The sequence below is a fragment of the Myxocyprinus asiaticus genome, chromosome 25 (genome assembly GCF_019703515.2).
Source record: "Myxocyprinus asiaticus isolate MX2 ecotype Aquarium Trade chromosome 25, UBuf_Myxa_2, whole genome shotgun sequence".
Classification (NCBI taxonomy): Eukaryota; Metazoa; Chordata; class Actinopteri; order Cypriniformes; family Catostomidae; genus Myxocyprinus; species Myxocyprinus asiaticus.
The window spans coordinates 27,024,541-27,284,241 of record NC_059368.1 but is presented as its reverse complement, the minus strand read 5'-3'; the positions used below and the strand labels follow the sequence as shown (position 1 = coordinate 27,284,241).

Genomic DNA, 259,701 nt, shown 5'->3' with positions numbered 1-259,701 from the left:
ATTCCATTACGTGCTCACGACCATGAAAAAACAAAACACTAAAAGGTCTGTCTATTATACAATATTTTGCGTTATCATTTAAAATTGTATTAATATTATTATATTATTTTTTATAAATTTTTTTATGTAATTTTTTTTTTACAGTTAATTGAATCAAGGGCATTTTTTTGCTTTTCAAATTATTTTTCAAATGGCCTCGCAGGCTGGGTAAAATGTTCGTTCCCCACCCCTGGTTTAAATGTATGGTAAAAGTTGTGAAATTGTGTCTCCTTTCCTTTTTAGAGAGCAAAATGTTGCAAAATGTTGCAAAATGTAATCTCTGCTTGCAAATAGTTTAGTCAGTTCACCTTCTGTGTTTACTTACCCTAAATACAACTAGCAATATGTACATGTTTATTTATTTATTTATTGCTTGTTTGCTTCTCTAGAAGTTAATATGATTTAAAAAGGTACCTGTAAGGATACTCAAGAATAGACAAGTGATTACAACTGTTGAATATGAAAGAAAATATTTTCCTTTTGTAACCTTTTGATGAATGAGGAATCAGTTAATATATTTTTTCATAAAGCCAGCTGATCGGGTACTAATAAGCCTACGTGAACTATTAACTTTGATTTTCATAAAGAGAAAAGGCATATGGAAAATTGTTTTGTATGTACAGTACATGTGTGTGCTACCAACAGTTTTTTTCCACTACATGTTAACCTGCCACACTGAATAGTGTACATAAGTGCTTATCTCACTGTGTTGTGTATAAAACAGGATGTTGATTTCATTAAAAAGTAAAAATATGACTGGATGATTGTTATTAATGATATTACGAAAATGCCACAAACCTCATCGTGAAAGGTGAATGCATAGTTGTTAGCTCATCTAATTGTACATTTCAGTTAATGTTAATTTCTCGGGGACACAATTTTGGTGTCTTCTGTTTCTCCTTGTCATCAATTTGAATAAAGATGATCAATGACTTCAGCTTGTGGTTCTCTCTCTCTCTCTCTGGTTTTTATTATTTTTTATTTATTTATTTATTTATTTTTAGAATTTACTGGAATTTACACACAATAATGTGATAGATTTGTCAATTACTATACAACAACTCAAAGTGATTTTTTGTTTCCACACTTGGAAGGGTTCATGAAGAGGAAAGTCATTTAATGTTAAATTCAGCCATCAAATAAAGCATTTTAAGAGTCATTAACATTTTCATAACATTAGGTATTTAATCAATCTGATAGGAAAATATAATCAAAATGGAGAAAAAAAGAATCATTGCTAATCATCTTTTAACTTCATTGCTTTGAACTATGAAAAATATTCTTTGGTCTAATGGCCCACATGAAGGGGACTGGAAAAGATGTGGGATGCATTACAGTGCTGCAAGTTTTACAAAGATGTGCACAGATTCACTACTCAAATCCACATTTCCTGAGATGCAACTGTATAAGATAGAAGCTAGCTCAAAACAATGCATCACTCAGGACTTTAATGTGCAAATTAGGATGAAACCAGTTGGCATTCTTCCAAAAACACTTTACTGAGCACACAATGTGGTATGGAAAGGATTACAAAACTTTTAATGTTCATCTTAAGCAATTTGTGAATAATCAAAAACATTAAGTATTTCTCAATCCTGGTGCATAGTCTGGAAAATGATGACTTTTGTTTTTGTCTTCTAACATTATATTATAATCAGAGTCAATGATGTGATTTAAACAGGAGACTATGGACTGACTCACTGTGTCTTAAGCAAGTTACTGAATAAGTGATAATTACCGACCAGACAAGCAGTAAATTTCTCCTCTGAATGAATCAGCACTGATACAAGCACAGTAGGCCAGATATTATTATTATATATAATACACCAAACTATTACAAAAGCACTGTTGGTGGAATAAAATTGTAGCTAAAGAATTTAGTCAGTTGTTCTACAATAGACTATATTGCATATTTCATAATATAGCAATTCTAAACTCTAACATGAAGGTTTAAAATGCATATACTTTATAAAAAAGAAAATTAAGTTGCATATTACTAGCAGAAATTGGATTCAATATTTTGTAGATTTTCTAAAGGTCTTTCTATTGCTAATCTTGGTGGTGGTTTAACTGAACTTCTCACTGACCAAATTATATAGAGTTGCCCTAAAACGGATTTGGATGCTTAAGCTAAACTTAATGCATGAATTATTTTGCATTTGCAATCATCAAACCAGTTTGCATTCATTGTAAAGAAAGAGAACATAAGCACACTTTAAGCAGAACATTTAACAAAAAGAAGCTTATGTTTTAAATGATAAAACAACAGATATATGGTTTAAAATTAAGACATAAAAATATTTGGACACATGATAATGGCTTCATTAAATATTACAAGTTCAAGTATTTTCGTTTTTAGTGTGCAATCCTTTCATTCGCAGAACTTCTTATAGAATAGAATCAAGTTTCTGTAAAAGCTGTGGTGAGTTTCCTCCAGGTTTAAGCCACCAAAGCTTTCAGTTCATCCACACTAGAACATTGACGATGTATATGAGAATAATCACATTGTTGAACAAATATTTTATTATACATTATTAAATATCAACCAATGTTGTATATGTCTAGAGCTCCATTTTTGTTTGGTGATGGTGAAATAATAACATTATCATAGTGTATACAAAAAATCAAAACATATATTGCATAGACTCTAATTAATAAGCACCACTCTCAATTTTTATGTGAAAAAATAAAATACAAATTATAAAAAATACAATTAAACAATTAAAACAAATTCAGTCAGATACTGCACTAATGCTATGGTTGGAGTTGTTTAAAGGGATAGTTCACCCAAAAATGAAAATTCTCATCATTTACTCACCCTCATGATATCCCAGATATGTATGAATTTCTTTCTTCTGCAGAACACAAACAAAGATTTTTAGAAGAATATCTCAGCTCTGTAGGTCCATACAATGCAAGTGAATGGTGATCAGACATTTGTAGCCCCAAAAATCATAAAGAAAACATAAAAGTAATCCATATGACTCCAGTGGTTAAATCAATATCTTCAGAATGGATATGATAGGTGTGTGTGAGTCTTTTGGATTAGATGGATTACTTTTATGTTTCCTTTAGGTGATGTTTGGAGCTACAAATGTCTGATCAGCATTCACTTGCATTGTATGAACATACAGAGCTGAAAATTCTTCTAAAATTCTTAATTTGTGTTCTGCTGAAGAAAGAAAGTCATACACTTCTGGGATGGTATGAGGGTGAGTAAATGATAAGACAATTTAAATTTTTGCGTGAACTTTCCCTTTAAAGGTTCCCAAATCCTTTCATAGAATACATTGATTTTTATTACAGCTACTCAAATTTTCTTGGCAAACTCATGCTTTATCTTAAAATAGGCAGTCAAACAATCATAACAAAACATTACAAATAATTTTTTTTTTTTTAAAAACACTGAACACCATAATTAAAACAAATAGAACACCACTAATTGAAAAAAAAATGCTATCATACAGTATATTCTCTTATTGATTTTAGCTTATTCCAATTTCAGGAGTAAATAAAATGGTCAAATAGCTCTGTAATTTTGAGAGAAATACTGCATGGATGAACCTCTTTTCACAAATGCATAAAGAAAAACGCTGACAGAGCCACTGGAACTCAAAGAGCTTCTTGAACTTTCAAGGATTTCAGAGAATTATGAAGAGTGTTGCGTTTTAATATAACTTTGAGCTACAGTATAAAATTATTTCACACTTAATAACAACATGGAAACTGAGTAGGAAAAAGAAGTCATGTTTAATTTCTGAAAGCCAATGAATAATATTCAATTGCTCGGCACTAACAAAACAAAAATACAGTAGTATGGCAGACAAAACCAACAGAAATACATTTAATTAAACAAGATCTTATTACATAAGCAAAATTACCCCTATATAGTGTATTAATGTGTTTGCCTGTGACCTTTTCTCTTTCTTATCACACCATATGCATAGTTAGGGGATTCTTCATGTTTCATAGTCCACAGTGAAATTTCATTTAATGTAAAATTATTCCTGCTTGCCATGATAAACAGATATCATTGATCATCACTGGCATTGTACTGCTGCATTCCCAGCCACTACATCCTGTTCAAATCACTCTTTCCCATGTTTGACCAAGCCAAGCCGAGGTGTGAAACGTCAAATGATCTGACCTGATCATGTCACAACTTCCAAAACACACTCATATAAAGTTGCATATATTTATAAGAATGAAATTAAGTACAAAAAAGGTTCACTAGTTTCTTGTAATGACAACGACTGCAAATTAAACACTATATTGTGAATACATAATCTAGCCTGTTTGAAAAAAAAAAAGAAAAAACTTTTTGACAAGGCCATTTTTAGATTGCTTTTCCCAAAAAAAAAAAAAAAAAAATGTATATAAAAAAAAAGTCCTTAAAAGAAAGAGAAATTCAGAAGTGTTTGAAGCTTCAGTAAACACATTTCAAAGTTCCATAGTTCACAGAGAATAACTCCTGTAATGATTGTTTAAGCAAATGTGATGAGGAGGAGTGCGTCCTAATCAGCCGGGAGGGGGATAAGGACAAGCCAGAGATGCCAGTTGGGGAGAGGGGGCGGGGGGAGAGAGAGAGAGAGAGAGAGAGAGAGAGAGAGAGACACACACACACGTGTCTTTTTGTGTGCGTCTATGTTTCGTTGTACTGTTTAAATTTGAGTTTGAACTTAAAGTTCTGCTGATTGTTCAGTGGTGCCAAAATCCAGGATAAGAGGAAGACGCACTGTCAGAAAGCCCTCACCTCTGGGAGAGGGTTTCGACGCCGAGGAGGTATGATACGGTGGTACTGGAGCAGTTCACCCGAAGGTGGAGGAGCTGCTGACGTCTGCCGGGAGGCGGAGGAGCTCGCTACTGTCCACCAGGAGGCGAGGTCCAGTGCCATCGCCCGGCATCATGGAGGACCACTGGCCGAGGACCGAATGGCGGCGTGGTTGGGGAACGGAGTGTTTCTCTCTCTCTCCTCTCTCTGTCTCTCCCAGGATCCAAAGAGGTGGGGAAGACCTGCTGGCAGAAGGACAGCCAGAAGGGCAACACCTCCCCTCCAAAGGAAGGGGAGGGGAGTACGTCAAGCCGGAGGATTCCCTGGCCTGAATCGGGTGGTGGAGGAGTGTGATGAGGAGGAGGGTGTGGCCAGGCCGTGAGGACGCACGCCCGGCACTGAATCGTCCTAATCAGCCTGGATGGGTATAAGGACGAGCTGGAGATGCCAGCTGGGTGGGAGAGAGAGAGAGACGCACGTGTCTGTGTGTGTGCATATATGTTTCGTTGTACTGTTTGAGTCTGAAATTAAAGTTCTGTTGATTGTTCACTCCGGATCCTGCTTCCTCCTTGGTAGGGTATGCAGAGTCCACCACAGTCCCCTGACCCACAATATGTACAGTATATTAATTCAATTACAGTGCTTGAAAATACAAACATTGCATGTAAATATCAATTAATCCTGAACAATTCTACACACTTAATATTTGTAAACTTTCACCAAGAGTATATAACTGGATATTAAGTTCCCTTGCAAATCTACAGTGTTAAGCAAAATGCAGAGCTTGTGGGTTGAATCTATACAATGCAAGTATTGTAGAACAATACAGATCCTCTTTTTTATCACACTGAGTCCTCATCTGAAAGCTTTGCTCAATACAAAGTACTCGACTGGGATGACCCTTGCGATCTGACTTTCAGATGAGGGTCTTGTTGCTGGGGGAGTTCAGTATCATATAGTCTGGAGTTCTGAGATACACAGGAGAGTGCATCATACAGAGCATTGCTTATAAGTACTAGGTATTTTTGAATGCTGGGTTGAAGGTCAGACAGCTATTCTATCTGGAATATGCATTTGGTCCCCCTTTATCATTTATTGTGTATTTGCATAACATGACCATAGCATCTACAAGATAGCACCAATGCATTCAAAAGTTTTCACACTCTTTACATTATATATGTAGCAAATCTACTTACACAGATGCTTGAGTACAATGTAACAACATGCAATTTCATACATGTTGTATGCTGTCAAAAACCCTTACCCTGAACTTAGTGTTTTCACATGAGTATGCTGGCATTCAAGACTTCAGTTCACCCAAAAATGAAAATTCTGTCATCACTTACACACCCTCATGTTGTTTCAAACCTGTATGGCTTTCAATCTTCTGTTGAAAATAAGTAGAAAGAAGTAATTTCAAAGAGTTCAAGCTGTTAATTTCCATACAATCGAAGTGAATGGTGACCACAGCAAGGTTTTCAGTGAATATGTATTTATTTTGGTCTGTTCCTTGCAAAAAGCTATCATATGACTTCATTGTACTTGTAATATAGCATAAGAGTTGTGTGGGCTACTTTTATGGTGCTTTTTTGTCCTTTTTGGGCCTTAACAGTCACAATCCCCATTTACTTTCATTGCGTGGAAGTGTAGCCAGGACACTCTGCTAAATAACTCTTTTTGTGTTCCACTGAAGACAGAAAATCATACAGGTTTGGAACAACAAGTGGGTGAGTAAATTATGTTAGAATTTTCATTTTTGGGTGAACTATTCCATTAAATAATCATATAGTTGAATCATGCACATTTATGCAGCTGACTTTGTAATGTTGTTAGGTATTATAAATGGTTCTAAGTGTAGATACTGTGGCAGTGGTCTTTTCTGAAGTTCAGAAGTGAGTCGATCACTGAGGCGTAAGTTGCACTTTGTGTAAAGTGCCGGGATGTATTGTGTTCTGAGGACAATTTATGATAGGCTGGCGAGATTGATGTTTGTTCAGTCTGAGTCCTCACTGCTGAAAGACAGAAGATCTTCTTCTGTTGGACTCACAGCTGGATCCTCTGACACGGTTCTGGTGCGGGATGTCGCCAGTCTGATGGAGGGAGCAGATCGGGGAGGAAAGAAGAGGAAGAAAGGGTGAGAGAGAGAAATCCAAGTTGAATTATTCAAATGTAAAAAACCTGATCACAATGCCTCTGATTTCACTCTGCTGTAAAAAGTCCACCAGAGGAAAACAGAGCAGAGAATGGAAAGTCATAAAAACATATAGATCATATATTGCTATGTATACCCAAGGAGTCAATGTTTAGATGGTAAGCATGGGCAATTTGCACCTGCTGGTAGATGGTGTAACTACACCATCTGGAGGCAAAAGCATCTTTCAGCCATTCAAAAGCAGGGACTAAAAAGTGTTCTGCTGCCTCCTTTCCGATTGGTAACCGGTTTGCATGAAATTAAGAACAGTTAATAACATTCTTTTTTTTAAATGACAGGACTTGCTAAGGGTGGTTGATATACCAGTTGCAGTGTTATCAGATTTCTCAAGGAAAAAAAAGGTCCTGGTCTGGAAAAAAAGCTTAAAATAAGGGATTTGCCTCAACCAAACTGAGTGAAAATAAGCAATTAATTTTTTTCCCCATGTGGAGGAATTATCAGCATAGAAATCATAAATAGCAAAGTATACAATTGCATATATAAAACAACATAATAATAAATAAATTTATTCTTAATATTAAATATATCCCCAAAAATATTTCAAATATTTCAAAACTACAGCTGGCCATCTAAAAACAATTCTGATTTCTAAGCCTGATTCTTTCTCTCCTGCATGCATGCACATTAAACGTCATATAATGCAAACAGACTTATTTTATTTTAAATATATAATAATTATTCCTTACATTTATATAGCGCTTTTCTAGGCACTCAGAATACTTTACACAGTATAGGGGGAATCTCCTCAACCACCACCAGTGTGCAGCATCAACCTGGGTGATGCAACAGCAGTCATAGTGCACCAGTACACTCGCCACACACCAGCTACTGATGGAGAGGAGAGGAAAGCAGAGTGATGTAGCCAATTCAGGGCACTTCTTTACAAGAAGAGCCCTGGTATTTTTAATTACCACAGAGAGTCAGGACCTCAGTTTAACATCTCATCCAAAGGACAGTGCCTTTTTACAGTACAGTGTTCTCATCACTATACTGGGGAATAAGGACCCACACAGACCACAGGGTGAGCACCCTCTGCTGGCCTGCCTAATACCTCTTTCATCAGCAACCTTAGTTTTCCCCAAGAGGTCTCCCATCCAGGTACTGGCCAGGCTCAACCCTGCTTAGCTTTAGTGGGCAACTAGGCAAGAGTTGCAGTGTGATATGTCTGCTAATTTATTTGCTTAAATTAAAGATCTGGTTCTATGTCAGAACCTGGCAGTGTCAAATCTGTATTAAGGCATCATATCTAACAATAATTTAGTGAAGACCTGTAAACAACAATGTATTTTTACATCAATATTTGTACTATTGTTATTATAATAATAATTGAATCTGGATTTACCGTGCATGTATATGTATTAATTATATGTAGCTGTCTAAAAGGTCTTCAGCATGCCACGGAAGGCTACTTCCAAAACATGCATTAAAGCAAAGAACTTGTTTGATGCAGCAGTTTCCTTCAGAATCAAAGCACATGTTTATGTTCGACTAACAAGTGTGAAGCCCCATTTTTTGGGCAACAGGAAGTGATGTAATTCTGAAAATTTACTGTGATAAACCATTTAGACTTTAGTTTCATGAAAAAAATTATCGGAACAAAATTAACCGGTTATTAACTTGTAACCAACATTTAAAAAATAACATTTTCACTCCAGAACAATTTATAGGAACCGTTTTCGGTAACATTCTGCAAAAAATTTGTTTTTGGTTTTCATTCCTTGGAACGTATTCAGTCCCTGTTCAACAGTGCGAGGCCCCTTAGGCGACAGGGAGGGAATTAATTTTCTGAAATAGTTTTGTGTTCCCTCACCAGTGGCGCCTGCAGCCGTACGGCCATACGCACTGTGCATACCATGAGTGCTCCGACTGACCTGAGAATCATTTAATCTCAGAATATTTCATCAATCATGAAGTGTGTCCAGTATTTCTGTTGGTGAATTTCAGTGCATTACCCAAATGGGCTTGCAAAATGGTCTGAATTGACTCGTGATTCAGTACAATTCGTTCGGAGCACTGGAACGGTTTCTCACACAATAAAATAGTATTGAGATATGCACAAACACAGAACAAACAGCGCTGGATAAAGTGGAAATTTACCTACAATCAACTGAAACAAAAGGCTGTCTTTTTGAGAGGTAACTCTGAGAAACGTCATAGTTACTGGTGTAACCTCCATTCCCTGATGGAGGGAACGAGACGTTGGTGTCGATGTAGTGACACTAGGGGTCACTCTTGGGAGCCCAAGACACCTCTGGTCTTTGATAAAAGGCCAATGAAAATTGGCGAGTGGTATTTGCATGCCACTCCCCCGGACATACGGGTATAAAAGGAGCTGGTATGCAACCACTCATTCAGGTTTTACGCTGAGGAGCCGATATAAGGTCCGGCCATTTCAGCGGGTAGTTCAGCATTGTGGCAGGAGGGACCAACGTCTCGTTCCCTCCATCAGGGAACGGAGGTTACACCAGTAAACATGACGTTCCCTATCTGTCACTCACTCGACGTTGGTGTCGATGTAGTGACACTAGGGGTCCCTATACAAAACGCCACAAGGCTGAACTGTGTTACGTGAACTGGCGGTGTGTGGTGGGCAGACTTGCTGTGTGCCTCATAGCCAGCACACCAGGTTGACACGTAACCTCCCCCAACACAGTTATGAGTGTCGAACGGCCCTTTTTGGGGACAAGTCGACTACCCAGAGATAGAGACAGGCTTAACCCAGTCGTGGCCTCTTTCCCCTTCTCTTTTTCCACTCCCTAAAAAAGGGCCGCCAGGTCTAGTCGGGGGGTGTCCCTCCCAAGGGGAGGACACTGCAGAGACCACACCTCGCCCCAAGAGAGGGGGGATATTTCAGTGGAAGAATACATCACATGGTCTTTCCAACCATGTGGAGAGCCTTCAAGGTAGATCCTGCCTAATGGGGGAGGAGTTACTACAACATGGAGACAGGGGCAGAGGGGCTCTGCCCAAGGAAGACGCAGTTTGCCAGCAGGGAAACAAATTAGCGGAAGATATAGATTGCATGGGGTTAGCCTTACAGGGAACAGCCACATGCGGAGCACCTACCCCAGAACCGGGCTCTTAGTTAGCGCGTGTACTGGGCCGGCAGCGAGTCTCTCCGAAAACTTGACTGCCACAGGGCTCGGAGGAGGTCAACCAGGGAACAACTTTTGTGAACACTACTGGGAATTAACAGCGCACTTCTTCAGCTCAAAAGGAGGTGGAAGGCGCTATGTAAAAGCGATACACCCGGCCGGCTATCCCAGGCTTATCCGCTTGTGTTGCGTGCCACTACCTGGGACGAAACCAGTTCCACCCGGAGGTTGTAGAACCTTGCAAAGGTGTTGGGTGTTGCCCAGCCTGCTGCTCTGCAAATGTCTGTTAGAGAGGCACCTCTGACCAGGGCCCAAGAAGCCGCTACACCACGGGTAGAATGGGCTCGTAGCCCTACCGGGGGCGGCATGTTTTGGGCGAGATATGCCATTGTTATGGCGTCAATGAGCCAGTGGGCGATCCTCTGCTTGGAGACAGCGCTTCCTTTCCGCTGTGCACCAAAGCAGACAAAGAGCTGCTCAGAGACTCTAAAGTTCTGCGTGCGATCCAAATAGATGCGTAAAGCACGCACCGGACACAGCAATGACAGGGCTGGGTCTGCCTCCTCCTGGGGCAGCGCTTGCAGGTTCACCACCTGGTCCCTAAAAGGAGTGGTGGGAACTTTGGGCACATAGCCTGGTCGGGGTCTCAGGATCACGTGAGAATAGCCCGGACCGAACTCCAGGCACGTTTTGCTGACAAAGAACGCTTGCAGGTCACCTACCCTCTTAATGGAAGTGAGCGCAGTCAGGAGGGCAGTCTTCAAGGAGAGTGCCTTAAGCTCGGCTGACTGCAAAGCTCAAAGGGGGCTCTCTGTAGACCCTGAAAAACTACAGAGGTCCAATGAGGGAACGAGGCACGGCCTGGAGGGATTCAGCCTCCTGGCACCTCTTAGGAACCTGATGATCAGATCATGCTTCCCTAAGGACTTACCGTCGACTGTGTCGTGGTGTGCTGCTATGCCAGCAACGTACACCTTCAAGGTGGAAGGGGACAGCCTCCCTTCCAACCTCTCTTGCAGGAAGGAAAGCACTGATCTGACTGCACATCTCTGGGGGTCTTCCCGATGGGAAGAACACCACTTAGCGAACAGACGCCACTTAAAAGGCATACAGGCGCCTCGTAGAGGGAGCCCTAGCCTGAGTGAACGTGTCTACCATCGCAGGTGGGAGACAGCTTAGGTCTTCCGCGTCCCATCCAGGGGCCAGACATGGAGATTCCAGAGGTCTGGGCGTGGGTGCCGGATGGTGCCCCTTCCCTGAGAAAGAAGGTCCTTCCTCAGGGGAATTTGCCCAGGGGGAGCTGTCGCGAGGAGCGTGAGGTCTGAGCACCACGTCTGGGCGGGCCAGTAGGGTGCTTACCAGGACGACCTTCTCCTCGTCCTCCCTGACCTTGCACAGGGTCTGTGCAAGCAGGCTCACTGGGGGAAAAAAACGCATATTTGCGAATGCCAGGGGACCAGCTGTGTGCCAGCGCGTCTATGCCGAGGAAGGCCTCGGTCAGGGTGTACCAGAGTGGGCAGTGGGGAGGATTCTTGGGAGGCGAACAGGTGCACCTCTGCCTGTCGAATCGACTCCAAATCAGCTGGACCACCTGAAGGTGGAGTCTCCACTCTCCCTTGAGGGTAACCTGTTGTGACGGCACGTCCGCCGAAGTGTTGAGGTTGCCCGGGATGTGAGTGGCTTGCAGCGACTTGAGGTGCTGCTGACTCCGTTGGAGGAGACGGCGGGCGAGTTGTGACATACAGCGGGAGTGCAAACCGCCTTGGCGGTTAACATATGCTACCGCTGCCATGCTGTCTGTCCAAACTAGCACGTGCTTGCCCTGGATCAACGGCCGGAACCTCCGCAGGGCGTGCAGAATTGCCAGTAACTCGAGGCAGTTGATGTGCCAACGCAGCCGCAGACCCGTCCAGAGGCCGGTGGCTGCGTGCCCATTGCCAACAGCGCCCCAGCCTGTTTTGGAGGAGTCTGTCGTGACCACGATGCGCCTGGAGACCAGAGCTCGTAGAAACGAGAGGTCGGTCCAAGGGCTGAAAAGACGGTGACAGACCGACGTAATGGCCACGCGGTGTGTCCCGTGGCGCCATGCCCATCTCGGGACTCGAGTCTGGAGCCAGTGCTGAAGCGGCCTCATATGCATCAACCCGAGCGGGGTGGCCACCCCCGAGGATGCCATATGCCCCAGGAGCCTCTGAAAAAGTTTCAGTGGAACCACTGTTTTCTGTTTGAATGCCTTCAAACAGGCCAGCACCGACTGGGCGCGCTCGTTCGCAAGGTGCGCCATCAAGGAGACTGAGTCCAACTCCAAACCGAGAAAAGAGATGCTCTGAACCGGGAGGAGCTTGCTCTTTTCCCAGTTGACCCGAAGCCCTAGTCGGCTGAGGTGTGAGAGCACCAGGTCCCTGTGTGCGCATAACACGTCTCGAGAGTGAGCTAAGGTTAGCCAGTCATCGAGATAGTTGAGAATGCGAATGCCCACCTCCCTTAACGGGGCAAGGGCAGCCTCTGCGATCTTCGTAAAGATGCGAGGAGACAGGGACAGGCCGAAAGGGAGGACTTGTACTGATACGCCTGACCCTCGAATGCGAACCGCAGGGAGGGTCTGTGTCAAGGAAGGATCGATACGTGAAAGTACGCATCCTTCGGGTCTACCGCCGCAAACCAATCTTGATGCCGGACGCTCACTAGAATGCGTCTTTGCGTCAGCATCTTGAACGGGAGTCTGTGTAAAGCCCGGTTCAGTACTCGCAGGTCCAAGATTGGCCGCAACTCACCGCCTTTTTTCGGTACAATGAAGTAGGGGCTGTAAAACCCTTTCTTCATCTGGGCTGGAGGGACAGGTTCTATAGCATCCTTCCGTAGGAGGGTAGCGATCTCCGCGCAAGGTAGCGGTGTTTTCGTCTTTCACCAAGGTGAAGTGGACACCGCTGAACCTGGGCAGATGCCCGGTGAAGTGAATCGCACAGCCGAGTCGGACAGTCTGGACCAGCCCTCGTGACGGACTGGAAGGCGCAAGCCATGCGTCCAAGTTCCGCGCAAGGGGGACCAAAGGGACAATGTCATCGGATGTACCGGCAGGTGGGGCCTCGCAGCAGGGCAGAGCTCGAGGTGCCACACCATGTCGTGGCCGTGCTGAGTCCGAGGACATCGAAGCACTTACCTGGCTCCTTGTGACCACCCCCGGAACAGCCTGGGACGGGGGAGGAAGAGGCCTGTCCTTGTGACCCGTGGAGACTGTCACATCGGGGGCGGATTTGTACCACAGCTGGGCGCTCAGGGCGGGAGACCGCCGCTGGAGTGCCAACCTGCCAAATGGAGTGGTGGATGGTGGTCGTGATGCCAACCGTACACACCGGATACGTGACCCAGGGAACAAGGAAACCACTCTTGCTGAGCTCTTGGGCATGCAGTGCAATTAAATGCAAAAGGTAACAAAAAGATGAAGATCTGCTTACCAGCTCCAGAGCAACGGGTTTCGTTGTCCCTGGGTCGCCCGTCTCAAGGGCACTTTGAAGCCTTTCACGGGTTCTGGGCGGCCACGAGACAGGTGGCGTCTGCTTCTTGCGGTGGGCTCCACGCCGGGGCCAGGCCGAAGGGGCGGGCTGCGGCAGAGCCGGTGCAGTCACCACAGGGGGACGCCCTTGGCAATGAGTAGATGGGGTGCGGGATCTTGAGCCGTGCCGGGGTAGGATATGCCGGCTAGCATCCATCTAGTGCTCTACCATCGAGAACTGCTGGGCAAAGTCCTCAACGGTGTCGCCGAATAGGCCCACCTGGGAAATGGGGGCAGCAAGGAACCGTGTCTTGTCGGCCTCACCCATCTCGACCAGGTTGAGCCAAAGGTGGCGCTCCTGGACCACTAGTGTGGCCATCGTCCGCCCAAGAGACCACGCCGTGACCTCCGTCACTCAGAGAGCGAGGTCGGTCGCCGAGCGCAGTTCCTGCATCAATCCCGGGGCGGAACTACCCTCGTGCAATTCCTTTAGCGCCTTGGCGGACTTGCAGGAGAGCCATGGCGTGCAGGGCAGAGGTGGCTTGTCCAGCGGCACCGTAGGCCTTGGCCATCAGAGATGACGTAAACCTACAGGCCTTGGACTGGGGCTTTGGGCACCCGTGCCAGGTGGCGGCGCTCTGCGGGCATAGGTGCACTGCAAGCGCCTTTATCCACCGGGGGATTGCCGAATAACCCTTGGCCGCCCCACCATCGAGGGTAGTGAGAGCGGGGAAGCTGAAAAGATTGGGACCGGGCAGTAAAAAGTGCCTCCCGCGACCTTGTCAGCTCTTCATGCACTTCCGGGAAGAAAGGAACAGGGCATGGCATGGCTTTGAGCGGCGCCGCGAGCCCAGGAACCAATCACCGAGCCACGAGGGTTCAGGGAGGAGTGGTGAAATCCACTCTAACCGATGCTCGCAGCTGCCCGGGAAAGCATGTCGTCATCTCTGCGTCAGCCTGTGACTGGGCGATCGACCCCGAAGGGGGTAGCCCAGCTGAGGCTTCCGACTGGACGAGCCTACTCTCCGATGCTGCGCTCGAGAGCTCATCACTTTCGCGGGCTCCGAATAAGAGGTCGAACTCGCCGTGAGACGAGCCGGCGGACTCACCCGGAAGCCCGTTCGGGGCAGACGAGCATGCTAGGGAATGGGAGGTCCGCTGGGGGATACCCGGTGGAGGCGGTCCCATTGGGGTCCCCAAATCGCCCCCAGTGCTAGCCGCGCTGGCCTCAAACCCGTGGGTAAAAGGACCGAGGCGGGAGCCTCTGGGGTGGCTCGCTTTCTTACGAAGGCAAGCCGTGACCGCAACATTGCCATGGACATATTCTCGCAATGAGAACATGACCATCCACGAACGCTGTCTCCGCGTGAGCAGTGCCCAGACACGAAAGATGAGAGATAATGAGCACAACCAGGAATAACACACAATCGGAAAAGCATCTTTAAAAAGACGCGTCTTTAAAAAGACGTTCCGTGTGTGCGCTTTTTTAGAGAAATATATACTCTTTTAGAGGGGAAAAATGCTCTTTCAGAAAATATACTCTCTAGTTTTCTGCCGAAGCACACAGGGGCATTCTCTGCAGTGCACCAGTGCAGAGGAGGGAGAAGCCACTGAAATGCGCCGTCAGATCCAGCAGAAGTGAATGAACAGTACTGTTCAGCTCAGTGAGCATGACCGTTCGGCTCTGAAGAGAAAATCTGAATGAGTGGTTGCATACCAGCTCCTTTTATACCCGTATGTTCGGGGGAGTGGCATGCAAATACCACTTGCCAATTTTCATTGGCCTTTTATCAAAGACCAGAGGTTTCTCGGGCTCCCAAGAGTGACCCCTAGTGTCACTACATCGACACCAATGTCGAGTGAGTGACAGATAGGGAACTTAAGCTAATGCTGTCATGTGAACATGGGGCCAAACATGTTTTTGCGTCAGATCATGCTGCTTTTCAATCGTTTTCCATGTTAACATTCGCTAGATGGATGACTTTTGACAACTGCGCCACGTTTCACTATATTTTTAGCATCACAGGAACACTGCATTTTTAGACGCCATGTCAATTTAAAAAGAACTTCTTCAACTGATAAAAACGCATTTCTAGACACCTGCGTTCTGCTCTATTCGTTGTGGTGTGTTTTGATTTTTAAGGTTTTTATTTTTTAGCACGAGAATGTGTTTGTTCTGAATGGTTACTGGAAGAAATGTTTTTGCTTCCCGACAACCTAGTTGAAGCCCTTGTACAATAACGCCAATCCTATGATTGGCAATGGTGTTTGAGCTCCACCCCTTTAGGCACATAGTTGGCCTAAATAAGCGGGTGCGAAATCCCCATTTCTTCAGAATTTTCTTCCTTCAAGACATCATCCTCGTCTTGAAAGCCCTCTCTGCTTCGCCAACGAGATACACTTTTTCAGTGGACGGGATCTTCTCTGCAAGACGTGGACAGGACGACTCATCGCCTGTGCGACTCAGTGCCTGCAGCGAGAAGACTCACCACTCCCTTGCAGTGTTCCGGCAAAGATTCTCTCTGCTTCGCCATCGACGACGCTTCTCTGTGAACAGGTTCTTCGCTTCAGATGCTCGTCATTAAACAACATGGCGCTTCAGCTAGACACATACCCACTTCCTGCAGCGTTTCAGCCCATTTCTCTAGATCATCTTTGAGATGTTTCTACACTTTGATTGGAGTCCACCTGTGGCAAATTCAATTGATTGGAGCTCAGAGACAGGACGGTGTTCGGGCACAGATCTGGGAAAACTACAAAAACATTTCGGCTGCATTGATGGTTCAGAAGAGTACAGTGGCCTCCATAATTGTTAAATGGAAGAAGTTTGGAACAACCAGGACTCTTCCTACAGCTGGCCACCTGGCCAAACTGAGCAATCGAGGGAGAAGGGCCTTGATAAGAGAGGTGACCAAGAACCCGATGGTCACTCTGGTTGAGCTCCAGAGATCATGTGTGGAGATGGGAGAAACTTGCAGAAGGACAACCATCACTGCAACACTCCACCGATCTGGGCTTTACAGAATGGCCAGACGGAAGCCTCTCCTCAGTGCAAGACACATGAATGCCCACTTGGAATTTGCAAATAATCACCTAAAGGACTCTTAGACTGTGAGAAACCAGATTCTCTGGTCTGATGAAATGAAGATTGAACTGTCTGGCCTCGACAGACAGGAGGAAACCAGGCACCGCTCAACACCTTTGCAATACCATCCCAACGGTGAAGCATGGTCAGGGTTGAAGGAAAGCTGAACACAGCAAAATACAGAGACATCCATAATGAAAACATGGTCCAGAGCACTCAGGACCTCAGACTGGGCCGAAGGTTCACCTTCCAACAGGACAATGATCCTAAGCACACAGCCAAGAGTGGCTTAGACACAACTCTGTGAATGTCCTTGAGTGGCCCAGCCAGAGCCTGGACTTGAACCCAATCGAACATCTCTGGAGAGACCTGAAAATGGCTGTCCACCAATGATCCCCATCCAACCTGACAGAGTTTGAGAGGATCTGCAGAGAAGAATGGCAGGAAATCCCCAAATCCAGATGTGCAAAGCATGTCACATCATACCCAAAAGACTTGAGGCTGTAATCGCTGCCAAAGGTGCTTCAACTAAATAATGAGTTAAGGGTCTGTATACTTATGTCAATGTGATATTTCAGTTTTTAGTTTTTAATACATTTTTGGTGTGACTAGAGGCATGGCCTCTTCATGGGCATGGACATATGTTTTGCATAATGTTGGTCTTCACAAAACACATTCGCAAGGTTTTACAACCTAGACATGGCGTCCATCTCTTCAAGTCCTCTCTATCTAAAGCGCTTATTGTTCCAACACTTTTTTACGGGTGGGCATACAGCCGGTGTGTGCATACAGGTGGGCATACAGCCCGTATGTAGGCTGTTGTTTAAATTACCCCCCTTAAAAGTCACAAGCACTTCCAATAAAAAAATAAAACCTGCTTTCATAACCTCTAGTTATGAAGGGGTTAAATTTATCTTGTGTGTATTTATAGGGTTCAAATAGATTCCCAGGCTAGATTAACTTCCCATCTGGTTTTCACGTGGAGTTATTCATTATTCTACAACTCCAATTCCGAAAAAGTTGGGACAGTATGAAAAATAATAATAAAAACAAAAAGGAGTTATTTGTAAATTATAATCACCCTTTGCTATATTGAAAGCACTAAACTAAATTTATATGATGTCAATTTTTTTTACATTTTTTTTTTATATAAAAATAAATAATTTTATTTTTTAAGCTGTTATCAGCGTCGGGTCCAAAAGCCAGTGTCTGTATGTGCCAGGGGTGTGACAGTGCCCATGGCATGGGTAACTCGCACATCTGTGAGGGCACCATTAATGCAGACAGATATGTAAAAATTTTGGAGCAGCATATACTGCCACCCAGCACCGCCTTTTCCTGGGACGTCCCAACACTTTCAGGAGGACAACTTCAAACCACATACTGGCCGAATAAGCAGAGAGTGCAGGTATTGGCCTGCCTGCAGTCCTGACCATCTCCAATTGAGAATGTGTGATGCATTATGAAGCGCACAATATGGCAACGAAGACCCCGTACAATTGTGCAGCTGAAGACCTGCATAATGGATGAATGGGTGAAAATTCCACTTTTTAAACTTAACTAACTTGTGTATTCAGTGCCTAAATGCTTAATAAGTGTTATTAGATGTTTCACAGTGGTAAACACGAGACTGTCCCAAATGTTTTGGAGTGTGTTGCAAACATCTGATTTGAAATTACTGTACACAAAAAAAACAACAATGAAATTCGCAAGGTAAAACATGTTTAGCTGTAGTGCTTTCAATATAGCAAAGGTGAATATAATTTACAAATCTCTCCTTTTTGTTTTTATTAGCATTTTTCACACTGTCCCAACTTTTTCGGAATTTAGGTTGTGTACACTTGAAGACATGCCTTAAATAAGTCACCGTCCTGTGTGTGTTTATATCTCATGTAGTGCAGCATGATGGGGCTCTGTTCCCCTTCGCGTTTACGCAATGTTGAGTGAACCGTAATCGATGCGGAACATCTCCAGTTACACATGTAACCTCGGATCCCTGAGATGAAGGAAAAGAGACATTGCATATGCTGGCTGCACTACTACTTCAAGGTTTCGAGGTACGAGCAATGTGCTCTTTTCCCTCAGTCAGAAAATTCTGAAGAAATTGTGATTTTGCACCTGCTTATAGGCCAACTGCATGCCTAAAGGGGCGGGGCTCAAACACCATTGCGAATCACAGGATTGGTGTTATTGTACAAGGGCTTCAACTAGGTCGTAGGGAAGGAATCCCCATAGCGTTTACGCAATGTCTTGTTCCCTTCATTTCAGGGAACCGAGTTTACATGTGTAACTGGAGACGTTTTACTACTGTAACCATAGTTGAAATGGTCAATCATGATATCAGTAGTAAAACCATTGTAACAATACAGGAAAACCAAAACTACTGTATAAAAATCATAAACATTATGAAAAAAAACAAAGAAAAAACAAAACAAAACATGGTTACTACAGGGATAGTTCACCCAAAAATTTAAATTCTCTCATTATTTAGTCATGATATCACATGCGTGTATTACTTTCTTTCTTCACCAGAACACATTGAAAGAAAAACTGAAAAATATCTTAGCTCAGTAGATCCTTAAAATGCAAGTGAATGGAGATTTCTCTTTTGAAGTTCCAAAAATCACAGACAATCAGCATAAATGTCATCCATACGACACCGGCTGTTAAATTAATGTCTTCTAAAGCGATATGATTGCTTTTGATGTGAAAAAGATAAATATTTAAGTACTTTTTTAAACTCTAAATCATGCTTCCTGTCAGGTGTGGTGGCATAATCGCATTGGCATTTGAAACACACGAGAACTGATACATGTGCGTCACAGACGGAAGGGCAGTGCTGTTTACAAGTGAGTAGCAGGAATGCTGTACAGTAGCTTGGTTGGTTTTGGTTTAGATCTGTATTTTTATGTTTCTTTACTCACAATGGTGCATTTGTGTGCTTATCCTGTATGTCTCAACCGAGTGGAGAACGTGAGATTACATCGTTATCATGGCAACGCAAATACGTCACAATAGAGACGACTTGGACTCCACCCTCTCATAAACCTAACCCTCACATTGGATTATAGTTAAAAAGTACTTACATATTTATCTTTTTTCGCACAAAAAGTGATCATATCGCTTTAAAAGACGTTAATTTAACTGCTGGAGTTGTACCAATGATGTTTATGCTGACTGTCTGTGGTTTTTAGAACTTCAAAATATAAATCTCCATTCACTTGCATTTTAAGGACCTGCTGAGCTAAGATATTTTTCTGTTTTCCTTCAAATGTGTTCTGGTGAAGAAATAAAGTCATTCATACCTGGGATATCATGAGGGTGAGTAAATAATGAGAGAATTTTAATTTTTGGGTGAACTATACCTTTAAGTAACAGCACAGTTAATTTTTTAGTTTTTAAAACCATGGTTTAACAATGGTCTCACTTTAATAAAAGTGTAGTAATCATTTTTTTTGTGGTAAGAACCGGTACATGTATTCTAAATGAATAATTTTATTTGCAGTATATAAATCACAAATATTTCATTGCATTGTAACTGATGATTTGCTATAACCGATGTTCATTTTCAATTCTCTTAATAGAGTGAAATTGACTTTTTTCCTGTCTGGTGACTGACATGACAGCTCAATATAGTCATTAATGAAGGTCTTAGGACTGTACACGTTCTTATATTGCCAACAGCCAATCAGCATTGTCATGACATCATGATCCTGTAGCTCCAGAAAATATTAGTCATGCCTCAAAAACACGTGCATGCGGAACTATGCATAGATGAGCAAAGATGGCAGAATTCAAATCGCACACTGGCAACAACCAAGCAACTCCATTGAATGTGCCAACCAATTAAGATAAGTGGGAATGCTAATGGGAACAATAACTTTCTCCAGGTTGTATAGACCTCCTTGTGTATACCCCACAGATGTACTTAATATTGCCTGAGATTTGAGAAAATTCAATGTTGTGCCTGTCAATTACACCAAGAGAAATAAGAGATACCGCAGCATGCACATGCATAACGCTTTTAAAGTCTTCAGGGAGAACAATGCTTGTATGTTATTGTGTTGAAGTAAACACACAGAAATTTAGCTTGTGACCATAAAAGAAATGTAATGCTGATACAATTTCAGAGTGTTATGATGAAAGTTTGAGAGTTGACTTACATACGTCTATTTATGGTTGATGATAACACACTCGTATGTACACCATTGCACAGTTCAGTTTCTAAAAAGTGTTTTTGAATTCTCTCACCTCAGTTACCTGCGTCCATCTCCTCCACCTCCATATTGCTGCATGGCAGGTGAGAGAGTTAGAGCATGACACATCCCGAGAGTAAGCTGTGATTAAATCATCACATTCAAGGTCTTTTTCCATCACAGCTACTATCCTGACTTTATCATTCCAACCCTCAGCCTTTGTCAACAAGTGAAGATCTAGATTTTTTATTATGTTTTTATTATCTTTATTATAAACAAAATAGGATTTGAAGATTTGTCTCCTAAACAGGATTTGAAGATTTGCCTCCTAAATGGGAGAGCTGACTATTGGGATTCACCTAATTTGATTTACTTAAAAGTATTTTGGTCCTTTTTGCCAATTACATTACTAATAATTGATGGCCTCCATTGCCAAGGTGAGAGAGCAGATTCAGACCTGCTGCATGCCAATAATGAAGTCATAGTAATGCACTAGCATACTGTACCAACCTGTTACAGCTGCAACATTATGGTTTAAATCATATTTATCACATGTTTGACTGATTGTTATTCCTAGAAAGCACATCCATGTGTTTAAGAATGCTTGTAACTCACCAAGCAAAAAATTTGAAATATCAAGCAATAAAATTACTTGCTCAGAGGCCCAATGCTTTGCTAGATGCCAATTCAAACAGATTGTGAGTTAAACACAGAATTCAAACTGTTTTTGTTTTTAGTATCTAATGTAATTCAGGGTCAAGCATGATTCACTGTGGATTAATGACCCAGAACCCAGACTTAAAAACAGGGTTTCTTTGTATTTTTACTACAGACATCCAGAGGCCATGTACACCAGAAAATGTCCAGTGATTTGCCTAATCTTAATAGATAGTTTGAAAAATGGCCTTTGAGGCAGCCCAAGCCCATTTGAAACTCTTAATAAATAAAACTTAAAAGAGCTCTTCTGCGCATATTACCATTCAAAGGGTCAGGTTGAATTATTAACTAAATGACTATTCAAAGTTACAGCAAATATTCACCATGAATATACAGTATGTGCTGCGAATGAGTCCATTATGAATGTATTCACATTGGGCATAAAATTCTGCCAATGACAGAGCAATTCTTCACTTTGGTTTTGGTTCTGCCTATAACAAACAATCTCTACCTACTATTTGTGCCTGACAGTCTTGTTTGTTAATCAGGGCAACAAGAATAAATTCATTATATAATGTGTGTTTTGGCAATTCTTTGATTTATGGATATAATACCTGCAATCGTTCAGTTATAGGAAATTATCACAGAACAGAACTCTCATCTGATAAATGCGTCTACTAAATGAATAAATGTAAATGCAGAAAGGAAAGTATTAAAATGAATGAAATATTCTTCATATACCATCCATTAAAACTAGCTAGGCATGAATAACTTCTAACATCAAACTGTCATCACATTCTGTTCCATGGCCCTCTTTGAATTGATATTTTTAATTCTGTGTGGAGAGACACTCAAAAGAAGATTATTCTGCATGTCCATTGTTCCAAAGCATGGCAGGGGCTGCTAATGTGTTTCAGTGCTCCTACTGTGTGGCGAATCTCTTTCTTTCACCACTTTGTGTTGAAATAATGTCACACCTAAGGGAGTGAGAACACATTAGCTGATTATATCAGGCTAAATATTTTCCAAATAGTTCCATATCAAACCCAAAAGGCATTTAAGGAAGAAAATCAACCCCATTTCCTCTTGCCTGCTAATAAGCAGAGGAGTAAGCAAAGAAAGCTTACTATCTGCACATGCGTCTCTAGCTTTGAGTGTCTCTTCTTTTACATTACTGACATTTGTTACCCTGCACCGCATTTAAAATGCTTTCTTTTTCACTGCTCATCAGACATTAAGTGTGGTTTTGTCACATTTTCTATTTGTGCAAACTGTATGCAGTTGCTTTGAGAGTACTAATGTGTTTGAGACAAATAGCAGTACTGTGCGAACATTGTGCACTGTGGCTCATTAGATCCTATCCATTATTGTGTTCAATATGCAATATGATCAGTATGCACTATTTCTCTTATGTGAGCAAGATGAGTGGTGATCTCCACCTCTCTCTGAATGCACATTTTCTGTGAGGCCTGACAGAGTGATGTGATCAAAACCCAAACTTACCTTGAAAATGCATCATCGAGGCTATCTTCCACATCCTTAAAATAAAGAAGAGAACACTGAGTAAATGCATTACATTCACAGTGTTAACCTAAACAAACACACACCAGATCACATCAATATCATGACTCAGAGAGTAGGGGAGAGCAGGAGTAATTGTAACAATCAGAAAATGTTTCACCTAAATCTTTTAAATTTGCCTCAAACATCTTTGTCACACAATATAAAGATACAGTACAATTAAACTGGAAGTACACAAAATGTTACATTCATTAAGTCAATTCAAAGTTTTATTGTAGTATGTAATAAATGTCTCAGAAAATAAGAAAAGCTCTATAATGTGAATATTTAAATTGTATATGTGCATAATAATGTTAGTCAATATATTACACAGTATTGTACCAAGATACAGTATTTTAAGGTCATGGAAGACGTGTATAGAGCATTACAAATATACCAGCTCTCCCCTAACTTTATGTAAACAAATAAAAAAAGACTCTAAGAATCTCTCCATCAATACATTGTCATGTTCTCTAGATCGTTTCTACATTTCCGGATACTTAATCTACTGCAGCCTCTTTGACAGTAATTATCTGAGACCTGCAGACTGAAGATTCCAATTGGGTGTCAGAACCAGCCTGAGCAGTGAAAGGAATTCAGTCACTGTGCTTAAAAGTAATTAACAAAGGCACAGTCGAACAAAGTGTACAGACAGAGAGGCTGATGGATCGAATCTTTCATAAAAGAGACCCTGTAGGCAAATTATGGAGAGGCAACTCTTGGAATGGAACTGGAAGAGGCAGCTCTCCACCATGTGGTCATATGTTTCATCAAAAACATGGAAAAAAGGACGCCACTTAGTGGTGACTATATGCTATTGCAACAGGAGAGGCTACCTATGCTGACTGGCATGATTAGATAATTAATCAACGGAAATGGTCATTAATGTATTTGGCAAGCAGCTTGGTATCAAAACAAATTAAACATTATTTTGGAAATGATACTCAGCACAACAGTGGCACTGTTTCAGCGAGTGAATAAACATGAACGAAGGATTATTATTATCATAAAGACAAAAGACAAATGAGGTGCAGCGCCATATATAAGTTTACCATAAAAAGTTAGCCTTGTGTTAAAGCCATATTTTATCACATGCTAGAGAAATTATTCAAAACAACCCCAGCACAGCACTATTGTACGGGTGCACCTGTTCAGTCTCATTCAACAAAGTTTTATCGTTTTCAAAATCTCATTTGGATGTGTGTAGAGGAAATCAGTTACATTACATTACATCAGATATATTATGCTCTACTTTGAGCTCTGTTAATATAGAGTCCAAATCTGAATGACATCATACCCAGGAGTCATGCTTCATTGGCCGTCTCCTAGTGTTACTGCATGGAGATGCTGAAAGGAAGGCAGGCAAGAAGGGCTTCCTAAGTTTGTGCTCCATCAAAGCCTGAGTCTTTTCCTCCTCTGTCACACAGATATGTATAAACAATGCATTAGAAAAGCAATTCACAATATACTGTTTTTCTTATATCAGTGAAACTATACTTGAACTGTACATATTATAGGCCTATTTGTGTTTCGCATGTATTGCCATGTAGGTCTTACAGACAGGGTTTGGGGTTGGTTTGATTGGGTTTGTAGGCTTTCAAAAGGCCTATAAATAAAATTTGCACTAGGTGTAAATAGCACCTGCCACACATCATGGCTATTTGCACTCAAATATAGTGGAAACACAAAAATTAAAGACAAACTGCATCCTCAAGTGTCACTGTAATGGCGTAGCGTGTAAAGACAGTTTGGATGTGCTTTTTCATGCGGAAGGACCCAGGTTTGATTCTCCCTTTTATCCTACTTTTCCCCATCCTGTTTCCTGTCTCCACTCTTAATATTTCCTTTACTACTACAAAATACCATGGTAAACTGTGGTAAAACCATGGCTAATTTTTAAATTTATTAGGTTAGGGTTAGGTTTAGGGGTAGGGGTGGGTGTAAATAAACACACTGCTATTTAATTAGGAGTGCAAATAGTATCTGGCAGTATCTGCACCGGGGTGCAAATATTATCTAACACTATTTGCACTTGGTGCAAAGAAGATGCTTTTTGCTGCTATTTACACTTAATGTAAATAGCATCTATTGCTATTTGCATTTATTTAAATAGCCTCTGCCAAATAAAAAACATTACTTGAATATTCAAACGAATGAAACAATATTATGACCGAAACCAAGCAAAACCTTCCAGAAAAGTGTATAAACTGATAAATTCATGCTGTAATGTTGTACCTGAAACACTGTTTGGTTCTGATTCAGGCTGAGACTCTGGGTCTGTACAGGAATAGCTTGTTTGACCTTTCTTACTTTTGTCTGAAAAGGGAAAGCATTTATGGTGATTATGTTTCCTTTCATTTCTAAAATTATCATATAGTCATTTTCATCAAACAAACAAAAAAGCAAATGCAATGTCTATTTGTTTATCTTTTAATCAAACATCCATAAAACCTCACCTTTCTGTGCGATCTCCCACAGATCCAGAGCTATTTTAAAAGCTTGTGCTACTGTCAAAGTCACTGCCTGAGCCTGCGGATGACAGCAACAGCACACATCAGGGTGTGCAGAGCTAAATAAATAGAATATGCCCAATTTTTAATGCCAAGGAACCCCAAATATGATGTTCCCCTTGTAAGGGACCTCTTCATAAAATATAAGGGCTGTCACAATATACATTTGTATGTACACCCACCCATTTATACTCTCTGAGGAAAAATAGTGATCTTAAAAAGACAATAATGTTTCTGAAAATAAATAATTAGTTTTTATATTTAATTGTACTAAAGCCAAAACAGATTATTAAATTTGAAAAATATGTATTTTTTGTTTTTGTTTTTGTTTGTTTTCTACCTAATATTAGAATATTAGAGAATATAAGTGAATTTTGTATATTTATATTGTATTTATACAGTATAATACATTTTATATAGCTATTTTTTGCAGTAATTATTGTTCCAAAGCAGCTTTACATGAAAAAAGTGCGTATGCATATGTTTTATTTATGTACATTTATATTGCAAGGAAGGAGAAATTTTACTATATATATATATATATATATATATATATATATATATATATATATATATATATATATATATATATATATATATATATATATATATATATACATATACACCGATCAGCCACAACATTAAAACCACCTGCCTAATATTGTCTAGGTCCACCTCGTACCGCCAAAACAGCGCCAGCCCGGAAGTTCTGTGGACAGAAATGCCTTGTTGATGAGAGAGGTCAACAGAGAATGACCAGACTGGTTTGAGCTGACAAAGTCTATGGTAACTCAGATAACCGCTCTGTACAATTGTGGTAAGAAGAATATCATCATCTCAGACTGCTGTTCTGAGATGCGGGTTGGCGCTGTTTTGGCGGTACGAGGGGGACCTACACAATATATATATATATATATATATATATATATATATATATATATATATATATATATATATATTATTGAAGTCAGAAGTTTACATACACTTAGGCTGAAGTCATTAAAACTAATTTTTTAACCACTCCACAGATTTAATATTAGCAAACTATAGTTTTGTGCAAGTTGTTTAGGACATCTACTTTGTGCATTTTTCCAACAATTGTTTACAGACAGATTGTTTCACTTTTAATTGACTATATCACAATTCCAGTGGGTCAAAAGTTTACATACACTAAGTTAAATGTGCCTTTAAGCAGCTTGGAAAAGTTCATAAAACGATGTAAAAAATTTAGACAATTAGCCAATTAGCTTCTGAAAGGAGGTGTACTGAATTGGAGGTGTACCAGTGGATGTATTTTAAGGCCTACCTTCAAACTCGGTGCCTCTTTGCTTGACATCATGGGGAAATCAAAAGAAATCAGCCAAGACCTCAGAAAAAAAATTGTGGACCTCCACAAGTCTGGTTCATCCTTGGGAGCAATTTCCAAGCGCCTGAAGGTACCACGTTCATCTGTACAAACAACAGTATGCAAGTATAAACCCCATGGGACCACGCTGCCATCATACCGCTCAGGAAGGAGATACATTCTGTCTCCTAGAGATGAACGTAGTTTGGTGCAAAAAGTGCAAATCAATCCCAGAACAACAGCAAAGGACCTTGTGAAATGCTGGAGGAAACAGCTAGACAAGTATCTATATCCACAGTAAAAATGAGTCCTATATCGATATAACCTGAAAGGCTGCTCACCAAGGAAGAAGCCACTGATCCAAAACCACCATAAAAAAGCCATACTACAGTTTGCTAGTGCACATGGGGACAAATATCTTACTTTTTGGAGAAATGTCCTCTGGTCTGATGAAACAAAAATTGAACTGTTTGGCCATAATGACCATTGTTATGTTTGGAGGAAAAAAGGTAAGGCTTGCAAGCAGAAGAACACCATCCCAACTGTGAAACATGGGGGTGGCAGCATCATGTTGTGGGGGTGCTTTGCTGCAGGGGAGAATGGTGCAATTCACAAAATAGATGGCATCATGAGGAAGGAAAATGATGTGGATATATTGAAGCAAAATCTCAAGATATCAGCCAAGAAGTTAAAGCTTGGTCGCAAATGGGTCTTCCAAATGGACAATGACCCCAAGCATACCTCCAAAGTTGTGGCAAAATGGCTTAAGGACAACAAAGTCAAGGTATTGGAGTGGCCATCACAAAGCCCTGACCTCAATCCGATAGAAAATTTGTAGGCAGAACTGAAAAAGTGTGTGCGAGCAAGGAGGCCCACAAACTTGACTCAGTTATACCAGTTCTGTCTGGAGGAATGGGCCAAAATTCCAGCAACAAATTGTGAGAAGCATGTGGAAGGCTACCCAAAACGTTTGACCCAAGTTAAACAATTTAAAGGCAATGCTACCAAATACTAACAAAGTGTATGTAAAATTCTGACCCACTGGGAATGTGATGAAAGAAATAAAAGCTGAAATAAATCATTCTCTCTACTATTATTCTGACATTTCACATTCTTAAAATAAAGTAGTGATCCTAACTGACCTAAGACAGGAAATGTTTTCTACAATTAAATGTCAGGAATTGTGTTTAAATTTATTTGGTTAAGGTGTATGTAAACTTCTGACTTCAACTGTATATACTGCAGATTTGCTTTTCATTTTTTTACTGTTATACATTTTATCAAATTTTTTAATATTCTCTTATATTTTCTGCAGACCCCCTATCACCCCCAGTTTGAAAACCCCTACTTAAGTCCACAAGATGTCGCTAGATACCAGGTAAACATTCAGATCAAGCGAAAAGGCTAAGGTTTACCCAGTAACCAGTGTAAAAATTACAATATATGTTATCAGCCAAACATTAACCTTGTAAATTGCCACAGTGATGTAGGACTGCAAAACAATCAAAACTGTAACATGTAACAAACAGTACTAAAAGGGAATTACACTGAGAGTAAATAAAAGAAGTTGGCTAGGGGTTTAGTTACTTTGTGCCATCTGTTAGATTCAAACATGCATGTGAAGACACTCACTATTTTCTTTTTTTGGCATAGGAAGGCATGGCACTCCAGAGTTTCATTGAATTGGCTTTGGGAGACATAGGCAAAGACCTTATCCTGAGTTTTATCTGTTGTGCAGTAAGAAATTCTGCAGAGAAAAGAAATACACGATATTTCATTGTGGACTGTACTTGTTCCTTCAGAAGGGAATTATAGCATTCAAAATACTTATATCTTTACAGCATTTCTGGGAATGAACAATGTAGTGATATGAGTAAATGTTCATCTTTCAATGAAGTCAATGGAACTGTGGCAGTCAACTATACACATTATAGAGAAATTGCAGCCTAAACAATCTGCTTTGATTTCAGTGCCAGAACATCTGTTCTAATATATTGAGTTTTACTAAGTTTTACTTGCGGTATTAATTGCATCCAGCAATTTGGAGAAAGCCATATCAAGTCTTGGACCAACCTTGATGATTCCATCCAAGAACAGATTTGTTCTTTCAAGTGAAAATGTAATTCCTATGCCTACTGTTATTAAATGGAATTCCAAGAATAATGACTTTACAAAAAGGTTTGAAAACTCCCCCCATCCCATCTGGTTGGACAGATAGTCCTGCTCAAAACTCACACCATTGGTTGAGCCAGTGTTGCTATGCTCGGTGGGTTGGGATGCTTAAACAACCATCTGTTTTAATAGAGCCACAGAGCCACAGTGTTTACAATTTGGGGGGAAATCAACCTACCAGTGTATTATTTACAGTCTTCTAAATTTATTAAGCTGGGATATGAGAAGTAATTTTAACATCCAAAAAAATTAAACACTTCAACTTTAAGCCTGGGTTTGTAATCTCTCAGAATGATCCATATTGGCTCAAAGAAAACCTCTTGAAAAACTCATTAGGCAAAAATGTGGTAAGATGTTAAAGGTAAAATTTAGTTTACATTATGGTGACACCTAACGGCGTAGATGCAACATCACGCAAGATCAAAAGTTCTTAGTTAACAATGCCATTGTAGAAATGATGTTTTTACAGTCACATAAATTTATTCCATGTGTGAAAGAGTCGATTTTACAGGAGACAAAAGCAAGTTGAGATAAAGCAAGTAATAATCGGTTGGTCATATAATCTTAACATGACACACCAGAACCATACAGTATGTGAAATAAAGCAGCTTTTTCTCTAAGACTGAGATGACTAGAGTCTTCATCTCATGCATCATGATCACATGACAAATCTGCAAAAATCACAGAGTGCACTTTTAAGGTCTGTGAATTAAACGTAATACAGTTTTCCCAATATCTGCACTTAAGTGGTTAGTTTAGCCACTTTAGTGTGGTCATATCCTGTTGTGGAGGGTGGAGGGCGGGGCCGGGCCATAGAGTTCAATTAGCTTCTGCAAAGGGATGAGACAGACAAGGATGGAGGGCCAGCGAACTCACACACCACAACAACACTGAGGAAAATGTGTAGAGATGACCATTACACACCCAATTCTGACATTAAATCATATTGACGGCCTTTCCAAAAAATGGTAAATTAAACATTAATATGAACCATTAGAAACGTACTCAGGAATTGTGAATGTCTGTTCACTAACTACTTTCATCTTTTAAGAGAAGGAATTTAGACATTTAGAGCACCGCATAAAAAAGTGTTCTGTATGAAATAATGAGATCCATTAGACGAATACTGAGGGAAAAGCTATGGCGCTCTGATCAACTGTTGGTGCACTGCCGCTGATGCACGACCTAAATAGAAATGCCCAAGACTCTCTTTTCCCCATCTCCCTCCCTTTCTCTCTCTGAACATGGGGGGTGTGTTGAATTATCATTTATTCCTGTCTGTGGTGCATTGCAAAACTTCATTATTGAAGAGAGAAAAGCTGAGAGGCAAGGAAACTCTAAATGCTGACTTGAATGAAGATGAAAGGGAGAAGTTCATTCCTGAACCTCAGCTATACTACCATGAAACTCTCATTTTTTGCTGTCTATAAAATCAAATAAGAACTGATAAAGGTATCCTTTCCTTTAGTATTTTACAGGGTAAAAAACTAATGCAATTCAATACAAAGCATCAATTATTAGTTACATACTGTATACTGTGGGGTCTGAGACTACAATTGAAACTTTATTTTCATAAATTGTATTATCAACAGGCCCAGCTCCTGCCAGCTATGCTATAGGGTGGGCTGGGAAATTTCATAGGTGAGCATTTGGGAATGAGGGGGCCGTTGGGGTCGGGGCGGGGGGGGGGTCTGTGGGTCTGTTAATGTCATTTTTGTGGTAAAAAACATTATGCCACAAATGCCGTCGATTGAGCTTAATTTATATTGAATCCGGAATATTATTTTAAGATCATTAATCCCATTATACCTACAGTACATTTCACACTTAATCTCCATATTAAAAAAATTATATTGAAATAAACAAACAGATAAACATTGTCTATAATCATAAGATTGAAGTGGGCCCTGACTACCTTATTCTTGATATGCCTCCATTACTAAGAAAGAAATGACAGCAATACACTTTTAGAGTAGTTACTGTAGAATTAAAGTATAAAGGAAATTACAAAAACAAATCAGACTCCTAATGAATGCAAGGATGGAGTGGAGAGAAATATATAATATCAAGGATGAATACAAGGATGGAGTGGAAGGAAATATATTAGATGGAGTGTTCAATAACATAAAAGATTAAGAACCTAAAATTTGAACAAAGAGGGGAACTGCTTACAGAAGTAATTATATAATATTCAATGATGACGATTCTTTTCTGGTTAATAGGTTAAATGGAAATGTAATTAGCAATTATACTGCCCTACCGAGGCAAAACTTAAAATTCAGTTATGACTGAAATCAGGTCTCTTAGACTATGATCTGCTCCGTCCACCCCTGCCCATGTCTATATCCCACCCTCATAAGAATTTAAGTGAAAAGTTGAATTAAAAAATTTACATTTTCCAGAATTACAGAATATCCTGGTATGCCTCCTATTTGCTTAAATGACAGCATACACTCAAGCTAGCATGAACTCCACAAGTTTGTGCAAAACCTGATGATTCATGTTATCCCAGTGCGATTTGAGGATGTTCCAAAGAGCATCTTGTGTGAGTCAATGGAAGCAAAGTGGAATTGAACCGTTCTTACGAAGGGGTAACATGGTCAGTGTCACAGATCTACTAATATTAAATTAAGGACCAAAAAATCTTGGATAAATAGTTCACACCAAAATAAAAATTATATCATTATTTACATACCCTCATGTTGTTCCAAACTAGGGTAAGAATTTAAGGGGCTTAAGGCTAAAATGCCTCCAAAAGTGACAAAAATGCCCCCAAAATTATTTATTTTTTTATAATACTACATATTATACATGGACTATAACTAGGCAACCTGTGAGTTGTATTAATGAATTGATTCAATTAAAGAATTTGACATAGACACAGTTTATGTCTTATATGGTTAGGAAAAAAATATGGAGGGCCAAATTATTCAAAATTAAATCACTACTGTAAATATTTACATTGAAATATTGAATTAAATGATTAGATACTTAACAAAATTGTTATGAAATTATTATATTTAATCATTAATTCACTTAATAAATCAATGTCCCTTGTATTTCATTTTAACACCCAAGACACAAAGCTCATGTTTAATTTAAAAAAAATCAACTAATGCTAAAATGAAAATGGACACAAACTAATACTAAAATCAAATGCAAGGGAAATTTATTGATTTATTTACTAATTTATAGTTTTAAAAATATATATATATTTTTTTAAAGATTTATTTATTTAAATATTTAATATTTATTTAAATACATATTTCATGATTTAATTCTGAGTAATTTGGCCCTCCAAATAATGTAAAAGTTCATTTCTGAGTCTGACACAGTTCAAAAACCCATGTGATTTTCTATCATCTGTGGAACAAGAAGCAGATGTTAGGCAGAATGTTAGCCTCAGTCACTATTCACTGGTTGAACTATACCTATAAGTACAGAATCTACGCAATAATGTTTAATTGTTTTATTCTTAATTTCATTGTTTTCATTTTTCCTAATCCTAAAACTTTGATTGTTTTTTTCCAGGTTTAAGAAAATTCAAAAATCCAGATTTTCAATGTGCTCTCAGACTTCTAAGACCACACTGTATGTATTGTATATGAGAAAACAAATATTTTAAACAAAGAAATTGATTCCAGGCCAAGCGAAAATCATAGATACAGTAAAGTGGCCATGCACACAGTCTCAACAATCTACAAAATGAGTTTGGCCTTGAAAGCATTCTGCTTTTGTCTGTGTTATTAGGAGACATATGCATGTTAAATTTCAACAAATGCACAACCCACAGCTAAGTCACATTAATTTGTATATTATCAAGAGAAAAAATAAAGAAATCAGGGGCTTTCACACAATTAACTCAAAAATGACCTAGTGGCTTTCACTAGCACACAAGCTTCAAAATTTTCTCTGTGTTAAAGATTTTATGCTGCTGATTTCATTACACAGAACAATGTAAAGCAAAAACATAGTGTATACCTGCATACATTTATGAAAACTGTCTGTGAATACAGAAAAACAAGAACAAGCCCTTTCTTCTTTCAGTCATTGTTTGCATTAATTATGTTGGTGATGTGTGACAGTACCACAGCCTGCTCCATCACTTATGCCCTGCCGCCTCCCCTCTCTTGCCGAACATTTTACATTGAAACATAATGGGGGGAAAAGCCAGAGTGGCATTTAATCTTTTCATGAACCCCCATACAGTTAATGCGGGACCGTAGTGAATCTCATTATACAAATCACAGTGAAAGATTTGTGGCTTAGCAAAATACAGTCTTGCACACAAATATAGATGTTTTCTTTGAAAGAGACAAGCTGGCAGTAGTGAAACTGACATATTTGGATAACAAGTCACAGAAAAATCATTAATGGTAGAGAATGTTGTCTGTAACATAAGCAGCAAAAAAACAACCCAAATTGCCTATCGAACCTTTACTATTTCTGATGTGATAAAACTGACAGCTCACACTGAGCCAAGACAAACAACATCATCTCGTCTTATACACTAAAAATAGTACAGCTGTCTTTTTTCTTAATTATTTGTATACTCGGCTGTGGGGGATGGAACTCAGAAGAGTGAATAAAGATGAGGAAAGTATTCATATCATCAGGGCAAAGATGCATCCCTCTTTTCAAACCCCCACCACTTCATTCAGAATGCTCCAATTTTCCCTTTCTCTCTTTATTGTCAGTGGGCCTGCTGCCCATGATTATGTGCTTCACCCTCTGTCCAAACCCCCTCAGGGTTGAAACAGCATTTGTAATAGCATTCTGACTGTACTCTGATGTATCGTCCCCTGGCACTTGTGTTTATTTTCCAGGCCCCTTTGAAAGTCAAACTGAGGCTTCATGGTCAAAGTCTCTACTGATTGCATTCTTCCATTTAAGACTCGCAACTCCAGGGTGTTGTCTTTTACACCAAAAAATATGCTTTACCTGAATCAGACTAATAACACAGACATAAAATATAAGTAGAAGATGTGCTGTGAAGAGTATTTTGTCCTGTTACTTGAGCTCTCTGCATTCCACAATCTTACTCAGGAATCCATATGTCATTATTCTAAATAGACAGAGGATGCAGGCAGGTCTGTCCCAGGGATGGAAGAGTTCCAGGTGCAATCAAATCAAATCAAATCAAATCACTTTATTGTCACATAGCCATATACACAAGTGCAATGGTGTGTGAAATTCTTGGGTGCAGTTCCGATCAACATAGCAGTCGTGACAGTGATGAGACATATACCAATTTACAATAACATCAAATTAACACAACACAATTTAAACATCTGTTATACACATAATTACACTCAACAATATACAAATAATAACATACACTGTACAGTATACAATACGCACTATATAGATACACATTATTCAATAAAAATAAAAAATAAAAATATATAAAAAAAGTATATATATATATAGAATGTACAGTATTGTACAGTATTGTACTGTATTGACATTCAGGCTGTCGGTTGATAGTCAGTTGTTAAGAGAGAACATAATATAATAATAATAATATAATTTATGACAGTTTATCAAAAGTCTGATTGCTTGGGGGAAGAAGCTATCATGGAGTCGGCTGGTGCGGGTCCTGATGCTGCGATACCGCCTACCTGATGGTAGCAGTGAGACACAGCCCATGGCTCGGGTGGCTGGAGTCTCTGATGATCCTCCGAGCTTTTTTCACACACCGCCTTGTATATATTTCCTGGAGGGAGGGAAGCTCACCTCCGATGATGTGTCTGGCAGTTCGCACCACCCTTTGCAGTGCTTTGCGGTTGTGGGCGGTGCTATTGCCGTACCAGGCGGCGATACAGCCAGTCAGGATGCTCTCCACAGTGCAGGTGTAGAACCGTGTGGGGATGTGGCGGTTCATTCCAAACTTCCTCAGCCGTCTCAGGAAGAAGAGGCGCTGATGAGCCTTCTTCACAACGACTTCAGTGTGGATGGACCATGTGAGTTCCTCAGTGATGTGGACACCCAGGAACTTGAAGCTGCTGACTCTCTCCACTGGTGCTCCATTGATGGTGATGGGGCTGTGTTCTCTGTCTTTTCTTCTGAAGTCCACCACAAGCTCCTTTGTCTTACTGACGTTGAGGGAGAGGTTGTGCTCCTGACACCAGTGTGTCAGAGTGTGCACCTCCTCTCTGTAGGCTGTTTCATCATTGTCAGTGATCAGACCTACCACCGTCGTGTCATCAGCAAACTTAATGATGGCATTGGAGCTATGTGTTGCCACACAGTCATGTGTGTACAAGGAATACAGTAGTGGGCTGAGAACACAGCCCTGCGGGGCTCCAGTGTTGAGGGTCAGTGATGAGGAGATGTTGCTGCCTATTCTAACCACCTGGCGTCTGCTTGACAGGAAGTCCAGGATCCAGCTGCACAGCGAGCTGTTTAAGCCCAGAGCCCGGAGTTTCTCATCTAGGACAGAGTGTCTTGTTGCAGACCTGATGCTGTGCTGACATAGAGAGGAGAGACAGACAGGGCATGTGTGGTGTATGTGGGTACACTGTAAAAAGTGGTAACCTGCAGACTGATCTCATAAAAATTACATGACTGTGGCGTCATGTTTTCCATACACATTTTGTTGCAGTTCTGATGTGAAATGTCCACTGTGTGGTGCTAAAAGTGACTTTTTTTTTCTTCCAAACGGATGAGGTTTTTAAAGGAATAGTTCACCCAAAAAGTGTTCTTCATGCATATCGCCACCTACTGGTCTGGGCTGGTCAAAGGTGGAGATTTAGAGTAAAAAAGGATTTAAATATTGTTCTGTTTCTCACCCACACCTATCATATAACTTCAGAATACATGGATTAAACCACTGGAGTCATATGGATTACTTTTATTTTGCCTTTATGTGCATTTTGGAGCTTCAAAGTTCTGGCCACCATTCACTTGCACTGTATGAACCTACAGAGCTACGATATTCATCTAAAAATCTTTATTTGTGTTCTGCTGAAGAAAGAAAGTCATACACATCTGGAGAAAATGATGAGAGAATTAAAAATTTTGGTTAATGCTCTTGAGTTTTAAATCAACAAAACATACCTCCTTGCCCTAAATCTTCAGCCTAAACCTTACTGATAGTGTCAGAAAAGCAAATGTGAGATAAAAAAACTCACATTTCAACCCCCGTCCTTTGCATCGCAAATGCAACACTCTGTCAGTTGCTCGAACAAGTTTGACCAACTTCTTAGATGGACAAGTGGCGTTCAGCCATGCGAGATGGAACAATAACAGGTCTGTGATGCGTTTAGATGTCTGGGGCTGCACGCGCGGCACAATGTGTGTCTACCCTGCGCCGAGACTCATGATTGGAACTTGGGACTGCAACTATTTCCCAATAATGAGGAATTCCCACTAAGCGAGGGTCATAAGCTTGCGTTGATTAAGTCCCTGCCCTTTGTACACACTGTCTGTCACTACTACCGATTGGATGGTTTAGTGAGGTCCTCGGATCGGCCCTGCCGGGGCTCCTCACTGGCCTTGGCTAAGTGCCGAGAAGACGATCAAACTTGACTATCTAGAAGAGTTCAAAGTCGTAACAAGATAGTAAAAGTGTTTTTGTCAGGGTTGTCTGTGTTTTGTTCCATGCCATGTTTGTTCCTGTCATGTGATCTTGTCATGTGGTCCCCTGGTCATGTGATTTCATGTTTCCCTCCATGTTCATGTGTCTTGTTTTCACTGGTTATCTCTTTATCAGTTCTAGTTTGTCATTGGTTTAGTTTATTAGTCTTGTTATCTTGTTTATAGTTCTGTCTGTTCATTGGTTGTCTTGTTACCCATGTCTGTGTACTTAAGCCCTCATGTTTGCCATTGTCTCTTGTGAGGTATTGTTAATGTAACATTGTCAAGTCAAGTCAAGTCATTTATGTTTGTTATGTTTTGGATTCACATTTTTGGTTATCACTTATGTAAATAAACTGCACTTGGGTTCTTCACATCATCATCGTCTTCATTGTCTGCCTGTCATTGCCAGAGCATCGTTACAGAATACCTGACCGACCAAAATGAACCCAGCAATCCAGCTTCTTCATTTACACCAGAAGAATCGTCCCCTGGAGGATTATGTCACGGAGTTTTGTGGTCTGTGCTACCTTGTCGATTTTAATAAGATTGCCCTCAAGGACTGTTTTTGTTTTGGAGTTAATGAGCCAATCTCTTCCCTGATGCCTGGCTCAGTATATTGACCTTGCCCTACTAATTTGCGGTTCATCGTTCACTGTCGGGGAGGTGGATGCCAAGCCATAGTCCCACGTCATGGCCGCCAAGCCAGAGTCCCACGTCATGGTCGCAAAGCCAGAGTTCCTCGTCATGGTTGCTGAGCTAGCGCCATCTTTTGCCCCGGATCCTGAGTCTGCTCCATGCCATGTCACAGCAACGCCTCAGCCTGTTCCATGCCATGTCACAGCAATGCCTCAGCCTACTCCATGCCATGCCACAGCAATGCCTCAGCCTGCTCCATGCCATGTCACAGCCATGCCTGAGCCTGCTCCATACCATGTCACAGCCACACCTGAGCCTGCTCCATGCCGTGTCACAGCCACGACTCAGTCTACTCCATGCCAAGTCACAGCCATGCCTGAGACTGTTCCATGCCATGTCACAGCCAAGCTTCAGTCTGCTCCATGCAATGTCTCAGGCTCAACTCTGGTCAGCGAGCCAACGCCCAAGCCTGCCACGGTCAACGAGCCAATGCCCACGTCTGCCAGGTCCAACAAACCAGCGTTGCAAGCCTCATCCGTCCCAGAGCCAGCGTTGCAAAACTCATCCTTTCCAGAGCCATCTCTCACTGGTCTATTTGATTTGGAATTGGTTCCCGCCCTTGTGCCCACCCTGAGTTCTCCTGATCAGCCGGTTTCCCCCAAGCCACCAGCTCGATCATTGCCCTCTGAGATATCCCAGACACGTAGCACTTTTGAACCTCCGACTCCACCTAGACCCTCCGAGCCCTGGACTCTGCCATGGCCTGTCGATCCCTCAACATCACCTCGGCTCTACGTTCCCTCGGCTCCACCGCGGCCCTTCAGCCTGTCGGCTTTACCGGGGTCCCTCGTCCCTCTAGCTCCTCCTTGGTCTGTCGGTCACTTGGCTCCACCGATCCTCTGGCTACGCCTCGTCTCTCCGATCCTTCAGCTCCACCGGGGACCTCCATCCCTATGGATCCGCCTTGGTCCTCAGTCCCACCGGCTCCACCTCAGTCTTCTGATCCCCCAGCTCTGCCTTGCTCCTCTCTGCCTCCGGCTCCACCCTGGCCCTTTGAGTCTTCAGCTACTCTCTGGGTATCCAGTTCTCCTGTCATGTGATTTCATGTTTCCCTCCATGTTCATGCGTCTTGTTTTCATTGGTTTATTGTCTTGTTATCTCTTTATCAGTTCTAGTTTGTCATTGGTTTAGTTTATTAGTCTTGTTATCTTGTTTATAGTTCTGTCTGTTCATTGGTTGTCTTGTTACCCATGTCTGTGTATTTAAGCCCTCATGTTTGCCATTGTCTCTTGTGAGGTATTGTTAATGTAACATAGTCAAGTCAAGTCGAGTCTAGTCATGTCAAGTCAAGTCGTTTATGTTTGTTATGTTTTGGATTCACGTTTTTGGTTATCACTTATGTAAATAAACTGCACTTGGGTTCTTCACATCATCATCGTCTTCATCGTCTGCCTGTCATTGCCAAAGCATCCTTACAGTTTTGATGTAAGATGGCATTGTGTGAAGAACAGGACGAAAAGTAAGTGTTTACAAACTGATAATCTGCCGTTATACTCATTTGTGTGCAAGGGAGTAAAAGTCATTGTTGTTTTAGCGCATCTAGTGATCATTTCATCAGGAAATGGCTGTGATACATGCAAGACTTGTAAAAATAATTTCTTAAAAATGTAGGTAATGTAATGCTATGACAGTTGCATTGTTACCTTAAGAAGCTATTTCTGTCTGATCTAAGCCAATGTATTCACTTTGATTCAGTGATGTTAAATAATATTTTAATCAAACCAGTTAATTTAGATGTTGCCAGATGTTTTTTTTTTTTTTTTGTAGTTGACAGATACTATGTCCATGGACTTTTTAGGTTAAAGTTTGTTTGTATGTATGTTGTTGTGTGAATGTATAACTTAAAGTAGGCCTATACAGTTTATTTTAGGTTCTGTAACTGGTCACATGTTCAGCACAGGTGCTTCAAGAGAACGTCCCTATTACCTGACAGATACCACTGAACTATTCAGGTGTTCTGAATTATTACAACTGTCTCTGTGACAGCTCTGGCTGCTTTGTATAGCCAGTCAAAAGACATTGAGGCACTTTCTGCCTATTAGTCTTTTTAAGAGTTTACAGGGCAACTCATATATGGGAAGTAGAAAGCTGGAAATGTGTGGTAGTTGAAGCAGATCACTGAAGTCAAATGCCATATTCAGCTTCATAAGCAGTTGTCAGTTGTGTAAGAATGCTACTTTGCTACTGTTTACAACGTTGACCACACTGAGACGAAACACCACTGCTCTCCTGCTCCATATCTGATTACAATGGTCTTTAAGGTGCTATAGTATCTTTGTAGGGCAGGTTTTTGGAAAAAGGGGGCATATCTAAGTACCTTGAAGTTTTTCACTAATTGTAATTGTTTCTTCACTAGTCTTAGACATATCAAACTGCTTCACACATTTGCCTTAATTTTAAAGAGTCTTGCATAATTTGTGACAAATTAATGTATTATTTTAAATTACAAATATTCCATGTAGTCACTCAATAAATATGTGGTCCTAAAAGCTAATTGCAATTCTAAAAATTAAAAAAAAAAATGCTGTTTAAGACAGTTTAGATGGAGCATGTCACAGCACAGGACATGTCAACGTCCCAAAAGTGTGTCTGAGAGAGAGAGAGAGAGAGAGAGAGAGAGAGAGAGAGAGAGAGAGAGAGAGAGAGAGAGAGAGAGAGAATGATGGATTGAGTCAGAAGAATGGGGAATAGGATTCCCGTGACTGTGTTTCTGGTGTTGCTGATAAGGGTGGATCAGCAAGGGGGCCTCTCTCTGGACTCTGAACTCCCCCTGTGTCCCCATTTTTAATAATACACTTCCCTTTAACAGAGGCGTACAATAGAGTATTTCTGATTCAACCAAAATAATAAGCATCTTAAAGAACCTTAAATCACTGTGATCAAGATGTACCAGCATCTCACATATAGGAAAAAAGATCCAAGCATGTTGCCCCTTGCGTGTACATTTGATTGACATACTTAAATGTTAATGATTCACTGGTTAGTGATCTGACTGTAGAGGTCATGTTGTTGTCAGTGAAAAAACAAAAACAAAAAACACTGAAGCTCTACAGACCTAGACTGACATAAAATCTTTACACGATTTATTGAGAGGGAGTAAGGAATGCCTATTCAAATAATTGACTGAATGGCTTTTAAAATTCCTGAGAACCTGAGAGATGTTTTCATGTGGTTTATTACCTGTAAATGGAAACGTCCTCAATGAGGTCATTGGTCTCTGTGTCTGAGATGATGATTCCTTTAGTGGAGACATTGAGGGTCACTTTTCTAAACTTCTTTGCACTGGCACGAGCCTGTCCATAGGAAAAATCACAAATTACAGCTTAATTGTTTTCTTAATTATTTCTCCAAGACATCAATGAGATTAAATTAAGAGCAAAGGGAGACTTTTGTGGAAGTCTTCGACTTCTCCCGTGAAAAAGAATTCAGTAATCTTACATATGACTTCTCCAAAGTTTGAGAAGAGATCTCAACAATGTATCAATCTGTGCTTAGATTTTTTTCAAGATATCAAAGGCTGCAACCACAAGTCAGAAATTTAAATATGGATATAAACATTTAACATAAAACTATATTCTATTCTATTCTTCCAAGAACAAATTTCTCTATGTCATACTATTTACTGTCTCATTTGTGGCTATTTTCATTTCTCCTAAGGAGTTTTAGGAAAAACATCTGAAACAAAGTTGACAAAAAACTTACATAACTGACATAACTGAAAACATAACTGAGACCTCCATTAAGTCTCAAGAGCTTTGAAAGAGCAATCTCTGAGCAATAAAATGTGTCAGCTTTAGAAAAACAAATTTGTCATACTCAACTTCGAAATGTCATTCATACCTCATTGACCATAAACAATAACCTCAAAGGGTCAGCAAAGTCTGTGTGGACCTTATACTGTAACAAGGCTTTCTATACTGTAGGTACAAGATCTGAAAAGAGACACTTCATATGGTTAAGCTTCATCCTTAATGTTTCTATGAGGAACAGATTGGCACTTTACTGCATTGTGCTGGCAGGACAGAGAAGAGGCCAACATGGGAGAGGATGAGGGTAAATAATGGTTCAAATACAGAAGATGAGTGAGAGGGGACTTGTCAAGGACAAAGAGAATCAGGCAAAGCATATCTGGAGGGTCTGTCTCCCTCCTCAGGAGACAGTCAACACTCATTTGAAACACAAATGATGAAAACTGCAGTGAGACTCATGTCAGGGATTCAGAGGCTGACAGTTAGTTTGGACAGAAAGTTGTCACTTTCATACAATCTGATTTGGTTGTGCTATTACAGGGAAAAAAAAACTGTTTTTCATATTGTGCACTTCAGTTTGATCCCAACATTGCATGTAGAGCCTATATAATATGAGGACTGAGGAGGAAATACGCCAAAGAGTTTCAAGCAGTTGTTCCCGAGAGTTCCAGTACCCTAGGATTGGCCACATTATGCCGACTTACTGACAAGCACCATCTCCTATCAGATATTTTTGCACCTGCTCCAGCGTGTTAACCTTCTCCTGTGGCGCGACCAGAAGCGTATTTGCATCAGCTGCATGGGAGACCTGGGTTAAGATTCTGCATTGAAACCAGGAAGTAATCGCATTTGCATGATCAATGAGTGCATATACGTGCATGTTCTAACACCAATTATGCTTAATAAGCCAACAAAGTGTCTGGTCATGCAAACGCATTAAAAACCATTCCTGTATCAGTGTAAGGTCGTAAACGGTGTAAGAATAAACCGATCAACATGTGTAGATTTTTGCCCACTTCGCTGATTTCTCATTGCATGTAAACACCTTAACCGCCATTGTTACCGGCTCATCCAGTGTGTGCACGTGTTGTACACATATCTCTTCAAGATCTGATGTCAAAAGCAGAACATTTCACGATTATTTCAAATTTCATGTTAACGTGGATTTTTTTGCTATGATTTTTTAAATAAGCTGATTTTTGGAATTAATCAGTGTATTGGTGTGCATGTAAACGGGCTCAGTGATGAGCGTGATTCAGAGGTTGTATTTTTCCTTCAAACATTACATTTTTACTCCACTGTTAGTTAGGTTTAAGTTTGGATGTTTTGAGTTTATAAAATGTGCATTCCTTTTCACTGCATTACAGCCTGTACAGCTAAAAACAACTCGCTTCACAACTCGCTTTTGGTGCCCCTTCATGGACATTACACCCAAAACAGTGGAGCTCACATGTGCCCAATCACCAACAACACATACTGCTTTGGCCACTTGGGGCAGTGTTTTGTATTTTGGTAAAATTTTAGCTTAGGAAATGTCAACCGACTGTTTCCTATTTCACTGTGAGATCAGTCTGTTTACTCATCCACAATAGGGTGAATACAGGTAAAGTGGGACACTTACATTCTTCCATTACTTAAAAAAAATTCATTTGAATTTAGTTCAGTTCTGACATTTCATATTTCAAAGCAACGGCAATGACAAATGATCAAAAAGTGTCCTATTTTACTTTTATTCACCCTAATTGACTCAAATCTCTTGGTGTGGGCCAAGACTTTTGATCAACAAAGTATTTGGTTTCAGAGCGATCTCTGTACAATGTTTTTAGCATTACCTCCAATACCTATCGCCTCAAACGACAACAAAATAAGAAAAACAATAAGATACAATGGCAGCTGCATTAATAGTAATGTGACAACATTGTTTTATATAATTTACTACAAATTGTCAAAGGCACAAAAATAATCTTCGTCAAAAGCTGCTAAAAATGTACCAGTAAAATAACACAATTCATCTGCTTTACCAGGCTTTGTGCCAATTTGATGTTCATTTCTTACTCATCTCAAGACTTCCATGACCCCCCTTTTACACTGTTACTTTGGTGACTGACCGTGGTAACGATCCTCATGATGGCAGCCGCTGCCATGTCTTCTCCTTTAGGTTGACCAACCAGAGTCATGCCCAGGTATTTCACGTTGAACACCATACCTTCCAGGAGTGTCTCTTTGGTGTCCGTCCAGTTCTCTGGGAGCTCTGAAAAACACAAAATAAAACATAATATAACTTTATGCTGCAAGAATTTTAAGAATTTTCTTTTAAGAACCAAATTAAATGTTTAAAGCTTGAAATATCGATTTCAATTCAATTTATTATTCAATTTATATGCTTTTCGCAATACATGTTGTATGCAATACAAGCAGCATTGCAAAGAATATTGCCATTAATACCCCCCCCCCCCCCATTGTCTCATTGAACATTGATGTCAGGTTTTATACCTACCTATTACCATTTGGAGAAGTGGAGCTCGTTCCCATGTAAGGAGAAATTCTAAAAACTGTGCCACACAGCGAGCTTTAAATAGCTTTTCAGTCCCATTTGGGTCCAATACAAAGCCCTGCAGGAGTGCAGAGCTGGTTCGTCAGATACGGAAAGAGTCTGAACCTGACTACAGGACATTCACTGCCCTGTCACTGCTTTTCTGTAGCAAAAATCTATATGGAGCATGCACTTGAAATGCTATAAGTGCTAAAGTTTATAATTCAAGTTCACGAAGTAAAACAATAGCAAATTTAAGAACATTAATGATCATAAAATCAACCGAAATGGCTTTGCTAGGTCAAAGCTTTCATCTAAAAACACTGAAACACTTTTAGCCCTTACTGGTTCCTGATAGTCCATTACCTATTCCAAAGCTGAGGTGCAAGATATTATCTTTTAAACAGCAAGAATATTCTAAAAGAGCAGAATATTTTAAAACAGAAGACACAGTTCCACCGAGTCACACAAGGAACAATTGTGTCAAGTTTTGTGTCAAGTTTCATGCAGTGGACTCCACTGCATCAGCAGCAACAATAGAGCCATGGGCTTTGTTCCATATTGCTGCACATTTTGAAGTTGAACTATTGTGTACCCTGCAGGCAGGACCCTTAGTGATGGCATCCACTAGATCCTTTGAAGCAGTGGTGTGTGAGCTGCACACCATTGGTGTCATTTAATTCTTAAAAATGAATTTATCTCTATAGATCCAGTGGTAAAATGCTGAGGTAGACCGCTCCATCTTCACCTGGCTGACTAGTAGCGAGTATCAGTTCTAAGTGCAATACACACAATGACCATGACCTTTCCAGTCATTTGCAATTATTGGATTCAGATTTTTAAAAATCATTTTGACTGAGACTGCTTGGCTAACGAATCATTTAGACTGATTTGGGAACCTGAAAATAATTGTATCCACCTTAATCCAACCATTCACTCACAAATCAGATGTCATGGCTTGCAAGAAAGTTTTACTCTTCACAAGAGCAGTATCTTGCTGATGAAATATTTTAAAGCCATGCATTAAGAAGAAAAAACTTATAATCACAATACAGAAATTTCCATGTTAGATTAGTTTCCTTTTTTTTTTTTTTTTCCCTATATGATGTTTAAATAAGCAGAAAAACACAAAAGGCTAATATCTTTGTCTCGAAATTTCCAATAGATCACACATAACTAATTGCTACTGTATTCTTTTTCCTAAAAATACTTCTAAGGAGCAGAAAACTCATCTATGACAGTGTCCTGTGTCCTCTGACAGCTCTGTGCTTGGAACCATCTGGCCCTCCCAGCAGCACCAGCTGTTTGGTGCCAGGAAGAAAGTTCTGCCATCATGCCTTTCCCAACTGCAACTAAATTATTATCTCATGAAGACACACAATCTATCTCAGCACTCAATGGGCAGGAAAACCAACACTCAATGCTCACTCAGCAGTGCAGCCATCTCTGATTGTTCTCTAGACTGTTTCAGAAGGCCGACAGGGCTAAAAATAAATAAATAATAATAACAGAAGTAGCCAAAAAGCTCTCAGGAAAACTCCCTGGCATGTAAGCTCATTTCATGTGTATTGCTTTCTGAAATCGTAAAGTGGGAATGCTGACACACACAAAACTTGAGCCAAAGAATCTTTTTATCCCATAATAATGCTGCAAAAACTAGCATCATTCTTTAACTAGAGGGATGCTACTTTTCATACACCAGGCTGCTAAAATGAATAATTGATCAGATTCATGTTGATGCTCCAGGCCTATGCTCAGATAAGATTGAAATAGGACATTTTTACTTTCGTAAAACTTTGCACTTTTACTTTCGTAAAAGGTTATGAAAATAAGGTGAAACAAACAAATAAAGCCAAGAGGGCTAATGGTAACTGGATTTCTTCAGGTAAATATCCAACAGCAGGTTGCAGTATTGGGTGTTTGGTATGAGAGTGGCATTTTTAACATTTTAAACAGCACCTAATTTGATGTCTGGGTTGGTACATGTGTGTCACCGTGATAGAGTGATCCGATTTGTGCAAACATAAAATGCGATTACCAGAGGCGCTGAGACGTGCTGTAACCGCATTTGTGTCTGCGTTAGACAAAAGCTGCATGGCATTTCTCCAGATTTTTCTTGCTGTGGTGTAAAGGTTTATGTGATGCTAAGCTTAAGCAACTGTGTAAGATAAAGATAATATGACTTGTTTTCAGAGAGAATATATCTTGAATTGAGATTATTTGTCTTACCCCATTGGCTAAATATTTTTCTTGTTTTAAGTATAAATCTGATCAAATATAGTGAGGGCTATACTCGGGAAAATTTTTTAGATATGTGTAGATGTTTCAATATCCTTAAAACAACATTTACTTGAGAAGCAAAACTGTGTAAAATTGTAAGACTTGTTTTCAGATAGTCCCTGAATTAAGTTTTTTTTTTTTTCTATCCCCATTTGCAATTTTTTTTTTTTTTTCTTTCTTGTTTTAAACCTAAATCAACAAACATGTAGTGAGGTTTATACTGGACAAGACAATGCAATATTCTCTGTAAACCTTTTTCATTATCTTGCAATTTTGCTTCTGGAGTAAATTCATCTTGTTTTAAGGATGTTTAGATTTTTTACTGGAAAACAAGACAAGACAAAAATACTGATTAAGAAAATTATTTTTGAAGTGTTTAATCTTTTGCAGCTGCGAGGATTATTTTTGTCATTTGTTGAAAAATGTACTTTCTTTTTTTCAGTTAGAATATCTATACATTCTTAAAACAAACCAAATTTACTTCAGAAAAAAATAATTGCCAATAGGGTAAAAAAAAAAAAAAAAAAAAAAAAAAAAAAAAACACATTCAAAAGTAAAACAAGTGTAAGCCTAAACCAGACTAAATTTTGATAGATTTAACTAAAAAAAAAAAAAAAATAAACTTTTTTTTATGTAATTCTGCTTCTAAAGTATTTTTTTCCTTTTCTTAAGGATGTTTAGATATTTTACCAGAAAATAAGACAATAATACAGTATTCAAATTATTTTTTGCTATGTGCGCAAAAAAAATAAAAAAATATAGAGCTTAACTTTACCTCGAGATTCAAAAACAAACAAATACAGCACAGATTAGACAGAGAAACACATTAAATTAATTCTTTTAAGCTACAAAAGGATGTGTTTTCAACTAACAGACACATTTGATAACTGGGCCTGTGGCTGCCTTTATCTGTAGCACTGAAGGAAAGCGAGATAGACGGTCACCAGAATGGCCAGATATGAATACATGCTTAATGGTCTCATTTACACTCAAAAGCCAAGAATACTCAAGTGTGTCAAATCCCAGTAAATATAATAACTGCATTTCCATGATGAGTTGATTAATTAAAACATGAGCTCACACATGGACAGTTGCCCATAGCAACGAGTAAATCAAATGCCCAGATTTCTGGAGTGATGCTGAAGCATTAAATATGCACAAAAACCCATTGACAGCATGTATCGCATGCATATTGTTAAACATGAATGCCACATTTAATGTTTTTTCCTCCAATCTAAGAAAGAAATTGAGATGATTTTCTAATGGAGCCCCCAAAAAGAGAAATATGCTTTTTATTATTCAGCTTCCAACGTGCTGACAGCAGTTGAAAAAGGCCTCCAATCTCTCCTTTGCCAATTAGAGTATCTAAATAATGAGTCTTGGTTAGAATCTAGGACGTTAACTTGACAGAATATAGGACATGAGGAGACTCTGATATGGTGGAAAGGGAGGTCGGAGAGCAGTTGGGGAATAGAACTGATTCTATCGACCCTTAATTGGAATACAAAGATTCAGTCATATTCAGACCCAAGACACCCATGTGTATACAGTATGTTACTGAGGAGGAAAAACAGAATTGACTCAATATATAGCTTTGTGTTCTTGGCACAGAGATGTAGGAGCTGTGTTGAACATTCCATATCTTCATCAAATCTCTGCTCAGGACAACTGCGTACAAAAGAGACCACAGTAGTGTCAGGTCAAGCTGCGCTGCCTAGCAACAAAAGTCAATGGGAGACATAAGACAGTCCTACAATGGGGGTGTTGTACACACATAAATCTATGTGAGTAGTATAATGAAGATCATACAATTATGCAAATAACAATATTGCAAAAAAAGTAATCATATCTTTCTAAAAGATAAAACACTACAGATTTCCTCTCTGCAATAATCTAACAATCTTTTGACCTTACTGTGCAGCCCTGTCACCTTTTTCCTTTCACAAGATTCCCTACGCTTTATGTGTAACAGATAATTCAAATAATGAAGCAAATAATTCAAATAATGAAGCAAAATCAAACAAGTTACATTTTGGTCTGTTTCTTACCCAAAATCAATCGTTTCGCTTCAAAAGACATGGGTTAAACCACTTGAGTCATATGGATAACTTTTATGCTGCCTTTGTCTTTTTTGGAGCTTGAAAGGTTTGGACAAAATAAATGCTTCAGAAAATCTTCTTTTGTGATCCGCAGAAGAAAGAAAGTAATGCAAGTTTGAGACAGCATAAAGGTGAGTAAATGATGATAGATTTATCAGACCCACTTTTTATTAGGTGGCCTTAACTACTATGTACTTAACCATTTGATACAATGTACTTATTATGTACATGCATGTTGTTGCATTGTCATTACAGTTAAAGTACTTGCATTTAATTACATTTGTAGTTACACTGTTAACTTTACCCCTTACCCAACACTTACCCCAAAACCTAACTCTAACCCCTAATTCTAACCCTAACCCAAACATTACCCCAAAACCTAATTCTAACCCTAACCCAACCCTTACCCCAAAACCTAACACTAACCCCTAATTCTAACCCTAACCCAACCCTTATCCCAAAACCTAATTCTAACCCTAACCCAACCCTTACCACAAAACCAAACTCTAACCACTAATTCTAACCCTAACGCAACCCATACCCCAAAACCCAACTCTAACCCCTAATCTTAATCCTAATGCAACCCATATCCCAGAACCAAACTCTTACCCCTAATCTTAATCCTAACGCAACTCATATCCCAAAACATAACTCTAACCCCTAATCTTAATCCTAATGCAACCCATACCCCAAAACATAACTCTAACCCCTAATCCTAACCCTAACCCTAACCCAACCCTTACCCCAAAACCTAACTCTAACCCCTAACCCTAACCCTAACCCAACCCTTACCCCAAAACCTAACTCTAACCCCTAATCCTAACCCTAAACCTAACCTAACACTTACCCCAAAACCTAACTCTAACCCCTAACCCTAACCCCTAATCCTAACTACCCTTACTCCTAAACCTACACGTACCTCAACCTCAGTATCAGCAAATGTGGGAATTTTGCAGAACAACATGTAGCTACACAGTAATACATTGTCTTGTATGTATTTAATGTCAGCACATAGTAGTTAAAGCCACCTAATATAAAGTGTGACTGATTTATCCTTTTTGGGAGAACTATTCCTTTGAAATGTCTAAATTGTCCAAGCAGATGAGGACCAGAATAAACTGTTCATTATGTAAACAAACTATACATTATTATATTATTATTTTAATTTAAAACATAAAAAAATACTTCCAAAATTTCAGCACATAAAAAAAAGAAAATAGTGAGATGTCAAAACATTGCCTTGGTGAATCCAAAATAAACAGACATACAGTATTACAGCATTACCGAAAAACAAAGGGAGTGATCCCTAGGGCATGTCCAAACTAATGTGTTTTTGATTAAAAACTCTGTTTTTAATTTACTAACATCATTGTTTTCCAAAGTATGCGGTACTAGAAAGCGTTTTTGGTAGATAAAAACACTGTTCCAGTGTGGGTGAGAGGTGTAAACGTATAGCATAGTTTTCAACCTAAAATGTATTAGTGTGGACATGGCCTTTGAAGAACAGATATATTCCTCATTTTCATTATCGGTAATTCCCCTATCTAAACTAAAATGAATTACAAAGTTGCATCAGGGCTGTAGAGTCATTTCAGAGACTCAATGTAATCTCATCTCATGATTTAAACAGTGGATTAAAGATAAAGAATTACTTGAAAGTAACTCTCGTTCATCTCTGATTTCAGTTTCTTATACTCCAAAGTATTCTCACATCTGCAGAGGCCTGTAATTACGAGTGTTATCACTCATATGGATGAGTGCGCAAATTGAATTAATTAACAGAGAAAACGAGGTTTATCTTATGACTGAAAGAAGAAAGACAACATCTCCTGCCTCAAGGCGACAAGGGGAATTCTCTTCAAAAACAGAATGAATTAATGGCTTGCTGCATGACTTGCCAACCAATGGGAGCTAATGCACACAGGGCTGCCTTACCAAGATGGCACACATATTTACAGATATTTACATTTGTATCACTGATGGTATATTCTGCGATTTCCATTTTAACTCTCTTTTGGTTAGAATGAAATTGGCAAATACAAACGCTTAAAGGGAGAAGACAGCAAATTTCATGGATTTTCTATAAACAGTAAGAGGCTTCTGCAAAGTCAGAACTCAGTGAGTTATTCTGAATAATCAACAACAGTATAATGAGCTGCATGAATTTTACTTCAGTCTTCTCACATTTACATTCACATTCACAACAAAGATTGTACATTTACAATATAGACATCTTCCCCTCAAATCCTTTTAAATATAAAAAATGCAGGTGAATTATAATATTTGCCTTTTGATCTCAAACTAATCCAAAATCCAAATGCAATGCAGCTTTTTAGCTTTGTTGTAAAAATGTTTATTTTTAAAAATCCCAGAAGCCTTGAGTCTTATCAGTAGCAAAACAGCAACTTAGTGCCTTCTGGTTCTGTTTATATTACAGTCACATTTTATTGGACAACATTAAAATGTGACAGGATTATTTCTGTTCAGACACTTAGTTGTGTGTCCAACTGAATAGAAAATTATTTTAGGAAAAATGGGTCTGTTGATTTTGAAGTCAGGCACACCATTAGCATACATCTAAATGTATCTGAAATGCAAGCAAAAGTATGCTGGATTTGGGACTTTTAATCCACATTGTTTAAATTCTGTAACAAAAGCATGTGCTTAGCATTTCAAAGAAAAGCACATACAATGATAATAAAGGTCTAACTTCTGGTAAAAATAAAACTTTGTAAAGGAATTATTACGCACTCTATTAATTTGAGTTATGAGTGCTTCCTCAGCACATTTTATGGTGTTGTCCTGATAAGAGAGCAGGCAAAACTATTGGCTGTAGGAAACCTATATTCAAAGGTCATGTTTGAAACCATTTTTCAAGGTCTGTTTTTCAAAGGGAAGTTTTTCTAGATAAGTGAGGACAGGCACAATCCCTCTCAGAATGATAGTGTTTGAGTGGGAACACCAAGTTTCAGGAAAAAACTTTGTGTTCCCACTAGTGTTCCCACGAGTATTTTCTAATAGGTTAACGGACAGAAGGAAAAAGAATGCCAAATGAAAATAATAAAATACAACTAACCATATAATCATATTGTACATAGTTAAGATAACAAAAAAAAACAAAAAATGTTTTATAAACTTTTAAAAGCAAGAAGTAAATGCTTCCCATATCTTTTGTTGATGACGTTAATGGTAATGCGTCCAATCAGTCTCTGTAGTATTTTGGTGCCAAGTTGTCTGTCACTTGGAAGAAGCTAGTCAAATTAGTTGGGCAGGTTGCATGACATCCACATGCATTCATCCTTAAGATCGAGAGAGAAAAAATACACTTAAAGCTTAAAGAAAATACAACCCGGACATTAAATGCAGGTTTACTTGTTAGTTTAGTAAATGCCACTTTTGTTCTTTATGCATTTACAAAATTTTCACATTTCAAATTTTGTTATGTTAATAATTGTGCATATTTTTGGGCCTTTAAAGTTCATGGTAATATTAGTAAAATTCCATGTTTGAGTTGAAGGACTTTTTTTTTTTTTTTTTTTTTTTTTGTATGATAAACAATTTTTGGATGTGTGTTGGGTCTCTCTAGTAGATGTCCATTATAAATTCAAGGTCCTCAAGCAAAAACAATAGATGAAAATTAACTTAACTATTACTGTAACTTAAATATTTTCTTTTGGCAAAAGATGTAGTCTGATTTCAGCTGAGGCTGTGTCTGGGAAACGCATGGTGAAATCCATGTACTGACAGACACCAAATGTGATGGGTAAAATCATGGTTAAATGTTTCAGATTGGAGAGGTTTTTTATGAGTACTGTGTGTCACAGTCTGAACCATCACGTAAAGGTGGCAAAAAGGAAAATTCTCTCATCATTTACTCACCCTCATGCCATCCCAGATGTGTGACTTCTTTCTTCTGCAGAACACAAACGCTGATTTTTAGAATAATATCTCAGCTTTTTGGTCCTTACAATGCAAGTGAATAGTGACCAGACCTTTGAAACTCCTATTTATTTATTTAATTTTTTTACTATGAATTTCCACTTTCACTTTCACAATCTGAAAATGACAGAATTGAAACATTGATCTGTTTCTCACCCACATCTATCATATTGCTTCTGAAGATATGGATTTAACCACTGAAGTCTTGTGGATTACTTTTATGCTGCCTTTATGTGATTTTTGGAGCTTCAAATGTCTGGTCACCATTCACTTGCATTGTAAGGACCTACAGAGCTGAGATTTACTTCTGAAAATCTTTGTTTGTGTTCTGCAGAATGAAGAAAGTCAAACACATCTGGGATGGCATGAGGGTAAGTAAAAGATGAGAGAATTTTAATTTTTGGGTGAACTATCCCTTTAAAGCATCATGCCTTCAACTCGTAGTGTTAGACAAAATGTAATTTATACAACAGCTCATATTGCATATCATATATTCAAGGTGGCCAAAATTATATTTAGGCACCAGCAAGGCTCAATAATGGAAAAGAATCCCCCTCCTCAGTGTAAACAGTCCACTACTGTATTTCCTTTATATGATGATGCCTCATTATGAGAAACAGGCTTGTGTCTATCAAAGGGTCTCAGATGGTGTGAGCAGCATAAGTGGTGTCCCATGGGGGTTTGGCTCTAAAATGCAGCCCCTCCAAGCACTACTGATTGGTGGTATTTGGTTGGTTCTGAGCAGGAGACTGCACATCCTGCTCACACTCAGTAATAACTGAGGTTAAAGTTCAAAGCACAGAAAACACTGCCAAAGGATGAAAGAATTGTGATGAAAGAAGCAGCATGCTAAACTGTACACTGCTTCCAGACTGACTGAAGAACTAAACTTTACACTATACGCTGAAAAACAATGTACCCTAAAACTTTCTTCATGTGGTAATATCTAAAAAAATTATACGTTTTATTATGTCAAAAATATGATCTGACATCACTGAATTAACCTGAATACATTAGATTACACCAATAAAACTAAGGGTTAGTTCAGGTAAAAATAAAAAAATAAATAGCTCCTTATGGTCAGGGTTGTGAGGGTTACTTTTGAAATGTATTCCACTACAGATTACAGAATACATGCTGTAAAATGTAATTTGTAACGTATTTCGTTAGATTACTCAAGGTCATTAATGTATTCTAAATACTTTGGATTACTTCTTCAGCACTGGTAGATTTTTTCACTTGTTTTGACTATAAAAACTCTGCCAGTACAGTAAGACAAAATACACATGTTAAAAATACATTCTCTGAAAAACCTAAATATGTTATGCAGTGTTGTTTCTAAAACAAGATCAATCAAACTGATCTTGTTTTAAGGATTTTTAGATATTTTTACAGGAAAACAATTCAAAAAGTATGATCAAGAATATGATTTTTGCCCTAATATCAAAGGTCTTACTAGAAAAAAAGAAATTATGATCCAACATGAATTTACTTGATAAAAAAATATGATCGTTCCTGGTAACATGCATGTAAAATGGCTAGAAATAGCATATTAGCTTAGCGTAAAGCTGACAATTTACACAAGGTATATTTCTATTCTGCTCCAAACTTACTTCAAACTCACTTCTCTGTCTGCTCGTATGAATGTAACACATCACAAGAAAGTGTTCCACTGCTGTTCAAATGCACTTTGGATCACATCATTTACACTACCAGTCAGAAGCTTTGAAACACTCATTCTTTATTATAATTTTTTTTTTCTTCACATTTTAGAATAATAGTAAAGTCATCAAAACTATGGAATAACATAAATGGAACTATGGGAATTATGTTGTCACTAAACAAAATCCAAAATAAAGCAAAACTGTGTTATATTTTGGCATCTTCAAAGTAGCCACCCTTTGCCTAGAATTTGCAGATATGTACTCTTGACATTTTCTCAACCAACTTCTTGAGGTATCACCCTGGGATGCTTTTTAAACAGTATTGAAGGAGTTCCCATCTATATTGGGCACTTATTGGCTGCTTTTCTTTATTATTTGGTTCAATTCATCAATTTCAAAAAAATCGTTTTTGTTTTTTTTATTAAATTTTCGTTTTATAATGAAATAAATTAATATGGTGACACAATTATATTTTTGTCTACAAAACTCATTTCAAACATTTAATCATACACCTTCAGATCAAAAGATTTTTAAGATCATGAGAAACATTTCAGTCAAGTGTTTCAAAACTTTTGACCGGTAGTGTATATGTATAAATGTTTTCCATCTGAAAGAACTAAATATTAAATGAAAAAAATGACAATAAAATGCAAAGTAATCTCTTCAGTAATCATAATACTTTTTGAATGTAACTGTAATCTAATTACCAATGATTTAAATTGTTTCTTATAGTTTGTATTTTAAATACGTATTCCCGTTACATGTATTCCGTTACTCCCCAATCCTGCTTATGGTAATAACAGGTTACCATTTTTTATACTGTCTGAATTTATGACTTACATATCCCACTGATGGTGAGACTGTTGTCAGATGATGTAAAACATACAAGGCCTTTTTTATCACCAAAATACAAGGAATTTACTCTTACTGTGTAAGTTACCACAATAATCTGACACAGTGACCTCATAAAGCTACATTTAGAGGCACCCAGTTGTACTGAAAATTAGCACACTTGCTAATGTAATATTACTTGATTCTATAGCCAAGGTTATCTCAATCACTCTCATCAAAGGCACTAATCAGTTATTGATGGATTGTACTATTCATGCATGTATGACAATCATACAACATTTTTTTAATTGGTTGGGCATGCTGAGTGACTCCAGCCAGGTCTCCTAAGCAACCAAACTGGCCCGGTTGCTAGGGAGGGTAGAGTCACATGGGGTAACCTCCTCGTGGTCGCTATAATGGGTGGTTCTCGCTCTCGGTGGGGCGTGTGGTGAGTTGTGAATGGATGCCACGGAGAATAGCGTGAAGCCTCCACACGCACTACATCGGCGCGGTAATGCGCTCAACAAGCCATGTGATAAGATGCGCGGATTGACGGTCTCGGACGCGGAGGCAACTGAGATTCATCCTCACTACTCCACCACGAGGACTTAGAGTGCATTGGGAATTGGGCATTCCAAATTGGGGAGAAAACGGGAGAAAAAATATATAAATTTACATTGGTTAAAACACACAAACCACAGTTTTTCAACCTGACATCAATGTCTGAGTGGTGAGAGAAGCAGTTTGTGTTTCAGGTGCACAGAGCAGTCTGAATCCCACCAAGCTCAAAAGAACTAAACAAAGATAAAAGACAATAAAGCATGTAGCTAGACTGACAGACAGAAAGAGAGAAGACTCAGTGACAAGGTTCACTCTCATAATACTAAAAGAATAAAATAGAATAAACATGGGAATATCCTCATAGGGAAGATACCTAAACTCAACAGAGGAAAAGAGAGCTGTCAGACGAGTGGGAAGAACAGAGAGAGAAACAGACAGAGAGAATGAGAGATGGGAAGAGAGAGTGAGTGAGAGAGAGAGATACAAACATTTTACCAAAATGTAACTCCTTTTTCACTGTCCAATTTGCCATTACAGTCTCTAGGCACGATCATGATTTCAAGCTCAATTACACTTCCTAGTGCTTGACACATGCACAGAGCACTAAATGGCGCTAGGAAGTGTAATCATGATCATGAAGTAGACTGCTGATGTCAAGATTTATAGTGAAAAAGGTTATATTTGGTTCTGTTCTCACCCAAAATCAATTACATCGCTTCAGAAGACATGGATTAAACCACTGGAGTCTTATGGATTACTTTTATGCTGCCTTCATGTGCTTTTCGGATATTCAAAGTTTTAGTACCCATTCACCTGCATTGTGAGGACCTACAGAGCTGAAATATTCTTCTAAAAATCTTTGTTTGTGTTCTGCAGAAGAAGGAAAGTCATACACATCTGGGATGCTATGAGTATGAGTAAATGATGAGAGAATTTTCATTTTTTTGGGTGAACTATCACTTTAATATGAATATTATGTTGTCACTAGTGCAGAGAACCTTTCAACTTCTGCAGTCGAGGAACATACATTCCATGATTCCATTGAGGAGCAACATTTTTACTAATACTTTAATCAACAAACTAAAATCAGATAATGCTTACAGTATACAGTATATGCCTCCAATAGGATCAGTATAATAGGTGAGAATGGTGTATAATGCTGTTTAGATTTGGTTAACATGAGAAAATCAATATTTGGGAGCTGTAGCATTGAACGCTCTCACAGTCTAACTGAGGCAAAGCAGGATAAGACTAATAAAAAATCAAGCATGAACCATTACTTTATAAATAAATGTAGAGCACGGGTGTATTGGTTGTTTAATGCAATAAAGGGAAATGCATAATTAAATGATGCAAATGTATTAATTTATAATTATACACTGTAAAATGTGCTCACCTTGCATTACTGGTGATGCCCCATGCTTTTCACCTGAGAAATAACGCCATATATCACAAGTTTTAAAGATATACTATCTAACCTATCTTCAGTACTGATCATGTAAAACTTTACATTACAGAGCCAATGTTGCATACATTACATGTTATAGATTACAACAAAAACCAGAAAAGGACATCTGAAACTCTAAGTTTGAAGGTTATATAGGTCAAACATACAGAGACTTCCATTACTGATGGACGGACAGACAGACAGAGATAAAGACAGATAGAGCGATACTGTAGACAGACAGAGACTTCCGTTACTGACGGACAGACAGACAGACAGAAAGATTGATTCTGACGGATGGATGGATGCATGGATGGTTTTTCAGACTGTGTCTTGAGTGTGGCCAGACATGGCCTTTGTGCATCAATGTCTCCCTAAAATCCTTTTCTCCTCTTTTATTCATAACCTGCAGGGAACAAACCACAGGGAGCCTCCGTGTGCACAGACACTAAGGAAAAATAATGACAAAGATGAGGATCGAGAGAGGGAGAGAGAGAAAGAGACCTAGTCTGAGGTCTGAGGGGATTTTGCCTTTGTTTGATAGTCATTTGGGAGCTAGCAAGTAAACAAATCAAAAGAGGAGGGGAAAACAGACAGACTGGATGTCATTTGGTTTAAAAAGAATGGAATGGTAATCACTGAGCTAATTTTTCTTGACTGACAGATGTGAGAGCTGGCAGTTCAAAATGAATACATTTATAATTGATGCAGAAAAAAATAATTCCAAAGAAACTCGTTCAAAATATAATATTCACTTTATAACACATCAAAACAGCACATTTCACACCATTTCAAACTGACAGCCAGATATTCATCAGAGCAGATTAAGACATACAGTGGAAATTTTGAACCCTGATAATATGCAACACTAGAATTCTCAAATAAATTTACGTTAAAGCAGAAATATGTAATTTCTGCACCACAAGCATCACCGAATGGAATTGCAAAAATACCGATTGTTAGGTCTCCCGAACACTTCCCCCATCTTCTATTGGTTGGACAAACAGATCACAGACCCACATTCACTTCATTGGTAAAGTCAATGTTGCTGTGTCAGGCTGGTCGGGATGTTCAAACAAACAGAAGAATGGTGCCAATGAACCACAGTGTTTTCAGTTAAATTACTTCACAAATTAGTCAGTTTTGTCACTTTGAACATATGGTGAAAACAGTCCTATCCAAAATCTTTTTTTAAAATAAATAAAAACCTTCTTGGTCAACATGAATGCCACAGTGTCTTATTTATAGGTTGATCGCAATAACAATGGGAGTCAGCGAGGCTCAGGTCATAGCGGAAGCGATTAGAAGTAATAAATGTGTCTATTTTTCTCTGTCACTGTGTGCCTTCCAGGTCAATACTGAGTCATAATTAAGGGAAAGATCTCATACAATTCAGTCTTCATAAAAACTGTCTTTAATACTTCGCAGTTGGACAAACTCTGAGGTCTTTTCATTCAGCAATGTGCACTCGTGATTTTAAAAAAAAATGTCAGCCCACAGTGGCACCAATAAAATGTTTGGAACCGACACTACATTACTACATTAGATCAGAGAAGAGAACAGCACTCGCTGAACCTGGTCATAACATGTGAAAATGTGACCTTTATCTCTAAGCTGTATGTCAACTATAGCTACATGTCAATAAATACTCAAATGCACTCTTGAAAACCATCACCACCCTCTCATGATTATTCAGGATACCTACACACATTGAGTTCATTTAATTACCTGTGTGTTGAACCAGCACCCTTTTGCCCTAAAGGGATTGTTCTTCCAAAAATTCTGTAACCACTTACTCACCCTCATGTCGTTCCAATATGATTTTTTTTCCGTGGAACACAAAAAGAGATGTTTACCACAATGTTAGGGAGTAACAGCCTCTGTCACCATTTACTTTCATTGTATAGAAAAAAAGAGCAGCATCAACATTCTTCACGATTTCTCCTTTTGTGTTCCACAGAAGTAAGACATACAACTTTGGAATGACAGGAGGGAAAGTGACAACAGTCTTTTCAGTTTTGGGTGAACTAAGTTAACAATGCTTCGTTCATTTCAGTGTTGTTTGGCATGGAAGCACAATGTCTGATCATTATGAGGTGTGGAAACACCATACACAAAAAGCATCACCAACGCAGGCAGTTCATTTATAATGGCAAGTTGATAATTATTCATCCATCCATTTTTTAAAGCCGCTTATCCTAGGGTCACGGGTAGTGCTGGAGCCTATCATGGCTATCTTGAGCCGAAGGCGGGGAACAACCTGGACAGGTGGCCAGTAAGTTAATAATTATTGTTACATAAGTTATTGTGTGTCTATTGTGGCTGCAGGCTAGGTATCACATCTTGGCTAACTGTAAAATCGAATTGCCATTTTCATTCATTTTCTGACACTGCTAGAGGTTTCTTTGAACTTATACAATGAACATGAGTAATTAATATAATAACAGTTCTTTGTGAGAAATCACATGAGTAACATGAAATTAAGTGGTCGCCAGTCAAGTTGTGAACCAACAATTAAAGGACTGTTCCAGGTTCAATACAAGTTTAGCTCAATCAACAGCACACAGTATGTTGCATAATGATGATTACCACAAAAATTAAATTTCAACTTCAATTAATTATAATTGATTTTCTTTTCCTTAAAAAAAAAAAAAAAAAAAAAAAGGCAAAAATCTAGAGTCAGGGTAACATGATTTTAGTGTGATATAATTGCTTACTAACATTTTCTGTGTAAAGTTATTCCCAATTTTACAATTTCATTGCCATGACTACGTAACACCATAAACCCTAATACCCTAACTGTAAGGTAAACCATAAAAACAACAATTAAACAACTTTACAGCTCAAATAACACACAATCTCGAATTAGTGTTTTAGTGTAAGTGCTTTTATAAAATTATAAGCTTCACATTTCTGCCTTTAAAACCTCAATAAATTGGCCCCATTCATTTATCTTGTAAGTGCCTCGCAGTAACCCTGATTTTGCTTGTTTAAAGAAAAGGAGGGTCAAGTCCTAATACATTTTTGTGTTAATCAACATTATGCCACAAATGCTGTCAGTTGAGCTTAACTTGTTTTAAACCCAGAATATTCCTTTAAATCTTGTCTGCTTGAACCTAGGTCATTCACCTTATTTCTGTAATAAAATGCATTGCTAAAGAGACAGACAACCATATCAGATCAAAACATTAAAACTGAATCCTCAGAGAGCAAATCAAAATTCACACAAAAGTCACAATTGTTCAATTTAACAATTCATCAAGCTAATTTCCGTGGTTCTCTGCCAAATATACATTCATAAATGAGACAGATGGAGATCTTTTTTTTTTACAGTAACCAGATTGTTACCTATAGGGCTATTATTTGTGAAAAGGATCCTATATAATAAACATTGCTGGAGGATTTCCAATTGCATTTATCACATTAGAGGAAGAGCAGCATCATTTAATTAACTGTAGAATACACACATTGGTGATTACAATATGCAATATAATGGGATTTTATATTCTAATATACAATATGCAGAGCCGAACAGAAGCAAACCAGACAAATGTACAAATTATACAGCATAAACAAAAAATATTGCTCACTTGCCTGTAGTGAGAGGGCAGTATGCTATAAAAGGTGTTAATAGTTTTTAAAAGGCCATTTCTTTTAAAAGAGAAGGTAACCTAGAGGCAATAGTTCAAACAACATGATACCTAGTTGCCGCTGTACTCGGGAATAATAAGCGCACATAAACATACTCACTTTCATGCTTGGTTCCCCATGTGTGCCGCGGAACTCCAGGACTTTTGATTATTGCTCTGCCGGCTGATTTTAACGCATCCATGCTGAAAGGTGTCTGGAGAGCAGGTGCAGAGCTCTTCTTTGGTGCCTGCTGTGGAAATGGAGAAGAAGCATGCAACCAGTAATGGATCGACTGGACACGAGCAGCCTATAGACAGCTCACACACTTCTGTATCTGTACAGTAACATTAACCATTTACTGTCCTGCCGCTCGTCTGTCAGGGATCCACGAGGTGCTCCGTTTACATTTGTTTAGCGACTTATGACGCCTCTCGTGACAGATGAAATGAGAAGTACAATCATGGAAAAAGTAAGGAGCGGACAATGAACCATACAAATGCCCCCCTGACAATCCAGAATAGTGTTTTTACTTGGAGTTCAGCATAATAACATAGTTGGCCTATAATGACTGTATATTCTGCATGGTAACTATTTGCGCGATTTATTTTAGAACCTTAACATTATGGAGGCAGAAATCTAATCAATGGACTTCAGGTCTGTTTTTAAATGTAAATAGGCCAGTTGGTAATGGAAAAGTAGAATAGGTACGAAATGTAAGTTAAATCGGCCTCGTTCATTTGTGAAAACTCCGAATTTTAATTAGCCAACGTCCTAAAGAACCCAGAACAAATGTAAACAACAACTGTATTGCCTGGGTTTGTATGTAGATAGTCCTGGTCCAGTCGCACAATTTTTTGAGCTCTTCCGCCATCTGTCTATGCCATACTGTTACTACGATAGTTTCTTTAACTCGTGCAGTATTTACATTGGAACACATACACACACACATACACACACACACACACACACACACACACACACACACACACACACACACACACATACACACACACACACACACACACACACACACACACATTTGTGGCCAAAAATATTGGCATCCTTGGTAAATATGAGCAAAGAAGGCTGTGAAAACAAAATCTGCATAGTTTATCCTTTTGATCTTTCATAAAAAAATTAAAAAAAAATCACAAAAATGTAACCTTTAATTGAAGTTAAACAATTGAAACAGGGGAAATATCTCATTATTAAATAAATATTTTTCTTCAAAACGCATTGGCCATAATTATTGGCCATAATTAAGATAACAGCTCTGAGTGTTCTATAATGCCTAATGAGGTTGGAGAACACATGGCAAGTGATCTGAGACCATTCCTCCATACAGAATCTCTCCAGATCCTTCAAATTCGGAGGTCCACACTGGTGGTCTCTCCTCTTCAGTTCACCCCACAGGTTTTCTATGGGGTTTAGGTCAGGGGACTGGGATGACCATGGCAGAACCTTGATTTTGTGGTCAGTGAACCATTTTTGTGTTGATTTTGATGTGTGTTTTGGATTATTGTCCTGCTGGAAGATCCAACCACAGCCCATATTAAGCTTTCTGGCAGAGGCTATCAGGTTTTGATTTTTTTATCTGTTGGTATTTGATAGAGTCCATGATGCCATGTATCTGAACAAGATGTCAAGGACCTCTGGCAGAAAAACAGCCCTACAATATTAAAGATCCAGCACCACATTTAACCATGGGCAATGGGTACTTCTTCATCTCTGTGTGCACCAAACTCATCTCTGGTGTTTACTACCAAAAAGCTCTGTTTTTGTTTTATCTGTCCATAGAACACAGTCCCATTTGAAGTTCCAGTAGTTTCTGGCAAACTGAAGATGCTTGAGTTTGTTGTTAAATGAGAGCAGAGGCTTTTTTCTTGAATTCTTTTGCCACTTACACCATCCTCCTCACCGTGCATGGAGACAATATAGACACATGTCCTCTTTCAGGCCGATTTGTAACATCTCCAGTTGATTGGCATTTCTTAATTATTACCATGATGGTGGAAATGGGTATTTCAATGCTTTAGCTATTTTCTTATAGCCACTTCCCATTTTGTGAAGCTCAACAACCTTTTCAGAACTTTATTCTTTGGTCTTACCCATTGTGATTGATGATTAAGGGAATTTGGCCTGTGTGTTACCTCATATTTATACCCATGTGAAACAGGAAGTCATGGCTAAAAATGTCATGTTCCTTGTCACTCAGGTGTACAAAAAAATGTAAAATATGAATGGGAATATACTTCAGATATATTTCACTCATAAGAATTTCTAGGGGTGCCAATAATTGTGGCAAACATGTTTTGGAGAAAAATATTTATTTAATAATGAGATATTTCCCCTATTTCAATTGTTTAACTTCAATTAAAGGTTATATTTTTGTGAATGTTTTTAATGAAATATCTTAAGGTTTTTTTTTTCACTGCCTTCTTTGCTCATTTTTACCAAGGGTGCCAATATTTTTGGCCACCACTGTATATATATATATATATATACACACACACACCCACACACAGTATATAATATGTATTTTCTTTTTTTATAGGTTTAAGAAAGCAAAATCAAAATCTTTCCAAGTACCCTGTTAAAATCAGCACACAATATAGGACATTTTGTATCATGGGTTTAATATATATTAAAAAAAAAATGATCATAAAAACTGATTTACTGAAACTTTCTTTGTTCCTAATCTGCAATGTAAGATCAGCTTTGGAAACTCCTGGAGGTATTTTCATTGTGAACTTCAGGGTCAGTCTGCCTAGTCAATTTCAATGAGTGGGACAGTGGGAAAGAGGCCTAAACTGGCATTCTGGTTTCTCCTTTTATGCCATGTATCCAAAAAAAAAAAGTCTATATCCACCTTTTTCCTGAATGCAGAAGTGGCCTTAACGGACACCTGTTTTCAGTTTCCAGTCTCCAGTGTTTTTCATGCAAAAGTGCACTATATATTCTTATCAGATAATGTGATGTTTAGCGTATAACTGTGTAAAAAAAAAAAAAAAAAAAAAAAAAAAAAAAAAAAAATTTAAATCATGTGGCACCATAGTGCTGATACTTCAGAGAGAAGTAATCATTTTTTGACAGTGCCTCATCCGTCAAGCAAGTTTAAGGAATAGTTAATTGAAAAATGAAAATTCGTCATCATTTACTCACCGTCATGCCATACCAGATGTGTATGACTTTCTTTCTTCTGCAGAACACAAAGATTTTTAGAAGAATATCTCAGCTCTGTGGATCCAAACAATTCAAGTGAATGGTGACCAGAACTCAGAAAGTCCAAAAAGGATATAAAGGCAGCATAAAAGTAATCCATACGACTCCAGTGGTTAAATCTATGTATTCAGAAGCAATATGAATAGGACCAAAACAGCTGAAATATTCTTTAAAAAATCTTTGTTTGTGTTTTACAGACTATATACACTGAGGTGAGTTACACTGATATCATAAACTACTTCAAGTTATTATGACTGTCAACAAATGCACAAGTTGAGCCTGAACTAATTTTTTCTCCAACTAACATAACATTTTTGTTGTTCTCTGTCTGGAACGCTCTTTTTGGTCATTTTTATCTTGCTTCTCATGGAGACCAGAACCAATAAACACTCCAGCAGCAATTAGAATCACCATGGCGGCGCCCAGTGGTTAGTCAGGAAAACTGTGGATATTATACAAATGCTGATTCTGGAGTACTACCAGTAGCCTACAATCTATTACTTTGCAAGCAAACAAACAATCAATTTACTGTAGATATTGGCTACAGCCCCAGCAGCCAAGGTAATAAGGTGCTCTATGTAGATGATGGGTTTTTAAAACTCTTAATTCATCAAGTACTCAAAAACAGTAGGAAAAACAAATGTTGTTACAGCCGAAATAAGTGAACAGTTTGTGGTTTAAGAGAAAAACAATATCATTTAGAGCAGTGGTTCTCAACAGGTTATGCATCAGGACCCAGATTTTATACTGGACATCAAGTATACAAATTAACTGATTCATTGGATTGACATATTTAACCATACAATAATTACCCATTCAAAACACATTGTCATGTTTATCCTGGCCACAACTGAAATTTTATTTTGCTTCGCATAGTTTTGTGCATCTACCTAATTTGTCTATAGCTTCTAAGTGACAAGTAAGAGTTTGATTGGACAGACTGCCTTTGATGTCAATAACAAAAGATATGGGAAACATTTTATCCTCCTTTTTTAAAAGTTGATTAGCCTACGTACTGTATTTTTTCAATCATAACCACAAACAATAATATGCTTATTTGCATTATTATTATTGGCATTTAGCATCGTTTTCCAACAGACCTGCAACACACCAGTTGAGAACCACTGATTTAGAGCAATTTTACATTTTGGTTATTGTTTTATCAGTTTTCTAAGCAACACTCAAAATCACAGTCTTAACAATGTTTACTTTTCCCTAAGATCACAAACTTTGACCTAAGATTATCATACTCAAGAGTCAGGACATACTGTAATAGCAACAGAATGAGGCTTGGGGCTAAATCTAGACCTAAATCAGGCAGATTCCGCCACTCCTTCGTGAAAATGAGACAACAATACATGTTATGTAAAAACTTAATTCAAATGAATAAATACAGTGAGTAAAGGCCCATTACCAAGTCCCTGTTAGCATTAGCCTGCAGCCACACTAATCTTCAGACAGAGGCACTGCATTTCACCATGTTAGCAGTCACATGCCACATCAGGCAACAGTACCAACCCTTGCAGAACAAACCATGCTTTTAATCCGTAGCTTAATACTTTTTCTTTTTTTCCTTCTTCGATTTCAGTCAGGGGACTTAAACCATATGGTCATTAAATAAAAGAGTATAGCAACGAAGAGCTAGAGAAGAGCTAATCAAATAAATGAAACCGATCAGCATCCAAATAAGCAATGTTTTCAATAGAACATAGTAAAAAACTGCTGAGCACCCCTCAAACTTGCTGACAAACATACGCTTGGTCATTTCAGTTACTATTATCGTCTTTAATCCCGGTATTTTGGCAGCTGCCCTGGACTTTCATCTCCATTTTCTCTTTTCTGTCTTTTCTTCATCTTTCTTTTTGTTTACACTCTATCTCTCTCTGGTTTCCATGATGCTGACTCTCCGCTGGTGGGAGTGTTGGTGGGCGGTGGAAGCAGTTGTTTCCGAGGAGTCGTTCAGACGCTGTCGATTTCGGGAGCTGTGCTCCCTGTCTGTTGAGAGGCACACAGAGGCTCACAGGTCTGGCTGAGTGATTCTGAGGAAATGCTCTTACTAGACACAATACTGCTGAGACTCGGCTTCCGCCCACCATGTGGCTGGGCCTCAATCTCCACCTGGACCTCAATATTGGTCCCATCCTTGCTGTATAAAACAGTACAAGAAAAGTAAGTAGTTTTAGGGAAAAAAACACGAAGGCATAAATACTGTATATAACAATACGGTTCTCTGGCTTTCTTTATTTGTTATTAACAATATGAAATGTGCTCACCTCAGAGCAAATGTTTGTGTGCTACTGAAGGCACACTCCTCTACTACATCCACTTCGTCTGACTGGACATCCTGCTCAGTGCTGTCAATATGTCTATCAGTAGGCGGTTCATTGCAGCCTTCTGCTCCTGAATGGAACACACTGGTGCTTGGAAGCGGCATCACTTCCTCCACATTCACACTTACTTCCTGTACACTTCCATCAGTTAGAGCTGGATTGGGCTGGCCGGTCCAGTGGTCACTGACTACATGAGAAAATAGAAGATCTTCAAGAGAAGTTTAAATGTCATCAGATCAGGCATTTGAGAGCTTAATATAACAATCCTAATATTTTCTGCATTATGAATTACAGTTACAGTCGTTATAACTGAATGCAAACTCAAATGAAAGGGTTACAGCAGGGCTTAATTCTGTTCTAGTTAACAGGGCTTACATCATTGGTTATGTATTGTATCATCATAAATCCCATTTTTTTTTTTTTTTGAAAAGGTAGACTTTTAAAGGTTAACTTACAATTGGCCAGATCTTCCAGCTGTATATTCTGTGTTTCCAGAGGTTCAGTTTGTGGCCTGCACCAGCCATTCCGGCACAATGACATGGGCACTACCCCGTAGACGTAGGTCAACATAAGAGGCACTCCAACCCCTTGAAACATAGAAAAATGTATTTAATTAGAAATTATTAGGGCTGTCAATTTAATGTGTTAATTTAGTGCAATAAAAAAAAAAACACAAACTCATTAATGCAATTAATCATGCACCCAACCCATATGTCAACTCCGTCATAAGGGATTGCCCTACCAACAGAGCAATTCAAGCTTGAAGTACCAACTTTGCAAATCATGTTTTAACCCAAGAGCTGGTGGCACAAAATGAGCAAGGAGTCGTTCACACGGGGCGCATACTTGCATTTAAAACAGCAAGACAGAGCACAACAGAAAGGAACAGAATGCAGGGGTTTCGAGAGGCTTTGTAAAAGTTTGACAAGTTTTTTTACTACTTGAGTGTTTTAAAAGTGTCCATCTGTATGTATACATAGACAATAAAATAGCACAGAAGGAACACAAGAACACTTCCTGTGTGAACGGCCCCTAGGTTTACCTTGGATGGCTTGAGAACTTAATTGCAAAATGGGTTGCCGTGTGTGCAAGGCATAAGTTTAATGATGTAGAAATAAAACAAATATACTGGCTTCTAAAGCCACTTTTTGTAATGTCTATTCAATGATTTATTATTCTGCCACAATAATGCAATGTCTTTGAATGATCTTGATTTAGGGGCTTCTCTCAGCAAATTAATCAGCATATATAATTATTTTGATAATACAATCTTTTAACTGATTGATAGCCCTAATTATTATTAATTACGTAATATCTTGTATAAGAGTACGAGTTAAGTCCCTATATGACTACACAGAGAACTATTCAGATCACAGATTAGACATATTTAGATCCTTGTTTTGAGTCAAATAATTTTGAAGAACAAAAAATGGTGTCAGTAATTAATAATGGCAGCATAAATACACAGAGGCATAATGCAAGCAGTAAAGACAAGGACAACAATCCACACACAATACAGGACACAAAAGGCCATCATTCTCCTGGTTACAGATGAGAACAGAGTGTCATTGTTGGTAGGGGCATTCTAGGGGACAAGGCCCCTCTGTGGCTCTGCTGAGGAGATGTCAGAGCTGGAGAACACACAGGGCTATTCAGAGGGGAGAAAGAGAGGGAACAGAAGTGTTGAGTTTGGGTGGGAGAGTACAGAGTCATGAATGCGCTGTGCTCAGGACTTTACGATATGGCATGGAGATCGCTCTGACATTTGAGTTGCAGCCGGCTGCTGTAAGATTTCCCTCCCTGTTGCAGCTCTCACAGGAGTGCCAAAGAAGAAGATAGATGAGTCATCAGAGATGATTGGGGCAGTTGCTGTGTGTGCGCATAAGCATGCATGTATGAATGAAACAGATGCATGCTGAAAGATCTAAAGATCTGAGTTTCTTAAAAGCAACCTATGTGTTTTCTGAGAAGTGACTGATTGTGTTGTCTATTCCAGGAGTCATGTTTTAGCCCAAGAGCTTAATTTAGCCAATAGCTATCTATATCTATATAAATCTATATCTATCTATCTATCTATCTATCTATACACACAGCACATATATACAGTATATCTACACACACACACACACACACGTTGGTGAGGCTATCCTTATGAGGACTCTCCACAGACATAATGATTTTTATACTGTATGAACTATAGATTCTATCCCCTAACCCTAACCCTACCCCTAAACCTAACCCTCACAAAAAACTTTCTGCATTTTTACATTTTCAAAAAACATTTTTTAGTATGTTTTTTAAGCGATTTGAAATATGGGGACACTACAAATGTCCTCATAAACCACATTTATAGCATAATACCCTTGTAATTACCAGTTTGTAACAAAAAAAATTCCTCGTAAACCACCCAAACCTGCCCACCCACACACACACACACACACACACACACACACAGTATATATATATATATATATATATATATATATACACACACACACTACCGGTCAAAAGTTTTGTTCACATTTAAAATAATAGTGAAGTCATCAAAACTATGGAATAACATAAATGGAACTATGGGAATTATGTTGTGACTAAACAAAATCCAAAATAAATCAAAACTGTGTTATAATTTAGCATCTTCAAATTAGACACCCTTTGCCTAGAATTTGCAGACACCAACTTCTTGAGGTATCACCCTGGGATGCTTTTTAAACAGTATTGAAGGAGTTCCCATCTATGTTGGGCATTCCCATCTATGTTTTTTTTTTAATTAAATTTTAGTTTTATAATAAAATAAATTAATATGTTGGCACAATTATATTTTTGTCTACAAAACTAATTTCAAACATTTAAGCATACGCCTTCAGATCAAAAGATTTTTAATATCATGAGAAACATTTAAGTGTTTCAAATGTTTTGACCGGTTGTGTATATACAGTATATATATATATATATATATATATATATATATATATATATATATATATATATATATATATATATATATATATATATATATATATATATATATATATATATATATATATAATATTAAGGGTGTTTGTTGCTGTTTTTTTACAATTACTTGCTCATACATTGGCTCTTTTGTGAGAGGCAGGCTTAAGTAGCTCCATTTGTTTGGCCTCATGCCAGAGGAATCAATAAGAAGAAATACTTCTCAACTCAGCACTTTCACGCTGCTGTAAGCCAACAATACGACCCCTGAAGTGCTTGCTGACTGCCAGATACTCCGGTTCCTCTACATCAATTGCCATTTTACAATAAATTAGCTTTAGAAACAAAAAATATATATAAAATAAAATGACCTCAATTACGTTACACAATGCAAAGCTAGGCAAGTTACATATAGGGCAAGTTACCACAACATTTTACATGCTCATAATTCCATTAATATACAACCTCGATCAAAATGTATGGTTCTTACCCACAGTAATGGCTGCTATGACTGGAGACACAAAAACAGACATCATGACTCCGCTCGCCACTGTCAAATAATGCTTACTTCCTGAGATATTGTTTTTCTTACAGCGGCCGTGGACCTGGGAGTCAATCAACAGATACAGACTTCAAGACGTGTGCAAAATAATTAGAATGAAGCACTACTTACAAAGGGAAGTAATCAAATTTTTTAATGATTAATGTGATTTACTTAAAAACATCTTGGCAATTGCTCTTGGAATCCTTAAAAGTGGGCCTCTAGCAGCACCAAACAGAACTGCAAAAATAAGGATTGTTTTCCAAACAGGTTTCCAGAAAACATCTTCCACTGGTCGACAAACAGACAGTCCTGCCCCAAACTGATGCTTTTGGTTGAGCCAATGTTGCTATGTCGGACTGGTCAAACAGAGCAATGTTGTGATTGCGCCACAGAGAAAAAGGGTTTTACTTTGGGGGGGGAGCAACCTACAAATGGCTTACTTATAGTTGTCTCACTATTTAACATTGGAAAAATGATACACTTCACTTTTAAGAACATAATGGCTTCCATAAACAAATGGCACAGTGAAAGACTCCCTACAGAAGTTTTTTATATAACATTTACCTGCTGTGTGAAGGAGACAGGTCTGGTTGATTTACATAAATTTACATTTATGCATACAGTAGCACTTTTGTCATGATGAGCATACAGCCAGGGGCATGACCTTGTCTTTTACTCAACCTAGAGCTATCCAGGTTCACCACAGAGAAACATATCAGCTCACAGGATGAGTAGTTTGAGTTAAATAATGCAACACAATTTAGGTCTTTACCTTGCGGCCCATATAAATTGGGATGCCCACAATGATGACGGGTATTGCAATGCCCACTATGAGTGAGATCACCACCGGAGCCCCAAGCAGCATGCCAACCTGCCACAAAACCTTTCGTGTCTGTGACCATGGCTTCTTTCCCCAAAAAGTGCAGCCGGAGGGGCTATAAGAAACATAGGTAAACAGAAAGAGAATATAAGCACTTTAAAGCCATCAGACAGACAAAGCAGACATGTAAACTGGAATCTATTTTGAGTTAAAGGGATAGTTCATCCAAAAATGTAACATCTGTCATAACTTACTTGTCACATTTATGTGTGTTTTTGTCAATGTTTTGATTTTCTTGTCTTTTATTTTGTAGTTTAGTTCATGCTTTTAGTTCCTGTTTCTTGTCATGTCATGTGATTTCCTGTTCCCACCATGTTTCATGTGTTTTGTTCTTATTGGTTCCTTGGTTTATTAGTCTCGACTTTTTATTGGTTCATGTTTCATTTGTCTTGTTATCTTGTTATCAGTTCTGTTCTGTCATTGATTCTTATGTTATTAGTTCAGTTTTGTTATTGGTTGTCTTGTAATCTTGTATATTTAAACCCTCATGTTTTCCTTTGTCATGTGTTGTTTGTGTAATGTTGCTATTGATTTGAGTCCTTTTTTGTATTTGTTTATAGTCATGCCAAGCTATAGTCATAGATGCTGTAGTCATAGTTCTTGTGTGGCAGCGGGGGCATGGTCAAGCATCTCTCCGGAGAGAGAGAAAGCGGTAAGGGCGCTTACACCTGAGCTAAATTATGTCTAACACCTGTCTATAATTTCAGTGAGCACGGGGGGAGCGGCATAAATAGAGCCACACCGCAAGTAGAAGAGAGAGCCTGGGCACCAGAGACCCAAATAAGAAGCAAGGAATTTTCGTAGCACAAATGATGAGAGTTTATTTTTGTGAAGCGGTGTGAGATTATGAATTAACTTAGTGAATAACATAAAAGACTTTGAGACTGCAATTGTACTGGAGAGAGAAAAATAAATCCTTACCTGAACCAGGATAGCTGCTTCACGCCTCCTCTTTACACTGGTGCCGAAACCCGGGATTGAAGTTTGGGTTGAAGATGGATGGAAGTCGTCCCGTAGAGTCCTCCCAGTTGGCGGAGATCCTCCAAGCCCTCGCTGGCCTACATCAGAGCCACCAGCAGACTCTGCTTGAGCTCCGTCAAGATCAAGATCACCAGTTTGTCGAGCTCCTGCATGCTCAAGCCGAGGACCGGCAGGTGATCCGGAGCCTCCTCAGCCAGGAGGCGTCCTCAGCCGCGACCCCGGACACTCCTGCACTGCTACCCCCACCCGCATTACAGAAAATGGGGGTGGCGGACGACCCCGAGGCCTTCCTGGATTTGTTTGAGCGGACCGCCGAGATCTGGGGCTGGCCGCTCGGCCAATGGGCGGCCCGACTGATCCCACTATTGTCCGGGGAAGCCCAGCTCGCGGCTCAACAACTGCCAGCAACGAGCCTCCTGGCCTACGGAGATTTAAAGAGAGCCATCTTGCAACGGGTTGGTCGCACTCCGGAGGAAAGTCGTCAACTCTTCCGGAGCTTGAAGTTGGAGAGCTCCGACCGCCTGTTTGCCTTCGCCCAGCGGCTCCGTGACGCCTGCCGAAGATGGCTGCTAGTGGGGGACCGCGACGTCGATGGGATTATCGACCAGGTGGTACTGGAGCAATTCACACATCGACTGCCAAAAGGGACGGTGGAGTGGGTCCAGTGCCACCGCCCGGCGTCGTTGGAGGAAGCTGTCCGGCTTGCGGAGGACCACATGGCGGCGATTCCGAGGGCGGAAGAGCCCTCCTACATTTTCTCTCCTCCCTCTGTCTCTTCCCCCTCCCCTCTCTCCTCTCGTTCTGCTCTCTCTCCAGGTCCCGTTCCTGCCGCATGCAGACGAGGAGGACTTCAGCCACTGAGACCAGTTCCCCGGGTGTGGGAGGCGACACCTACCCCTATCCCAATGCCCCGCCGCTCTCCCCCTCAGGGGGGGTGCCCGCCGATGCAAGTGCGGGCGTAGTGCCTGGGCCGGCCTGCTGGAGGTGCGGAGACCCGAGCCACTTCCGAGATCAGTGCCCTCTGATGGAGCTGGGGACGGTGGTGCAGGTCTCTGACCTCCCACAGGCTGCCCCCGACCGGGCCGGAGCGTACCGGGTACCGGTAAGTGTCAAGGGGGGTACTCACCAAGCGTTGGTGGACACCGGGTGTAATCAAACCACTATCCACCAACGCCTGGTTCAACCCGAGCCATTGGTCACAACTAAAACGGTGAAGGTGAAATGTGTACACGGGGATATTCACAAGTATCCGGTGGTGACCCTGGCGATTAAATTCTGGGGGAAAAAGCATAGAGTGGAGGCCGCGGTTAGTTCCCGCCTCACCCATCCGCTGATTTTGGGGACTGATTGGCCTGATTTCAAAGTTTAATTAAAGGGAATTTGCGCGGATGGGTCCTGTATGAAATTAGGGAGATGTGTGATGTGCGATGCTCTGGCAGGGGAGGAGGAGCCGGGGCCGTCCTCGACAGCTCCACATCATAATGACAAGAGAGGGGGAGAGGCTGCAGCCCCTCCCCTTCTCAGGGAATTCCCTGAGGGGGATTTCCCTTTGGAGCAGTCGCGAGACGAAACCCTCAAACACGCCTTCGACCAAGTGAGAGTCATCGATGGTCAACGACTCCAGCCGGACATCGCCCTTTCATACCCCTATTTTGCGATTATAAACGAGCGCTTGTATAGAGTGACACAGGACACTCACACTAAAGAGGAAACAACACAACTTTTGATTCCAAGGAGCCGTCGGGAAATGGTATTTCAGGCGGCTCATTATAATCCCATGGCGGGTCATCTAGGAGAAAGGAAAACACTGAACCGTCTAATAGCCCGTTTTTATTGGCCGGGCATTGGCGGCGATGTCCGCAGGTGGTGTGTGGCATGCCGCGAATGCCAACTGGTTAACCCACCGGCCACTTCAAAAGCGCCATTGCGCCCTCTCCCTTTGATCGAGGTCCCCTTTGAGAGAATTGGAATGGACCTCGTTGGGTCAGCACGCGGACATCGCTTTGTATTGGTCCTAGTGGACTATGCAATGCGATATCCGGAAGCAGTGCCTCTTCGCAACATCTCAGCACGCAGTGTTGCGAAGGCACTCTTCAAAATAATCTCCCGGGTGGGGATTCCGAAAGAAATCCTCACCGATCAGGGCACAACATTTATGTAAAGGACACTACGCAAACTATACGAGTTGTTAAATATTAAATCGATTCGTACTAGCGTATACCATCCTCAAACGGATGGCCTGGTGGAACGATTTAATAAAACCCTCAAAAGCATGATTCGTAAGTTCATACACGACGATGCTAGAAATTGGGATAAATGGCTCGACCCCCTGTTATTTGCAGTACGAGAGGTCCCGCAAGCCTCCACTGGCTTCTCCCTATTCAAGCTGCTGTATGGGCGACGCCCACATGGCGTGCTTGATGTATTGCGAGAGGCCTGGGAGGAGGGACCTTCAAACAGCAAAAATGAAATTCAATACGTTCTTGATCTTAGAGCAAAACTCCACACTTTGGGACAGCTAACACAGGAGAATTTGCTCCAAGCTCAAGAACGACAGCGCCGACTGTATGACAGGGGAACTCAGCTAAGGGAATTTGCACCGGGAGATAAAGTGCTTGTATTGCTTCCCACATCAAGCTCTAAATTACTCGCCAAGTGGCAAGGACCCTTTGAGGTCACACGACGAATGGGAGATCTCGATTATGAGGTTAAATGAACCGATAGAGGGGACGCACGTCAAATATACCACCTCAATCTCCTGAAATTGTGGAGGGAGGCGGTTCCCGTAACGTTGGCTATGGTAGTTCCCGAGAAGGCGGAGCTCGGACCGGAGGTGAGTTCAAAGCATAAACAGTTCACCCCGGTCACTTGCGGAGACCACCTCTCACCGAGTCAACTCGCGGAGGTTGCTAGGTTGCAACAGGAGTTTGCGGATGTGTTCTCCCCTCTACCGGGACGTACAAACCTCATTCATCACCACATCGAGACCAAGCCGGGGGTCGTGGTACGTAGCCGCCCCTATCGATTACCCGAACCCAAGAAAAGAATTGTTCTGGAAGAATTGGATGCAATGCTCGATATGGGGGTAATAGAAGAATCCCACAGTGATTGGTCCAGCCCAGTTGTTCTAGTCCCTAAGAGCGATGGGTCTGTGCGATTCTGTGTGGATTATAGAAAAGTCAACGCGGTGTCTAAATTTGATGCATATCCAGTGCCTCGCGTTGATGAGTTGCTCGATCGGTTGGGCACTGCTCGATTTTACTCAACATTGGATTTGACGAAGGGTTATTGGCAGATCCCCTTGACACCAATTTCCCGTGAGAAAACCGCCTTCTCCACACCGTTTGGATTACACCAATTTGTGACACTTCCGTTCGGTTTGTTTGGGGCCCCGGCTACGTTTCAGCGTCTCATGGACCGAATTCTCAGACCACATTCAGCCTACGCCACTGCCTATTTAGATGACATCATCATTTATAGCAATGATTGGCAGCGGCACATGCAACATCTGAGGGCAGTTCTGAGATCGCTGCGCCGAGCGGGACTCACAGCGAACCCAAAGAAGTGTGTGATTGGACGGGTGGAGGTACGGTATCTGGGGTTCCACTTGGGCCACGGGCAGGTGCGTCCCCAAATTGATAAGACAGCGGCGACTGCGACCTGCCCGAGACCCAAGACCAAAAAGGGGGTGAGACAGTTCCTGGGGCTGGCTGGCTATTATAGAAGGTTCGTGCCTAATTATTCAGACGTCACCAGCCCGCTGACTGATCTCACTAAAAAGGGAGCTCCAGATCCATCACCCGTTGGTACCTGGCTCTTCAGCCGTTTAAGTTCAAGGTGGTCCACAGACCGGGGGCGCAGATGGCTGTTGCCGACTTCCTTTCCAGGAATGGGGGGGGAGTGGTAGGCAGGCCGGATGCCGCCCCGGCCTGAGTCGGGTGGTGGGGATATGTGGCAGCGGGGGCGTGGTCAAGCATCTTTCCGGAGAGAGAGAAAGCGGTAAGGGCTCTTACACCTGAGCTAAATTATGTCTAACACCTGTCTCTAATTTCAGTGAGCACGGGGAGAGCGGCATAAATAGAGCCACACCGCAAGTAGAAGAGAGAGCATGGGCACCAGAGACCCGAATAAGAAGCAAGGAATTTTCGTAGCACAAATGATGAGAGTTTATTTTTGTGAAGCGGTGTGAGATTATAAATTAACTTAGTGACTAACATAAAAGACTTTGAGACTGCAATTGTACTGGAGAGAGAAAAATAAATCCTTACCTGAACCAGGAAAGCTGCTTCTCACCTCCTCTTTACATCTTGTTTATAATCTTTTTTTTGGGGAGGGGGGGGGTTTTCTCCCATTTTCTCCCCAATTTGGTATGCCCAATTCCCAATGTGCTCTAAGTCCTCATGGTGGCAAAGTGACTCGCCTCAAATCTCAGTTGCCTCCGCATGTGATACCATCAATCTGCGCATCTTATCATGTGGTTTGTTGAGCATGTTACCGTGGAGACCTAGCGCGTGTGGAGGCTCACGCTTTTCTCACCACGCGCCCCACCGAGAGCGAACCACATTATAGCGACCACGAGGAGGTTAACCCAACGTGACTCTACCCACCCAGCAACCGGGCCAATTGGTTGCTTAGGAAGCCTGACTGGATTCACTCAGCATGCCCTGGATTTGAACTAGCGACTCCAGGTGTGGTAGTCAGCGTCTTTACTTGCTGAGCTACCCAGTCCCACTTTTATAATCTGTTTTGTTTTCTTTTATTGCTTGAAACCTTCACATTTTTAGATTGCATTTTGTAAATAAAACTGCACTTGGGTTCTCACATCATCATCGTCTGCTGCCTGTCTTGCTCTGTAACGTTACAGAGAGTTACAAGAAGTATGACTATAGCTTGGCTTGACTATAAACAAAAACAATAAACAGCAACATTACACAAACAATACCGGACAAAGGCAAACATGAGGGTTATACACGGCCATAATATGTGGTGATTACATTCTGTTGTTGTTATTTCTGATGGCAATGATACTAATGCAAATATTGTTGAATAAAAGAGTTTTAATGGGTAGAATTCAGACAAAAGAATGATGATAAAAGGTATATCTAACTATTGGCAGATGTGTGAATGGCTTTTGGCTGCAGATGACACGTGAGTAAAGCAGCATATAAAAAAATAGAGTGAATGGGCATTTAAGAGTATTTGAGTAGATTACTTGTTTGGACTAATTAAACAAAAAAAATTGCATGACGTGTTCTTAGAAAATGTCTCTACGCGAACGATCATACAGATGTAGGTCAATCTGAATGTTACACTGAACTGAACTGAATGTTACATTTCTATAGCGCTTTTCTGACACTACACTCAAAGCACTTTACATAGTGAACGGGGGACTCTCCTCAGCCACCACCAGTGTGCAGCATCCACCTGGATGATGCGACGGCAGCCACAGTGCGCCAGTACGCTCAACACACACCAGCTGTTGGTGGAGAGGAGAGAGTAGAGAGATACAGCCAATTCATGGATGGGGATTATTAGGAGGCCATGAATGATGAGGGCCAGTGGGAGGAATTTGGCCAGGACACTGTGGTTAAACCCCTACTCTTTATGAGATGTGCACTGGGATTACCACAGAGAGTCAGGACCTCTGTTTAACGTCTCATATGAAAGACGGCACCAGCTCGCTAATAATTCTACACTGATCTTAACTGTAGAAGGAATTAGTTATCGGCCTCAAAATAGGTGGTGCTCCAGGTCACTCTTACCAATGATGAGGACCAATGGCAGCAAAAAGGTGCAAAGCAGCCGGTAAGAAGTTTCACACCTGTTCGTTCTTCGATTTTGTAGGAAGTGTGCAGAGGCCTAAAGGCTGAGTAAATACTGACAGAATTTTCATTTTTGGGTGAACTGTTTCTTTAAGCCAGTAGTGTCACTGCAGTATCAAAGCCCTTGCAGAAGTTACATGACTTTCACTAACTTTCCCCTACAAGGGGAAAAAAAATATAAATATTAGCCAATAACAGCCAGACACTCACTGTGTCCCATTGGATCAATATTTTATGATCACATCCTTGATTAGTCCCATCGACCATCTGGGTGAATTACAATCCTCTATAGCCTATTTTTGTTCTGTTCTGTGTGACAAAGTCAGCAATGAAACTCAAAATATCACAGGTTACTGACATGAAGAAAGCCAGATCTGACTTATTTATTGATGAACGTTGATCGCTAGAGCTCCATTGAGACTAATGGCCACTTAGATTGAAATCATTTGTCACAGTAGGAAAAAAAACTGAAATTATGAAGCTAAAAAAGTCTGGAGAGTGAGGTGAATACTTTGCCCTTGTTTGCAGGCAAGGGCCTGTCCATGAGACTACATTAAGACAAGGGCAGAAAGATGCACAAGACAGAATAAGAAATTAATAAGGGAGGGGTAACAAACACACATAAACACACACCACACGCAAACACAACAGAATGGCCAAAAGGGAGCAATTATCAATTGGTGGTTTGGCATTTTCCTATTATCTTCTTGTAAAGACAGGACCTGTACCTTTTGAGAGCACAACAGTTCCCACCCACTTTTTCAGCCATCTGGGTTTCGGAAGTATTACTCAGTTCTTCTATAGACTTTTCATAAAATCCTCCATAAAAGAGTTCTAAGCCATGAACAAAACCAACCAGCTCTGAGGTGAATCACAACATTACAAACTTTGATTTGAAGCAAAAGACAAGGTATAAGCCTGTGAACTTAACGTCTTTCACGAGGGCACGAACTACAATCCCATGAAGCACTGTGAATGACATAATCGAAGATAAAATGATGGGAAATATGCAAAACTGTTGACTTTAGTTTGTTGATTACAACTATAAAAACAATACAGTTTACGTTTAATGGTAAATATTCTAAAAGATACAAATATATAAGCAGTTTGAGGGTGAAGGGAGACTTGTTTGCTTTATTCACAATACGTCATGGGAGTGGACGGTCGCTCCAAAGCTTGCTTTGCGGGCTTTCTTGGCCACAGTTTTCTGATTGGTTGATTTTTCTCTGCTGCACAACTGGTAGTGTAGTTTTTTCACCCGCGAAATTCTGCTATTAAACACGATTTTTAAACAATGAAACTGAAATAACATGGACTGATGGCTTCAGCTGAAGGGTATACTATCGATGAACAACCTCGGAGCTCACAGTAGGTCTGCCTTTAAATGCTGATAAGTTATTGGTGAAAATAAATTTGTCTATGGAAAAAAATTATGGGATTTTTACTTCCGGAACCCGGCTGTTGCGCTCTATTATAAAATGCAACATAATACATGTTTTAAACTGCAATGTAATAATGATAGTTTGACAATTTCTGATGTAGGTGATGTGGGTGATTCATGTCAAACCAACCAAAACTGATGTTTCTTTATGTTTTTGTGTCAGCTGCAGTTTCACTGAGAGAGGGAAATCTCGAGTGACACAATGACCAGTGCTGTTTGTCACTAATATGCAAGGAAAAACAGCTAAATAATCAAACTGTCATAAAGACAAAACTTTATTTTTAATACAAATAATGCAAAACAAAGTTTCATTCCCAGTAACAAATATTTATGGCTGTTAAATTATCTTAATTCACCAGCCATTAGCAGGTGTGGCAAAAAGTTAATTTTGGTAAAGTTTATTTATGAAAAACTCTCCCCACTTGGCTGGATCCCAGCATAATGGGGTGTTCATTAAATTAAGAAAATCTGCTTCGAGCAAATCCTGGGGGTAGGGTTGCATGGACAGCGAAATATGAACAGACATTTGTACTGATTAATTGATGAAAGTCTGTGCTGGCCGGCATCCAAGTGAGGAAAAATCTATCCGAAATCAGTTTTAGTGCAGTTATTGTCCATTTAACTTGCAAGCAAAGTCACTACTTTAAAGATCACAGAACTCTGTAATGCATCACTTTTTGCATGCCTTGTGTTGATAAAGAGTAAACAAGCAAATCTGATAATCTGAAATGGTTATGAAGTAGGCTAAACAAGCAACTCTGTACAATGTCAGTATTGTAGGGCTGGTATCTTGCATTCTTGTGCTGCAGGATTGCCCCTGTTCAGCTTGTACTGAATATGTCCAAGTGTAGATTAATAACAGCACACAAACTCTGGTGCTGGTGATGAATATGGGCTACAGTATGTGGTTGCTGGCAAATGCCCTGTATTTGGCTGTGAAAGCCACTGTGCTACATACACTGGATAAATGTTCGCTAAATGTTAATCAGAAAGAGTGAACTGTCCCCTACAACTACAGGTAGATTTAACAGCAGAATGGGTTTCTCTTACTGTAACTTGACTGTGCATGTGTGAGTGCGTTTACCTGAGGTAGTGCACGTCCGTTATCTCCTGCATACACAGCCAACAGAACTGACAAGCACACACTGTACAGTTCATTCTGTTGCAGCTGCCATCATTAGTCTTCATGATGTAGGCACCACAGCGCGGACAGGGCTTGATCTCCTCTGCATCTTTAACAGAAAGAGCAGAATAAACTTTAGGGAAGATGTGGCTATTTTCGGAATAGCATACTAGCATACTCGCTTACTATTGCTGCTGAATGTAGTATGTTTACTGTGCAATGTGCAAATTTTCTATATGAATGGAAAGACCCACTGCATTTGCCAAAATGTGCAGCAGACAACCACAACACACTGGCTGTATTCAGAATAGCACACTACCATACTACTCTTCCTTTGTATGCTATTCTGAATATAGCTACTGTGCCCAGTCCTGTATCCCACAAATTAATGCGCTTGAGTTGACCTTCTATTTCCACTGTGATGGATCAGAAGCAATTACAGCTGCTTAACACATTATTTGATCAGAAAGTTAAGACATGTTTGCTCAAAATTGTATTAGAAATGCATAATAACCTTCACGTGCAATGTGATGATGTCATGTGACATCCATGTAAGGTAGTATCCTACTATTTGAAATCTTGGGACTAATGCCTACTATTTCGCTGGCTGTTTTTAATAAACAGTAAGCAGTGTACAGTGAATACTTTACAGTATTCAGTAAGTTGTAAGCTAGTATTCCATTCGAATATAGCTTTAGTTGGGTAACTGAGGTATACCAACAGAAGACATTATCACAATGTTTATGCCATACCACCAGGTTCCTCGTTGAACACGTAGAGTGTGGAAACATCATTGGCCCCTGACGTGTAGCGAGCTCGCTGACGTCTGGCTTGGTCACAGGTCTGGTCTGGGTGCCACAGCTGGCGGCAGTGGTAGCAAAACTCAGTATCACAACCTTCCCGACGACAACTTAGCTTGGGGCACTCTGCACAGCCATAAGCTATCACTGCATAGCTAATAAAAACATAAACAACACAATTAAATGAGGAGATAGCAAAGAATTAATGTGTTATTATATACTCTACATATAAGAACAAAAGTGCTGGTTGTGTATATCAATATTTTAAAGACCCCACGAAATGGCTTGACGAGTGCAATTTTATTTACTGTGCTGACATATTTCCTTTTAAAAGTTTGGGTAGGACTTATAGGCTCTTGTTACATCACAGCCATAAACCATGTTTTGCTACATGCTAATGGACTGGACACAAATCTGTGAAGTGCAAGATTAGTCATTAAAAGGACTTCACCCAAAAAATAAAAATTCTCTCATCATTTACTCACCCTCATGCCATCCCGATGTGTATGACTTTCTTTCTTCAGCAGAACACAAATGAAGATTTTTAGAATAATATTTCAGCTCTGTGGATCCTCACAATGCAAGTGAATGGGTACCAAAATTTGAAAGCTCCAAAATGCATATAAAGGCAACATAAAAGTAATTCTTATGACTCCAGTTGTTAAATCCAAGTCTTCTGAAGTGATATGATAGGTGTGGGTGAGAAAAAGATCATCATTTATGTCATTTTTTACTATATATTCTCCTCCCTGTCCAGTAGGTAGCAATTTGCACAAAAATGGGAATCACCAAAAACAAAAGAAGAAGAATGTGAAAGTAGAGATTGGTAGTAAAAAAAGGACTTAAATATTGATCAGTTTCTCACCCACAATTATATAGCTTCTGAAGACACAGATTTAACCACTTGGAGTCATATGGATTACTTTATTGCTGCCTTTACTGTATGTGCTTTTGGAGATTAAAATTTTGGTACCCGTTTACTTGCATTAAATGGACCTACAGAGCTGTGATATTCTTCTAAAAATCTTTGTTTGTGTTCAGCAGGAGAAAGAAAGTCATACACATCTGGAATGGCATGAGGATTAGTCAATGATGAGAGTATTTAGATTTTTGGGTGAACTATCCCTTTAATATTTTTGGCCATTTTCCCGGTAGATTAAGACTCTATATTTAAATGTGTTTGTCTGCTAAAGGTTAATTTTGTCAACTTTTAGGAGAACACTAAAGATGGCTTCAAAGTTAATAGACATGGACTAAAAGTATGAGGTCTGAGGTCTTTAAACACATAATTTGATATGTGAACATATGTAACTGGTCTAGAAGATACTGTGGCAATTACTATCGACAAAGCATCCAGTTTTGCTCCTCTCATCAGTCACAGTAGTAAAGAGAGAGACTGCTCTGAGGCCCCATGTGGTGTGACTGCAGGTGATACCTAATACCACCTTGTTGACAAGAAATACCAAGCATCCCGCCATTCAGCCACGGCTTCCCATCACTACCCCGATCAAGTTCCTGTGAGGAAACCTAACGCTAGCATCCAGAACTATACATAATGCATCACTGAGGACAGGGTGATTCACGCTGCAGCGTGGGTGACAAACAGATCTGCCTTTTCCCCCATTTTTTATACTCTGTTTAACATATGCAATAATCATCAAATAGATAACAGAAAATATGTCCTACTCACTTTAAATGGTTTCTAGCTGATTGAAGCTGGTTAAAGTGGTAGATCAGCTGGACTACTAGCTGAAGGGGTGGAGGCCATCCTAGTAGACCAACTTAGTCAAGCTGTTTAGAGCTGGTAGACCACCTTACATGTTTTTCAATTAGTCCGTGCTGTTTTTCAATTGTTTTTCTATGTAGACATGCTCTAGACAGACGTCTTTGACCGTTGCACAGCATCTCACTGTTTCTTCCAGCGTCTTGCACAGGAACGTTACATTGTTTAGATGCAGTATTAAGTTAAAATGAACTTCAACTATTACAAACGTGTCTCTAGACACCTACTTTCTGCTCTATTTGTGACACTTTGTGGCGCTATTTTTTTGGCACAATAATGCATTTGGTCTGAAGAGCCCCTTAACCTTTACAACTTGAAAGATAAAATTCTCATTTTGATTCAAAATAGTTTATTTGAACAAGTTTTTCTGTTTCTCTCTAGCAATCAGTTGTGATATATTATGTGTTGCAGCTATGTCAGCAAGCTTTTTGTGTAAAGCACACCCTCCTGTGACTATCAGCAGAGGTAAGACAAATGTTGGTCACAGATAAGGGACCATTTACAGTTACGCAGCCATTATCACAAAATAAACCCTGATTAATATTAATATTAATTAATATAAATATTAATATTGATATTGATTTTGTGATAATGACCCTACATTATCCTGCTTATTACACACTACTTACCAATTCAATAAATAAATGGACACATAAATGGAAATATATTTGCAAAATATTTGGAGATATTAATTTCAGTAACATTTATTTTTATATGTGAGAAGAAAGAGACCGCAGATTGATATGAGAAAAATGAAACTAGAACAGCTACAGTATGTAAGAAAACGGTTGTCTAAAACAACGTTCAGTTACGCAGTTTAGTGGCATTTTACATTATATTTGAGCTCAGAATGATTGACCAATCAGAAACAAGAATTCCAGAGAGCCGTCTAATAACTCTTTATAATGGCACCCAAACGCAGATATGGACAATTTGTTGCGTTTCATCATTTTTTCACATTGATGCTTCATGGCTAACCTGCAGTCTGGTGCCGGGCACCAGCGAGTGTCTGGGTCAGCAGCCAGAAAACGGCGCAGCTGGAACTCTTCAAACCTTTCCAGCAGTGCACCGTCATCCAGAATGGCACGGACGTCAGGCAGTGCCAACACTTCAGGGCACTGCGGGCAGGCAATACCCACACGGCTCTCAGAGATCTCGATGCGTAGGTATTGGCGCAAACAGTCCGTGCATGCACGGTGCTGGCAGGATGACAGGCGGGGGAAGAGGCCGCGTGGTTGACTCAGGAGGCAAAGTGGGCATTCCACCAGGTGCTCCAGCAGCTGCTCCTGACTGGAGGAGGACAAAGACAGTACTCCCATTGATCCCGTGCTGCCACACTCTGCACCTCGTTCACCGTCTCCCACTCCACCTCCTTCACCTTTCCCAGGATCTCCTCCAGCCTCTCCAATGCCACCTCCTTCAATTGGAGCCTGTTCATGAGAGGAGAGACAGTTACTCAAGTTACTCAGAGCACCTAAAAAATTTGTATGACTGTGTCATGCAAGTAACGACACACCTAAATTTTATTAAAAGGGATAGCACCCAAAAATGAAAATTATTTTCATTCATTATTTACTCATCCTCATGTTGTTCCAAACCTGTATGATTTTTTTTTTTTTTTTTAGATATGTTGGGCAGAATGACAGCCTCCATCATCATTCACTTTCATTGTAGGAAAAAAGATGCAACAAATGTGAATGGTGACTGGGGCTAACATTTTGTCTAACATCTCCTTTTGTGTTCCATGGAAGAAAAAAAAAAACATACAAAAGTCTTACAAGTGAATAAATAATGACATAATTTTCATTTTTGTGTAAACTTCTACACAAACTACCCTACCCTGAAGAAAAACAGCTTAAACCAGCGTAAGGTGGTTTGCTGTCTTAGCTAGCCACAAGGCTGGTTTCCACTGATCAGGCTGGTCTGATTTGATGTTTAAGAGTGGTTCTGGGCACTTGTCAACTGGTCAGGCTAGGAGACCAGCTAAACCAGCTAAGACCAGCCAGTCCCACTGTAAACTGATGCTGACAAATAATGCGAATCGCCAAAAACAAAAGAAAAGGTGTGTGAAAGTGAAAATGGAGATTGATAGTAAAAAAGAACTTTAACATTTATCTGTTTCTCACCCACACTTATCATATCGCTAATGAAGACATTAAGATTTAACCACTGAAGTCACATGGATTACTTTTGTGCTGCCTTCATATGCTTTAGGAGCTTCAAAGTTCTGGTCACCATTCACTTGCATTGTGAGGACCTACAGAGCTGAGATATTCTTCTAAAAATTACTGTTTGTGTTCAGAAAGAAAGAAAGTCATACACATCTGGGATGGCGTGAGGGTGAGTAAAAGAGAATTTCCATTTTTGGGTTAACTGTTCCCTTTGAGGGGCTGTGCTGAATCTAACCTTTTATAATTGGTTTTGTTGGTGTAGCCTAATGTAGTCAGGTTGATTCAACATGTTAAATAATATTTTGACTTGAATCAAACTAGTTAATTTAGATGTTCCCATATTTTGAAGTACCACTTTTTTCAGTGCACCTTAGACTGGTTTAAGCTGGTCTTTTCAGCTGGGTTAATGAATGAAAATGTCGCCAATTGTTATAATCAAAATGACATGACTCAGTGCATGTTCGTGTACATGTGTGTGTGACACCAAATGTGAAAATGGCATGACCTAACCATGCTGTTTCTTGGCAACAGGAGGAAAGAGACACTTTCAATCAAAACTAATTGAATAAAACATCAATTTGGGAAGGGAAGTGAAATGACAAAGTGTCAACCTGTTACATTAACTATTTCCACAGTTTGCTGAGGCAACTGAAGAGATCAAATTTAAACTTAAACTTGAAAAGTTTACAAGAGTAGAATGAATCCATGTAGGAATCATCTATCTTACTTGTTCCACATGCTCATGCTCATTGGGTGTGAGAGTGATGGCAACCTCTTCCTTGTTCAAATTCCCAGAGGGCTTTTCAATCTTGGGCTCAGATTTGGGCTTTCGGCTGAAGAAGCTGAGAAAACTGAGGGACTGCGACTGTTGCTTGGGTCTCTTCATTGTATGGAGCTGAACAGTCTAGCCAAAACAGCATAAGTGAGGCAGGCCTGTTTGTTTGAGTGTCTCTGAAAGTGGGTCTGTTCCTTTATGGTCTGACAGTGAATATTGGTAAAGAGACCATTGTGAGGAAGTTAGAAAGTCGTCCACAACAGCGTTTCCTCATGAAGGTCATTGTTTTCTTCTCACTTAAACATAAGGCTTGCTCTACATGTATTTTTCCTTCAGTTATCCAAATGCATCACACAGATTTTCAGCACTGCAAAATACAAGTAAGATTGAAAGTAAGAATGTTGTTTAAAATATTTCTGAGTGTACATACAGTTGCCAGAAAAAAAGTATTTGGACAATTAAAATATGTTTGAATGTCTTTGCATTACATAAGACAATAATAAACCAAGTGGATTTAAAATAAATAAATAAAAAATAGAGCAAACACTTTCAAGAAAAGAATTCCACAAAAGTCAGTTTGTATGATAAGACAATAGATTTCAAAAGTATTTGGACACTTTCTGGTTGTCAAACATTAGTGGAACATATCCATACCAGAGATTATTTAGCAGAGATGGGCCACTTCTATTTAAATTAATGGGAGAAATTGGAACGCCCAGCCAAGAAGCTCAAGTGCCCAATGGTCAATGGATGTAGAAAGGAAGTCCCGCCTTAAAGGTAAAAGAGTCAATCACTTTTTAGATACAGACATCACCTGTCAATCAACTCGCTAACGCGCAGGTGCATTAGAGTTTGTTGACATTACCTTATCATGGCAACAAAGTTTTAAAACTGGCAATAACTTTACACAGAAAAGGCTGGTAAGTGATTTTATCCCACTAGCATCATGTTTACACGAATATTGTTTAAGTCTTGTGTCTATACTTTTGAAACAGTGAGTATTTTAATGTTTACAGGTTGGCCCCATTTACTTCCATTGTAAGTGCCTCACTGGAACCCAGAGTTTTGCTTTTTTTAAAGAAAAGGAGGGACAAGTCGAATTGAATTTTTGTGTTAATTAATATTATGCCATAAATGCTGTCGATTGAGCTTAACTTGTATTGAACCCGAAATATTCCTTTAAAGAGTGGGAGATTGAGACAGAGAAGCCAAACGATACAGTATATTTTACAGACTTCTTTTTCCCTATGGAAGGGTGCAGAGGCTGTGATATGGGGAATGGGGTTTTATTTTCAATTGTTAATGTTATCCTCCTCAAAATGAAGATATGGAGACAGACATGGATGCTACTGGCAGACATCGTATCAGTTAGCATTACAGAGAAAAATCATGTTCAAGCATTTATAATTGAACAGTCACACCTAACTTCAAAATCTGATCTCATTTTTCATCTTGTTCATAGTTTTTATTGAAGAATAAAAAAATATATATTTTCACTGAAGAGACAGCATATTATCATGAGGATCAATCTTTTTCAGGATTTACAAGATTAAATTCTGTGATACTGCCTACAGTATAAAGCAATCTGAAGAAGCAATACCTGATATTACATGGTCATTAAAAAAAAAAAAAAAAAAAAAAAAGACTTTCATGCCCAGTAGATGGCACCCCTTGGGAATTCTTCTTGTGGTAATGGGTCTTAAGAGTTAAACAACTAAATGTCCTACACTGTCCCTTGTTGAAAACAATCTCATAAATGTATTTCATTTCTTCATTGCGCACATTTGTAATAGAGAAATATATATTAAAACCCTGTTCTCATAAAACATTTACAAACATCACGATCCATTAAATATCAATATTTTGATTTTACATCTAAAAGCAACCTCAGCCCTTCTGGCAGCATCACATAATAAACCTGTGAGCCTATGTCTTGCATTTGACTGCTTCATCACTCAACAGAACAGAAACCAATTAAGAGGATAGACCTATATAATCAAGAACATTCAACACAACTGACAAGCAGGGCTCTTATGTTGCACTGGACTGAACATGAACACAAAAATGATTATATCCCTGTCAGGCAAGGGCTCTGCACTTATAATAGAGAAATTACAGAGGAAAGAAAGATTTCTAAACAAGGCACAGAGTACAAAGGAGGAAATATGACATGAGAAAAAACGACAAAAATCAGTAAAAGGGATATATTTATATCCTTTCTCCTACTGAGACAGACAGACAGACAGACAGATAGACAGATACAGTAGACAGACAGACAGACAGACACACAGACAGATAGATAGATAGATAGATAGATACCCGTAGTTTACCCAAAAATGAAAATTCTCTCATCCTTTACTCACCCTCATGCCATCCCAGATGCGTGAATTTCTTCCCTCTGGAGAACAAAAACAAAGATTTTTTAGAACAGTAAAATATCTCAGCTCTGTTGGTCTGTTCAATGGAATTGTGGCCAGAATTTTGAAGCTCCAAAAAGCACATAAAGGCAGCATAAAAGTAATCCACATGACTCCAGTGTTTAAATCCATATCTTCTGAAGCGATATGATAGATGTGGGTGAGAAACGGATCAATATTTAAGTCCTTTTTTCACTTATAATTCTTCTCTCTGACCAGTAGATGGCGACATGTACGAAGAATGTGAATCGCCAAAAACAGAAGTAGAATGTGGAAGTGAAAGTGGACATTTATAGTAAAAAAGGATTTCAGTATTGATCTGTTTCTCACCCACACCTATCATATCACTCCAGAAGAAGTGGATTTAACCACTGGAGTCTTATGGATTAGGCTACTTTTATACTAAATTTGTGTTCTTTTTGGAGCTTCAAAGTTCTGGCCACCATTCACTTGCATTGTATGGACCTACAGAGCTGAGATATTCTTCTAATAATCTTTGTTTGTGTTCAGCAGAAGACAGAAAGTCATACACATCTAGGATGGCATGAGGGTGAGTAAATGATGAGAGAATTTTCATTTTTGGGTTAACTGTTCCCTTTAAAATTTGAGTTAAAGCCAAGCAACATGGCTGAAGTGATTTCACTTATATTAACTAAAACTGCTATGTTATGCTCATTGAATTAATTAAGAAGGAATAAGAAAATTAGTTGACATGAAAACAGAAATATTGCAGTGACAGTGGACCGCAAAGAAAAGACAGCTCAAATGTGGCTTCTTTGGCCATCGAGCAAAATCCTGTGGCTATGTGTTTCCTTTCTCTGTGTGTTCCCAGGACTGTTCCTTAACCACATAAAGCAAAGTTGGGCAACAACTTTGCAAACCACAAATATCAAAGGCTGATGCAATGGCATCGTAGGCAGGTTTACAATTAGACTTCAATATATCAGGCTCTTTTGGAAAGAGAGGGTGTCCCAATGATATCCTGACAAATAACTGGATCAGGGAGCAGGGCAGCATCGTGGCAATGCCGTTTTTGACGTTAGATGAGGACACACCTCCACATTTCTGCCAAGAGGGCAGCAGTGATCGCGAGCATTTACATTTACACCAACTGTTACTTTAGTGATACAGTAACACACTGTACGGACCTTTAAATTACACTGGCACGATTCTGTACATAAACACATCCACTTCAGTTCTAGCTAAGAAGATCTCTCGATTGTGCTGAAATATGCCTGTTTATACTTGCATTAAATGTCACAAAAATGTGTTGTTAATAAGCAGATTTTTAATAATTAATCAGAGGGTCTGACCAAGGCATCACAGCACTGCAGGGAGTGGCATTGTTATTACGTATTGCCGTTCACCCCTGCCAAATTTACTTTTATGGTCAAATGCAGATAATGCTACCCATTCACAGGAAGAGAACAAATATTTTGACCAAATGATAGCACACAATAATTGTATGAAATCCGTCTCTTACCTCTGCTCAGTGCGTTATCTTATTGCAGCTCAGCGCCATCGCCTGGCTCCTCCCACTGAGCATACGAGGGCGCACAGGCTCCTGTGGCTCCTCCCACTGCTGTAAAACGTCGCTTATTTGCTTATCTTTGAGCGTTTTTCTGGACCCTGTGGTGGTCCGAGTTGCACCGCATGACGTTGGCGAGGAGATCCCCTGGAACCGAGAGTTTCCCCCCTCTGCTTGAGGATGTAATGGCCTGCGGGAGAACAGGGGTACTGCAGTGATCCGAATCACTGGATGACGTAGAAATTACTTTATTCATTCACTTAGCAAATGCAAATTTTGTGCAAATACAGAGTAAAACTGTCATTCGGACCCCAGTGATAGGCACTGAATAATGCTGAGTGGGACTTATGGACCAGCAATAGACAGAGATCAACATAATGATATTATATAACAATGTAATAATGCTACATTATATAAGAAATATGTCATTTGAGATAGCAGTTACAATTGCCTGTACAGAGAAAAACTGTTCATCAATTGTCGTAATATATTACATTCTCCTTACGGCACGAACATTGTAAAAAAAAAAAAAGAAAAAAAGAAGAAGAAGAAAAAAAGAAGACTCATTAGAAATCAACATTATCATTATTATTATTATTATTATTATTATTATTATTATTACTACATGGTAATATATGGTTATATATAATATTATTGTATTAATATCATACAATATTAAAAATATTATGTTATTATAATAGGCCTATGTGTTAAGATATGTTGTTATGGTAATATAACAATTGTGATATAACAACAACAACAACAACAACATAATAATAATAATAATAATACAAAATAAATTAATAATAATAATAGTAATAATAATATCGATTGTTATAATATAATACGTTATCCTTCCGGCACAAACAATGAGGAAAGAAAGTAAAAAAAAAAGCAATCAAACAAACAAACAAACACAAAACTTCCAAATAAATCACCCCCAAACAACAACCTTCTTCTTCTTTTTCTTCTTTTTCTTATTATCACAATCATTACATGGTAATAATAATAATAATAATAATAATAATAATAATATAATATCTTATTATTATTATTATTATTATTGCCATTGATGCATGCAGACCTAATCCAATAAATCCTAAATCTAACACTAGACTGTCCTTTATTTTAGTTACCTTATCGGACAATTATTTCATAAAAGAAAAATATAAAATAAATATTTAAAAGACCCGGAAATACGTAACAGAAGGAAACGGATATACGTAATGTAGCGGAAGAGAAATGTATACAATGGCAATTTGGAAATCAATTAAGTTATGAAAAAAAAAAAAAAAAAAGAAAAAAAGAAAAAAAAACATTAATTGCTTGTCTTGTCTTTGTGGTCGATGTCTTCTGGAATGGCGGATTGCGAGCAGTAGTGCACTGTTAAACGTCGCTCTTTTGCCTCGACGAGAATCGGTATTTGACGTGTCAGGCAGAGAGAGGAGGTATATTTATGACAACTGCTGAGCTTGACATTGTAGTATTTAGATGTGTGTGTGTTACATGTCGACAGAGTAAAATAAAATACAATAAAACAGGCTGAGTGGTAAGATTCATGCTGTTCTGTACATATACAAAATACATTTATAAATATAGAAATGTATTCTGTCTGAATTTGAAATGTCTTTTAAATGCAGTCTTATTAATCTTAAAGGATACTGTAAGATTAGCATGTTAGCCCCATAGATGCGCTGTTTGACTGTTATATTGATTGTGCTGACATGCTTGTCAGTTTCCACGTGTGTCTTTTTAACGCTTTAAAAGGCAGCTTTGAAGAATGAGTTGGTCATTTGCAAGGGAATCCAGAGGAGGTTGCTAATTATAAAGGCTGTTTAGAAGATGCCAAGAAGAAAACAGCAGAATCCACAACCTGTAAAGTGTAAGATGTTTTTTTTTTTTTTGTCCTAATATTGTCATCTGTACCATTTAAAATAATGTTAGCTAATTCAGTAAAATGATAGAAATTGGTTTTGGTCAAAAGTGTCATTTGCCATTAGAATTGAGGAAAAAGTAAAGTTTTTTATATATATATATATATATAATGTACAGTACTGTGCAAAAGTTTTAGGCACTTGTGAAAGATGTTGCATTGTGAGGATGTCTTCAAAAATAATTTTTATTTATCAATTAATGTCAAACAAAGTCCAGTAAACATAAAAAAAGCTGAATCAAAATTTGGTGTGACCACATTTGCCTTTTCTCCAAGGTACACCTGGACACAGTTGTTCTTGGTTGTTGGCTTCTTGGAGAACTTGTCACAGTTCTTCTATCTATTTAGGCTGTCTCAGTTGCTTTTGTCTCTTCATGTAATCCCAGACTGACTCATTGATGTTGAGATCCGGGCTCTGTGGGGTCCATACTATCTGTTGTAGGGCTTCTTGTTCTTCTTCTATTCAATTCTATATGCAAAGTTAGAATGTTGAAATCAAAAAAAATTATTTTCTATTGATAAACTAAAAGCAGAATATATATAAATAACTGACAAACATTAAGATAAATGTTTTTGAGAAAAATATAATGCGCCTAAGACTTTTGCACAGTACTGTCAGTACTGTGTGTAATATATATATATATATATATATGTGGGTGTGTGTTATGTGTACACTGAGGGCCAAACGTTTGGAATAATGTACAGATTTTGCTGTTTCAGAAGGAAATTTGTACTTTAATTCACTAAAGTGGCATTCAACTGATCACAAAGTATAGTCAGGACATTACTGATGTAAAAAAACAGCACCATCACTATTTGAAAAAAGCAATTTTTGATCAAACCTAGACAGGCCCCATTTCCAGCAGCCATCACTCCAACATCTTATCCTCGAGTAATCATGATAAATTGATCCTAGAAAATCACTTGCCATTATATCAAACACAGTTGAAAACAGTTTGGTTTGTTAAATGAAGCTTAACATTGTCTTTGTGTTTGTTTTTGAGTTGTCACTGTATACAATAGACCGGCATGTCTTAAGGTCAATATTAGGTCAAAAATGGCAAAAAAGAAACAGCTTTTTCTAGAAACGTGTCAGTCAATCATTGTTTTGAGGAATGAAGGCTATACAATGCTTGAAATTGCCAAAATACTGAAGATTTCATACAAATGTGTACACTACAGTCTTCAAAGACAAAGGACAACTGGCTCTAACAAGGACAGAAAGAGATGTGGAAGGCCAGATGTACAACTAAACAAGAGGATAAGTACATCAGAGTCTCTAGTTTGAGAAATAGACGCCTCACATGTCCTCAGCTGACAGCTTCATTGAATTCTACCCGCTCAACACCAGTTTCATGTACAACAGTAAAGAGAAGACTCGGGGGTGCAGGCCTTATGGGAAGAATTGCAAAGAAAAAGCCACTTTTGAAACAGATAAACAAAAAGAAAAGGTTAGAGTGGGCAAAGAAACACAGACATTGGACAACAGATAATTGGAAAAGAGTGTTATGGATCTTAACCCCATTGAGCTTTTGTGGGATCAGCTAGACTGTAAGGTGCGTGAGAAGTGCCCGACAAGACAGCCACATCTCTGGCAAGTGCTACAGGAAGTGTGGGGTGAAATGTCACCTGAGTATCTGGACAAACTGACAGCTAGAATGCCAAAGATCTGCAAACCTGTCATTGCTGCACGTGGAGGATTTTTTGATAAAAACTCTTTGAAGTAGTTGAAGAAGTTCTGAACCTTTTTTTTTTTTTTTAATTGTAATAGTAATTTTTCCATTATTAATGTCCTGACTACATTGTGATCAGTTGAATGCCACTTTAGTGAATAAAAATACCAATTTCTTTCCATAAGTGTAAAATCTGTACATTATTTCAAACCTTTGGCCACCAGTGTGTGTGTGTGTGTGTGTGTGTGTGTTATATATATATATATATATATATATATATATATATATATATATATATATATATATAATGCAGCCATATTATTACATGAAATTAAAATCCCATTCCTTAGAGACCCAGTGTAGCACAATTGCAATGTTTGTTTAAAGCAATTAAATAATACATATTATTATTTAAAGTAATTAAAAAGTGGCTAAAACTCTGAATTGTATCACAACCACAGTTTTTGTGGGGGGAAATTTTATATTGATGTCACAGCTAGGAGGATAAAAAGAAAATGCATCATCAGTGTCAATGCTTGTGTCTCTGAGGGTTAATTTAGCAGTTTTATCACTCATTACAGTAACAGTAGTGATGGTCCATCTTGAACATCCTGGGAAGAAGTGCTTTACCCAAATGCATATCAGCCAAGTGCTTTGTATAGTAAAGCATTTGTTAATAACAAAAAGCAATGGTGATTTTTTCAGTAATATAATATAATATAATATAATAACCCAATTTTGAATATATCTTGTACCTTCTTTCTATATGCAAATCTGCAGTATTTTATGATTTAATATGAGTTCTACATTTGTTTGATCTTTTCACAAATGGTTGACTTTTTATATGGAATGGTCAAACAAGCTGGGTGGTAATAGATTCCTCTACCTCCAAGATGATTATGTTTTCATGTTGGTGTTATTTTCCTTTCCGCCCAGTAGATGGCAGTAAATCTACAGTAAACCAAAAGCCTGTATCATCAATTAACATGCATGCTAAAAAAACATGCAAGCGTCAAATAGAACTCTTATGAGGCTTACAGCTACTGTTTTTAAACTTTACTCTTTATTTTCAGCTGATTCTGAATATGGCTTAGGCACTGTGCATCCAGCAAGCCTTACCTTTGAGAGTGACTTTCTGCTGGGACAGGAACTGGAGTATCCTGACAATGACAACAACATCATAGGCCTTGAAAAGTTCTCAGGTGAGTTAAATGAGCCTTTAAGCCCAGCAATTAAACGATGTGGATTGTATGTACGGTTTGTTCTTGGTAGTCAAATGTGTATTAAAGGGATAGTTCACCCAAAAATGAAAATTCTCTCATCATTTATTCACCCTCATGCCATTCCAGATGTGTAGGACTTTCTTTCTTCTGCAGAACACAGATGAAGATTTTTAGAAGAATATTTCAGCTCTGTAGGTCCATACAATGCAAGTGAATGGGTGCCAAAATGTTGACGCTCCAAAAAGCACATAAAGACATCATAAAAGTAATCTATATGACTCCAGTGTTTTAATCCGTATTTTCAGAAGTGAAATGATAGGTGTGTGTGAGAAACAGATCAATATTTGTCCTTTTTTGCTTGAAATTCTTCTCCCTGCCCAGTAGGGGCGGTATACATAAAAAAAATAAAAAAAAACTGTGAATCACCACAAACACAAGAAGAAGAATGTAGAAGGGATCTGTTTCTCACCCATCTGTTTCTCCTTTGATGTTTATTCAAAAGTAGCCATTTATTGTGATTAAATAAATTTTTTGCAAGCAATATCCAAATCACAGATATTTGATTATATATATATCCAGCTGTTATAGACCTTCTTAGCTCAATTTAATGGAGACTTGTATTGATTGCAGTATTCCTACTTTTCTGGGTAATCAACATATGAATGACATATACAGTAGTTTATAAATGGCATATAGTCTCTGCATATTAAGCTGGGATAGAAAGTATTTTATCTTTGAAAATTACAAAACCAACCAATACATGAATAACTGTTTGCTTCTCCTGTCTGGTGTTCATCAAAAAACATCCTAATTAACAGGGGAAAGTCAGTATGGTGTATCCATCACAAACCCATTTGTTTTTACATCCTACTTCAGGCAACAGCTAGGTGGGTTATGAATTGCTTTGGTATTTCATCACTTTACAGCAAAATGTATTACATTTTTATGAGGAGTTTATAAAACATTATGCTTCAGTATATAATTTAGATCCATTTGATGTTTGCTACTTCTAGTGGTTGTGCTACAACCAATATCATTATTGTTGAGTGGGTAAGCAGACCTGTGACCTCACACTGCTTAAGGAACATTATGTGATGGCTAAAGGCATATTTTGATGATTTAAAAAATAAGTGTTAGTTTAATGTGTTGGCTTTTGTAAAGCACCATATGTGCTCAATATGGGAAGGAACATTATCTGCAAAGATGCATATTTAATGTTAGGGCATTTATGCAGATCTACAGCATTCTTTCTGTTGGAAAGCAGCGTGATGTTTCATGTACATATGGGGATGTGAGCCCACTGCCCAGGAACATTTCTCTGGTTTTGGCATTCTGACAGCACACACCGTTTGAAAATGGCAAACCAGGGAAAATATACAATGTGCCACAACTATTACTGTATATAAGGGGGTCATCAAGACGGCCATCACCATCAAGGACACATTATAGTAAGGCATTTAGTAATAATCATCATCATCATCATCTCCTCCTCATCATCATCATCATCATCATCATCTCCTCTCAGGGTCTTTATCATAGTTGTCATCATCATCAGCAGCAGCAGCAGCAGGGCCATTATAATCATCATCATTATCATTAGGCTGTTTCTGGGGTTTCTGAACTGGCCAATATAAAGGCCCACTCAGGCTTCAGATTCACACATTTCTAAATGCGCACGAGGAGCTTGCAGAAGGAAAACGACATTTCGCAGAAACATAGCAGCCTTGTTTCTTTGTTCGGTTTCCAACTTTTTTTTTTTGTTCATATCAGAATTTACCTAACGCTCCAAAAAAAATTCACTGGCTTATTTGGTAAGTATAAATACCATATATTTTCAATTATTGTGCTGTGTCTGTGCTCTTCTCAAGATGTTTTGCTCCTTAGAGGCACTTAAAGGGATAGTTCACCCAAAAAATTTAAATACTATTCCCATTTACTGACCCGTATGTTGTTCCATACCCGTATAACTTACATTCTTCCATGGAATACACAAGGAGATGTTAGGCAGTTTGATCGTGCCATTCACCATTCACTTTCTTCTCGCTTTCTTTTTCCATGCAATGTAAGTGAATGGTGTCTGAGACATTCTGCCTAATATCTCCTTGTGTGTTCTGCAGAAGACAGAAAAAAGACAGAAATGTTTGGAACAACATGTGCGTGATTAAGTGATGACAGAATTGTCATTTTTGGGTGAACTATCCTTTTAAATCTTGGTGCGGTATATGTTATCTTTAAGGTTTTCTTGAACCTGTATTATGTGTTTGTATTTGTTTAAACCTTTAATGCATAGTCAGGGACCAGTACCAATACTATACAAGAGATACGATCAGCTTTATTTTATATGTATTGTAATAGTGTACTTTTATCAGCCCATGAATTGCTGTTTCTTTTTTTTTTTTTGTATGTTTGCACGTCAGATGGCAGAAAACATATGCGTGTATGTATGTGTATGTGTGTATATATATATATATATATATATATATATACACACACACACAGGCAGTCAAAAGTTTGGATAGTGTACAGATTTTGCTCTTATGGAAAGAAAATGGTACTTTTATTCACCAAAGTGGCATTCGGCTTATTACAATGTATAGTCAGGACATTAATAACGTGAAAAATTACTATTACAATTTGATTTTCTTAAACTACTTCAAAAAGTTCTAATCAAAAAATCCTCCATGTGCAGCAATGACAGCTTTGCAGATCCTTGGCATTCTAGCTGTCAGTTTGTCCAGATACTCATGTGACATTTCACCCCACGCTTCCTGTAGCACTTGCCATAGATGAGGCTGTATGTCGGGCACTTCTCACGCACCTTACAGTCTAGCTGATCCCACAAAAGCTCAATGGGGTTAAGATCCATAACACACTTCCAAATATCTGTTGTCCAATGTCTGTTTCTTTGCCCACTCTAACCTTTTCTTTTTGTTTATCTGTTTCAAAAGTGGCTTTTTCTTTGCAATTCTTCCCATAAGGCCTGCACCCCTGAGTCTTCTCTTTACTGTTGTACATGAAACTGCTGTTGAGCGGGTAGAATTCAATGAAGCTGTCAGCTGAGGACATGTGAGGCATCTATTTCTCAAACTAGAGACTCTGATGTACTTATCCTCTAGTTTAGTTGTACATCTGGCCTTCCACATCTCTTTCTGTCCTTGTTAGAGCCAGTTGTCCTTTGTCTTTGAAGACTGTAGTGTACACCTTTGTATGAAATCTTTTTTTTTTTTTTGGCAGTTTCAAGCATTGTATAGCCTTCATTCCTTAAAACAATTATTGACTGATGAGTTTCTAGAGAAAGCTGTTTCTTTTTTGCCATTTTTGACCTAATATTGACCTTAAGACATGCCAGTCTATTGCATACTGTGGCAACTCAAAAACAAACACAAAGACAATGTTAAGCTTCATTTAATGAACCAAATAGCTTTCAACTGTGTTTGATATAATGGCAAGTGATTTTCTAGTATTAGTAATTTTGCATGATTACTCAAGGATAAGGTGTTGGAGTGATGGCTGCTGGAAATGGGGCCTGTCTAGATTTGATCAAAATTGACATTTTTTTCAAATAGTGATGGTGCTGTTTTTTACATCAGTAATATCCTAACTATACTCTGTGATCAGTTGAATGCCACTTTAGTGAATTAAAGGACCAATTTCCTTCCGAAACAGCAAATTCTGTACATTATTCAAAATTTTTGGCCGCCAGTGTATATATATATATATATTACACTTTGTTAATATACCGATCAGCCACAACATTAAAACTGCCTGCCAAATATTGTGTAGATCCCCCTCGTGCCACCAAAACAGCGCCAACCCGCATCTCAGAATAGCATTCTGAGATGCTATTCTTCTCACCACAGTTGTACAGAGCAGTTATCAGAGTTACTGTAGACTTTGTCAGTTCGAACCAGTCTGGCCATTCTCTGTTGACCTCTCTCATCAACAAGGCATTTCCGTCTGCAGAACTGACCCTCACTGGATGTTTTTTTTTTTTTTTTTGGCTCCATTCTGAGTAAATTCTAGAAACTGTTGTGTGTGAAAATCCGCAGTCACAGAAATACTCAAACCAGCCCGTCTGGCACCAACAATAATCCATGCGATTATCAAATCAGCCAATTGTGTGGCAGCAGTGCAATGCATAAAATCATGCAGATACAGGTCAGGAGCTTCAGTTAATGTTCACATCAACCAGCAAAATGGGGAAACAAATTTGATCTCGGTGATTTGGACCGTGGCATGATTGTTGGTGCCAGATGGGCTGGTTTGAATATTTCTGTAACTGCTGATCTCCTGGGATTTTCACACACAACAGCCTCTATAATTTACTCCGAATGGTGCAAAAAACATGATGAGAGAGGTCAACTTAGAATGGCCAGGCTGGTTCGAACTGACAAAGTCTACGGTAACTCAGATAACCACTCTGTACAATTGTGTTGAGAAGAATAGCATCTCAGAATGCTATTCTGAGATGTTGGATGGTGCTGTTTTGGCAGCTCGAGGGGAACCTACAAAATATTAGGCAGGTGGTTTTAATGTTATGGCTGATCGGTGTGTAAATATATATATACACATACACAACAGTTAGTTCTAGTCCTCAAATCTGATTGGACGAGAGACGTTCCATGAATATTGATGTGTCAGAACATCAGCACTCGGATGCTTCACTGTTTATATCACTCTGCTCGTGTTTGTGCTGTTCTAAATTAAGTGTAAGATCAGTGCAGATGTGTAACAAGCTGGATGTGTCTCTTTACATTTATTTTTGTGACATCGCAGATTTTAGCCAGAAGGTGGCAGCAAAAGACATTTTTGTGTGTAAATGTGTCAGCTAAGGTGACGTGCATCGCCAGTCAGTCAGTATATTCATTCATCGGCACTCCGTGATCTCTCGGATTACTACTACACTAATAAAGCTGGGAAAAACAGCTTTAAACTAACAACTTCAGCATTAAGGCTCATCACAGCTGAGAGACACAACAAACTGTTAAAATGGCGGATGACATTGCGGTTTTTATCAACAGTTTTCCTGAGCAACCACTGGGCTGCGCCATGATGATTCATTCTAATTGCCTGTTTTCTATTTTTGGTCTCGAGACGCCAAGAAAAAACTGCCAAAACGAGCAATCCAGAAGAGAACAACAACCATTTGAGTGTTACTTAGAGTAAAAATTAATTTCAGGCTCAACTTGGCTGTCATAACTCAGAATAATTAATGATATCAACGTAACTAAACTTGGACCATAACTAAACTCGGACCATCGCTTCATGTCACACTCTCAGGTGAGGCAGTGTCTTGAAAAAAACGGTCATCTCGACTCTGTGAAGTACAGTGTATCCGGAAAGTATTCACAGCACTTCACTTTTTCCACATTTTGTTATGTTACAGCCTTATTCCAAAATGGATTAAATTCATTATTTTCCTCAAAATTCTACAAACAATACCGCATAATGACAACGTGAAAGAAGTTTGTTTGAAATATTTGCAAATTTATTAAAAAAAAAGTGAAGCGCTTTGAATACTTTCCGGATGCACTGTATCAGCATGTTTTTTGACCATTTTTACAAATGTAATACCTTAAACATTACACAACCCGCTAAGAATTTACGCCGATGCGAGTGAAAACACTGGAGACCGTAAATTGAAAACAGTCGAATCATGGAACACTTCCGCGTTCAGGAAAAAGGAGGATAGTGAATTACTCTTGCGCACCGGCTACTGCAAAATAGGGAGGAATACCCTGCTCAGATGGCTATTTTTCCACAAAGAAAATAGGATGTATTTGGCAAAAATGAAATTATCTTCAGAAAGCTGACTAACACACTACAGCATCTCTGCTTGGTAGTGGCAACAGACGCAGGCGATCACACGCGCTCTATCTGTCTGTCTCTCTCTCTCTCTCTCTCTCACACACACACACACATACATCCTTGTTTCTCCAATAACTTGTTAGAAACAGCCCATGCTGTGATACTAGAAATGATGTTTTTGAGAGGCTTGGATGCATCATTTGGTTTGAACCAGCAATGGCAGATTCTGATCCGTCACTTAAGAAAGTAGTTTCATGCACAGATGATTTTTTGTGACCGTACTTAGCTTTTCTTCATTGTTTTTAAATGTACTTGCTGATTGATCTGTTGTATATAAGCAATATCAGACTCGCAATCAAACTATGGCCCTAAATCAGCACTGCTGTGATTACCTACGGCACTCGCATAGGTGAATTACGGAGCTGGCCAATGGGGCCAGTGCTCAGGGGCCCTTGACTACGACTATAAACAAATGTTTATATATGCTTAAATATGCAGCCTGGTCTCATGAAATTTACGTGAGCATGACAACATTTTTGCAATTCAAAATGTACACGCTGTATATCACGTTTTGCTGCAGGGTTTCAGTGAAATGTCCAGCTTGGGGCGCCAAAAGCAAGTAAAATGTTTTTTTTTTTTAAACATACCTCCCAAACACTTTTGCCTGAACTTAACCAATAGTGTTTTAAAATACTGTATATATGAGAAGTTTAAAAAAGACATCCTTACCTTATCAATGCCTAAATCTAACAATTAGTGTTTTAAAATGCAGAATCGAAATGAAAAAGCAAATTTACTGAAGCAAACAGCCCATTTTGTGCTGCTTCTATGACTCTGTAATGTCACGTGTCAGATTAAGTTCATGGCTGGACTTGAACCGCAGTCCTCTGAATCTGTCCAACACCCTATCAGGTGAGCAACTGCATGCTGGAATGTGTATATATGTAGGTGAGTCTGTAATAAAGGCATTAAAATGTGTTGTTTTTCAAAAGATGTTTTTGAGTAAAAGTGTTTTGAGATCATAAAATAGCATGGTCTGAGTAATAGAGGGGAAAATAAGTGTTTATAAAGTCATAATCAGCCATTTAAGTCATGATTCGAGTGAATAAAACACACAGTTGATGTAGCGCCTGTAGTGTTCATTTTTCCTGGAAACTGCAGGAAATTGTATACCACGGGAAACAAGTATAACAAGTTTTGCAAAAATGTATCTAGAGAAGATTTCACTGTGAGACCCGGTTGTAAATATATGGGCCACAGCTTATTCAAGGCCCCTTCAACAAGTCCCTGTAAATGTGAGGGCCCCCAGCCCTCTTATAGGACCCTTTTGCCTTTCTGTTTCCAACTACATTTTTGAGCAACTCTTTAACCTTACCTATCTTACCTTACTTATCATTCAGATGAGTTAGAAAAGATATAGCAGTGCGAGCCAGAACTGCCTGAACTCTTTGCTGAATTTCACCAAACACTTGCATAGATAGGAGCCTTCTGTTTTTGTTAAATTATTCAATATTTAAAATGTTTGATGAAGTTAAAATATTTCATAATTTATAATGGCCCCTGTAAATAAATGCATTTTGTATATATAATTTGTAGTATTTACATTGAGTTTACATTATGTATAACAAACGTTAAAATGGTACTGTTTCTTTAAGAACAGTGGCTGTTCAGCAAATGCGTTTCGGTTCAGCGGTTTCTTTACCACATCCGTGCTGTGTGTTTGAATTAATCTGACTGTAAATAACAGAACAGGTATTAAAAGAGACTTAAATAAATGAAAATAGATTGCGTAGATCTCAACTTTAAAAGAAAATTGGCCCTGGGGCCCTTGCTAGTCATCATCCGGCCCTGGGCACTCGGCCTGCAGCCGAATCATGGCAGCGCTGATATATATATTCTGCAATCTGACACGTGCAAACATACAAAAAAACTGAAATTCACTGGCTGATAAAAGTACACTATTGTATAATATTGTATATTACACTGTATATACTGTATACATACAGCTGCATAATATAATGCAGTATCCTGCTGTGTGCTTTGTACTGGTCCTGTACAGCTGACATCAGTCTGTCGGGCTTCCCCCTGGGAGACGAGGAGAGCTCCCCCTTCAGCCGCCTTAGTATGGAGAGTGACGCTGACGACCTGCGCATGACCGAAAGCGAGCGTGAAGAGAGGGTTTCTGAGTCTGCCTTTCCCTCTTACCTCTCTTGCAGGGGCTGTGGTCAGCTCCTGGATGACCCTCTGGGACCCAGCATTGACTTGGTGGGGCCCTACTGCATTCGCTGCTGCAAAGGCGTTGTGGAAGAGAGGAAACTTTGCTCAGGCTTAGGCTTATATGCCGAGTCTAGAAGGGGAGGAAATGAGAGTGCTGGTGGCAAGGATGGTTCCCTGAAGCTACATTCATGCAAACTTTGTGGTTTCACATCACGCTACACTAACCATGTTAAAAGGCACATGAAGACACACAATGGCGAAAAGCCCTACGAGTGTCCGTTGTGCTCTTACGCGTCGGCACAACTGGTGAACCTGAAAAGACATTTGCGCATACACACAGGTGAAAAGCCCTATAAGTGCAACAACTGCAGTTTTGCATGCTCTTCTTTAGGGAACCTGAAGAGGCACCAACGCATGCATGCAGCTGCTAGCCCTGCTCAAAATGGTCCTCCGCCAATGAGAGGCAACAGTTTAAACTGCACTGCTGTTGGTCAGAGAGAAAAGGAAGTGGCTCTTGTGCCCAGTGAAGGTAAGCTTTTGATTTGTCCCCATAAAATAAAATAAAATATCTCATTTACACCTGGTATAAATATATCTGTTTGGTTGTAAAAAGGGAACAGAACCTATATGCAAAGCTCTCAATTTACCAGTCGATCTATGTTTCAACCCTCACCAATGGTCATGAGATTTGGGTAGTGACCGAAAGAGTAAGATCACAGATGCAAGCAGCCGAAATGAGCTTTCTTCGCAGGGTGGCTCGGCTCACCCTAAGGGATAGGGTGCGAAGCTCCGACATCGAGGGAGAGGCTTGGTGTAGAGCCGCTGCTCCACCAGCATTCCTGTGGATGTGACCCCGGGGCAGACCCAGAACACACTGGAAGAATTATGTCTCTTGACTGACCTGGGAATGCCTTGAGATCTGCCAGGAAGAGCAGGGGGATGTGGTCAGGGAAAAGGACGTATGGGCTGCAGTGCTTAATCTGATACCAATGTGACCCAGACGTGGATAAGCAAAATAAGATGGCTGGATGGAGAGATCATGTGAACCACGCATATCTAAAGTTGGCTTAATATCAGTCCATGACTATAATATCTGATAATTCTCTAAATATCACATTTATATAAATATCTTAAAATCCAAGTATATTTTTTCAGAAACAGTGAGAATTTTTTTTTCAATGTGTAGTCACACACTGATGCAGTAAATTATGTATTTAGTTTCAAAACCACAGACTCTCCCCTCGAAATCTGATCATGTGGTCAAAGGAGACATATTTGAGGCCCATGATAGAACAGGGTGTTAAAGACGTTCTGTCTGGGCTGACCTCTTGTGATCAGCTCACCCAAGTCGCATCTTAATACCAGGTGTAAATGTGGCCAAAGAGAGAGTTTCACAGTGAGTTGTAACTAAATGTCCTTCAATTGCAGATGCTGTGCAGTCTGAGTCACGTCCCCACATGGGAAGGGATGGCAGCTACATGCAGACCTTTGATGGCCTCAGGTCAGCTCAGCAATCATCAGCAGCGGTGTTGCAGTCAGGACAGGCTGCTTCTGAACCATCCGCCCAACCCCCCATGTTCTTCCCCTTCACCTGCCGGCTGTGTGGCATGGCCCTGGATGACGAGGATGGATCCTCAGCCCAAATTTGTGCCAAATGCACACTAGAAATGCTAACTAAAGACACACCAGGCTGCCCCACAGAGCGAGGGGACAAGGTCTACACCTGTGCCACCTGCTCCTTCCTTACCCATTACCCAAATCACCTGGCCCGCCACATGAAGACCCACAGTGGAGAGAAGCCATATAAGTGCCCTCAATGTGACTACGCCTCTGCTCACTTTGACAACCTAAAGCGACACCATCGAGTACACACTGGCGAAAAACCCTACAAATGTCACCTCTGTGACTATGCCTGCGGGAACCTGGCTAATCTCAAGAGGCACCAGCGGGTTCATTCGGGCGCCAAACCGTTTCAGTGCACAATCTGCAGCTACAGTTGCAACCAGAGTATGAACCTGAAGCGCCACATGTTGCGCCACACGGGGGAGAAGCCCCATAAGTGCCAAGAGTGTGGCTACACCACCGGCCACTGGGATAACTACAAACGACACCAGAAGAAGCACAGCCTCGCTACGGATGGCTGGGTTAAAATTCCGATGCCCGGAAATGAAGAAGATGTGGAGGATGAGGAAGAGGTGTAGCCTTAAGGCTAGGGTATACATCGTTTTTTCCGCATACCGCCTGAAGATTCTGGAAATGTAGGATGGCAGGGGAAGACTATCTGATTTTTTTTTTTTTTTTTAGGGTTATGTGTAGGGGTGGGGTTAGGGTTCTAATCAGGTAATGCTTTCCTCATGAATATAAATGACTCTTCCAATGCCATCCTACATTTTGGAAATTCAGAAAGTGTTGCACAGTCGGGTGTTCTAGTCTTTTAATGTACTTTTTTGACCCCAAACCTGCATACATACAGTACATGCATTCGAAGCATGTGCACTACGATTGCTTTGTTATACTCTTTAGGACTGCCAACTCTTAAGTGTATGTTTAGAAAAATTGGGCTGCGCAACGACTGCGCTGATGATGAAATAAATGTACATACTGGACGTGGAAAATTAGTATAGTTTAGCCTTAAGAAGTCTTGTGATGTACAGAGGTTGAGGAGAGTGAGAGATTTGTAATTGAGAGCGATATTGTAAGACAGCCGTCCATAAGAGATGTTACAGTAAGCTTTAGTGATGCCCAGAATTATTTTAGCCATTTCTTGAATATATACAGAAGCTGCTACACAAAGTCATTTACAACTTTAAATAGTTATTTGAATGTTTTAATGCCTTTGATAAAGGCAGTTTGTGTTACCCAAAGCTCTCTAAGAGCATTCTGAGCCTGACCTCTATCCATTTATCAGTGCCAAACAGACACTACTGCACCACTACCATACTAAAGAAGCTCATCTGTAAGCCTGACATTGCATGTACACTTACGTTTACCTTGGTAACTGCTTGGTTAACACTCAGTCCTACTGGGGGAAAAAAATGCCTTCATAGATCACAATTATTTTCTTCATGTTTTAAACATGTTTTTTGTTCTGAATAATTCTGGGTGACTGTGTTGCCTTTTTTTTGTCATGTGTATCTAATTGACTGTAAAATGTAATTTGTTTGCGCTTACTTGAAGGAAAATGGTGCATAGTGGATATTTGTGTCATGCTGAACATATAGCTTTTATTTTTGTATATTATTTTTATTATATTTGATCTTTGAGGAATGTTTGGCATGTATTTGCCACCTGTGGCATCATGCTAGCTATATTGGAGGGCAAAAGTAACCGTAAACCCTATTATGCAGTAAAACTTTCAGGTTGCCAAGACATGATTGAAAATTAAGAAATTTTGTAGGTGTGTGGTGCTTGAGTATTTTCCTGTAATTATACAGTGGTTTTATTAATGCCTTAAATATCTTAAAATAAAACATTTGTGCTAAAAAGATCAGTTATGTCCTATAACTATTCACATAACTGTGTTGCAGACGTTACATGTAGATCAGCAGGATGTGATTAAGATGCAGAGACAGGCAGTGTGTAATCCTCACTTTTATAATGAGAGCTGTAATCCTTTTCACGCTCTGCGGTGAACAGCTCCGGTAAACATGCTAATGAAGACAGAGCCACAGGCAGCACTAGGGCACTAACAAATCTAGCAGTGATCTGCATGCTGTTAAGCATTAAGGTTTTTGATCATGTTTCTTAAGTGAGTCGGAGCCTGTTTTACAAAAAGCTTTGGTATATTAATAAGACATTTGACAACGTAACTAAAGAACAATTCCAGTTTTAGGACTACAGCTGCCTCAGTGTTTCAGATTTGAATCCTAATTCTTTTGGGCTGTGATCTTTTGCATTAGGTTAAAAAAAGGAGCTTTATTGAGTGGAATTTTTCACTAGCAAAATCCCAAGCATAGATATGAGTGTGACAACAAAAAGCCCCATAAATCACAATCACACACTGAAATACACATCATGTTTGTGGCACTGAGACCAGGAGACAAAACACCTCACACAAGGAGTGGCATTGTTTGGCACCTACATTTATTGAAACCCAGACGGCTCTATAACTTCCATTCTTGCATTTAAAATGATTGAGGATTTGTAAAATAAAATCATATTGACAAGCGTTATGAGAGACATATACGTTTTAGGAGTATAAATGGTATACCCTTTTTATTCTAGATATGCTGGTGAACATACTGAACCCAGCAATCACGAATTACAGTCAATAATTCAAAAATAAATCAGACACCCTGTGCAGCACATTAACATTAGAATAACCTTTGCATTGAACACATTCTGCGAATGGGAGGAATCGTGTCTCTGGAATGAAGGCTACTGCAGAATGAATGATATGGTCTTTTCATTCAGCTTGACTATCAATGCAGTCAAAACCCCAGCATTTTCCAAGCACCATCTTATCATAGTCCTCTGAGATGATTGCCACAATGCATTTATAAAAAAAAAAAAAAAATAAAAAAATGGAATGGTGTTCTTCCAAATAAAATGTATAATTTGTGCTAAGATGATCACTGAAAATTAGATGTGGAATTTGTAAACACTTCTTTCTGAACAATTTTTTGTAAACAATGATACATGCTAGTTTCTAATCTCTTATATAGCCTGGAATATATTTGATCAAAAGTACTTTGTTACAATATACTAAAACAGAATACAGAGATTAGCAATTATTTAGAATACTTTTTTTTAAATTATTATTATTGCATGTACATTTATAAAAGTGACAACCATGATCTTGTTTTTTTGTGTGCAAAATGCTTTAGTCAGTCTATGCTTTAAATGATCATTTTGGCATTTATGAGAAACCTTTTGAATATATTTGTTCGAATAACAGATACAAACACAAAAATCAAATGACAGTCCTAAAAACCTCTTGAGAATGGTCCAGGATGTTTTCCCACAGTTAATATCTCAATAAATACCAGAGCCATCTACTTTTCTTAATACTGTGCAAAAAAACATGGGTTCAGCTAGTGCAAGCGGGCCTGCCGAACACAGCAAACAGGCAAGATTCAGGACATAGCTGAGGTCAAAATATGAGAACCTTTCAGCCAACTTGTCCCTGGCGCTACATTATATTTTCATTTTGCGAAGTTGATTCTGAACTGTAAGGCGGTTGACTCAGCGTAAGGCAGAGAAAAAGCAGGCCACAATAAAGAGTGATCTTCAATCTGCTCGTGTTCTAGAATAATCACTGATGCTGCAATGAATACACAATACGTCCACTAATCAACACGATTCCAATTACCTCTCCCAAAATAACAGGAAGTTGCAGAGAGCTACCACGCAATAGGTAGAGAATTGGAAAAACATTGGCACACTGCACAATATAAAGCAAATCACTTCTCTATTAAATATTCTTGATCGATTTTAAAAGGAAAATATGAACACAATTTGCTGGTATGAATCTTTCTCTGGAAGGCAGTTGCAGTCACGAGCAAGAGAAAATGAGGTGGCAGGAATTGAATTTCACACCACCCGATGATGAGATATGAAAGGAAAAGCACAGTTTTGTGTCTCTAGTGAGGAAGTATGATTCAGTGGAGTCTATCATTCATCACAGCCTAAAATTCATGTCTCTCTTGAATGCAGTAACTTGCTCTGAGACAGCTTTGTAACCCTGGATTAATCCTTGGAATTGTCCAAATTATAGTTTACTTCAACTGAGATATTTAGTTTCATACTTCAACATAAGACTAATGAGAGGTTTTGAATCAAAATGATGTACTTTATGGGGCAAGGCAATTTTAACTGAGCTTAATAGAACTATATGTTTTGTTTTAGCTCTGCTATAATTTTTCAAAAATTTGCTGAAAGGGGTTACAACATTTTACATATTAAACTACAGGTCAGAGAAACTGCTAAATTATTCTGCACTCCCCCCTTGAGTCCAGTCTATGAGGGAGGCTCCATCACAGGTCATCGTCCCCGATTCCTTCAAAGGCGTAGTTTCCATGGAAATCATTGCCACTGATGTCGCTAGCTGAGTTGGAAGAACTGAGTCCTCTCAGGGAGACTGAGGACAGCTTGGTCTATGAAGACATTTACAAAAAGGAAAAGATAGAAGCATAAAAAGTGTAAAAATTAGTAAGGCACAGAAATAATAGTTCTTGGCTGCAATTAAAACTTTAAATTACCCTTTGTCTGGAAAAACTAAAATTCTATTAACAGTTCTTTCAGTAGGAATTGCAACAATTACATCTAGGCTCAAATAACTTTATAAATATTGTAGCTTTTCTCTCTCTCTCTCTCTCTCTCTATATATATATATTTATTTATATATTAGGGGTGTAACAGTTCACTCATCTCACAGTTCGGTTCATTTAACGATTCTTTAAACTAATCCTGAATCAAGAAAAGATTGAAAGTTTTTATTATTATTATTATGATTAAAGACATATGCAAAACATTTCAAATTTAACACTGTTATTAAAAGTGCTATATGATCCATTAGAGATGTACTGGGATTAAAAATCAGACCAGAACAGGGCAATGGTGACACCAAATGGAAATATTAATTCTGCTTACTGAAAATACAGAATTATGCTAGATACATATGCTGCTTACACGCTGTCACTGATTACATGCATTTAATTTTTTTTTTAATTAAAGCTGTATTTTTCTAAAATAATACTACCTCTGATTACATCTAAATATTCTTTTCAAAATTACATATTTAGTGCATTTTTATCCAGTTAAATAATGTCCCTACTTAAAACCCTGCTGAAATGTACTGATGAAATCAAATCAGACATGACATTTGACATAGCATAGCATTATTATACATATTCAGCATTATATATAGTTTAATATATAGATTAATATGGCTCTATCATTAAACCTCTGTAAACTTACATTTTCTCTCACGCAGTCAGAGCAGACCACTCTCACGCATCAGATGGACATCAGATCCCTCCCGCCTTAAAAAGGCGCTTCTCTCCTGATCCCTGTATTACATTTGCTTACACGGTTTCACTTTCAGTTCTCACGGATTCAGCTAGGAATAGCATTTTACAGATCTTTGTGTGCATGAAGCGATTTCACTGTGAATGTCCTCGTTCCGTAAGCCTAGGACATCATGCGTATTGGATACAGACGCTTCTAAAATAATTTAAAAAATATAAAAAAACCACGATGCGAATAGTCACATTTATGAACAGCGATGTATTGTGCCACGATACACCATTACACCCCTAATATATATATATATATATATATATTCTTCTCACCAAAATTGAACAGAGCGGTTATCTGAGTTACCATAGACTTCATCAGTTCGAACCAGTCTGGCCATTCTCTGTTGACCTCTCTCATCAACATGGCGTTTCTGTCCGCAGAACTGCCACTCACTAGATGTCTTTTGTTTTTGGCACCATTTGGAGTAAATACTAGAGACTGTTGTGTGTGAAAATCCCAGGAGATCAGCAGTTACAGAAATACTCAAACCAGCCCGTCTGGCACCAACAATCATGGCAGCAGTGCAGTGCATAAAATCATGCAGATATGGATCAGGATGAGAGAGGTCAACAGAGAACGGCCAGACTGACTGGTTCGAACTGACAAAGTCTACGGTAACTCAGATAACCGCTCTGTACAATTGTGGTGAGAAGAACAGCGTTTCAGAATGCTATTCTGAGATGCGGGTTGGCGCTGTTTTGGCAGCATGAGGGGGATCTACACAATATTAGGCAGGCAATATTAGGCTGATCGGTGTAAAATATATATATACACACACACGCACACACACACTGTATACTGTAGATATATTGATATATACAAACAGTATATACAGTATTTGTAAACTCTATAAATGTAGAAACAGTGTTGTTCAATTCAAAACAATAGTAGATGCTGCTTAACTTGCTTTTTGGACACACTATTATGGTGAGCAGAAAACAGAGACCTAACAATCATATCAAAATAAATCTCAGATTGACTTTTAGCTACTATAAGTACATCTATACCCTTCAACAACAAAGTGCTTTAAAAGTATACACAACAAAGAATAAAATGCACATTTTCAGTACATCCATAGTAAAATTAGTATAGAGCAGATTTACAAAAGGGGGAAAAAATCCACTCACAGAAAGTTTGACTACTTGTTCACGGCTGGGATTGGGGGAATCCTGAAAAACATTCAAGACAATAGCATATTAACAATAGTACAGCTTCCATGAAAAACTAAATCATTCTCCATTAACAAAACCTCCAATGCCCACCAGTAAGGGAGGAGACTTCACAGCTTGCTGACTGTCAGATCGATGGAGCGTGCCGTTTAGTCGCTTCTTCTGCATCTGCTGGAAACACATCACAAACTCACGAAACAATCTGCCACATGGGAGCACAAACAATTCCCATGCTAGAGAACACTCTTAAAATAGTCAGCTATGCAAAAACATAAGATTTCTTAATGTGGTCCAAAGAGGGTATACATAACATGATAAAGTTCTTGGTGCATTTAGAGTCAGGCATTAATGAAAGTAAGACTTCAAAGTTCAGTAAGTGAGTCAGATGTTAATTCAATAACCACTCTGTCCAATTCAAGGATTTCTCAGAATGATTTAAACCGATAACTAAATTGTTTGCGAGTCTCTTTGGCTCATAAGTGTCATTTGTTCGTGAATTGGACTACAACGGCCGTGCTACAAGTTTTATGCTTTTTTTATTTGGAAAAAGCTATAAGGCTTATGTAAGAAACAAGTTGATAATTAAAACGTTTTTAACTTTAAATCGGTGCTTCTGTCCAGGGCTCTTATGCTGTTTGAAATGGCCGAACTCTTGGATGACGTGCGTTCGTTCTTCTGTTAAATAAGCGCCGTTTCCGAATTCTCGCATGAACTCGCCAACGCACTTGCATCACACGACAGCTACATGATGCATCAACTGCTGGCAGGAAACACTTTTAGTTAATATGGTTTTAATTATCAATTTATTTTAACACAAACATATCAATTTGCTTCAGAAGACATTCATTGTTCGACTGGAGTTGCATGGATTACTTTTATGCTGCCTAAAAAAGTGCTGGCACCCATGTACTTGCATAATAAGGATCTGATAGAGCTCTATCTTCTAAAAATCTTTATTTGTGTTCTGCTGAAGAGAGACAGTCATACATATCTGGGATGGCATCAGGGTAAGTGAATAATGAGAGAATTTTCATTTTGAGTGTACTATTCCTTTAAGTGTTTTTTGGAGTAAAAATTCATTTGGCTGTCATTACAACTCAAAGTAGTTAATGATATCACTAACTTCTAACCTCAGACTATCGCTTCATGACATCAACGCACGAGGCTTTGTCAATAAAAAACGGTCATTGAAGTATCGGCACTATAGAGCCACATGTTTTTTGACAGTTTTACAAATGGAATACTTTAAACATCACATTAGCTGCTAAGAATATACCACAATGTGGGTGAAAACACTGGAGCCAGGAAAAAGGCGGATATGATACAAACACAGACACGTAACACAACGGAAAGATTTCCAAAGCTGGGACTTGCAAAAAGACAAACAGAGGCACACTCACTTTTTTAATACTTCCACCAGATTTCTTCACCATCAGCTCATCTACCATAGACTGGAGACAGATACTCATCATAATTGCCTGCGAAAACAAAAGTTCCCTTAGTCATGTTTACTCCTTTTTTTTTTTTTTTCCCTAACAAAAAGGCTATTTTTTTCCTAAAGGAACAAACTGCATGACATAGCCAGACATTATGCAACAAGTCATGCAAATTGTCAAATTTTCCCAGTTGCTCATTGCTATCATGACCGATGAGACAAAATCTCAGATTTAAAAGGAAATGTATTTTTAAATCGCCTTATCCCATCGCGTCTAATTAGGGAACAGTGTTAAAAATACAGCTTAAATTAAGTTTTGCAAGGACTGCGAGAACTAAGGAACTAACCTGAGGACTGGTGATGGTGACCCACTGGAGGCGGTCTTTGCTCATCAAGTACTCGAAGGCCAGCTCTAGTTTCACATCACATTTACTGGAACTGCTTGGGTTTGCGGTACCATTCGCCACCGGCACCTGCTGTAGAGTCAGACCAGGTGATTACAACAACTACCATCATGATCATTGTTATTTCTGTCGAGGCAATTACAGAAGCCATTTCTAAAACCTTTCAAACCCCAATTAGTCATCATTAGCTCTGGTCTAAATGCCATTTAACACGATTACACAGCATCACAGGCATGACTCACAAAAGAGTCTCATTAGAATTGTCCCCGATGACACAAAACATACAACTTGTCCCATTGTGCTACACATTCACAGGGAACTCAGAACCCAGTATGCGGAGCGTCAGGTTCTGCTCTCTACAGATGTCCATTCGGAGCTCAGTAGTAACCCAACTTTGCTATTCTAGGACAAAGACCAAGCCAAGTCTACTGCGTGGAGTGGAGCAGACAACTTCCTCTTGCGAAAACAGCACCAGAACACATACGCAGCTGTTTGTATTGGACCAAACTGAAAATATACACAGTGTTTCCACATTCTCTTGAGAAATCGTATGTTAGTTCAGTTAGTAAAAGTCAATCTGCTATTTTAAAAACAAGGGATGGGGCAACAACTTGATTTTGTACTCATTTACTTGATTTAAATCTTCTTCATTTTGTTTCCAATTCTAACACACTTGCAGAAAACTGCGTGATTTCTGTGAAAATGTAGGGTCAAATAGCTGTGAATAATGCCTTTAACCAGAATGACAGTGATGAAAAGTACGTCAAAGATGGCGATTTCCATAACACTGTAAAGTCTTGTCACAACTAATACAACATTATTTTAGAAACACATTCAATTGAGACTATTTAGTCAACACGAAATCGCCCTGTTTGATGTCACAGACCACTATTCAGCCACTATGATTTAGTTCAGTTCAATAGAATGCAGTTGTTCATAACTGAATTGTGTGTGAACAAACAATATGGGTTGGGGAGTAACGAAATACATGTAACGGGATTACATATTTAAAATACAAAATGTTAGTAACTGTGAGTGAGTCCACTACAGTTACAATTTAATTTGACTGTAATCAGAATAAAGTAACATTCAAAAAGTATTTTGATTACTGAAGAGATTACTTTGCATTTTATTGTCATTTGTTTCATTTTACATTTAATCTATTCAGACGGAAAACATGTATCCATGTAAATGATGCGATCCAAGGACGTGTTACATTCATACGAGCAGACAGAGGGCGCTTTCACACTGTTATGAGTGAAAAGGTGCATATGACCTCATTTAGGGACTTTTCCTTCAAAAACAAGAAAGCCAGGAAAATTAATTGAATAAAAAAATAATTGTTTAATGAATATGATATTATACATATGTTTGTGATGCCCTTATATTTCTATGTTTTAGTTTGTATTTATCCTATTTGTGTTGAAAGTCTATGTGAAATTATGAGCTGTATTGTAATGTTATGAATATTCCTAATGTTCAATTAAAAAAAAGCTTGATAGAGAGAATTCACACATGATCAGGGTTTTGGCGCAGCAGAAAGAGTTAACCTTGTGTAAACTGTAAGGTGTACATTTAGCTTTATGCTAAGCTAAAATGCTATTTCAGGCCATTTAACATGCACCTGTTTCCAGGCACAATTATATTTTTCTATCAAGAAAATCCCTCTAGTAAGACCTTAGATATTAGGGCAAAGATGTACTGCAAAAATCATATTCTTGATGAGAATTTCTGTATTGTTTTACTGTAAAAACATTTTAAAATCCTTAAAACAAGATAACTTCACTTTATTTTCTTTTAGAAGCAACACCTGCATAAGATATTTAGGCTTTTTTTTTCAGAGAATGTGTTTAAGTGTATTTTTTTCTTATTGTACTAGAAGATTTTCTTCACTTGATTAAAAAAAAAAGTTAAAACTTGTTTATAGTCGAAACAATAATAAAAAATAAAAAAACTTTGCTGAAGAAGTAATCCAAAGTATTTAGATTCCATTTTACCCCATGTATTCTGTAATTTGTAGTGGAAATACATTTTAAAAGTAAACAGCACTGGTCATATTTAGCACTCTAAACAAAGTCTGATAGCCATTTTCTGCAGCTGTGTGAGCCTAGCCATTAAGAGTCTCTTTTGCTATAGTAAATGGCTTTTTGGTCATCCCCGCATTAACTGAACTTCCCATTTTCAGAGCAAAAATAGAATCAGACCAGACATGCCTGAAGGTATAGTCATAGAAAGACTTTGGAGAGAAGTTCTTTTTGGAGACACAAAAGGGAGCTTTTCTACATCCTTGGCTTTCTGTAAAAAGATACATCTATCATTTTGGAAAAAGCCTTTTTATGGAGATTTGATATAAAAATACCAGGCTAACATAAAGGTTTCACATAGAGCTTTGATTTTTTTAAATATGGTCTGCGTTTATGTGTTTGAATGATTTATAATAGAGTATCTGACCGTTTAATCACAAATCCCAAACTGTGCACACAACAACACTGTGTTGAAAGGACAAACTGTCCTGTTCTTTCTTAATAAACATGACCCACTTTTACCTCACAAGGTCAAGCACCTTTCTTAACCATTTACTGTCATACTTGAGGGATGGATTTACAGGGAACTACTAAATCAAAAGCCTTTGTGGCATTCAGGTCAAATGCCTTTCACATTCTGTGAAAACTAGACACTGACAGTTTTTAAGAACATTGATGTTTTCAAATGTTTTCAATCTTTAAATCATGCTATGCTTGGAGAAGAATGTAAAGTGCTCATTCATTTGTTTTGTTAAAGGTGAAGTTTGTAATTTCTGTGCCACTATCAGCACCAAACAGAACTGCAATCTAACTGGACCAGAAGTAACAGCACCGGCTCAACCAATGGCCTGAGTTTGGGACAGGGCTAGTGGCACAGAAATGACACACTTCACCTTTAAGTTATGCATCGATCCAGTCAAAACTTACAGATGAAGTGACCCGCCAGCATCTCATGCGTGTGACTTTAAAGCTGCCCTCCTTCATCTGCTCGCTGGGTAGTTTGACATGAAAGTTGAGTTCATTGTTGCCAGCACCGACTATAACATGACAGCCCTTTTCTGGGAAATCTGTGACACAAGGATCAAACTTGATGTAGCCATAGTATTTCAGTGTCTGAGCCAATCTAATGAACTGTGGAAAAAAGACAAGAAAAACAGACATGTAAATATTCTTATATAAAAAATGTACAATAAAGATGCTTATCTCGTAGATACGAATTAGTGTTTTCAAAGCTTCACCACTATACTGTCAGGTTTGGGGATGGACTTCAGCTTCAATAGAACCAGTCAACCTCTTTCAGTTCATTGACACGAGGGAGATCAAATAGCATATGTGGAGGAGCTCAGACGTACCTCCTTCTTTGAGCCCTTCTCCTGCAGGGAATTGAGCTGTCTGTGCTGCTCTTTGTTCACCAGGACCCATCCCCGCTCTATGTCAGACACCGTCTGAGTATAAGGGGGAAAAAAAAAACTCGCCCCGTTACTTGACTTAAGAATAAATGCTGTGTTTTTAATTAAAGTAAATAACTGTAATTTTATAAACGATAACCATAGAGTGGGAAAAGCCTTTTTAAAATTACTATGTCAATGGTACACCGAAACACAGATACAAAAACATACAACTATATGGGGGAAGAAATACCAAGACATTTTTTAATAAGATCATGAACAATTTGCTTATTACAGTCATAAATACAGTACAAAGGGGCAGAATATATATATTTTTTAAATGAGTTACCTGAGCATATAACAAGTTTAGTCCCACACAATCATCCATGACATCACTGTCATATGCTGTATCCCAGTAGCTGAGAATAGAGTGAGAGACCATGATAAATCTGAAGGACATACAACAATTTAACTTCTTTGTGATCACATCGGTTTTCTTATGCATAAGCAGTTAGAAAAATCATGTGCACTGATTTTTTTTTACTGCATAATCACAATTTATTAAAAAACAAAACAAAAAAAAAAAACAACATGCTAAAGTCTCTAGGAGACAGTTTATCAATAGTCTAGCTAACACTTTCTTCCATTAAGTTGGAGAAAAGAAAGGTGCTTTCCTCTAATGAAGCATCTGCCTAAGAGCTATGGTGCAATGTAAGCTTGTCAGTTACTGAACAAAGTCTGTCGCAAGTGTATTTGTCTCCATTTGCCATCTGAGGCAATGAGCAATTTGGCAAAGAAGCAGTTTTCAGTTTAATGACCAGACTAACTGTTCATATGTCAAAAACTATTCTAATCATGCCGTGGGCAGAGTGAGGTCTGGTCAATACGTTTTTGCAGAGTTTTTAAATGCAGAGAGCCAAAATCTTGCAATTAACAAAAGATACTGATCAACTCCATTAAATCTAATTTAAAGGATTTTTGAGGTTCTGTGAAAGTTTAAGATAGTGATTCTTTGAATTCTTTACACAAGTACACTCTACAGGCAGTAATCAGATAAAAAAAACAAACTTTAAATTACCTTTGATGCACAATTGAGAACAATGCCAATGTTTAAATCAAACAGTGTTACTGTATATTAGGCAACGTTTGGATAAACTAATACAAATCAACAAACTCTTTGCATAGTGTTAAAGGGATAGTACACCCAAAATAAAAAAAAAAACACACACACAGGCAGCATTAAAGAGGTCCATACGACATGATAGGTGTAAGTGAGAAACATATCAATATTTAAGTCCTTTTTTACTATAAATTCTCCTTTCTGCCCAGTAGGTGGTGATATGCACGAAGAATGCTCACTGCCAAAAACAAAAGATGAAGAATGTGAAAGTGAAAGTGGAGAATAATAGTAAAAATTGACTTATTTATTGATCTGTTTCTCACCCACACCTATCATATCACTTCTGAAGACATTGATTTAACCACTGGACTCGTATGAATTACTTTTATGCTGCCTTTATGTGCTTTTGGAGCTTCAAAATGTTGGTACCCATTCACCTGCATTGTATGGGCCCACAGAGCTGAAATATTGTTCTAAAAATATTTGTTTGTGTTTAGCAGAAGAAAGAAAGTCACATACATCTGGGATGGCATGAGGGTGAGAAAATGATCAGATAATTTTTGTAAAACTATTCCTTTAACTGTTAGATCTGAAGTTAGACTATTACAGTACAAAGAATAAAAAACATTAAAAGCAAAGACACAGCACAACAATTAAAATAAAACTAGATGGGTGAAACAATAGACACTGTAATAGAACACAAATAAACATCTTGTTTCAATAAACATAACATCTAATTATCTAAGGACACAACTAAATCATTACATTTCTGTAAATGTCAATGGGTCTTGCCCATGCAAAAATTGCCAAAACATTGCCAGGATGTTGCTATGGTGTTCTGAGTGGGTTTTTAGTGTATTTTTTATTTTTTTTAATTTTGTAATTTATCTGCTGTTAAAAGATTTATATATGTTTCTGTCCTTTTCATTGCCCTTTTTGCAGCCAATTAGAGCAGGCTGATCTATGTCCCATTCCTATTAGCAGCAAATCAGAGCAGCCAGATCAATATCCCATTCCTGATCTAGTCAACAGGTGGGATTTGGCTGAAGGTTGTTTGTACTCTTCGGTAAAGTAGGTCAAGAGGCCTGTGGTTCTCTTGAGGGGACTGATGGGGAAAAACTACATGCCAGCAGTGCACCTTTTTCTACAGCATACGATAGAGGAGGTGTGAGGCACTATGGAGAAGAGGTGTGAGAAGAAATGATTCGGCAAATTCTCCAAGCCGCTAAACCGTGCTAATGCACTAAAAAAGGGGAAAATTTGGTTCTCACAACACCTTCACACCTTTGTTTTCTGCTCATTTAATCTGGATCCACAGCATAGTTTTTATGCCCAAAACAGTGATTTTAAAATAGTGACTCGTCACCCTTAATTCTCTCAAATTATTCCATTACATAAACTGTGCACTCCAAAGGGCTTCTGATGAATAAACTTCTGTTAATAAACCACTAAACAGACTGGAAAATTAACATTTGCATGCTGCATGGCTTTTAACCGCTTCAGAGATTCCATGAAGAACAGCACTTCACAGACAGTTTGAGAGTTTGTAAAAGGAATTTCAGTCCAAAATGTCCTACAAGGGAAGAACTAAAGTCTTACACTGCAAAAACATTAGAATTACTGTGGGCTACTGCTGCACAGAACCACATGAGAAGGCTGCTGTGGTAGCCGTCATACCCACCTCTGCAACAGGAAGGCAAAATGTGCTTCTCTAGTCAGTTAAACAGAGCATAGATGGAGCCCTTTGGGGTACCTCTTCCTTAAGCAAATATTCATATGCTAAATGGCCCTTTGAGAGCTCTTTGTTAAAACATCTCACCATTAAAGTTATACTTTGGCAAGCCCTCATGAAGTTTGAGACATATTTTCTTTTCTTTTTTAATAGAAGATTTACATTTTATTATGTAGGTTGTTTTTGTTATAGCATTAGTAGTAGAAAGTTGAGAAAATCTAAAATCACAAAATTGAAGAGAAAAGAACCATTTCTAACAGCACTACCTGAAATAAAAGTTATTTCTTATCAATAAGGGGCTGCATTGACAGCTAAACAGAATATCTTGAATATAATGTTATTCACTGGAGACTGCACATTATGTACACTACTGCATGTATTTAGGCATTTGGTACATTCACTTCGATTAACTCCACATTGGAACCGTTAATTAAACTGCACATTTTGTATTGTCATAATGTATGAAGTTCTTGCACATTTTGTAAATCTGTATTATATAATTGTGTAATATGTGTAATCTGTGCGTATTTGTATTTTGTGTATACTGTGTCAATTTGTAAGTTGTTAATTCCGTACAGTGTACATTACATCTTACTGTATTTATATGACTGCAGTGTGTGGGCTTTGAACCATGAAGTTTAGCCCTGTACACACATGCAGTGACTTTACCACTTGATGTTGCTAGTCTCTGTACTATGAAATCGCTCCTGGGTGTTCCTACTGCTGTCGCTCTAACGTTATTGGTGGATAACATGTCCGGCCATATCTTTAAAAATTGTGATCACAGATAACATATATTGCTGGTAAAACCAAGATATAATTCTAATTTGACAAGGAATTTTCTTGTCACTAAAAAATTACATTCTGCTGTGGAGAGTGTTGTTACATAAACTACAGCAGTGCTCTATGCATTTAATCATTAACCAGATTAGCGATATATCAGTGTACAAAATATATGAATCAAACTCACTCAGACCTCCAATAATTTTACATTGGACAAATAATCAGTTATGTTGTCCCTAAAAATGAACATTCTGCAGGGTAGAGTGATAGAGTTTTAATATGAACTGCAGCAGTGCTCATTAGATGATCGGGCTTTTTTCATCATTACACTGATGTACAGTACTCTTTGCAAATGTTTTAGGCAGTTGTGAAAAATGTTAAGATAGTGTGGAAGATTTCTAAAATAATATCATGAATAATTCTTAATTTATTAATGTGCAATAAACAAACAACTAAATCAACATTTGGTGACCACCCTTTACCTTTAAAACCACACCAATTCTCCTAGGTACACTTTTTGAATGTTGTTGGCATATAGGTTGCTCAAAGCAACTTGGAGAACTTGCTACATTTCTGAGTATTTAAGCTGTCTCAATTGACCCAGACTGACTCAATGATGTTGAGATCCAGGCTCTGTTGGGGCCATACCATCTGTTGCAGGACTCCTTGTACTACCTCTATTCTATTTGCAAATGGAATGTTTGGAAATCAAAATTGATATTTCATATTGACAAATTAAAGCAGAAGATCTAAAATAACCATCTTAAAGGAATATTCCGTGTTCAATACAAGTTAAGCTCAATCGACAGCATTTGTGGCATAATGTTGATTACCACAAAATTAATTTGACTCGTCTCTCTTCTTTCGAGGGACAGTGAGGCACTTACGATGGAAGTGAATGTGGCCAATGTTTGGAGGGTATCAAGGGATAATTGTGAAGCTTATAATTTTATAAAAGCACTTACATTAATTACTCTGTTAAAACTCATGTATTATCTGAGCTGTAAAGTTGTTTAAATTGTCATTTCTAAAGTGATTTTAGTGTTTTTGGGTTTGTTGACATCTTCATGGCAACAAAGTTGTAAACAAAGTTGTTTATAACATTACATAGAAAAGGTTAGTAAGAGATTTTATCACACAAAAATCATGTTTACACACATTATGTCTTGTGACTAAACTCAGAAACAGTGAGTATTTTTTTTGCTTACAGTATGGCCCCATTGACTTCCATTGCAAGTGCCTCACTGTAACCCAGATTTTTGTTTTTTGTTTTTTAAGAAATGGAGGGACGAGTCAAAATAAATTTTTGTGATAATCAATATTATGCCACAAGTGCTGTCGACTGTGCTTAACTTGTGCTTAACTTGTACTAAACCGGGATTATTCCTTTAAGATAAATGCTTTATGAAACATCTAATGTGCCTAAGACTTTTTGCACAGTACTGTTTATGGTGTAGCGACAATAAGGCAAATTGCACAATTACTTCTAATATGTTCCATTATATCTCAAGCCATTCAGATGCATCAACTGACTTTAGTACCTTTTGCGGAGGACGATGTGGAAATCAGGACTGTGCAGGCTGGTGACGGACACGTAGGGCAGCTCAAATTCTTGCAGTTTTCTCACGTCTGTGGCACAACGGGAGGTTGGAGAGGTTTTGGCAATGCAATGAGAGACCAGATGAAATGTATGAGTGCTTCAGACTCAAGAACATTTGGACAGTAATAACAATGACAACAAACAAAGTGGAGGTGGGGTGGGGGGGGAGAGAATCCATCTGGCTAAAGCCATAGAGGGCAAAAAAACATTTTTATCACTTTGTACAAGAGAGAGAGGGACGGACGGATGGACAGAGGGAGGGAGTAAGGGAACCAATAAATGCTGCAGCTGTTAGAAAAGACATTTTCTCTAGAGTTGGGAAATAGAGGAGAAATGGTAGCCAGGGATTGAGAAATGATAAGGGCACTTGGCTTTTAATAAACATTAAAAACATGAGTGTGAAGAGTAGAAAGAGACGACAGTTAGATCTATAGCAGAGTGCATGCCTTCATAAATTTTCATTCTACTCTTTGGCTTACCCTTTCAGTGGTCTGACATTAGACAGCATGTTAAAACAAGAATGGTATTATGTAATGGGAGTTTCTTATTAAATACATATACGCTACATCATGTTTCTAGTTGGTTTGTATGGTTGTTGCAAAAAGTTGTCACTGTAAAGATCTCTTCTGATTAGGCTTGGGACACCATAAAAAAAAAAAAAAAAATACTGGTACCGAATGATTTTCATGACTTGCGCTTCAGCAAACAAATTGCAAAAGTGGATTTAAAAAAATAAAAAATACTGCTGATGCGGATGGAACACTGTATTATATAACTCTGTGTATTCTGCACTACTATTCAGCACAAACACTTTTGAATCTACAATGCAAAACATTGTAGGCTGATTCTCGAACAAATTACTTATAAGGTGGTCGCACACCGGACAAGAAGCGCCACGCCACCTCGCGGATAGGACACTGCACAGGTATCACAGGGCACGTCGATGCGGTTGTGGTAGACAGTACACACACAAGTTACCAAGATTTTTCCCTACTTCAACAATGAACACCACCATAGTAAATAAATCTATGTCCTGAATGATTTGGGTTGAATTGAATGGAAATTATGCAAGCTGAGCTCCATGGCGTGGCCATCATGGTAGCTGGGCGCTGCCAACAGATGCCGAGCGGTGGCGGCAGTGTGCGTACATTCATAGAAAACAGTTGTTTCGAATTTTAGAACGCGCCGTCCGGTGTGCGACACCCTTTAAGGCTGAGACTTATGAACGTAGATGCTTCTAGTAAGCTCGGTTTTTATACATTGTTGCGTTCTAAAATGTGTCCGATCGAAATTCATAGCACAACGCAAGTACGCACTGCATTTTCAACATTGCCGCATGAGGCGCTATAGCGGACATTAGTGTGAACTGTCTGCTTTGATGGTGAGTTTTCACTTTCAAGTCAACCACTGTCATGGTGAAGCAACCATTTAAGAAAATGTTGCTGAACAAGTAAGTTAAAAACATCCAGTTTAATGGCAAATATTTTTTATGATAGCTCTATCGCCCCCTTGGGTACTGCTGTTTATTACAGCTAAAGTAACCGGACCAAACGTCTGCGTATGAGTTTCTGGCCTTATGAGACTCTTTGTTCTTTTCTATGATTAATATTGTATTTTTAATTTATTTATTTTTTTTATGTATTTTGTAATGTTTTGCATTTTTATTTAACATATGCTGTAGTTAAAACCAATTTCTGCACTAATTATCGCCTCTAATTATTCTGCCGAAATTTAAAGTTTGTGTGAACACTGTTTGCAAGAATTGCATTCAATTAATTTCTGTTTGTTTTATCTGTTTTGTTGAAATCTGAAATTAGCTCATTATGAGGCAACAGACTGCAAAGGGCAGTAAAATAAATCTAATATATATATATATATATATATATATATATTTCTACCTAAAAAGTACTAAACTAAACCCTAATCTGAATTAGAACCAGAATCATTCAAATCCTTACAATTCCCATCCCAACTATTGAATACAGACAAATTAATCTTGTGCCAGGTAAAATGTTTTGGAGACTACGAGGCCTGCAATAGTTATATTGCCTGCTCTGTGCAAGGATACTGCATCTTTAAAAAATAAACTGACATCCAGAATTAAAATGACATCAAAATAAGCATGATTTTTCTGTTTTTAGTATTCTCAGTGGCAGCCAGCAAAACATGTTTTTGGCACAGATCTCTAGGTATTGCTCCATCATCTGTCTGCCCAAAATTGGGTTCTGTTTGCAGGCCATTATATTTCTCACTTTCTTCCCCGAATCCATATTATTGCCAAGAATGAGCAGGGCGCTGGGATCGGCTTTGGGGAGGATTCTTATGGGGACTGGTTTCCATCATTTCTGACAATTCTGTCTCTGCTTACAGGTGTGGATTTGGCAACTTTATCTGAGTGGGAGGCACACAGCATGCCATTCCACAGAGCAAGCAATGATTCTGTGGTCAACAGGAAAGCCTCCAAAAAATGCTAACTATAGTGTTCTAAAAGTTGTTAAACAATGACAATCCATAACAAAGGAGGCATGGAAAGTTCCATAAACAAAAGCACTTCATTACATCCAGACTTCCAGAGAAGGATAAAGGTTGCCAGACATCTGCATGAAATCAGACAGAGATGCCAACTCTATGAATTCTAAAGTAAAATAGCAATCCCACTCCAATAACTCTCCTAGAGATTCATTCTTTGAAAGATTTACAGTTCCAAAAGACAAAGGCGGCAAAATAGGAAACTAAATAATTGAGGAAAATGGCCTACTCTTTTACAGTTTCATTAGCACTGAACTAATGATGCATTTTGCAAAAGAATTGAAAGAACCGTGGCTTGAAAACTCATCTATTTTGTCCCTGGGGGGTATTCATAGAAAAATGATGTACGAACTCTGTACTGGTCATTCAAGAAACTGCCAGAAGCCAGAACATTATTAAATATGATCTCAGCTGAGCTACAGCAAACAACTCCTCAGAATGATTTTGGACAGAGTGAGTAATATACAGTGCATTCATAAAGTATTCAGACCCCCTCCTTTTTTTTCATATTTTGTTATGTTGCAGCCTTATGCTAAAAAAAATAATAATAATTCTCATCAATCTACACTCCATACCCCATAATGACGAAGCAAATACCAGATTTTTGATAACTTTGCAAATTTATTAAAAAGAAAAAACTGAAATATCACACTGACATAAGTATTCAGACCCTTAACTCAGTACTTAGTTGAAGCACCTTTGGCAGCGTTTACCGCCTCAAGTCTTTGGGTATGATGCGACAAGCTTTGCACATCTGGATTTGGGGATTTTCTACCATTCTTCTCTGCAGATCCTCTCAATCTCTGTCAGGTTAGATGGGGACCGTCAGTGGACAACCATTTTCAGGTCTCTCCAGAGATGTTCGATTGGGTTCAAGTCCGGGCTCTGGCTGGGCCACTCAAGGACATTCACAGAGTTGTGTCTAAGCCACACTTTCGTTGTCTTGGTAAGGTCACACGCTTCCTGACTCCTCCTCCACGTGACGCGTGACCTTACCAACGATCTTACGTCATACTTCTCATGAGCGTGCATCACAGAGATGTACGGAAGCGAACATTTGTAGTTAAAAAGTATTGTTTTGTTTCTCAAAATAATCAATCATTTGGGTTCAGAAGAACTTTATTTGTCGACTGGAGTCATGTGAATTATTTTGATGCACCCTAAATATGCATTTTGGACCGTCAAAAAATGGAGTACATTCACTTGCATTGTTTAGAGGAGGCGGCCTGAAATGAAATCCTAAAAGTCTTAAATTCTGTTTTGATGACGAAAGAAACTCAGATACATCTTGGATGGCCTGAGGGTGAGAAAATTATCAGCAAATCTCATTTTTGGGTGAACTATTCCTTTAAGGTCACTGTCCTGTTCCTGAGCGCTCTGGACCAGGTTTTCATAGAAAACAATATCAAAATGACATTGAATTTAAGGCATAAAAACAATTAAAAAAATTGTGGCGTAACCGTCCAGAGACAGTAAAAAAAATTAAATAAAAGTAATAATTAAAAAAATTCAACAAAAAGTCTCATTAAAATCTGAAATTCTTAAAAATAAAAATGTTGGAATGAGAAGTGCAGAATAACCTTATATTATTATTTCTTAAAAATATAAGCAGTGAAACTAATTAAAAAAATTTTCTTTCAAGTTTATTTTATAATATGATTAATATTATTTCCACCAAATCGAAATCATGGGGTATAACCAACATGTAGGTAGCCATTTTGTACACACACACACACACACACACACACACAAAACGAGGACCTCTTTAGACATTCAAGACATAATAATAATAAAAATACATTATTTTGTCATTCATTAAATATATTTTAATTAAAAAAGGCACATTTTGTTCAGGTCATTTGGTGTAACCCCAAGAAAACTTCTTTGTTTTTGACTCAAATAGTTATGACCTTGAAAAATATGATTGAAAGCTTTCTGGAAACTAATTTACTTTAGATGAAGTTGCGTGCACTCGCATGCATTCAAGGTGCAAGCAAAGTATTTTATTACCTTTTACTTGTTGGTTAAAGCACACAGCATTTTTAAAAGTCATTAAATAAAATGTTTAAAAAATAAAAAATATATATTATATTATATTATATTATATTATATTGTATATATATATATATATATATATATATATATATATATATATATTTGTACTCAAAGATTACATTAAACTAGATTTTTTTAAAGCATTCTGAATTTTGGTCAACCTTGGACAACTTTATTTTTTAATGACCCATTTACTAGGTTTTTTTTCAAAAGAAAATGTAAGTCGTGCTTGCCTGTGCAAAACTCGCAACAAAGATGCTAGGGTGTTGTGGGTGGTTGACAGGGTTTTTAGCATGTTACTAAGCGGTTGATAGGATGTTCTGGGTGGTTGCAAACTCAAAGAAAAAGAGCCCACCTCCAAGTGTCTATTACATTCTGGTCCCTATATCTTGTCCCCTTCAATTCAAGTCTAATTAATTTTTTGCCTTTATCATCCACTAAGCGAAAATCGCAAGTTTGTTTGCGAAAAAATAATACAAACCTTTCCTTTAACATGTCGTACAATGAGTTACATGTTGAGGTTTAATACTTATGGTTAGGGGGTTGTTCAAATCCTTAACCCCAAGTATGAGTCATAGTAGCAGTGACGCTTGCCTCAGCAAACACCACTCATTAAATGAGACCTACAGCAGTGCTGTGTAGCATGTCAACAACAGCTTCACTGAAGCATCGTCTACTTGACCTAAGTTTACTTTTGAGAAGAGTGGGCGACCTTGTCAACAGAACACAGACCTCTCTTTTGAGTTGCCAAAGACTGCATTTAGCTTCAGTCCTCTGAGGAAGTATGTTGACTTTCAGATACCATTTACTAACAGCAAGCCCTTTTCCAGCCGAAGCCAACAGGACACATCTTATGATGACTTAAAAAGGCAAATGAAAGTTAAATGTCATACTCACATGTGCAGCCCCCATCCCCCCTCTCTTGAACCAGAAAGAGACTGAAGTATCCCACCAGCTCTTCAGGGAGGTCAAGCTTTGAGGCCACAGCCTGCAGAGGACATTATGTCATCATCAATCTCTGCACTTATTTACCCAAACTAAAATTACAGTAAACCGTTGAAGTTCCTTGGTATGTTGCCATGCTTTTATTGGACTGTTATTAGTCTGAAATTACAAAGCACCTCATTCCTCGCTTATAAAAAAAGTTCATTCGACCCAACTATAATCTTACCATTTTAGCAACATTTACTCCTGTTCACTGAAGCAGTGTTAAGTGTGTAATATATTATATCACATAGTATTCATATCCTTTTTTTTTATTTTATTTCCTCATTATACACCGATCAGCCACAACATTAAAACCACCTGCCTAATATTGTATAGGTCCCTCTCGTGCCATCAAAACAGCGCCATTTTTTTTGTACCATTTTGAGTAAACTCTAGAGGTTGTTGTGCGAGAAAGTCCCAGGAGATCAACAGTTATAGAAATATTCAAACCAGCCCGTCTGGCACCAACAGTCATGCTATGGTACATATCACTGAGATCACATTTTTTCCCCAATCTGATGGTTGCTGTGAACATTAACTGAAGATCCTGACCCATATCTGCATGATTTTATGCACTGCACTGCTGATTAGATAATCGCATGGATGATTGTTGGTGCCAGACGGGCTGGTTTGGTTTAACTATTTAAATGCCCCCATATGCTCTTTGACCAAGGAAACATAATTAAATAATTCAAGCCCAAGGCATTGTGGGTATTCCCCATAGCCTCAATTTTGTACTCAATAGTGAGTTACTTACACTTAAAATTACAAAGTCTATGGAGTTTTTATACTAAAACTTGACATTTCAAGTAATGTTTAGTTAACACAACTTGATTTTCCAGCAATGACAGCATTAGAGTTTACAGTGTTTGAGAGCACTTGTGTATCTTTATTTCAGGTAGTAGAATGTGATATTTACACAAATATTACAGTTAAAAGTTTCCAAGCAAAATATCACTGTTTAAAATGACATTATGGTATTAACCTGACTGTGATACTGGGCTTTTTCAGAGAAGAGTTTGCAACTTTTATAGACCCATCCTTGACTCTCAAATTCAAGACGTCCCTGCTGTGCCTTCGCCTCTGATTGAAAACCCTTCATTTAAGAGCTTTGACTTTTATTGTCTTGATGTTCTCAAAGCAAGAGTACAACAATCTGGTTACGGAAGTAAAAATTGGCAAATTGATTTTTAACAATAGTTTTTAAACCTTTAAAAACAGACGTAAGAGGTTGTTAATCGATAGCACTATGTAACACAATTTTTGTTCCTGGGTAGTAAGTGTTATTTCCTAATTGCTTATGCCTCAAAAGCATAGAAAATGGCTATTGTTCCCCACAAACTTTGCTTTTGTGACCAGGACAGTGATATTTTGAAATTTACCTATTTCCAATGAAAAAACGGGCGAATGTGTCTTTTCATTCACATAAAGTCAGAAAAAAAATCCAAATGAACATGTATTTATACTAAAGTCATACAAAAATGACTAAAAAAGATTTAGAAGGGAGTAGTTTTTCAAGATTTACGATTATACTGTAAATCACTTTCAAGAATCAGCCCCCAAATGTAGTCTCCCATCATGTTCTCGTTATACTGTCCTTGGTAGCGGAGTTCAAAGTCCAGTATATCCTGATGGAAGTGCTCGCCTTATTCCTCCGAGTACGCTACCATGTTCTCCTTGAATTTATCAAGATGAGCATCAAGGATATGGACTTTGAGGGACATCCTACAGCCCATTGTGCCGTAGTTCTTCACCAGGGTCTCAACCAGCTCCACATAGTTTTCAGCCTTGTGATTGCCCAGGAAGCCCCAAACCACTGCGACAAGCTGTTTCAAGCCGCTTTCTCCTTACTAGTGAGCTTTTGGGGAATTCATTGCACTCCAGGATCTTCTTTATCTGTGGTCTGATGAAGACACCGGCTTTGACCTTTGCCTCAGACAGCTTAGGGAAGAAGTCTTGAAGATACTTGAAGGCTGCCGACTCCTTATCTAGAGCTCTGACAAATTGTTTCATAAGGCCCAATTTGATGTGCATTGGTGGTATCAACACCTTCTGGGGGACCAACAGTGGCTCCCACTTGACGCTGTTCCTCCCCAGAGAGAACTCGGTCCACTGTGGCCAGTCCCGCTTGTGGTAGGGCTGGGCGATTAATTTAATTTAATTTTCAATTACGGTTTTGGCTTCCAACGATTATGAAAACAAGATTATCGAGAAAAAGTATGCAATGAAACACCCTGGCATTATATCTTTAAAGCATCCTTTATTACATTTTAAATAATAAGGAAGCAGGTTATGAAAATAAACTACGAAACTGACATTTCTCTGTGCGGTCAACACTGTGTCTATGAGTTGCGTGAAGTGACCAGGGAAGAGATCGAATCTTCTTCTGGCTGATGCACACTCTGGCACATGGACGCTCGTCACTTGTGCGCATTTGCTGCAGTTAGAAAATAACACGATGGCTCGCGACGTAGTGAATCATAATATATGTGTCACGTTCACTGTGTGTGTATCTTATCATGAAGAAAATTGCTGATGCGCAGCTCTATTAAGAAGAGAAAGTTTGTTTTTTGTGAGTTAAAGATGGATCGAAGTAAATATAAAAGTGAGAGAGTGTAGTCCTAGCCCAATATACAGTGGAACAAAATATGTTTTTGATTAGTCTTTTTTGGCTTGTTTTCCAAAATAATATCTAAAACTCCTTTAAAACAACGTACATTTACTTTAGGAGCTATACTGTAGAAGAACAAATTTTTAGTGGAGAATGTTGAATACAATATTTAATCAGGGCTCGACATTAATGCTTGTCCGGGACTTTTTTTGAAGGGGCGAGTGAAAGAATTTTACTTGCCCGACCAGACAATCAGACTGTTTAAAACGTCAACAACAAAAACAAAAAACGGATATATTTGTGATTGCCTAGGCCTGTCACTTATTAGAAAGTTCATATTTTTATTCCGCTGTTGAAAGCAATCCAGAGCACGTAATTTCATAACATCTAGTGTGTCATTATAATAATCAAACAACCAGAACAAGAAAACGAGAAAACACTCACTGCTCTTGACAGAATAACTTTAGTAGCATTAAAAATATTAATGTATTTTAAATCACATGTTAATGTGGATTCATATGTTGTTTTTTCTGACTTTATGTGAACGAAAAGACAAAAATTCGCCCGTTTTCTCATTGGAAATAGGTACATTTCAAAATATCACTGTACTGGTCACAAAAGCAAAGTTTGTGGGGAATAATAGCAAACTTTGATTCTATACTTTTGAGGCATAAGCAATTAGGAAATAACACTTACTACCCAGAAAACAAAAAAAAAAAAAAATTGTTACACAGTGTAGTTTATGCTTCTGTTGAATCCAACAGTCCACGTTATTTTAACTTCATTTTTAAAAAATTCTGCCAACAAAGCACACCAAACAAGCCCAGTAGCGATCGTCCACTCCTAAGACATACTGTAAATGATGCAATCAAGTCTGTCTCCCCTACACTCTCAAACAACTTTTACATTTGTATGTATCTGTTGTATTTTCTTTCTATACTTACAATCTACAACTTTAAATCAGTTACTTTATATTCTATTGCTTTTATTGTTATTCTGTTGTTTTTAAATCAATTATGTCATTCGCAATGGGATTTTGGTTTATTCCAAATTGGTACACAGTTTTGTACCTTTGTCTGATTTTCCAATACCTTTTTGCTTCAAATCAAAGTTTGTAATGCTGTGATTTACCTCGGAGCTGGTTGGTGTAGTTCATGGCTTAGAACTGTTTTAAAAAGGCTTTATGAAATCCCAATGGAAAAAACGAATGGCAAAAATACTTCTAGAACCAAACGGCTGAAAAATGGACGGGCACTGTTGCACTCTACTGCGTGCTTTGAAAAGAGTCACACAAAACAATATGCTCACCTCAAGAACATCTTCTGTCTGGTCAGAGGTGAGGATGTTGACTTTGACCATCTGGCCATTGGACAAGTAGATTTCAAGCTGCACCTCCTCAGTGGGGATCTGCTGGGTCTCCTGTGTGAAAAACGAAATGAAACAACGCTGTTCAGCATTTTAAAGGGATTTGGAAAATAACTTTTTGGTGAACTCAGATTCATTCTGATGATCATTCAGCACCAGTAACATCGATCATACCATTTAATGCAGGTCAATAATACAGGATGGGAAGACGTCTTGTGGTTTAGAGCATAGGTTTCATTTCCTTTAAATTCTAGCTAAAATGTAATGGGGTTTAATAATTTAGGTTCACTTAATGCTTTGAGCTGTGTAAACTTACAGTTGAAGTCAGAAGTTTACATACACTTAGGCTGAAGTCATTAAAACTCATTTTCAAATCACTCCACATATTTAATATTTGGCAAGTCGTTTAGCACATCTACTTTGTGTATGACACAAGTAATTTTTCCAACAATTGTTTACAGACAGATTGTTTCACTTTTAATTGACTATATCACAATTCCAGTGGGTCAGATGTTTACATACACTAAGTTAACTGTGCCTTTAAGAAGCTTGAAAAATTCCAGAAAATGATGTCAAGCCTTTAGGCAATGAGCCAATTAACTTCTGATATGAGGTTTACTGAACTGGAGGTGTACCTGTGGATGTATTTTAAGGCCTACCTTCAAACTCAGTGCCTCTTTGCTTGACAACATCAGAAAATCAAAGAAATCAGCCAAGACCTCAGAACAAATGTTGTGGACCTCCACAAGTCTGGTTCATTTATTTATTTATTTTTAGCACCATGTCAGCAACAAGGCTATCCACATGGCGAGAACAGATTAAATATAAAAAAACATAAAAATTAAATAAGGAATTTTAGATTTATGTTAGACAGAAACTCAAAAATATTTTTAGGTGATACATTTTTAAAAATATCTGTTAAGCTTGTTTCTGAATAAAACCTTTGTCTAATAGTATTAAAAACTGCACAATCCAATAAAATGTGTTTAATAGTCAGTATAGTCTGACAGGGAAGACATGACGGAGGTTTTTCACCTTTTAATAAAAACCCATGTGTCAGTCTTGAAGGACCTATTTGACATTTAGTATATACAATTTGATAATGTCTATTTTTAAAGAAAAGATTATTGATTATAGTAGGATTTACTTCATAAAGCTTGTTGTTTTTACATTCGTCTCATTCCACCTGCCACCTGTTAAAGATATAGGAGTTTCACAAGTCTGGTTCATCCTTGGGAGCAATTTCCAAACACCTGAAGGTTCCATGTTCATCTGTACAAACAATAGTACGCAAGTATAAACACCATGGGACCATGCAGCCATCATACCGCTCAGGTCTCCTAGAGATGAACGCTGTTTGGTGCAAAAAGTGCAAATCAATCCCAGAACAACAGCAAAGGACCTTGTGAAGATCCTGGAGGAAACAGGTAGACAAGTATCTATATCCACAGTAAAATGGGTTCTATATTGACTTAACCTGAAAGGCTGATCAGCAAGAAGCCCATGCTCCAAAACCGCCATAAAAAAAGCCAGACTACAGTTTGCAAGTGCACATGGGGAAAAAGATCTTACTTTTTGGAGAAATTTCCTCTGGTCTGATGAAATAAAAATTGAACATGGGCCTGGGTAGCTCAGTGGTAAAATATGCTGGTTACCACCCCTGGAGTTCGCTAGATCGAATCCCAGGGCGTGCTGAGTGACTCCAGCCAGGCTTCCTAAGCAACCAAATTGGCCCCGTTGCTAGGGAGGGTAGAGTCACATGGGGTAACCTCCTCGTGGTTGCTATAATGTGGTTCGTTCTTGGTGGGGCGCATGGTGAGTTGAGCGTGGATGCTGCGGTGGATAGCGTGAAGCCTCCACAGGCGCTATGTCACCGTGGCAACGCGCTCAACAAGCCACGTGATAAGATGTGCGGGTTGGCGGTCTCAGACGCGGAGGCAACTGGGATTTGTCCTCTGCCACCCGGATTGAGGCGAATCACTACGCGACCACGAGGACTTAAAAGCACATTGGGAATTGGGCATTCCAAATTAGGGACCAAATTGAACTTTTTGGCCATAATGACCATCGTTATGTTTGGAGGAAAAAGGGTGAGGCTTGCAAGCCGAAGAACACTATCCCAACCGTAAAGCATGGGGGTGGCAGCATCATGTTGTCGGGGTGCTTTGCCGCAGGAGGGACTGATGCACTTCACAAAATAGATGGCATCATGAGGAAGGAAAAGTATGTGGATATATTGAAGCAACATCTCAAGAGTCAAGACATCAGCCATGAAGTTAAAGCTCGGTCGCAAATGGGTCTTCCAAATGGACAATGTCCCCAAGCATACCTCCAAAGTTGTGAAAAGCTTGTGGAAGGCTACCCAAAATGTTTGACTCAAGTTAAACAATTTAAAGGCAATGCTACCAAATACTAACAAAGTATATGTAAACTTCTGACCCACTGGGAATGTGATGAAATAAATAAAAGCTGAAATAAATAATTCTATTTTTCTGACATTTCACATTCTTAAAATAAAGCAGTGATCCTAACTGACCTAAGATGGAATGTTTTCTATGATTAAATGTCAGGAATTGTGAAAAACTGAGTTTAAATATATTTGGCTAAGGTGTATGTAAATTTCTGACTTCAACTGTAGTTACTGTGCATAGAGTCTGGCTGGCACTATGGCTTATCACAAACTAGAGGTGCTTAGGAAGTAGAGGTCTGTGGTAATACAATCCAGGGACAAGAATCTCATCCATGCATTTCTATAGAGATGCATGATAGATCATAGCGCTACCACAACATGATCACAGGTTTGATTACCAGGGAACACATATACTGATAAAATGCATTATCAGCAGCATATCTTAAATAAACTTTAAGGGCCTACGCACTAGAGAAAGCTCAGACAGGGGGTTTGATGGATTAGTTTTGAGGGAGTGCATGGAAATTTAAAGCGAATGGACTGTTTTCACATTTGCAGAAGTAACCTATAGCTAGCTGTGTAAACTTCCATAGGGGTCAATGGGAGACCACGGCAAATATTATTTTTGCATTCCCATTTGCTCAAAAAGCAAAAGAATAGCTCCACTTTTACATTTCAAAGACTGTCCAAAAGAGGAAAAAAAAATAGAAAGCGATGGATTACGGCAGCTAGAAGATAAAAAGATGTCAAATATACCGTCAATACCCAGCAACTGTATATGAAACCCCAAAATCAGCAATGGTGACTGATTCCTTTTTTTTTTTTTTTGCCAGGGTGATATTACACAAAGAATAAAATGTCATAAATTGGATGGATCATCACTTTCGCATCAATAGCATACACTCTAGTGTGTAGGTGACTTCATTTGTATTTTTGTGTCTTCTAAATGCATAAATGTGAAACACTATAGTGCTGAATAAAGCAGACTGTTATTTATAGATGAAAAAATCATCACTGTCCTTTCCTTCACTTTCTGCAAATTCATCTTTTTTGCCCTTTCCTGCATGTTTCATCTGCCACTGAGGCACAGGGTCTAAGAGCAGCAGCTGATCTTTACAAAGATTAGAAAATGAAAAAGTAAGACCAAATCTAATCTACTATTCGATTCCTGCAGACTGCACTATAATGGGGAATCTTCCAATTTTGTGGAATCTGTTAATAACAGATTATTTTCGCAATTCTGTTTGGTGACTCTAGAGTCGCTATAAAACACTTCAGCATTTTAAACTGGCTCTACACTAGCTGAGTTTTCGAATGATTTTCAGGTGTTGGCTTCATTAACAATCACTGGCCAGGCAGAGGGAGACAGAGCTCCCATTAGCACCTCTCAGCAAGAGGTGTTAATCGCTTGATGTCTGGACTCCCAGCTGAGTTAATGTCTTGAAACACTGAAAATACACATCCGGCTTGCTTGAAATTATCACTGGCTGTGGGTGGGAACACACCACCAAGGCAATGACCATTGAATGCAGTTCATGTACAAAGTGTTTTTTTGCCAGAGGATGGAAGTGATTTTTTGTAGAAAAAGCATGCCGTCTGGAAAGCGCTCGTGGAAGGTGCATTTGGAGGAGAAGTTTATTGCACTTTGGAGTCAGCACGTTTGTATGACATCTCATATGTCATCATGACAGACTATTAAAAGAAAAAAAAAAAAAAGTGGCCGAAGATCGCCGCCGAACTTGATGTTCATGGTAAGGAATCGTTTAAATATACAATAACGATGAGTAGCCAGGTTGTAATAAATATTTATACTACTGCTGCAGTGATAAGGCACAGAACAAAGTCAAAGGCAGTCGTTACGTGTGATACCTTCCCTCTGTTTTTAATCAGTAAATGTGACAGCCTCACTGACTAGGAGGGCAAGATTAGTGAATATTGTGACACCCCCCCACCCAAACTGTCTGCTAGTGTAGAGCCAGCTTTAAAGATAGATGAGGAGGAAAACATCATTAATGAAAGATATTAAAGTTTATGGCAGGCAACTGAATTATTTCTGTTTTTAGCTGTCCTAGACAAAGTTAAGACATAAATAGATGTTTTAAATATTACTTATCAAGTTAAAAGGACAAATGGGGAAGGAATATTTTGGGAAAGAAATGTTCGAACATGGAATTGAAAACAATCATTCAGTTGTAAAGGCATGCTGTCAAAAGCATATGAATAATCATGCAATGTCATGATAATTACCAAAGTTAATAATTTCTTCATTATACCTGTATGTTGACTGAATTTTGCAAACAGTATTGGTGCTAACAATACACTTCAATTAGTAGCAGTTTTTAAATTTATAATGAAAAAATTATAAGTAAACAGAATAAAGAAATTTCCACCTGTTGAGCTTTTCTCAAAAAGCTGTTGAAAATCTCACTGGATCCCAGAATGGGGTCTTGACGCACTAAGGAGAGACAAAAAAGGGGATAAAGCTGGTGAAAATTGAAGGTGACAAGAAAATGCTGAACAGTGTTGGGAAGCCACTTTGAAAATCTGAAAACTTGCCAAGCTACAAGCACAAGCAACTCAAATACAATCAAAAAAGTAGATTTAACAAACAAATGTAACTCTACAGTAACTTTTAACAAACAATAAATAAGTAAACTGAAGATGCTATATAAGTAACATTGTTCACTATTTTACTATATTACAAATACAGCAGCATTCTGATTTCTGCAAAACAGAGTGGTATTTATTTGGCACAAACACAATCTGAGGCCGACAGCATCAAACTGAAACACCTGCTGCTACTTGAGAACGCTGAAATTAGGAGAGTGCACTCAATACATTTGTTTGCTTGATCCTTTGCTCACTCGATGCACTCATGCATATCTATTCCCAACAGGAGCTCTATGCACTGAATTGACCCCATACAATGTGACAGAAAAACTGCACAGTTACAAAATAATATTACTTGTTATTATTGCTACTTGTAATTAGCTACTCCCCAGCACTGCTGCTGAATGTGGCATTGTTATATCAAATTATTAGAAGGTTCTTTAAAAGGTTCAAGCCACAAGCTTCATGGATTTCCTTTTCGAATGTTTGTAGAATGATTATCAGGATGTGCTTGTGTGCCTTGAGAGAACATTTTTCAAACAACTTCCTCATTCCGGTTAGAGCCTAAATTAGAGGCTAAATTATGGCCTGAAGATTTCTAAATTACTTGCAAAATATTTCTGAAAGATATTACGTTAACAAGAGTTCTGTCTCGATTGAACTATAAAGAAATTTCTATGTTATTATGCAACATCAAAATCATGTTAAATCAAACTAATCTGGTATACAATGCAGTCTTTCTCTTTAAAAATAACACCATGGCTCCCTGACTCAAAATAACCTTAGTTTAAAAAAATAAAAATGTTGGAGGCAAACTAAATAAACTTTAATATTTATTTTCACTTTCACAGGCAAACAACCGCATGAATGACATGAGACATTAGCACAAACTAATGAAATAGTCGCTCTGAACAGCGTGTGTTTGTGGCTGTTAATTTTCCATAACTGCGTAACTCAATGATGTAACAGAGTTGAGGACAAGCCAAGAACAGCTCCAAGACTGTGAGCAAATAAGCTCAACAAGGCTCAGCTTGTTGAATGGAAGTGCCTGTGCTGGAATGGATAAGAGCAAATGGTTCTTGGTGCTGCCAGCACCACTGTTTTCCCTTTGTGTAGAAAACCTAATCTGTTACAAGAAAAACATCACAAAATCCTCAACACTGTACGATATTGGTGGTCAAAAAAAATTCCACAGCATCTTTTATTGAGTGTGTCTGATCTGTTTTCTCATAGTAATGTCAGTGGAGAATACCAACAAGATCCATTCTCTTTCAGGAACTGCAGGAATGACTCAGAGTCAGGCATACAGAACCTCTTATGAGGGATTAAAGCGATAGTTCACCCAAATGTGAATATGCCGACTTTTACTCATGCGAACCTTACATAAAGCTACTGAATGACATCAGAAGAATATAGCAGTCGTATAGACCAATTGTGTGATGCTTTTATGGTGCTATATTGTCATTTTGGAGTTTGACAGCCCCAGTCCTCATTCACTTTTATTATATGGAATAAAGTGGCAAGGATATTCTTCAAAAATTCACCTTTTGTGTTCCACAGATCAAAAAATGAGGATGAGTAAATTATGACAATTTTCATTTTTGGGTGAACTATCCCTTTAAAGCTGATCTTGATAATGTAGATAAAGTCAGTACACTTTGGCTTGAGATTAGACTGACAGTTAAACAGTTGGCTGACCTACCCAATATCGTAGAAGGAAACAAGGACAGAAAATGCATAAACCTTAATTTGCAATAGCAGGTGAACAACCCAGAATTAGTAATACTGGTAAAAACTGGTAATAGTCACAGACAAAAGCGAATGTGTAGCTAGTATTTCAATACAATTATTAAAAAAATTGAAATGTTTAATTTAATTGGTTATAGCATTCTAAACTTTTTTTAATAAGCAATAAAGGATATTATTAAATGAATAAGTATTTTGATAAATTTCTGCCTCTCATTTGCCACTCCATTTGAAGACTGACCCAGCCAGGGATTGCGTTGCCCGAAAATTCTCCATCATGTACCAATTTTCTTAAACACTGACAGATAATTCCAAATGCTGTCCGTCATTTTCACAGATTAAAAAAAGAAACCATTTTAACTTAGTGCTTTATTTTGACTTCACTCTCTCTCACTCTCCTGCCGTGAGTGTGTGCACTGTTTATTCCGTAGTATTAAAGATGCGCTTCGGTCGATCCGATTACAGATGGTCAAGCGGCATCGCCATTCTGTATGTGCAATATGCATCTCTTTTGACTACTTATGTTGGGATTTAGAGTGGAGTCTAAGATTTCATGATATTATTATCATCATGCAGTAACACACTGACGTAATAATTAAAGTGCTAAAACGTTTAACAAAAACAAAGTGTGAAATAAGAGGCGTATCGTTTCTGCCAATTATACCTGCATTTAATCTAAGTGCAAACATTACATTCAAAGCTAAATTCTCCATTATTTTAGTGGAGTATTCAAGTTCTGTGAACTTGTGCATGTATGTATGCATTTTGTACGGATGGTTATTTCCTCTAAAGCCGCATGTAACAAATTTAAAAAAAAAAAAAAAAAAAACTTGTTTTAGCGCAGCGGTTGATTGACAGGTACAGTAGAACTTTCACCCCTGAACTCCATGGATTCACCACTCACTTAGGGAGTCAAAAATCTATTATATATCCAATGTTATGTAAATACCATTATTATGGATACTACACCCATTAATATAGCCCTAGTACTTATGTAATGAAAACAAGTATGGCTGACAAAAATAGACCATAATGGAAATATTACAACTCAGTCCATCAGAGTGACGGATAACTTTTTTCTAGGGCAACCTCTACCTTAAGCTATCTTAAAGGAATCACCTAAAAATGAAGCTTCTGTCATTATTTACTCACCCTAATGTCACACTAAACCCATATGACTTACGGTATAACCCAGCTTTTAATGAATAATGACTTTGGGCCGTCAAGCTCCAAACAGTTTTGTATTTCACTGAAGGAAGTCATTGAGTGAGTAAAAATGAGTGAACTAGCCTTTTAATATGGAACTTTTCAGGTTAAGTACGAGCTAAGTGTTTCTTACCAGCTTGCATGTACTTCTCTAGTTGTTCTCTCCTCTGCTCGACTTCAGCTGGTGTGAGAGTGAAGAGCTTCTTTGGAGGAAAAGCTGGCACCACATTAGTTCCGTATTCTTTCTTTATCTGGAAAACAAAAGACACAAGAAAAGTTTGTTTATTTTAGATTAATGAAGTCAAATGCTAAAAACAAAATCTTGTTTGGTTATTTTCAGTGGACAAAACTTTACTGATGAACATGTCTGCCCTTGGCCAATGTGCATTGCGCTGCCGTGCATGCTGACTATGGGTCTCTCAGGCACTGGGCTAATAAATCTGTGTACACTTAAGATCATCCACTAAAACTCTGCCCGCTGTTGTTCCATCTGTGCCATTGGGATTTTAATCAATGACACAATGCAAAACAAACAGCAATTAAAAAAAGTTTTAGCAGCATAAGTAATTACGTGTGTTATGCAAGTTCATAAACTTGAAGTTAAAAAATAATATGAACAAATTTTTTTTATTTTATTTTTTTTTTTACAAAAGGTTAGTTTTTCAAATGTGAAAAATGTGGAGACTATAACTGTATGAAAGGGATATCTTCTAAGGGTTAACTGCATCTCCACTCCATGACAACCTCCACAAGCTGCATATGATCTGACTAGGCCCTCAATGCCCTGTTACCTAGCAACAAATGCTGTGAAACAACAACACATGGTCTGGATGGTGAGATCACTGAAGTTTTCTTTTCTTCATGAGGAAACATGACTTAGTGGTTATGCAATTGGCAGGTTGTTGGAAGGTGTTAGGAAACTCAACATGCAGATTCCCATTACAAGAGAATATGCTCACAGCTTTATAACATGGGAAAAACACAGAAGAGTCCTTCCTAGAGAGGATGGAAAGTACCCCTTTATACGTGTTCTTATCCAATTACTTGAATAAGACGCACAACTAAGAAGATTAGCCTAAAGAACATTTACCCTGCAGCACATCCAAAACAAACTCAGAGTACTTCAAGTAAACAATTCATTTAATTTAAAAAACTATTAATTTACACTTAGTTTACATTCACATCACAACATTAAACAACCAATTTTCTCTCCATGCATTACCAAAATTATCCTATTAAGTAAATAAATATACCATAGTGCGCAAACAGGAATAAAAGAGTGTCTCTCCTTGTGTGCGCTCCTTAGAAAACACTATAAAAAATGCAGATGGAATTAAAGGCAGATTATTTCAACAAAGTGAGACATGGAACAAGCTAGCTTTAATGTTTCTGTAAGTATCCGCCTTATAAACAAAACTTTGTCATTTATGTGAACAGACTGTGCTTGTCCTGGATTTTAATAACATAAAAATAAAATACATTTAGGCTGTATGCTTCTCTTTCTACTTACTGCACAATAGACCTATTAAATCATAAAAAAAAAAAAAAAAAGAAATAGTAACAAAGTAAAACATACCAATATTCAAGACACAATAGTTATTTCACTTCATTTTTCATCAAATCCAATCATAATATGAAAATTACAAGTTAGACACGGAATATGATCAGTGCATCACAGTGGATCACTGTGGATATTTTAATCTGAATGTCAAGGAAATAATATTTTATTGGCTCTCCGTCCAAAGGCGCTCAAGTTCACTTTAATTATTTACTACAATTATGTTCCAACTATCTTTCAAACTCATGCAGACAATCATTTTTTCAATTTCAGTCAAGTGTTGTATTGCTGAGAAAGTACTTTTCAACCTTGGATAGACTGTGGACTTCCTCTCAGACTGCATCCACAGCATTACCTGATTTATTTTATAGTCAGTGATTCCGAACTTGTTTAAATATTGCATATTGTAACAAATTGCTTTTAATGTGCCAGTATTCCAAGGCAATACTTGTTTCAACTTAAAATTAATCGCAAAAAAGACAAATATGAAAAATATGCTCCTTGATGAAAATGTGGTTCACCTGTTCATGCAGACCCAAGAGTTGGCTGTATCGTACCCGACAATGCAAGACACCATTGACATGGATATTGTAAGCCTGAAACGAGAACACAATTAATCTTTATAGACAGACATAACAAACAGAAGTATGAACACAACATGGAAACAAAACTGTCCAATGATATGGGTTTTTTTAATTGGCAGATGACCAATATGTCAATATTGCCTATAAAAGATTTAATGATAAAATAAAATGTAGGCTACACTAAATTGCTTTAATTGAACAACTATTAAACATAGTTTGTACTCAAAATTCACCAAATGTATTGGAAAACAGAACAAGTGCTGGTGATAAATTCTGGAAATGACACTAGGTGGAATTCAGCCAAGCGGGCAAAATTATTGGTCACAACAGATTAATCAGCCTGGCCAATATATTGGTTTTTCACCACCTTCGATTCAAAAAAGAAAAAATGTTTGTTTGTCAATCCATTCCATTTCTCCGATGCAGTTTTTGTTTGATCCATATGACATATTCCGTCTATTTTTAAAGAGTGTACTTGTTCAAAAATATTTCTAGTTCATTATGCTTTGTTCTAGTCAGTTGCGGACGCTGGTAGAGGCAATATATTCGAGAGCGGCACAAGACCACACGCCCCCGCATATAGACGTGCGTTCCGCTTCTGTATTGCACCGTGGTCCGATCTCCGATTCATAGAAATCTAATATGGAATCAGCTGCTCACCCTTTTCTTAGATCCACTGATATGCAGTAGCAAATTAGCTTAGATTATTTAAAAACCATATACACGAAGGGGATTTGAATCTGGAATTCCTTGCATCCAAAGCGACATCAACATAGATCAAAAGACCACTTGACTAACAAAGGTTTCACTGTTATTTGTATATTTATGTGTGTACTCCATTTCTGTTGATTCAGCATGTATTTTTATTGTGTGTGATTTTTCTTTTTGGAAACAGAAAAAAAAAAAAAAATTCTAGCAATTATACAGAGGGATTCCCTTAATAAAATGCTTCTTCATGCCACAGTGAAGAATTTTAAACTCTTTATAATTTAATGCAGATTATTTCATTTCAAATGATATAGTCAGAACAACAATTTGAGTAAATGGTAGTTGTGTGGAAGGTTTTGGCTTCCCCTGTTAAGAACAATGTGCATTTACTTTTAAATTGTAACATAGTTAGATATAAGTTTAGCATGTTCTATAAGATGACCCCCAACCTAGGTCAAGAAGAAGGTAAACTTGTCCCAGTTGTCATCAGATTTTTATCAAATGTATAAAATACATTTGATTTATGTCATCTAATGTAAAACACTAAACCAAATATTAAAATGTAATTTTGTATTTTCACAATTAAGCTGAATAAGGACATAATGACAGACAAATCATACAACCATAATCATTACCATAATCATATGATCAAAGTAAAATGTATTCATCTGAAAGAAAAAAACGTATTCTGTGAATTACATACATCACCCAATTTTAGGGTTCCCCCACCTTCGAAATCCCAAATTAACCCCTGACTATAGACCATTTCAAGGACTATTTGTTGGCTCAAGGAAGTGAAGTCTTTGTCCCTTGAACATTTCCTCCTATTTCAAACTCATTCAAAACAACAGCGGGAGGCACTTCACTCAAAGTGGCTTTAACACGATTAACGTTACTAACGTTAACACGATTGTCATAAAATGCCATTATTGAAATGTGGACCATGTGGTTCGGTGGCTGGATGCCTTGCCAAAAGAGCAACTACAAATGGATGCACAAACCTCTGCAGTGAAGCGAGACGGATGGATCCATGCAGTACTAAAAACTGAAGTGCACACACCTTATCTCTGATAGGTGAACAACATTTATGCCAACTAATTGTACGTTTGAGAGGTAGAGCTCTTAAAGTGACTATAGATCTCTCCCATTATAATGAATGAAGCTGTGCAAGTACTAAAGTCAATTAGCAGACACTTTTATCCAAAACGACTTACAAATGTTGAACACAACAAGCAATTTTTCACACTAAAGTCAACAATATCTGCAGTATCAAAATGCAAAGTTCTCAGAGTAGCTGGAGTAGCAAGAAACAAGAAAAGTATTTTTATAATAAAGAAGATCCAGACAGCTTTATTGAATGGCTTTATTGATTATAATTGGAGCGATCACCCATTCCCGATCTCTCCGCTGAGAAAATATTTGAGCATCTAAACTACGATACAATTTCATCGCCTCTCTTGCGTAGGCGCTCAGTATCAACAACACGTCTGGATAAGTCACTTCAGGTAAAGGTTGGGGAAATGGTTAATAATTTTAAAGGGGGACATGTTTTGACACGGATATCAAACAATTTATGCCAATTATTTACAGTCTTCTGGTAAAAGAGAAAAATGATACATCAAAACAGCTTGTGGGACGGCAATGTCAAAGAGAGTTCAGACTCCTGCTCTTATTTCAGCCATACCACAAAAACAAGAAGAATCTCAAGCTGTCTCCCCTTTACAATTCACCCTGGAAAACACAGCCTTGACTTATGCATTCAGTTCACCATATTCTTCTCTGGTTCCGACCTTTCTTTCAACTTTCCAACTGTTGCTGATATTGCATCTATGCCAACACATACAATCAGGAAGGTAATCATATTTCAATATGCGCCAATTTCACTCCACCATTTGTTGTCACAAGAATGTGAGCTGCCAGTTTTTTGTCTTTTCTGAAACCACGTTGTTTACAGTTAACGTCCAAAATGTGGTCATTTGGGAAAATCAAGAGACATTTACGAGCTATTTTTTGACTTCCTGGTCTATTTTTCTAATGAATACTCATAATTTAGCACCTATTAAGTTGTTTAAAGAAAGTTAGGTTAGATGTTGGTCCAGCTTGTTTTGGGCTGTGAAAAAAAAAAAAAAAAAGGTGCAGTGGGGAAAACAATAAAATTATAAAAGGGCAGTGCAACTAATAATCAAGACTATTATTCGAGAATGTTATCAAATCAGTCATTTACCTTCACACGGCAAAATTCCATGGGCAAGATCAGTCATCTCAATGGGAATCCACGTAAATTTTGCGTGAAGGACTTTTAGCTGCGAAAAATCTGGTAAACTTTGACAGGTGAATTCGTCAACAGGAAGTTGCTTGGTTTGGCAGTGACCTCTGTGTGGGCGGTGCTTCGTACAAAGCTATACTGAATATTCACAATGGACAAGGATATCAGTTTAGCATCAAGTTTCTTTTTAACATTACACTCTCACAGAGTATAGTTTTTGCTGGTTTGCACATGGTCAATGTCCACCCACACACTCTTCAGGTGTGGAATTTCATATAGTGCAAATTTCATCTTAATATGTTTTCAGGTTGACAATTATGTTTTTCGTTGTTTTAAATCATACTTTTCCAAAAAATGCGGTACAAGAAAGACGAAAATTTTCAGAAAATGCTATTCCAGTGTGGATGAGTACATGTAGCAATAATGCATTGCACTGTATCAACTAGACAGAAATCAAAACAAGTCGAGGTGGTCTATAAAATACAAAGATTTGCAAGTGAAAGACTTTGAATTTAGAACTGGAAAGCCAAATTTGAAAAATGCCATTCTGAAGACAAAAGTCCTTGGTGGAGACAATAAAAAAAGTCTTTGGTATTCTTGTGGGTTGCGTGACCTTTAAAATCTTCAGTTGAACTAGGGGCTGAATGATTTGGACAAAAAAAAAAAAAAAAAAAAAAAACTGTTTTTAAAAATATTGCAGTAGCGATTTGAAATGTGATGATTATTAAGGTAACAAAAAAAATAAAAAAAATACCCTAGTAAGTAAGTGTTTCCATTTGTACAAAATGAAGTCATGGGAAAAGATGCTCTATCATACAAATAGAAATACTATTCAAGAAAGGGTGATCACACTTGAGTTCTCTTAAAAAGAACCAGACAAAATAAATGAAAAATAAAGTGTAACGGGGGGGGTGGGGGACAGGTTCACATTACCTTCACATCATATGTTCACTCTGTACCTGTATTTGTCCACTTTGTGATAGTATCTTAACCCACTTTTTATCATTATTTTTGAAACCCAATAAAAGGTTATTAATTTTAGATTTTTTTTTTTTTTTTAAACAATACCATATTTATGTAATAATTTCTTAACTTGCATGTGGCACTGCTATGCGGTCTGGTTAAACCCTTAAGCCTTTATTTTGGCAGAAGCTTTTATTTTGGCAGAACACTGGAGGACATCTCTGTTTGTGGCAATGGTATTGTAATACAGAGAAATGCTCTCATCCACTCTTCTGTCCACAAAAACCTGGTGTTATGAGGCAACTTAAGATTTTGATAGTAACATTTAGCGGCCAAGCGTATTTGTTATTACGCAAATGTGCGATTAGAGAATCTATAATGCTGTAAATACAGTACAATGTGCTCACTCAGCCTCACGCATGCTTTTGAGTATGTGTAACACTACAGAGAACAGAGCTGCGCACATGCAGTAACCGCAGAGAGTAGCGTGTGCAGACTATTTATTTATTTAATTAAATTGCAGCCCTTGCAGTTTAATACTTGCACTGTCATTTCACAATTTCGATTTTATTTCAATTTTAAGTTCTTTTTAAGTTCTACAAACAATACAGTTCAGATGTGACACAAAAACTTCTCGCACATCTTTGTTTTATTCGATAAAGCTTTGTCTCAATGGATTTCACAGTGGAACTCCCTTATACACAGTATATTTTCATACATTATTAATTACATGTGATTATAAAGTGATTATAAAGTCCCACTCCCACGTGAATGTGTACGCCATGACCCAATTGTTGACACCAAGGCATGCAATTTCTGCTACACTGCTTATACGAGACATCAAAGATTTCAAAGATAGAACAAGCCCATTAACAGAGGTGGGGTGATGCCCTCCAAAAATAAAAAAGGACGAATGAGCATGCAAGTCTTCATGATGTATGAACCATCATACATTTTCCCTTTAGTTTCAACAAGAAGTTTGCCGTTTCAATTGCAACCCCCTCGTTTTTGTGGCTCAGCATAATGTGCATATTCTGTGTCATGGACGGATCCAAAGCATACTACATGGCTCCCTGTCTGATAATAGAGCGAGACAACCTTATGGTTTAGAGGTAAAGGTTTCTGAAGAAAACCACCGAACGCTGAATGCAAATAGGAACAAAGCTTTCTACTGTATATTCTTCAACACTAAACAACTTGTGGTGGCTAAGGGACATTTTTTACAGACTGAATGCATTTAAATATGTAAAACATTTACAATTATGTAAAAGAACAAGTTACATAACATGTCTAGTTATGAAAGAAACAGTTGTACGCACCATGGCCAAGCTGAGGGAAAAAATTTAGGAACTGTAAAAAGTGAGTATAAAGTGATCACTGCTGCCCTGCAGTTCACATTCAGACATCAGGCCACAACTGTTTTGTATTTTAACTCTCAGTGGCCTTCAAAGACTTATCTATGAAGAATTTCAGTGTCATTATCTTTATCTTAAACACTAAGAGTCTGCGATGGAGAAATGTACCTTGAATCAGTGAGTGCGTTTACATGGACACCAGAAAGCAGTGTATTGCGAGAACGCGGCTTATTGAGAGAAAGCTGCATTCCTGTTTATATGTACTGTATAAGGGTGTACTCTTAACTCGTGTATACATGCGGCTTGGTGAGAAAGCAGCATTCTCCTTAGCAACATAATAGAAACCTAGGTGTGTTAAGCCGCTTTCTCTTAATCCCTTAAGTGGCAAAAGGAAACCCACGTTCTCATTTGCATGCCGTTTCAAAATGCTGCTTTCTGCAAAAACCCTGAAATAAACAGTTTTCTTAAGTGCATGTAAACGGGTGAGTTAAGCCTGAGTCACATAGATTTTCTTAAAGGTTTTAATCGAGTTTAAAGAAATATTTCACCCAAAAATTAAAATTCTGTTACAATTTACTCATCCTCATGTCGCTTTAAACCTGTATGACTTTCCTTCTTCCATAGAACATAAAGAGTGAATTGCTGAAGAATATCCTGGCCACTTTTTTTTCCATGTAATGGAATCAAAGAAGAACTGGGGCTGTCAAGCTCCAAAATGCCAAAAAGCACCATTAAAGTATCATGAAAGTGGTCCAATAGACTTCTGTGCTATAGTCCAAGCCTTCTGGAGCTGTACGATAGCTTTGTGTGAGAAACAGACCAACATTTAAGTAGTTTTTCAATAATAATGTGAGCTGTTAACTCAAGAACCGCTGTGACCAGATCATTGAGTCAATGAGTTGAACCTGACAACCAGATCATTTAGATATTTAGACTATTCATTCAGACTAGTTTTGTGAAATGTATCAATGAGAGCTAGGGCGGATGTCAAGATTTTCAGTGAATACAGACTCACATTTCAGTTTGTTTCACACACAAAGCTAACGTATATACAACTTTAAAAGACTTGGAATTTAATGCACAAGTCATATGGACCACTTTTATGCCGTTTTTTATTTTACATTTTGTAGCCTGACAGCCCCAGTCCTCATTCACTGTCATTATATGTGAAAGAGTGGCTAGTATTAGGAATGTCATAAAATATTGATTCATCGATTATAGATCATCACATTATTTTTCCTCGATACGTTTTTGAGGCATTGATATGTTAACATTAGCCAACATTTAAATTAAAAGCCTTATTTGTGTGCTTTCTAATTCACAGTCAGTTGGCCTTCCGTTTAATGTAGCTTGGCGTGATAGCTTTGGGAGACCACAAGGGGGTGATATAACATTTACTGTACTTAATACTGAAGAACTCGTCGATGCAGTGCAGGTGGCAGTCAAAAGTTGTGAATCAAGTCACCGTACACACTAAAGTTATGAAGGTTTTTGTACTTTTCAAGAAAGAACAAAGTGACATTGATGAGTTTGCAGGTTAGTGTATGAAACTGGTGCAACTGCGCAAACTGAACGATTAGAAATGGCGATGTTTATTATGCAGTTTCTCTGTATGTAGACTTGAATGTTTCTTTCAATCAGTCAAACCACAAAAAGACATACTTTTAATGAAAAAAAAAAATACATTATGTAGGCTATATGAAAGATACATATACACAATATATATCCAGTGATGGCTAGAGTAAATAACCTATGTCCTTTCATAATGATATGGATCGAATAGAATGAAAAACAATGCGAGTTGCGCTCCGTGGCACATAAGAATTTTAAGCAGCCTCCGGAGTCGAAGCTGGGCATCGCCGACAGATGACGAGTGGCGGTGTGCGTACATTCATAGAAAATAATTGTTTCGAATTTTAGAACGTGATGCCACCCGACAGACGTGTAACCGGTCCTGCTTGACCCATTTCGAACCAGCGTCTCCGGCATGGGAGGCGGGTGCGCTAACGGGGAGGCTAAAGGCTACAGCCTCTAGCGTTAGTCGCTAGTGCGCCTTTTGAGCGACGGGAGTGAGGTTTACACATACCGCACAGCACATACCAGCTGGCTACCATTACAGACGCGTCCAGTGTGCAACCCCCTTTAAGTTACCCTGTCGCTCACACTTTACCAAAGCTGTGTTGAGAAATATGTATGAAGAGACAAAAACTATTGTGCAATGATTAGCCATATTTATATCTGAAATAATGCTGATATAGATCGATAATCATCGGGGGGAAAAAACATATTATCGATTCCAAGCCTAGCCAATACATTTTTCAAATCTTCACCTTTTGAGTCCCACTGAAAAAAAATCATACATGTTTGGAACGTCATGAGGCAGAGTACATAATGACAGAACTTTACTTTGTGGGTGAACTATCCCTTTAAGAGTACTGAAAGCATCCATGTGTCATTGCACGGTGGAGGACTTTATTTATTTCAAATTATCTGGTGGCAACGGAGAGTCAGCACCATACAATGCACATCTGCAGACACAACAGCTACGAGCAAGGATTCAGACAGATCAGACTGCCACGACTGTCCTCTCAAGAGAATATGTATTGTGATCAATCCACAGTTCAGTGCGATGCAGATGTAGTCTCGTCAGCCTCAGTTGGAGAAATGCTGAGGCACCACTCTGAGATTGACAAAGCTTTCCTGGTCTGCTTCCACCTTTAATGCAATAATCCCTTGTCAGTGTGCCTGTATTTGTTATTCATTGAGTCATGTGGTGTGACAGACACTTGGCAGCGCTATGGCTTGTAGTTAACGCTGAGTCTGCTGAGCAACACATCCGCCAATATCTGGTGTAAACAATGGGGTAACACAGTAGACGTGATAGACGACTTATTAGTTACATCTAATATCAACAAAGTAGATCGAGAATGCGGCATTAAAACTTAGAAGCATGAATACAATTTTCTGTCGTTTACAGACATTTCATACCGTCATACAAAAGAATAGGCTACTTTTGGTTTGACATCTTTGGGTAAAACGGCCAACACACACACACACACACACACACACATATATATATATATATATAACTATAAACCTATATTACCCCCAGAGTGTCGTATGCCATAAAATAGAAATTTTTCTGAGCATTTTACAATGGGTGTGAAGTCTAATAAGATAAGAAATATGTTTTGGAATTGAAGATATGCTTATATATGTAAAAAAAGAAAAAAGAAATAAAATAAAAAAATCTTTATCCCGAATTTTGTCAAAATTAACTTGCATGTTTCGACCGTGTCTCCAAATTACAAAGCTGTACATAGTCCTTACCACATATGTAGATCCGTTTTCATCGGAGCGGACTTCCGTCTCAGGGATGGAGAAATGCATTTTCTAACCTGCGACTGTACGTCTTCCACGAAGTTGATAATGTTGTAAATAGCGAGAATATTCACGGAAAGTCCTCGGTGTTGGTTTGCTGTCATGCAGGAACCAAACCGAATGACGGCGAGCTACTCTCGCGCTGATTCCCTGCGGAGTCCTATCCAGTCCAGTCCAAACCAGAGTTGAATTATGTCAGAAAAGGTCCTTTTTATTCGCATGAGATTAAAAATAAAACTTTCTTAATGTTCGGGGCTGAACTTTTCCAATAAACATCTAAGCAGCAGCCATGTTGCAACTGGAGGTAATTCCACGTTCATTGTCGTCAATTTATCGGTCCGTGTCGCCCAATCTGTCCCCTCACTTCCTCGCGCACTGTTAAAGAATGTGGGGCTCAAGTCTGCAAAACACGTATCGTCGCGAGCCCGTAATCCAATCAACTTTCCGATTATGTTAAGGTTGTCCGGGTTTGTGTAGAGCCCCCGTTTCTACCAACATTGGTACATACGAACCAGTATGGAGAGACAACAAATGAAGAAATTGTTTATCGCAGCATGCATTTCGAGATACCGATGCAGTGCTCGTACTTGTTAGGGCGTTTAGAAGAAAATACATTAGTCTACATTGTAGCGAAACCTTCCGGCACTGTTGAAGAAGCTGCTGCTCCGCTATAATGTGTTCAATATGTAACTGCTCTCTCCCGAAGCATTGCAACTGTCCACTGGATCAAACCATTTCGTGCAGAGGAGGGGAGTCACTGCGTGAAAAAGGCGTTAAATTCGAGATTCTGGGGCGTGATATAACACGTTGCAAGCGATGTAGTTCGTTGTAAATAATCTCTAACCCCAGCAAACACAGATCGTTACTTTAACGTTAGCCTTTGGTGAATGATGACAAGGAATAGGCTACATCAGTCCAACAGAGTTGATTGTGCGTGTTAAAACCACTAAAAAGCAGTTGTTTTGTGTGTTTGTTTTGAGCGAATTAGAGTTCTTGTGAAATTACAATTTCGCAATCAGAAATCCAAAATTGTTGTGCTGCCTAGCTTGTCATGAACGGGGTCGTGGCGTTGTACCGTCACATGATCATTGAGTCACGTGACAGTAAATTAGAATCAAGGTGTAAACAAATTAGTAACAGTTTACGCGCAGTTACTGGATGTCATTGGGGTGCTAATTATGTATGTATCAAACCTTGATACGGTCTAGTTTGGATTATGGTTGTATGGTCTCCAACTCAGCATCTAAAACAGTATTAAAGAAATTTAATGTAATACAGGCCAAAGCTCTAAGAATCTGCTGTGGAGCAATTAAAACCTCCCAACGCGATTAGAGTGTTAATGGGTGAAATGCCATTGGATTTAAAAAGGTTAAAATTGGCTATGACATACTGGGCAAACCTACAAGGAGCAGGGGATAAACGGCAAACACACAGAGTAACAGAAGTATGCTGGGAGTATAAATATAATGGAGGAAGTAGTTTTGGGTGGAATTGTGGGCAGTGGTCCAGAAAGATAGGAATAGAGAATATACCAATTTGTTCTGCAATGCTTTTAAATGGTAATTTACCTTGGGAAACCCCAGAACCAATGGCTGATATGAGTCTATTAGAAGGTTGAGGGGAAATCAAAGAGAGAAGTATTATGGAAGTTTGGTAAGTGAATTCTTGAGCAAGAGATATCAGTTATGCTTGCATTTATTTACAGATGGATCTAATGATCTGATAAGTCAAGAGGTAGGGATGGGAGTGTTTGTTCCAAAACATAAGATAAAGATGAGTCAGACATTATGCAAAAACTTATCAGTATACACTGCAGAGTTGACTGCTATAATAGTAGGACAGCAATGGATAGAGCAAAATAGAACAGACCAAGTGGTAATATGCTCTGATTCTTCTTCGGTGCTAAATAGTATCTGCAAGGTCAGAAAGAGAAGACTTCAAACAATATTCATTGTTGCACAGGATAAAAATAACTGGAGTGATAAAATAGTTTTGTTGGGTACCTGCACATGTTGGGGTGGTAAGGATTGAGGTAGTGGGTAAATTAGCCAAAAAAAGCACTTGATAAAGGAGAAACTGATGTTCAAGTACCGTTAGGGAAAAATGAGGTTAAAGCTATAATTGGAAGAAATTAAACAATGAGTGGCAAGAAAGGTGGGACAGTGGCAATACAGGTAGATGGCTTTATAAAAGTATGAAGACAGTGGTAAGCAAAAGGCATGTATGGAAGAACAGAAGAGAAGTATTATTAACCAGGTTAAGGCTGGGACATCCCGGACTAAATTCAACATGGGCAAAACACGGGGATGGGATGTGTGATAGCTGTGGGGTCTTAGAAAGTGTGGGGCAAGTATTGTTGGAGTGTAGTAAATCTAGTACATCTCGTAGATGTTTAATGGAATGTATTGAGAAGAGGCCAGTGAGCACTGAGGATTTTTTGGGCACAGACAAGGTGGATGGGCAGGTATACAAAGCGCTGTTTACTTTTTTATGGAATACAGGATTAGAAGATATAGTACGGTGCACAACCTCGGTCTGGACTGTGAGGGGGTTGGGTGGACGATGGAGGAGCTGAACACGCAGCGCCATCTGAAATCTGATACTTAATCACAGTTATGGGAGCTAGGTGGACCATCTAGGTTACTGGTTCTAGGCAGAAGACATAGTGTAGAGCAAATATACGGTAGGTGGCGGTAATCCTCCAAGGAGTGGACGGCCATTAACGGAAAGAAGAAGAGTCGTCATGTGACGATGCTTGGGTGAAAATGACTGCTGGCTTGAAAACATCTGCGGCGTCGACTGTGTATTTCTGTAGTATTTTTTTTGTTTTATTTAAGACGTATGTTGGCAGTCATGATACTGATGCACAGGTGAGACTTTATCAACATCGAGGCTGGTAACAGTTATATTAGCAAAAGTCTTGTGATAAAGTTACACTACAATGCTACGGTAGACCAGACAGTGTTACATAGATATCAGCACTGGTATGGCAACAGGACGCGAATGTCAGATTGGTAATAATTACATATTGAACTGCATAACCTGGGTCATTTAAAGCACATTTGGAAAGCTTTGACTTTTGTATTCTACAGTTATGTCAAATGTGCGACGGAACTGTGCGACAAGACAGCCCTGTGTGGGATTTCTGCCTAACAAAAGGTCATATTAAGGATCACTGCTGTTTTGGAAATATCAGCAATGTAGACACTATTATAGGGTAGGAATGCACTTTCTAGTGTCCCACCACTTAAATGGGATAATATACTACATATATACACACCATTGTATACTATTTTTACATCTGTATTTTATTTTATTTTTCTACTTCTTCAGGTTGGACCTCGCAAATTGTTCTATCAGTCATGTAGAGCACCTTTATGATGCATCCACAGCGATGATAATGTATGTATCAAGAGCAGGTTTTACTGTAGAAATCTATGTCAGGGTTTTAGCACTGGATCACCCACCATTTATAAAATCTGCGGCATCAACTGTGCATTTATGTAGTAGGGTACAATTTGTTAAAGGCTCCGCGTGGTAAAAGGCTCCTTTGATTACACACTAAATAGCAACAAAAACTACCACACATTCCCAAACACCTTTTTGTCACTATACACTTCCTCTTCCATGAGATCTTCGCATGTAATGTCTAAAGGTCGATTTTGAGGCAGTTTGATCTCATTTTTAATATATATATATTTTTTAAATGTTGCAAATTCATGGAGCTAATGAAAATCCCTGAACTTAACATTTCTTTTGAGACAAAATACTAATTTATCATTTTCAGTTTTGGTTAAGCTTATTAAATGAAACTTTTTTTTCAATAACTGTCCAAGTGAAAGGATAGAGTTTGGGGTAAAAGCCCCCTTGTTGCAGGGGATAAAGACCCCTACTAAACACATTGTGTGTTTTTTCTTTTTTAAAGTGGGGTGAATAGATTTATGAAAATGTTTCAAATTGGGCTCACATTGACTCATCCAATCATAATAGAGATTAGTTTGTTTATACTGTAGATTACTTAAAATGTAATAAACTGCCAAATGTGTTTGAATTTAACAGGAGATGGTTGACTTTTTTTTTCCTGAAGTAGTTATTCTGAGAAAGCATCATCTTAATTTGTTACTCAGAAAAGCATCTTGGTGTCTCAAAATTATTAGCATTAGTTGACAAATTTTGCCTTATAACTATTGCCCCTATATCTACATGATATCACTATAAACCCACATAGGGGCCGTTTACCCCAAGTGAGGGAGCCTTTTACCCCAAGTGTGGGGTAAAAGGCTCCCTCACCACCATTTAAATTTTTTTTTTTTTTTTTTTTTACTGAATTTTAATCAAAACAACCTACCGTTATTATTTATTTTCACACAAATTATGTTGCTCCATCAATATTCAATAAAAAATAAATACTTTTTATGTTGATACATTTTGTGACCATGATAAAAGCTAAATTTCCTTAAGGGGTGCATTTAGCCCCGTTGTATCCTATTTTATTTGTTATATTTAACTCTAGAAATGACCCAGTGTCAAGTTTAAAATTTTTTGATCTGCCAATCCAGGTATTCCTCAATGAGGATGTCTTCTGTCCTTTCATGTGAACTGACTTTTTTTATTTTTAATTTGTTAAATTATAAGAGAATTTGCCTCACTACTCCTAGAATGCACATGTGGGTCCTATTTAACGCACATGTGTCTTCTATGGTTTTCAGTGCATTTAATATGGTGCTGTTTTTGTAATGCATTGATTGTTTTCAGTTTCCATTAAATATACTGTATGTTAAATACCATGTTCATATTTATATTTTTGTGTTATATGCAAGTATAGAAACTTGTCATTCTGCTGATGCTTATAACCAAAGTGCTTGACATTTCACCCATTTATAATTTTATAATTTTTAAAATAAAACATTTTATCCTAGTCTGTTGTTTTTATATGTATGTGTTTGTGTGGGTATAGTGTTGAAACATTTCATATTTTACCACCAAACATGGAAATTGCCCATATTTCTGTTATTGAGGCTTTTTTACACTGTCACCCGAAACACCTACTCCATTTTCAATGTGTCTGAAATTCTTCAGATTTGAAAAAAAATAATATATCAACTATCATTTTTTTTAATTACTTATAAAATGATCATTAGAGTTCATTGTACTTGGAAAAAATGCATACTTTTGACCCACATATGCATTTAAGGGGGATGAAGTTACATATGCATTTTAGGATTAAGACATATGTTGACAGTCAGGATACTGATGCACAGATGAGACTATATCATGGCTAATGAATCCAGTCTATGAATAAAGTTATTGTTTCACCTGCAACTGTATTTTCACAGAGATCTCTCCAACAACCCAATCTTCAATCTGAGTGATTTGATTTTTCAGGGTTTTAGCCATCTTAATAAACTGTAAGTTATGCGTAAGCACATTATATCTTTTGATTATTTTTATGATAAAACAGTTAGTTAACCTGCCATTTTTTTTTTTTTTTTTTTTTTTTTTTAACTCAGTATACTACCTTCAAAACTGGAGTGTCCAGGGGGCAGTGCAGCATGGGAGATGGTAGAGGTCAAACATAATGCCAGAGTCTGTGAAGGACAGAAAAATGTTTGCAATCAGACACAACAAATCTGTAAGTTATCAATCTTTAAAATGCTCAAATTAAAAACTGCTTGAAAATTTCCTGATTATCTTTTGTATCTACTATCTTCAGCCTGGAATTGCCCTGAAAACTCATTTTGTAGGCCATATGGACCAGGGTTCTTTGAGTGTTGCTGTCTCAATCATTTCTACGGATACAAGTGCATGAGACAGGTGCGACTCCTCGCAAATAATCACAAACATTTCATACAATTGGCCATTATTCTTCTACACTTAAAAATCAGAAATAGCTAACTGTATGTAAATGTTGTTAATAAAATCAGGACTAAAACAGTTTCTATGTGACTATATTGCAGACAGTTCCTTACTTTCACTTGTTATTTATTGCAGGGAGCGTTCCCCACAGCTAAGGTGCTTGGGATACTTACCGGGTGCACAGTTGTGGTTTCCTCTTTACTGTGGTTCATGCAAAGACGAAAGGCCAATTCCACTTGAGTTTTAATGAGAAGTGACTGGTGGGATGACAACAGAATGGAGTAATAATAGACATCTCTCAGGATGCATCAATAATGATGCAAGAGATGACCAATCAGTTTCATATACTTTGGTTAACCATCTGCAGAACATTTAAGTTTCTTGTTCTTCAAACCAGCCAAAAGCGGGTTTCTGTGGCATTTTTAATCTAGCAACATACGGGCTTTGAGCACATAGAAATTTTGATTTGAAAAAGTAAAATTTTTCAAACGCTACTAACCTTAGAGGTCTTTAAAAATGTTTTTATTTATACATTTTATAAGATCTTTATTTTATTTTGCACAGCCTTGAAGAGGCTGGTTGGAAAAGGGAAAACTAACCACAGACTGACCTCTTTGATCATCATTGGAGGGCAGTCACATTTCTGACAGCAGTTTTGAATTTGACTCTAAACATTTCAAAGTGTAGCACTGAGAATTTTTAACACTGATTATTTAATCTCTTTACTGTTACACATATTTTGTGTTAAGGCAAAAGTGCTCTAATTTTAAAGACAATTCTAATATTTACCTATCAAGTGTTTTTGACATGTAAAAAACAAGGACCGTGTGCCTTACAGGAGGAGATAATGGGTGGTGTTGGATTGTTAATATTTGTGAAATATGTAAATTGTATTATTACTGCCAAATCCTGCTTGTTTAAAGCTGTCATAGTTATTAGATTATTACTGTCTGCTGTTTATGACCATTCAACCTCCTCAATCTTTAGGACTTCCCTTTTTGCAATTGTGTGGGGAAAGGAAAAACATCTGTTTCATCTACTTATTCAACAAAATAGAGGGGCTCACCTACTACACTACTAGAACAATACGTGAATCACTGTTTCTATAGCTGTCTGTAATGTAGCATTGTGGTTGGGAAATCAGCAGGACACTGTACTTTGGCCACTTTGTACTTTAAATAGACTTGTTTGACAAATGCGTTGTTCTGTTTTATCTAAACCATTTATTTTTCCATAGCTCTTCCAGGGTTTTGGTAATATTATAAACAGAACTCCTTATGCAACATATTCAGCTTTTGAGTGGTCTTCTACACATTTGCACCTGAACTATATCACACTCAGAACCCCTCTTTTCCCCTTTTCACATCTATGAAAGGACTGTCCAAAAAGGAAAACAGATGTTTCTAACACTGTTTCTGCATATGCACTGATCCTCATGATGGGCCAACATTTTATTAGATGAACGCAAAACAAAAATCTTTAAATTTAGTTGACTTGGCAAAAGGACCAGAAGCTATTTCTGACAATCTTGATGTCATTTACAATTCCTAGTAGACTTTTCCCAAGAAAAAGTTCATAAGATGGATTTGAAAAAGACTGTCATCTGTGGGATCCTGGAATTGGACCAGTTATACAATTTTAAATTAAGCGTTTTAAAGGATCCTGCCAGTGAGGAAATAAACAGAGGCTTTGTTTCAAAAGCTTTTCCATTTCATTAGATATGTTTATTTCATTCCAGAAGCCCTGTGTGCACAAACTCTTTTATGTGCAGATGCAAGAGTGAAGCAGAACGGCTTTCATCTGCTCTTCACTGATCGACACTCTTGACTCGCAGTACCACAGGCACAGAGGTGCAAGGGATCATGCCCAAGTCAGTGATCACAAGGTCCACAAAGTCTGGTGGTGTCACGTCATACACCAAGTTCAGAAGCCCCAGTGATTTAACAGTCTGCCAATTTTCAAGGTGGGTGTTCCCATTTCGGGTCACAATCAAGTCATCAGGGTCATCTGTAAAAATATAAATGTTGAATTCACTAGGTCTACCAAAATAATTAGTACCAAACAAGCTATACGTGACCGAGTTACCTAGCTCATTGGATACAAAGGAGTCCGTCTGCACCCGTTCACAGAACTTGTAAGTCTCACAGCAGACCAGCACTGGTACATTGTAGGCCTTTGCTACCAGGGCGATTTGGGAAGTTCCCACACGTGACATGACATATCCATTGGCAAGGAGTGCGTGTGCACCAAGAAATACCTTGGATACCTGGAAATAAAGAATCCAAGTTCATATTCAGCATTCATGGATACGCTTTAATTGACAGCATAAGTGCCGGATAACTCTACTGCAAGTACAGTATATCTACACTGTATAGATCATTTAAAATAAAACTAACTGCATGCTCTTCCAAATTCTAGAGTATTGTTATGTTAAGATTAGCAGACAATGACAACAGAGTCGATTTTGTTTAAGTTTACTTATGCTACTCATAGCACTGCGGTTGTGAGCTACTGTGTATTTTTAATTATGGCTTGGCACTTTAGTTTCTCAAGTAGCATTCTTAGGTACTGCTGCTTCTATCACACACGATCAATCCTTTGAAGGCACAAACACTTTGTTAAGAAAGCACCTTTTAAAACCAAATGTATAAACTGCTGCAATGAGCTAAAAATAAATTGTGTTTGCAAAATCCCATTCAAAAGAATGACTCACTTCAGGCAGAATGTAGGACAAGGCAGATATGAGCACATAAGTACACTGGATGCCTCTCTTCACCAGACGCCTAAGCGCCTCTCTGCCCTCCAGTCTGGGCCGACTGTCCACAACTATGACTCTAAATTTCCTCTGCTTCTCAAAAGCTTCGCACAAAATGTGATTGACAAGTGAAGAGCTGTAGAAAGACGTGAGAAAACTCTTATGAAACAAATGTATTTATCCAGAGTAATAAATGGCTAGTTCACCTAAAAACAAACGTTCTGCCATAATTTACTAACCCTCATGTTTTGTTCCAAAACAGACTGCTTTCTCTTGTGGAACACAAAAGATGATGTGAGGCAGAAAGTTAGGGACTGACAGCCTCAGTCACCCTTTACTGTCACTGCATGGAAAAAAAGATGCAATGAAAGTGAATGGTGACTGAACCTTGTGTCCAATATCTCCTTTTGTGTTCCATGAAAACGGTCATATGGTTTTGAAAAGAAATGAGGGTGGAGTAAAAGATCACAGAATTTCAAGTCTTGAGTAAACTATGCCTTTAAGGGAAATGGTTTGTAAAACCAAGCAATGAAGGACTGTCATGATAATGCAGCAGACACAAAAAGATCTAATGAAGTGAGTGCAAATATTGAAATAATTTATGGGGATACATTGAAAAATCTTACCATCCATAAACTAGAATGATATCTCCATTACTTATCTTCTCAATAGCATATTTAGAAATGGCTTGGGATGCCAAAATTATCTTCTCATTTATGTAACTATCGATACATGTCTGCAGCTTCCTTTTTGCCTGTTCAGAAAGAATAGCTTTTAGTATATTAATTCACAGAACAAAGTCACGCTGAAATAATACTGCATGTAAACATTTCTAAAGTAGTAACCTCTGAAAACTCTTACCTCCTCTTCTTTGCATTGACTGGGAATATTTGAAATTTCCTTCTTGATGTACTTGATTGCATTTCCCATGCTTGCTGATAGGGGGCGACACTGGCTAAGAAAACTGTAGAGGTAATGAGAATTGGCAATGTCTGTCAAACATCTACTTCCATCATGTAAAATGTTAGATCAGAGGCCATATGAAATACATCTAGGCTATATCTTAGCTTGTGCTGTATCAATTTTCATGAGAAAGAATGTGAACCTGATATAGGGCGACAGCTTATTTACAAGGTCCCTTGACAATTCCTCATTTGGAGGCGTGCTATAATCTTGGATAACCTATAAAAATATTAAAAGAAATTCAAACATTAATATAAGAAGTTCCAAGTTCCACTCAATCTGAGACCAAACTTCAGACAATCTGTCACTATTTCCAAAAGAACAAAATGCAGATGGTGTAATGAAGTACCTGTTTAAAGGCATGTAGAAGGGCCACAGATCGGGCGTTGGATCCTGCTATAATGCCCTGAGAGTACTGCAGGCCCAGTCGAACAATGGATGGGTGAATAACTGTGGCAGGGATGCTGCAAATTAAACCAGACAAAAATAAATAAAATCAACCACTTAAGTAATTATGGGTATAGAGTATATATTTGATATCCAACTTGTTTATTTGATACAACAAAAAGTACAAATGTGAAAGATTTATAGGTCTTCTGTTGTTGTTTTTCCCTTTCTTTCTCACTCAGAAATGTGTCACATTAAAGGGATCATCATCTCATCATTTACTCACACTCATGCCATCCCAGATGTGTATGACTTTATTTCCTCTGCAGAACACAAAGCAAGTGAATGGTGATCAGACCTTTGTAGCTCCAAAAATCACATATAGAAAACATAGAAGTAATCCATAAGACTCCAGTGGTTAAATACATATCTTCAGAAGCGATATAATAGATGTGGGTGTAAACAGATCAATATTTAAGTCCTTTTTTTACCCTAAATCTCCACTTTCACTTTTACATCTGAAAGTCACATGTGGTGCATGTTTAGTTTCACTTTCACATCTGAAAGTGAAAGTTTAAGTGGAGATTTAGAGTAAAAAAGGACTTAAATATTGCTCTGTTTCTCACCCACACCTATTATATCACTTATGACGATATGTATTTAAACACTGGAGTCATATGGATTACTTCTATGTTTCCTTTATGTGATTTTTGGAGCTACAAAGTTCTGATCACCATTCACTTGCATTGTATGGACCTACAGAGCTGAGATATTTTTCTTTGTTTGTGTTCTGCTGAAGAAAGAAAGTCATAAAGTGCGTCCCAAACCACACACTTCTGCACTATTTTATGTCATTTTGAAGTGTAAGTAGTGCGAGTAGTATGTTTACACTGAAAATGCTACGAGTGTACTACGAGTACCCGGATGATGCACTTTTCAACCGTCAAAACGGAGTGTGGAATGTTGGACACTGTGTGCACTCAGCGCACGCGGCTTGCCGTACATAACAGAAGGGGTTAGGGAGTTACCTGCAGCGATGGTGATCTGGCAAAACAGTTGTAAATAATGGAGAATATGACAACTAGTGAAACTTCTGTGAAGACAGCACCTTACAAAAGTGAGTTAAACTCTTTATTATCATACCATGCTGTGCAAAAGTTTTATGCACTTGTGAAAAATGTTGCATAGCAAGGATGTCTTAAAAAATAATGACATAAATAGTTTTCATTTATCACTTAATGTCATTCAAAGTCCAGTAAACATAAAAAAGCTAAATCAATATTCGGTGTCACCACCTTTGCCTTTAAAACAGCACCAATTCTCCTAGGTACACCTGGACACAGTTTTCTTGGTTGTTGGCAGATAGGATGGTCCAAGCTTCTTGGAGAATTCACCACAGTTCTTCTATCTATTTAGGCTGTCTCAATTGCTTCTGTCTCTTTTGTGGGGGACATGACATCTATTGCAGGGCTCCCTGTTCTTCTATTCTAATCTTTTCTATTTGCAAAATAAATGTTTGGGAGTCTAACATTTATATTTCCTATTGACACACTAAAGCTGAAGATATAAATAACCATTATTTATAAGGTTATAAATAACCTTAAGACAAATGCTTTTGTGAAACATCTTATGTGCCTTAAGACTTTTGCACAGTACTGTAATTGTTGAACTGAGGGTGGATATAGCACTAAAGCTAGTGGCAACACAACGCTTGGGTTTGAAACGTCACTTCCGTCAGCCGTTAAACGCTGAAAGCTTCCGTGTAGTAAAAAAAAAACATTAAGTGTTCCATTTGGGACAATACTACACTTTGAAAATTCATACACTTCTAGTATAGTATATTTTGCAAGTGCATAGTCATCATTTGGGACACAGCTATACACATCTAGAATGGCATGAGGGCGAGTAAACGATAAGAGAATTATAAATTTTGGGTGAACTATCCCTTTAAGGAAATAAAAATGAGTTGCAATCACTGTTTTATGATGACTTTACAGGGACAGCACTCTTTAAACATAGTACTTTTAAAATGTATAATTTTTTTTATTGAAAAATATCAATATCCATTTAATTTAGCACAAGATTATGGTAAAGTTTTAATTAAAGCTGAAGTGTGTAATTTCTGCGCCACTAGTGCCACTGAACGGAATTGCAAAAATAATCAAATTAAAGCAAAAATTAAAAAACGTCCTCCACTGATCAAACAAACAGATAGTCCCGGCCCCCCATTCATGCCATTGGTCGAGTCAGTGTTATTGTCTTTAGAGACTGGTCGCTCAAAACAAACAGGAATTTTCATAGCGCCACAGAGCCACATTGTTCACAGTTTTCATGAAAATTAACCTACAAATGGTTTATTTGTAGTTGTTTCTGCATATTAAGCTAAGATAGGAGAAAGTAAACTCAGCAAAAAAAGAAACGTCCTCTCCCTTTCAGCTGCTTTTATTTTCAGCAAAGTTAACGTGTAAATATTTGTATGAACATAAAAAGATTCAACAACTAAGACATAAACTGAACCAGTTTCACAGACATGTGACTAACAGAAATGGAATAATGTGTCCCTGAACAAAGGGGTGGTCAAAATCAAAAGTAACAGTCAGTATCTGGTGTGGCCACTAGCTGCATTAAGTACTGCAGTGCATCTTTTCCTCATGGACTGCACCAGATTTGCCAGTTCTTGCTGTGAGATGCTACCCCACTCTTCCACCAAGGCACTTGCAAGTTCCTGGACATTTCTGGGAGGAATGGCCCTAGCCCTCACCCTCCGATCCAACAGGTCTCAGACGTGCTCAATGGGATTGCGATCCGGGCTCGTCGCTGGCCACGGCAGAACACTGACCTTCCTGTTTTACAGGAAATCATGCACAAAATGAACAGTATGGCTGGTGGCATTCTCATGCTGGAGGGTCATGTCAGGATGAGCCTGCAGGAAGGGTACCACATGAGGGAGGAGGATGTCTTCCCTGTAATGCACAGCGTTGAGACTGCCTGCAATGACAACAAGCTCAGTCCGATGATGCTGTGAAACACCGCCCCAGACCATGACAGACCCTCCACCTCCAAATCGACACCACTCCAGAGTACAGGCCACTGTGTAACGCTCATTCCTTCGATGATAAACATGAGTCCGACCATCACCCCTGGTGGGACAAAACCACGACTCGTCAGTGAAGAGCACTTTTTGCCAGTCCTGACTGGTCCAGTGAAGGTGGGTTTGTGCCCATAGGCGACAATGATTTCGGTGATGTCTGGTAAGGACCTGCCTTACAACAGGCCTTCAAGCCCTCAATCCAGCCTCTCTCAGCCTATTGCAGACAGTCTGAGCACTGATGGAGGGATTGTGTTAACTCGGGCAGTTGTTGTTACCATCCTGTACCTGTCCCGCAGGTGTGATATTCGGATGTACCGATCCTGTGCAGGTGTTGTTACACGTGGTCTGCCACTGCAAGGACGATCAGCTGTCCTTCGTGTCTCCCTGTAGCGCTGTCTTAGGCGTCTCACAGTACGGACATTGCAATTTATTGCCCTAGCCACATCTGCAGTCCTCATGCCTAAGGTATGTTCACTCAGATGAGCAGGGACCCTGGTCATCTTTCTTTTGGTATTTTTCAGAGTCAGTAGAAAGGACTCTTTAGTGTCCTAAGTTTTTATAACTGTGACCTTAATTGCCTACTGACTGTAAGCTGTTAGTTTCTTAATGACCGTTCCACAGGCGCATGTTCATTAATTGTTTATGGTTCATTGAACAAGCATGGAAAACATTGTTTAAACCCTTCACAATAAAGATCTGTAAAGTTAATTGGATTTTTACAAAATTATCTTTAAAATACAGTGTCCTGAAAAAGGGACATTTCTTTTTTTTGCTGAGTTCATTTAAACACTGAAAAAAGTTACACACTTCAGCTTTAATCTTGATAAGGCAAAAATGAGTCCATAATTAACTACTTAATATCGGTTAACTAAATATCCACTATTGACGATAGATGAAAAAAGAAAAACCAGTAAGATTGGCCAATAAAAAAATATAGTCTCGATATATAATTTATCCCTAATTTTGTTGGCAAGACAACGTCATAGCTAATGGAGAGAACAATACATTGCTTACAGTACCTGATTTGTTGGGTGGGAGGGGCTTTTCGACTATATTGGTGTAAATGGGAGAACAGGTTGACCTTGTAGCCATAGTCGGACCTAAGTGGGACCTGAAAGAATGGAGTGAACAGCAGCATTTTGTGTGAATATTGAGTTCATTCAGGGACAAAAGTTCTGGAGGTAACATTCTCCCTCCTCAGGACAAGAGCTGAGGCTGGAACAGAATACTGAGCATCAAGACACGAATGATGTGCACAACTGAAGAGGGGACTAACACAGGATTTTGAAAGCTCTATGCTAGTGTTATGGGTCTACAGCTATCACACATCTATACAGCACCTACTTCACCCACATACATATGACATCTAGTTCATCACATGAAACACAATGAAATTAAAATCTTCACAATTAAATAATCTCCAACAAGTATAAAAGCAAAGGATAATTAATAACATTCACCAAAACAAATTACACAAGAAGACAAAAGGCATTACACAAGAAGAGAAAAACTGAACAATACACTGCACGCAAAAGTATGGAGCCAGACCTTGACTCCAGTTACATTTAAACAGCAACCATGCCCTGACTTCTGTAAGACATGGGAAGTGAAGGACCTGGGTTAAATAGGCTGTAAAAAGGAACTCAGAGAACACCTGGATAATCCATCAACTGACTGTAATCAGACTACAGACAAAGTAGACTAGTATGATTTATCTCACCTGCTGTCTCTCAAGCTTTTTAGCCAACTTTTTCACTGCAGCAGGGTCGTCCACTTGAATGTGCTCCGGTAACCTTTTCACCACTAACAGAAGAAAAGGAAAATTAAATCTCTACCAGCGTATGAAATGATCACCCACCATCAGCCAAATATTGTGCAGTGGCAAGTAATTTTGCTCATCCGTCAGCCAAAGCGGCAGACGACCTGTAAAACATCTCGGATTTAAATTTGATGAGGAGTGCATCAAGCACTTTTACTAGAAATGCTGCCACCCTGGACTACTCTTATACGAAATGTTGAATTACCTGGTTGAAGTTCACCGGTGGAGGCTTTAGGCTTGCCGGAGGAAGACTGCTGGCCTGGTTCTTTCTTGCCCTGTTTTGGTACCCGATCTGAATCTTGCCGTGCCCGGCGCTCCGCTCGCTGCTCCGCTTTGGTCTTTGCTGGCTTCTCTGCAGTCGTAGGAGATGCAGACACAGATGCACTTACAGTCGCAGGAGCTGCTGCAGAGATCAAAGGGACCAACAATTAAAAAGCACCCAAAAATAGATTGGCTGGAGTGAATAAAAGATTCAATTAGCTGAAAATGTAAAGGGTAAAACCAGTTTTAACCACAGTTCTGGCTGTTTATCAGTTAAGGAACACAATCAACTTTAGGCCTGTTGGCTTTCTACAGAGCATGTATTTTATTGTTTTACATCATATTTTGATTTTACAGCCATCCCAACTGTACTTGTTGACAGAAAAGCATATACTGTATTAAGACAAAAACAAAGCTCTTTTTATATGTGAATGTTACACTACCTCCCTTCCTAAACTTGGCAAACTCTAATCAAGTCTCACTTAATGAGAAACAAAACCCTCTATAATAAAATGGATGTTGTTGTTCCCTCTAATTATCTCTCTTTGTTATATTTTAATACTCTACATCAGGTTACAGAAAAGCTATTAAACACTGAAGTACCTTTATGTGCTGGGCTCTGTGTGACAGGTTTTGACGGAGTTGGAACTGACAGATTCTCTTTCTCCTTTTCTGGAGGACCCTTGTCATCTTTCTTGTTCTTTTTCTGTTGCTTCTTTTCTTTCCTAAGACGCTGCTTTTCTTGTTTCGTCAACTCCTTTCCTTCAGTCTTTAAATAGAAGAGGACAAGTCAGAATTTGAAATGTTTCAAACAAAGAGCTGTTTTAATTTACATTAATGTTTTGAAAGATTCATTAATGAGTGACTTAATAGAAAGTGCTAATATAAGCAGTGTCTATAAACCTAGTGAGAGAGCATTTTGGGCATCACAGACACCGGAGTCCACTAAGTGTGTGTGTAAATTGGATAGTTCACCAAAAAACGAAACTTCTCTCATCATTTACTTCAAGGGCTTTTCCAAATCAATTTTGAAGCATTGTATTCCTCTAACAAGCAAATATTTTCAGCGAATGAAAACTGAATTAAGCAACCACTGTTGGCCATTTTTTAAGGCATTTTTTTAAGTTCAGTGTCTTACTTTTCCCACAATTCAATAGGAATTAGACTTTCGTACTCAAGACAACTGTGAGTTTATGTAACCGGCTTTCTATGGCATCTTTAGCTAGTCAGACAAAGTCTTAAGTTAATGGCTATGTTTATACAACTGGCCCCTGGTCTTCAAAAGCAAACCAACTGGTTTAGATGAGAACAGACCAAAAAATATCTCCTTTTTCACTGTACATCTTAACGTCAGCAGTCTACTTGACAATCATGATTTAAAGCTCCTTACACTTCCTATAGCGCCATCTAGCGCTCTGCGTGTGCGTCAAGCACTAGGAAGTGTAGTCAAACTTAAAATCATGATCATGCCTAGAGACTGCAATGGTAGGAGCGAAAAGGGAGTTATATTTTGGTCTGTTCTTACCCGAAACTGATTGGATTGCTTCAGAAGACATGGATTCCATCACTGGAGTCTTATGGATTACTTTTATGATGGCTTTATATGCTTTCAAAATTTTGGTCACCATTCACTTGCATTGTATGGACCTACAGACCTGCAATATCCTTCTAGAAATATTCATTAATGTTCGGCAGAAGAAAGAAAGTCATACACATCTGGGATGGCATGAGGCTGAGAAAATGTTGAGAGAACGTCTCGGTAATGAAGAGAAAGAGACATTGCGTCACTAAGCTGACACTATGGGGAGTGTCCTTCTACATGACCTAGTTGAAACCTTTCTACAATAACGCCAGTATTGGCTATGGTGTTTAAACACCACCTTTTTAGGCGCAAAGCTGACCGGTATAAAAGCGGGCACGCAAACACCATTCCTCAGAATTTTCTGATTGAGGGACAAAGAGTGCATCGCTCGCACCTCAAAAAACCCAGAGTCCATTGAGCGGCCAGCTTATGCAATGTCTCGTTCCCTTCATCTCAGGGAACCGAGGTTACATACGTAACCGAGACGTTTCCTTACAATTCAGTATACATGGTATTGCATCACTAAGGTGATGCTATGGGGAACAGAATCCCATCACGCCACACTACACAACATAACCTTCCCAGAGAGGAAACATGACGCCGCAGGACGGCGACCGACATGAGTATGCCGCAAGTGAATGACCCTGATGGTAAGCTAGGAGGGGAACACTCAGAATATATATATGAACTATGGTCATATAGTATGAATTAAACTCTTTGCGAACCCAGTAGGGAAGGAAGTTTATTTGTAATGAAAGTGCCTGTGACTTTTGGGAAATAAAACAGTCTGAAAGCAGGCAGCTGTGTAAAAAGACAGGGAGCCTGTACTTAAAAAGAGGGGCATAAGTATTTGTTTGGCCAATGAAATAGCAAGTGCTCTAGACAGAGATGACTTGCTATGAGAGAGCCGTTATGTCTAGGTTGTAAAACATTGCGAATGTGTTTTGAGAAGACCATCCTGCTGCAAAACATATGTCTTGTAAGGACACACCGTTCGTCCATGCCCATGAAGAGGCCACGCCCCTAGTTGAGTGTACTTCAACACAAATTGGGCAATTCGCATCCTGCGGCTTGTAAGCCAGGGCGATTGCATTAACAATCCAGTGAGAAAGTATTTGCTTGGAGATGGACATTCCATGTGTGCTATGGAGGATGCATGAAAAGTGCTGGTCAGACAGTCTGAATTGGCGGGTGCGCTCAACGTATGTGTGTAGCGCTTGCAAAGGGCATAACAAGAGAGATCTCGTGTGTAACAGTCCTAACGGTATGGCGGCGGATGCTGCCATCATAAAACCCAGCATTCTCTTGAATGACTTCATTGGTAATGTTTTTCCAGTTTTAAATAAGACAGACACTGAAGAATGGTCTGTACATGCTCGTTTGTGAGGTGCGCACATATGCTCACGGAGTCGAGACAAACTCCTAAAAAAGGAGATTTACTGGCTGGGGAAAAGTCTGCTTTTCACCCAGTTGACATTAGACCAGATTTTCCATATGGCAAAGCAGCAAGTCTCAGTGTTCGCTCAGTAGTGCCTCTGATTGGCTAGTAATAACCAATCGCCGAGGTAATTCAAAACACTCACACAGTTCATTTTCAATGGGCACGAGCGCCGCATCGATCCATTTTATGAATGTGTGGGGAGCCAGAGAAAGACTGAAATGAAGGACTTTAAATTGATACGCAGTTCCCTCGAACAAAAATCTAAAAAGCTGCCTGTAATGCGGTGCAATTTGTACATGAAGTACGAATCCTTCAGATCTACTGATGCAAATCAGTCCTGAGGACGGATGTGCGATAAGATCTGTTTCGGAGTTAACATTTTGAATGGGCGCATCACGAGCGCCCCATTTAAGCGTCTCAGAACTAGAATGGAACGAAGCCCGCCATCCTTCTCCAGAACGAGGAAATAACGGCTGTAAATCCCTCTGTGTGTGTCGCAGTCTGGGGCAGTCTCTATCGCGTTTTTTGCAAGGAGACTGTGAATCTCTGTGTGCAACACCAGCACATTCTGTGGTTGGACCACAGATTGCAAAGCGCCAGTGAAGTGAGGTGGCCGACGTACAAACTGAATCTGTGATCGTGCTCAATCGTTTTAAACACCCAGTTTGACACGCCTGTGAGGGCTTGCCACACATTCGCACAGCGGGACAGCAGGCTTATTAATTCATCTAAAAAAAACGCTCGCGTTCTTTGTGAGAAGATTGTGTATTTCATCTCATAACACCAGCACGTCTTCGGACGGAAACGTGGAAGACAGAACACCATTGAAACGGGATGGCCAATGTGCAAATTGGATTGTGTAACCATGTTTGATCGTTTTTAGCACCCAGTCGGAAATGCCCTAAAGGGCTCGCCACACGTCCACATAATGGGACAGAGGGCAATTTGGTTTGTTCACTGTATGATATAATGTGCCGCTCACCATAGGGAAGCAGTTGTGCATAATGTGTGGGCTTTGAAGTGGGAAAGCTCTTTATTGGAAAAATTGTGAGCATCTCATGCATGTGCAACTAGCGTTGTACTCTTTTTTTTTTTTGCATTCTTTATTGCATGTGATTGAATGTGAGACACAGAAACAACATATTGAACAACATTTTTAACAACAATAATCCTTTACCTGTAAACAGCAGTGGGGAAGAGGGGAACAGCACTGTGTGTCAGGAGCACTTTTACTGTGCGCGGGGGGATTTCCCCTCGGTGCGGGGCTTGCACTGAGGCAGCTGTCTTTGTTTGGGCCACGGCTTGCATGGCTTTACCAGCGGTGACATTTGGCGGCGCAGAGGCAACAGGCATGGGGTTTTTAGCTGGGCGCTAGCCCGAGACAGAGCGGGTGCGAGCCGGCTGTGATGAAGTACTGCTCCGTTTTGGCATGAAATGTCTCATAGAGTCGTGACGTAGCACTCAGCAAATCTATCTGCGAAAAGGCCGGCTGGAGACACCGGAGCATCAAATAGAGCGGCTTTTTTTCACGTCACGCATTTCCGTGAGGGTCAGCCAAATGTAACGATCCAAAACAACCAGGTTGCTCATTGACTTGCCAATGGCCTGTGCAGTGACTTTCATGGCTCGCAGTGCTAAGTCCATAGCGGTGTGGAACTCTTTGAACGTCACTAGATCATAGCCTTGCTCGTCCATTTGCTTGATAGAGCACCGCCATCGCGTGGAGTGCTGAACCAGCTTGGCCTGCCGCCGAGTATGCTGTTCCAGCTAGTGTGGACGTCAATCTTAGAAGGATGAACGGGGCGTAATTTCCACGCCCTGCTACTGGCCAGGCAGAGATGTGCCGCTACCGCCTCTTCCACAGAGGGTAGTTGGGCATAACCTTTGTCTTCCCGGTGGTCCACTTTAGTGAGAAGAGTGGATCGCTGTGCGAGCGAGCTGAATAGGCCACGCACCAGGATTTTGTCAGTTCATTATGAACTTCCGGGAAGAATGGGGCAGATCTGTGGAACGCGGTCCCTTGACGGCATCCGGACAGCAAGAACCATTCATCAAGGCAAGAATATTCAGGTTCCTCTGGAGGAGACCACTCAAGACCGAACTCTTCGACTACCCTTGAAAGGACGCGAAGTATCTTCTTGTCAGTGTCGTGTGCACAATCCTCGCCCTCGCTGGGGGAAGGGGCAGCAACGTCCTCTATTGACCACTCGCCAGATGCAGAGAGAGACATAACACCATCATCCCTAGCATCAGAACTGCCGAACGTGATGAGGTTGTGTGCTCCTGAAGAGGGCCAAAGCTCAACACGCACATACTGTATCGGCATAGACACAGTATATGAAGATTGAGGGGCTCCTCAAATTCATCCTGCTCAACCTCGCGGTCCCGCCGTGCCTCCTCGTGTGATCCCTTGGGTGTCACAGAAGAGGCGGATGGGAGGGCGCGGGAGGCTAAATCATCCCTCGAGGGCGATTTGCGAACGGAGTATCTTGAGACTCATGCCCTCACAGTGAGGGCAGTCTGTCTCTATTAGAGCCGTCTCTGCGTGGGTGCGGCCCTGACAGTGAATGTAGCTCTCATGTTGATCTGACGGTGGGACATGTCCCTCACATAAGAAACACATATACAGTATATATATATATGTATATATATATACACACACACACAATATCACAAAAGCTTATAAGGATACAAAACTCCTGCCGAAGCACTGCGGGTAATCAGGATGCTGAAGCGGCCCGTTCACCAGCGAAGCGTCAAGCGGCAAGGTGGAGTAAATGTTCACCAGAACACTGCAGGAGAGTGGAGAGTCTTCTTGTTGCCTTGAAGATCCTGCCTGCTGACTCGTATATGTCGACAGTGAAGTAGTAGGAGGCTTCTAGACGAGAGATGAATCACTGTCTTGAAGGAAGAAAATTCTGAGGAATGGTGTTTGCGCGCCCGCTTTTATTACGTTCAGCTTCGCGCCTGTTGGGGGGGGGCATTATTGTAGAAAGGTTTCAACTAGGTCGTGTAGAAGGACACTCCCCATAGTGACGCAATGTCAAGTGTACTGAATCGTAAGGGAACTTTTATTTTTGGGTGAACTATCCCTTTAAGCTGATTCACAATGTGGATATAATGGCGAAAAGGCAGTTCACTAAGTTTTAAGACACCACCGTTGTGACAGTGTGTGACTATAAATTATTATATTGAAAAAATAAAAGAGCACCATTTATATTCTGAAATGATACAGAATTAAAATAAAGAAATGGCATACCTTCGCTCGTGTAATTTCTTGCAGCTTGACATCTCCATCTATTACAAATAATAAACAGATCCTTTAAGACGCATTCAAAGTTAAATTTGCACTCCGTTTGCATCAACGCTGGTAGCAGAAGACATTTAACCCGAATTTACTGACAGAAGACCCTGGCAGTTTCAAAGATGATGGAAAACATTAAGACTTTTTTATTATAAGCAGTTTTATTTCATCATGCTAGTTCACACGATCTTTCCCAAACTAAGGTGCAATGCTGCTCAGCGACTAAACTAGCAAACATATGAAATATGAAAAATAATAGGAAAATACGGGATCGTGTCCATAAAGTTAGCTTTCAATGCGAGTTTAACAATCAAAACACTGCATGATGTAATTTTCATTGCACATATGTCAAGTCAGCATTGTGTCATGACGGTCGCCAGTTTAACTAGCTGGAAATCTAGCTCTCTGTTAACGACTTCATTGGATTTGTTATGTGCGCTTTTAAAGCGCTAACCGCACATGTTTAAAGTGTAATTCTGCATTCTTTACCTGTAGCATGGTTGATGCAGTCAGTCTTCCTTACATCCGAGTCGGCCATGTTTCATTACTTCGCGACTTGTCGCTGGTAAATTGTTGCGGAAAGCCGGTCGAAGGGAATAACACTGCCCTCTAGCGATGGAGAAGATTTTTATCTTTTCTATTCTTATGTGCACTGCGTTTGGCTGATAAAGGAATTGTCCACCCCAAAATGAAAATTCTCTCATCATTTATTCACCTCATGACATCCCAGATATGAGTGACTTTCGTTATTCTGCAGAACACAATTTTTTTTTTTTTAAAGAATATCTCAGCCCTGTAGGTCCATAAAATGCAACTGAATGGTAGCCAAAACTTTAAAGGTAAAAAAAGCACATAAAAGCGGCAAAATGTAATCCATACAACTCCAGTGGTTAAATCCATATCTTCTGAAGCTATATAAAAGCTGTGCGTGAAAAACAGATCAATACTTAAGTCCTTTTTTACTGTAAATCTCCACTATCATGTTCACTTCCACATTCTTCTTCTTTTGTTTTTTTGGTAATTTGTATTCCTTATGCATATCGCCACCTACTGGTCGAGGCTGGTCAAAGGTGGGAATTAACAGTAAAAAGGACTTAAATATTGATCTGTTTCTCACCCACACCTATTATATTATTTCTGAACACATGGATTTAACAACTGGAATTGCATGGATTACTTTTATGCCGCCTGTATGTGCTTTTTGGAGTTTTAAAGTTTTTTTCCACCATTCACTTTCATTGAATGGACCTGCAGAGCTGAACATTTCTTATAAAAAAAAATAATTTGTGTTCTGCCGCAGAAAAAAGTAATACACATCTGGGGTGGCATGAAGAGTAAATGACGAGAGAATTTTCATTTTTGGGTGAATTGTTCCTTTTTAAACGATCTGCGCGGCAAACTCAACTTTTAAATGAACTTACATTGTAACCTCTCTCAGTACAGTTTCAAATGCAGCCACCGGGGGGCAATATTTCACCATAGAAAAACAGCTCAGGCAACCACATATAATTTATATACATAACAAGGACTATGGTTTGTACAGATGCAGTTTTGGTGCGATTAAAGATAAAGCAATAAAACTTGGTCCATGCGCGCTGAAAAAGTGCAGATACCAACGTAAAATAATACTTTGATGGGCTGGCAACTCCCAGGCATCCCCCAGGCATCCCATGTGGATACATCGTGAAGTTGATGAACAGAATGGGCCCAGGGTGAGCAGAGCTGTGATCTAGGTAGGTACTTTAAAGAAGCTAAAATTTACGTTAGTTTCGATTTGTGTAACATTTTTGGTCACTACTTCATTGCCATAAATATATTTGTGTTATTTAATTTTTTTGTTTCCACTATTATTCTAAAATGCGGAAAAATAACTATACTAAATAGGTGCGTCCAAACTTTTGACTGGTAATAGTGTATAAATTGTAAGATTGTGTAGTTATTACTCGAAATAGCGAACTATTACTAGTTAGACACACGTATATATATTTGTGTTCTGATTCGGATATATTAATATCGGTACTAGTTTAACGGTACTAGTACTAGTACCGGTACTAGTATAACGCATGCTAGTATAACTAGCATGCGTTATACTAGGTTTGTTCAGTGGATGGTGCTGAATACGTGCATGGACATGTCAGTAGTTACATTGATTTTTAAACGTTAACAAAACAATTTCTTTCGGCAGAAAGTAAAATACTATTGTCAGAAGTGGGATTCGAACCCACGCCTCCAGAGGAGACTGCGACCTGAACGCAGCGCCTTAGACCGCTCGGCCATCCTGACATACTTATGCTATAAATTTGTCCCAGGCTATATTGGTCGCACCCTAATTGTGATAGTGTTCTAGAAACTGCAAACCAGTGTTGATTACTTTCTTTAATGCTGATTACGTTTTACGTTTGATTACTGATTACGTTTGCGCCCTCTGCTGGTCAAACGATTGTAAGCAGACTCCAGAAAAAAAACAGCTGCGGAGACTATTCTTTAGAAATTAGTCATATGATTTTATTATTTAAAAAAATATTTTTATATATTTAAAAATATAAATTAAATTATACATTTAAAAATATATTCTTTTTAAAAATATATTAAAAAATAAAGTTTATGTATAAATATAATGTTTGCTTATGTCACAGTCACAGATGCTGTCGACATCAACAGAAACAGTTTCCACTTGCATCCAGTTTGTACAGATTAATCAATAAAAGTGCTTACTGTTTACAGTAATATGTTTAAAATAAAAGGCTGGTAGGCAATTGTACAGCACCCTGAATTAATTTGTGAAAATATGCAACTATCACCCTGAAAGTATAACAATAAAACTTAATATACTTTACATATGTTAGCATGTGACTGATCAAGTCAAGTTTATTTATAGAGCACATTTAAAAACAACAGGACTTGAACCAAAGTGCTGTACAATAAGAAATATAGTAATAACCTTGATAAATAAAAAAAGTAAAATAAAACAAAATAATGAGAATACATTATACATTATTAAATAGATTAATAGAATCACTTACCAACCTTTTCTGTTATTTGTTAAGTTATGATCAATCTTTAGACAGTTATCACATCCAGTTAAAAAAAGTTAATTTCCTGGTAATTTCCGCCTAGTAATCACAGCACATCTGTACAAGAATACCAGCAAGGACCATGGATGTGATGTGACTTTACTCCATAAAGCATTCAGAATGTCATATTAAACACCTTGTAGTATTTAAGCTGTATGCAGTATGTATCATGCACAATAAGGACAGTGTCTGTATGCATGAACTAACCAGATGACCATTTACATTTATCAGAAATGTGTTGCATATGACCAGAGCGCACACACCATGCAGTGCAACGCAGTGTGCAAGACTTGCCTGCCATTTTCAGAGTGGCAAATTAATTGGAAACAATATCAATAGTGATTTGTAGTATTAGCTTTTTTGACTTGGGTTGGACTGCCAAAAGCTAAAACATTTTTAGAACTACATTCTGAACATAGCCACCAATGATTACATGAAGCAAAGCAAACTCTGCCCATAGGAATTATGTTGATAAAGCATAACCAGAAGTTCATCCACCTGGAAAAGTAGTCCCACCTCAATAGGGCATGATCGAGAAATTTGCAGCTTTAATAAACCAACATCCAAACATGTTTTATACAGAAGAGATCTGTAAGTGACTGAACAAAAATTCTGCTTTAAAACCCTTCTGTATGGTTGCCTGATTGGCTCCCATATGAGTGCATTACTGTTAGCATTTGTTTGTCTGTTTATACAAACTTGGGTATAAATCTAAATTATTTAATGTGGTGGTAATCAACAGAATAAGCTAAAAAATAAATAAGTAATCTGAGGTCACTAAATGCGGACCAGGCCAAACTTTTTGAATCACTCTGATGCTAGATTATTATAAAACTTATTCAGTATCATTAAAGCTATACGTCTGACATGTTCACTTTTGAGATATGCTCGCCAATAACATCAAGCCCATATAAATCTCTGTTTCAAATCAGTATGCCTTATTTGAACCTTGTTTCGAAATATCTTTGTGTGAATTATTGTGACTGTTTCTGATATTCCTTTACTGATTTATGCAAAAATGAATAACAATATCATCCTTATGCCAAGATTCTCCTTTAATATCCTGACTATTTTAATCTGTATTGCTGGCATCCAACCATGTTCCAGTTTATGAAAGCATTACTTTGTGATCTCAGATGTAACAAATATCAGACTTAATTTTTTGTGATTCTTGCTGATTTCCTTAGAAATTATTGAGGGTTGGCTGAAACACTGCACGTATTATGTTACCATTCAGCTAAGTGGCTGTGAAGTGGTTTTTATAAATAGTTTATACACTTGTGTAATGAAACTACTTCAATGTTTATTTCTTGTTACAGTGGCCAATGTATGATAAGCTACTCCAGAGACTGAATGATTATTATTGAATAATGATTATTATTAATGAATATTGTTATGCGAAAAATGAAAACAACATTTTGATTTTGAAAATGGTTTATTGAAATTGAAACAACAGAAGAAAAACATTTAAAGTACAAAAAAGCAAAAATCTATTAAATAACTCTCTTCTGATCTTTTCGGTCAGATGTGTTGGATGTATTCACGACGCAGTAGCTGGTTGAAGGGGACCAAACCTCGCAGAAACACCTGACTTGGTTCCATTTGACCAGCCACAGCAAGGCGTGCTGCTTCAGAAAGTCTTATGTTCACATTATTCAGCAATTCATTCTTGATGCTTACCTGTTAAGAAGAAAAAAGCAAAAAAGAAAGTAATTCAAACTCTGCTACCAACACAAGTTTAACATTGTCAATTCCTGACTGAACAATTGCATGTGCTGATTGGCTGGGACATAGAATAGCCTGTGCCACCCTCTTTAGGAAACCCCATAAGGTTTGCAACTCCCAGAAGGATTATGGAGTGAGGGGCAGCTGTACTCTGTCAATCTGCCCTGGCTCTTCAGTACAAATGGCTCAGTGAGAGATGATCAGGGTGTGGAGCCCCCCGAGCGTGTGCATACTGCTAGCCAACTCACACAAACAACACCTGATCCATGACCCAGTCTATGTGTGTGGCTAATTTGTCCTAAAACAGTTCAGTATAATTTTTTCAAATACTGTGTACTGTATAGACTACAAACAAACATATATAAAGCTATGCAGACTTTAGGGTAAAATTACACTGTTTGAATCAGTTTCAATCAATCATCATAATTGTTTTATTTTTGCATTTGCATGCGGTGGTCAAAGAACGGTGATGGATTCCCCCTGAAACCACACACTTCCTTACATTCCATAACCTGAGGATTCATATGGGCATATAAGGAAGCATGTCTTCACAAGGGGCAAAGATCACGGGCATTACAACAAAAACAAAGAAAATTGCACAGGTCATACAGAGAACAGATTATATTACTTGGGTATATTGCAATGTCTTATAATATATTTACCTGCTTTGTATAACTATATTAAGTTATATATAAATCCATGTAACTATACAAGTCCATAAGTCACTGTAAAATGTTATATTAGTCTAAAGAGGAACCTGAAATGTTGACCAAAAAGTTGGTGTTGATGATAATATAGACACAGTGGCACTTTAGCTCTTTTTTGCATTAAATGTTTGTGGGAGGGAGAAAAAAATCATTGCCCTTGACAAAAAAAAAAAACAAACAAAAAAAACATTAAAAATGACACTCTGTAGAATAAGAAATTTTACTGAAAATAATCATTTACCTTTGTTGCTTGTTCTTTTCTCCTTCTTTGCATTATCACATTTTGGTCTTGACTTTTAATTTGATGCTGATTGTCAGAGGGCTCGTAGACAAGACATTGCAAGGAAGCTTAGACGAGGTAAGCCAACCAAAGAGGAAATCCAGTCAAGCAGGAGAAGACTAGCAGCCACAAACATCTTTCTCACATTTAAATAGGCCTGAAGGTTTCTTATTCTGCCATGTGGTAAACCTGATACAAACAAACTGCCCCTTTTTACTTCTCTTTGATACAGCTTGATATACAGTAGATCAAAGACAAGCTTTGACACCTCAGGTGAAAGCCCAGTAGTACGCTCATAAATGTATTTCCTTTCACAGAACCATTTCCAGTTAAATGTCGGAGGTGTAAAATCCTCCATTTGCTGCCTTGTAAAACAGCAAGATGTCACCCAACATCTCTGTCCAAATTAAAATAGAGCTGTTTATGTATTTAGATAGACTAACAATGAATAGAAAGCAGTCTAAAATTTTCAGAGCAAAAATAACTTTAAATACCAATAAACTTCAGGTTATTCACCTCAGATGCATGACAGACAAGTCTTAAGTAACTGCGTATTAATTCTGAAATAATCTTATGGATTTTTAATCTCGACTGATAAACCTCACCAATTAAATTAAATGGAATAAGTAGAGACTTTAAAACAATAAAATGCAAAAATCAATAAATAACATACTTCCATAAATTGTAATGGATAATGTTTCTGAATTAGGAAAACACTAAGACTATTCCAATTCTCCAATTTGTTTGCTCCTAGAAATCCACTCCCTAACCAGATACACATAAAGCAACCCTATCTACCAACAAATGAAAACTCTCCACACCGTTATCTTTCCTCGTCTGCCGAGTATTACAGTTTATCGTCCTCTTTGCATGACGGGTGGATTCTGCCCAGACACGGCCACGTGCACCTGGCCTTTTCAAGCTCTCTGCCTCCCTTATACTCCCCCCTCTGCCCCTGTGGCCTCCCACCTGTTGGTGTCCTTTAGAAGCCAGGGCCTCTCCAATCCCTGCTGTCCAACCCAATCAGGCCCGTGACAGGGGAGAGGGAGCCTGTGAAATCACACCTCACAGCTGTTCACACTGGCCTCGAGACACCCTACACCCACTGCTACCCATTTTACACCTAATTTCAATGGCTCAATGGATAGGGCAAGAGAGGGCAAGACAGGAACCAGAATACAACGATGGGCGGGTAACTTCTTTACAGTAGCGGGTTAGCAGTCACTGCTGAAGCAAGCTGGTGTTACCGCAATCTAGGTTTTGGTAAGCCCGGGGGTTTCAGGCTGAGAGCTGCAAAGATTTGTGATCAAGATTCTTCTATTCACTTTTAATACAAATACTGTGTTAAATGAGTAATGTTTAAATTAATGGTTCTCAACTGATTTTGCTTCAGGACCCAGATTTTACCAACATAATCACACAGGAATTTGACATTTTGCTACCGAATGTTCAGATACTCTGAGATCAACCCCATTCTGCAGAGTTACTGACAAGTTACTGATTTAACACATTTGTATCAATTCAGATGTGTTTACCTTTTCCTGTGCCATGACTGATTGCAGGTTGTGCAAGCAATCTCATAGACAGGGGCATCATGCACCTATTTTTTTTTTTTTTTTTTGTTTTTTTTTGTTTTGAGGGGGCACCAAGGTCAGCCACAGCAACTCCAATCCAATTTTTTTCTTTTTTACTGCAAAAATTTCAAATATGCAACAATAAAGGCACCAAAACATTATTACAAACATCTCAACTAAGCTGAGACAACATAATCGTAATGGAGGGGGGAAAAAAGAAGACTAACTTTGTAAACCAAAGTTAGGTTATTGCAAGGCTTTCTAATAAATCAAATACTTTAGTGACATTCTTCTTCATACATCTCAATGAACTACAAAACAATTGTACTACATTCAACAACTGAAAGGAGAGGATTCAAACTAAAATAAGATAACAAGCCACTGCTTTCTTTAAACATTAATAAAAGAGAGTGTTAAGATGCTGCAAACCTGTCAAATGCATTTCAGCACCAAGGTAAATGAACAGCGATGAACCCTCCCCATGAACGTGATCTCCGAAGCAGAACTGGACACCGTGTATAGCGGAACATATGTGACTCGATTGTATTTGGACTGACAAAATTTAGATATGTTAATAAAGATTTCTGCCACAGGCATTCAGATATACATGCAGTATTTAATTTAATTATCGAAGGTTCAAATACTTTTTTGGAAGTACAAATAATCCATTCAAATCCTCTTGGCTCAAAAATATGAGAGGGCACGTCACGTGCCCCCTTACTCTGAATGTGCATGACACCTCTACTCAGAGACACGAGTTCTGGTCCTGTGGAAATAAGGAAGTAATTGTGTTGACAAAAACAATGAGCATGATTTGGAAGTTGCATTTTCGCTCTAAAATGTAAATTTTACTACACTGATGGTTAGGTTTAGGATTGGGGTTTGGGTAAGGATGTAAGGTTAATAAAATATGAATTCCTGTTGACTGTACTATAGTCATGCATGCCCATCTATTCACCAGCACTTCCAGCTTTGGCCACTGTGGGCAGTAATTTGAATTTCAGTGAGCACGGACTGATTTCAGCGGAACAACTTTCGACATACAGTCGCCAAACTCACAGTGAGACCAGTCTATATTTTACATTGGACATCAAGTGGCGACCTAAAACATCCACCTAGTAAATAAATAATAATAATACAATTCAATGTTTCATTTTAAGGACATTTTTGTTTATAATATTTATTGGGGCAATAATTCGACCCCACACAACCCATTGTTTTTGGCAAAAACCATGTTTATCCTTGTTGCAAGTAAACTGTATTTAATATAGCCTGGTTTCTTTTTGCCTAGTTTTTTTTTTCTTCATGGTTTTTAGCAATGATGGCACAGTACACAATCTGTCCATGCTGACACTTGTCTAATTTAGCTAGCTTCTACCAAGTGACACATGAATTTGCGGCAAAATAACATAGAGTTTGATTGGACGCACAACCATTGATGTCAGCATCAAAAGATATATGAAGTGTTTTTTCCTCTTGAGAATTATATGCATAGTTGCATTTTATAATTTGCATTTAGCAATGTTTTTCCCTGATCATTTTAGAGCTGACATGTGACCCATTTGTGGGTCACGACCCACCAGTTGTAACCCACTGCACTAAATAACAGCATCAATTTCTTTTATTACACAACAATGACATGCAAAGGCAAAGCTAGATAGTATTTGAGAGGACATTCAAATGGCCCAGTATTATACGGTAGGTTTGGTTGAATGTCACAATATTTTAAGATCAGGGATGCTACACAAAGGCTGTCTAGTCCTGTGTATGATTGATCCAGGATCTGGAGATTTAAGATCACACCTAACCCTTATGTCCTGGTCATCTAAGGACACTTCCTTCAATATCTGTAAATTAAGTCTTCTCAGTAGCAGAAATTTTTTATAAATAAATAAATAATGAACAATCAAGGGTTGTAATAATTTTCATTAGTTAACATGAAATAACAATGAGCAATACTTTTACAGCACTTACTAAGTTAATGTTAATTTCAACATATACTAATACATTTTTAACAATAAGCATTACATACATTAACAGTTAATGCATTATGAACTGATATGAACAAACATCGAACAATTGTAAATGTATAAATTAACATTAACAAAGATTCAAAATGCTGTAAAAATATTATTCATTGTTAGTTAGTCAAGTCTAAATTGTTTACTTGAAAAAAGAAAAACAGGTTTAAAAAGAAGCTTTTAAAGGGTTTTCTTTATTCTACAGACTGTTTCCCCATCACATTCTTTCAATGTGAATTGTAAAAATCAGTGAGCTATATTACTTATTCATTTTATATACAAAGTTATATATCTCTTATTGGTTTTATTAAGTATGTTTTTTCACTACCCATAATGTCCACAAGATTTCAAGACTGTCAAAAGCTCAGAATAAGCCATGCACGATCTTTCAGAATAACCCCGACCTAGTTCTATAGAGGAAACAGGAGTGGTCTGGGTATAATTTTCCCCTGCAACAAGCATGCCAGTACCCCTGATGTCAGCACCTGTGTTCTAAAAGAAGCCTAGGCAACAGGAGACCCAACCCTTTTCACAGAGACCCTGGGCCAGAGATGAGGCTTACTCTGAAACCAAACACTCTGCGCCCTTTTAAAAGTGTGTGGCTACCACAAACAGTCCACACTATTGCTCCACTCGGGGATAGCACCATGCATGTTTGACAATTACTATTTCCTGTGGCTGCACATGACAGTAATAAATTAAACATTTCCATCTACTTCAGTACAGAGGATTGTAACAGCATATGCTATCGGTTTGAACTACAGGTCATAACACAGCTGTCACTGTCCCCTATATTTTTGCTTATTAAGCTAGGACTTTTCTGTAATTCCCCATCAATCTAAATTGATCATTTTATAAAGAGTTAAAACCAGATCCATTCAAGAACTGAATGATGATCATGATCAGTTGTCATTTTCAGTAGCTAATCCCGCATGGAAGCTATGTAACAATTGCAAGGGTGTGTCTTTAATGTATTACAGACACAATAGAGAGCAAGTGCTCACTGGGGTCAACAGCAAAAAAAAAAAAAAAAAAAAAAGACAAAGAGACAGCTCAGGGAACGTAAGCTCCAGATCTGCACCGTAGCTTTATTTTTAGCCCCGGAATAGACAAGCTAGGCCCCAGAGTGCTAATGACTTTGTTCCTCTATGTCACTAGCATTTGGCCAACAGCATCCCAGTTTATTTTTCCAGAGGCTGCAATATAAATTTTCAGGGAGCGCAATTCAACAGCTGATTCCCAGTCCTGCTATAGGGCCCAGACACATTCTCTGAGGAGCACAGGCCTTCAATGGCCATTCTGTCTTTTTAGGTTACATAATTTCTGCTCAAATTAAACTGGTTAGCTAAAACTATAAAAGGTTTTAATTCTTGTTTGGAGCCCTCCACTACAAAGTAAACTATAGTTTTTTTTACAGTTTGTGTGTTCATGTTTCTTCCTTGTAGCTGGAGTCCTTACGTCAGATCTGTCTATGATAAATCAAGGCAAAAAAATAAATAAAAAAGACTTGATCTCATATTCTATTTTAAAAACTGTCATAAAAGTTGTAAATGGCTTGGTCTATTTATTAATCAGTCTGAAAAAAGTAGACTGAAGGTTTAGAAAAACACATTAGGTTTAAAGGAAAAGTTCACAAAATTCTGTTATTTACTCACCCTCAGTGTTGTTCCAAACCAGTATGACCTACACGAATTTCAGTCTGGTGCTCACACAACCACTATTGTATGACTTCAGAAGACTTGGAATATAGCGCATTACTTGTATTGACCACTTTTGAGATACTTTCATTGTGCTTTTTATCCGTTTGAAGCTTGACAGACCCAATCCTTATTCACTAAAAAGAGTAGCCAGGATTTTCTTTAAAAATTCCCCTTTTGTGTTCCAAAGAAAGGCAGTCATATAGGTGTGAAACGACACGAGTGAGTAAAAAATGACTGAATGATTTTTAGGGTAACTGTTTCTTTAAAGAGACTCTACCTTGGTCACTATTAAAGTAGTTTCTTTTCAAGAAAGATTTTTTTACACTCAAACCTTTTTTTTTTTTTTTGTGCATATGATTCAATGGAATATGATTTTACAAGAGTATCTTTTTTAATGTGAAAGAGATCAAAATCCTTTTAAAGTGAAGTTGGTTCAGGCCCAGCACAATTTTTCAGCTTTAAACATTTTGTCCTTCCTTAGAGATGACAGTTGCTCCTATTGAGGTTGTCACAGCTGCCTCTGAGAGTCTGTTGCTGCTCTGTGAAGCATTGGAATAGAAAAGGTCAAAGGAGACTTGCATTTCTGTAGATGTTAAAACAGGTTCTGGTCATAGAGAGGTGAACATCTTTTTCCCTGCCCCACAAACTTATTCTGGAATAAAGATGTCAATATGTATATCAATGTTTGCCTGTTAGTGATTTAATGGATGGAAATTAATTTGCCATTTCCCATGAGTAAAAGCAAAGAAGTTGGTACAATAATGTGCCCAAAATGACTAGAATTTATTCTCACCAAAGAAGTGACATTTCAAACAAAAAGCTCTTCAAAACTTTTTTCTTTCTAAGTCTTTGGCTCGTAAATGTTTTGGGTTTTATACTGTTAAATACTTTTTAGCCATACTAGGCTACAATTTTAGTAATTAGCTGGATAATATTAAACAGTAGAACAAATGGTGGTATGGCAGGAAATGTACCTCTGACCACAGCCACCCTGTCACTCCATTCGCACGTGACTTTCTCCTGTACTGACGGACCCCCCAGCGTGAGTTCTTTAATGCGCGCTGTAATAAAAAAATAAAATTCTTACCTTACACTTCACAGCAGGTGCACTAAAGGTCAGATTATATATTATCAAACATATAATGTGGTGTTTAGATGTTTATAATGACTGCTTATGATAGATAATATGCGATCACTAATGCGCTTGCCGGCTATGTGCGCCGCCATATTGTTCCCGTTCTGTCACTCACTCGACGTTGTGTCGATGTAGTGACACTAGGGGTCGATCTTGAGAGCCCGAGACACCTTCAGATCTTTGAGAAAAGGCCAATGAGAATTAGTGAGTAGAATTTGCATGCCACTCCCACCGACATACGGTATAAAAGGGAGGCTGGAATGCGGATTCATTCAGATTTTTTCTTCGGAGCCGAGCGGTTGTTTTTCAGTGAGCTGAATACTACTACTGATCCATTCACCTCTTCAGAAGCGTGTGCTGTTGGATATACGGCGCATTCCAGTGGCTTTCTCTCCACTCTGCACTCCACTGCAGACTACGCCCCTGGGCGCTTCGACAGCGCTTTAAAAGAGTTTATTTCCTCTAAGGAGTATATTTCCTCTATTAGAGCAGGCACAGTGACGTTGAATGTATTTTAAAGACGCGTCTTTTTGCCCTTCCGTCTCTGTGCAGTTCCGGCTCTGTGCAAATCTTTTGTTCCCTTTTTCTTTTCTGTTCACCGCACCCCGTATGGGCCCCGTACCCACATTGTCAAAAAAAGAGCAGTTTCCTCTCTCCTCGGGTCACAACGCCAGTGCTCACGGTCGCCGTCCCCACGGCTACCGGACACCGAGCACCTGCAGCCTGGGCCTCACGAACGTGGCCCACCGCCTTTGCGTGCCCTGCTGCATCACACAGACCACACCCCCGGCCGGCTGGTGCTGACGAGTCTTGAGGACGGCCCGAGAGGCCTTATGCCGGGCACGCGGAGCAAGGTAAGTGCTTCGAGGGTCCCCTCAGCGCGGCAGCCTCGGGTCGGAGCACCGCTCCCCAACGCAGCACTCCCTGCTCCCCCCCGCCACGAGGCCCCACCCCCAGGAACGTCAGATGCGATCTTTCTGTTAGTGCCCCTTGCCCGGAGTTTGGCTATCGCTTTCCAACCTGTCGCACTGGCTGGCCAGAACCATCCGACTCGGCTATGCGATTGAATTCACCAGGCGCCCTCCCCGGTTCTGCGGCGTTCTCTTCACGTCAGTGAAGGACGAGAGTACCGCCATCCTGCGGGCGGAGATCGCGGTCCTCCTACAGAAGGGCGCGATAGACTCTGTCCCTCCAGCCGAGGTGAGACAGGGGTTTTACAGCCCTTACTTCATCGTTCCCAAGAAGGGTGGTGGGTTGCAGCCAATCTTGGACCTGCGAGTTCTGAACTGGGCCTTGCACAGACTCCCGTTCTAGATGCTGACGCAAAAGCACATTTTGACGTGCATCCAGCATCAAGATTGGTTTGCGGCGGTAGACCTGAAGGACGCGTACTTTCACGTCTCGATTTTACCTCGACACAGACCCTTCCTACGGTTCCCGTTCGACGGTTGGGCATATCAGTACAAGGTCCTCCCCTTCGGCTTCTCCCTGTCCCCTCGCATCTTCACAAAGGTCGCAGAGGCAGCCCTTGCCCTGTTAAGGGAAGTGGGCGTTCGCATCCTCAATTACCTTGATGACTGGCTGATTATAGCACACCCTCGAGAGTTACTGTGTGCACACAGGGACCTGGTGCTCACGCACCTCAGCCGTTTAGGGCTTCGGGTCAACTGGGAAAAGTGCAAGCTCTCCCCAGTTCAGAGCATCTCTTTTCTCGGCATGGAGTTAGACTTGGTGTCAATGATAGTGTGCCTCACATGCGAGCGCGCGCAGTCAGTGCTGAACTGCCTGAACTTATCTAGGCGGGAAATGTCGGTCCCACTGAAGTACTTTCAGAGGCTCCTGGGGCATATGGCATCCTCAGCGGCAGTCACGCCACTCGGATTGATGCATATGAGACCGCTACAGCACTGGCTCCAGACCCGAGTCCCGAGGTACGTATGGCGCCGCGGCACACATCGCGTAGCTCTCGCGCCTGCCTGCCGCTGCCTTTTCAGCCCTTGGACAGACCTTGCGTTCCTGCGGGCTGGAGTTCCCATACAGGAAGTGTCCAGGCGTGTCGTGGTTACGACGGACACCTCCAAGACAGGCTGGGGCGACGTGTGCAACTGGCACGCAGCCGCTGGCTCCTGGACAGGACCACGCCTGCGTTGACACATCAACTGCCTTGAGTTGCTGGCAGTACAGCTCGCCCTTCGGAGGCTATTACCATTGATCCAGGGCAAACACGTGTTGGTCCGGATGGACAACACGACGACAATGGCTTATGTAAACCGCCAAGGCAGTTTACTCTCTCGTCACGTCACAACTCGCCCGTCACCTCCTCCTCTGGAGTCAGCGGCGACTCAGGTCGCTGCGGGCCACTCATATCCCTGGCAACCTCAATGCCACAGCAGATGCTCTGTCACGGCAGGTGATGCTCAGGGGAGAGTGGAGACTCCACCCCCAGGTGGTCCAGCTGATTTGGAGTCAATTTGGCAAGGCCCGCATCTCCCTTGGCAGAGCCCTCTCTGCCCCGGTCTCTGCATTTGTAGAGCATGCGGCCTTAGGCCCATATGATGTATTCGCCACTTTTTTACCCTCCCCTTCAGGGCAGGGTGTGGCCTCCGTGGGGTCTTTTCCCCCTGAAAGAATAGGAACGGAAAAGAACACCTTCCCGGCGCATTTTATGAGCATTTAAAGGCCCCAGCCAAATGTAATTTTCTGTGGAGAGAAAAACTTAGAGAGGAAAGGCCACGGCTGGTGCGGCCTGCTCCCATACTACACTAAAAAAAATATAAACGCAACATGTAAAGTGTTGGTCCCATGTTTCATGTGCTGAAATAAAAAATCCCAGAAATTTTCCATATGCATTGATTAGATTAGATTAGGGCCAAATTAATTTATTTCAATTGACTGATTTCCTTAAATGAACTGTAACTCAGTAAAATCTTTGAAATTGTTGCATGTTGCATTTATATTTTTGTTCAGTATAGATACGTCTCCTTCCCCCCCTCAGGGTTGTTGGGAATTACATGACATTTCGGGGCATCTGGGGAGGCTATGTGCAGTCCGAGTGCATCTGTTCCTACGCTCACAGTAGCTTGCCTACACCTGCATCGGCAGTTCACGTAACACAGTTCAGCCATTGTGGCGTTACGTATAGGGACCCCTAATGTCACTACATTGACACAACGTCGAGTGAGTGACAGAAGGGGAAAGTCTCGGTTACTGTCGTAACCTCCGTTCCCTGATGGAGGGAACGAGATGTTGTGTCCCTCTTGCCACAGGCTGAACTACACCTCTGTAATGGCCGGGACCTTGTCTTGGCTCCTCAGTGCAAAAACCTGAATGAATCCGCATTCCAGCCTCCCTTTTATACCCGTATGTCGGGGAGAGTGGCATGCAAATTCTACTCGCCAATTCTCATTGGCCTTTTCTCAAAGATCTGAAGGTGTCTCGGGTCCAAGATCGACCCCTAGTGTCACTACATCGACACAATGTCTCGTTCCCTCCATCAGGGAATGGAGGTTACGACAGTAACCGAGACGTTTACATGCAAGACAACATGGCATTCGGAGTTTGTGTTAGAAGCATAGAAGGTTCTAAAAGCCCAGCCCTTCCACATTCCCAGGACAAGAAGTGGATAGAATGAGTGACAGAGGGAATGGCAGAAGGCTCGTGTGGACTGACTAGTTTGTATATTCTTTGTTTGACGTCAGAAAACATGGCCGCATCGCTGCATCAAAACAGTGCGCTCCAACGTTAATGGCTTTAAACTTTTATTTAGTGATTGTTTGAATGTTTTTGTGATTTTGTGATGCTGAAAAGACTATTTGAGCAGCTGGTTCATTATGACAACCGTTTCAGTTCCTCATTTCCTGGTAAATAGCTGTTTCAGTCCATCTATTGCTGGTAAACAAAAGCAGAAATGCAGATCACACCGGTTTGATCATCACATATAAATGGTATATGTGTTGGTTCAGCTGGTGTGAGCAATCTCATTAAAAAATGGGGGTGCCGACTAAATGACCGTGTGAACATTGGTGGTCTGGGTAAAGTAGTGCTTAATGGGTCAAAACAGGGATAATCGTGCTGAATGACACAAGAACAAAGAAAAATAGGTGTGTGAAACTAAAGGATTCTACATTTACTGGCCATACTCACAAAACATTAGTCTTTTAACAGCGGCTTCAATGGGGAAACAAAATTGTTTAATATAAGAAGGGCATTCCAGTCTGTTTGAGGTGTGGTCACATCAACGTTATGAAACTGTGAACAATTTACAATAATGAATAGTCATAATTAATGGTATGTACTCTTATTGATGAGCTATTATTCTGGGCTTCAGGGTTTCCCTGATGTCACTCAGGTATCAGAATCAGAATGAGCTTTATTGCCAAGTATGCTTACACATACAAGGAATTTGTCTTGGTGACAGGAGCTTCCAGTGCACAAACAATACAACAACAAGACAGAGATAATAATAAAAAAAATAGAATAAAAATAAAAAGTGAACAGAAAATATAAGTATATATGAAAATACACAATAAGAAAAAATATATACACTACTGGTCAAAAGTTTTGAAACACTTGACTGAAATGTTTCACATGATCTTAAAAATCTTTTGATCTGAAGGTGCATGCTTAAATGTTTGAAATTAGTTTTGTAGACATACAAAATTGATACATACATAATTGTGCCACCATATTAATTTCATTATAAAACTAAATTTGTATTTAAAAAAATAAGTTTTTGAAATTGATGACTTGGACCAAATAATAAAGAAAAGCAGCCAATAAGTGCCCAACATAGATGGGAACTCCTTCAATACTGTTTAAAAAGCATCCCAGGGTGATACCTCAAGAAGTTGGTTGAGAAAATGTCAAGAGTACATGTCTGCAAATTCTAGGCAAAGGGTGACTACTTTGAAGATGCTAAAATATAACACAGTTTTGATTTATTTTGGATTTTGATTAGTCACAACATAATTCCCATAGTTCCATTTATGTTATTCCATAGTTTTGATGACTTCACTATTATTCTAAAATGTGAAAAAATAAAAAAAAATTATAATAAAGAATGAATAAGTGTTTCAAAACTTTTGACCGGTAGTGTATAATATATATATATACACACACACACACACACGAATGTACAATATACAAATACAAATCTGTTACATACAGAAGCAAGGGAATGTAATGGCAGAAGAGGTATGGTATGTTGGATAAATATAAATGGACTAAGCTGTGTATTGCACATTAATTATTGCTCAATGGGGCAATTTTAACTGTTCATGAGATGGATAGTATGAGGGAAAAAACTGTTCCTCTGTTCTGTATAGGGAGAACCTTTACACAGACAGTGGGATCCAAAATTCTGAGAGCAGTTGTGAGAATGCTTCTATTTGGCTTTTTTTTTTTCATTACAAATTAAATTATCAGCATTACAATTTGTGAGAATAGTTGGTTTGAAAAATTAACATTAATTTCAGAATTGCTTAGTCTTTGGTAAGTCCCCCTTTTGCTTGAATGGCAGAATGCACTTGAGCTGGCAAAGACGCCAGTAGTACGAAACCTGAAGATCCATTCAATCCCAACATGATTTGAGAATTTTCCAAAGAGCATCTTGTGTGAACTTTATATGAACTTTTGTACAAAGGAGTTAACATGGTCAATGTCACAAACTTTATTATTGACCTAGAAATAATGCAGAATCTTAAATATTTCTTTCCATTTCATGTCCTAACGTTTCTTTCCTCTTCTTCTTCAGAATGTTTTAATTTGTCTAAGAAAACATTCTGTTTATTTCAAGATTTAAATTTGAATTTCAATCCCAGATTTTCACAATGAACTCAGACTTTTGAACCCCATGCGATTATCTCTTCACATACAAAAGTCCACATGAATTCTATTATTTTCAGTGTTTAATATCTATCTCTAAAGTTCTCTTCAAGGGATAGTTCACCCAAAAATTTTAATTCTCTCATCATTTACTCACCGTCATACCATCCCAGATGTGTATAACTTTCTTTTATTCGCTGAACATAAATGAAGATTGAATATATATATATATATACACATATATATATATAAGCTCTATAGGTCCATACAATACAAGTGAATGGTGGCCAGAACCCCAGGTGTGGGTTAGAAACTGATCATTCCCATTCTTTGTGCATATCGTCACCTACTGGTCAGGGCTGGTCAAAGGTAAGATTTATAATTAAAAAGGACTTAAACATTGATCCGTTTCTCACCCACACCTATCATATCACTTCTAAAGACATGGATTTAGCCACTGGAGTCTTATGGATTAATTTTATGCTGCCTTTATGTGATTTTTGGAGATTCTGGAGTTCTGCATTGATTGGACCTACAGAGCTGAGATATTTTCTATTTTTCTAAAAATCTTAATTTGTGTTCAGCAGAAAAAAGAAAGTTATACACATCTAAGATGACATGAGGGTGTGAAATTGACACAGTTCTCTGTTTCTCAGTTGTCAAATTCTGTCAACATCCCCTCATGGAGGTGATGGCTATGGACCCCGCCCCCGGGTTGTTGATCACTGTAGACAAATGTACCGTCATCTTCATGTTCTCAAGTTTCTCTGTAATGTCACCATTAGAAGGTAGAAGCATCACAATCAAATTCTTTGTTTTTTCTTGGATATAGAGGCTATGTGTCTGTAACAATCAACATTAAAGCACTTGTGTTGCTAACTGACAGACTTGGCCCTTGTCTGCAGCTTTCATTTGTTGAATACATCATACACAGATATTTTCAGTAGACCTTATTCAGAGAACAGCCATGTTTTATTTTTGACAGGAATTAAAACAAGGCTGTGTTACAGTCTCTTTAATGACAAGGACTGTATGGTGTATAAATGTCCTAGATCACATGTCATTTTCACCACTATGGAGATTTTTGTGTGCTGACAATTTTTGATTTGGTTTCATCTGCTTAACGGTCCAAACTAAAACAGTATGACCCACTGAAGATACTGTAAGTCTATGTGTCAGCATTGTTTTCATTACTGTCAAAAATCAAATAAGACTGTATGGTGCTATTCTATTCACCTTATTCAGCCCCGCCCCTTTTCAGCGCTCTGCTCTTCCGAATTTTGTCATCTAACTTTCTGTTTGCATTGAAGCTACTGAGAAGAGTCGATCAAAATGGATTACATGTGGGAGCACAGAAAGGATTTTTCACCAAGAGTTGATGTTTTTTGTTTCTGACACCATTCTGAGTAAATTCTAGAGACTGTTGTGTGTGAAAATCACAGGAGATCAGCAGTTACAGAAATACTCAAACCAGCCTATCTGGCACCAACAATCATTCAGTATAAGCAATGTCGTTTGGTCCAGTCAGGCCTGCGACCCAAAATAAGTCCAAATCACTGAGATCACATTTTTCCCCCATTCTGATGGTTGATGTGAACATTAACCGAAGCACCTGACCCGTATCTGCATGATTTTATCCACTGCTTCCACACGATTGGCTGATTAGGTAATCACATGGATGATTGTTGGTGCCAGATGGGCTGATTTGAGTATTTCTGTAACTGCTGATCCCCTGGGATTTTCACACACAACAGTCTCTAGAGTTTACTCAGAATGGTGCCAAAAACAAAAAACATCCAGTGAGCGGCAGTTCTGTGGACGGAAATGCCTTGTTGATGAGAGAGGTCAACAGAGAATGGCCAGACTGGTTCGGACTGACAAAGTCTATAATAACTCAGATAACCACTCTGTACAACTGTGGTGAGAAGGATATCATCTCAGAATGGTATGCTGAGATGCGGGTTGGTGCTGTTTTGGCAGCACCAGGGGGACCTACACAATATTAGGCAGGTGGTTTTAATGTTGTGGCTGATCGGCGTATGTATCCTGCCTGTCTTTTGCACAAGAAAACTTGCAGCAACATCACAATGTAAAGTCTGCATCACTGCAATATTTGCAGATGTGCAACTTGCACAACAGTACTACTCAGTGTAAGATGTGGGTACCACTTTCTCATATGTCTAGCTCAATGTAAATTACCCCTAATTGTAAATGTTCTGTATTTATTGATTGTATTTATTGTTTTTCTGTGAAGAGTTCTATTGTTATTTGTACTAATTCATGGGTCTACTGGTCATGTATGTCATCTGTGCCAAGAGTTGGTCTGTTACCAACAGACCATATGTTGGTTACTATTGGTTCAGGTGAGACTGTGTTACATTTCATCCCCTGCCATACAGAAGAGAAATAGCCAGTCCCTTCAGGATTTTGCGATCTTGCGTTTGCAAGAATTCTTGCAAATTCAGCCAATCTCTGCATTATTTGTGGTAGCTTGCAATTTTTTATAATTTCCACAAATTTTCCGCCAAAAAAAACAACAACCTATAAATCTGAGGGAATCCCATCACTTTCCTTAATGTTTGACAGCAGCAAAACAAATGCTTGACAAGCCTGAAGCAGTCGCAACATGTCCAAATGCACAGCTGCCATTGTACCATCTCCATGGTAACAGTAAGTCTGCCTCAGAAACCAAAGGTAGCTTTCTTGTTGCCTCGCTTCCCTATCAGTCAATGACTTAACAGACAGCGTTTGCGTGTGAAGGTACCTCCAGAAACTGGTTTTGGACAGGCTACTGCGGCAGCATAAGGTCACATCGTTGCTAGGATACCAGCAACTGATTATCGCCATCTGGTGTCCACTAAAAGTACCGCGTCTGCTTCATTCATCCAACCGAACCACAGTGGACAAATAATCTAGAACAATATCAAGAGAGTCTTGGCAATAACAAAGTGTGTATTTAATAATTACAACATTACTTTCTCGCAAGAAATTATATCAAAAGTTGGAAAAAGTGAATAAAAATATACATTTATATACAAATTGTCTATCAACTGCTTATTCGACCACCATTCCCCCCCCCCCCCCAGCTCAACTGCCATGGATCCACGCGCTCAGGATTATGGGATTTCATAGGCAGCGAAGGATACAAATATGCAGCCTTCAAAAATCAATCAGATGAAGGTATCTCAGTAGACAGGATGTGACACGAACATTGGATTCAGACGTGCCTGGGTCTCTTCCTACCTCCATATACAGCCACCGGAGGCAGCATTCTCCTAGTTTTGGACGCAAGTTCTCCGCCTCCTCTCCTCCACATTTTGCATTCACTATCAAAGTCCTTGTCTAAACTTTCGCGGGACCGCAGACAGCACACATGGGCTACATCACAGCTAGCATTTTATCTTCATCTTTACAGCTGCGAATGAGACACAAAACCTGCGTTTATACACAGAAACCCTAACATTCACATAAAATCCCCATTAGTTGTGTAGTAAAATGTGATTCAAATTTGAAGTGCTTAATACAGTAGGCTACGAATCTGAAAATAGCAATATATGCAGAACACTTATATGCTGAAGATAAATGTTCATGAATGTTTTTTTACTGATATAAAAAGGTCACATATCTACATACAGTTTATGCAACATATTTCAAAATATGACAAAAATTGCCACTTTCATAATATATTTTTTTGAAACACTTGTGGATTTTAAATTTGTACATAAATGCTCAAATATGTGAACTCTAATTGTATTTGTTTGTATATGGCCTTATACCAGATTTCAGTATCATACAATGTAATAATTGCAACAGGCCTAATGAATCCTCATTTGTGTTAATAGTTTACAGATTTATTGCACATCTGTTTTAAACTCAGAGAAGTTTTCTTGCACTGTCTGAGGCAGAAAAGTTTAATACAAAAAATAATTAAGGGTCTTCCAATACCCACAGGTTTCACCTAAATGTATGGTAGCCTATTTTTGTGTGTGATTATTTTTCTTCTTGCTAACTGCATATTCGGTTATTGTGCAATAAAATATTTAAGTGTAATTGCATTTACAATGTAATTAACACAATTACAGAGGTATACTGTATAATGATGATTTGTGAGTTTTCACTGCAAAACAACCCAAAACAATTCAGGAAAAAGTGCTGTGAAATCCTGGTGGGACTGAATAACAATAAAACGACTTGCACTTGAACCTAAAGATTCAAACTGAGGCTGCTGAAGAATAATATATTAACAGGGCTGAGAGTAAAGCCACATTTTTTACACTTAAGCCCCAGCCATTCCAGCGAAAAAGCTGTGTCCGGATCGAGAGGGAGACGCAAAGAACGGTGACGCATCGGGAGGGAGATGCAACTAACTGTGACGTATTGAGAAGGAGACGCAAAGAACGGTGACGCATAGAGAGGGAGACGCAACTAACTGTGACGCATCAAGAGGGAGATGCAAAGAAAGGTGAAGCACAGAGAGGGAGATGCAACTTACTGTGAAGCATCGAGAGGGAGATGCAATTTACTGTGAAGCATTGAGAGGGAAACGCAACTAACTCTGACACATTGAGAGGAAGACGCAACTAACTGTGATGCATCGAGAGGGAGATGCAAAAAAAGGTGACACATCGAGAGGGAGATGCAACTTACTGTGACGCATCGAGAGGGAGGTGCAACTTACTGTGATCAAATCAAATCACTTTTATTGTCACACAACCATATACACAAGTGCAATAGTGTGTGAAAGTCTTGGGTGCAGTTCCGAGCAACATAGCAGTCATGACAGTGATGAGACATATACCAATTTACAATAAACATCAAATTTGCACAACACAATTTAAAATCTAATATACACATAATTACACACAGCACAATATACAAATAACCAGGCGGAGATGCAGCCAGTCAGGATGCTCTCTACACTGCTGGAGTAGAACCGTGTGAGGATGTGGCAGTTCATTCCAAACTTCCTCAACCATCTCAGGAAGAAGAGGCGCTGATGAGCCTTCTTCACAACGGCCTCAGTGTGAACGGACCATATGAGTTCCTCAGTGATGTGGACACCCAGGAACTTGAAGCTGCTGACTCTCTCTACTGGTGCTCCATTGATGGTGATGGGGCTGTGTTCAATTTCTCTTCTCCTGAAGTCCACCACAAGCTCCTTTGTCTTACTGACGTTGAGGGAGAGGTTGTGCTCCTGACACCAGCGTGTCAGAGTGATGCATCGAGAGGGAGACGCAACAAACTGTAACGCATCGAGAGGGAGACGCAAAGAAAGGTGATGCATCGAGAGGGAGACGCAAAGAAAAGTGACACATTGAGAGGGAGACGCAAATAACGGTTTCGAGACGAGTGACAGCGGCCTGTGGCGGTGACAGGTCGAGTGAGAGCTGCCTGTGTCAGTGACAAGTCGAGTGGGAGCTGCCTTTGGTGGTGACAGGTTGAGTGAGAGCTGCCTGTGTCGGTGATAGGTCGAGTGAGAGCTGCCTGTGTCAGTGACAGGTCGAGTGGGAGCTGCCTTTGGCGGTGACAGGTCGAATGAGAGCTGCCTGTGGCGGTGGCAGGTCTCTGTGGCGGCTCTCCCTGTTATGGAAAGATTTTACCCCTACTGTGTTTTTTCTGTCACTGTAAATGGTAGTTTTTCTGACATCTGTGTAGGTAAATTGGACCTGGCAGATCACATTGAGACAGCTATGACACACTGCAGTTTTTCATGATACAAGCGTTTAATTGTTATGCGTGTAATTCTGCTTAATTTTTAGGTTTCAACTCGTTAATAATTTGGTTTAAAATATGTCGTTGACGTGAAATTTCAAACAGGACAGCTCATATTATTTTACATGAAATTTCATTACATAAAGGAAATTACATTTACTTTTAAAAATGTATTTGTCACCCCATATTTTTAGTTCTAAACGCAATATAAAATAAAACATACACTTTTATTTTGTGTGTGTGTGTGTAAAGCTGCGCCCCTTCCCCCAGTTTAACACTCAAAAAATCTGCTCACCTGAACTATAATGCGATGACTGAATGACACGAAAAGATGGTCAGACGTGTCTTACAGAGATATTTTTAATGACTTTGTGTTGTCTATTGGCATTTCATGAGCAGAGGAAAATCAGTACGTCCACCTGAAGGTAGGATTCCGTGCATTTACGAAGTACTCTTGTCTTGTTTTAGTTGAAGTACTCTTGTTACTCCCCGCTCTGCTTCCAGGAAGAGGTGGAGTTACCGGCAACGATGGTGATCTGGCAAAACAATTGTAAATAATGGAGAATATGACAACAAGTGAAACTTCTGTGAAGACAGAACTTTACAAAAGTGAGTTAAACACTTTATCGTCATACCATGCTGTGTGAATATGTATATTATTGAGATATAAGTGTTGAACTGAGGATGGATATCGCGCTAAAGCTAGCGGCAACACAACGCTTGGGTTGAAACGTCACTTCCGTCAGCTGTTAAACGCTGAAAGATTCAGTGTAGTAAAAAACCATTAAGTGTTCCATTTGGGAGGATACTACACTTTAAAAATTTACACACTAAATGGCTGAGTGCATAGTACATTTTGTAAGTGCATAGTGTATCGTTTGGGACACAGCTTATATTGAACACGCCAAAACCGGAAGATCAAAGACAAAATTTTTAAGATGGCTGCATGCTTCATTCTCTGGCGCATAAGGTGAATACGTTTGTCAGAATATGGGGATGTGGCATTCCATTTTTATTTTATAGGATTGAGAAAAATAGACAATCATGAAACTGAACAGATAAATAAAAAAAAAGTACACTTAGGCATTTAGAAGTGCATTGATTGAAGCTGTCTTTAAGATTGCTAGACCTGCAATCTTATTGAACTTGTTTTGTTAATAAATAAATATTAGCAATAATTAAATTTTGGTTATTTTAATTATGTATTGACCACAAAATACAAATACAAAGTACCAGCGATATTAGATAAATTTCGTCGAAACAGGTGGATTTTCATGAGTTGCACGCTGTTACTTCCTGTGTTTGTTAACTACAGAGCAAGATGGCGGCGCCCACTAAACTGACAACGCGAAGCACGCACGACGACTATGTATAACCCAGTTTAGCTATATTTTTCTAGAGGAATGAATTTTAAAAGAAATAAATAAACATATAAACCGGCGTTGGTCTATTGGATGTCCTTGCGATATAGATTTTGTCCACTGTATTGACTGATTACATCGTCTTGTTGAATCATGCATTGATGGTCTGATGTTCATGAGCACTCGTATGTTTTAGATCTGCTGGTCACTAGTAAACAGATCATCAGATCGCACTGGAGACAAAATACGCGGAGAATATAACGCCATTAACAGCTCTCCTCCAACAATTTTAGTTGCTATTGCTGAAAACATTACTCGATATTAAAGCAAGCGCAGGCATGCGATGTGCGAAGGTGCTGCAGCTCACTCTTGCGGTCATCAAACCAGATGCTGTGGCGCATCCTCTAATTCTGGAGGTGAGATGATACGACTCCTCTACTACCTGTAACATTTAACACCACTCTGGTTTTATACCTTTTTCAACAAAAATATAGTGGCAGCAGGCTGCGTGCGTACTTCAAAAGGACAGTTTCTGAAATATTGAGAACCAGTATTATGCAGTATTTTTGACCACATCAATCAACCTGCTGAATTTTCCATGATCAGCAAAAAAGCTGGATGGCTTGTGACAAACAAAAATGTCCCACTAATTTGTGGAGGTGTAGAGCTTTAGAATAATTTGTCTGCACTATTAAAATGAGTCTGTGTCTTTCCTGATTTAATTTCCATTGTCAGTAGCTTCAAAAAGATAAAGGTGCATTTAATTAGCAACAATTTCCGTGTGCAGCCTGGTTTTAAAACTGGAGCCCTGACTGCTTTAATTTACACCAGATTCAAAATTAAAATGTCTGAATGTTTGTCTTCATTAGAGCGAGGTTTGCTTTCATAACTCAGCCTTTACACATGTTCTTTTGGAACATTATAACTCTAGTTAACTTTCATTCAGAGATCTGTTGTCATCTCTGCATTGATTGATGAAATGAAAAGGGCTACAGGGAGCCACCACCACAGAAACATATTGGTTTAGGGGTTTCTGTTTTAAAAAAGATTAAAAATGGCCATTTGGACATATAAATATTTGTATTTGTTGTTTCTTATCATTTCAGGCTCTTCATCAGAAGATTCTAGAAAACTTCATTATTATCAGAAAGAGAGATCTGGTGTGGAGAAGAGAAGATTCAGAAAAGTTTTATGCTGAACATGCAGGTAAAAAGGATCTTCTCAGTGCTATAGCTCAGCTTTCATTACCCATAGTTATATGAATGGAAACTGTTTCTTTTTCTAACAGTTTGAGGTGGAATTAAGGCTGTCACGATTATGAGATTTGGCCATTGATGAATTGTCAAACAAATAATTGCAGTTATGATGATTAATTGTCTGTTTTATGGCTGTGACGATTGTCTCATTAAGGGCTTTCACGATTAATTGTCATGTTTTTATGACGTGTGCTTCATACACCTGATGAAATAATTTTTAAATATTTAACTTCAAATATATAAATAAAATAGTAATAAATTATGGTTTCCTTTTAAGGCTTTAAAAACGTATGAATGACATAAGAAATAATGTTTTAAATATCAAAATATTCCTAAATACTTAAAATATGTCTCTCTTTTTGGTCAACTATAGTTTTGGTTAATACAGTTACACTTGTTTTTTGAACTCATATATTTTATATATATATATATTTTTTTAAATAAAAAATAAAATATCATTTTTATATATTTTTTATTATATTTATATTATATTAATATGCAAGAGTAAAACATTTCTTTCCAAATTTCTTCAGTTTCACATGTTGTTTTAATGCTCTGATTAAACCCACAGTCCTTATTTGTCATGAAGTAAAACCTTTGAGACTTCGTTTCATAATTGTATCACTCCACAGAAATAGAGTAAACGTGTCTCCTCTTTGTCACTGCGTGTCATTAACAGTGTGTATGAACCAGGAACATTTGCCATTACGCGATTGTTTAACGTGAAACCGGAGCACTTTGCGTTCACTGTCACAGTTTGTACTTGTTCTTTTATATTTTCGCGGGAGTTTGGCGCGAGCCTCTGCTGACAGCATGCGCATCAGAGCGCTTCACGCAATCTTCCGGACAGGAACAGTTTGACATCTGCAGTGCGGATCAGTGACACTCGGACTCGGGAGTTAAACTGAATGAGACACAAATGCACCGTTCATGGCATTTATACAGTATATTTGATTAAAATTCCCTTATTTGTGCATTAAAATGAGATTGGAATTTGAATGTCGAATAATCACGGTTGTCTCAAATAACCGTGGTTAAATCAAATAACCGCGATCAGATGGTTATTTAATAATCGCGACAGGTCTAGGTGGAATGGTTAAGTACATGTGTGGGTGTGTGCAGGGGCGGACTGGGAAGAGAAATCAGCCTGGGATTTTACATAGAAACTGGCCCAAAAGTTGTTGGGGGAGATTGAGGTGTAGCTGCCCCTTCGGCATAGTGCAGCACTGTTTTGTGGCCCGTTCTGCATAACGCGGCAGCCCGTTTCAGCTTATCGTGGCCAGTCCACCGGGTAAAGTCCCGGTTCTCCCGATGGCCAGTCCGCCCCTGTGTGTCTGTATAATGCGTGATTTTAAACGGGATGAGTCATAGCAAAGGCTTTTCACAGCCGGGAGATATAATGTGGAGACCGCATGTGTAGAGAACATGTTACTCAGTCGCAGCTTATTATGTACTTGCCTCTAGGGAAAAAATAAATAAAATAAACAGCTGCCATGCATCCATATGTGGGTATTATCTATTCAAAACTCTGCCCAGACCAAGCTAGCAGATTGCAGCAAAAAGCTGTTGCTTAAACTGCAACATTACCTTTGTTGTTTGTTTTTATTGTTTGCTGTTTTTTATTTTACAGGGCGTTTTTTCTATCAAAGACTGGTTGAATTCATGTCAAGGTAAATGTTTCATCCATCAGTAGTCCTCAATCTTTAATCACTAATGATTACTGCCCTTCAAAGTGCCTTCATAATAATTTTTAGTTCCATGCTAAGCTTCTATGCCTTTTTAATTATTATGCATGCAGATTTGATGACATAATTCTAACTGAGAGGCTGCAAGGAATATTTGTACTTTTAAAAATTCTTGTCACACCGCATAACTATTAAAAATTAACTAGTGAAAATTGGTGGCAAAACAGCTACAGTAACTAAAATTTACAATTTCCTTTATACATTCATATACATTTTAACCTTAAATCTTGATGTTAATTAAAAACAAAAATCTATATAGGTTATATATAGGATTGTGAACTTAGATATACACTACCGCTCAAAAGTTTGGGGTCACTTGCCTGAAATGTTTCTCATGATCTTGAAAATCTTTTGATCTGAAGGCGTATGCTTAAATGTTTGAAATTTTTGTAGACAAAAATATAATTGTGCCACCATATTAATTAATTTCATTATAAAACTAAAATTTTATTTAAAAAAAAAAAGTTTTTGAAATTGATGACTTGGACCAAAAAATTAAGAAAAACAGCCACTAAGTGCCCAACATAGATGGGAACACCTTCAGTACTGTTTAAAAGCATCCCAGGGTGAAACCTCAAGAAGTTAGTTGAGAAAATGTCAAGAGTACATGTCTGCAAATTCTAGGTAAAGGGTGACTACTTTGAAGATGCTAAAATATAACACAGTTTTGATTTATTTTGGATTTTGTTTAGTCACAACATAATTCCCATATTTCTATTTCTATTATTCCATAGTTTTGATGACTTTAGTAGTATTCTAAAATGTGAAAAAAAATAAAATAAAGAATGAGTAAGTGACCCTAAACTTTTGAACGGTAGTGTATATGTTTTGCTGCATTAATGTGAGATGATTCTCTACTAAGTCATAGTAATTACCAGGGATTTATCAAATATTGAAATAAAAGATCTTATATAATGTTCATTGTGTACATTACTGTATTATATACTATATTGTGTATATTACCTTTTAAAATTACCTTGATCTTGCCATGAAAATAGCCAGTGATGCTGATATGGCAATAAAAATAAATAAATAAATAGATAAAGGCATCGTAATTAAGATCATAAAGAACAAATACTATGGAAATGAAATCATGTCTTTATGGAATAATCCACTGATCCAACTCTCACTGTATTATCCCTTTTAAATTAGTAGCTGGTGATAGTTACCTCTGTGGTAATGACTAATGACTTCAGCCAAAACATTTCTGAAACTATTGGTCAATCCCATGTGTCAGTTAATGGGTATTTATTCCATTCAGATAATTGATATTCTACTACTGTCTACTGTGATTCACTCGTCTCACGTCAACAACACCAGTTGAAATATGAAGCTTATAATTTTATAAAAGCATTTGCATTAATTCTTCTGTTAAAACTCATGTATTATTTGAGCTATGAAGTTGTTTAAATTGTAATTTTTACAGTCATTTTAGGGTTTGTTGACATTACATCGTCGTGGCGACAAAGTTGTAAAATTGGCTATAACTTTACACAGAAAAGGTTAGTAAGTGATTTTATCACACTAAAATCATGTTAACATGCATATTGTTTGTCTTGTGACTATGGTCTTGAAAAAGTGAGAATTTTAGCATTCAAAATTTGGCCCCCATTCACTTCCATTGTAAGTGCCTCACTGTAACACAGGCAAGTCAAAAATAAATAATAATAATAATACAAATAAAAAACAATTTCAGAGGGTTTCAGAAATGTATTTTCTCAAATTACACCCTATGTAAGGTAGAGCTGATTATCATGCAGGTTCACAGACATTTTTCAGCAAAGACAGTGAGTGCATTTACATGCATACCAGTACGCTAATAACTGTCAAAAATCAGTTTATTCAGACAATCAAAATACACAAGAAAACCTTTTACATGAAATTTGAAATTGTGAGATTGTTCTATGCTTTAGACATTAAAACCTAAACAGTCATACACACAGCATTTGCACACATTGAATAAGCAAAGGTGTTTACATGCAATACGAAATCGGCATAATGGGCAAATTGGTTGTGTCGATCGGTTTATGCTTAAACCATTTATGACCTTACCCCGATAAAGGAAAGCCATTTAAGGTGTTTACATGACCTTATAGATGGTTATATGTTGTCAGCTTATTAAAGGAATATTCCAGGTTCAATACAAGTTAAGCTCAATTGACAGCATTTGTGGCATAATGTTGATTACCACAAAAATTTATTCAGCTTATCCTTTTCTTCAAAAAAGCAAAAATCAGGGGGCCTGGGTAGCTCAGCCAGTATTGATGCTGACTACCACCCCTGGAGTCGCGAGTTCGAATCCAGGGTGTGCTGAGTGACTCCAGACAGGTCTCCTAAGCAACCAAATTGGCCTGGTTGCTAGGGAGGGTAGAGTCACATGGGTAACCTCCTTGTGGTTGCGATCAGTGGTTCTCGCTCTCAATGGGGCGCGTGGTAAATTGTGCATGGATCGCGTAGTGTAGAATGACCCCAATATGCTGAGAGGACTCTCCATATGCTGAGAGTCCTCCATATCTGTGCATATGATAAAATGCACGGATTGACTTTCTCAGAAGCGGAGGCAACTGAGACTTGTCCTCCACCACCTGGATTGAGGTGAGTAACCGTGCCACCACGAGGACCTACTAAGTAGTGGGAATTCCAAATTGGGGAGAAAAGGGGATTAAAAATAAATAAATAAATCAAACTTACAGTGAGGCACTTACAATGGAATAAATGGGGACATTGAAAGTGAATGTGGCCAATTTTTAGAGGGTTTAAACACAGAAATGTGACGCGTATAATTTTATAAAAGCACTTGCCTTAATTATTCTGTTAAAACGCATGTATTATTTGAGCTGTAAAGTTGTTTAAATTTTATTTTTTTAAGGGTTTGTTGACATTACATGGTCATGGTAATGAAGTTGTAAAACTGGCTATAACTTGACACAGAAAAGGCAAATCAAAATGTAATTTTGTGGTGATCAATATTATGCCAAAAATGCTGTCGATTGAGCTTAACTTGTACTGAGCCCGGAATATTCCTTTAAGCCTAATCATGTGTAAATGTGCGTTCTCTTAACTTCATCCTACATTCACTCCCATTCAAACGCATCTGAACACAGAAAACTGGAAACGCATTGTGCAAAGACATTTCGCATTCTGCCTCAGACAAAAATTCAAGTTTGGTGACCAATAGCAGATTGAAAAGTCACACACCTCTTGGCTCAATACAAAGAAACATATTTCAAAGCTGCATGTTTTATTATTGCAGGAAAGGGAGTAGATAGTAAATTTTAAGCTTTTGAATATATTATTTACTAATTGTGATTTATTATTTATGGAAAACCAGAGGCCCTCACGCACAACATTATATCCTGTAAATTGTGGTGTCCGAAATTATTTTGCATTCTCAATGGCGTGACCGCCCCTTAAGATTATGCATGATAACATGCTTAATTGACCACTAATCCGAATATTGAAACCCCTTAATGTCGATGAGGTTACAACCCTGCTGTTACCACTACATATGCCTCCCTTTAAGGGAATAATTAATGCAGATATATGATCTCTCATCTTTGTAGAGGGGACATCAATGCCCGTTTCAAATGTAGCGGGTGGTTTAGACTGATGTTGCCATGGCAGCCTATCGTCAGGCTGTGTCTGCATCTGTGGAAGATAAAACATTAGCGCCTAAAATAATTAAGAGGGGACATTAGTAGGACGTAACAACAATGTTGTGAATTGGTCATATAATGGTAATGAAATTACAGGCCTGTGATGTTGAAGTTACATTGCTATTTAGTAAGTCATGAAATTACCAAAAAGGATGAATATGTAATGTAACTGGTACGTCGTGTGCTAGCAGGGCTATTCCTTTAAGTTTACTTTGATGTTATGCATCCATCTAGGGGAGACATGATGTTTTTGTTGCTTTCTCTGTGTTGTGATAATGATATTTAGTCATATTTCCACAATAGTGGACCAATGAGAGCTTACATCCTGGCTAGGGATGATGCTATCACCCACTGGAGAGGGATGATGGGTCCCACAAAAGTGTTCAGAGCACGGTTCACTTCACCAAACACCCTCCGGGGCCAGTATGGGCTCACTGACACCAGAAACACCACCCATGGTTCAGGTATAACATGGATGATTAAAGGAGATTTTCCAAGCTTGCTAAACAGACTAGGACAATTAAATGATGAGACAATTGGAATAATGTTTGGGAAAGTCTCTAGCAAAGTTTTTGTTTGTTTCTGTTTTAAAAAATGTTTAGCATATAGGATTTCAACCTAGTCACACACTTTATGCATCCTGTAATATAATAAAAATATAATTATAATTAAAATATATTTAAAATGACAATAATTTCAGTGTTTTTTGCAATATCTTAATTGAAGACTATTTTTAAGCAAGAGAAAATAAAATTAGATTTTCAATGATATACTAATATTTGTATTTAAGAAATGCTGATCAGAGAGTAAGGGGCTGTTCACATTTTTTATTTCCCTGTGTATACATGAGCTATATGGACTTCTTTGACTGTTGCACCATATCTTACTGTTTGATGTTTTTAGACACCGCATAAAGTTAAAAAGAAATTCAGCTGATAAAAATATTGCATTTTACTATTCTTTGTGCTGCCTCTAGCTTTTTTTTTTAGGACACATTTGGTCTGAACGGCCCCTAACTAGATTATTTTTTATTTTATCTCTCCATACCTTTAACTATGAAAATTCTAAATGTATCTTTACTAAATCTGACATTTTGTAATATGCCCATGCACCTTGAGGATTGCCTCAAGGTATACCAGCACTACTGGTGAGACCATGTTCACAGCAGTCTTTAATAATCTCTCTTACAGATTCCACTGAGTCAGCCAAGAGAGAGATTGCCTTTTTCTTCCCAGAATTCGCTGCAGATGACTGGATGGAGAGGGAGGAGCAAAGGTTTAGGTTTGGACTTGTTGAATATAATGAGCAGAGCAAAATTCATACTCTACAAGAAACAAGATAATCACAAACCTGCGGTGATCGATGGGCTGGTGGATCTTCAGATATCAATGCTACATTAACGTGACTCACTTTCACCAGTTGTTACCCTTCTGCATGTTATTTATTTGGATTTGTGAGAGCATACACTAGACAATCAAACATCAAAACTGCCCCTGTGCCAATTAATTAAGATCATATTATTAGTATGTGCTTTGTATGTATGTAAAAAAAAAAAAAAAAAAAAAAAATATATATATATATATATATATATATATATATATATGCACTAGCTTTGCAGGAGAGGTCAATAAATGTTTTTTTCTCTACATAGTTCAGGCACATTCTTTTGCATTTTTCAGTCCCTGACATGACATACCAACATAGAATACAGTTTGGCAACAATCACACAAACCACTTCACATGGTGTGGAGTGTCTCAGTCATAACACCTTTAAGAGTAATTATTTGGGTATTTGAAATAAAATACAATTTAAAATAAAAGAATCTTGACAATCAATGCTACAGATTTTGTGTAATATGGAGGAAATTGTTGTGCAATGAACACTTTCAGGAATTCTTGAAACAATAGTGGTTTTACATATTTAAAATACACTGTTGTGTAAACCCCCCAATAATACTATAATATATATATATATATATATATATATATATATATATATATATATATATAATTCTTTATTTATTTTTTTACTGAGAATTGAATTATACTAATTTTGAGACTAGAGTAATAGAAAATGAGGGGCCAGACTCTGACAATCATCCTCAGTAAATTACCTCAATAAAAATGTATTAATTCTGAATTAAACAGCATTTCCCCATTCAGTAAAGCAGTGATGTTTGGTGACATAACAGTACTGAGATAGACAACAGAGCTTCCTATACTTGTATGCTACAGTTTCAAACTGCTGGAAACTGTAATTAGGTTTTGAACAGATATTTTCCCTGTTGTCACAATGATAATTTTGGCAAAACACTTAATCTCCCTCTAAGATTATAGGAAGCCTTTGTTTCAAAGTAAAAAATAATGTCAACTTAATGTATTTATTGTATTAGTGTTTTTGAAGCACTTGCACGCCACAATAAGAAAAGAAAAACAACTGTTTCAAGGCAACTGTTGTGTTGGAATTAGATTAGTGCAGTGGCATTGTGAGAGGGGCTAATCTTTTTTAAAGATTCACACATTTTACTTCAAAAATAAAATATGTTTTATAACTTTGACTTTGTCTGGGGGCTAAACCCCTTATCTCTTGTAACCCTTGCAACACCCCTTGATTAGTGTAAGGGATGTACAAAAGAGCCCTGTTTTTAATACAATATCACTCTGTGTAAAATAAAGGCAATCATCCAGTAAAGCAATAAATCAACCCACTTTACAATACAACAATACATTTGTGTTGGTAATATTTCTTCAAAGTATTTAAATATATTTGTTACACTTTACACCAAATCAATGAATAGGCCTTCAGGTGTCCACCTCTTATTTGTCTATTGTGATGTATCCTGTGCTTTAATTGTTTGTACAGTAGGTTAATTTAATGAGATTGTGTTTGTAGACAACAACAAAAAAAAAAAACAACAACAAAGGCATTATAGAAGAGGTACATAAAAATAGATATAATTTAAACAATCTAATGTCTTCTGTAACTCAATGATGAAGCAGATAATGCATTGACCATTGATATGTTAATCACAGCACTGATGTACTTCATTCATCTTTGGTCATCTCTGCTTTCTACTTTGGTCCATGAAATCCAATATATAATCTGTTTCCGGCAAAGGAACAATTTTCATGAGATCTTCCGTAACCATCTCATTGTAGCACTGAGTCAACTGCTGCATCCATCAGAGCCTCCATTGGATCCATGACCTCATAGGTGGTTTGGGAGGTCTCCTTGATCTTTCCGCTCTTGTCCACCTGCCAGATACTTTGAGTCACAGTGATGGTCACCTGCTTGGTGGACATCCTATTGTCCTGCCATTTGGTCTAATGAAGAAAACATCAAAAGATGTGGACATGATTAAACATGATTTTTAACAAATTGTTTTGACAATTTATTAAAGGAATAGCTCACCACCCGCCCATAAAAAAAAAAAAAAAAAAATCTGTCATCATGTACTCACCCTTATATTGTTCAAATAACAATTACTTTCATTGTAAAAAGAAAAGTTTACTGAAAGTGAATGGTTACCGGAAAAATTGTTCATTGTTCTTCGTTCTTCATTCAGGGATAAAAAGAAGTTAGAAACAGCTGAGCAACGGTATACTGTTTGTGAACATTCTGACACCCGCCATAGCGCTGTGGGCGGCGTTTAGAAGTACATTTAAATATGATGCCGCTCAAGACTACATGTAGGAAAGTACAGATGTAGGTAAATTTGCACAAGCTTGCTAATAACTGCACACTGGTGTGTTCATGTTGACTGATCTTGACTGACTGAACAACGTAAACAGAATTATCTGTCGGCCTCAAAGAAGGTGTAGCTTCAGTTCACACTTACTAACGATGTGAACCAATGGCAGTTAAGGTGTTTAGCAGTCGGTAAGAAGTTTTCTTGAAAGTTCACCCCGGTGAGCTGTTATGAACCACTGAAACGAACTCAAAATCATTGTCTTTTTGGCCATATTTTGTTCTAAATTGTGTCACACCTGTTCATTTATCGATTTCGTATGAAGTACATCGAGGCCTTTATATGGGTTTTGAAAAAACATGTCGAGGCGAAGGCGTGGCCGAGCGTTCGTCTGGGGAGAGCAGAAGCAGTAAGGGTTTTCACCTGAGATGAATTGCTGATAATTGTGATTTCTATGTTCACAGTGAGAGACAGGAGATAAAAGGCTGCCCAAAACCCCAGAGAGGGAGAGAGACCCCGAGCCTGCGTGTATGTGTCCATGCAGCCCGCAGTGTCAAGTGTGACATTTTGTTTTGAGCTGTAAAAATGAAATACCTTTTGAATTGGATTTGTCACCTCCTGCTTCCTCCTTTCCCTCCTCCATGAACGAACCTTGTTACACTGGTGCCGAAACCCGGGATTTAGAGGAAGAGGATATGCTGTTGTGGAGTCATCGCCACTGGAAGAATTTCCACGGTCCCTCGCCAGCATCCACCAAGGCCAACACGCTTTGAAGTGCTCCTTCGGGTCCAGGAAGAAAATTGGTGGGTGCTGCGGAGCTTGGTTTTCCAGGAAGAGGTAGCCACTGCAACCCCGACAGCAGTGCACTCCCACATGTTGCTTACCAAGATGGGCCCCCATGATGACCCAGAAACATACCTGGAGCTCTTTGAGCATACCGCTGAAGTGGCCACAGGACCAGTGGGCGGTGCATCTGCTACCACTGCTGGCCGGGGAAGCCCAGATCTCGGCGCAACAGCTTACGGTCGCCAACCTCCTGAACTACTCAGTGCTGAAGAAGACCATCTTGCAATAGGTCAACTGTAGCCCGGAAGAACATTGCCAGCGTTTCCGCTCTTTAAGGCTGAGTGATGTTGGCTGCCCATTTGCCTTCGCCCAGCAGCTCCGTGACGCCTGCCACTGGTGGGTGCTGGCCAAGGAGGACAGCGACGCCATTGATGTCGTTAACTTGGTGGTGCTGGAGTAGCTCGTCTCCCGGTTGCCGAAGGGGATGGCCGAGTGGGTCCAGTGCCACCAACTGGCATCGCTGGATGAAGCAGTCCAGCTGGCGGAGGACCATCTGGCAGCGTATCCAAGCACCCCCTGCCTTTCCTTCCACTAATGTCTCCTCCTCTGTTCTCTCTCCTCGCCCCTGGGGTAGTGATACATAGTCGTCCATACCACTTACCCGAATACAAGAAACAGGTAGTACGGGAAGAATTAAAGGCCATGCTCGATATGGGGGTAATAGAAGAATCCCACAGTGATTGGGCCAGCCCAGTGCTTCTGGTACCTAAGAGTGATGGGTCAGTCCGGTTCTGTGTGGATTATTGAAAAGTTAACGCGGTGTCTAAATTTTGTGCTTATCCATTGCCTTGTATTGACGAACTGCCTGATCGGTTATGCGTGGCTCACTTTTATTCGACATTGGATTTGGCAAAGGGATATTGGCAGATACCCTTAACACCAATGTCCCGTGAAAAAATGGCCTTCTCCACACTATTTGGGTTACACCAATTTGTGACCCTTCCGTTCGGTTTGTTTGTGGCTCCAGCTATGTTTCAGCATCTGATGGACAGGATCCTCAGACCGCACGCTGCGTATGCCGCTGCCTACTTGGATGATATCATTATCTTTAGTAGTGACTGGCATTGGCACATGCAGCATCTGAGGGCAGTTCTGAGATCGCTGCGGTGAGCGGGGCTCACAGCAAACCTGAAGAATTGTGCAATTGGACAGATGGAGGAATGGTATCTGGGGTTCCATTTGGGTCATGGGCAAGTGTGGCCCCAAATTTATAAAACTGCAGCGATTGCGACATGCCCAAGTCTCAAGACCAAAAAGGAGGTGAGACAGTTCCTGGGGCTGGCTGGCTATTATCGAAGGTTTGTGCCCAATTATTCAGATTTCACCAGCTTGCTGACTGATTTCACTAAAAAGGGAACTCCAGACCCGGTCCAGTGGACAGAGCCGTGCCAACAAGCATTCATGCAGGTAAAAGCTGCACTTTGTGGCGGGCCGCTTCTGCATTCCCCTAACTTCTCTCTCCCTTATGTTTTGCAGACAGACAAATCGGACAGGGGGCTGGGTGCTGTACTGTCCGAAGTGGTGGAGAGGGAGAAGCGCCCGGTGCTATACTTTAGTCGGAAGCTCTCTATGAGGGAGACTAAGTACAGCACCATAGAGGAGTGCTTGGACATCAAGTGGGCGGTCCTTACTCTCCGCTACTATTTGCTGGGAAGGGCATTCACCCTCTGTTCGGACCATGCCCCACTCCAATGGCTCCACTGCATGAAGAATGCCAATGCCCGGATCACCCATTGGTATCTGGCACTCCAGCTGTTTAAGTTTGAAGTGGTCCACAGACTGTCACGGAGGGAGAGCCGAGCCTGCATGTGCGTGTGTGTCCGTTCAGCCCGCAGTGTCAAGTGTGACATTTTCTTTTGAGTTGTAAAAATAAAATACCTTTTGAGTTTGTTTCCTCGCCTCCTTCTTCCTCCTTTCCCTCCTCTACGAACGAACCTTGTTACAGAGAGAGGGGGAAAAAAGAAAAACGCTATGGTTCACAGGTCCCCAAAAACATTGTCACATGGTCCTCAGCCAGCTGCACTGCCTGGCGGATGGCATTGAGCTCCTCCACCTTGCAGACGGCAGCAGCGAGGACTCCATGACAGCGCAGCCTTCCTCCTTCCTGGGTTTCGGCACCAATGTAACAAGGTTCATTGTTGGGTGGAAAGGAGGATGCTGGGACCGGCTTGAACAATACACGTAGACTTTAATGTTCAACTTAAACACAGCATAAAACTTTGCTTTTCAGCAGAACACTGACACGCAGACACACACACAAACACAGCTCTGTATGTGTGTGTGTCTCTCTCTCTCTGGCATCCCTGGCTCCTCCTTATCTCTCTCTCCCGCTGATTGGGGCAACTCAGCAGCAGGCGTGCACCCTCACAGCCTGGCCACGCCCTCCTCCTCATCACACAGAATTTCATCTTTTTTGTGAACTATCCCTTTAAAGCCTGGTTCACACTGTACGATTTGTGCTACAATTCTGCCATCTAATTTTGGGAATCCAAAGGGATGTCTGTCGTCATAAGGCAAAACTGGCTTACATCGTTTAGTGTGACATGCTCACCGATGTCCTATTAATTGCCCTTGCAATAATCTTTAGCCTCCGATGAAGTTCTGACACTGTGACTACTCCATCGATGTCTGACTAATAAAGAACCAACAGAAACACTGCATCCGATGACTTGTCTATGTGATATGCTTACACAAATATGGTGTTGACTAGTGTTATATTCACATTATTATCATACTATCAAAATTACCTAGAGTTTGTGTTGTAGACTGGGCATTCAATGGCATCCTTTTTACCCAGCCACAACTTACTTCAGACACACTTTTTCCACCCCAGGCAAAATATAGCAAGAATTTGCACCATAGCTTGTCTTTGCTTGTGCGGCACCATTTTTATTTTGTGCGTTTATGTGGATGAAACTACATGATGGGGACTGATGACTTAAAATGCCCAGTCAACGTTGTCAGTCATAAGTAAAGTCCTAAAAGATATATGCTGCACAGTCTGTCTTGGGATCTTTACGGGTGTCCTATCGTACAGTCTGACATGCAGCAATCATAAAGGACGAAAAAAATCATACAGTGTGAACTGGGCTTAAGTGACAACATATACAGCATATATAATTTAGATGACAGAGGCTTGTTCAGACATGCAACAGTATGTGTGCCAAATAAAACCAAAATTTTCTATTGAAGATACTTACTATTTCTTAGGTTCGCAACACACTTCTCCTCTGCACCATGGTACCAGAAGTGGACAGCACCTCATGCTCTTGGGATGAGAGTATCGCAGGGGTTGTGCCAGGTTTAATGTCATTCAGGCCCACCTCAGACATGGCAGAACACACTTTCAGATATGCTTGAGCTGGAGAAGGCAGGCCATCATCAAAGAGATCTTCAAGAGCAGGAAAGAGAAATTTAAGTTGTTAATTCTCTAAAAAAAATCTATATAATGGTGATCGTTTCATAAAAACTCCACATTGAAATGGCTTTGATTACATAAAACCACTAGTTACAATTAAATGGGTTAAAAGGAAAACTGAACTACTGACATCAACACACTTAGTACTTGCTAACAGAGCTAAAATCTTGAAACTAATCATGTGCTGTGAAATGACTACTATTTATAATCAAGGCTTTCTTGTCTATGTAGATAATCTGCTATCAATTTAATATAATATTATCATTTAGACCTACTCAGTGAGCTGCCTTGCCCCAAGTGTAACAATTCTGCATGAAGAGATAAGGAGTGCTTATTGTGTTCAGCTTTGCTCATATTGTTGTCCTTAAGTACTGAAGGGATTCAACCCTCTCCATGGCAACAAGAAGCATACTGAAATGAACTGCTCACCGACAGCAGACTCAGAACACTTCTCTCTCCTGGGAAGGTAATATCCTTTTGAGAGGCTTTGGGGGTTAAACTGGGATATGAGGACTTACGCCAAATGAGGTAATATTTCAAAACAAATTTTTTTGCCAAGACAAAGGACTGATTTGTGACATTTCAAAGGTTTTTCAAAACTGGACACCTTGAGAATTCATGACCTCCATTCTCACCGGGGTTGGCAGTTTTCTTTGATGGAAAGCCCACCTCGGAAGAGTTTTCTGAGGGAATGCTATGGATGGAGGACAGAGGTATGTCTGTGTCTGTGCTGGTCAGCCAAGTTGACTCTGTCTCCTTGGTCCAGCTCTCCTTGTATCTTGGTTCCAAAACATCTGTCCTAGAGCCGCCACAACCCATGATTTCAAAGAAAAATCCAGATCTACACAGCCTTGGATTCTTGGTCCATTAGAACACCTTCCAAATGGTGAAAGAAAATGGCCGTCTTGAAGTTGACTAAATGTTTTTGTTATATTGTTACTTTACATCTTCTTTCTAGCCATACATGTTATCACTGTTTCATATCAACAGGTATCTTGTTAGATTAGTAGACTTCCCAGTGGTCAAGTGGCAGGTCAGTCAAACGTGGAGATGGAATCTGGGTCCGATTCTGTGGAAGAGAAAAAATATATGTGCCAATTACCCCGGTCCTGGGGATGCTTATACTCAAACTTATTAAGTCCACTTGATAAATGAATTAAAATAAGCGTATAAAATCAGATCCATTAAATGAACTGCAAGTTTCTGTATTTTCTTGGTGCTGTTACATTATTGGCTTTTGAATTGTCGCATAACAGAACTAAAGAACCAAACATGTTTGTGAATGAAATCTGGATGGTGGAATAATGCCTGATCGGTTTCAAATGTCTAAATACTCTAGTAAACCGCACATGACGTCAACAACTAGAGGTTGAAATGTTCTCGTTTTCAGATTATAAACCTGGTAACAGATTACACCTAGAAATAAATTGTTTATCCTGGCTGTCATTCAATCATGAATTTAATCGATTAGTACAGCTCGACGTACGGATTTGTAGCGTTAATTCATAAACGCATCTCGTGCCACAATTTACATGGTCAGTGAGCGTACTCTGTTCACATTCAGCTATAGAGGATCGGTATCATGTACAGAAATATTAATTACGCTAGCGTCCAGTTAACCCAGTATGTTTAGTCATTCAAACCAGCCCTTTGGCATTTTACGCGATAAAGAACAGTCATTAAATTAATGGAAAAGGAGTCGAGCAATTTTCTTTATGTAGCGTTTTTGAGTCTCGCACTCACCATTATCCTGCTTTTCTGAAGACATCACTTCCCAGATTCGCAGAGGAGAGCGACGAGAAAACCAAACATTGAGTGATGACAGTCCCTCTCCTCTCTCTCGCTCTCTCTCGATGTGAATGATGATGATGATCCTCCCATCTCCTGGCCCTCAGAGGTGTGCAGCAAGCTGAACACAAACTAATGTGTGTAATACGTTGTGCACAAATTTCGGAATCTTTTTTCATTTTGAATCTTGACTGATAGCCTCACGTAATAAAGGCCAAGGATCCATTCCACTAGGTTCCGCTATTTTCTTTTTTAAACCTCCAAACTAAATGTCATAGATTTGTGATTTTCCTTTCCTACTGAGAAGACAGTTTATATATATATATATATATATATATATATATATATATATATATATATATATATATATATATATATACCTGGAATATTCCTTTAATGTTTATCACACAATGCTATATATATATATATATATATATATATATATATATATATATATATATATATATATATATATATATATATAGCATTGTGTGATAAACATTAAAGGAATATTCCAGGTTCAATACAAGTTAAGCTCAGTCGACAGCATTTGTAGCATAATGTTGATTACCACAAAAAAAAAAAAAAAAAAAATCAAATTAACCTGGAATATTCATTAAATCATTGTGAATTTGTTACTGAATTCATGATAGTGATAGCTGTTTGCATTGACTGTTCCCTATGAATTGATAGAATTTAGATGAAAATTCACTCTTAATTTGGTTTTGATAAATGGCAGATCTTATGACAATAGGTGACTGTTATGTGCAATGTTTCTGCAACTATCCATAATTATTCACACTTGGCTTTGATTGCACAATGCTGCACTGTAGCATGGCTGCAGCTTAATTAAGGTACAATTAGACTGCTTAAACTAATATGCCCAGTCTCTTACAGACTGATCTCAGAGTGCAATCGGAAACAGTATGCTGACTTTTATTCAGCTAAAATTGGAATGTGCTTACCGAAATTTGAAACACTGCCCACAGTGGCCAAAGCGGTAGGCTAAGTGTAGTCTGGTGTCTGGGCATGTGTGAGCAGCATTTTTCGGGTGTAATGACCACGGAGGGTCGCCAAAATGGTGTTGTGATGCGAATTGTTTTCAGCGATACAGGCTGTTATACAGTGAGGAATCTATATGTTATGAACTGTAGTCTACCCCCCAACGCAAACCCCAAACCTAAACCTAACCATCAGTGGAGTAAAAATGTAATGTTAGAAGTAAAAATGTAACCTCCGAATTGTGATTGTCACTGTTTATGCAAACACGATTACTTCCTGATTTCAGTCTGAACCCAGGTCTCCCACGCTGTAGTTGCTACGCGCTTCCGGGGAAGGCAAAATTGTCTGACAGGAGATGGCACTTGTCAGTGAGTTGGCATAATGTGGCCCATCCTAGTGTACCAGAACACTCGAAAACCACATGCCAACTTCCATGTGATCATGGCACCACCCCCTTTTTAAGTAAAATGGCAAAATATGAGAATACCCATCATGATCATAATTAAAACTTTTTAGCCATTCAATATTTTAGCCATCAAATACTGTTATTTCCTCAATCAAATTTTGAAATACAACAAAAACAAATGGCTGCATGAAGTTTTATCTTCAGTGTAAATTGCTATAGTACTTTAAAGGGAAAGTGGTTCAAGGACTGCAGCCAGTATCAGGAGTTGTGGTCCTCAAAGCCTGTGTCAAAAGTGTGTCATTACATTAAAGTGTGTAATGTCTACAGATGACATTTTCAGGCTTGCTTCATGTAATCTTTCCTGGTGTGAGAGTACTTTAGAAAATGTGGCATCAAAAGGTGAACACTCAAAAGGAAAAAAAAAAAGCTGTTATTACAATGCACCAGTGAGTTCATCCACAGATTAATTTAAATAATATGCACTCTCTGTTCATTATGCCAATTGATAATATCCTGAAAAATTATTTCAACTTGAAGACAGAATTTCCATTTGTTTTGAAGTTACATTCTTTTCACCAGATGGGGGCAGTGCAGGCATTGTTTTGAGAGGGTCATAATATTTTCCTTTCTGCTCTCTAGTTTTGACCTGTAATTTATAGTAATCAGGAATAATTACTAAATAGTCAGCTCCTTTTGTTCCAAAGTATATTAGTTCCAGAAAATCATTTCCTATAAAACTCATATCAACAACCCACAGACTTGCTCTATTTTATTTTAGTCCTGACCTGACTATTGTTTTATGTTTGTTAATATCCATCCAAATACAGCCCCCTCTTTTCAAGCACATTCAGTGTGCTCATTGCAGTGAAAGGTAACATTTTGCTAAATGAGAAAGAAGAACGCTGTGCCATTTGTACATTTTTAATTGGTTTTTATCATTTGGTCCTGTTCTTACAATCACTTTGACCTTCTTTATATGCAGTGAGAGTAACTTTATTTGCCCCCTCTGTATTTTACTTTGTCAAGGTGATGGGATCCTTTTCTTTATGTCAGCTAAAATTTCCATCAAGACTGTTCTAGCGTCTCTTGGCAGAGACACCCTTCTCTGCTCTTCTGATCTCACAATTTTTCGCTCAGTCGAGCCAAGCCCAGTTCGCACAGCGCTAGAAGCTAAATCCACCTCATCCATCACAGCCAGACCTGATGCAGTTGGCACACACATATATAGGATATATGAGGAGGAAGCAAACCATATAATCCCATGGCCCTAGAACAGGATTAAATGTGTGGCTGACTTAATTACAAAAAACAAAGATGTGCATATAAATGCCAGTCTGCTTGTCTGACGTTTTTATTTCATCATAGGGGGACCACATGTACATTGGCCCTAAAAAGTATTTGGACACATTTGGACACTTAAGTCATACTTAAAAATGCATGGATGTCATTAGATATACATAGAATTAGATACAATATATGAAACCAAGTGGCTTCTGCAAAGTAAACATTACTTCACTTAGTTACTTACTTACTTACTTTTCTTAGCTTTTTTTGTGATTACATTTAACCAACTGGTGTCAAAGTGATATTTAGTGGATACATGATGTTATTATTTCCCCTCAAGTTTGCACAGCTGGTTGTTCATTACATTAACTATGGATTAACTATGGATATGTTCAACTAATGTTTGACAACCAGAAAGTGACCAAATAATTTTTGTCTTCATTTTGAACAATAAATCTACTGTTTGATCATTTTAAACCTAGCAAACTTCTTTTTGTGAAATGTTTTACTTGAAATTACTTGAAATGTATGCTTGTGCTGTATTTATTTAAAGTAAATGCCACTTGATATTTTATTACATTAAGCATACATGTTTTAGTGTAGATTAAGTCTCCAAATATTTTTTCCGAGTATGTGTAAAGAAAGCTTAAGTTAACAAAAAAAAAAAAAAAAAAAAAAAAAAAAAAAAAGGAAAAGAAAAATACCAAAGATACCACAAATTAATTAGATGGTGATTCATTTAGATTTTTAATAAAGATATCAGATTGGCTTGTCCTATTTTTAAATATTTTGGGTGCTATTTGGTATATGAATAGATGTTCATATTGTACCTTTCTGCACTATAAGTCTTCTGAAGCATCAGTCTTCTGTGGTTATATTCCAATGACTAGAGAATCCTTTAACTGGGGAAGAAGAATCAATAGAATTCATTAAATCTTGATGGCCATCGTTAATGGACCTTTCGCCTGTTTCTTTTTACTACAGTAAATGAAATGTGGAAAGCTTATTTAAAAAATGCTGACCCCTGCGCTGACTAAAGGATTTGAGTAAAAGGACTTGGCATGTTTAACTTAAAGAGCTAATACATATTAGCATAATAAAAGCTTACATATTGGCAGATTTGTGTCTTTTTTCTTAGCTGGAAGCAGCCCATGGATGACAAGTAGCCAGCTGGGACTTTTTGATATTTTTGGGATGTTCTTTTTCTTTTCTTTTCTTTCTTCTTCTTTTTTTTTTACATTTTTTTTATTTTTTATTTTTTTGGTTAGACAGGCATAAAATTGCTTTTGTACTCTCTGCTTTGTGTGGCTTTATTTTGAAACACAATATCCACAGTGATCAATTCAGAGTTTAGGAATGTTCCAGATTTGACATTATCAATAGCATGAGCTTGTTAGGCAAGGATGAAAGGAAAATGAAAGTCTGCATTCATTTAGCACCTTTGGTTTTTTGAGGAAACAATGCTTTTAAAAACAAAAGGACAAACAAAACACTTTTTTTTTTCTCCCACATGAATGTTTAGAGCATTGCACATTGTTAGTGGATTACATACTGAATAAGTTTGCTGCAGCTTTGGAGTTCGTCATTGGCATCATAATGTCTGTATGGCTGCTTTGTGCTTTAGTCTCCACTACAAGAAGCACATTATGCTCAGATACCCTGAGCTGCAAAGCTCAAACGACTGTGCAATGGCATGTTGTGTCCTATTTAGTATAGGTCAATTAAGATACACTAGTGCATTTCAGACAACTTTAAACTCTAGGTGTGAATTTTCACACCTCCTACTTGAAAATAATGACTGAAATGCTGCTTGAAGTCAAAATCTGACTGGTGAAGTCGGAGAAGATCGATTTTACCTGACCTCAATATTAGGGGATGAATGTCATTTGACGACATTTCCAATATGGTGGCGAACAACAAGCATAACGTGGAGCTGGGCTTTGTGAAACGTAAAAAAACAACAACTTTTAAGTATTTTTACTTAATGGAAAGTATGAACATGCCTATGTTTTAACCTATTTTGCTCATTAAATAGCTACAAGAAAGCCAGCTAGCTAGCATCTGGAAGACTGTGCATACCATTATATTTGACATGTGACATGTGACTGTGACGTGTGATTAACTGGAACGCATTACGTCAGAAGTGGGAAATTTCAGCTCGGGTATTCCCTTATCCGACTTAGTCTGGAATGCAGCATAAGTTATCTTTTGTTTATGTTGCGCTGGCCTTATACTGAGACCTTGTGGTCTGGATGGAGCATATCGGCAAAGTGACATTTTTCAGTTAACGATGCCAGTTTAGAATTAAAAAACAAACACCTTTTCTGATTTATTTCATGTTCTTTGTGTAATTCAGGGGGCATAGCCTACCATCTTTCGATTGTGTCAAAATGAATTAAGCATAAAGGCCTACAGTAAATGTGAACTAGAATTAAGCTGGCTAGACACATTCTTTTCCTTATCAAACAATAAAAATCAAAAACACTTTTTTAAAATCAAAAACACATATTTCCCACTTATATAAACTACTTGTCTATTTGATAACAGAGTAGTGTGAAAGTATACATTGATCAGCCACAACATTAAAACCACTGACAGGTGAAGTCAGTAACAATGATTAAATCGTTACAATGGCACCTGTCAAGGGGTGGGATGTATTAGGCAGCAAGAGAACAGTCAGTTCTTGAATTTCATGTGTTGGAAGCAGGAAAAATGGGCAAGCGTAAGGATCTGAGCAACTTTGACAAGGGCCAAATTGTGATGGCTAGACGACTGGGTCAGAGCATCTACAAAACGGCAGGTCTTGTAGGGTGATCCCGGTATGCAGTGGTTAGTACCTACCAAAAGTGGTCCAAGGAAGGACAACTGGTGAATCAGGGACAGAGTCATGGGGCCCAAGGCTCATTGATGCACATGGGGAGCAAAGGCTACCCCGTCTGGTCCAATCCCACAGAAGAGCTACTGTAGCACAAATGGCTGAAAAACTTAATGCTGGCCATGATAGAAAGGTGTCAGAACACACAGTGCATTGCTTGCTGTGTATGGGGCTGCGTAGCCGCAGACCGGTTAGAGTGCCCATGCTGACCCCTGTCCACCGCCGAAAGTGCCTACAATGGGCACGCGAGTGTCTGAACTGGACCATGGAGCAATGGAAGAAGGTGGCCTTGTCTGATGAATCACGTTTTCTTTTAGATCATGTGGACGGCCGTTTACCTGGGGAAGAGATGGCAGCAGGATGCACCATGGGAAGAAGGCAGGCCGGCGGGACAGTGTGATGCTCTGGGCAATGTTCTGCTGGGAAACCTTGGGTCCTGGCATTCATGTGGATGTTACTTTGACATGTACCACCTACCTAAAGATTGTTGCAGGCCACGTACATCCCTTCATGGCAACGATATTACCTGATGGCAGTGGCCTCTTTCAGCAGGATAATGAGCACTGCCACACTGCAAAAATTGTTCAGGACTTAAAGGATCTTCTGATAACGTCCTGGTGCCAGATACTACAGGACACCTTCAGAGGTCTTGTGGAGTCCATGCCTCGACGGGTCAGAGCTGTTTTGGCAGCACGAGGGGGCCTACATGATATTAGGCAGGTGGTTTTAATGTTGTGGCTGATCGGTGTATATTTTTACTCTGTGTCCATATTTCAGGGTCAGGCGACATTACGTTGATTTTCACCCTTGGAGGCACTGCGCAATACCACTTCTCCTTCTATTTACAAAAAAAAAAAAAACAACAACTATGCAAAAAAAAACAAAAAAAACCACAAAAGCTTCATTATAATGGCACTTGTAATCATACTAACTGAATTAGTCCATACCCTTACTCCAAAACTACCCACTAAAAACACGTAAGCAAACCTGAACACTCAAAGTGAGCTGCAAAGTCTTCTGATTGGTTAAACAATCTCTTCCCGTGGTCAGATTCTCTTTTGCCATTTACAGAGCCTAAGGCAGTCACAAAGACAGGTGTTATCTCAGGACACCAATTTCAGTGATGTCTGTCAGGTAAGGACATTTTCTGTATGCTGTTAAAAAAAAAAAAGCTAATCCCCTGTAAATGGCATTCCACACTACTCAAATAACAAGTAAGTAAGCTTTTTCTGAGCTCTTTAGGTGTTTTTCTGACATGGTCACTATGTTCTGTGGCTATTTTCTAATAAATGCTTGACCAAACTAGAACAGACATTTAAGCTGACAAGAGCAGCACTCCAGTTAACCAACCTCCTCTTCCACAATAGCTTCAGCACAAGCTTGTTTTTGTCTTTCTTTGGCTGTAAATCTTAAAAAAAAAAAAAAAAAAAAAAAAATTACATTATTGTATTGGCACACATGGATGACTTTTAGCATAACAGAAAAAGGTGAATAGGGACAGATTTTGATAGAGTGAGAGATTGAGAATGAAAGAAAGGAAAGATCACACAATGGTCCAGTAAAGAAGGGTAATAAGGCCAGTCTACCTTTTGTTGAGGTGATCATTGATTGATGACAAGCAAATGATCCTTGCTAGACTTGATATGCAAAGCCATCATTGAGCTGACAAACAGAAATGATTTAATTCCCACATAGACCCTCTGAGTACTGGAGGAACTCCTTTTCTGTTCACTTTTTAACATCTCAGCCTGAGAGTACAAGTTTAAGTCTTTGCTGATTTATGTGGCTATAGGGAAAGTTGGACAACACCAAACCTGCAGTTCTTTACTACTATAGAACTATAAAACTTGAGCAGTGTTTCTCAACTTGTTTTGCTTGCGGACCCACATTTTACATGGATCATCATGCTGCAACTCAACACAGTACCAAATGTATCCTTTATTTAATGTAGTCTGGGTCATATTTTCTTTTACCTTGTGTAGTTTCTCGGTTTTTGAGTGTAAGGGTATGCTACATAACCTGCACATGTTAAAATCTGCCTAATTTGTCTGGTTTCTACCAAGTGAAATATTTGCACCAAAATATAGTAGAGTTTGATTGGATTCAATGCTTTTAACATCAACAACAAAAGATATGAAGAGCATTTTCTCTGTCCTTTTAAAAGCTGACAAGCCTCTTTATTCTTATATTGTAACTGTGCATGATTATATACTTATAGTTAGCTGCATTTTAATATTTGCATTCATGTTAATGAGAACAGATGGTGTACAAATGCAAGTATATTTCATACTTGGTCTACATCATACCCATTTCAACATCCTGCTGAATGTGAGAGAATTTACTAACCATAAACAAGGCTTATTTCCAGGAAACAGCAGTCTTATAGAGTCAGCTAATGGCAAGGTATAAAACAGAACACAGCAGACCATTTCTATTGCCTAAGGTAGAAAGTCTACAGTGTGGTCACAGTGCTGGTAAATAATAAACTCCCTGTAAGTAGCTCAGTGAGGCATTGATAATTGGACACTTCTCCACTTCAGCGGAATCACTGCCATCATGTCATTTGCAAAGCATCATTTAAAACGGTTAATCCTACAGGGGTTTCTTACAACACTGAAGGTTTTAAAATAATGTACTGCTTTCCATGTCCATCATAAAAAAGGACAAAAAGTAAAAAAATTTCCAAGCCTTGGAATCCTCACTCACTGTTTGAGTAAGCTGACTTTGCACATGTCTTTGTGAAGAACTTTCCAGAACCGTAATTCTTTTTTCCACACTCTAACTCAGCTAAAACTTTATGGTCCTTGTGGGACTTTTTACACCTGCAGAAGATTTATTGAGACAGATACATTGGCAGGTTTGGACAAGTTGTTTTCACTTTCTCCTGGGAAAAGACACTGAGGGAAGCAAGAGGTTTCAACGTGAATGGCTGTGGATCTGGTTAACATGAACAGTTCCCTGAGAGTAAAGGACAGAGAGACAAATTTGTTTGTTATCCTTGGAGAATGGAGACATTTTGAATGCATTTAAGCACGTTTACACAATTGGGCTGAACAGTTCTGAGCACTGTGAGATTAGCTAACTGTGCACAGTCGTGCTGGTGGAATGTCTTTATTACGTGACTCATGACTGGTCATTTGTCAGTTGCTGACAACAGGTAACTCTGTTGTTTCTAGGTGGCCAAGTTCGCTAATATTTGGGTGAAGTTAATAAATGATTAGAAAATTATTGTATATTAGTGTATCGTTACGATTTTATGATGTTTTAACTAGTGTAGTAAAAAAAAAGGCTACATGCCTTTTTCGTCAGGGTGGTAGATTATGCTAGCTAGCTTATTAAAACTCATAATATATCAACATATTACTCATTTAATATTATGTCAATACATGTCCTTTCTAGCTGGTCTGGGAGCTTTTCCTTTATGTCAACGAGAACCGCTCTGCCTGCTGGTGGAATATGATGTAAAACTCAGCCCCAGCTTGGTCACATATTCCACATTCTAAGAATGATACATAAGTTTGACATGAATTCCCATATACAACTAACTGAGTACTGTGCTTTGTGTCAGGGTCATATACCACTCTGAAGGGGTTTATTTTGCAACAGTGACTGACTGTGCTTTAGGCTATACCACTAATTACAAAGCTACTTATCAAATAAATAAAATGACATTAAATATTAATTCGGTTTAAAATTATCTTATTATGTGAGTTGAAACAGATTACATAGTCTGGCTATGTAGACAATGCATTGCCTTGAACAACAGTCAATTATTCACTTTATCATTATACAAAAATAATTAAACAATTATACAAAAATATTTCACTGCAGAACGCTGCGACTGACCAATCAGAATCATGTATTCCAGAGAGCTGGAATACACAAAACCCCAACTTGGACTAAAACACTGAAGTAGGCAGTAGGCACCATGAGGCACAAGGCAACACAATATCAAAAGAAGATTTTATGCCACTTGGTGGCAACAGTAACACATTTGTAGAAGCAAACAATATTTGACCCTTCAATGTAATTAATAGACCGCTGAATAAACCTCATACCGTAACCCCTTTTGTTCTCACAGAAACCCCTTAAGGATGTATCATGGTCAATCTCAATACTGATTGTCATATAATTTTACTATTCATGTACAAATGAACTTGATAAGCAGGGTCTTGTTTCAAATAGATAGTTTAGAAGTATTCCTAACCCACTGTCCTGATAATCAGAAATATGTTATACATTCTTCATTTGTTTTAGTTTTTTATTGTTTTATAAGTAGTTGATTTTCCCCTGCTGAGTGTCCCAATTTTTTGTATCTATTTATTTGTTTGCAGATTTGTATTATGTGTTATTTTAAATGCAAGATGCTGAGATAATACGTACAGTAACAAGATTCTTGAGCTAAACAAAAACCTCTATAATATGGCCTTTTGTTTTAAACAGCAAGGTTTTTTATTAAATTGTTACAGAGCAAATCTACTTTAAAAGACTGAGAGAGATGGCAGTTTCATTTACATCAGAAACAATTGTTGAATGTGTGTACTTGCTGAATGACTGCTGTGCCTAACACAATGTGTTCAATCAATCTAAACATGTTAATTCTGTCATGTGTATTTTCGTTCATGTTTTTATTTAATGTTTTTTATTTTGAAAGTTTAGTTTCCTTTTTCCTGTTTCTTGCCATGTGTCTTGTCATGTGAGTTCCTGTTTCCTGTCATGTAGCCCTCGTGTTTCATGTGTTTTGTTGTTATTGGCTCATGTTTATTAGTCTTGTTATCTTGGTTGTCAGTTCTGTTATTTCATTGGCTATCTGGTTATTAGTTCAGTTTTGATATTGGTTGTCTTGTTATTTTGTTTGTCCATGCCCATGTTTTAAACCCTCTTGTTTGCCTTTGTTCTTGGTCAGGTATTTAAGTCAAGTCTTTATTTAGTCAAGTTCATATATTCTGTTTTGTTTTCACTTTGTCAATAAATACTGCACTTAACTGGGTTCACATTTCATCATCATCATAATTCTTGTCCTGCTCGCCTGCCAACAATGTTACACATTTGCAGTGACAAACAACTTGGTATAAATAATAAGTAAAAGAGTTCTTTACACCCTGAGGCTTGACGTATTTGTAAGTATTAATGGTTTGACATCATTTTCTCACATCAAGCAGACATTAACTAAAGTAGTTTCTTGTTATACATTTTCACAAATTGAATGAACCTCAGATTTACAAGCATAAAGTAAGCACAGTGTAATCCCAGTGAAATATGCTGATAATGAGAATCTGACTTTGACATTTTTCTCCTTCTCACCCTCATTAGCATGAAGATGTCATTATAGTGACTGACTGTAGAGAATATATCAAATAATCATGCTCTAAAACTCATTTCTAACATGGCATGCAGTTTCATCAGTGTAGATTACTCAATTTAGCATGTCACAAGGTTCAGTGAGTCTGGAGTTGTTTGGTAGGCATCTAATTAAGGTAGGCTGCTTGTGTAAACCCCAGTGAATAATGCTGTAATATTAATGTCATGGTTATGCAAACATGGAATCTGTAAAAATTACCTGCAAAGTAGAGTGAAAGAGGCTCTGTTCAGTAACAGGCCCTATGTTATTAGAGTAATCAGTTTTATAAATTGTTAACTTTGTTTTTGAGTTGCCACAGTATGCAATAGACTGGCAATATTAAGGTCAATATTAGGTCAAAAATGGCAAAAAAAAGAAACAGCTTTCTTTAGAAACTCATCTGTTCAATATTATTTATTTTTTTTCTCCCAATTTGGAATACTCAATTCCCAGTGTGCTTTTAAGTCCTTGTGGTTGTGTAGTGATTTGCCTCAGTCTGGGTGGCAGAGGACGAATCCCAGTTGCCTCTGCGTCTGAGACCATCAACCTGTGCATCTTATCATGTGGCTTGTTGAGCGTGTTGCCGTGGAGACATAGCACGTGTGGAGGCTTCATGCCATCCACCGCGGCAACCATGCTCAACTCACCACGTGCCCCACCGAGAATGAACCACATTACAGTATAGCGACTATAAGGAGTTTACCCCATATGACTCTACCCTCCCTAGCAACTGGGCCAATTTGGTTGCTTAGGAGACCTGGCTGGAGTCACCCAGCATGCCCTAGGATTTGAACTAGCAAACTAGCAAACTCCAGGGGTGGTAGCCAGCGTATTTTACCGCTGACCCAGGCCCCCAGTCAATCATTGTTTTGAGGAAAGAAGGCTATACAATGCTTGAAATTGCCAAAAAACTGAACATTTCATACAAAGGTGTATACTACAGTCTTCAAAGACAAAGGTCATCTGGCTCTAACAAGGGCAGAAAGAGATGTGGACGGCCAGATGTACAACTAAACTAGAGGATAAGTACATCAGGGCCTCTAGTTTGAGAAATAGATGCCTCACATGTCCTCAGCTGACAGCTTCATTGAATTCTACCCGCTCAACACCAGTTTCATGTACAACAGTAAAGAGAAAACTCGGGGGTGCAGGCCTTATGGGAAGATTTGCAAAGAAAAAGCCACTTTTGAAACAGAAAACAAAAAGAAAAGGTTAGAGTGGGCAAAGAAACACAGACATTGGACAACAGATAATTGGAACAGAGTGTTATGAATCTTAACCCCACTGAGCATTTGTGGGATCAGCTAGACTAAAAGGTGTGTGAGAGGTGCCCGACAAGACAGCCACATCTATGGCAAGTGCTAAAGGATGCGTGGGGTGAAATGTTACCTGAGTATCTGGACAAACTGACAGCTAGAATGCCAAGGATCTGCAAAGCTGTCATTGCTGCATGTTAGGATCTTTTGATGAGAAAACTTTGATGTAGTTTAAGAAGCTCTAAAAAAAATTTCAAATTGTAATGGTAAATTTTCATGTTATTAATGTCCTGACTATACATTGTGATCAGCTGAATGCCACTGGTGAATAAAAGTACCAATATCTTTCCATAAGAGCAAAATTTGTATATTATTCTAAACTTTTGGCCACCTGTGTGTGTGTGTGTGTGTGTGTGTGTGTGTGTATATATATATATATATATATATATATATACACACACCGATCAGCCACAACATTAAAACCACCTGTCTGATATTGTGTAGGTACCCCTCGTGCCACCAGAACAGCGCCAACCCGCATCTCAGAATAGCATTCTGAGATTATATTCTTCTCACCACAATTGTATAGTGGACTTGTCTGAGTTACCGAAGACTTTGTCAGTTCTAAACAGTCTGGCCATTCTCTGTTGACCTCTCTCATCAACAAGGCATTTCCATCCACAGAACTGCCCCTCATTGGATGTTTTTTTGTTGTTGTTGTTTTTGGCACCATTTGGAGTAAATTCTAGAGTAGGGTGACCAGATTTCTGCTTGTGGAAAATGGGACAGCCCACTTCCAGCAAAAGTGAAATTGACATATCCTTACCTAGGCGCAGATCAATGCAAAGTAGAAGGTGCATCCGCATCTGTAACTGTTGTCACCTTGTACTTTTTGCTGGCAGCAATTTTTCTCAGTGTGCGCTTGTCTTTCAAGAGTTTATCGTAAAATGCAGAGCAGTCCAGTCCAAAATTTAAAACGTACAAAAAGCATTGCCTTTTTGACTGTTACACTGAGTTGAGATTTATCCGGTGTCCATGCTGCGTTCATTAATGAGAGCACACATGATAAAACAAACTCCACGACCTTTGCTAAGACCCTGAAATTTATGGTCTTGCTCTCTAGCTCACGAAAAAAATCTGTCCATCTCTCAGACACAGCCGTCTTGTTCATGTTCCACTCAGTAATGCGACGAGTGACCATGATTTTCACGCAAGCCCACTCAACAAAGAGTGTGGTTTCGTCAATCAAACTGAGAGCGGGGATTCTGGAGTAGAAGTGTTCGAGGCTGCTCTGAATGTCTTTCCACTCTGGGATGTCTCTCATTAGGGCCCACTCAAGTTTTTCTGTGTTCTCCAATGAGCGGCTCCAATTTTGGAGGTAATCCACAAGTGCTGAATAAAAGTTTCTCACTGCACAAATGAAATCATCCACTCGCATGTCACCAGCTTCAACCAGGGCATCCAACTGCTTTTAAATGTCAGAGGGTATGAATGATTCCTCCAGCCTGACCTGCAAGACTTCTCTCAGGTCATAAATGTGCAAAGCCACTTCTGTGGCTGATATGTGGTCTTGCTCTACTATCTCCAGTGCATGGTTAAAAGTGGCTGTTTGCTTAAGTGTGAAGCCAATCCAAAGTTTAGTGCAAGGATTTCTGAAAATGTCTCTTAGAAACTTTGGGCATTTTTCTTGAGAAAGAAAGTATGCACGCAGACCATTGAAAATGTGTAGTATTCTATCAAGAGCTGGGCTAAGAGAGAGGAAATATTTGTTGCCATGCTGCAGTAATTTCTGATAGTCCAGTTGCTCAAAAGCGAGTATGTTGCATATGACAGCTTCAGATTTGGTGCAGGCAGAAGAAAATTCCGGATCATACAATTTCTTGATAAATTTCGCAGTGTAGTCAACCGACCAAAAACTATGGCTGTGCACAACAGGATAAACAAAAAGTCCTTCACTTGTGTGCACCTTGTCAGATTCGGAACTTTGCTTCATAAAACAAATCGCTAACACTTGGTGTGGCACACTTACTTTTAGCAGCATTCACATGCTTTTTTTGTATGAAGATGCTGCACGATGTCGGTGCGGCCTCCATGGGTGATGGAAAAGCGAGCTCCACAAATCTCACACCTCACTTTACTAGGCACTGTCTGTGACTCCTTTTTTAGATATTTAAACTTTTTGAAGATCCTCATTAAACGTACATGCACGCTTCCTTGACATTTAATAGAACCAGAGTGCACACACATAGACTGTGCACAAGAGGACGCTCAACGCACATTTTTTTGGAGTAATGGAATAAGGTGCCAAAATGAAGGGAAATGTATCATACGGGACTTAGTTTATATAATTTTTTTTTTTTTTTGCATTCATAGTTTTCAGTTATTCTGTTTTAATGTTCAATAAAACATTAATTCCTGGAGAGGTTTTTTTGGACACTTTGATAAATAATCCACCTTGGGAACCATGGTTCCATATGCTATAACTCTAGATTGCTTTGTCATATCAACACATTTTTTCCCCTGGTATAGTTAACATGTTGGAGAACAACACCAAAGTGAATAATACAAACTGAATAATAACTGAAAAGTTTATTTTTAGCACTCATTTGTGTGTGTGTGTGTGTTTTGTCAGCAGTGTTGTAGCATAAGAGTCTTTGACGGGATCCAAATATATTTACGTTTTTCTAAAAATGTATACCATACAATTGACGTTCTTTGCCATTTTTTTTAATAATTTTTTTTTTTTTTTAGTTATAAGCTCCTGCTTTTGGGTATGCGATTTTATCGGAAATTTGTCAAAATGCCTTTAGGTTCCCTTAAAGGGTTCTTTCTTTCTTCTTTGATCCCTAGCTGGTGACATGCCGGGGTTGCCTCCGAAGTCCGTACCCTGCTGTGGGTGCCGCTGGACTTTGAACCTCATTCATAATGTCTTTCCATGCTTGTCGATCCATGGCGATGTCCTTGGCATCATAGGGGTTGATTCGCTGGTGTTTCAAGTCTTCTTCGATTTGCTTGTACCAGGTCTTCTTGGGGGCAGACCTTTGCACCCTCTAATCCATTGGTCATTGATGCCAGAGAAGCTGATATGGTATCTGGTTGGTGTTCCTTCGGCAGACGAGCCTGAATCACCTCAGCCATCTCAATTGAATTGACTCTTCAATCACCGGTCATTTATCACATTCTGTATGGATGGTCTCATTTTGAAGTCGGTCCCTAAGGGAAACTCCCAGGATCTGCCGCAGGCATTGCATTTGGAAGACCTTGAGTTTGTTTAGGTCTGACTTGAGCAGGGTCCACGTTTCAGAGCCATATAGAAGAACTGGCAGGATCAGTGTCCGGGAAAAGGCGTATTTTTATCTTGACGGAGATATGGTTCTTTTTCCATAGGCACCACTTGAGCGATGCGAATGCCACTATTGCCTGGCCGATTCTACTATGGACTTAAGCGGCAGGTGCCACATTCCTCTCCTGGACTAGGGATGCTAAATATTTGAATTCTTCCACTTGTTCGATTTGGACTCCATCGAGTTGAACATTGGCCCGTGAGCCATCCATTGCCAGGACTTTGATTTTGTCTGGATTAATCTTCAGACTGTAAGGTTGGGCAATCCAGGCGATATCGTAGAGGATGTCGGTGGCCTCTGTGTCCATGTCTGCAAATATGGCACTCATTGGCGAACATCAAATCAGTCATGAAGTTGTTGTCATCATACTGGACTCCTTGTCAAGCTTTGAATGCTTTTCTCATGATGGCATCGATCACTGTATTGAACAGCTGAGGGGAGGCGACATCTCCTTGTGGACTCCGGTTTGGACAAAAAATTCTTTGGATAGTTCACTGCTGATCCTCACACTGCTGGACGAGCCATCGTGTGATGTTTGAAGGAGTTGGATGATCTTCTGGAGCACGTGTTCAGCCTCCAACGTCCTCCACAGGGCTGGCCAATGGGCGCAGTCATATGCTGATCTGAAATCAATAAATATGATGATGGTACGCTTCCCACATTGGATTCTTTCTTTCATCAGTTGACGAGTAGTAAAGATTTGATTACAACAGCCCTGATTTGGCCTGAATCTGGCTTGTTCTTCTCAGCTCGTCTGCTCGCGATATTTCTTCAGCCTGGATTGAACGATCTTCATGAACACCTTGCCGATAATGGAGAGCAGACTGATCCTTCGGTAGCTCTTGCATTCCCGACTGTCACCTTTCTTCAGAATTGGTACGATAACGGCCTTCCACGTTGATGGAATGCGTTCTGAGCACCAAATCAGTTGGAGGAAGCCGATTTAACAAGATGTCTCCTCCGGCTTTGATTGCTTTGGAGGTGACTTGGTCTACTCCAGGAGCCTTTCCATTCTTCAGCGATTTTATGGCAGTTCTCAATTCATCAACAGTTGACTCGCCATCAAAGAGTAGATTCTCAGGTGGGTCGATGGTGTTGGCTCTGCTGTCGATCCATGCAGGTGTATCATGGTTGAGTAGCTCTTGGAATTACTCCTTGCTTCCCCGTAGCCGCACGCTGGGTGAGCTAACGAAGGGTTAGTTCACCCAAAAATGAAGTTTCTCTCATAATTTACTCACCCTCATGCTATCCAAGATGTGTATGACTTTCTTCCATTTGCTGAACACTCTCAGCTTCTCCGAATTTCTCCTCACAATGCAAGTGATTGGGTGCCAAAATGTTGAAGCGCCAAAATCCACATAAGGGCAACGTAATAGTACTCCAGAGGACTCTGGTGGTTAAATCCATATTTTCTGGAGTGATATAAGTGTGAGTGAAAAACAGATCAATATAAGTCTTTTTTACTCCCTGCTCAGTCACTCTCCACTTCACTTTCACATTCTGCTGCTTCTGTTTTTTTGTGATTCACAATCTTCGTGCATATTGCCCACTACTGGGCAGGGAGAATTTATGATGAAAAAAAAAAGAAAAAAAAAGACTTAAATATTGATCTGTTTCTCACCCACATCTATCATATCATGTCTGAAGATATGGTTTTAATCACAGGAGTCATATGGATTACTTTTATGCTCCCTTTATGTGGATTTTGGAGCTTCAAAATTTTGGAACCCATTCACTTGCATTGTGAGGAGCTACAGAGATGAGATTCTAATAGAAATCTTGATTTTTGTTCTGCAGAAGAAAAAGTCATACACATCTGGTATGCCAGGAGGGTGAGAAAATCATGATAGAATTTTTATTTTTGGGTGAACTATCACTTTAAGTGGCTAAAGGGAGGTAAAGTATAAAATCTGGGCTTGTGTACAACTTGTCCACAAACACACAGAATCCACATGTTCAATTAATCTGTAAAAGCAACAGATTTGCAGACCTACATAGGAACATTATTTTCTAGAGGTCTTTGTAGCTTTGTGAGTAAATGTTTGTTTGGAAGTAAATGGAAATATAAACCATATTTATGAAAAATTGGAAAGTTGGTACAGTTGTAGCCCATTGATTGTCTGATAAATATTGAACACTAAAATGGCAAAAGCTGGCCATAACCACCAGTTTCAATCTGATTTGCTGGCTACAAACTTTTGGGAGTCAGGGTGCACTGGTTAATATCAGTCCATCTGGAAACAAAGTTACCAGGCTGAATTAATTGCAGAAGTTAGGGGGTTAGATTAAACCACAGGCAAAATGTTTGAGGAATTTATATATAGTGCTGCACTTTGATACACTAAAGATTGTGGCAGGCCTTAACAAGTGAACAAACCTGAGGTGAAAGTGATGGTAGTAAAATCTCCCAGGGTGTTAGAAAGAAACCTTAAGAGGTACCAAGACTCAAAGTGGAGTCCCTCCATTGGTCAGACTGGTGGAATAAATATTTAAAAGACAATCAATCCTCTGAACTCCAGCTGACCTAGATACAGCAGCCTACAACAGAGAATCACTCAGTCATATGGCCTCCCAAAAGCAACAAAAACCCACCTTCCCCCTGTTAACCAAACAGTCACTGTAAATAAATTCAGATTTTAGGAGTAATAATTAGTGTTGTGATTTGTGTCCCTTAAACTTTCTCAAGATTCTCTTTTAACTGTTGCTCCGTCATGACAGTAGTTGACCTGTAAGGTTAAACTGACCGTAGAACTGTAGAAGACAGTTTGTGCTAATTCTGTTGTAGTGCCCAATGTGGCAATGCTGAGAATGAAATGCATACAACTGGGCAACAATTGTTGATTACTGTAGCTCTGTTTGTTTAGATTATCTTGCAAATTCCTGGAAAGCATGTGTATATTAGCAATAAGGTTCATACACCTATAAACTTTATTGCCCAGTTAAAGAGCCCCTAACACTCATCTTGAAAGCATGCATGATCAATTTCGAAGTGGAATATTAAGAGTGGGCTAATGTGCCTCTGAGAAACTGTGAGGAGTTGCTGCTTGCAGAGGGAGCCTCAGGCTTGGGTCTGCTCAAGGAAGGATAACTTGTGAGACAAGTCATGGCAAAAGCAATAGGTTGAAAGGGTAGGGGTAGAGTGAAAGGTATACAGGTGCATCTCAATAAATTAGAATGTCGTGGAAAAGTTAATTTATTTCAGTAATTCAACTCAAATTGTGAAACTCGTGTATTAAATAAATTCAATGCACACAGACTGAAGTAGTTTAAGTCTTTGGTTCTTTTAATTGTGATGATTTTGGCTCACATTTAACAAAAACCCACCAATTCACTATCTCAAAAAATTAGAATATGGTGACATGCCAATCAGCTAATCAACTCAAAACACCTGCAAAGGTTTCCTGAGCCTTCAAAATGGTCTCTCAGTTTGGTTCACTAGGCTACACAATCATGGGGAAGACTGCTGATCTGACAGTTGTCCAGAAGTCAATCATTGACACCCTTCACAAGGAGGGTAACCACAAACATTAATTGCCAAAGAAGCTGGCTGTTCACAGAGTGCTGTATCCAAGCATGTAACAGAAAGTTGAGTGGAAGGAAAAAGTGTGGAAGAAAAAGATGCACAACCAACCGAGAGAACCGCAGCCTTATGATTGTCAAGCAAAATCGATTCAAGAATTTGGGTGAACTTCACAAGGAATGGACTGAGGCTGGGGTCAAGGCATCAAGAGCCACCACACACAGACGTGTCAAGGAATTTGGCTACAGTTGTCATATTCCTCTTGTTAAGCCACTCCTGAACCACAGACAACGTCAGAGGCGTCTTACCTGGGCTAAGGAGAAGAAGAACTGGACTGTTGCCCAGTGGTCCAAAGTCCTCTTTTCAGACGAGAGCAAGTTTTGTATTTCATTTGGAAACCAAGGTCCTAGAGTCTGGAGGAAGGGTGGAGAAGCTCATAGCCCAAGTTGCTTGAAATCCAGTGTTAAGTTTCCACAGTCTGTGATGATTTGGGGTGCAATGTCATCTGCTGGTGTTGGTCCATTGTGTTTTTTGAAAACCAAAGTCACTGCACCCATTTACCAAGAAATTTTGGAGCACTTCATGCTTCCTTCTGCTGACCAGCTTTTTAAAGATGCTGATTTCATTATCCAGCAGGATTTGGCACCTGCCCACACTGCCAAAAGCACCAAAAGTTGGTTAAATGACCAAGGTGTAGGTGTGCTTGACTGGCCAGTAAACTCACCAGACCTGAACCCCATAGAGAATCTATGGGGTATTGTCAAGAGGAAAACGAGAAACAAGAGACCAAAAAATGCAGATGAGCTGAAGGCCACTGTCAAAGAAACCTGGGCTTCCATACCACCTCAGCAGTGCCACAAACTGATCACCTCCATGCCATGCCGAATTGAGGCAGTAATTAAAGTAAAAGGAGCCCCTACCAAGTATTGAGTACATATACAGTAAATGAACATGCTTTCCAGAAGGCCAACAATTCACTAAAAATGTTTTTTTTATTGGTCTTATGATGTATTCTAATTTTTTGAGATAGTGAATTGGTGGGTTTTTGTTAAATGTGAGCCAAAATCATCACAATTAAAAGAACCAAAGACTTGAACTACTTCAGTCTGTGTGCATTGAATTTATTTAATACACAAGTTTCACAATTTGAGTTGAATTACTGAAATAAATGAACTTTTCCACGACATTCTAATTTATTGAGATGCACCTGTAAAGTGTTGAAGATATAATAGCAGGCACTGAGACTGCAATAGAAGTGGAAAGAAGACAAGTAGTCAAGGTGGCCCTGAGAAGTGAATAACAGATGGAGCTTATTCCAATGGTGTGAAAGCAAGCACTTGTTCAAGTGATGATTAATGTGGTCTGAATTCTTCACCGTGACCATGAGAAGGACAAAGACAGTCTGATAATTCAGTCAGTCCTACAGAATTATGATTTCTAGGCCAAGTATAAGTTCTATGGAGAGCTTTTCAAAGTTGAGTGTTTGGGTGGCTTATAGCAGTGTTTCTCAACTGGTGGGTCATAGGTCAATTTAGACTGGGTCGCGGACAGCAGGGAAAGAACAATGCCATGGTTCTTCCATTGAAGATATTTCAGTGGCCGCCCAAGTGATAGCCTATTTAGGACTGCCGAGGCAAATTTAATGATAATCTCGCAATCAGCTAAAGGCTTCTCATCTGCACTTTCGCATGAGTGTAAAGGAACTAGCTCGCGATCATGATCTGCCCTGCTCTCTGATTATACATGAGTAAAAGTAACTGTTATATTTTGACATTGTTATAGTTTCATATGAAATAATCTAAAGGTAGAACCTATTAGACCTAATTTTATATCAACAGTGGCAGTTGTAGTTAGTTTCAAGATGTGTTTTAGCTAGTATTTATTTTTACATAAATACTATAATTTATTAATATTATTACTATTATTTAAGACTAGCTACACTGATCTTACCATGATAATGAGGAGCCTTTCCTCTTGTGTAATATGTATGCTCTTATTTTTTTAATTTTTAATTTTTTTCTTATTTCTCTTATTCTCTTATTCCCCCAGTGATCCTACTTGCACAGACCCTGTGCAAGGTCAGGGAGGACGAGGAGCAGGTCGTCCTGGTAGCACCCTACTGGCCCACCCGGACGTGGTTCTCGGACCTCACGCTCCTCACGTCAGCACCCCCCCGGCGAATTCCCCTGAGGAAGGACCTTCTTTCTCAGGGATGGGGCACCATCTGGCACCCACGACCAGACCTCTGGAATCTCCATGTCTGGCTCCTGGATGGGACGCGGAAGACTTAAGTGGCCTACCACCCGCGGTGGTAGACACGATCACTCAGGCTAGGGCCCCCTCTACGAGACGCCTGTATGCCTTGAAGTGGCGTCTGCTCACTAAGTGGTGTTCTTTCTGACGCGAAGACCCCCAGAGATGCGCAGTCGGATCGGTGCTTTCCTTCCTGCAGGAGAGGTTGGAAGGGCGGCTGTCCCCTTCCACCTTGAAGGTGTTAGTAGCCACTATAGCGGCACACCATGACACAGTGGACGGTAAGTCCTTAAGGAAGCACGACCTGATCATCAGGTTCCTGAGTGGCACCAGGAGGTTGAATCCCTTCAGACCATGCCTCATTCCCTCATGGGACCTCTCTGTAGTTCTTCAGGGTCTACAGGGAGCCCCCTTTGAGCCCCAGCAGCCAGCTGAGCTTAAGGCACTCTCTTTAAAGACTGCCCTCCTGACTGCGCTCACTTCCATCAAGAGGGAAGGAGACCTGCAAGCATGCTCCGTCAGCGAAACATGCCTGGAGTTCGGTCCGGGCTACTCTCATGTGATCCTGAGACCCCGACCAGGCTATGTGCCCAAGGTTCCCACAACCCCTTTTAGGGATCAGGTGGTGAACCTGCAAGTGCTGCCCCAGGAGGAGGCAGACCCAGCCCTGACGTTGCTGTGTCCGGTGCGCGCTTTACGCATCTATTTGGATCGCACGCAGAGCTTTAGAGTCTCTGAGCAGCTCTTTGTCTGCTTTGGTGGACAGCAGAAAGGAAGCGCTGTCTCCAAGCAGAGGATCGCCCACTGGGTCATTGATGCCATAGCAATGGCATGTCACGCTCAAGACGTGCCGCCCCCGGCAGGGCTATGAGCCCATTCTACCAGGAGTGTGGCGGCCTCCTGGGCCTTGACCAGTGGCGCCTCTCTAACAGACATTTGCAGAGCAGCAGGCTGGGCAACACCCAACACTTTGAGAGGTTTTACAATCTCCAGGTGGAAGCGGTTTCGTCCCGTGTAGTGGCAGGCACAAGCAGGTAAGTCCGGGACAGTTGGCCGGGTGTATCGCTTGCACATAGCGCCTTTCACCTCCCCTGAGTTGAAGACGTGCACTGTTGACTCCCAGTAGTGTTCACAAACTGTTTTCCCTGGATGACACACAGTGGTCTGCCCGTCATGCACCGCCAGTTCACGTAACACAGTTCAGCTAGTTGTGGCATTTCGTATAGGGACCCCTAGTGTCACTGCATCGACACAACGTAGAGTGAGTGACCGATAGGGAACGTCCTGGTTACTTTCGAAACCTCCGTTCCCTGATGGAGGGAACGAGACGTTGTGTCCCTCCTTCCACAACGCTGGACTACCCTCTGAAATGGCCGGGACCTTGTCTCGGCTCCTCAGCACAACCTGAATGAGTGGTTGTGAGCCAGCTCCTTTTATACCCGTATGTTCAGGGGAAATATGCAAATACCACTCGCCAATTTTCATTGGCCTTTTTTCAAAGACCAGAGGTGTTTCGGGCTCCCAAGAGTGACCCCTAGTGTCACTACATCGACACAACGTCTCGTTCCCTCCATCAGGGAACGGAGGTTTCGAAAGTAACCAGGACGTTTTTACCTTATGCACTACCCAGCAATGAACAACCTAATTAGTCCATGAGGCTATATGTGTACCTCAGTCATATTTGACCTCCTTAAGATTCAATTAATCATACCTTCATGTCATACATTATAAAGTGATTGACCTTTTCCTTTGATTATGTTCCTTTCATTTATCCATCTCCTAAGTATCATAACAGTCATCTCATTGCACACAAGAAGTATTTTATTCTACGTAATCCACAATATTCCTGAGTCCCATGATGCTTTGCCAGCGATGTGGGCAGAACTTCCGGTTAAGTGTAAACAATCGTTATGTTATATACTAATGCAGCATTAAAAATGACAGAAACTTGAGAACAACTGATCACAGTATTATAGAGAGGCGATATTGTTCTTCCCCACCTAAAGTATCTGTTAATGAGTATGGGTTTGAGGATGATGGCCAAATATCACAAATAGAAGAATTTTAGTTATTTTGTTGAGTCTTTATCCAACGATGGAAGAACCTGAGCAGACTAACCTGAAAAGCTATGTAGCCTATTAGCACCTCCACAGCTGTAAAGTTGGACATGTTTTGAGAACTGTAGATAATTATGTTTATTTAAAGCATATATTGAGTCTAGTCAGAACCTGAAGAGTTTGTTGTACCGAGATTATGTACTTAATGAAGATACAGGGGAGGTCCAGACAGCAGGATGCTCGTGTATTGCAGGTCTCAGGTGATGATACTGACATGCTGCCATTTTTTGGATAAAATAAAATTATTTTTTGGGAGATGACTGTGTAGTAAGCTCCTTGTACACAAAAGTTCAATGTTCTCTGTAAAGCAACTATAAAACTATAAAAGTATGTATTATTAAAAGCACTAGCTGTAGATTATGTTTAACACCTGTCTCTAATTCCAGTGAGCATGGGGAGAGTGGCATATAAACAGCCATGCCACCAGCAGCAGAGAGAGAGAGATTGGCACAAGGAAGGCCACAGTGCTACTGAAGCTGATAATCTATTGTGTTTATGAAGCTGAAGTGTTTAAGTAACTATATGCCTGTGAAGCTGATGTGTTGAAGTAACACCCTGCCTGTGAGACTGATGAGTTTGTGAAATTGTAAGGCACTGAGGTGGCCAATTAAAACGCGTGCCTGTATCTGGAAACCTCGCTTCCCTGTGTTCTCCTTCCTTTCTGCCTGTGAGTCAGTGTTACAATGTGAAGCATTCACAAAAAAAACAAAAAAAAACAAAACATAGCTAAATAGAAATGAACAAACTTTCAACATTTCTAATGAAATTTCAGCACATGCACACACACCTGTTAGCACAATAATGCTATCATTGCTATCTAAAAATTATAGTGTATTATTGATCCTAACATCTTACACTTGTCTTACAACTCATTATAATATAAAAGTGACAATTTCAATAAATCAATCTAATCTGTTTTATTATTTTTGGAATGGATTCACGTAGGGATTCTTCTGAAGCCGTTCCAAACTGTCGTAAATGCCATTTCGATTGGTATTAATATTCTTTTAAAAGGAGAGCAATCTCTGTGTGATCCAATGTCTTTGAGTTTGAGGAAGTTCTCAGTTCAAGAACCCGTTACTGATGACAAGTTTAAAAGCCACTTTGTTTATAATTATCTCAATAGAAAAACTATTTTCAATGGATGGATATTGTATTTATGAGGCCAATTGGAATTAGGTGTTGCCTCTTCCCCATAAATGTATTGACAATTAAAATTAGAGAGATCTCTTTTAAGATATTACACAAATGCTAACCCTGTCATAGTATGTTTTCTAACTATATGAACAAAATTAAAACCTTTGTGAAAAAGATGAGATGATGAAACACTTTTTTTTTCTTTTTTTTTTTTTTTGTAAAGAATGCTGACTAGAACCAAGAAATATAACCATATCAGCCCCATTTTATCGTCGCCACATTGGCTACCTATTAAGTTTAGTATACATTTTGAAATTCTGCTTATAACTTATAAAGCTTTGAATAGTTTATAGCCACAGTATTTAAGCGACTTTCTATCATGCTATAATCCATCACATTCACTACGATCGCAAAATTCTGGCCTATTGATAGTACCTACGATATAAAAATCCACAAAACAAGGTAGATCCTTTTCCTATGTGTCTCCTTAATTTTGGAATAGCCTTCCGAGCAGTGTACGGGACTAAAAAACACTCACTCAGTTTAAGTCTAGACTAAAGACTAATTTTTTCAGCCAGGCATACACCTAATTTATCCCTCAACTAATAGTTATGCTGCATTAGTCAGTTCTGCCGGAACTGGAAACACTTCTCATATTCTATAACTCTGCTTTAAAGTAAAATGACATCTATGCTAATATTATTCTCTCTGCTTCCCTGTCTCTGTTACCAGAGTCTGCCAGATCCAGTTTTGGTTTTGCCTGATACTGCTATCTGTGTTGCTGAGTAATGACAACTTATTGCAGCCTGAGCCAACCAGAAAGCCAGGGGTGCTTCGATGATCACTGACTGCATCACTTCAGTCTTCCATGATGGACTTCACAGAGATGATCTTATACTAAATCTAACAGTAAGACCTGGGATACTTCACTGTTCACTGCCTGCAAATCTGGCTAAGAATGGTCTCCACCAACATGAACCACAAAGCTTCCAGCCGGACTACGAAGCACACCTCGCTGACCTCCACCAACATCATCTTGGTCATGAGATGGACTGCACTTTCTTATAATAGAATACTAAGATGATAAATTAATATGAACTAAAGCCTTAATCAGCCAAATAAATGGATACTGCATCTATGTGCACTTCTGTAAACAATTTAGTATGGAATTCATAAACACTTGATCATTAATCTTATAATTCGTACAAAATTATTTTAGTTTAAACATTGGCCACCAACATCTACTCAGTTTACTTACTTAAAACAAGACATTTATATTACATTAAGTCATTTAGCAGATGCTTTTATCTAAAGCGACTTACAACGGAGGAACATAAGCAAATTGTCATACCAAAGTCAACAATATCTGCAGTATTGCACTGCCAAGTTCTCACAGTGGCTGGAGTAGTAGATTTTTTTTAAATTATTGTTAAATAGTAAGTGCATTTAGGGTGGATTGGTTATGTTCTAACTGAACAGATGTGTTTTTAGATGTTTCTTGAATGCTGAGATCGTATCGGCAGATCGTGTGAAGGTTGGAATCTCATTTCACCACGGAGGAAAAGAGAGACTGAATGATCGTAAAATGGACTCCTTGCAACGGAACCACCAGGCGCTGCTCATTCACTGACCAGAGAGCGAGTTGGGACATAGTCCTGGAGGAGTGAATCGAAGTAAAAGGGTGCTTTTCCATTGGTTGTCCTGAAGGCCTGAGTCAAAGCCTGAATTTGATGCTGGCAGCTACTGGCAGCCAGTGGAGTGAAATCAAGAGTGGGGTGACGTGAGCCCTCTTTGGTTGATTGAAGACCAGGCACAGCATTCTTGACAATCTGCAGTGGCTTAATCATGCTAGCTGGCACACCGGCCAACAGGGCATTACAGTAGTCCAGTCTTGAAATGACCAGAGCTTGGATCAGGAGCTGTGTAGCAAATTCAGACAGGAAAGGTCTGATTTTCCTTATGTTATAAAGCACAAACCAGCAAGACCAAGCAGTTATAGAGACATTGGCAGTGAAGTTAAGCTGGTCATCCACCACCACTCTCAAGTTCTGAGCTGTCTTGGTTGGAGTTAGCATAGTTGAACAATGATGAATAGAGAGGTTGTGGTCAACTGCATGTTGGCTGGGATCAGGAGAATTTCTGTCTTCGCAAGGTTGAGCTGTAGTTGATGTTCCTTCATCCAGACCGAGATCTCTGAGAAGCAGGCAGAGATACGAGCTGAAACAGTGGGGTCGTCAGGCTGGAATGACTGGTAGAGCTGCATATCATCTGAGTAGCAGTGGTAAGAGAAGCCATGTGCCTTAATAATAGGTCAGAGTGATGTAGTGTAGATCGAGAAGAGGAGGGGTCCAAGAACTGATACCTGAGGAACACCAATTGTTAGCTGGTGTGATCTAGACACCTCTCCAGGTGTCTTTGAAGGATCTACCTGTGAGGAATGACTCAAACCATCCAAGCACAGTTCCTGTGATGCCCAGGTCAGAGAGACTGGCCAAGAGAGTAATAGTTACTTATTATTAACAGAATAAGACTGGTAATTTTCCCAACACATTCAAGTAGGTTTGAGTAACCCCACTACTCAAAAAACTAACACAACCCCACAGTAGTTGACAACTACAGACCAGTCTCTCTCCTACCTTTCCTAGCGAAAATTCTTGAGATGGTTGTTTTTAACCAGTTGTCTGCTTTTCTTTCACAGAACAACCTACTCGACAGACATTAGTCTGGCTTTTAAAAAGGACACTCAACGGAGGCTGCCCTCTTGTCAGTAGCTGAAACCCTGCGACTGGTGAGAGCTAGCTCCAAATCATGTGTCCTCATCCTCCTTGACTGGTCTGCTGCTTTCGACACAGTGAACCACCATATTTTCTCCATTATGGAGTAATTTTGTTCCTTGCCACAGTCGCCTTTGGCTTGCTCACTAGGGATCTAAAGACTATTATTTTTAAGGCATGCTTTTTAATCTCATTATTCATCATAACTACACAGTGCGGACTTTAATAGTATAATTTTTTGTAACATCATAGTTTTCTCTAAAGCTGCTTTGAAATGATGTGTGTTGTGAAAAGTGCAATACAAATAAATATGACTTGACTATTTTTTATGTATCTTCTAGAAAGAGAGGCCATTGGAATACATGCAGCAACAATAGATTTGTATATGAGGACTGAGTGCAAATGACCTAGTGCAGGCATGCCACTTTTGCTGATACAGTTGCCCGAATTTAGTGTCCTCACAACTGGCTCTGTTTTACAAGATATTACTATTTGAACACTCACTTTTAGACCCTCACATGAAATAATTTCTGAAGTTATGAATCATGCCCCAAGTTAATTGAATGAGAGCTTTCAGGCACACTAATAACAAATGTCTGCAGTCTGCATGTTCTAACGATTGACATGAAAAATGCTGTTATTTATTAATGTGCCTCTTAACGAACTAGGTATTTCATAATCTCGCTCTAAATAATTTGTACATCCATGTTTTGGAAAAAAATATTTCTTAAATACTTCTTAAATGGTCACCATTCACTCACCCTCACATTGTTCCATACCAGTATGACTTTCTATCTCCCGTGGAACACAATAGGAGATGTTCGGCAGAATGTGCAGTCTCAGTAACCATTCTCTTTCATTGCATCTTTTTTTTCCACATAGTGAAAGTGAATGGTGTCTGAGACTGTCAGTCGCTAACATTCTGCCTAACATCTTATTTTGTGTTCCACGGAAGGAAGAAAGTCATGCAGGTGCGAACAACACGTGGGTGAATAAATGATGACAGAATTTTTATTTTTTGGTGAAGTATCCATTTAAGTACAGGATAACACAATTAGATAACACAAACACACACACACACACACAAAAAACCTGATTGCTTGATTAATTACAATTTTACCCACCAGTATATAGATCAAATATCTATTAACTGCTGCACTGATGAGCCTCATTCAGTGACTGAAACCCACCAAAAATAATAATACAACAACAGTGAGTCATAGATCTGTGTAAGACCTGTCTCTATTGTAGTAATGGCAATCAGTGTTATCAAATCAAAACTCACGAGGGCCCAGCAAGGTCCATTATACCTCAGGATGAGTAACTATGCTGCCATGAGTCATGCTGATAAGTCTATCACACCCTAAATCCAAACTTAATTTGTTTATTAAAAATCTAGTTACAAAAAGTCATTAAGGTGCAGCTCAGAAATAATCTAATAGAATGATCTTTAACTATGGGTTGGGTCTCCTGAGTTTACATTAATATGAATAGCTCTTCCAAAAGGAGTCTGAGCTGAAAATGCAATATGATCACAAGGGAAGTCGGCATGTTGCTTCCGAATATTCCAGGATTCTGACATCAACCCCATTATGCCAAGTAACAGAAAAGTGCCATCTCCCACCTGACATTTTTTCATTGGTTTTCGTGTTTAACTACTCCTGTGACATGACCAACAGTGCGTTGCATCAGCAGTGTGGGAGACCCGGATTCTCGTCCCACCTTGAAACCAGTAAGTAGTCGTGTTCACATAATCAGTGACAAGCATGATTTAGAGGTTACGTTTCCCCCTCTAAGATTCCATTTTTATTCCACTGACAGTTAGGTTTAGAGTTGGGGTTTGGGGGTACAGTTATAAAATATGCATTCCCCTTCAAAGTATTAAATCCTGTACAGCTAATAAAAATGATCTTTTCTAGTACAGCTGCTGAGGGAGTGTCAGAAAATTTGAAATCGGAAACAGTAGGTTGACTTTTTTTTAGTTAAAATCGGTCTGTGGTTACCGAAATGCGAAACATTGCCTCCAGTGGCCAAAGCTGTAACTGTTGTTGGGGATATGGGCATGTGTGTGCTCAATTTTCTGGGTGTAATGTCCACGGCGGGGCACCAAAAGCAATTTTCTTTTTTTTTCTTTTTTTTTTTTTAGTTGTACAGGCTGTAAAACAGTGAAAAGGAATGCATATTTAATAAACTGAACTCCTCAAACCAAACCCCAAACCTAAACCTAACCATCAGTGGAGTAAAAATATAATGTCAGAGGGAAAATGCAACCTCCAAATTGCAGTTGTCATTGATTATGCTAACGCAATAACTTTCTGGTTTCAGTGCGGGATTCTGAACCCGAGACTCCCACACTGCTGATGCCTTGTGCATCCAGTCGCGCCACAGGTGAAGGCAAACACGCTGGAGTTAATGGAAAATGTTTGATAGGAGATGCCACTTGATGGTGAGTCTGCATAACTTGGCCGATCCTAGGGTACCGGAACTCTTGGAAACAACATGCTGACTTTTTGTGTGATCATGTTGTTCTGACTGATTTAATCCACTGCTCTTTATTTTTTTCTTCTTTTGGAAAGTTATAAAAGCATAATAGTGTGTAGCACTTTTTTAACCCCTTCCAAACTGGTACACGAGAGGAGCGCTCTGAGTTCATTTCAATAAACATTTTTTTTTTTTCGCTTTCTTATGTTGGTTTGTTTGTTATTATGTCTCCTTGTTAGTATTTGGTCTCTTACCTTTGATATTTTTAACACTTTAGATTATTACTCTTCCTTGGGTTCCCTTAAACTCAAAATATTTTATACCAGTTGAATAATGTTACATTATATTATATATTAATGTATTATACATTATATATTAAGTTATATTAAATTAAACACAATATCACTGGTATCAGTATTCAAAATGTATAATACCCTCTTAAATCAACTTCAACACACTCTGAATCACTCAAATAATCAAATAACAATTTACTTATGTAAGCAAAAATAAAATATCTTTCAGAAAGTACACAAAAATGAGATTAAAAAAAAAGTTAGAAAATAGATAAATAAATCTCAAAGCTTTCCCTCGAAATGTATTCAACTCAAAATATCAATTCACAACATCAAATGCATTTTCTTATGTTTGTATATGTTTTTTTTTTTCATCTGTCGCTGTATTTATATATGTGGGACCACATTTTTTTTTTTTTAACAAACTCTTTTTTTTTTTTCTTTTTTTTTTATAAGCCGGCAATATGATTTTAAATCACTCAATATAAATGTTCTAATTTAACCATTGCAGGCCTGTTCTTTACTGGGGTACGTAGTGGTCCAAGAATAAAACCTCTTCACTCAATTTAGAGTAGAATTCAACAGAAAAGTACCTTAAATCCTTGGTTCACTAAAGTGGATTTCACCTCCCGGCGTTAGAAGTCTGTCTCGTCTGTGATCGCGGTGATTTCCTCAGGGTCAGAGGAACTTTGAGTGTGTCTGATGGCTCAACGGGCTGTCTGGTATCATTCTCTTTAGTAAATATCATGAATCCTTGTGCTGATGACTCGCTGGACGAACACACAGTCCAACTGAGCAAGAAGGTTCAGTCTCTCAAAACACTCCATTCACTGTTTTAGTTAATGCACAACTGGGATATTTCGTCACTACTGGCTCACAACAATAAAAATAAAACACAAAAATACCAAATTAAATATATTTTCAAAACAACAACAAATAACTGTGCTTAATTAAAACAATATACACTGTAACGTGGTACAGAACTCCATCAACTTTGAAGTTTGTGTTTTCCTCTTAATCCCAGATTCTTCAGCAACACCCGATCTCCAATGTCTAAGATTTGGAATCTCACTCTGCTGTCATTGCACAGACTCTCTGAATTCAGCAGGCAGCACAAACTGGGAAATCTCTTCTCCACAGGGAGCTTTAGTGATTTTATGAAGCAGCCCATCCTTCATCACCAGTCTACCTTCCTCTCGTTTCATGAGCCACAACTCAGAAGTCATCTCTATGTCAGCAGGCCACTTCCCTTGCTTCAAAGCTTCAATCACTTGTCCAAGGATAGCATCATCCTTTTGAGCCTTAATTAACTCCGCTCGGGATTTCTGCTCTAAGGAGTCAGACTAGGTGTGTAGGAAAAGCATACACATTAGGAATACACTCAGGTAAGACTCCTAGTCGCTCCACATTCCTAGGAGATTTTTTAGGCTTTAGGTCAACACACACGCTGGCAAATTGATTTTACTGATGACTGCAGGATACTTTTCCAGTCCCCGCCTTTCTCATTTCCTGCCAGGTTTCGGGACAGCAAGTCGGCATCAATATTTCTCTTGCTGGGCTTGTACAACACATTAAAGTCGTAAGTGGCTAAGGCTGCAAGCCAGTGGTGTCCTGTGGCATTAAGCTTAGCATTGGTAAGTACGTATGTGAGCAGATTATTATCAGTATGTACTGTGAATTTGGCTCCATATAGGTAGTCATGAAATTTATCCACAACCGCCCATTTCAGTGCAAGAAACTAACTGGTGGATGGGATATCTCTTCTCTGAGTTACTCAGTTTTCTGCTGGCAAACGCAACTCTCTGTAGACCTGAAGAATGGTCCTGATATAATACAGCACTTAGCTCTTTTAGACTGGCATCTACATAGAGGATGTAGGGTTTGTTGGGGTCTGCAAAGGCTAAGACCGGAGTGGTAGTGAGACACTGAATGATCTGATGAAATGCATCTGTGCAAGACTCTTTCCACCTATCACCAAAGGGCTCAGACTCTTTCAAGTAGGACTTTGATTTGTGTTTGTCAAGCTTTTTACCTTGCTGAGTTGGTGCATAACCCTTTGTTAGCTCAGTAAGGGGTCTGACAATCGTAGCATAGTTTGCTATGAACCTACGGTAATACCCACAGAAGCCCTGAAAAGATCTCAAAGACTTAAGGTCTGTAGGCTGTGGCCAAGTGGTGATGGCCTTAACCTTGTCTGGGTCAGTTACAATGCCCTCTGCAGATACTATATGTCCCACATATTTCACTCTGGGCTGACAGAATTGGCATTTGTCCAATGAAATCTTTAGACCGACATCTAGTCTATCCAGAACACAGAGTCTTTCTTCGTGCTCTTCCAGCAACTTTCCAAAGGCATTCAGGTCATTCAGGTAGACCAGGACCTGGAGGAGGTTCATATCTTCCACAGCTTTTTCCATCAATCTTTGGAACTTTGCCGGCACCCCAGTAATGTCCTGTGGCATCCGTTCAAATTGGTAAAATCCTATGGGGCAAATAAAGGCGTTTATTTCCTTATCCTATTCGGCCATAGTGACCTGAAAATAGCCGTTTCTGAGGTCAAGAACCGAAAACCATCTACTCCCTGACAAACAATCAAGTGCATCACCAATGCGAGGAGTAGTGTACTGTTCAGGCACAGTATGGGAATTTAGTGTGTAGTAAACTATGCACATTCTCACACATTTTTCTTTTTCTTTCTGGCTATTACAATGGGGGATGCGTATGGGTTTCTAAATTCCTTGATAATTCCTGCTTTCAGGAGCTCTTGAAGATGCCTCCACACGTCAACGATATCTGCTGGAGCCAGCCGTCTGAAACACTTACGAAAGGGCCTAGGGTCGGGGAGCTGAATATGATGTTCCACTCCTTTTACCAAAGCCACATCCCACTCATGTAGTGAGAACACACCAGCTCTTCCAGACAGTTTCTGACAGAGTCTCTGTTTCCACTTCTCAGGAATGGGAGAGCCACCAAATTGAATTGCGTCAAACTCTTCAGAGAATGTCTCATTCTTTGCAGCTGTATATTACCTTTTAAAACTACCTTGATCTTGCCATTAAAATAGCCAGTGATGCTGACATAGCAATAAAAATAAATAAATAAATAAATAAACAATTGCTGATTATGACTTTATAAACACTTATTTTTCACTCTATTACTCAACCCCCGCCATGTTATCAAAACACTTTTACGCATGATTAGAAAAACAATACATTTGTATGCTTGTATTACAGACCCAACTACATATACACACTAATTCCAATATAATAGCTTGCTTGGTTGCTCACCTGATAGAGTGTTGGACTTTGGACTCTTTTATATAGTATGTTTGTTTTAATAAACTCTCATTTATCTTTTAGTACACTATTGGGTAGGTTTAGGGTAAAGTTTTAGGTTAGGGAGGTACATTTTACTCATTAAAACCTCTAAAATTCACCTTAAAAACCTTGTCTGATTACAACCTCATTTTGCCCGGTTTTGGCTCCCCCCACTGGACATTTTACTTGGAAACTGCAGTCAAGCGTGTAATGAAGCACGCAATTTCAGTTTTGCAAAAATGTTGCAATGCTCACATAAATTTAATGAGATAAGGCTGCGTGATTGTGTTAACTGGGAATGTGTGTGTGCACGTGAATAATTTTACTTGCCTTTTCAGCAGATTCATTGAAGGAGCAAAGAAAATACTTTTTGCACATTATGAAAAATGTTGGTATCATTATTAACCCATTCTGTTTCTTCGATGTCTGTTCTAATGAATTTGACAGTTTAAGAGTGATTTTAACATGGTTTTACAGCATATTGTTGCCCATGTTAAGGTGTGACATTGTTTTGAAAGGGAACTGGTGATTACACTTGACAGAGCAGGAAACCGCAAGTGGGATTATTTTATTTGCAACACCAAAACATCACAGGCTGATATGTGTCAATAACAGGGATGTGCTCTTATATCAAGTTCATTTATTTTATCAAAAATCATAGCTTGATAGAGTTAACAAACTGATTGTTCGCATGGGATCAAAAGGCCTGTTGGTCTAGCAGAAGGGTGTCCTTTAACTATGCGTGTCGGCCTGGGTTCAATTTCCCTGTAAGCAGCTACATTATTAAAAGCAACCTTTACTGTTGTTTGAAAGGTTCTATTTATGACAGTGTTGTAGGTAGTGTTGTATGTTTATGATCACATATGACACTGCCAAAATATGTTTGTTTTTTTTGTGGTGAGCAAGTAAAAAGGTCAAAATTGACCAATGGGTGAGAATAAATGATACTCTAAGAAAACGAGAATGTCCTTCAGAAACATAATGATTTTGTGTGTTTGGCAGAATCTTAAGATTTTCAATCTCAAATCTTAAAATTGTTTGACAATTTAAAAAAGCCTGTTAACCATGGATGACATAGTTCTGTTTTTTTTTTTCTCCTCAGTAATTCAACCATTCTCAGAAAATTCAAAAGATTGTACTATAGTATGGCACTGTGGCGAGCGGGGTGGGACCGAGCGAAGACGGTGTGGAGCAAGACCAGAATGGACACATATGCAATGTGGATGCGTACGTCTCTCTTTCTCTCCCGAATGCTGATCAGCTGATTCAGCGCCAGCCATACTCCATCATGGCCCGGCCATGCCCCCTTCCTCGTCACAGGCACAAAATGTGAAATTTGAGGGTACCATACTTTCAGGCAACTTGCATCTCTTATAAGCAGAAGCCACTGTTAACACTTGCCATGCAAAGGCAATACACAGTATTTACACATTTTAATCTGAATATAATCTGTCCCGTGACAGACTGTGTTTGGCTCGCTCACAATGCTCAGATTGAAAGAAATTAGACAATTTAATATATCATATTGGGCTGGACAATCTTTGAAGCACTGTTTCTCAGTTTAAGTGTTGGTGTGAGCCTAGCATTTTGCCTTTGTAGGGCAGTATTGACTTATATGGCCTGTTAATCACACCATAATGATCAATTAAGTAGAAGTGTCATGCCTTTTCAAAACTTTATTTTTGCATCGTGATCATTAGCTGCCATTCAACTGAAGATTTTATTTATTTATTTTTTTTAAACAATTAAATCAAAACACATACAGCATACATTAAAAATGCATGTTAATTACTGGCTGTCAGAGATTCAGCAATTTTGCAAAATTGCAATTTTGATTGATTCATTTATAACAATATAATAAATTGTGTATGCGTGTGTCTGTGTGTTTTACAAAATCGTTTTCAATAGACCTCTTAAAAATACATTTTGATCTGCAGCAAAGCTACTAATGTTTCTTGATTGTTCTGGATTTGAAGCTGGATCACTGGGTAAAGTATCAGTGTGACTTACCACTAGGCTAACATCACAGCTCTAAAAAATGATTCACTTTGTTCATTTTCCTTATGGTTTATCAGTGGTAGGAGAAACTTACTATGATCAATCAAGCCATTATTAATTATAAAGAAATAAAAGCAATTGAAAGTATATTCTTGACACACATCAGCCTATGATGCTTTAGTGTTGCAAATAAAATAATTCCACTTGTGGTTTACTTCTCTGACAAGTGTCAGTTCCCATTTAAATCTATGTCCCACATTAACATGGGCACCCATAATTACCCTGTGAAACCGTTAAACTTTTTTTTTTTATGTGCAAAACGTCTTTGCCACTGGGCAGTTCACATTAAATTAATCTGCTAAAAAGGAAAGTAAATGTATTCATGTGCACATGCACATCCCCAGTTGTCACAATCCCCAGTTGATCCATAACAATGGTGCCACACTTGCCGATTTTTTCAGTGATGAGGTGTGAGCTTCATAAACATAATCGCCGGCCAGACAGAGGGAGACCAAGCGTGCATGCGTGTCTGGAATTCTTGCTGAGATAATGGCTTCACAAACTGAAAAAACAAAAAACAAACATCCGGCTTGCTTGTGTTCTTGTCACGTGACCAGTGAGCTTCTTTTACTGAAGAACTGACAAGACGTCAACCTGATCTGAATGTTTTCATCGCACTCACCTGCATATCATCAGAAAAGCTCAGTGTATTCAATAAGCCACTTTCCCTCATACAGTCCGGGTACTTTTACCTTAGTAACTTTCTAGATGAGAAATCTTAAGAGGAATGGCAAACCCGACAAGACTTTCCCCTCTTGTATTCACATGCACAAAAGTAAGGCAGAAGAAAACTACGAGAAATTGAACAATTTTACAGAGAACGACTTAAATCCAGAATCTACACTGACATTCTCCTGAACTATAAATAAATTTGGACTGGAGCCAGCAAGTCTGATTTTGTTGCATCTCGAAAATCTTAACTGCCTAATAAAACAGAGGTAGATCGGGGGACGCACAGCAAAACTCATCAGTCTTTGTTGTTAATCAGATAAACCCCCAACTTAACTCATCACATGACTGATAAAGCCATATGCTAAAGAAACTCCTCCCAGGATTGCCATGGCATCCATGTGAAAATGTCTGAAAAAAAACCTCTTATCAGTGAAAGAAACCTTAGATGGATTTTTCTCATTGCCGCTTCCCATGTCCTCAGACTGAACTTTTATTTGAATTTCATATAACGTATCTACAAGAAGGATATATCCATATAAGGATATGATGTTATGATCATTTTACACTGCACAAATACACAACCGTGTGTATGAACAGGCCAAAGTGTGGGAAAATCACAAAGTTTTACCTGATTTTAAATTTTAAAATATGTTATATGAATTGCAATCACTTTCATAACTGACAAGCTGATGATTGTGATTTTAAACTATTATTATCCATGTATAAAACTAACAAACCAAATATTAGGACTCTTTATTATGCATTATAACTTAATTATAACTGTAATTTAATAAGAAAGTACAACTGTTTAGTATGTAATTTATTGTCTCTTAAATTCCAGAATGATGGTGTGAAACATTTTTGGGTTATTCGCAGCTATAGACCTCTTATGAAATTCATGATTAAAAATTTTAAGAGACATTCACATAATGAATTGCAAATCACCTTGAAGGAGGAGGGAGATAGTTGACCGGAAGACATGTTGGATTGGCTCAAGACACCTTTGGGGTGCGGCCAACCTTGACTCAACAAAAACCTTCCTGCAATGAACGAGCTCTCTGTTCTTTTCAACTCTTCTTTCACACACATTTGGACATCGGTTCCGGGGAGTTCTCCCTTGCGGGAGTCGTTGCTTCCAGGTCTCCGCCTGGTCATTCCATCACCCATCCATCGACGCAACAGAAAAAGACTTTCTACGGGCCCAGCCAAAGAACCAAAGCAAACGCAACCCAACTTACGCAAGTACAAACCTCCAAACTTTTGCTGAAAGTGCTGGTGTTTTATAAATAATGTCTTACCCAATTGTAAATTGATGCATACTAAATGAACATGGTTCAAGGCAAGGTCTATAGACTCCATAAATTTATTTTTTCTGTTACAGAATAATTTTACATTCATTTTCTGTCAATGCTCACTCACCAACTTGTGTTCGTTTGTCTATGTGTTAGTTTAGTTGCATGTTGTAGATTAATTAATAAAGACTTGTTTGTATTCAAAAGAAGTTGACTGTGTATTTGATTAAATCATATCGGTCCCTTGAAATCTGTCGATCCTAGCTACGTGCTCATAAACATTATTTAAATCTATTTGTGATAATATTTTCAGTGGCCATGAAAGTAGTATTACTGTAATATTTACTCTTACTCATCGCTGGTTGAAGACTTTGATCAGACGTAAACATCGATTTTTAAATATTCCCCAAATCAATCGTTAGTTCCATTATTGAGCTAAATTCCTTGCATCGATGGTTGGAAAACGATGCAGGCATAAGCTTAAGGCCATAAGCCAACCGTTATGCAAATTCCCTACATATAATTGGTGGAGGAACACAATTCCAAAACTAACTACAGTATATAGCATGTCCCTACATAGAATGGTGGATTGAATGCAGGTAGATTCCAAAAACAAATAATGTATTTGTTTTATCCTTCACCCCATAGTGACATCATCTAGTGTTGAACATTTTTCTTCTGATGTTGTTTGCATGTGCGAATCAACGACAACATAAAAATCAACAAAACTGACAGAGGACACCAGGATCGAAGCTACAATTTTGTTAGGGCTGTTTAACATAAACTGTGGCTGCATCTGAAAGTGTAGCTGCCTAATCAGTTAATGGCTTGAACGACAGCATTTGTGAATGAATGGAAATCTTGAAAGGATAGTTTCATCAGGAAAACACAAACAAAGATTTTTAGAAGAATATCCCAGCTCTGTTGGTCCTTACAATGCAAGTGAATAGTGATCAGATCTTTGTAGCTCCAAAAATTACATAAAGAAAACATAGAAGTAATCAATAAGACTCCAGTGGTTAAATCCATATCTTGAGAAGCAATATAATAGGTGTAGGTGAAAAATGCTTTCTCCTCACACACACACACATATGTGAAACAGGCGATACTCTTTGGATACTTTGTTGGTTTTATGTTATTTCCGTTAAGGGGATTGGAAAATTATCGCAATCCTCAGAGTTGCAGGCTAGCTGCTACAATTTGTTTACTTTTGGCAGCTGCTGACTTCTCGTGTTTCTCTTTGCTTTGTGCATCATACAGGCTTCAGCACCTCCCACAGTCCCTCTTCTGAGGGTAGAAGTACCTACCCCAGAGTAGGTGCTAAAAAGTCATTTTCTATCATGACCTGCAGCTGAATTGCGCTGAAATAGTGGGGTTTCCCTCTCGCATAAAACTCTGGGATTTCCCCAATGTAGGCGCATATATGTGGATGTGAGTGTAACGTGTAGCAGGCAACCAGGATCAAGGAGCAAGATGACAGGAACAGACGTAGATGATGATGATGTTCAGAACCCAAGTGCAGTTTTCTAAGTATTCTAAGATCCAAAACCATGAAAGTAAAAAAAAAAAAGAGAAATCCAAAATAAAACAGATCATTAACATGAACATGAACTATGACAAAGCAGAGACTAGGGATGTGCCCGAAGATGAATACCTTATTTGGAAAGGCACAAATAATGACTTAAAAACAAATAACGTATGAATCTGAATAATAGAAACAATATTCGTTTGACTGATTATCCAAGAAGTACAAGGATAAAGCAACATTTTAAATAAATATATCCAAAATTACAAAGAAATGAAGAGTCTGTGAAGTCAATATTAGTAGCCTACTAAAGTGTAAAACTTATGAATGAAAATGCGCACCATGTGATTTCAGATCGGACGGGTGCAGTCTCGACTCAGTTTGCGGTCTCCATTAATTGTGATGTCTGGAGCTTGTCAAGTGTAATACTAACTAAGACACTACATCATATAGGCTACATTTCCACTCCTTAAAATGTCTATATTAATATATCACACGATTCACACGTAATGATTTCCATGTATTCATTTATAAACCAACCTGAGCGCGATGCTAAATTCCTGACCTGAAGTGATAATTTCACAGAGGAGCTCGTCTACTCACCTCTAAAAGTTGACCACATTTATTTTCACATCACTGATTAAGGTAAGGATCTGGTTAAGACTTTCTCCAAAAAAGTTTACATGCTCCATAAAGGTCTGAATGCTCCATAAAGTGTACATCTATTCAGGATATTCCTGCTCATGTGATACAAAGAAACTGAAACATGCACAATCTTTTTTCCCCTCTCTTTAAACTACTGAATTTGAAAATGTTAACATTATTATTATTATTATTATTATTATTATTATTATTATTAGACTATTATTATTCTTTTCCAACTATTTTGCTAATTCTGTACATGTAATTTAATTAAATATTTATGTCCTCCACATTATGTTAAAACATGTGCACAAATCAGCCTCGAGTGTAAAATTCCTGATATATTTATGGGATTTTCACCTATTTGAAGGCTATATTTATTTATTCTAATTTCTTTTAATGTTTGTATTTAATGCTCGCTGCAAAATGTGTGCTTGACATTTCACAATTGCTTGACACCTCGTGCCTCAGTTAACAACATATTCTACAGTTCATGAGCATACATATTCAGCTTCTCTAAAAGAAATATATAAAATAATAATATAATGAAATAACAACAGAACAACAATAATAATAATAATAATAATAGTAATAATAATTAGTATTATTTTATTAGGCTATTATTATGAATAGGCATATACAAGGTGAAGTCATTTTTATTTGTATAGCACCTTTCACAACACACATCGTTTCAAAGCAGCTTTACAGAAAATCAGACATTAACAGAAAATGAAACTGTAATATCTATAATGTCTTAGAGTCATCATTATGTAGTTTGATAAAATACGATTGTGATTGTGTTTAAAAATAAGTCGTTAAATAATAACTGTATTTAGAAACCCAGTGAGCGACTGTGGCAAGGAACACAAAACTCCATAAGATGTTGGTTAATGGAGAAAAATAACTTTGGGAGAAACCAGGCTCACTGTGGGGGCCAGTTCCCCTCTGACTAACATCTGAATATAATGCCAGCATTACGTAATTATGTATAGTGCAAGTCATGGTTTAAAATTATTAAACTAAATAAGTGTTAAGGGTCAGTGTTTAAACAATGATTTTGTAAGAACTGTAAGATTAATGACTAATGTCTTTGAAGTTCATCCTGGATAAACTGCAGAAGTTCACATAGATGCATTGTCCTTTGTTAGTTGACTGATTAAGGGTTTTGTTGGCAATTAATTGATAGTCTATGTATTCCATTATAAGAGTGTAGTCCATCATTAGACCAAGGTGATGCAGGCAGCGATCAGTGAGGTGCATCGCAGTTCAACCGGCCGGTAATTTAGTTGAGGTCTATCCTAAGTCCAAGGTTCAGGCAATGGCATATGATGTATCCCATGTCTTTTGGTTGGAGTTGGCTTCAGTTCATCCTCTGAAGTCCATCGTAATAGACTGAAGTGATGTTTGGCTGGCACCAGCTGCATTTAGTCGTCATCACTCAGAGACACGTAGCAGTGGAGTCCAACATGAAGCAGGAATGGAGCAGGATCCAGCCGGTTCAGGTGACCTCTGGATAGGAGTCCCGAGGTTGAGACAGGGATACAAATAGAATAATATTAGCAAAGATGCCATTCATTTTATTGCAGAGTTATAGATCATGATCAATGTTTCAGGTTTCTGGTTCTGGCAGACTTAACTAAAGCAGCCTAATTGTGAGTTGATGGATAAATTAGGTGTATGCCTGTTTAAACAGATGAGTCTTTAGTCTAGACTTAAACTCAGTGAGTGTGTCTGCATCCCAAACAGTGTTAGGGAGACTATTCCATAGTTTAGGAGCCAAATATGAAAAGGATCTACCTCCTTTTGTGGATTTTGATATTCTAGGAACAATTAACAGGCCAGAATTTTGCGATTGTAATGAACGTGATGGAATATAGCATGGTAGAAGGTCACTTAAGTACTGCGGAGCTAAACCATTCAAAGCTTTGTACATAGTTAACAGAATTTTAAAATTAATATGAAATTTAACTGGTAGCCAATGTAATGATGATAAAATGGGGCTAATATGATCATATTTCTTGGTTCTAGTCAGCACTCTGGCTGCTGCAATTTGAACCAATTTAAGTTTATTTATTGATCTTGCAGGACATCCTCCCAGTAATGCATTACAATAATCTAGTCTTGAGGTCATGAACACATTAATTACTTTTTCAGCATCAGCAACAGAGAGCATGTGTCGTAATTTAGCAATATTTCTTAGGTGGATGAATGCTGTTCTACAAACATTGGTAATTTGATTTTCAAAGGACAAATTGGTATCAAATATAACACCTATGTTCTCCACTGTTGAATGTTGATGTAACAGTACATCCATCGATAGTCAAATTATATTTTAGTGGCTTGTTTTTAGAGGTTTTTGGTGCAATAATTAGTACCTCTATTATGTCGGAATTGAATAGAAGGAAATTTCTGGCCATCCAATCTTTGATTTCATTGATACACTCATTGAAAATTTGGAGAACTGTGAAATTTCATCAGGTTTTGAAGAAATATAAAGTTGACTATTGTTGTCATAACAGTGGAAATTTATTCCACGATTCCTGATAATATCTTTCAGGGGAAGCATATACAAGGAGAAAAGCAGAGGCCCTAAAACTGATCCCTGTGGCACTCCATACTTTTGTTTGGTTTGACAATTCCTCATTTACATAGACAAAGTGGTAGCGGTCTGCTAAATAGGACCTAAACCATGCTAAATGCCAACATAATTCTCTAACCTATTCAAGAGAATGTCGTGATTTATCGTGTCGAAGGCAGCACTAAGATCTAAAATCACTTAGTGCTGCCTTTGACATGAGGACAAGGCATATTTTTTAGAGTTACATTTTAAAAATGGGTGTTTCATTTAGTTTTATCGCACTTTTGGGTTAAGCCCTGCCCACATTCAGTTCTATCCGAATACAGAGACAGATACAGATAATTTTGCGATAGTAACAGATACAAATACAGATAATGGCTGTGCTGCACACCCCTAGCAGAGAGTATGACAAAAAAAACCTTGAACTAGAAACCAACATTACATGATCAATACATGACAATGGCAAACAAGAGGGTTTAAATAACAGACATGGGGTAACAAGAAAACAAGACCACCAATCACAAGACTAAACTAATAACAAGATAACAAGGCAATAAACACATGAACCAATGACATGACAAGATTGATAACAAGATAACAAGACTCATGAACATAAACCAATGTGAACAAAACACATGGAACAAGAGAGGATCACATGTGGGAACAGGAGATCTCATGACATGACAAATGACAAATAAACAGGAACGGGAAATAAAAAATGAACTTCAAAATAAGAGACATGAAAACATGAACAACACACACATAAACGTGACAGTGAGGGACAGTCGATGTTTTACATTGATGTGTATAAATGGGTTTAGCGTTCTCTAAATCCCTTAAGCGGCATAAGGAAATCAGAGTTCTAGTGTGGTGATATGGGCGTGGCCGAGTGACGTCTGTGGAGAGCGAGGCCGGGAAAGGAAAATCGGTAAGGATTGACACCTGTGGAAAATTACTTCTGACAGCTGTTTTGTGTTAACAGTGAGAGCTAGAGGGAGATAAAGGAGCTGCCAGAGCTGCAGTGGAGGAGAGAGACCTGAAGCTTGCAATGTTGTGGATGGCAGCGTGACTTTATGTTACGTGAACCTTGAAAAAGGACTTTATGTTGAGTTAAGAAGAAAGCTGATGGGTTTTGTGTGCCAGCTGAAAAGCAATAAAAATAAATCACCCTGAAGTGTGTAAGCTGGTTCCCGCTTCCTCATTTTTCCTTTAACTGACCTGAGAGTGTCACAGTGGTGCCGAAACCTGGGGAAAAGGAAGGAATCGCCATTATGGAGTCCTCGCCGCTGGCCGAGGTGATCAAGACCCTCACTGGTATCCACCAAACCCAGCACCAAGCCCTCCTGGATCTGCACGCAGAGCTGGAGCAGCGGTTTCGGGTGCTCCTTCTGGCCCAGGCTGAGGACCGACAGGTATTGCGGAGCTTGATGCCCCAGGATGAAACTGCAGCTGCGACCCGACCACAGCTTCGGCCATCCCCCATGTCACGCTTGTAAGAATGGGCCCACAGGACGTCCCAGATGCCTTTATAGAGCTGTTTGAGCTGACGGCTGAATCCTGGGGATGGCTCAATAACCAGTCTCTTGCCACTGTTGACCGGGGAGGCCCAAATCACTGCCCAGCAGCTTCTGGTGGCAGACCTCCTGGAGTATGAGAAGCTGCGACGAGCCATCCTGCAGTGGGTTGGTCACAGCCCAGAACAGCATCACCTTCGGTTCCATTCTCTGATGCTGGGTGAGCTCAGACACCCATTTGCCTTTGCTCAAAAACTCCATGACCACTGCCGGCAGTGGTTGCTGACAATGGAACACGACGCTGTGGCCATAGTTGATCTGGTGGTGCTGAAGCAATTTATCACCCAGCTACCGAAAGGAATGTTGGATGTAGCCATCCAGCTGGCTGGTTCAGGGGGCCAGCGAGCCCTCTTTTCTCTCTCTCTCTCTCTCTCTCTCTCTCCTTCTCCCTCCTCCTCCCCTTCCCCTTGTCCTCATCCTGTTCTGATTCCCTGGAAACAGGAAGTTGCCCCCCCAGGGATCTTTCAACCCACTGGTTCCCCCATCTCTCTCCACTCTCTTCCCCAGGTTGCTGAATCTGCTGCCGCAGGTGCGTGCATGAAGTCTGGGCTGGTCTACTGGAGCTGCGGGGAACCTGGGCACTTCCAGGACCGATGCCCATGATGGAGGTGGAGACATTGGACGCTTCACAGGCCACCCCCAATCGAGCAAAAGCCTTGGTGGATTCAGGTTGTAATCAAACCTCCATTCACCAAAGCTTGGTTCAATCCGAGGCTTTGGGTACAGGCCGAAGGGTGAAGGTAAGGTGTGTACATGGGGATATTCAAAATGACCCTTTAGTGACGGTCATTATTCAGTTTCGGGGACAAAAGCATAGTGTCGAGGCTGCAGTTAGTCCCTGCCTCTCCTATCCACAAATTTTTAGTACAAATTGGCTGGAATTTACAACTTTATTTAGGGGAATTTGTGTGGATGGGTCCTGTAACGAAGTGTATAGGTGTGTGGTGTGCAATTGGCTGGCTGGGGAGGTGGTGCCATGGCCATCTACGTCAGCTCCACGTCAGGATGACACAAGGGAGAAGGAAGCAGCGGCTTCCCCAGCCCTTAGAGGATTCCCTACAGGGGATTTCCCTCTGGAGCAGATGCGAGACGAGACCCTTAGGCATGCCTTTCCCCAAGTGAAAGTGATTGATGGTCAGCACCTCTGGACAGACATTGCATACCCGTATTTTTCGATTATTAAGGATCGGTTGTATCGAGTGTCACAGGACACTCAAGACAAAAAACATACAACCCAATTGTTAGTACCAAAGAGCAGTCGGGAAATGTTATTCCAGACAGCTCATTATAATCTGATGGCGGGTCTCTTAGGGCAGGAAAAAACACTGAACCTGATGAATCTGATGGCCCATTTCTATTGGCCGGGCATTTGCGGGGATGCTCGCAGGTGTTGTGCAGCATGCCGTGAATGTCAGCTGGTGAATCCTGCAGCTGCCCCAAAAGCACCATTGTGCCCCTTCCATTGATCGAGTTCCCATTTGAAAGAATTGACATGTACCTCGTCTGGCCATTAGAGCGGATGGCAAGTGGGCATCGCTTTGTGTTGGTCTGGTGGACTATGCAACGCGATATCCAGAAGCACTGCCTCTGCGCAACATCTCAGCAGGAAGTGTTGCGGAGGCACTCTTCAGAATAATCTCCCAAGTGGGGATTCCAAAAGAAATCCTCACTGAGCAGGGCACTACGTTTATGTCACGTACACTGTACGAATTATTGGGGATTAAATCGATTTGGACCAGTGTTTACCACCCCCAAATGGACAGCTTGGTTTAATCAGACACTAAAGAATATGATTTGTACGTTCATGCACGAAGACACTTGAAATTGGGACTAGTGGCTCGAGCCCCTATTATTTGCAGTTCGAGAGGTCCCGCAAGCCTCCATGAGGTTCTCCCCAATTGATTTATTGTATGGGCATTGACCACGTGGCGTGCTCGACGTCCATGGGAAAATTGGGAGGAGGGACCTTCAAACAGCAAAAAAAAAAAAAAAAAAAAAAAAAAAAAATTCAATACATTCTTGACCTGAGAGCAAAACTCACACACTAGGGAAATTATCACAGGGGAATTTGCTCCAGGCTCAAGAACATCAAAGCTGGCTGCATAATGGGGTACTCGGCTACGGGAATTTACACCGGGAGATAAAGTGCGTATTGCTCCCCACATCGAGCTCCAAATTACTCTCCAAGTGGCAAGGACCCTTTGAGGTCACACGGCGAGTTGGGGAAGTTGAATATGAGGTTAAACGAATGGATAGAGGTGGAACACATCAGATTTACTACCTCAATCTCCTAAAACCATGGAGAGAAGTGGTCCCCGTGACATTGACGACGGTGGTTCCGGAGATGGAGGAGCTCGGACCGGAGGTGAACTTAAAAGCCACCAATCGAGTCACCTTGGTCACTTGCGGAGACCACCTCTCACGTCACTAGTCACGGAGGTTGCAAGGAGAATTCTCCGACATGTTCGCGCCTCTTCCCAGCTGTATGAATCTCATAGAGCACCATATCGAAACAACCCCAGGGGCAGTGGAATGCAGTCATCCCTACTGATTACCCAATCAAATAAAAAAGTGGTTCGGGAAGAATTAAAGACCATATGGGGGTAATAGAAGAATCCTACAGTGACTGGGCCAGCCCGGTGGTGCTGGTACCGAAGAGTGATGGTTCGGTCTGGTTCTGTATGGATTATAGAAAAGTCAATGCAGTGTGTAAATTTGATGCATACCCAATGCCTCGGTTTGATGAAATGCTCGATCGGTTAGGCGTGGCTCGCTTTTATTCGACACCGGATATAACGAAGGGATATCAGCAGATCCCCTTAACTCCCATATCCTGTGAAAAGATGGCATTTTCCACACTGTTCGGATTATACCAATTCGTGACGCTTTCGTTCGGTTTGTTCTGGGCCCCAGCTACGTTTCAGTGGCTCACGGACCGAATCCTCAGACTGCACACTGCTTACGGCACCTGCAGCATCTGAGGGCTGTCCTGAGGTCGTTGTGACGAGCAGCACTCACGGAAAACCCATAGAAGTGCACAATGGGCGGGTGGAAGTATGGTATCTGGGCTTCCACTTGGGTCATGGGCAGGTGCGGCCCCAAATTTATAAAACCGTAGCGACTGCAGCCTGCCCAAGAACTAAGACCAAAAAGGAGGTGAGACAGTTCCTGGGGCTAGCTGGCTTTTATCACAGGTTTGTGCCTCACTATTCAATCGTCACCAGCCCGCTGACTAATCTTACTAAAAAGGGGGCACCAGATCCGGTCCAGTAGACAGAGTCGTGTCAGCAGTCGTTCGTGCGGGTGAAAGCTACACTTGGTGGTGGTGCGTTGTTACACTCTTCTGACTTCTCTCTCCCTTTTATCTTGCAGACGGACACATCGGACAGAGGGTTGGGAGCGGTACTGTCCCAGATGGTGGAGGGGGAAGAAGATCAATAAGGATTGACATTTTTGAAGCTCCATAAAGCACCATAAAAAGTCATCATAAAAGTAATCCATAAGACTCCAGTGGATTAATGAATGTCTTCTGAAGCGAAACGCTAGGTGATTTTAAGGAATAGATTGATATTTAAAACTTTTTTTACTTAAAATGTTCACTTCCGGCCAGCTTGAGGTTTGTACGTTGATGAGGGTGGAGTTCAAACTGCCTCTCATGTGATGTAAGTGCAAAAGCCTCCTCTGCATAGATATTCATATGGAGATACCTTATTAGCTGCTGTTTCTGTGGACTGCAATACTGTTTCCACACAAAAGCAGCTAATGCAGCAGTCTGAGCAAGGAGCTTGGTCTAAGGCATCTCTTCCATTGACTTGCAATCAAACTGATTCAAACAGCTCTCCTTATTGACCGTTCCAAGATGGCTAGATATTCTATGTATGAATATCAATGCTCTTCTATTGTAAACAACTCTGCACTTCCATATTTTTTTTTCCTATTTCATGCGCCAGTTCTCACACAAACTTGCCAACTCACATCACGTGAGCAGTGTGTATTTGATCCTTGTGAATTTTTAGTAAAACATTTTTTAAATATTGATCTATTCCTTACGAACATCTAATGTTTCACTTCAGAAGACATTAATTAATCCACTGGAGTCATATGGATTAATTTTATGATGGCTATATGTGCTTTTTGGAGCTTAAAAAATTTGCCACTCATTCACTTGCATTGTATGGACCTACAGAGCTGAAATATTCTTCCAAAAATATTTG

General features: G+C 39.0%; 7 protein-coding genes, 1 non-coding gene and 1 pseudogene across 21 annotated transcripts; 3 read left to right on the top strand and 6 right to left on the bottom strand.

Moving 5' to 3' along the window:
* Positions 1–3,487: 3,487 nt before the first annotated feature.
* LOC127416180 (low density lipoprotein receptor adapter protein 1-B-like) lies at positions 3,488–60,483 on the bottom strand. The gene is made up of 9 exons (XM_051655380.1): positions 60,263–60,483; positions 43,270–43,412; positions 40,593–40,705; positions 28,596–28,710; positions 25,565–25,637; positions 25,344–25,424; positions 24,406–24,524; positions 23,052–23,086; positions 3,488–6,900 (listed from the first exon to the last, which is right to left on the bottom strand). The coding sequence occupies exons 1-9, from the start codon at positions 60,342–60,344 to the stop codon at positions 6,804–6,806; spliced, it is 858 nt and encodes a 285-aa protein (XP_051511340.1). The 5' UTR covers positions 60,345–60,483; the 3' UTR covers positions 3,488–6,803.
* A 2,028-nt stretch (positions 60,484–62,511) lies between these two features.
* On the bottom strand, positions 62,512–89,028 carry LOC127416503 (E3 ubiquitin-protein ligase RNF19B-like). Of its 3 annotated transcripts, none has more exons than XM_051655910.1 (11): positions 88,870–89,028; positions 85,624–85,739; positions 84,922–85,336; positions 83,002–83,453; positions 80,193–80,395; positions 79,402–79,549; positions 69,966–70,128; positions 69,140–69,254; positions 66,150–66,281; positions 65,638–65,881; positions 62,512–65,510 (listed from the first exon to the last, which is right to left on the bottom strand). In XM_051655910.1, the coding sequence occupies exons 3-11, from the start codon at positions 85,078–85,080 to the stop codon at positions 65,324–65,326; spliced, it is 1,803 nt and encodes a 600-aa protein (XP_051511870.1). In that variant the 5' UTR covers positions 85,081–85,336; positions 85,624–85,739; positions 88,870–89,028; the 3' UTR covers positions 62,512–65,323. The 3 variants fall into 3 exon arrangements, with proteins under 3 accessions (XP_051511870.1, XP_051511867.1, XP_051511868.1); XM_051655907.1 differs by having other exon boundaries at positions 62,513–65,510; positions 65,638–65,902; XM_051655908.1 differs by lacking the exon at positions 85,624–85,739 and having other exon boundaries at positions 62,513–65,510; positions 65,638–65,902; positions 88,870–89,023.
* A 1,096-nt stretch (positions 89,029–90,124) lies between these two features.
* Positions 90,125–106,369, top strand: LOC127415937 (zinc finger protein 513-like). 6 transcript variants are annotated; one of them, XM_051654964.1, is made up of 5 exons: positions 90,125–90,362; positions 90,686–90,796; positions 93,594–93,722; positions 101,611–102,297; positions 103,197–106,369. In XM_051654964.1, the coding sequence occupies exons 2-5, from the start codon at positions 90,757–90,759 to the stop codon at positions 103,967–103,969; spliced, it is 1,629 nt and encodes a 542-aa protein (XP_051510924.1). In that variant the 5' UTR covers positions 90,125–90,362; positions 90,686–90,756; the 3' UTR covers positions 103,970–106,369. The 6 variants fall into 6 exon arrangements, with proteins under 6 accessions (XP_051510924.1, XP_051510922.1, XP_051510921.1 ...); XM_051654962.1 differs by having other exon boundaries at positions 90,650–90,796; XM_051654961.1 differs by having other exon boundaries at positions 90,125–90,463; positions 90,682–90,796.
* LOC127415938 (sorting nexin-17) lies at positions 105,830–149,757 on the bottom strand. Of its 4 annotated transcripts, none has more exons than XR_007893022.1 (16): positions 148,727–149,757; positions 140,042–140,116; positions 138,096–138,213; positions 134,791–134,855; positions 129,934–130,044; positions 125,925–126,015; positions 120,385–120,472; positions 115,558–115,627; positions 115,173–115,265; positions 114,748–114,951; positions 111,740–111,868; positions 111,358–111,435; positions 110,051–110,128; positions 109,916–109,957; positions 108,687–108,778; positions 105,830–107,863 (listed from the first exon to the last, which is right to left on the bottom strand). XR_007893022.1 is itself a non-coding variant. In XM_051654966.1 (15 exons), the coding sequence occupies exons 1-15, from the start codon at positions 148,784–148,786 to the stop codon at positions 107,744–107,746; spliced, it is 1,422 nt and encodes a 473-aa protein (XP_051510926.1). In that variant the 5' UTR covers positions 148,787–149,747; the 3' UTR covers positions 105,830–107,743. The 4 variants fall into 4 exon arrangements, 2 of the variants coding, with proteins under 2 accessions (XP_051510926.1, XP_051510927.1); XR_007893023.1 differs by having other exon boundaries at positions 110,051–110,125; positions 148,727–149,752; XM_051654966.1 differs by lacking the exon at positions 108,687–108,778 and having other exon boundaries at positions 148,727–149,747.
* A 1,750-nt stretch (positions 149,758–151,507) lies between these two features.
* On the top strand, positions 151,508–155,829 carry atraid (all-trans retinoic acid-induced differentiation factor). The gene is made up of 7 exons (XM_051655425.1): positions 151,508–151,647; positions 151,870–151,994; positions 152,111–152,179; positions 154,114–154,185; positions 154,288–154,409; positions 154,491–154,591; positions 154,769–155,829. Exons 1-7 carry the CDS (start codon positions 151,543–151,545, stop codon positions 154,871–154,873), a joined length of 699 nt encoding a protein of 232 aa, XP_051511385.1. The 5' UTR covers positions 151,508–151,542; the 3' UTR covers positions 154,874–155,829.
* A 232-nt stretch (positions 155,830–156,061) lies between these two features.
* On the bottom strand, positions 156,062–170,833 carry LOC127416207 (translation initiation factor eIF-2B subunit delta-like). Of its 3 annotated transcripts, none has more exons than XM_051655422.1 (14): positions 170,726–170,833; positions 170,192–170,229; positions 164,513–164,678; positions 163,854–164,051; positions 163,550–163,632; positions 163,378–163,419; positions 162,849–162,940; positions 158,701–158,815; positions 158,494–158,570; positions 158,250–158,352; positions 158,015–158,142; positions 157,347–157,524; positions 156,719–156,899; positions 156,062–156,640 (listed from the first exon to the last, which is right to left on the bottom strand). In XM_051655422.1, exons 1-14 carry the CDS (start codon positions 170,772–170,774, stop codon positions 156,441–156,443), a joined length of 1,650 nt encoding a protein of 549 aa, XP_051511382.1. In that variant the 5' UTR covers positions 170,775–170,833; the 3' UTR covers positions 156,062–156,440. The 3 variants fall into 3 exon arrangements, with proteins under 3 accessions (XP_051511382.1, XP_051511383.1, XP_051511384.1); XM_051655423.1 differs by having other exon boundaries at positions 163,854–164,048; positions 170,726–170,811; XM_051655424.1 differs by lacking the exon at positions 163,378–163,419 and having other exon boundaries at positions 170,726–170,811.
* Positions 170,834–172,436: 1,603 nt separating this feature from the next.
* On the bottom strand, positions 172,437–172,519 carry trnal-cag (transfer RNA leucine (anticodon CAG)). The gene has a single exon. It is a non-coding gene; the product is annotated as a tRNA-Leu (tRNA).
* A 22,776-nt stretch (positions 172,520–195,295) lies between these two features.
* LOC127416219 (nucleoside diphosphate kinase 6-like) lies at positions 195,296–203,655 on the top strand. 2 transcript variants are annotated; one of them, XM_051655438.1, is made up of 5 exons: positions 195,296–195,764; positions 196,455–196,554; positions 198,235–198,274; positions 202,309–202,469; positions 203,196–203,655. In XM_051655438.1, the coding sequence occupies exons 1-5, from the start codon at positions 195,687–195,689 to the stop codon at positions 203,345–203,347; spliced, it is 531 nt and encodes a 176-aa protein (XP_051511398.1). In that variant the 5' UTR covers positions 195,296–195,686; the 3' UTR covers positions 203,348–203,655. The 2 variants fall into 2 exon arrangements, with proteins under 2 accessions (XP_051511398.1, XP_051511399.1); XM_051655439.1 differs by lacking the exon at positions 195,296–195,764 and adding an exon at positions 199,776–199,851 and having other exon boundaries at positions 196,456–196,554.
* A 142-nt stretch (positions 203,656–203,797) lies between these two features.
* On the bottom strand, positions 203,798–211,835 carry LOC127416217 (brain and acute leukemia cytoplasmic protein-like; annotated as a pseudogene).
* Between the last annotated feature and the right edge of the window lie 47,866 nt (positions 211,836–259,701).

Excerpts from the sequence above, each read along its gene's own strand:
- LOC127416180 (XM_051655380.1), bottom strand. The coding sequence starts at position 60,344 with ATGGATGCGTTAAAATCAGCCGGCAGAGCAATAATCAAAAGTCCTGGA. Across the intron at positions 40,706-43,269 it reads TCATGAGGATCGTTACCACG|GCTCGTGCCAGTGCAAAGAA; the intron begins GTCAGTCACCAA and ends TCCTATGGACAG. Across the intron at positions 23,087-24,405 it reads CAATGAAGCATGACTCCTGG|GATGTGGAAGATAGCCTCGA; the intron begins GTATGATGTCAT and ends CTTTATTTTAAG.
- LOC127416503 (XM_051655907.1), bottom strand. The coding sequence starts at position 85,080 with ATGAAGAGACCCAAGCAACAGTCGCAGTCCCTCAGTTTTCTCAGCTTC. Across the intron at positions 79,550-80,192 it reads GTTCAACGAGGAACCTGGTG|ATGCAGAGGAGATCAAGCCC; the intron begins GTATGGCATAAA and ends TTTCTGTTAAAG. Across the intron at positions 69,255-69,965 it reads CAATTTATATGGGCCGCAAG|GTCCACGGCCGCTGTAAGAA; the intron begins GTAAAGACCTAA and ends ATTGACTCCCAG.
- LOC127415937 (XM_051654964.1), top strand. The coding sequence starts at position 90,757 with ATGCCAAGAAGAAAACAGCAGAATCCACAACCTGTAAAGT. Across the intron at positions 93,723-101,610 it reads AGGCCTTGAAAAGTTCTCAG|CTGACATCAGTCTGTCGGGC; the intron begins GTGAGTTAAATG and ends GGTCCTGTACAG. Across the intron at positions 102,298-103,196 it reads GGCTCTTGTGCCCAGTGAAG|ATGCTGTGCAGTCTGAGTCA; the intron begins GTAAGCTTTTGA and ends CTTCAATTGCAG.
- LOC127415938 (XM_051654966.1), bottom strand. The coding sequence starts at position 148,786 with ATGCATTTCTCCATCCCTGAGACGGAAGTCCGCTCCGATGAAAACGGA. Across the intron at positions 120,473-125,924 it reads GGGGGATGGGGGCTGCACAT|ACGTGAGAAAACTGCAAGAA; the intron begins GTGAGTATGACA and ends GTTGTGCCACAG. Across the intron at positions 115,266-115,557 it reads TAAACTTGTTATATGCTCAG|ACGGTGTCTGACATAGAGCG; the intron begins GTAACTCATTTA and ends CCTTATACTCAG.
- atraid (XM_051655425.1), top strand. The coding sequence starts at position 151,543 with ATGACTGCTGGCTTGAAAACATCTGCGGCGTCGACTGTGTATTTCTGT. Across the intron at positions 151,648-151,869 it reads GTCATGATACTGATGCACAG|TTATGTCAAATGTGCGACGG; the intron begins GTGAGACTTTAT and ends TGTATTCTACAG. Across the intron at positions 154,592-154,768 it reads GATACAAGTGCATGAGACAG|GGAGCGTTCCCCACAGCTAA; the intron begins GTGCGACTCCTC and ends TATTTATTGCAG.
- LOC127416207 (XM_051655422.1), bottom strand. The coding sequence starts at position 170,774 with ATGGCCGACTCGGATGTAAGGAAGACTGACTGCATCAACCATGCTACA. Across the intron at positions 163,420-163,549 it reads AAAAGCTTGAGAGACAGCAG|AAGTCAGGGCATGGTTGCTG; the intron begins GTGAGATAAATC and ends CATGTCTTACAG. Across the intron at positions 158,571-158,700 it reads TTCTACATGCCTTTAAACAG|GTTATCCAAGATTATAGCAC; the intron begins GTACTTCATTAC and ends ATATTTTTATAG.
- LOC127416219 (XM_051655438.1), top strand. The coding sequence starts at position 195,687 with ATGCGATGTGCGAAGGTGCTGCAGCTCACTCTTGCGGTCATCAAACCA. Across the intron at positions 198,275-202,308 it reads CTGGTTGAATTCATGTCAAG|TGGACCAATGAGAGCTTACA; the intron begins GTAAATGTTTCA and ends TTTCCACAATAG. Across the intron at positions 202,470-203,195 it reads AAACACCACCCATGGTTCAG|ATTCCACTGAGTCAGCCAAG; the intron begins GTATAACATGGA and ends TCTCTCTTACAG.